Source organism: Parus major, chromosome 8 (assembly GCF_001522545.3).
Source record: "Parus major isolate Abel chromosome 8, Parus_major1.1, whole genome shotgun sequence".
NCBI lineage: Eukaryota > Metazoa > Chordata > Aves > Passeriformes > Paridae > Parus > Parus major.
Window position 1 is genome coordinate 11,527,603 of NC_031777.1, and position 288,358 is coordinate 11,815,960.

Below are 288,358 nucleotides of genomic sequence, written 5' to 3' on the forward strand. Positions count from 1 at the left end.
GGGAAACCAGTAATCTTTAATTCAAACTATAAATTACAATGACTCTTGGCATTCCATCAAAGTGAAGTCTTTGCAAGCATAGCTATTTTAGTTTTTTCTCTTGCATCATTAAAAGAAACAAACTCTGCATTCTCTGCCCAAAAGTTAATCAGAAGAAACGTGACAACTTTCAGATTAACAATCTTTAGAGAAATGCTCAAGGCTTCAAGTAGGCTTTTTATATTCTTTTATTTGAATGTCTGGGCTTCTTTGAGCCTAAGCAAGTCTCACTTTTAAAGTGGGGTTTTACTGCTAAAAACCCTCTCTAGTAATTTTATAGAATCATAAAACAGTTTGGATTGGAAGAAATCTTAAAGATCACCTTGTTCCAATCCACCTGCGATGGGTAGGGACACCTTCCACTAGACCAGGTTTTTAGTGGGAAAAACCAGATAAAGTAGCTAGAATACCAAAAGAAATGTTTCTTTCTGATGACTTCATTCAGTTCATTTGAAGCAAAGGAAAAAAAATAAATCTTCATTTATTTCATTGTATACTGAATGCAGCTCCAAATGAGTGCAAATTAGCAGATGAGAGTCTGGTTACCTCAGAGCAAAAACAGGCAAACCCAAATCCTACAGCTGACTCACTCATATTTGCATTTTTTTAACTAAGGCATGATTTTTAATCCAAGCTCAGTGAAATTGTTCATCTGTTTGTAGACAGATCCTTTCTCATCAAGAGGTATTTTAAGGTAACACACACCACTACATTATGCCAATTCTCTGTCGCAGACATAATTCGTTCTGATTTGACTGAAATTTTAATCAGCTGCCAGGAGAGCAAGTACTTCACTGGTGGCATTCAAAACCAGCTCTAATACCCGAGCTGTCTTGGGAATTAGAGCTGACATTATTGTTATAGCTCTGAATGCACATACAATGCATTTTTATCACGCACAGCTGAAAAAAACAGTTTTCTATGCCCTGGAAATTAACAGAGTAATCTTATAAAACAGCTACAAACTGTATTTACACATAAATGAGTGAAGTGCTACATGTAGATAAGCAGAAACTTGAATTTAGCTGAGAGGCATTCAGAACAGCAATTACATTAAAAAATCAGGTATTTAACCTAAACCAAACAGTTTTAGAAAGTTTTATTTTAAGGCAACATATCCTGCCTGGGGTACAGCAAGGGATGCCTGACACAATATAAAATTAAATTCTTCCATCCTACAAAGCATGAGTAAAATCTTCTCCAGAAGTTTGTACCACACTCTGGGGATCCCACTTCATGTGAAATGTGTGGGGAGAATCAGGAATGGATAAAAAGTACAAGATTTTCATGTGTGCAGAACATTTGAAAGAACTGGATTTATTCTCTAAAGAGCAGACTAAAGAAAGGTGCAGTGAAGCACTCTAAAATATGCAGAACAAACAAGGGAGTAAGCTGTACTTCATATAAAAAATAAGACCAGATAGTTCATTTTCAGTCTGCAGCAGGGGAACTTTCAAGCTGTACAGCTAATGACATTGACAAAAAGATTGTGTGGTATGTTCAGAACGCACAGTTTTCCTTCCTTGGGACAAACTTCAGTGCTCTAGGCTCCCCAGGCCTTACTTGTCGTAAACCTCATAAAATGAGATTGTACTCAATGGTGTGCAAGCCCTAGATAATGTAAACACAGACACATACATAGGTATGGAAGTATTCTCCTGAACAACAACCAAAGCTACTAAACAGCTACTTCTTCAGAAAATGTAACTCACACCTAAGTAGGGTTTCATCAATTTAAGACAGAATCAAATGAACTCACAGTGCCTCAGCACACTACAATGGTTTTGTAGTAATTGCTGATTTACCCCCTGCTTGAAATATAACTCAGCAACAACAGTAAATTACTCCACTTTTAAGTCTGTATTCCCTTAAGTCTAGGATAATAGCATAATTTAGTTTGGAAAGGACCTCCAGAGATTATTTAGTCAAACCCACTCAAAAGAGGACTAATTAGATCAGGTTGCTCAAGGCCTTGTGCAGTTGAGCCTTGACTAGAGCCTGAGACCCCACCACCACCCTGGACAGAATATTCCAGTATTTAACTATTATTGGGCTCTTTATGAACTTCATTTGATTTTTTTATTTTGGAGATGTTACAAAAAATATGTCTATATTCTTAAACTTGTCTTCAGGGGAACTAACATTGATAATCAAGAGATGTATCAAAAACAGTGCTAATAAAGTAGTTTTTTTACTAGGCCCATCACCACATTTTCACAAAAAACCCCTCCAAATACTTGAATAATTATTCATAAATAGGTGCTTCAGCAGGTAAGTATGACCAGGTTTGTTCTGCAGTAAGAATCATATTAAACTTTCCTGAGTTTTGCAAGTATAATTTTTCAAAAAAACAAAACTGCTTTAAATTCTTTTATTAGTCATTGCTACTACAGCAATCTAGGAGCAATGAGATTCTCTCTCATATTAAATATATTTATTTCTCTCAGTATCTGTTAAGTTTATTTGGGTACTTGTGATTGTTATATCATACAACTACCCCCAAACTGGAACATGGAACCCTTAAAAGTACCAGAAAGATGCACTTGAACTTCCAGTCAGAGTCAGACATGAAATTGGCAGTCCAGGAATTTTTAAATCTAAGCTTTTATACTGCACAACCAGAGAATTTTTGAAACAAAATACAGCTTCTTTCCAAATCTCACATCTGAAACTTCTGCTTGATTGTTGAAGATGCTGATGGTAAGGTTCCTGTGCGTGCATCTGTGGTTTATCAGAAGTTACAGGGCTGAGTTTGCCTGACACTTACACAATTTCTCTGCCTGATGAACATATTTCACACCTGATGCCCATGTGCCTGCACAGCCTGAATATTCTATAACCACCATGCACCTATAATCTTAACTATAGAGATATTTTCTGCTTTGTCTCTGAATTCTCATCTTTCCACAATCTCAAAAAGTAGAATTCTGTAAAGGTAAAATTAAGCACTTCATAAAATACACAAAAATTTCATTGTCTGCCATCTTTAAGGACAAATATACTCATTAATTAAGGGGAGAAAAAAATAAAAAAAAGCAAAAACCTCCACCAAACTCAGAGTTAAGCCCTGATAAGATTTCGTCACTGGCTTTACTTGGTCCAAGCACAGTATAAGGCAATTCTAAAGAGGAAGATAGGGATTCACCTGGGTTCTCACAGGTATGAATCATGAGGACGTGGGGACATATGTAAAGGAACTAAATAATCTTCATTTCTTCCTGGAATTCTTAAATCTCTAATCATGTTCTAAAGACAAAAATTAAGAACAATTAGGTCATATGCTTAGTCTTTCTAAAATTTTCTAAAGCTTGGTGTTTGTTACAGTAAGATACACCACACTTCTTAGAAATACTCGATACAGCCATGCAGCAGCTGTGGGGATTGGTTTTTAAGTACCAGATTTCGTTCATACATTTTTCTTTCAGTGATTTATTTAAAGCAGTTGAAAGATACAGCAGTGGTTTTGCAGTAATGAAAATTCCATTTCTTGTAGCACTTGTGTCTTGGCTCCATAGCTGCTGATTTGCTCCAAAATGTATTACATAATAAAATGGAATTTCCAGACAGAAGTCAGTACTTTGCTGCTAGATATATATCAAAGAAAACCTCTTCTACACGTTGGCTGCTAATTATATGCTATTGGTTCTTGACAGAAATACTTTCTGGATTACATTTATTTTTTTGTTCTCATAAAGATATTTAGAGAAAATCTATAGCATACTTCCATTTCATTTTCTACACACATCCATCCATCTTTTACTGGGACAAAGTGAGACTTCATAATTAGCGAATAAATTCAGACTCCAGTTGGAATTTTTTTTACATTTTTTCCTATATTTGACAATTTGAGGTTTAAAAGGTAGTTTCTGAGGAAGGCATACATCAGAAATAGCAGAAGCAGCAGGACAATCTGTCAGACAAATATTTGATGGTGGAGCAAGGAAGAATTACCATTTCTAAGAAAAAGTGGTGTGTAGTATTCAAACTTAAATGCTGGATCCATGTGAAATTCAAGATTATAAACAAGCAATCAACTAATTCTTTGTTTAACTTAATCAGAATTTGTATATGGAATACATCTGCAGTTCAGGGGAGGAAGTCCGAGTTTTATTTACCAGGAAAAAAGCCCTTAATTTAAAATAAAATCAGTTACATTGATCCCAGAAAGTACACTATTTTAAAAAATATGTCCCAGTGGATATTCTAATAAGTAACATGAAAAAGCTTGAATAAATTAGAATGAGGTCAATGTAAACAATTATGCGATGATCTAATTAACTGTATGAAATATGTAGGTAAAATATAGTAGCCTATATTCAATATAGACAATATTCTAGTGATATCACAGATTTTCCAAACTAAGAGGAAGATCAAATCATAAAACTTATGTAATCAGAACTCATGAAACTCATAAACTTATGCAATTCTTTCTGTGGGAGGTAGAAGCTAAGCACCACATCCTAAACTTTACTAAGAGAACGAGATGCTGGAATGCTGAGAAGTGAATAATGAACATATAGCCAGTCCACTCCCTTACATTTTTTTCTCAGAAAAACCAGATAAATCAGACTATTTTTATTTAGGCCTTGTGTAACAGCTGAATTAAAATATACTTTCAAAATTAATTTAGAATACAAATATATAATGACCAATATGCATTCATCCATATTCTTGAGTAGTTTAAACCCCCAGCTATTCTAAATATAGAGAGATTGGACCAGTTTCTATCTCTTTGAATAAAGTCTTTTATCAAGGGACAATAATCCTTTCATTTGTATTTGGTAAAGAAACTCTATCCAGTTTGTCAAAATATTGCCACTTGGAAAGGCATACAAATCCTAGGCAAAAAATGTAATAGAAACACACTCAAAGTAATAAATATATCTCATTTTTAGGAGAGACTCTTTAACTAAGTAATTTTTCTGGAAATAAAATGCCAGTATTGCAATACAAGGGCTAAATGAAAAGGGTCAATCTGGAAAAAAATTCAAGTGACCTTGCACACAAATGATACAATTCTTTAGTGCTTTGCCTTTCCCCTGTGTTAAGCCAGACCCTCGGCGCTGCTGTCACCACGGGCAGTATTTGCAGAGTCCCGGGCAGGGCCAGGCTGTGGGGACAGCGAGGGCCCAGGGTCAGCCTGAGTGCAGCCCAGGCCCTGGCACAGCTGGCCCACAGCTGGCACAGCCCCAGGGCAGCCAGCCCAGGCTCACAGAGCTGCTCAGAGCCATGGCTCCAGCACCACAGGTAATAACCCAGAGGACTTGTGCTTTGCCCAGGAAACTTCCAAGCCATGAAAGGGTGAATCTTTTTGAAGGAGACATTTTAACATTTGGAAAAGCTGTTTGCTGCTGTGTTGGTTGGTGGGAGTTTATTTTGTTATGGTTTTTTTGAGGCTCTAAAATCAAATCTTTCAAATGCCAGAGGAATTAATTTGTCCTTATCAAACTCCTTCCTTATGCCTTGAAACTGTCACCCACCTTTTCAGTTGTGTCTCCAGACACCACTCTCACCACAATCAACTTCTAGCTCTCCTATCCTGCAGTGGGATACTGACACCTACAATTTAAATAAGAGATCAAGCTACAGCTGTAACTACGTGGCAACTTTGAAATGAATAAGGAGGACATTTTTCTATCTATTACTTTTCATACACACACACAGAGTTTACTTTTGTGGTACCTTAAGATTTTCCATAAACACAGGCTAACTTGAGGTTTTTTGTGTGAAACTAAGGTCTGATATTAGTGAAAGTGGAGGTTTTCATAATAAGTATTAACAGGTCTGTTAGCACTCCAATTGGGTTTGGAAAGATTCTTTTTTTAAACCAAAATTCCAGAATCCTGGATCTCCTTTCCCCAAAAGTAGAAAGACTATTTTTAACCTCCTTACATCTGAAAAAGACATCGAGCATGGTGTTCCCTGAAAAAAGTGAATTTTAAACATATATATGCGACCCAAATGTTTTATTCAAAACAATATTAAAAGGTAAAAAAAACCCCCACAAACCTAGTGATTTTCCATACATGTTCCCAAACTTTCACTCTTCTACAGTAATGCCCCACTGAAGAGCAGTGCACAGATAATAAAAGTCTATATACTTCATATATAATGAAGTGGCATCTTATTTTGTGAAATCTCCAAACACCCCAGAGGGAAGAAGAGCCACCACTTCCTCCCTGGCCTTTTTAAATGTTCCTGTCACCCGGAGTTCACTCCACAGATGTCCAATCTACAGCTGGCATAATGTTCCTTTGTTAGAAGTAAGTAAATGTATTTCACATATGTAGTATAAAATAAAATGATATATATAATTTGCAATTTAAATAAATAATTTATAATGTAAAATGAAATTTTACTTCCTTGTGAATGAGACAGAGATGACCTTGCCAGTGGGTGTGGTGAAGTAAGCTGTAAGGACCACAGTGCTACAGCTACCAGGTTACACACCTTCACATCCCTTTCCTGCAGCTGCAGTGAGCGTGGCTTTTCAGGAATCTGGAATGGACAGAGGTGTTTTGCTGGAGTAGGGGTCTACGTAGACCTCTAGTTAGTCCTCATCTCTGTGTCATCTCTGGCATTTAAATTAGCTGGACATTGCAAGGGGAGTCAACAGCCAGTTGCCAGTCACCTGGAAAAAATGGGTAAACAAAAGGAGCAAAAGAAAAGTATTTTCAGAGTATTTTTTGAAATTTTCTAAATAGTATTTCTGAGTATTTGTAAGGCAGTTACAAACTTATCACAAGGCAAAAACTGGGCAAAATACAGACTTGGATCAAAACTTTTCAGATCTACAAAAGGCACAAGTATAAATGGGGGAATGAAAAAAGTACATAGCTGTGAAAGAAGGAAAGAAATTCCCTAGATACTGAAGGGGAAAAAATGTAAGATCTTATTTCCTAATTTAAGAAATAATAAGACTAGACATGCAAAAAAAGGTGACTACATACAATCACACATGGCTGCATAGTTTTTCCCCAAAATTATATAAAAGCTTCCCTCAGATCAAGTTCTAGGACCTGTCTTGAACCTCAGGAGTAATTAATTTTTGATAGGCCTGATTTTTTTCTGGATTAACTCTGAAATTCGGGATCAAGAATTATGTGGCCCATACACAATGCATTCAACAATTTTTCCTCTCAGACAAGTAAGAAATAAGGCAGAGATTACTTCTTACTATAGTGTTACCTGTTGCCTTTTTAAGTACCGGTTGTTTGGTTTGTTTAAGTAGTGCAACAGATTCCACAGATTTTGTTTAGTCTACAGGCCATCTTCTGAGCAACCATTTCAAGAACACATGCCAATAATTAGCTGAATATCGACTGTATGCCAGAGGCTGTGAGAGGAAAAATAATCCTTCAGCTGACTTTAACATACAGAATGATAATATGAAACAAATAAAAATATACAGTAATATACTCATAGGTATTTTATGCTTATGAATCAATATTTTTTGCATTCTGAATTCATAATGAGCTCCACTAAATATTTCAAAAAAGGCCCCAGTAGCAAAATATTCAAAGGGCTTACAGAATGTAGATGCCTTAATCAGCTATTTCCAAAATGTTAAAATGGGACTTAGTCTGTTAGATGGATCTTTTTGAATATTTTTTTTCTGTCCTCTATATTTGAGGTATATCCCATTGATAACTGCACTAGCACCTTAGACTTCAAATAAAACCACTTTGGGCAAGTAGTCAAATTCCCTCATATTTTGTAGCGTCCAGAAGACATCCCAATTCTTTGTGATTTAATGTGAAAACCATGTGTACTCACATCCAAAAGATGTGAGTACATGCAAGACAGTTCACTCAAAGGTACCACCAGTAAAAAAAACACAGATTCCACAAAATACAAAGTTATCATGGGTACTCCAAATTCTGGTTTCACATTAGCTCCTTCTTAGTGACCTTATCTCAACTTCCCATGTCAGGTTTTGAGTCCTGCACATACTGTAACTTCCAGGAACGTATCCACAAAGCTCTCATTTTGGCTTCACTTAATACTCACGGATTGTATTACTCAGAATGAGTCAAGCAGATATGTACATAAGCATATAATTTGCTGATTTACCTTCCCATTTCCTTCTTTCTTTTTTTAGCTACCTTTGTGCAATCCTGTTAGTCCGCCTTTTGTCTTTCCAGACTTTCACGTGTAAGCAACATTAAAATCAACAATAACCTCACCATCGTTTTCCCTGTGTCCCAAAGGTTCAGTTCAGTTCTTAGGTAGGAGCCCCTTTTCCAACATATCTGCTTTATTTAAGATGTAATTAGAAGCATGAGGCAGCTTTTCCCAGTTAATTCTGAAGCATCTGGCATTGACCACTACTTGCCTTCTGTATGTCAATGTATATGTTCACAAAATTAAAACCAGACTAAGATAATCCTTGACCAAGCAAAATGCCAAATTTGCATTCCAGAATTCATAAGAAATCTACATCTACTTCACAGCATAAGCATCCTCATCCCCCTCATGGACCTCTGTCTCTATTACTATGAAAAAAGAAATAAAACCAAAGGCAGCAAGTAATAAAACCAGTGGATGGATGACAGAGCAGCATGCTAATGACATTCCTTTGCCTCTGCTCCATTCTTTCTTCTGTCACATTAATTTATGCAAACAGTGACAAGAACTAGAAGAAAAAGCACATAACCAGCATCCATCACATCTGACACAAGTATTTTAGTTATAGTAGGCACTGAAAGAGGGGGTTTACAAACTTGGGGTATATTTTTAAAGTTTCATCTCTTTTGCTGTGGAGTACACTCCAAAGAAAACAGTTTGCTCCACTAAATAGCTTATCATGCATACCTGAAGGTAATTCATACTACTATATCTTCATCATTAATTCTTCAATCAGTTCACAAGTTGCAATTAAGAACTGTCCAAAAATACAAAGAGGGAAGGCGACACAAGTGCAGAGTGCAGAGCCCAGGCCTAACCACAGGCATGGCTGCCCAGCCCTGTCCCTCTCTCAGCTGGCAGGGCTGTGGGAAGCTGGCACATCTGTCCCCACTGTTTCTGAGGGGCTCAGGCAGTCCCAGTGTCCCTCTCTCAGCTGGCAGGGCTGTGGGAAGCTGGCACATCTGTCCCCACTGTTCCTGAGGGGGTTCAGGCAGTCCCAACAGAGGGATTCCTCTGCCCAGCTCCACTGCTGCCCTCCTTGCCAGCCAGCAGTGCCACCTCTCTGTCCTCCCAACCACCCTCCTGGGTCTGCCAGGCAGCTTGGGGTAGGTCTCCAGTTTTGTTAATGAACCAAATCATAAATGTATAAAAGGCAGGGAAAATCCCAGGCTGCTGATTTTGGTTTATATTCAGTTAGGGGCTGGAATCTTGCTGAAGGTTATTCACACCTGTTGTTCTCCCAGACTTGGTGTTGTTCGTCCAAAACACACCAGAAAGAAACAAATTTTCATTGTCCACTTCATCTATTCCCTTCTCCATTGATACCTGCAAGTTCTGTTTAGTTCACAGGAGGATTTTATGGGCAGGAATTAAAAATGCTCCTAGGGAAGTTGCAAGGTCACATTTGTACCAGGAGTCTGAGGGGTGGCTGCCATGAGGGGAGGCCTGGCTGGCTCCACAGCACCCCACAGCCAGACAGGCTGAGCCCTTGGGGAAGCTGCTGGTGCCTCTCTGAAAGAGTATTTAAGGGGAAAATGTCACAAAGGTGGTGAGCAGTGAAGAAAAAAGTGTGGCAAACAGCCCTGTGACCCCCACCAAGGTCAGAGAAGGAGGGGAGGAGGAGGCATTCCAGATCTCACCAGCGTGGCTGGATATTGATCCTTGGCACTGCTTTTACCGGTGACTTTGCCAATAAATGTAGCATTCTGGGGCTGCAGGATCCTGCCCAGGCAGGCTACAGTTACCAGTGACCCACATGGGACACCAATGAGACAGGCTTCTGCTCAGGAAACCATTTATTCAGCACAGGAACTAACTCAGATCCAGAGACAGAGAGCCCCGAACAGAGGCAGGGTGATGGGTTCTGTGGGACAGGACCAGGGTGGGGTTTAAGGTCGAGGATTAACAGGGACAGAGCAAGGGATCAGGGGCTCAAACCCAATCAGAACCCCTGGGCTGCCACTCCATGAGGGTCCAGGGAGGAGTTTCTTCCCGGGCTCACAGGACACATCCCCTGAGCCAGAGGATGGAATTCACACCTCCCGGGTTTTAAAGCCACACCTCTCACTTTAACAATGCTTATCTGAAACTGAGTCTTTGTCTCTCTGGGTGGGGGCACCTTACAAATATATTATGAAGAAATCATAAGAGGGTCATTGCATAAGAGGGACATGGCCACCCATGGCACCATGGCAATACCAGAGAAACCTCACAAGGCACTACCCTTTGTCAGATGGCTCTAGAGCTCTGCTTCCACCTCTCTCCATGCACAAAAAATTCCTGCACAGCAGGCCCTGTCCCCTGCACACATTCCTCTGATAACCTGAGCCTTGGTCTCTCTCTCATGTACCACCCATGCTTACTCATCTCCTCTGTGGGTGGTGGTGTCAGCACTTTGAAACACCTGGAGAAATAAATTACAAATTAAATTCTGCCATTTCAAAGACTGCTTGCCTGGCAGATCTTGCTGTGTTCATGTATCTGTGTGTGTGCTCACATGAGTGCAAGACCTGGAGTTGGGGGTGATGGACCAGTCAGCACAGAAACACAAGAAAAGAAAATTGGAGCAAACTTCCAGAAAATAATCAGTATGAACTGTAAAGTTCTCAATTAAAAAAAATCCAAATGAATAAAAACAAAACCACCAACAAAACTAAACAAATTAATTCATTTCTCAGAAGGCCTTATTATCTCAAAGATAAAGATTAGATTGAATTTAACTACTGAGTTAAAAAATAAATCTCTAATTTAAATAACTTTTGAACAGCAGATTAACTAGTGATATTCTTATAACCTATACTATACATGCTATGCAACTTCTCATTGCATATAAGCATTTTTTTTTTCTTTTTTGATCTAATGTTATCCTTTTTATGAGATAAATTGCTCAGATTGTCTTGATAAGCAAGTTCTGTGATATAAAGTTATGAAGCAAATAATAAGTTAAAAAAATAAGTTATGAAGCATCCAGTCTAATTATGGCACATTTCTTAGCTATACCACAGGTAAGATATAAACCATGTTTATCTGTTTGGCATTCTGTTTATCCCTGTGGGAGATCCACTATCTGCCATCTCTGCTTGTCTGTCAGATCCCCTCAGCTGTTCCTTGTGTGTGTTTGCCAGAGACGTCTTGTGTGCTGTGCCCTGCTGAGACTCCCTCCTCCTCTGCTCCAGGCTGGCTTCCAACTTGTGCCTCACTTTGCCAACTGGAGATCTGCCTAAGCAGCTCTGTTTTGTTACTGGTCAATGTCCATTAATAATACCACTTCACATCATCTCACTAATCCAAAAGCCATCATTACTTAAATAAAACACAATCAAGACCTAATAGCAGGCCACCCTTATGCTGCTGGACAAGTCAAAGCCAAGTCAAGGAAAAAAAATTAACCTAAGGAAAAATTTGCAGCAAGAACTACAAGTAGAATTTACCAATGTTTGGATATAAGAAACACAAAACAAACTTAGCAGGATAAGATACACTCCCTCCTAATGAAGTTTTTAACAGCCAAATTTTATTTTTATTCATGAGTCTTCTGCAATTCTCCTGTTTTCCCAGATGGCCATTCTGGATTTGCCCTGCTGGAGCCAAGATCAGCATCGGCCTCTGAACCCCATTCCCCCTCTTAAAAGCAGCTGATAGGAAGTATTTGTATACTTCATTTTAGGCTTTCCAATATTTTGGGTTTGGGGCAAATTGATTCCTTAGATATCACTTAAGTTAGTACCACTTTTTTCCTTGGTAGTAAAGATTTATCTCTAGCAATGGAAATAAAGTGTGCTAAAACAAATCTGAACAATATTGATAATATTTTTTTCGATGTATAATTTTTATAGGCCCAATAGTACTAATGTTGCCCTTCCTAGCATTTACCAGACTTCCCTATTGGCTCTAGCACATGACCCAGCCTTTTACCTCACACAGGTAATTATAGAAGCTGACAGACTGAAGAAGCTTCTCAAAAAAAAAAAAAAAAAAATCCACCCATCTGGGACCACTTTGCTATTTTCAGTTTTCCAGCTTTTCACTAGAATCAGAAAAACTTAGTTGCAAAAAAAAAATTTACTTCTCTTGTTGAGATTCAGAAACATATAAGTCAGCACCACTGTGGTTCTAATCTCAGCTTTCAGCTTGAGCAGCTGAACTGTGGTCACTTGTTCTCTGCAACTACCAGAGAATTCAGGAAAACTGTTAAGATCAAATTATGCCTTTTCAAGGGCATGCAACTCACATGGTAATGTGCTGAGCCACCACCAAGGAATGCTCTGGATTCTATTAATACAGGGGCAATTTTGTAGCATTTTCTCTAAATATGTAGCCTTACAAAAACGCCTTATTTTTGTGCAACACAGAGGAAAATGTGGTTAGAAACTTACTGGTAAAATATAGTAACTTTGGCTTGAATAAGAGAACAATTATTCTGGAGTTTGTAATTTAGGAATTAGCAGTTAGATCATAAAATAGGCTAGAATATAAAATAGGCTACTAAGTATTAGGGATTAGAATAATACATATATTTTTTTTGTTACTGACACCAAGAGACCCACATGCATGCATAAAATGATTAGGCTTTGATGCAGTTTTTGAGGTATGTGTTCATGAACATTTGCTTACATCTAAATTTCTTCTGAAAATTTTCTACATTCATTTACATCAATGCATGATAAAAAAAACCCCCCTGAAATATCATATTTTAACATAGCAACACCTAACAAGCTCTTGAAAACAGGGTTTCAAAGTGTGTATCAGTTCAGTATAGATGTTTTGACAGAAAGTTTCCAAACTGCTTTCTCAATAGCTTGCTATCATACAAAGCATATAAAAAGTCTGTTATATAGACTGAAATGCTTTAGATAACCTGTCAAGAATGTTACATTTCTTAAGTGCATATTTCACCAGTACTACGATGGCTGTGGCTAATCAAAACTAGAAAGCAGTCACAGCAAATCTGCAGTCAGTATGGGGTGTTTCAAACTGTTCATCTAGAAAAACACAGTTTCTCTTTGCAGTCCAAATTCTACAGTGCTCACAAGAACTGTGACTTGTCAGAGCTCCACTGTGTCAAATACCAACCCTCCCCTGCTACACACAGAGCTCCAGTGGGATTTCACTGTGTCAAGATGGCAGAATATTTTGGCCTTGGTAAAGAGACCTGTGTTTCTCAGGCTGTGTGTTACATTACTTTAAATATAAAGATGTGTAACATCTTAGAATTACTCTGGATAGTTTTCTGAAATCTATTTAATTTTCAAATTTCTGAATTTCTGAAATATTGAAAACTAAAGCTCAGTATAAATATTAAATATAATATTAAATATTGAAAAATAAAGCTCAGATGCTGACAAAAAGACAAAAATTAAAATAAAAGAGATAAACAATCATTCAACATTGACAAGAGCTCTAGCAAACACATCAAAACTGCTACGAGTGATCACCTTTCACAGAAAGATGCTTCAGTATCATACTATGTAACCAGTTCAAACAGAAGTATGTAATGTTTTCTGAATGAGGATAAATTTAAGAGATCAAAAAACTTCAGCTTTGATATAAGTTGCACTAGATGTAAAAATTAAACATTATAATAGAGAAAATGGTCGGAAATTATTTCTCAGTGTTTGTTATCATTCAAGAAAACTTCTATTCACACAAAGAAGTAATCATTCATTAGATTTAAAGTTAAGATAGGAAATATTTTTTCACATATTGAATCTTGAAATGGTAGCATTTATAACTTCAATATTTTGAATGCAAATATAAAGATTCAAATATAATTAAGGAAATTAGTATAAATAGGTCTGTGAGCAGCTTTGAAACATGACAGTAGATATGCTCTGAAGAGGAAACATCTTCAATAGCAAATTCCTTTAAACTGGGACAGTGCACTGAGAAATGTTATACACCTCTGATCTTCCACTCTTGGCCACACAGACAGAATAAAGGGTTAGAATGATCATGTATTTGGCACTTTACTTGTGCTTTCCATTTTATACAACAGCATATAAATTAAAAAAAAAAAAAAAAAGCATCTGACTGCTTTCCAAAGATACTAGAAAAGGAATTTGCATGATACAGTTTTCCCAGTGATCATGTAGGATTTAAATTTTAAGTCTTTAAGTTGTTCTGCCTCTGGCTACTGTACACTTCCTCAATACCCAGGAAATCATCTCTAGTTCCTGAGCAGACACAAGAAAGGTCCTCAGAGAAGACAAAGTTTTGGAATGGGAAAAAATGAGAATTACCAGATAAAACAATCAGTTTCTTGTCTTTCAGGAGCCTCGTGCCTCACTGTATAATACAATATAAACATGTTTTATTATTCTGTTTTCTCTTAGTATTTTCATTTCAGTTCATAATAAAATAAATCTCCTTATTCACATAAAAGAAATCGAATTAAAATGAAGTTGACACATTACTTTGGAAATTAGTTTTTTGCAAATGATAAAAATACATCCATATCCTATGCTATTTTCATTTCATTCCATTAATTTTAAGAACTGGTTAAAACAGATGATGAGCCATTCATGCCACAAGAGTCCAATACATAAAAGTGACATTACAGAAACTGTCAGAAAATCGTTATTTCTGCTGTGTCAGCCTGTGGCCTGTTATCTCCCACACTCTGCATCCTGCTCCAGGAGTTAATTGAAGCCACCAGAAGAGCAGCAGGTGGCCTCTGAAAAAGAATCCTGCTAGGGACCTGGGAGTTGCTAAGAGGAGTCCTACAATTCAGATAGCCAGGCTGCTGGAGAAAAGCAGGAGAATTGGCAATAGATCCCTGGCACTGCCTGGGCCAGGAATAAGGAACGAATTATATTTCAGTTGATTTTCTATTGGAGGACAATGTGGTCATGCCACATCTGTTCAGAGGGGTTGACTTGATTGCTCCTGTCCCTGGGAACAATGACTGAAGGTTTTATAGGCACCTCCAGAATGCAAAGCCATAACAGGACAGCCTGAAACTGCTTCAGGCAGAGGGAAGAGGTGGCTCCTAGCAGCTGGCTGAAGGGAAGGTATTGTCTGTATTCTGAAATTTGAAATAAAATTCTGAAATAAAAAAAACAAAACAAAACAAGTACTTGAACTCTCAGTAGTTTCATCACCCTGAGAAGTTTCTGTCATAGAGGAGTTCAAACTCCTTCACTCTTTCCAATCCAAGAGAAGTAGTCTCTCCTCCCTCATTCTTCATTCTCTCCTAACCTTGCTTGAGATATTATCTTTTCCCCACAGGGACAATTTCAGTTTAACAACTTGTTCTCTGGTTATGAAACACTTGTGGCTGCACTAGTGACTTATGCTTATCACTATTAGAGTAACGGGAAGTATCTGCTTTCTCCAAAACAGAGGACTGAAGAAGGGATAAGCCATCTCATGCTTTAAAATTTAAAGACTTTTAGGGGATTTGTGTACTTAGTACATTTGCATTCCTTTGCAGATACAGTTCAGTATAATAAATAGATTATAATTAGGAGCATCAGATTCTTTCTATAGGACTTACCCCTGCTAGTAAACATTCATCTTAGTTTTTTCAGCTTACTTAATATTCACACTTTATATGCATAAGAAATTTTATTCTTCTTTCAGTCTCTTTCACTAATTTTTCCACAGTTGTATTGCATGAGATTTACACTGCAAAAATGCTGAAGCTGTGCTGAGGCAGTCTCTTCTTTCTTTAAAAAACTTTTTTTTTTTTTTTAATCAAACAACTTCAACATATTCAGGCTGTCACTAAAATAGCTAAGCACCCCTAGGACTATAATGCTTGCCCAGACAAATGCACATTCCTGTCTGTAGAGACCAAGCCGGAATGTCTAGCATCAGAATTTCACATTTTCTGCAGTCAATTCTATTTCACATACTAAGCCACAAACCCATTACAGTTGAAAACAGCAGAAAGTCTGTTTTAAATTAGGTGACGCAAATACAGTAGTAACAAACCCCAGAGAGAGCTCAGATGTATAGCACATACGTACAGGCAAGTAGGAAAGGCAAGCATCACTAAAAATGTTTCCCAAATTCACAGGTTTAACAAACTCCACTAATGAATAACACAATATATTTACTGAACAAAAAGGCAGTGTAGTGTTTTACATGTCCCTCTTACTGAAGCTCCACCAAATATGAAAGAAAGAGAAACAGAATCCCAGAGAGTCTTCAGTGAAGACATCATTACAGCAAGGGCTCTCTTCCTTTGAATGCACAGCTACAAGAGACAGGATAATATGAACAGTTGAGGAATTAAAGCCTTGCAAAGAAGACATTTATACTCACAAGAGCCATGATCATTTACCAGAAAAAAAAGCAGCAGAAAAAAATAATGCAGGAAAGAAATTAGACAATATTGCATTTTATACTGCAGCTCCTTAAGGGAACAATATGACTGCCTGCATCAAGCTCACTTTTAGACTACCTGAGATTGTTTTAGCTTTAATGTGGAAACAAAAACAAATGGCAGACTTTTTTTTTTTAATAGAATTGTTCTATTTTTCAAGATCACCATCGATGATGTGATTTGATGCAAAAAAAAACATTTGCATGATGACACTAAACCCACACCTGTAAATCAGAGGATTGAAATAACTCAGGTCACTTTCTAATAGAGAATTTAATGAAATTATTTGATTATTAAATGAAATAACTAATTTATTTTAACACTGGGAGTATTTGAAGTGACTTGTCACTCATCCAGCTCAGTTCTTCCCAGCTTTGGTTCTAGCTCTAGTACATTGTTCCACTTCTCCAAGGACAAAGGAAGCTATCCATAACAGGCTAGTGCCAGTAGAACCTACACCTTTTGCTGTGTTTTGGGATTTTTAGGGCCAAGAGAAATTGCCTTGTTGAGGTGATAAAGCCTTTATTTATATTAAGGTAGCTCAGTAATTCTAGAAGAGTTGGCACAAACACTAAAGAAGTTGTAGCTATTCACATACACACAGAAAAAAAAGGCAAACTGAAGACATACTCAAAAAATATCATTCTCACTTTTAATCCGACTTCTAAAACCCCACAGAAATCCTCTACATTTAAGAAAGAAGCAAGAGGAGCCTAAGTTAAACATGAATCACACAGTAGTTATGTAAAATTGCTATTGTACAAGCAGCAGCTGGCTCAAAAACAATTGAGAAATTAGAACCTTTTCTGTTCAAAAATGTTGGCTGCAAAAACAATCATCTCTTTCACTCATTGAAAGGTGCACAGGATATTTATTTTGCATCAGGACTGACACTAAAGATACAAAAAAAGACATTAAAGTGAAGTGTAGTATCTCAGGAAAAAAAATACTGTCCAAAATGTTTTGTTTCTTTTTCTGTATCAGTCCTCTATCTTTCCTTTTTTCCCCCATGTCCATTTCTAGAAATTTCTTCTACTTGCATAGGTTTTCCCTCCTCTAGTTTTCTATAGTAGTTGCTTCTCCTTTACATAAGAAGCAATCTATTTTTAAAAATCAATTCTTACAGAAATTTTTCTTGTAGATTCTTCAAACCCATGTGCCAACGTTTTAAATTCATGTGACACTTTACAGAAAGCCCGTCTTGTCGCGTTTGACTAAGATGAGTCAACATAGCAAAAGAGGAAATAACACACTATTCTTAAGACATACATACTTTGTGATAAATCAAAAATATTTCATCTTCAAATATCACTGTGGCACATTCACTCTATAGTTCATCCTGTCTTACTATTTATGTTAGGAATATAAATATTGAAGAATAGTGTGGGAAAAGCTAAAAACTAAAAATAATTAGTCTTTGATGTTGAAAACAATCTTTTAGGAATAAATTTATCCAATCTAGCCTGACAGATTCAGCCCATGATTCAAAGTCTGCAGCATACAATAGCAGTGACAGAACCATTAAATAGATTTTTACTCTCAGCCATTTTTTTACTGCCTTTGCACAAGATTTCTGTCCTGTCTCAAACTGTCAGCTGGGGTAGCTTGGGAATAACATGGATGAAGGGGTTTCCCTTCTCTAAAGTACCAACCACTCAGTGTTCTCATATTCAGACTTAAAAGATATCTAAAAAATATCTCCATACTGTACCTGTAAATAATCACTGCAAATAGAACTGATCATTATAATATTTTTCTTCACAAAATAAAGCAAGCATCCTTATATCAAGAATTTGGCTAAAAATCCTAAAACTTTTTTTGAAAGATACTTCCTAGTGAAAATAATTAATGGGATTTAAACCTAAAGCAAGGTCTTTAGCTGTACTTCATTATTTTATTCAGACATGTGGGTCTTCTAGAAGTTTGGGGGTTTTTCTTCAAATTTTAATTAATTTCTGCATATTAATAAAGCTGGTGCATATGCCTAATGGCATTAGAATTTTATCATCCATATTTTTGTGAAGAATAGTGCAAATTGAGAGTAAATCTTATTAAATACAGAATATTTATGGGATTTGTTGCACAGCTTTCTTTATGCCTGAAAGGTCCAGAAGAATAAAACATGTCCAAGCTGCAAACTTTAGTATACTTCTTTAATCAATAAAAATCTCTGCTGAGGGCAAAAAAGTGTCCAAGATTTGCATTACAGCATGAAATTTGCATAAAGACAAAAAATAGAAGAAAAAACTCCGTATTTATTACCAAACAATAGGAGAGAAATATTTCATGTAAGTCTTTTACCCAAAGACCCTAAGCATTTCTTTCAAAAGATGCATTCAAAATGAAATGGATGCAAAAAGGTAGCAGAGAAACTAAGAACTTTTTTTACAATGAATGACTACAAATACTGCCTGATTCAGTCTACCAAAGCTGATGCTAATGGAGAATATGATAATTTACCATCAATATACCAAGAAAAGTAAAAAGTACTATTTATGCAAGTATGTGATAAACTAGCCATAGATAGATGTAGCTAGCAAATTGCAAGGCTTTTTTTAATATCAAAGGATTGACTTCTGGAACAATATTTCAGTTGCAGAAAGAACTGGACTCATCTGAGATGTGGCCTCATAAATTTACAATAGACTTAATTTTCTTGCTGTTTTACACATTTCTTAACCTCTCAAGTGTAGGAATGCTTTCCTAATACTTCATTGTTTTTCTTGCTTGATCTGTTTTTTAGCATCCATTTTGTGTTTCATGACAGCATAAAAAAATGCAGGAAACCGTATATAATGATATGATTCTGTCACTGTAATTTTGGTCTTGTGCATCTCAATGATCACATGCCTTTGATATGCCACAGTAAGTTTTTAAATGCTGCATTTAATGGTAAATGTGGTAAGCCACAATTGTAGAGCTTGGTAATGCTTGCTTTGGCTTTGCAAAATGGGATATCAAAGCAGTATAAGATCAACTTGCCATATTTGGCACCATCAAGTTTAAGTTAAACTTGTATCCTAGGTGAATGGACAGTCAAATAAAATCATCCCCCTGGAAATAGCAGGGTACTGTACATAAACTAGAAAAATTATTGGTTGTAAAGCAGTCTGGACTGAATATAACAAACTCAGCTGGCTTGAGCTCAGGGAGCTGTTTCTTTTGCTTCATAACAGAACTTCTGTTTCAGAAGTTGGAGACCCTGTGTTTAGCTCAGCAACAAACTCTGAAAAGAATCAACCATGTGTAGGTTTGATAGTGTGTTTACCAAGGTTTCCATGTGCGTTATTATTTTGTCCTTGTACCTCAGTATGATGTGGCTGCCTGTTTACTATCCTACACCAAAAAAAAAATAAAAAAAAATAAACAAAATAAAATATTTTTTAAACACAATTGTGCCAGAAAAATACATTTCTAATCATCCAGAAGAAACACCTACTATCACACTAGCTCCCACAAAATGACTGGTCCCCCCCATTCTCAAACAACTCATCATGCATTTTCCTTCTTTCTTGATGGTAAATGGGTCATACTCTATGACCCATTCTTAATTCCTTTTGTCAGTTACCAGCATTTTCCTACTCCCATTGCCATTTTAATCTTCTTTCATGGACTAAACTATGTTATTCAATCCAAGTTTCCCTTTTCAGGTCATTATTATTATTTTAAGGTAATTTCCAATTTAAATATACATCCATCCCAGGTATAAATATAACTAGTTGAATGTGGAAGTACAAGGCAGCATGAGGACAGTTTATACAAAGTATATTCAAATTTCAGCCAGTGTGTTCCACAAAAATAACTTTGGTGAAATCATTACCTTGAAGATGAAATAGCACTGTGCTTGATGCATACTGTCTTATAGCCTGAAATTTGTGGTTTATAATAATTATTTAAGAATATTACTCAGGAACAGAAAAACAATGGAAAACAGGAAGTTGTATTTTTTTTTTTATTCAAAATGCTTTTGCAGTATCATGCTTTCATGTCCTTGACACCATCAGGAAGGGCTGGGAAGCTTTACCCAGAGATACTGATCACTTAACTGGGGTTAGAGGGATGCCTACCTGGCAGCAAGGGAAACTTTACTTTTACTGAAAAACACATTTGTGCCTAGCATTTTATGTACTGCCAAGGGAGATTTGTGCTTGCTTCCCTGTTTAGAAAATGTAAAGACTTAGAGACACACTCTAAGTCTTCAAATCTTCCACAAGTGAATAGAAAGACCAGGCAAGAAGTTAAAGGAATGCAGGTAGTGACTCAATTTACATAATGTACAAGTGGCAGAAATATTCCTGAAAAGGAAATCCAGATAATATTTAGAAAAGGGAGTAAATAATTTGGCCAGTTTGTTATGGAGGTTTTCCAACAATCTACGATCTTGATTTTACCCATTTCTAAATTCAGTTATTTGGCATTTTCTAAAATACAAGTTTAGAATCCTCTCTGCTTTGAATGAAAACCTGGTGAGCTCAACTACCCAGTCTGATTTGCTTTCACCACTACCAAAGGCAAGAATCTACTAATTTTTTATTCTATAATCACAAATGCCCATAGAGATAAACTCATACTATTCCAGCTTAGTGAATATCCACAGTATCAGCCTATGGCTATGTGGTTTGCTACAGATTCTTCACCTGTATATTTCAAATCCCAGTGTTCCCCACCGCTTTCTTCCCTACAAAGATGACAGCAAAATGTCAAAGTTCCAAAATACTGGGAAAGCCGTCTGGATGAGTTGTTTTGTGTATTCTGATGTGCATTCATTGACACTAACTGAAGAGGGCTAGACAAAAGGGAAACTGATACTAGGACATCTAAATGATGCTCTACATCGAAAACCCTTTGAATTGGAAACAGCACCTAAATATTGCTTAGGTAGATGTTATTTGCTTTTCCATTCCTCTGTCACAAACTATTTTTCAAGTGAGAAACAGGAAACAACACAACCAAAAATAAACAAAATCACCCCAGGAACAACTTCCATTATCTCACCAAATATTTAATTTGTTCATAATTTTGGGGAAAATTATGATAACCTTAATGTATCATTGAGATGTTTGTTTTGTGTCCTCGTTGTGATAGATTTAAGATTCTTAAAAATCATGAAGAGCTTTCATAACTTTTGCTACTACCCTGGCCAGTGTAAAATAGCAGTGATCTAAAGGAGTTAAATGGCCAGCAAATTTTCAGAAAACACAAGGGACAATATGGAGTATAAACATGCAGAATTAACTTACCTCTTAAGTCTGCTGTTGAGTAACACAATACTGAAACAGTAAATAAGGATCCATTTTTGCACCTGTTGGGTTCCTAGTAATTTAGATTGATTAGCAAGGAACAGAAAATTTCATAATATGCTTATAATAATCTACTGTGGTAAGAATATAAGCAAAAAAACCTGTATACTTCTGGTGCATTGATTTTCTTAGATTTACTGTGAACAAATGAACAGCATAATTTCAGCTAATGAAGACCAAATCATGTGCTTCTGATATCACTTATTGATGACTTAAATGCACATAAGTTTATTTAAACAACCATGTAAATAAAAGTGGCATCGGGATGAGATTATACTGTGCATGGCCTGAATTAAAGTTCTCTTACAGAGATATTTATGTTTGAGGACTCAAGCTTGTCATTAGCCATCTTCCTTGCTGCTGATTTCCAAATACTTGTTCCACAGTAGATAGCGAAATACACAGAGTGGAAGGGAAGTCTACAGGATTTACCACAGCAGGAATTAGCATCAAGTTACAGCACAATAAGGAGTGATGAAAACTTCATGATAAACCATACAGCTGGATTTTCTTTTAGAATAAATGTATAGTATTTTCAGGCATTTTCCTCAACTTAACACACTTAAATTGAATTATACTTTAAAATTCTTGTGATTGCAAAATAGACTGCCTTAGTATGATGAGTCTAATTTTACAGACTTGGAAGAGAAAAAATATAACCAAGAAATGCTATTTACTGGTTGTTTTTTAAATCAACCTGATCTGTTTTATTTTACACAGGAATTTTGTGGTTCAAATTCTGGCATCTCAGAACTTTCTAACTCAGAGAATTTCCTCTTTTTATTTATATTGTTCTCCTAGTCCTAGCTCTCACTCCTTGTTTCTTTTAGTCTAATAGACTATCTCAAACAAACTCAACATGAATAAAAACTCATGCTTTTGGTCTTCAGGTTACCATAACTGTGAGATGAAGCTCCATAGCTAGCACAGAGAATACATAAAGGTAGATTTTTATGGCAGTTCATTTAAAGAAAGAAAAAAAAAAACAGCTGAGACTGCTCGAATGTTTGAAGTGTTTCAGCCATGTTGTGAGAAGCTGGCTGAAAAATCAAATGCAAATGAAATAATGAAAGGTGGGTGATGACTGGAGTTTATCATGACTCAGACTCACCATAGGAACACCAACAGCCACATGCTAAAAGCCAGACAAAGAGATAGACCCAGCTTAGCTTCACAGGAATCAGTGTATCTGCTTTAGAAGAGACTTCTTTTATAACCCTGTGCAACAGGGCAGGAAGCAAGCCAGGACTTTAAGACAGAATTATTTGCACCTTGCTTAGGATCAGCAGTTCAGAAGTAATTAAAGGGTTTCCATTCCTAAGCTAGGTTTTAGTAGAACCCAGACTGGAGTGAGGTTGCTTTTCAAGTAGACATAATGCAGATCTGTTGAAAAATGCAGGTTTAGACAACAGTTCTTAAACAATTTATTCTCTGTCCCTGGTACCTGTATATCCAAATCCAGGTTCAGCCGTTTTCAAGCCTTGGATTACTAAACGTTCAGCAATCCCTTTTAAAGCCTAAGGTAGCTTTCCTTCTCCCTTTATATGTAGCTATATTTCTGCTCCTTGCCCCATAAGTATTTCCCAGGTCCTCTGCAATCTTCCCAGCTGCTTGTACTGAGATGTGAAAGCTCTGCCAGGTATGCATGGCCAGTAAAACTCAGAAGCTAATTCCAGGGAAGCCCCAACATCCCTTCCCTTTGAAAAAGTTCACCTGAACTGAACAAATCCCTCATCAGGCCTAATTTCATCTTTTCATAAAGTGTAGTGCACAATAAGCTGTGATCAAACAAGTGACACAATACACCTTTCATCACACCATCAATGGAATACAGTGTTCAGTTGTTAGTTTTAAAAAATATCTTACTGCTAAATTTTACTTGCTTACTCTCACAGTAAAGCAGGATGTTCTCTATCACCCAGGCCTCCTGGTTGTGCTTCTTGGCAGTACCACAACAGCAGAGAATCCTTAGGAGCTCCACAAGGGTTTTTTTTAATGTGTGTACTTGATCAAGAGCTCACTGATCTCTGTTCTTTTCACTTAAAATGAGATTTTTAATTTCATGCTCAGGTATTTGCTGGATGGATAAAGGAGCATGTTTCTGTTTCAGGCCAATTTATTGGTGAGGGAAGAGCAGGGAGGGTTTGTTTTCTGAGGCAGGTCATCTTTTCCCTTGAAGTGGCCTTTACTGGTATTAGACATTTTGCTGGTTTGTTATGGTGGTTTTGTAAGCTCCCCAAACATAGGCTTGACAGAGACCTATGAAAGACTGCTGTGGTCTTCAATTTTTAGTAACTCTTGATGTTTAAACTTTTCTTTAAACAAATTATTAAAAATATTGGATCTGAGTTATCTACCAAATCTTGACCCTCAGAATACACAGTTTCAATTTGATTAAATAAAATCAGCATTTTTAATAAAATGAAGATGAACACAGTTTTTAAAGTGAGAATCATAAAAAGTAAGAGAGGAAGTAAAGCAGTGAACATCTATTTTTGAGGGAAATTTTTCAAAAAATAATTGCTGCATTTTGTGCTGCTGTCTTCTGCATAGAAAGAAGCCACTGTTTTACAAGCCAGACCATTTTGCCTTTGGGGAGGGGAAGTCAGGAACAGGGAAACTCCCTGTTGAAGGGACAGCAGCAACATTCCCATGCCTGCAGCCCATTCCTGTGGCTCCCACAGCTGGAAATTAAACAGAAAAAGTGGGTAATGCAAACTTGTGGTCAGGTTTCAAAGTTAGTAGATTGTACCAGTTTGACATGTTTGAAATCAAGCTCTGCATTTTTTCATTCCATTTTTTATTGTTTGATCAATGTAGGTGTTTGAAATTTTATGAATATCCACTGTGATGGTGTGCTACTCTCTCTCCACCACCACAACTCTTAAAACATGATTTGCGTTCCTCCTTTTCAATTCAGTTTGAGATTAAATTTCACAATATGACTAATAGTGTAAGGGTAAGTAATATAAAATAAATTAGCAGCTTCATTTTGTAGGATCATTTAATGGGTACTTTTAATTATTTTTTTTCTTGAAAACAGTAAGCCTAGTGAGTTTCAGTAAGACAAGTTGCGTTTCTAAACAACAAGACAACGAGTTATCGTGAATTTGCCATTCCTTTTTATAATAAAGAAATAGCTCCAGAGTGGGAATCTGAGACATATTCAAAGCAGATAACAACACGTAAATTCCTTACAGGCTAAGGTAAGCCATTGGGGATACAAGCCTTGGAGACAAAGCAGTTCTGATAAATGAACCCTGACAGACGAACAAAGTGACAGACCCACAGGCAACTCTGAACGCAGCAGCTCTCCTGAAGCTTCTTCGTGAAGTTTGCCACGAAGCATAACATGCCCAGGTATTTTCACCTGCCTGTTCATTATTCTCACTCCTGTCAAAATGCATCTTTCTTGCTACACTGTCATTCACAAAACACTCACTTTAGGCTCCAAAGGCAAACGGGCCAATTTCGGAGCTCTAGCTATCTGCCACGAGCCCACTGAAGTCAATAGCTATGCTTGTTAATATATTCATGAAGAATTTTGTCTCAGTATCTTAAAATGTGGGAAATTCCGACCTATTCAATTTGGTGCTATTTAACACAGGTTTGTAGGAATTTAAGGGATTATCAAACAGGAAAACTGAGATTGTAGCTTATCCCAGATACTACCTGGAATTGTTCTTCTGAGTTTTAGCATCGCCACTTCATCAATCTCTTCCCCTTGCTGTTAGCAGCACAGGCATCACTGAGTGGTGGACACTGAATGCTCATTTTTATTTAGTCTTTTTTCTTTCCCAAAGAGCAGCGCACTGCAAATGAACCTTTTTTCATTGCTGCTTCCCATGGGTTTTTCCAGGTATTTTCAGTACCATAATCATCTGGGATCCAACAGAAGAGTTTATACAGAGGACTAATAATCCTTTTTGATTTTTTCCTCTAACATTTCTCCAACTCACAATGATGGTAATGTCATCTTGGTTTATATATGTCTTAGCCCCATACAAATGCCCAGGAAATACATATTGATTTTACTTTTCCTATATAAACCCCCCAGTTACATACACTGATTTTAGAAATGTCCAGCTACCTTGTAGTAGTTGGAACTAGTCCTGGGGAGAAAAACAACACAGGAAATATAAACCCCAATGAATTACACAGATATATTTATATGCTTAAAAATTAGGCACCTGCCAAAATACTAGAAGGATCATAATCATAGCTGGCTTGCAGATGTGAGAATAAATAAAGAACAGAAATAGATAAGCTGGATGTTTTTATCTAGGGGAAACTAAAATACAAGATTGCTTTATTTCATCTGGAATGAATTTTCAGCCTTTTCCATACCTAAAAATAAAAACAGATGTATAAAATCCTACTGGCATAACAAAGCCCAGCTTTGAAAAGGCTATTGTCTGCAAATGTGATGATCCTTAAGGTCTATCTTTAGGAGGACTAAGGGATTCTGAGCAATCTAGGGATGATAGCAGGGTATCATATATATAATAGCCAATACTTGGAGTAGTTTTTTTCCTCTCCATTTCTCAGTCTTGCTCTCATATCTGATTATAACTTGGTAGAGAGTTAGAAGACTAAACCATATAATAAATTTTGGAAAATTACTGCAGTCATCACCTGGAACCATACTGGATACAATAAGTTAATCTGTAATATAAAATAAACATTGCCTCTTATACTTCACAACCTGAAAATATACACTGTAGAGGCTATAAATATATTGAAGCCTTACTTTCTCCAAACACTGGGAATCTGCACCAGCACTGCACCTGTAACAGAGAGGTGATCTCTGGTTTTAATGTCTCACAGCACCATAAACAAATAGGCCTATTTCAACCTTGACATTTTTCCCACTGCATTTCAGAAATTCTGCAACTGATTTTATAGTCTTTTCACAGTACTTCCTTGTAGAATGCTCAGATTTTTTTCTGAATGATATTTTGGTTTAGCAATCTTATCTCAAGGCATTATGTATAAATTCATCAAAATGTTTTTCATTATACCTCTATAACTGTCATTATGTAAATAAGCAAAATATTTACATTCTCACAATCTATGTAAAAATAACCAGAACAAATTTAATACTGAAATACATGGATTTGGGACTTAGCAGCATCACTGAAGATTGTTATGCAGTACAACATTTACTTACTGATATGATAGTTTGATAAATTAATACCCTTAAATCTTGAGTGTCTGATTGCATGAGTATTAAAATAATGGAGTGGTGGAAAAAGCAATTTAATGGAATTTGGATTTATTTATCTAAGAATCCAAATGTGAACTTCCATATTCCTATCTTTTTTACTGCCTATTTTATAGAATTTCATTAAGATACAAGTAAATTAAGATACATTTTAATCCAGAGTTTTATATTTTGTACCTTTTCATCCTCCTCAACCATCACTAAAGTAGTAGAACTCATTACTTTTTACTTCAGTTCAGACTGACTACAAATGAATCTAATTATTTTATAGTTTGGGCAATGTGCCTGGCAGACAGCAGGGTTGGACACCCACTGATGCTTTGAAGATACATGTTGAAAGAAAAACTTGATATTTTTCTGATAAAGTTTTTAATTTTCATTATCTTGACTAGGAAATATTCACTTCCTGGAAAAAAGAGCAGAAAATGGGCAGCTGAGATAGCTTATAACTGACTGCAAGATAATTCCTGAAGCATTGTGAGCACCTGTTAAATATGTTTTTAAAATGTTAAGAGGGAAATGAAAACCACTAAAAGTGAATGAAGTAGAAATCAACATACTAATTATTTAGTATAACACATATTATAGAGAAAAAAGGTGTATAACAATTTCAAAGTAACATCAGATAGGAAAAGGTGTATGCAGAGATTTCTGCTCATTTTGCATTTACTGATTCTTTTGTGATTCTCATAGAGCTGCTATATTCTCCTGTTTGTCCTAATATCAAATGAAAATATTCACATTCTTTTACCTTAAACAATGATCAAAATAGTATTTTCTTGACTTGCCTTTTCAAATCCATATAAATTCCCAAACAACATGTAAACACACCACCTCTAAGAGAGGAATTTTGTGCTCTGCAGAAATCTATACCCATGGACAGGAAGCTTAAAGCAATTTGTGAGTTTTAGTGCAATCCTTGTTTCACTGTCCCCTGTGACATGAACTACTCAAAGCCTTCTGAGAACTGCTGTTAACACACTGGGCTCCTGAGGCTGGTCCCAAAGACTTTGTAGGAGCTGTGTACTGAAGGCTGCTTCCCATCTCAAAAGGGAATGGTCAGCCCTAAACAGGGTTTTCAAATCTTAGACAATTAAAAGTCACAAACTCAAATTAAAAGCTTTTCCATGCCTAGATTTTAAAGTTGCTACATGTAACTCAACCACTTTCCTCAAAGGGATTTCTTTATTTTCTGGGATAAAACTGGAATTTGGTCTAGAGAACACATATTGCATGGCATGCTAATGCATGTGATTCAGTTTTCATCCTCTTGGACTACTAAAATGACCATTATTTTATGATCTGAGGTGGCTAATGAGAAATTTTTTAAGTCTGAGAGCACTCATATTCCAAAGCAGTTATCAATTGGCAACCTCTGAGACTTTATGAGAGGGTGTGTCATTTTTGTGAGGAATAAGTTAAATAAAATGGGACTTTTATATTTATTAAATTATGGACTACAAATGTATTTTTTTTTATTATTAGTTAGATGTACTTTATGTTTTGGCCCTCATCTTCTCAAAATTGGGCAGGTATGAAATGGAGCCTCCTGAGGCACAAGGCCTCCCTGAAATGTTGCCTTTGTTCTGTCTGTGTTCTTTCTTATAGAACAGGATAAACCTTTCTTCTACATCACAGTGCTTTAACAAGTGATAGGTTATGAGGTTTCTGTGCATAGGAAGAAGTACAGAACTATCATGGCTGGACATAAATTCACCTTCTTAACTCTCTCCATGTCTTAATTTCTTCCTTTTAAAAGGAACTCAGAGGGTGACAGCATTAATGTTGCCAAAATCTAATAAACATGTTACAAGTGTGTGACACATGCAGACCATTAGTCTGTGCCTGCACTGCCTCCTTGTGTATTAGATAGGCCACCAGTGCTCCCCCAACACAAAACAATGCCACAAAACAATGCAGAAGAGGGACTCTAAGAGGCTTTTTATTCTTAAACATCTGTGTTCCTAATTTGTCCCAAGTCATAATTAAAAATGGACTGTGGTATGTAGATATAGGCCCACTGCTTTCAAGAACACTGATTAAAGCAGAACTAAACAGGAACACTCTCTTTGATAATATGATAAACAGTTGCCAATGTGAGTAACTGAGCCTGCCCACCCCTTTTAACTCTCCTGCAAAAGGAAGTTTCAGATAAAATGTAAAAAAAAAAAAACAAACAAAAAAACCAAAAAAAAAAACACCAAAAAACCAAAAACCCCCGAAAAACACTTGGGAACAAATATTTGAAAGTGTTGTGTTACAAAACTAGAGACTTGAGTTTTAGTCAGCCATTAGAAAAATTCAGAAATGGCAATCAAAATGCAGATTTCTGGCAGTTCTGGTGTGTAATAGCAATATGTAAAAATTAAAGAAAAACTGAGAAATGGCATCAAATATATGTGTCTCATTTTCAGTTGTCTTAAATGAGGAAAATTCTGGTATCCCTTATGAATTATATTTTAGAAGATTTAATGCACATTACACTAATTGCTCTTTTTGATTTTCTCTTGAATGAAATATAATTATGAATACTACAGGCAATGATCTCAAAAAGAAGTTCATACAAATGAAAAGAATGGTGCATTGCTGTATCAAATACACAGTGCAGTCCTATAATACCAGCAGGTGAGCCTTGGAAGCTTGGGGAGTTTGGCTGCAATAAGCCTCCAAAAAGTTGAACTGAATGACAAAGCTGAGCTGGTAATGTTGCAGGATACTTGATACTTCCTGCAGCTTGCTGAACAGGATGGAGATGTGCTGTTTATATGCTGTAAAACACTAATTCAGCAATATTTTTCTGGGAGGAAGGTGTAGGAAGACCAGATTATTCTACAAAATTGTCATGATTAAGTTCCAGCTAAGTCAATGACACCAGTAAACACAGTCATTGCTGCTTTTCTCCAATGAACTTCATAGGCAGACATTATTTACTTTCTGTTTTAACCTGAGGTCAAACACATAGCACATTTCCAGAAAAATTCTGGTCAGAATATATTCCATTCACAAATGTCAATATGTGGTAGCTCTTGAAAGAGATCACCTGAATCAGCATCAAAACACTGCTTACGTTTGTGCATATTAAGGCTGTATAAAGCAAGAAAGGAGGAACTTCATAGAGAATTACAAATTTGTCAGACTACATTGATCAATGAAAAGAACAAAGTTAATGATAAAAAGGTTCTTTTTAATTGTGGCAAGATTTTATGTAAATGCAGTTACTTTTCCTCACATATAAAAATATAGAAGCATGCTGATCAAAAGGAGGGTTAGGGAGTAGAACACGTGAAGGAAGGTGACTGTGTGACAGGGAGGTGTGCATCAAAGTACGAGTAGGAGGCTCAAGTTCAAAACACATGCTCTCATCCTGTCTGCAGACACGTCAGAAGCAAGCAATGAACTAATTTTATTTCCAAGTATATCAATTATGACTATGTAAACAAAACCACCAAAAACAACCACAAAACCAAACCTTAAAAATAATGCATGAAGTTCTGTTAATAAGTTTCTTTTCCTCACCATTTGACGCATAGAGAACCCACATGTGGAGGGTTTTTCATCCATTTATTCCTAAATCACAACCATAACCAGACCAATAATCACAGCAAACATGAAAATCAACTGACAGTTCAGGCTCTCCCAGAGAATTCTCAAGCCCAACCTTTAACACCTACCTATGTAACCAGCACTTATAACAAAAGATTCTCATAATATTGGCAAGCCCCAAAGTCTGGCAAAACCAGACTCTTCAATTTTATTGCCTGAAGCACTGAACATAACTCCAATCCTAAACATCATTTTCATTGTGGCAAGAGAGTGGATCAGTACAAGCTTTGGTAAATTGTAATGTCAGGTGTAGCCTGCTTTGCAACACTTACAGCATACACAATCTGGAAAACATGAGAGCTGTTCAGGGAGCTGCACAGAATTAAACCATTATCCCCAACAATTATCCCATAAGTTTAAGTTTTCATTTTCCAAATGATACTTCCTAATTTCACCCCAACTCCTAATTTTATATGCATACGTATAACACATATATTTTGATATGTGAGTATCAAAAAGAATTTAAATAATAATTCCATGAACATCCTATTCCTTCAAGCTTTAAAGACTCTTGCTTTAAACATAGATCTTGAAATTATTCTTTTTCCATCCCAACCATCAAGTCAATCCTATTATCCCTAACCTTCACTATGCCCATTGCTGAAAACAAGGCATTTGCCACTGATAGCAGTAAGCTGCTTTGTATTCCCCAATAATAACTCAGTCTCCTGAAGCATAATCTTAATGAAGACTGTATAAAGACCTGGCAGAAAGATAGCAAACTGAAAATAAGATGCTAGACCTTGATGATACCAGATCATTTTGTATCTCTAGATCGAATAAACTGTGTTGCCTATGAATTATAGTCCTCACCTCAACTTCTCCTACTGTTGACAGCAGCCTTCCTAACACTTCAGATCTATAAAAAATTGATTGTAAACTGGAATTTTGACACTTTCCTAATCTTAATCTGAAAGACAGTAAATCATTACTGAAAAAGAACAAATAGCATCAGTTTCTAGCATCACTGGTTTTTTTTTCCCTGACTCTAAAAACCTTCCAGAGACTAACAGTAAATTGGACTCTGGACAGTAAATCTTACATCAACTCCATCCAGAAGACCAGACACCTCATGGCCATAAAATATTCCTTGGACCATTTTATTTACCAGATCCATCTAAAAATTCTCAAACATTAATCCTAAATTCTTAATCTTCCCAATTGTAATTCTTGCATTATTAATAACTATGGGATCAATTACAGCCAATGGCTTCTCTTCATGTGAGCTGAGTCTTATTATTTTTTATTTCTGGAAACACCATAGATGCTGCATAAAGTATGTTTTTTACACTTAGTCATCCTCTTCCAAAGCCCTGTTTCAAATCCTAACAACACCCTCCTAGAGCAAGTATTCCTACACACACTGAAAGAAGAAAACACAACATAAGCTTTATAACAGTATCTGCCTAATTCTCATCTTTGTAGCATGTGCAGAGTCCAGTGCTAATCTATAGACAGCAACCTATTGTTATAATGTAAGATGGTCTCTGCTTTCCATTGGTACTGTTTCTGTGCTTCCCTGCAGGAGCCCCTGTAAAACTGAACATTACTCAGGGATGCAGACAACATAATGGTAAAAAACACTAACCTCTCATGTGGCAGAAGCCTCGTTCAGATCTAGATAATGAATTTTCACTGTAAAACGAAATACAGACACTTATTTTTTTTCTCCACCTGATGTAAATAATATTTCCTGTGAGGAAGAAAACCATGAAAGCTTTGGCTGCCAACTATGTTAGTACAAAGATTGCTGACAAGATTTTGCATTTGGGTGAAATGAATTTGCCTGTTCATCTGTTATGTTTCTAAGACATAAACCCTCTCTTTTATACTAGACTTCTTCCCAGCCTACAGGAGACTAATGCACTGGTTTCTGTCAGTTGGTATAAAGCAATGGCTTCTATTAGTGCCTACCTCCTTTCTATATTCTTCCTTCCCATAGATTCAAAATGGAAGAGGAAATTGTGACAATTTAGAATGCTAATATCATCATTAAAGCAATTTCTATATAGTAGTTCAGGAAGGGCACACATTTCTACAGGAAATCACAATACAACACATCAGAGTCTATTAATTCCTCCCTGCTATTTATCTTTGGCAGTCTTACATATATTGCATTACTCAGCACTTATGAGCATTTTTGAGCTACAATTCTCAAACCCCAACACTGTAACTAGAATAGTAACTATAACTTGAATTAACTAGCACATAAGGTTTGCTCCCCATAGTTAATGGCAGCATTAGTCAATGATTTCTACAACTTAACTCTGGGGGAACCTGTAGAAAGGTATTATGACTCTTAGCTAAAACCTTTGGTCTAAACCCAATTGTCATACCCAATTCCTAAGCAGTTGTTTTCTAGTTCTTGCAGGACTAATACAGCTCAAGGCACAGGTTTCTATAAAAATAACTACTATTTCCAGGGGTCAGCAGGTACAATCCACCTTCTTAAGACTTGAAAACCCTCAATCCACCCCCGTGCCAAATCTCCCTTTTCTTATTATTAACAATATCCCATGTTTCTGTCAACCAAGTTCTGGAAGAAGGATTCTAGTAATTTATTTCTGAGGTATCATACCTGAAGTGAAAAGCAGCCTGGGTTATTGTCTTGCTTTGATTTTATCTTTGAAGAATATTGGAGATAAACTTCTACAAATTTATTCTCATCTTCATGATGCTGAGGAACAGGATGCAAGTCTGATGGTTGATATTTTAAACTCAGTTTTAACCATATAATTAAAAAATGGGATAAATCCCTGCATCAAAAAACATGTAAGTTCCTACCAACTACAGTTCAGCAGACTTTCAAACAGCAGACATGTAATTTAACCCCTTGAATCCCTAACTCTAACCTTAATACTGACTTAATTCCTTACACAGGCTAGAAGTTTTAAACTCTCATATTGGTGTTTCTGGTAGCAACTCCCATTAGTGCACATTCAACTTAAAACTGTATGGATTTTTTCACCAGACACTGTACAAATTCAACCTTCAATATACATACAGCAACAAATATGCATACAATTTCTGACCACATCTCAGACCTGCTTTTGGATCTGTGTAGGTTGCACAGTGCAGCTGCCACTCCAGTCATTCCCTAGCACAAAGAGGTTTGCTGAGGGCCAGGGAAAGCCTTGGCCTCATTCTTCAAAACCTTGGATAATGGAACTGGGGGAGTTCAATGAAGCTGTAAGCTACTATTCATATTAGCAAAAGGTATATTACCCTTCTTGAATATAGAATCACGGTAAGTAACGCTTATATTATTTTGTGTATATGCATGTGTTTGTGTATTTCTCCCCCTTTAAAACTACAAAAAGGAGCTGATTAGTATTTCACCTAGCAGAGATCATTCCACTGATCTCCATTGGTGAGACAACTTTTTTTACAAGGGTTCACTTCTCTGAAGCAGTATAACTCACTTTTCTTCATAATAATAATGTAACAGAAAACTCTCAGCAAACATAATTTGCACCAGAAATTGACAATGATAAAATACCCACCTACCTAAACCAAAAGAATTAAAGCAACAGAGAAGGCAGTGGGTGATGACTTTTAAGGCAGACATTTATTTTGCAGTATTCTCTTATGTGTTGTGAATAGAATTGGAGAGGGCATCAACATCTGTGCGAAATTAAAAAAAAAAGAAAGTCAAGTCAATGTCCCTGAGATACAGGTAAGCCAACAATAAAAGCATACTCTTCTTTACATTGCATTGTTTTTTCCCAGTGAAATAACCCCTTTATATAGAGAGAGAAGTCTATCACTTTTGGTAATGTCAAGGAATATGTTAGAAAAACACAGTGTGATTGCAAGAGGGCCAAAGAACAGTGTATTTACAGTTTTGTTTCATTATGGTGCCTATAGCCTGAAGAATGTGAAAGAGCTGCTGCTGTGAATTTCTTGTGACCTACAGTGGTCCAAGGAAACATATTCTCTTCTCCATAGTTCCTAGCCCCTCCCCCTCTCTGCCCCAAAATACAACAATGACCCATCTGTGCACATACAAGAGAGCAATTCCTAATATTTAAACATGGATTAATCTGCCAACGTTGATGTATCAGGGACAGAACATAATGAATGTCACAGTGCTTGGTCTTTCTTTTCACTAGAACTGTCTTGAAGAGTAATGAGGAACAAAAAAGCCGACAGAAAGAACAAACCACTGTGGATCACAGATGATTTAATAAATAACATCATTCACTTCTTGTCTGTTTCTCTCTGAAAATATTATTTCACATTTTAGCCCTCTTTCAGATTCAAGAAAGAAAATATTTCTCCTGAAATTATATCTAAGAGCTGAAACTTTCTAACAAAAATCTTTAATTTTATGGCATTCACAAAGCTTATCTATGCTCTGAATCATTATCTATTCTTTGACATATTTTCATGGCTGCAATTATTTCACTCTGCACTTCATTAGAGCACCATCATTACAATTTAGAAGATTATGAACAATAACTAGGAAAATAAGCTAAATGTAAATCAATTAAATATAAATCAGTATTTCCTAAAGAAATATTTGATGGGTGGCAAAATGTGTCTCTTAACCTAAATGGCATGTAACTTTTCTCTTGAAACTGCTGAATCTGATTGCAATTTATTACATGTCTATATGGCTTGACATGCTGGCATGCAAAAATTACTGAGCTATCTCTAAATTAAAGTGGTCCTGGTACCAGAATTCATATAGAATTATACATTTTTTATATTAAGATAAGTATGCAACCTTACCTGAATTAATATTTAGCATTTTTTCCTCTTTGTTCTGCTTTGGATTGATGAACCATGAAAATCAGTAGTAGTTTCCACTGACAGTTTGGGAAATGAACCACATCCCCTAAACTTAAATAACCGTAAAGGTACTGTGTGAAATTACTATTCTCTGCACTGTGAGAATTGTTCTTTTTCACCATTATCTGAAATGCTTCCATTTCTTCTCCAGGGCAGAGTCAGACTTTTTTCCTTTTTACTAAGGAAGAGTTTAGCTGTATTCATTCAGGTAAACAGAAAGGCTCAAAACAGAGAAGCAACGTGTCCTGAGGCTGGAAGATGCAAGAATGCTGGTGACAAAGATATATAAGCATGAAGAGGAAACTTGAAACTTTATATGAGATTTTCCCATGACAAAGTATTGAGTAAAAATAATAAATTGCCATTGTGTCTACCTATTGATACTGTAAGGAAGGAGGATGAAACAGCAAGTTAATCTGGCCTGTTCTATAAAGCATGTAGTAAATGGCTGAGAACTACACAGACCAGCAGAGCAACAATAATTGTACTGACTTTCAGGGACCTATATGTAGCTAGGGTGTAAGACAGACAATTTTAAGATAGGCTGAAATATTCCATTAGCAGCTGGGAGTAGCTTCACAATCAGTGGGGAGATGGTTGAGTGGTACACATGGTGCCGTTGGGTTAGATGGCTTATGATCTTAAAGGTCTTCTCCAATATATAAGTTGTGGTACAGAAAGGTTGGATACATACAGCATTCTGGTGCTCCACAGCTGTACTGAGGGTAAGTACCTGAAGTGCCAGAATAACCTTGAATATCTCTTCACTGAATGGCACCCCATGCACAGCACTTAAGAGAGCCCATATAGAACCGTGCTATTTACCTCAGTTCCCTCAGATGCAAACCTAATGACAATACCAACTGTTTCAGGAAACCAAGAACAGAAAGAGCTACTATTAATGGAGTGCAGCAAAATGGAAGGTATTTTATGAAAGATAATAAATTTCTGAAGCATAATTTGACACATAAAATAAACATGTATTTTATTGATAAACCATTTATGTATTAATTGCTGTAAGGCATTAAAGATCTTAGTGACGGCAGATTTTAAAAATAAATTATATACATTTCCGCTAAAACGTGACCGTGATTTTCTCTCATTTTCCAGAGAAGCCGGGGCAGAACCCCTCAACCGAGGATTTCGGCTGGACCTGCTGCACAAGTACGCTGTGCCAGAGGCTTCAGCCTGCGGGCGGGTCCCTGTTACCGATGGCTGCACAGGTGGGACAGGACGGGAGTGCGAGCGGGAGGTTTCCCGGGAGGAGCGGACCCCTGGCCCGCCGGGCTGCACGGTGTCGTGAGGCGGGCAAGGGCAATGTTCGGTGGCGGGCTTTTCCTTCACCACCCCGCTCTCTCCTTTCTTACAGCCGCCTCAGAGCGAAGCCCCCGGAGGTCCCCCAAGGGCGTGTGAGAACAAGCTGTGCCTGGGAGGGGTGTGAAGAGGAACGGGCCGCCGGGGCCGGACCTGCCGCCGCACCAAGGCCAGCGGGCTGTTTCGGGGAGTCCCGAGGGCCACCCCGCAGGCGCTTCACCTCAGCGCCCCGGTTCCTCTCACGCACACTGCTCTCCTCAATCCTGCCCTGCCTCGCTCCCTCCCCCGCCGGCGTCCCCCTCCCCCGCTTGTCCCCAGTGTCGCCCCCCGCCCGTCCCCCACGCGTCCCCGCTCCGCGCCCCCGCCCTCGCTCCGCGGGGCGCCGCGGCCGCTTCTGCGCATGCTCGGGGCGAGGGGGCCCGCGCGGCGCGGAGTGAGCGGGCGGGGGGCGGCGGTGACCCGGTGACGGGACACCCCAGCCCCGTCCCCGGCTCCTCCCGCCGCGCCTTCTGCGTACCCCGAGCGCCTTCGGCAGGGCCGCTCTCCGCCGCCGCGGGGGCCGGCGGTGCCCGCGGAGCGGCCGGTGTGCCGCCGCCGAGGCGGAGGGCGGTGCTGTGGGCGGCCGGGGGAGCCCCGCGATTGGCCTCCGCCCGGCGGCTGGCGTGTCTGTCGGGCTCCAGGGGTGGCCCTGGGAGCCGCTCGCCCAGCCCTCTGACGGGATGAAGCCTTTAGGGGGATGCGGAGCTCTTTGCATTTTGATTAAAGCCCCTCATCTCCCCTCAGTGTGAAGGCAGGGCACCGGGGAGGACGGGTCGGAGTGGCCTGTGCAAGGCCGGGCAGAGCGGGAGCGGGGCGAGAGAGAAAACCTCTCGGTTTATCACGTATGGCTCTATAGGAGAAATCATCTCTGGGAATATAGTGGAAAGGACGGAGCTGGTATAAACTGAAGGCGCCCGTGTTTAATTCACACTTGTGGGTGCCCAGCATGGAGATGCAGAGATGGTCCACGAAGTGGAAAACGAGAAGGTGGCCCTGGGACTCGGCTGTAACCGTGCTCATCACCTTCGCTTTCCTTCTCCAGGCTGCAGAGGTCAGAGGAGGTAAGAAAGCAAAGGGTAGCCGGGAGTCCGGTGGCCTCTCCCCTCCTCGGGGAAAAGAGCCAGGACACGGCTGAGGCCGCGTTTCAGAGGAAACCTGTCAGAGCGACTCCCGGAGCTGGGGAGGCGAGACCGCTCTCGGAGCCGGCTCCGGGCGCGGAGAGCCGCGGGGAGCCCCCGGCAGCGCGGGCTGGGACGTCCCTCCCAGGTACCGCGGAGGGACGGCTCTCGGTCAGACTTAAACTTCGGATGTGTTTTTAATGAGCTAAAGGAGATGCACTGGCCGGGTGGGAAAATGAAAGAAATACTTGTTGAACAGAGACTTACCCTCTTCCAGCACTGGACTCTTGTTTTGTGGACTGTGCGTCCAACTTTGTTTTGTTGAACTGCTGAAGTTCACCAGGTTGTGACTGAAATTGACCGTCAAGTATCTGCCTTCTCCTCGGAGGGGAAAGGGAAAGTTGGGGGCGGAGGCTCTCTGCTCTGATTTTCTCCTTTTTCCTCTCTTTTATTTTTTCCTATTGCAACGGGTTTTAGTGGTCAAAAAGTTTTCCAGGGCGCGAGCGGAGGAGAAAATGCACTTGCACAGGGGCCCTTTGCCAGCCGCTGCGGAGGGCAGCTCCCGGGGCAGCGGCGCCCCGCAGGTGGTGCGAGCGGTGCCGGGCCCGGAGATGCCCGGGGGGGCTCGGGGGGCTCAGACCCAGGCTGGCTGGGCTCCCCGCGGGCGGTGGCAGCGCCGCGGCGCTGTCCCCAGCCTCCTCCCAAGTCTGCAGCCTCCCCGGGCTATGGCGTGGTCCCTTAGGTGTCCGTGGACCTGGTGGGCAGGGTGCGGCCCGCGGGGGACTTGCAGGGGGAACAAGAGCCAGGCAGCAGCCCAGCAGCCTCAGCAGAAAGGAATCGCCGCCCCCTCCCCCGCAGCGCCCCTCGCGTTCTGCGCACTTCTCCCGTCCGCACCGCTTTCCCTGCGCTCCCCGCACCGCCGCCAGCCCAGCTGGCTTTTCTGGGCTGAGCTCGCTGCTCGCCGAGCTGCAGTGCGGAGTCTCCGGTGGCGGGAGAGTTCTCATCTCCTACTGGGGGTGAAAACGCTGCCTCTTCCTCCCTTCCTTCCTCCCTCCCACCGGAGCCCGCAGGCGCATCTGGAGGCCAGTCTGGCTGGGACTGAGGTTTTTATTTTTTTGTGGGTCTGATATCAATGAAGGGGCTTAACTCTCCGAAATGAAAGGTTTAAATTTTTATGTATTTATTATTTTAACGAAGTATTTCTCGATCTGACTCCAGAATCAACAGGCGTCCTATAGGGAGCAGGGAAAGGTGATCAGTTTCCATTCAAGCCTTTATACCTGGGCACAGCCTTGACGGTGTCAGATCAATCAGGGCTCCTGCCCCCTGCTGGCCCCGTTTCTGACAGGGACTGGAGGGGTCAGATTTCATCCCTCTTGCAGTTCCAGGGACTCGCTGGAGTTACACCAGGGTGAATTAACCTCACAGAGCTTCAAGGATTCGGCTACTCGTTACTAAGTGGAAACTAAATTTCTTCAAGAAGAAAACAATCCTTCAAGGCATGATCTATTCTTATGCCGCTTTTCACAGTAGAACTGACTAAATTAAGTAGGGTTTATGTAGACCATGTTTACATAATGGCTTGGATGCAAATGACAAGTTGAAAGAAAATCTAAAGCCAAGCAAGCACAGGAAAAATCAACAGAATTTACGCTGAAATCAACAGAACTGATACTTACTGGACTGTATTCAGCAACACTAGGTAGACTAATTTGGTAGTGGTAACTTTATTCAAAACTAAAAGGCTATATTGATAGTCTTCTTGTCTTCTGAATAAAGGACATTTCAGAAATACAGAACTACAGGCTTCTTATTCTTTGTAGAAGCATTCAGAAAATAAATTAGTTCTTGACCTTTTCTGAGATACAGTATGCTATTTGCTTAGGAACTACAGGGAGCTGTGTGTTCAGGGCTTGATCTGTTATTGAAGTCAGTAAGAGTTTTTCCATTGACTACAGAGAGACTAGAAGTTGACCTAATTTCTCTAACAGAGTACAAGAGACTTATTTCTGAATCATCTGTTATGCATTCTAATCTTATTTAAAATAGTTAAAAGATAACATAGGACATAATGATTCCTACTTGAAAATTGGAGAGGGAAAATACCAGGGAATAAAATAAAATAGCATAAATGGCAGGTAAACAAAATGACTAAATGAAAATGCTGGATAAAATATAAATGCTGGGAAAAATATGAGTTGCTCTTTTAAACTCTTTTAAATCTTCTGTTCTTCAATTTTCTTTTCATAAACTATCACTATGAAAAGAAAATTACATGGTATATTCATATAAAGTGTTAATCTTTCCAGTGTCTTTTTAAAGACAAGAGAAACCAATCCATGTAGACAAACCTCAACACATTCCTAAAATTCTTGACTTTTTTAAAAGTTTCTTTATTTAACAAAAAACACCCAAAACACAGAGAAGTATGAGGTGGCTTTCATACCTGTAAGAAATGGTGTGCAAAGAAGTGTTTGGGCTCTCAAGTTATTCTTTAGACAGAAAAAGTTACAGAAGTGAGAATCAACTGCATGGGAAAAGCAGTGACTCATACTTGGTCAGCTCAGTACCCACTAGCTCTTAAGTAGCTCTTTTCAGAAAATGTTTTTGCTTTATGACTTGGCTAAGGTAAACAAAATTCAGTATTTTTAAAGACATCCTTTGATTTCCTTTCCCCTTCCTCACCTTTAATACTAAAGCTGTTGGTAATGCGTTTGGAATGAATAAACTCATTTAGTCAAAATGGCATGGCTTCAACACTATAAATTTTTGTAAGGGCTTGACATCAATGCACTATTGTGATGCTGATTTAAATTTCATGGGCAAGAAATGAAAAATCAGCCTTTTTATTATTTATAAGTTTTTTCAAGCAAATGGAAATCTAGCTCTTAATCTGAGTGAAAAAAGGGTTTGAGAAGCCTTACTGAAAATGAGGCTATGAACCTATATATAGAAAACTTTGGTCCTTCTGTGTAAGCGATGAGCAGATTTGTTTCTAAAATAAATAGATACTTCTTGCTGTCATCTTAGGAAATAGAAAGGTTCCTTGTGCTTCCCACACACAGGCTTGGAAAGCAGTGGGAGCTCTAGGTGCAGAAGGAATGCAGAACTGGGCCAATTAGTGATGGCAAAATGAGAGTTTTCTTTGTAGATGCACACTTAACACTGCTACTTATTTGTATTTGCTTAGTAGGGAAGATATGGATCTGTTTGTTGAATGAAAGCTCTTGAATGTATCCAGCTAGTCTAAACCTGTACAAAATGTGTTTTAAACTAGAAAAGTAGGAATTTCTTTTAAGCACAATTTATGATGTAAAGTACTTTTGATTTTAACTGATCAATTAACTTTTAAGATTTAAAAATAATAAAACATTATAAGCATTCCTTTGTTTTTCAGTGAAATTGTCTTGTGTTATAATTTGCATCTGTGTTTCTCAGATTGTTATTCCCGAAGTTGGCAAAAATGGATAATCAAAGGGTGATTTCACTAGATGCAGCTAGTGATTCTAGCTGAAGTTTTTCTGAGTCCCAGGGATCAGCAGGTGAAATGGTCCAATCTTCCTTGAATAATGTAAAAGACACCTGCATGTATACATCTGTTTTGCTATGTAATTTCGATTTCCTAATTGTTTCTAGGGTAAAATAATTATTTCAATTCAGCAGAAGACATCAGAGACAGAAAAAATGACTGGTATGTGTTGCTAATTCTCTAGAGTGTGTATCTTTGCACTGAATTTAGAAGGAGACCTCACATGGATACAAGAAAAGACTATTCAGGCTGCAGGAAACTATGTCTCTTTCCTACCTCTGCAGAAAAAAAAAATATCTCAGCTTCAGTTTTGTGTATATCTTAACAAATTTAACTGTGTATAGGTGTACAAATACTCTGTGGGTTTGGATTGAGATAATCTCTTCCCTAGTACCTATAATAGAAATGACAGTAGGAAAAAAAAATCTTTGCTATAAAAACTTTCCTGGTCTTATCTTTTGTTCTGATTGCTAAAAACCCCCATGAAAAACAACCCACCCCCAAAGCTGCCAATTGTTTGTAAAATTGGTGTCTGCAGCAGATATAACATGTAGGAAAAAAGTTGTCATTTTTACAACTGTCATGCCCAGAGTTACTTGATGTCCCCCAAAGAGAACCCTTAATTCTGAGACAGTTTCAGCATACTAAAGGAGCCATGACATTACTGCTGAGGTTATACCTAAAACACACTGGAGCAATTATGTCTTTCCCGGATTTGTTTTGTACAGTGGTGAACAGTAGGGTTTCCATCTGCCAGCAAGATTAAGAAGTTGCTTTTCTTTTCTCTGTAGAGCGTTCTGCTTCTTTTCAGAAGAAATCCTCCTAGCATTGGGTAATTTATCATTGTTCTGAGTATTTGTTGATAATAGGAGGGAATAAATTAAGCAGAGCTTGGGAGAAATCTCTAATGTTCTAAGAATGTGAAGTCTCATGCAGTGATAGAGATTTGCTCTCTGGATGGACACAATAGAGAACAGTGGCTTAGAAGGAATTAGGTTAACACACATGCCTGTTGCAAGGGCTTATAACTGTTCTACTCAGTATTAAATACCAAGTTTACAGACTGTAAATGTAAGGATTAATTGTTGACCTGGTTATTACAATAGTAGTAGAATCTGGCAGAACTTAAATTCTTTTTAGCACATTAGCACACATAAGGGACTGTAAAAACCTTTGTGAATTTCAGGTCTGGGACTTCACTGCAAGTCCAAGTGTTAATGTACACAGTGTGTGAAATAGAAGGTATTTGCCAGAGCTCATATTATAGAAGCAGTGTTTGCTGCAAACCAAATTGAAAGATGTATTATAAAAGATTAATAAAAAAACAACTTAGATTCTGATCCTGCTGTAAATAATATCACTGACAGCTAAGCTTTGTCTATGATAGAAATTAACTTAGTAGTAAATCAAATTATGGTCACATTTTTAAAGTAGGCTAAGTGCTACCTACTCTGTCCCTTACCTGTGCACCTTACCTTATTCAAATTATCATAGTAATCTGATAGATTATCAAATATTCACAGTTTATAGATAGTTCAAGACTTTACAACCTTGGTGTCTGTTTAATACAAATTCCTGCTAATGTTGGTAGGATACAGAATTGAATCTGATTTCCTTGCATTGTTCTCAAAAGAGAGATACCTTTGACATCAGGAAAAATATGGTGAAATATTTTAGTTGTATAAGTTGTTTTTATCAAATTAAATAAGATTATGCTAAATGGCATAATTTCTAAATCTTGTCCTTGGTTGCATTCTATGCTTAAAGATGAAAAATGTACAAATGTTCCATTTTTGAAAACTCTCATTTATGGAAAGGTATTTTTGAACTCTTATTTGAATTCTTTCTCAATAAATATCTTGATGAAAAAACTTTTAAGCGGACTCAGTTTCTTTTATGTTTAATTGCTGAGGGAACACCTTGTCTCTTCCTGTAGCATGGACCATTTTTAGACTGTGTCTCTTTTTTATGTGGTAATAGAAATAGGGTACTCAAGAACGTAATACTTGTTTTGCTGATTTTCACAGCTGAAACTGCTGTGCGTGCAGTCTGTACAAAGAGAACTTTTTGGATCTTTAGCAGAGGCCTCAATACAGTTGGACACTTGGAATACAGTCCTAAAAGGCTTTGCTGTGGTGCAAAATAAGAAAAAGCTCATAGAAATATGGAGACAGATTTTAAAGTATTGTAAAATAATGGATCAATACAGGTCTGCACAGATGATGAACAAACCCAGTTTTCTGGGGGTAGCAAGTGAAAACTTTTATGGAATCACCATCAGGTCTTTAGTGCTTGATGGCAGTCAGTGTTGCTAAACAAGTGATATAAAAGCACAACCTATCCAGTCTCAAGAGGATTCTGAATAACACAGAAGTCCAATTTTGTAGTGAAAAACATTATGATAAAAAGCCTTAAAATCTAGGTTACGCTTCAGAATTATGCAATGTAATGAAAACTTAAATTATTTTTTTTTTTCTGAATATGCCCAGTATATAAATCAGTCTACTAGCTAATGTTGCTAAAATTCTGAATGTGTTCTTTTACCTATACAAGTTTTCCACTGGTTTCAGTATAGGATATAAGTAGTGTGGGGAAAGGATTTTTGGGGTGGTTTTAGGGGTTTTGGTAACACTGTATGAGTGTTAGAGGTTGGTCTTTCAAGTGAGGTAAAGTTAGTAGTTGGTGAGTATCTAAATTGCCTCCTGTACATGCCTAGACTGTCTGCATAGCCTTTAAAATACTATAATGTATTTAGTAGATTTTGCAGCATAGGAAGTCAGTGAAAAAATTCCAAATAACTGGTGTGGAAACAGAAATAGCCAGTTCTGAGCAGTTTCACAAAAGCCTCTGTTGGTGAAACAGTCAGTCCTAGGCTATTTAAAGCATTCCTGTATGCATCTGGATAATCTCTAGTTCTTGTAAGCATTAAATATGAATGCACTGCAATAACACCTATTCCTAAAAATGTCACCAGTCAAGATTCCAATTACATAATTCATCTAGAAAATTCATGTAGGAAAATTCTTAACAGGTAAAACAACCTTGAAGTATGTTCCTAGAAGTATATATATTCAACATATATTCAGTTAATCTCATAGATTTATATTCAGATTCCTAGGAAAAAAACCAGCTTAATTTTCAGGATCACTATGTAATTAGACAACTCAATTTGTTTCATTTTTGTACCTTGAAGATGCTCTGTAACTCACTTTTGCAGCCCATAAAACAGAGAGCTCATTTTATCCAGCTCTATGAAGTCCATCTCTGAAAAGTGTTGGAACCTTCCCAAAGGACACTGCAGAACCAGTGCTTTGATGCTGGTTCCCAGAGCAGTTCTTCTGTTACAGGGCCGGGCTCTCAGCAGAGTTGGGAGGCAGGAAGTTCTCAGACTGCCAAGCCCAAAAGCCTGTGAGAAGGGCAGCTCTGCCCAGAGCTGGCCAGTAGGAAATGGGGAGGACTGGAGTCCCTGATCCTTTTCTGGTGCTTAGACACCTATGGTTGAAGTGCAGGGAGTCATTTCTTGGGATACAGAGGCTAGAGCCTGCATCAGGAAGGCAATAGAGTTAAGTACTGCAAAGCTCAGTGAAGCAGTTTGGCATAACATACTTTTCAATTCCTGCTTTTGGATGTTCTGTATTAGTACCTAACAGATGAAGAACACAGTAAAATAATAAGTGTAGATAATAATATGTATTTCTGTTTTTAAAGGATATCTAATATGACTTCCCACTATAGGTAAAAGTGTCCAAGAGTAAAAATAAGAACAGAAATACTCTTACCACATTAGAAATAATTTTTCTACATTTTTCTAGTAATTGATGGGTCTTATTTTGTATCCTACAAGTCAACAAACTATCAGTTTGTCAAATCCAGATTCTAATGTTGCTGGTAAAAAAAGAGGTGAAGACCTCTTACATTCATTAGGTCTTGGACCACTTAATGAGTGTCAGTTAGAAACTTAGATCATAGTAGTGTTTATTTATCTTTACTCACTTATAGAATACATGGAATGTCCTTAGAATAAGCTCTTACAGTTGTAAAGATTCAAAGTTTTAAGAAAAGTAAATAAACTGAACAACAATAGGTTATTTTGTCTTTAATAGGTAGCATGGTTTAAAAAAACCTGTGGTGCAGTCAATACCTTCTAATTAGGTCCTTAAATATATACCTAGAAATCCAACTAGAAGTAGCCTCTTTTGAAAAATCTTGTCCACAAATATAAGGAGTCCCTTTATTAGAACTTACCAAATACACACATTTTAGCCTACCAGGCCATCACAGCTTGTGGGTTTTAAATGATCTGTTACAGTGACATAAAACTGGACTAAACTTTGAGAAAACACTTCATTTAGAACTGAAGATTAATGTTTCAAGGCTCTTTAAGTTTTAGTTTTTGCAGTGGTTCCATTGGAACAGATTACTGGCAGAATGAAGTCTATTTCCATGGAAAAATATGAAGCAAAATAATAGTAACTTAGAAACATTAGTCTTCCTAAATTTCTCATATAATTCTTTGTACTTAGGAAATTTAAGGTCTTTTCTACTACAGGGTTGTATCTCCCTAATTAGAAGCTATTGATTGTAACTCTTAAAGGCTCTTTGTGGAGTGAACACTGATAAATTTTCACTTTCACATCAATCAGAAAAGTGCATTGCTGAAGAATTATGAGAAGTCAAGAAGTTACCTGTTTATTATATCAGAAAACATATAATACTGTTTAAAAGCACTCTTTACTGTATCTAAAAGAAGGAAAGGCAAAGTTACTATAGGTATTAACAGTATAGCAAACACTGAGTTGCACCGTCAGTTTGCTAAGGTGTATCTGTAAAGTAAAAAATACTTCCTCTTTTTCTTTTTTCCCTTTGAGTTACGTTATTTATTATTTTTAGTTGATTATTTGCATTCAAAGTATGTCCCCCAGCAGGCAATCTGAAGCATCTTGTAAATTATGTAAACACAGCATTTAAATAGTGAAGGATCATTGTACCTGTGTTCTCTCATAAAATTAAGAGACTAACATCCAGGAGTTAACAGAATAAAATCTAAATATAATAGTATTTCAACTTCTTTGCTTTATTATATAGTTGGACAGAAATAAACATATTTTAGTCTAAAAGAGTCATCCCCTGGACAATTTCTTATGGGAATTTGTTTTGTAGCCAGACATTGCTACCACAGTCGCTGTCCTGGAGGGTTCCGCATTGAGGTGTGATGATCAAGTCCCTCCCTCTGAAAAATGCAGATTATGGTTTCCTGTCTTCAATATGATTTTACCCTATCTTCAATAACTGTCTTGAACTATCTGGTCCTTAGGCAGCAGCACTTTCATCTGCAGTTCAAAAGTGCTTTGCCATGCAGTTTGTAGCAAGAGAACAGATGTCAAGCTTAGTACACCCTATCTGCAAAGGGCTCCATTCCCACTGCAGCTTGTAAGTGGTTTGCAGCATGTTCCATGTTAAATAGAAGCAAAGGTGCTGGATCTTTAGATAGGCCTATTCTGACTTCCATGGTTATCTTTTAAGGAGTAATCAAACTAACTCAGAAGTTCTCTATTCAGTGAGTAATAGATTTTCAATCTGTATGCATTCCAAGTCTATTGAGGACCACTGCATACATCTGGGATAGATCACTATAAATGTTTGGCCTCTTCAGATCTGAGTAAGACATGAAATACCATGTGAGATCCACACTACTGTGGAATTGCAGCCACTCATGGAATTGACACATAAACCACTTCTTAATACAGCTATATCTAGGTCAGAAACCTGACTGAGAGCCAGCTAGCCTAGGTGGGTCAAAAAAAATTTCTGAAAAGCAAAAATATGCAGTAAACTTTTTCTTCTGAAATTTCCAGTAATAAAGTGTTCATGTAATTTTATTTGAATTTATTTGAATTTGTCAATTTATTTGTGACTACAGCAGGTTTAAATTACTAGTAAGATACTGTGATCGGAAGATGATATGTATGCTAATAAACAGAAAATCAGGTTTTTCATATGCTTAAGTGTCAATTTATTGACACATACACATTAGCTACTTAGGGTGATACAGGACAGAACATTCTACTTAGGTGAAACAGTACAGCTCTATTTTCAGTGTGTATTAATGGCCTAGCATTTACAAATCCCACAGTGACCGTAATATCACTAAATTGATATGACTAAAACATTGTAAAAACCATATTGTAGATCAAAACATTTTCAATATTGCAAAATCTGATAAGTAAAGTTAATTAACCTTTAAAGGTTATTGTAGCTACAAAGATAATTTATATAGCTCTAACTCCTTTATTCAAAATTATAGCAGCTCCTATAATTCCAAAGATGATATTACTGCCATTAGATCCACCATTGATGGACCATCGATCCATCTTTTTTGGGTTGTCTGTTTGCCTTTGCAGGGTCAGATAGGCTTTGTCACAATTTAATGAAATTTAGTGGTGGCTGCTGAAGCAGAGGCAGGGAATTCTATTGCATTTTACTAAGGTACTAAGTTCACCATGATCTTGGTTACAGACAGGATACATATTTTATAAACTAAGAAGAGAGGATTAAGCACCATTCATTTCACTACTGTCTACCTTTAAATAAATCCAAATGTAATGAACCAGACACGTCCATTCCAATGCAAATTTCCTTGCATATGTTTCAACTTGTTCCTTTCTTGTAATGTCTATTCTTTTACCTAAGGTTGTGATCACCTACAAGAAGCATTTCCACAGGGAGACAGAATTGCTAAGCATTTTTACTGAAAACTGGGGTCATCTTTAAGAGAGGAGACTTGATGTAGCGCATTGAAGAAGTCATGAATACAGGCTGTATGTCCAGAGGATGTCAGCTTCTGCCCTCCTTTACAGTTTCTCAGTCCCTCCTTCTGCTGTCATAACTTGTATTGTTACAGTACCTGAGAACCTCCTCCATGGACAGTTTTGACCAAGAGAAAGGCAGAGCCATGTTGTGTAATAGATTCCAGCTCAAATGTCAAGAAGTCTAAGTAAAGGAAGCAAGTCCTCTGAGCTTGGATAATGCTTGTTTATATTTGTGACATTAGGGCATGTCAGATATGAATCTGCTGTTTTCACCAGATTCTACTTAACTCCAGATGAGACCACACTGAGCAATGACAGTAATTGTTAGTGTAATGCAATGTAAAGGCAGCAGAATTTGTTCCATATATGTTGTGTTATCAGTATCATTAATAATGCTACATCACAGATTCCATTTCAATTTAGATATTGTAGAGTGAATGAAAGCTATGATATTTTAAACTATTATTATATGATAATAATGTGGTCTAGATTTCTACAGACCACTTTTAAAATCTTTAATGGCATTCTACTTTTACAATATAGGATTATGAATTACTAGAATAGAAAGTGTTGTCATAGCCTTTAAAACAAACATATAATTGTTTGTAGAGGAAATCTAGGCTAACCAAAATTGGAAGTAAATTTTTACGTGCATTTTTTCCTTCTCCAAATAAACAGAAAACACATGAAGCTCCCCTCATGTATTTGATGTTTGATACTCTCCTGACCTGGCGATGTAGAAGTGTGATCTAGTATCCAGTTTACAACTACTTAGCTTCAGTGAATCTTTTTAATTTCCAGCAGAGATATTATGATTATTTTTTCATAGGTTTCCTAAAGGAAGAAAGCTAAAGGGAAAGGAAAGGAAAGGAAAGGAAGAGTGAATATGGCTTTGGAGTTATATTTAATATGAAATGCTCTGGACCAAATTTTGTGATCCATACCAATGTAAACATGAAAATCTCAGAGTGAATGGATCTACTTTTGTCATAACACAATAATTAAAACCAGAATTTGACTCTACAGTTTTAGATATTGAAGTTACAAGTTGTTTTGGATCTTGAGATGTGACACCACTAATTTTTCTTTGTGTGTTTTAGCTTCTTTATATTTGGAAATGAAGGAATTTACGATGGAGTTAAATGATCTTGAAAGACACTGGAATGCTCAGGTTCCCATTTCACACAATTCTGATTTTTAAAAGGGGATCTTTGAAGAATTCACCTTTGACTTTCCAGAAGTTCTGGTATTTTTAGCAGTTCTGCTTTGGCCACTGCTGTACAGTCTTTAAGTGGCAGTGAGAGCTGCACATGTCTCTCTGAACTCTTGAATCAAGGACATAACGCCATTGAACTTTGCACTTTAGTCATCAGCAATTGTAATCCCCTGCAAAAGTAGCAGAGTAGAAATTTGCATTTTGATTGCAGACAGCAGGCTTGCAGAACACAGGCTTTTTTTCACAGGGTTGTCTTCTGGCATAGGATGGCTTGCCTGCAAGAGATGGCCTTTAAGCCTTTAAGCAGCAGTGCAACATCACCATGAACATCTGCATGAGGGACTTGCTTTCCGGGTCTGGATCTTTTATTTTGTCAAATTTGCCCTGGTAAACAGAGTTGAGTTTTCAAAGCTGATATCCAAGTTTCATAAGGAGAATTAATTCCATCCCAAGGACTGATGAACAGAGCTATTTGCATGATTCTTATTTGTTATTTCATTGTCATCTGAAATCTTGATGCCAAACTGGAAGGATACAAAATAATTACATTATAAAGCATTAATCTGCATTTTTCTTTCCTTGAGAAAACTATTGGGGAAAGGTAAAATCATTTAGGCAAGCTGTTTTATGCACTGGAAGGAAGGTCTCTTGAAGGACCCTTGACCTGTCAATATATGGGTTATATTAATGTTGCCCCATATGAGTACAAGCTGAGATCCTAGTTTGTGGACCACACAAATAGGCAAACTGCATGCTCTTAGCACTGGTGCTTCTTCTGGTTATTGCTTACCATTCCCAGAAATCATGTGGGAGCAGCATGCTAGAGAAGAGGCGGTTTTCAGAAGAAACAGAAGCTATCAGGAAGCTGTTCAGTGACACTGAACACTGCAGAACCTATGGAAACAGGCAGAGAGAAGCCACAGGCTCTGCTCTTCCTTGCCTACGAGTTGCCTTCCTACCTCTCTCCCTGGTCTTCTAAGCAGGCAGTGCTGGCTGTGCAAGGACTGCTCATGTACTTTACACTTTGAGCAGGTGACCTGTAACCACTTGGGCCTGAGCTGTGCTTTTTTGGGAGCTGCTTCCTTTAGACTGTATTCCTACATGTGTGTGTTCTGTGGCAACAGCATCTGCTGCTTTCTGCAGAGGCACTGAGCAGGTTATCTGAGCAGGCACAGTCAGCTCATCAAGAATTTTAAGACTAAGGTAATAGCACTGAAGGTTTGATACAATAAATAAATAACTAAAATCCTGAAATTCCCCAAGACAAGGGAATTTCACTGAGGGCAGAAAGAGGGGTTTTCTGCAGAAACCTCTCTATATGGTAGCCCCAGCCGTGACACAGCAGGATTCATGCTTCTTATACATTCCTGTCTGATATTCCTCTTAGATAAGACTTCTAAAGAACTTCTTTACTTTTTACTCATCGGTTAAAATGGCTAACTGAACTCTTTAATATAAATTAGGGAAGCAGTTGCTGTTACTTGTCATCTATATGAATTTAATAGGTCAGCCATATTATCTTTGGGAATAGACATTTTTGTGTTAATTACTTCATGTAACTTGTCATTTCTGTGTAACTTGTCATTTCTGTATAAATTGTCATTTCATCTAACTTGGTGCTTCTATGAAAAATTACGCTTCTAGTAATTATTTTAAACTGACTAGTCCTGCTATTTTATGTTTTGTGAATCACACTCTGTGGAAATAAATAAATAGTCAACTGTGGACTATCAGCAGAATGTTTGTTCTTATTATTTGGAATTTGTGGTTTGAAAATTGTCCTATTATTATTCTGTTTCTTGTCTGGAAGTTTTTTAGCAGCAGAACTAGCAGGGAGTAATGAATAATCTTGTTTATGGGTGAATAGTCTCCCAGTCAGTCAGGCAAAGAAAAACCATTATACTAAAAAATAATGAAGAATCTGGTACAAATTATAGAAAAGAGCAAAGGATAAAGGAATGTAGAAGTGGAGAAGTGGTTGACTTACACAGTGGATTGAAATTTTTACTAATATTTCTGGTGACTGGTTCTACATTACTTTACTGGTTCAGATTAACATAGGTACATAAAAAATAGCCGTTGGTTACTAGAAAAAAATATATGGCAGTTCCTTCAGAATGTTCTGTCAGTATGTGTGGCAATTCCTTCAGAACTGTGTGGAACACCTATAGAAAATACATTATATGCATTAAAATTATTTTTTGCCTACTCAACAGAGAAGTTGTACTTATACCACAGTGTTTTCACACTATTGAAACTTTTCTTTTGAGAATATTTAAACACAATTTCTTGAATTTGCCGTATATGTAGATTTTAGGTAAATTCAGGTGTGTACTGTAGCATTCATTCCCAGTGTGTTAGCTTGCAGCAAACACTGAATATTTGTTTAGTAATACAATTAATATTGAATAAATTAATAAATATTTGTTTAATAACAAAATTATGATCCAATGCTGAAAGGAAATGAAAAATTGCAAGATGTAAAGAAAAAATTTAAAAGTTCACAAGCATTTTCTTGTGAATATATTTTAAGAAAGAAGTTATGTGCATTCTAGGCTGACTGAGAAAACAGTCTCATGTTTAACCACATGAAGTTGAGTTTTTCATATTTGACAGTGTCAGGAGGTGAATAGGATGAGCTAGTTAAACTTAACTTTGTTCATATCTGTGCAAATAGTTGTTTTAATATTCACAGGCAGTGGATTTTGAACCTTAAGTTGATATTTGTTGACACATAACATGAATGATAACAGACAACAAATGGGCTGTAGTTAATGCCACAGTGTAGTTCAAAGATGTGAAGTCAAATTTAGCAAGCTCATTTCTCAGCTTTAACATTGAAAGTAATTTAAAACTTTGTCTTCCCAAATTAATTGGTTAGGAGTTTGCCAAAACTGTGGAATAATCCAAGTGAAAAAAAGTCTACTGAAATTCTGTTTCCACTCAAAAAAATACTTTTAAAAAGCCATGATTGGTAGGGAATATGAGAATGAGCATCTTAATTTTTCCTAGGAGAAGTAATGCAGTATGCTGTTTTCTCTCACTGGCTTTCTTGAAGTGCTTGTCCATTCTGTACTGTCCTTTTGCCATGGAGAACTTTTATATATTAAGGTTTTTTGTTGGCTTTACATATATATGCAGGCTTTTTTGTTTGTTGTGATTTGCATCAATATCAGTGCAATAACAGCTCTGGATTTCAAACTTTAGATAGTTTAGATTCATCTGAGCACAGATGAAATCTTATTGTACTTGGTCTCTAAAGTATAAATTTGCATTTTCACTTGGAAATAATGAAAGACTGCAATTCTGTCCATTTAGTCCTTACAGGCACAGCAGGTACATTTTTCTTTCTCTAACTTGAATGTGAAATTAGTTTAGCTGCTTCCTTATTCCTTTGTGTCTCAGGAAGCAGTAATTATATTTTGTTGTTAGCAAGAGATGATTTTGTGATAGCAGATTATTAGCAGCCGAATGCTTCTGAAAGTTTTGTACAAACTTTGAAGATGAGTTCTGCTTCTCAGAAGTCACTCATTAAAAGCATGTATTGGAAGTTTCAACCAGCAAGATCCTCAGCATTTGCAATTGGTTATCATCAGCGTATGGTAAAGTGATCATAAAAATCACATTGGATGGGGTGAACTCTTACATATTTAAAAATTAATAATCCTGTTACAATAATATTATGGTGTAGGAATAATGTGCAATTATTCAAAATTGGATGCAGCTACTGCTCTGATTAGAGTTCTTTTATAAAGAAATTAAAAGCTGTTTTTAAGGCTGCATGCTGTAGAGATGCAAAGACAAATAATTCTTTTTGTTTGTTTTTTTTATCTTTGTCAGCTGAACCCGTTGATGTGCTAAAAGCATTAGAATTTCACAATTCTCCAGAAGGAGTAACAAGAACAGCAGGATTTTGCACAAACAGAAGGAATTCAAAAGGATCGGATGTTGCATACAGAGTTTCAAAAACTGCCCAGCTGAGTGCCCCAACAAAGCAGCTGTACCCAGGTAAGATTGGCAGAAAGCTGCTACTTTTGTACATTACCTTGCTGCATATGTTTTTATGTTCTCTAAAGAATGGTGTGTAGTCCACCATCAGTAGCACAAAACACTTCACTTACCCCTAGAGTTGGGCCTGCAGGATGGCAGGATGGGCTCTATCCATGAAATAACTCAGTTTTTATTGGCTTCAGTTGTAAAGCTCTTTGTGAAATTCTGTCACTGCTGGAATTGACTTGTAAGTCATATTACCTGTTCTTTCGTGATGCTATCTGATGGAGTCCTAATTCCGTGGCTTTGGCAACTTTCCACCTGTTTCAGTGGTGCATTTAAGAGCAGTTAATAATAATAATAATAATGCTGCAGTGGGAGAAATGAATTGTGGTTGGCCATTGTAAAATCATTCCCAGAAGTACCATCTGGTAAGAATTACCTCAGACTATCTGGGTATTTGGGGACTAAACAAGGCTAGTTGTGGATAGCTGTGATTCCATCTTCTCTCAAATTTCTCTAAAATGATATAGGCATACTTTGGGAAAGATTCTTTGGATATTATGGAGAGACTTTTATTCCATTATTTTGCTATCACTTGTCACTTGACTCAAACTGTTGAGGAACATGACAGTAAGAATATTAAAACCCAAAACCATTGAAGATTTAAATTTTCTGTTTGGACACATCATGTAGGGTTAGAACAAGTCATACAGAATACATACAAATTAGAGGAGTAACTTACATGTTCCCATAACTCATCACTTCTTATTGGTGGAAGAAGATCAAAGCAAAATTCACTACAGATATAATATTTATATTATTTTTAATACAGTTCCTCAGGTTTTAATATATCCTCTTAACTAAGTTGAATGAAAAATGTCCTGCTATCCTTTACAATAGCAAAAAAACATTGAAACAATTTGTTGGAAGTGATTATGGTAATTACTTCCTTTTCAATCTTGTGGAACAGGCATTCTCTCTCTTCACCAGAAGCAACCCTCGTTTTTCAGACTATTCTTAAAGAAACTTGAGTGATTGTCTCTTTTTCTTAGTGCTGTGTAGCAGTGGAAAGACTATAGAAGATATCTAAGATAAGATCAAGTTGTGAAATATCATTTCAGCTAAACAATACACATTTTAATGTGTCCCATCTTTGCTTTCATCTAACTCCTGTAACTCATCAGGAACTATAATATCCAGTAATTTTTCCATCTTTTAAGAAATTAATTTAATTTACCAACTTCTCAGAATGATTTCACTGACTAGAAGGCATTACATGATTGTAATATGTAAACTGCTTAGAATTTTGTGGTATTTTTGTTGTACATGCTCTTAGTTATCTTTTACAAAAGCATAAAGGTATGATAACCCAGATATATAAAAATGTTTTTCTAGATCTTTTCCCTCCAATTCTTATTATCCACAGTTACTGTGCAAATATAAACATTCCAATTAACAAGAAATTTAAAAGTATTTGAGAAGGCTTTGAAGACAATTCCAGATATATGTCCATGACCTATATATGCATCTAGTTATAGATTATATATATATATATATATCTTGCATCTAACATATATATTATATATATATGTTAGATGCAAGATATATATATAGATATATATAGATATATATATATAGATATATATATATATAATGTTAAAATGTAATTTCTTTTCCGACTTTTTCAGTCAAAGAGGTATTTGGAGGAAATTTTTTTCTTATTACACAAAGTAGATTCAAGATAAAACATTTGAAAATATTATGTCATAGCAGTGGTTATAGAAATTATTGAGCTGACTACATGGCTCATTTTCAGTTACCTTTCCTAAACAGCTCACTTTTTTCCCCTAGGATGAAGGTTTTCCCCTAGGTTTGAAGAGCACATGCCCAGACAAGCTGAATTATTATCACCTGCCTTAAGCACTTTTAACATATCTTTCAGATTATCTGTGCAGATAGGGCAGGTACTCAGTGCTTTTCTAATAGTTTTTTTTTTTTGTCTGTGTTGACAGTCATTTTCTTCCTTTTCCATTTTTTGTCATCTATTTGCTATGTCATTAGAAGGTATAACATGCAGTTTAATTTAATGTGCTTTACCCTGTCATGAAAAACTTCTACCAATGACTCACCAGAGTAAATGAAATGTATCCTATCTGTTGCGCTTTGATCTCTTCAAAATTAGATGTCAAAAAGATGTATAAACATGGTTTATTTTACTACAGTGTTTCAACAAACTTCCATAAAAAAAGTTAGGAAGGGGTAGAAAGCACATGAAGTATCATTGCAGCAGTCAAAATAAAGATGTAGGGCCAGGAGTTTCTGGTTTAGAAGGGTAGTATGTCATTTAAAGAGCAAGGGAAATTCTACACGTTTTGTTTACACATTACAATTCAAGAAGTAAAAACTTGTCTTCAAGGAAGGATCTAGAATCTTTGGAGTTTTCCAACAATACCTGTCTTAGAAACAGTCTTATATTTTCCCCATTTGAAGAAGAAATTTTAAAATCAGAGTTTTATGAATTCTTACATGCTTTAATCCATTCCAAAACCACAAGGTATTATTTTATTAAAGCTTGTTCTACTATTATATTAAAATGTTTAAGAACATTTTAGCCACTCTCCTGCACACAAAGCTGCAGTTATATTCATTGCCAATGTTATTATTAGATTCTCATCTATTTCTTGTATGTCAAGTTACAGCTGAAGCCACATGGATCCAGAGCATATTCTGAATTTCAGAATCTCAGTCTTACTTATTAAGGCTAATAGAGTTTTGCATCAAGTGAAATGCAGATTTACCACAAGATTCAACAGGAGCAGTACTTCAGTACTTCCTTTATAAACTATATCTACTTTTAATTTGTTTATTTCTAGTGGTAAAGGTGAAAACAATATTTGATATATAATCTCTTCTTCAAAAAGAAAGCCTCGGGAAATAAGTGAAAAGTAATATTCTTTGATTTTGCATAGATTTCCCATTAAAGAAAACTAGTTACATTTTTTTTTAATGTTATACAGGATATAATTCCAGAAAGACTCAAAGATATATTGCTACAGAGAAACTAAAATAAATTGTTATCAAGGACTACCTGGGAGCCTTCTTTGCTATAGTACTGATGCTCGTTATGTTGAGTGAAATTGTAGTGCACACTTTTAAATCAGAGGCTTGCTGAACAGAAGATGAATTTAAAAAGCAGTGAATGTGAAACTACTGTGGTTCCTTTATACTTTGTATTATTACATGAATTCACAATAGATTTAGAGCACCTCTCCTACAAACACAGGCTGAGAGAGCTGGGCTTGTTCAGCCTGGAGGAGAGAAGGCTCTGAGTATACCCCACTATGGGGTTGGGTCCTTCAGTAACCTTTAAGTTCTCGTAATCCTTTCAGTACTTAAAAAGGCTTATAATAAAACAGGGGTGTGGACTATTTACATGGGCAGGTAGTGATAGGACAAGGGGAATGGCTTTAAAGCATAAGAGGAGAGAGTAGTACTGGATGTTCCGAGAATTTCTTTCCTCGGAGAGTGGCCAGGCAGTGGAACAGGTTGCCCACAGAAGCTGTGGATGCTCCAACCCTGAAAGTGTTTAAGGCCAGCTTGGATGGGGCCCTGAACAACCTGGTCTAGTGTGTGGCATCCCTCCCATGGCAGGAGGTGGCACAAGATGAGTTTTAAGATCCGTTTCAACCCAAACCATTTTATCATTGCATGATTTTAAAGTTATTTTTCAAGAACCATTAAGGTATACCTTTCAGGAACTAAAGTGAGACCAGAAAGGAAAAAAAGACAGAAAATATTACTAATATAATTTTTTCTGCACTCATTTTCGAGAATCAGAAAACCCTGCAGTTTTTATGCTGGATCCTATGTGTTTATAGAAAAAATGTAAAAATGCTTTCATCTTTTCTGAATTTATAGCTATATATATCACTTTGTTTACAGTTGGAGGTTTTCCAGAAGATTTTTCAATATTAATGACAGTAAAACCTAAAAAGGGTATTCAGTCCTTCCTTTTGTCTATCTACAATGAACAAGGAATTCAGCAAGTAGGTGTTGAAGTTGGTAGATCCCCTGTCTTCCTGTTTGAAGACCAAAATGGAAAACCTGCCCCAGAAGACTATCCTCTTTTCAGAACAGTCAACATCGCTGATGGCAAGTAAGTGTAAAATTTTTAAATGGAAAACGTATTGCAGACCACTGTATATGTGATTATCTATTTACAAACAGTTTCCTCAAATATTTAAATAAGTCAGTAAAATAGTTTCTAGTTAGTTGGACTGGTGTAGTACAAACTTAGAGAAGCTTTGCAGCACGATACAGTTTCAGCTCCAAATGGTGCATACAGCTATAAATGAACCAAACCACCTTTCTTACCTGCCATTTTTATAAATTGAGGGTGAGGAAATAGTCATAGAAGTTAATCTGACCCAAACTAAACCTATGAAGCTTCTTCCTGTGCAATGTACAAAGCAGTTGTTTTCAAAACGTCTAAAGGAATAGTCTCAATAAAAGAAATGTCTGGTCCGCTTGAAAGTGGTGGGCAGCATGAAGACAAGTTGACAAGACAGCATAGGATTTCTTCTACCCTGAGCCAAACCAGCAGATAATTAAAATAGTGTGAGATATCTGTGTATAAGGAAATCCTATGTATAAGGACATCAGGAAAGAATAAGCTTTTATTAATCTTATAATAAACAATTAATTAATTAATCTGATAATAAACATTTAATCGCAAGTGCTGCAATGATTTATACTGCACCCCCAGTAAAGGAATTAATCTCAAACACCCATTACTTTAGTAATGCAGTTAGTTTTTTGTAGCTTTGTAGATAAGCAATCATTCTCTGGGAATGTTATTCTGGTGCTTGTAAAAGGACATCCATTCTTTCAAAGGCTTTTTATTTGCTGTGCTGCAGTCCAAGAGGAGCAGCCACAGCCTTCAGAGACACACAGAAATAAATTTTACTAAAGCAAAAGAAAACAACTCAGTGAGGAAGGGCAAAAATTGAACCATAATGAAATATGTTTATAAAGCAATTAAGAAGAAAAAAAAAAAAGAAAAAGAGAAATTCTCTACTTGGCCTAGTATTACCAGACAATGAAATTGTATAATGAAACCTAGATTTGATTAATTTCCCTAGAAGAAGGAGTGATAAAAAAGAAAACAGCATTTTTTTTAAATAGACTTTTGCTAAATAGCAAAGCTTTTACATAGAATTTCACCCAAAATGTTGATAAACTGGGAAAAATGAAGAAATAAAAATGAACTTGGTTTGGTACTATATGAGACTATATATGAGACTATAGAACTTCTAAATCAACTGGAGTCAATCCTAGACACAGTGAGCTATGATTTCATGCTTTCAGCTTCTACACACTTTCAAAAGATAAGCCAACAATTTTCTTCTGACTCGGCTATTTTATGAAGGATCTAGAACAACAATCTTCATCTCAAACTGAGATATATTTTAGAAGTGTGAACAGTGTAATGTGCCTGAGGATGCATGGCCAGTTTGCTTTTATAATGATAGTGTTTAACACCATTCCAGAGAAAACATGGAATTATAGTTCTGGCTCAGTGATACTGTTTAGCAGTCAGATTCCATTAGCTTCAAGGTGTTCCTTTTGGTACACAGACACTCTTTGTAACAATGATCTAAGCTTTCTCTGTGATTCAGGCAACTCTAATGCCCCAAATGCCAACTAAAATAATTTGATTCCTGCCTTCCTCTTACCAGCCACTAGTATGACATATTTTACATTTTTTACCCGGTTCTATCTAAGATACTTCAACTTTTTGCTCCATGCTGGATTACAGAGTGGTCTGCTTTTGTTGTTAAACATTTGTCAGAGCAGAGTGGCTCACAAAATTAATGTAGTCTGTCAAGATTGTTCATAAAGTCTCACAAAGAACATAGAAGAGTTAAGAAAAAAAAAACTTTATTCTAAAATGTGTCTAAAAATAAAGTCACTTGTCAGTAGTCTGAGTAACTTCATTCACTTTTTGCTGAGTATTACATAGACAAGGCTATTGTTGCAGGAATATGCCAAGTATTTGTGAATATATATTTATCTGGAAAAGTATCTGTGTTGGAACTGTTGTATGCATTTGAAAAACCTCTATAGCTATGGGTTACCTTCAAATATGCAAAAGAACATGGTAAAATTTTGGTTGTTGATCACACAGGAAAAATAGTAAATTTTAAATTATAAAAAATAGCCTGCTGGGTTAATTATATTTACACATATAATTTGGAAAATCAAACTCATGTCAGATCATTCAGTCTATTAAAATGTATACTGTGCACTGGCTTCTCATTTGATTTTGATAATGTTCTCTGGTTAAAGCTGCAGAGAAGGTCAGCTTGAGCTTCTCATTACAGAGGGTTCACAGTGAGTTATGGATCAGACTCCTTTGTGCTGAGGGACAGAATATATACAGCAAATAGTCAAAACACTTTGTACACTTGTGTGTGCATGAAAGAGGAATAAAAGGAGACATTTTGAATTTTATCAGTGAATAAATTGGTGCACATCTCCTATAAACTGATTTGATTAGAACACAATGACCTAGTTTTAAAAACATAAATTACAGACAAATTATATTGTTGTTTTTTTTTTTTTAATAGGTGGCATCGAGTAGCTATCAGTGTGGAGAAAAAGAGTGTTACAATGATTGTTGACTGTAACAAAAAAACTACAAAACCACTTGACAGAAGTGACAAAACAGTTGTGGACACCAATGGCATCACTGTCTTTGGAACCAGGATTCTGGATGAAGAAGTTTTTGAGGTACAAATCAATAATGAACAAATAAAATTGAGTTATTTTGTATTGAGTGAGGTGCTTAATGCAAACCAGAAAAATCTTTTAGGTCAAATGCTGGTATAATGTAGAAACTCTGATTTATAGAACCTGTCAGGATAGGCTGAAATAAAAGAGAAGTAAAACAGGGAAGAGTATTGTTGGAAGATTGGGTGCATTTTTCTGCCTTTTTTGTTGTATCTGGAAGAAACTTGCTTTTTTTGTCTTTCTGCCTAATACTGAGATACCTGAGATATTTGGGAGAATTAATCATGGAAAGTTGTGTAGTACGACACCGAATCACTGTCTTTCTGTCTTTCTTAAACATTTGCAGATCTATGTGTGTGCTAACAGTATTTGAGAGCAGGGGAGAAGGACCTGGAAAGTTTTCTGTGTAATATGAATCTGTTATAGTGTTTATCCCACTTATTACTCTTTCCAGTAAATGGAACATACTTTGGCAATAAGGACATATATGTTTCCATCATTTACTGGCCAAGAAGTACATATAGGAAGGGTAAAATGCCTTTAAGGAAGTAAGTAAATGCCAATCATGAGGCCTTTCTGGGTAGAATCCTTATGTCAATAATTATTTTTACAGACTAATTATGAAGCTTCTTAGACCTACACTATTGAGTTTCTTTTCTAACGCTGTTATGCAATGGTTAAATTTAAATTAAAAATGAAAAATAAGAAATTACAGATTGTTATTCCATCTACAGAACATCTGTGCTCTATAAATGTCCACAGTTTTAATCCTAGCTTTAAGTGGAACATCCACTTGAGAAGCTGCATAGGTATCAAGAGGGGAAAAAATAGGAATTTTGGGTGTATCATTGTGGCATTGTTATCCTTGTTTTCCATGGACATGATGAATTGTGGGCCTTTTGAATATGGAAATTTCTGGGGTAATTTAGTGGATCAACCAATATGATATGTTTGGTATTTGCAGCTTAATTCACCTGTAGTCCCCAATACAGTTTGTACATCTGAGGAACATTATTTTCTGTTTGAAGATGAATTCCACAGTTGCCTCCATCTGAGATGTGACAAGGATTTTTTGGTCTCCTCATGGGATAATTACTTTAAGTTTTCATTAGTATTCCTTTCTTAGGTGAGAAACCAGCTTCCCCAATATTTGTGTTTGACAATAAACTGTCAAAAATGTGTGCAATGTGAATATGCATAAGCAAAAAAGATTTCAGAGAAAAATAAAATTAGATAAACAATTTTTTTTTTTAGTGTTTTCCATGTGATTTTAGATTATAACAGAAGCTAAAGCAGCAGGGTCTGGCTTGTTCTTGCAAAGTTTCTAACCATTTCAGAAGTTGTCAAGCAGGGAAATGCACAATAGCTAAACATTAATGTTTGGTTTGTTTAATTCAATGAAATAGCTAAAAAAAAAATCTGTCTGAAGTTTCAGAGGTGCTGAAGTGACCATACATACCTGTTTGGAAATATTTTTTTATAATATGTGCATAAAGGGAGTTGTTTTTTGGTTTTTTTTCATTTACCTTAAAAGATTAGAAGGAATGTGGTAGAATGCAATTATTTTTTGGTGAACAAATGTTGAAATAATCAGTAAAGTTGGATGAAGACATAATTTAGCAAATTGAAATTAGCTCTTAAATCACAATTACCACATTAATTGAAGAAACTCAGAAATAACCTTGCATTTTTCTTGAAGTCAAGCTTGTGTAAAGTCAAAATGGAAATGGGGATATAACTTCACAGAATTTGTTAGAATGAGTTAAAATTACTTTTCTCTGAGGGTGTTGTCACTTGTGGAAGGAGGGAAAAGGAAAGTAGCGGTAGCTGGTTTCCTGCACGAGTTTTTTTCCTGAAATCTGGTACACTGACATGGCAAGTCAGTGCTTCAATTCCAGCTGAGACCCACTGAGAAGGAGGCTTTGGACTCACAAAAGAAATTGGGCAGCTGTCTGTAAGAGGCTGAATCTTGAGATTCAGTACAGAGAACAGCAACATTTCTACCTCACTGTACATTTCTGAATTTCTTCAGTGATTAGGTTTTCTTACTCAACTGAGTGCACCTCTCTTCTCATTCTTTATTCAGAGAAATCAGCTACTGTCTTGTAAGGCTGTTCTTGAAGTTGATGGTTTAGATTTAGTCTCAAGTCTCACTTAAATTAGAGGCTTGCAATCCTTGCTTTTGGGATAGGTTTCTGCTTTCTTTGTTACTGTACAGCCACCATGGAATAATTTATATCTATGTTCAATTATCTGAATCTGTAGGTAAAAATGTGCATGTTGAAATTAGAATGTACCTAAAAGATTAAACAAAATACTGGGCCATACACGTTTTTAATGGATTGTAGAATCGGAATGTCCTGAGTTGGAAGGGACTCACAAGGATCCTCCAGTCCAAGTCCTGGCCGTGGACAGGCCATCCCCAGAGTCACAGCCTGTGCCTGAGAGCATTGTCCAAATGCTTCCTGAGCTCTGCCAGGCTGGTGAAGTGACCACAGCCCTGGGGAGCCTGTCCCAGTGCCCAAACACCCTCTGGGTGAGGAACCTTTTCCTGATATCCAACCTAAACCTCCTCTGACACAGCTTCAGGTCATTCTCTGGGTCCTGTCACTGTCACCCCAGAGCAGAGATCAGTGCCTGCCCCTCCTCTTCCCCTCTCGAGGAAGTTGCAGATTGCAATGAGTTCTCTCTCACCTCTGTCTCCTCTTCTCTAGGGTGAGCAAGCCAAGTGACCTCTGTCCTACGTCTGGCCAAACAAAACATAATCTAGTTCCTTTTGTCTACTGCTTTTCTACTCTCTAACCAGCATTATTTTTGTTTTATTAACAAGAATTTATCCATCCCTTAGTTACTGCTGCTACAATTTCTAAAGCTTAGTGCCATTTCCTGAAATCTATCCCTGTGTTGGAGGTGTTGTGATTGTGTGTTAAATGTTCTGTTTTTCTCATTCATGGCAGCTTGGAGTGACACTTGGTGATTTCACAGGTCTCCTTGTTAGTATTTCTGTGTTATGAACCCTGCTGTATCTTGAGACCCCAAGAGTCACTGAGGATACACATAACACAATGTGTCTAATTCTTTGTGCAGGAAATTCCAGAAGTTATCTAGTCATGACATTAGATTTAACTGTTTAAGACTTAAAACTATTTTCTACAGACTTTTCATGACACTTAGAGACTTTATTAGCTTAAATGTAGGAAGTCCCTAAAAACAATTCCCCTTTGCTCAGTGTCAGAAGGATTAATATTGTATCCATGCATCACAGAAGTCATCTAATCTTGGGTAATAATGATATTTTTACTCAAAATAAACCAATTATTTGGTCTTAGGAGCAGTGGAGCACTCTTAAGTCTCCTCAAACTGAATAGAAATTTAAAATGTGGAAATAATAACCTGTAGATACATATAATGTACTCTTAGACCACAGTGACCTACTGATTGAAGATGATACTGTTCCTTTTTGGTCTTGAATCAATGCTTGCAGCAGAGCACAGCTGCACCAAACCCTATTGCATCTCTAAGGTAACTCACTCCCATTGAGAGCAGGTGTACACAAATGAGTCCAAAACAGGTATTATTACATTACATTATTCTGACCCCCTCACAATTTGATTGTATCTTTTGAAAAAAGAATTACTCTTTCAGTCGTATTGCTTTAACATATTTGCATGGATTGTTCACTTAGAAGCTTTAGAATAAATACTGTTCCTGTGAGGAACATTTCACATTTACTTTAAAACAATGTTACATCCCAGTGGCTCAGATATTATTTTTTTTTAAATTGTGTTATTTTAAGTTTGTAATACAAGATTTAAGTAAATTAAATTCTCGACTATTTCCTTTACTTTTATTTTTGTTCTTAATATTAGCCTCTGTTTTCCAGGCAGTTGTCCTATCTTTATTCTGCTTCCAGCAGTCTGACTGTTACTAACACAAGAATATGTTATAGCACACTGGCAAATTTTAAGTCCATACATTTTAATAAGTGTGACATGACCTCGTGACATAACTTTCCTATAATCATCAATAATTTCTGAGTAAGTAAGCATACTGGGTGTCCAGAGATCAGGTAGATCACTGAAAGAGGGAGAGGGCAGATTAGTGTCCTGAGAACATGATAACTCACTGCCAAATTTGCTGGTTTTGTATATCCAAAACACAAAATATTCCTTGGTAAGTTTACCTACTGGTGCTAAAGCTAAGAGGTGTTTTTATAGTGGTGCTGTCAGAAAGATTCTGGTTTAGCCGTAAAAGCGAGAAAAAATTATCCAAAGTGTTTTCTAAATCTAGTGGGCAGTTGTGTGTTTTATGTGAGAAAATTCCAGTTTGGAGTTGCCTGTTGCTCATTCCTGAATATAAGTGCTAATCTGAGATTTTATGACATTGTGCTTTGTTAATATGGAAATCAATAGGATGTTAAAAAACAGCTCCTGAATTCAGCAAGCACTAAACATCAGGTGCATACAAATGATGAGAGGCAAATTATAAACCATGAGTGCATCTTGAAATAATAAAATTATGCTGTCTAGAAACTGTATTATTATTAACTGCCAAATTATGAGACCTTCATTTACACTGCTAAGCCCTTGCTCACTGAAGTGAATCTTTTGATATCAGTGGGACTAATTTGTAAATGCTTGTTTTTGAAAGGCAGTCACAACATTCCCCAAACCTCTATATGTGTCTTTTGAAATTAATGTCTTCTGTGTTTTTAAATACATATTGCAAGAACAGCTGGTTTGTAAGTGCTTGCTGCAAAGAAAAGAATTCCCAAAAAGCAAACCAAAAAAAGGAAAAAAAAAAAAGAAGAAAAAGTTAGTGAGATGCTGGTACATGGCACCTAGTAAAATAATTTTGAATTGTATTCATTGAAATATGTTTGTAGCTTAAATGTTTTATAAATAATAGAGATCTTTTTATTCTTTGCCAGCTTTAAGGATTTGTCACTCCTCATTTAGTACTGTTGGTGTGAACAATACAAGTTTTTTATAAGTATTTTATAATAACTTAATAACTAACAGAGTCCTTCTGCAGATATTTCCTTATAGACACCATTTTTCCTTCAAAACTCCAGAACAATACTATAATTTTTTAGGCACTGTGCTGTAAATGAATATAACAAGACAAAATCTGATATATAAGACTCTCACTTAAAGCCAATGAAAGCTTTAACAGCACAGAGTTTATGGATTAAATCCTTGCAGTAATACTTGTTAATAAAGGGTTTAGATTTTTGATACTGGGCATTAATCTGTTCTCATGAAAAAAAGCAATAAAATACCTGTGTACAGCATGGGATTGCTATTTAAAGGAATAGGAATAGCTGAGTGAGCAGCTGGAGATAGACTGGGTGCCCTGGCAGCTCGTGGAGACACTGCCAAAACTATTCCCACTGTAGTAATGTAGTAATTGCTGCTGACCCACTGACTGTCTGTCAGACTGAAAAGAAATGTCTAATGTTCCAGGCAAAAATACTTAAATCATAAATACTTAGAATCAGCCTTTTAAGTATCAACACTTACTCAACCAGAGTAAGTGGCCAATTTGAGCAATGAGAAGTAAAAAGAAAACCAACACCAAAATAAAGGTAAAGCAAAGCAGACAATTTTTTCATTTCAGAGACATCCAATTAAAAAAAAACAGGATTTCTTACAAAATCTTTCTATTTGGCTTGTTTTGTTTTACTTATTCTTTTTTATCTCCAAGAATGGTGATCTGGTGTTTTTTAATTTTTTATAGTATTTCCAAACTTATGTTCAATGAACAAAGGTAAATCCAGTTTCCCTTTCTTATTCTTGGAAGCAGGAGGGAGAGAAAAGAAGGCAAAGTTCTGGTAGTTCATTGGAATTCAAGTTAATTTTCAAGGAATGTTCCCAGGAAACAAAGTAATGGTCATTTGACTAAACTGTCTGTAATTACATTTAAAATTAACAACCCGGGATCGAAGAATGCTACAAGCTGCATCAGCTTCAAAAGATTTAACAGATAGGATTTATTATCACCTCATTTATTATTGTGTCTAATGCATTTCAGTTTTAAAGAGATGTAAATAAGATTGCAAAGACACATGAAAAAGTAAGAGATTTGTAGGTGTTTTATTAGAAAATAGGATGTCCTTGGGCACATGTGCGTGCCTGTGTCTATGTACACTTGCTCTTGCAAATGCATTGTAGTAAAATCTAATCTCTCAGCCAAGAATTGCAGTTGACTTTGTGAACAACTATGTTTTGAAGGTCAAAAATTATAATTGGCATTTCAAACCTATTTCTTAATCAAGCTGAATTTATTCTTCTATAAGCATAGTGTTCAAAGAATCACAAAGACATTGATTTCTGTGGAAACTTTGACCTGTACAGTATTCTGCTTCCACAATATATTACTTTTACAGTGCATCAGTCTGGCAGGCTCTAGATATCTTTCTCCAGCTATATTATACAATGGGGCTGGGTTATGGAATATTATATTAAAAGCTCCAGGAATTCCTCAATCCCTCAAATCTTTGCAGGAAGATTAAATGAATTCTGCAGCAGGTTTTTCTAAATTCTATAGTAATAATATCCATGCTGTCTAGACTTTTGTTCTTTGGAGTCTATAGCTGTACTGTCACATAACTAATTAGAGGAAGTCAGCACAAGTACTCAAGTTAGGATATTTGTGCTCTTTTCTGCTGATCTACTGAAAAATTAACTTTGCAATTTTTAGGCTTTAACCATAATATTAAAATGAAAGATTTTGATTTTGTTCTTCTGAGTCGATTTAGTGCCTAACGCTGATTTTGTTTTGTTTGCATCACCATTTATGTAAATATATTTAAAATCTAATTCTCCTTATGAGCACATAAGAGGTACTAATTTTATCCAGTGTGAATCAGGAAGATGTATTTTTCTAATTCTAACTGTCACACCTTCTTGTAGAAAGTATTTTTGAACCTTTAATGTATAAATTAGTCATTTAAGTGATTGCTGGGGTTTTTTTCCTGGCAGAGCTTCTGAAGTAATGCTTACCTGCTGTTCCCTGGACAAAATAACTTTCACCTGATAGGGTTATTTTTTTATTAAGATTCTTGTGAAAGAGATATCCCAAAATCTGCCTCTGAACTGTTTGAGTTTCTTGTAGAACTAGAGAACAACTAGACCATTAAAATTTTACAGACTGTAAGAAAACATTAGTTTTTGCACTGATTTCTTCATACAGTGCCCTTACAGCCTTCTATGAATTCATACTTTTGCCTTTTTAACAATGTGGCAGTTGATAGTAGAGGTGTCTTTTTTTCAGTGATGGGAACTTTTAGGTAATAAGTAGAGTACAAATGGACTACTTTATGGTTGTAATTCTCTAATGCACCATTTTTAGAAAGCATTAGTAAGATTACCTATATAGAATGAGAAGAGAATGTTTCAAGAAGACAGATAATATATAAAACTTTTTATGAAGCCAATTAAGGTAATAAGCAGCCATTAGCATCTATTAATATAACAATAAAATAATTAGTTCCTTACTAGTCATTGATGATTTACACCATTGAGAAAATCTGGCACTATATCTAACTGGAAATTTTCTTTGTTCCTATTTCTGCTGTGGAATCTAAGGAAGACTCCCAAAATTTGGAATCAGATGTAACTATTATTGCCATGATGGAAACCAAAGCAATAATTACATGAAGAATTAGCCAGAATTGGAAAGAGAACTTGTTAGTTTACTGCTTTCCTACAAATTTGGTCTCCATTTCCTTTTATTGTTGTTCAACACTGCACTTCTCTAGTGTTGCACTGTTTGCATATCAAAGCTATTTTTCCAGTGCAGATACCCCCACCTTGTGCATGACTGCTCTGAGTTTTTCAGTAAGTCCTGGAAGTGTACATACACATAAACTTTCTTATTCCAGGATGTCACTGTGGAATGTCTGTGAGATTCACAGAAGAATTTCCAATGAGTTAATTCAGCACACACTTATGCTTAGCTGGGCTGTTCCTTGTAGTAGAACAGTCAATGTGAGTGGATGTGTGTGCAATTCTTCCAGCAGGCAGGAATTCTACTGATTTGAGAATTTTCTCCTTCGAGCTCTCTAGCCTGGTTCTCCACATTTGCTCTGGCATGCAACAAAGAATAGTTCCTCAATCAAAACTGCTCCTGTTAGTACTCTTGGAGGATTCTGCAAAGAATAACTTATTTGGTGGAGTACCTCTTAGAATGAATCTTTCTGTAACATATTTTCACACTAGGCATGATTGGTGAACAAGTTATTTTATGATTCTCAGGCAGCTTTTATCATATAACCATGAGGCTGATTCAAAAGTATCTGATTTTAATTATGAACATATCCCTGAAATAGAGAGGAATGAAAATGTTCATTAGACTTTAACTATTTTTATTCCATATTGCAATGAATTATTGAACTGTGCATTGTCTTTGTGAGTTATATGTTGCTTTGACAACAACTTAATGCCTTTTTCTAGAAAGAATTTAGGATCCAAACTAAATATTAAGATTTAAAATTGGTCCCCATTACTTCCAAAATACTTGTATGGTTAATGTTAGATAGAATACCTTGCTGGATGTTCTCCATTACCTCTAGGCAACTGAGATGTAGCTCAGTTTTTTTTCTTATCCCTAATTAGCAAGTTACATTATGTATCTGACAAATCATTGTTTAAAATACATTGTTTTAAGTGTTATCCAGGATAAAAAGAGATTGTTACAAGGCAGTAGGTTATGATTCTCAAAGGTGAACTAGGCTTTTAGAGCTTTTTGGGGCAAGTTAAGCATGCAGCATGCTGCAAGTGTTGATTTGAAGGAGTGGCAGTGTATACCTGATACCTCAGCAGGTGTTCTCTGTGGCTGCCTTCTGCTGTCATCCCACTTGCCTCTGACACCAGAGCGAGGTGGAAGACTGGCTCAGCAGAGACGTGAAAGGCTTCACTTCTAGAACATGTTAGATATCTAGCATATAGATATCTTCCAACTTCAAAATTGCCTGAGCAGTCTTTGCCAACAAATATGGTCGTGAAATTTTCATAGAGAAGGAAGAGCTGCTCTATAGACACAGTAGCCTTTTGCACTTCCTTTTTTCCCCCTATGCACTTTTTGGAGTACTTTAAGGATGCTCAAATGTTTTTGTACATTTTAATCAATTTTTCATCCTCCTCTTCCATTTTTGCTCTTACTTTCATTGCTCTCCACCATGAGAGTTCCTTTTTTCTTGAAATTTTCATGTAAGAAAAATGATATGACATAAGCATATATGTTTAGATACCTTAGTATTTTTTTTACAGGTCAGCTATTAGAATTCTTAATAACCTATAATTAAATGTTCTCAGGACTTGTGCAGGTAGATCTTTATGATCCTCATTTATGACTCCAGGTCATGAAATATGACCAGATTATTTGTAGTTTATTTGCAAGGAACTTTATAAAATTCTATTTTGGTCTCATAAAGTCAAGCAGTTAAAATCAAAGAATGTGTTTGTAAAGACTGAGGCAGTTCTGTAAAAAATTTTCAAAGAGAAAGTGTAGATATAACAACAAACACCTTAGAATGGTAACCTAAATTCATTAACACAGTAATGAAATCTGCAGTAATGCGTGTGGAACTTCATGAGCTGGTATGATTGACCTGATCTAAAAGGACAGCTCTTGGACTATTCTTACAGTACAACCAATACTTCACAGAACAAAATACTCAGGGAAACAATTTAATTAGCAAAGACAGAAAATTAAAACCAAAACCAGAAAGGAAGATGAATAATTTACTGAAAATATTTTTATAGCACGTCTTGAAGGAAAAAGAGGGAAATTAATATTTGGGGTTCCAAATGTAAAATCAATCGGTTCTTCAGTAATCTCCTCTCAAATGAATAGCCAGTAGCAATTTATGTATTCTGTAAAAAATTATGTAGTCTGCACAGGATTTCTGAGGGTCTCTATCTGTGGAGCCTTGACAGGCAGACAGGCGGGGCTGAGAAATACAGTCAATGGATCAGGAACAGCTTTAAACAATTTAGGAACATTTAAGCCAAGTGGTAACAACATACCGAGTGCTTCTTGCAAGCACACAGTCCAACAGAGCTCAGTGCCAAAATTCCATGGCATTCAAGGCCAGCAGAAAGCTCCAGAGTACTGGCTGTATTCCTGGAGCTGTGTTCTCTTAGGCTCTCCGACTAAACAGTAGTTTCAGGAGCCGCTTGGGCACGGCTCCCGCTGGCTGGCACTCTGTGGACACACAGATCTGTCCAGCCACCTCAGACAGCCAGGAATGCTCAGGGCCAAAGAGTAAGACCATGACTTGAACTCAGCAGGATGAGGACAGAGGCTCCACACATCCACCTCTAGGTAGCCCAAAAGGGTCACTTACCTCTTTTGTCTTACAGTTGCCTATTCCCTCTCATTTTTTCCTCTGCCTCACTTGGTTTTAATGTGGTTGGTGAAAGAGAAAGGGCAGAGCACGTTGGAAACATTTTGCAGGAGATGGGGGATGCGTAGCCCAGGCTGACAGTGACTGTACAAAACGTCTCCCGCTCCAAGCACTCCAGCTCTTGAGGGAGGGAGTCATGGATGGAATCAAAAGGAGAATTTTTCTGTATGTGTAGTAGGTTTTTTAAAACATCCAAATCAGGAATCATTAGTGAATTAAGGAAAATAAAGGAGGCAGTCCAGAACTGCTGACAGAGAAATAAACTGCTGCATATGTAGTATTTCTGGAAGCTTAAAAAAATTTATTCTAAATCTAAATTAATCTGAGACACACATGAGTCTATAAAAGTGAAGTGGGCTATGAGTACTGTAAAAAGCAGATTTGTAACATATAGCCACTATGTGCTATGAAACTATTTCCTACCTTATGACTGAAAAATTAGTGAAAGAGTTATAGAAGTAGTAAAATTGCAGATTATTGTTTGATTTCTTTTCCTTTCATTTTGAGGAAATTTTGCTTATGTCTCTGTTTTTTCATTTTGAAAGGAAGGAATGTTGCAATTATTATTTACTATTTTAAAATATTCTTGTTAATACGTTAATTTGTGAAAGGTTACTGTTATGATAGATGTAAAGTGATTCTGGAACTACTGAGAGAATTGTTAATTTTCCCAGCTGCAGATTTTCATCAGTTATATCTTGTCTTTAAAGACAAGACAGGCACAGGTATATTAACAAAGGTATTCATTTGCCCCTATTTTGGGTAAAACCAAAATAAAACCATTTTGAAAGTATATAAATCTTTAAAGTCATCCCCTTGTAGGGAAGGAGTGAGAGATTGAAATTAATGGGTTTTGACCAAGAATGTGTGCCAATTTCCAACAAACTTATTATTATGTGAGCATAAGAAGCTCCTGGATGAGAAAATTTACAGTGGAAATGTTGGCAGGAATTAACCTAATGCTGCTTAAATAGTACCACTATGTTAAGAAATACACTGCATACCAGACAGCTTTCTGTGGAAAATGATAAACATATAAGGTCTCTGTAGGGGATCTCAGCAGAGCCATTTTTATTATCCAGAATAGTGGGTCTCTTTCTGTTATCTTGTTTTTATGCATGATATATGGAAATTGAGGTAAAACCAGCATTTTTTAGCAGTTACATTTTCTTCAACACATTCTATAGTATGTATTTACGAGGTGTTCACTTAATTACATTTTATTTAAATAAACTCTCTCTGGTACAGACTATTTTACTTTAATTTATTTCATTGTCTTCTTTGAGAATGCATATGTGATGCAAACTCAGAGTTATACTGTTGATCACTTGCATGCTGAGCTGCATGCTGGTAATAGGAAGTGCTCTGAATTAAATCTTAGGAATTTAGACTGATTCCCAGTGAAGAAGTAAACAAACAGCATGAAAATCACAGATCAGAACTTACACCTTCCCACTCTCTCCTTCCAAAACCAGACATGATTTTAAGCCAGAATTTTGCACCTAGTCCATTTGGTATTAATTTGCATTGTTTTGCCATGTGAACAATAGTTGTTTTCTATAAAAGCAGCAGAAATTAGGGGATATGTTATTTATAACCACAGATGGAAATATATAAGTATTATGTGCCTGTTTCTGTTTCTGAATGTGAACTCTGTACTCCTGATGAACTGTAGACTACCTTTGGTTTCATTATTTAATCTGCATGTGCTTTTCTGCAGGGTGAGATCCAGCAGCTGTTGATTATAGCTGATCCCAGAGCTGCATTTGACTATTGTGAGCATTATAGCCCAGACTGTGACTCCCCAGTGCCCAATGCTGCTCAGGCTCAAGATCCTCGAGTTGATGAGGTGAGTAATCAGTCATGTATTACTGGATTTATTGCACATTAGTGGTTGTGCTGGAGAAAAGTTACCCAAGGAACACTTAAATGGCATGCATTGTTCTAGAGGTGAAGAAATCAGGTTGCAGGAGTGCATTCAGTTTTGCTGCCCATTCATTTATGTCAAGCATTTGAAAGAACCTATCACTCTGGTGGTTTTTGAACAAGCAGCATTCTCAATGAAGTTAAACTGTAATTCTTTTAAAAAGTTATAGCAGTATGAGTTTGTCTACTTGTGCATATTTATTCTTCCTGTGTAGGTTTATAATTTTACTAATGCTGGATATCAACAAATACCACATTTAAAAGACGTGAGAGCTTTGAGTATCCCACAATTGTAAACTTCTGTTGAAAGTGCCTTGTTTTAATGAGCTGCATGCAGAAGTGCATGTGCACACAGAAGTATTTCAACCAGTTCCACTCACAGGAGGTAAACCGACATGGACAAAACAGAACAGAATTTTTTCCCAGAAACATGAAATATATTTAGAGAAACCATTAGTCACTGTAGACAGTTCTCACAGTCACAAACTGAGTCACCCAGGTCAAGTTAGTTCCTCAGATTAGACCTCTGAGCACTTTATGTATTGTTGTACACATTCCAAATACTTGCATTGAACAGTGTAAAGGGAAAAGCTTTTCCAAAATGTACCAAGTCATAACTGAACCTGTCTCTGAACAGCTAGTGTGCACACCATGTGTGATCTGACTGGTTATTGCTACTGCTTGCTCTAGAGATCAGCATTAAAAGCTGCTGAATAGATGTCTGCTCTGAGTCTGTTTTGGGACTGAACTTTTCCTAAACACATGGTGATTTTATTTGTTGTTACCATTTATTCTGACTGGAAAGTATGTCAGCAGGAGACAAAGGCCCATAGGGTGCAGAACTTCTTCAGAGGGACTCCCTCCCACATCAATTCCATCTGAGGTGTCGTTCAAGATGTGTCAAGTCACCTACACACAGGGAGAGGACTTTACACTGCATTACAGTGTGTGGGGTCTGGGCTTTTCAGGAGGATCCCAGAGGATCTGATGTCTGTGTGACTGCATACCTGGATCTCCATATTCCAAACCAGAACAGATTGAAAGCATATTGCTGTTAATTTATGCAAAGACAAAAAAAAAAGATAGCAAGATCTATTTCTTTTTTTTTCATAATTAAGTTTGAAAGAAAATTCAGGAACTTTCTTGGGCTTTGCTGCTCTTTGGTTCTCTTGGGTTTCGTGGATTTTAATGTGCTTTTCAAAGGCCTATTCTTCCCTCATGGTAGCACTCAGAATTTGTGGGAGTACCTACTGAGAAAATAGTAAAATCAAAGATCTTAATTTGTAGTGTAACATATTAAAAAGAATTTGAAAACAAATGGAAAGGCAAGTAATGATTAATCAAATGGAGAACTGCTATTTCTATTTATTTCATTTTTTGCTGAGTGGTGATTAGATTATTTTGTTTAGCTTTCTGACCTAAGACACAATTTCCTTGTTGAGCTTCATGAGTTTATGTATCACTTTACATAAATATTCCCAGTGAAGTCAATAGATGTCTTCAATGTGTAATAGTGATCTAAAAAAAACTGCATCAGCAATGCTACCAATGTGATAAATATGCAATAGAATAAATGACTGAATTTATAGAATTACAGAATTGTCTGTTAAATAGTAAAAATACAGCTTGTTGAGGCAGACTACTTTGTTATCTTTTGAGAAGCAGCCTGTCAAATCACACAGATAATTTATTTTAAAGAAATAAATGATACAAGCTTTATTTAGGTACTGAAAGAAGTCATAGAAGATAGCAGTGCTGATTTTGTAAACTGCAGTTGCAAAACTAAGATGTTAAAAGATAAAAATATATTTGCATCTAGTCTATAAGGATAATGATTGTTTTAAAATGCTTGATTACATGTTTTGAGGAGATTACAACTTTGATTAGTGGTATCTGATAGAATTTATAGACTTAGACCTTTGCAAAGCTTCTGACTTGTCAACATACGATATTTTAACTTAAAAAAAAAGGTATTGTATGGCAAAGTACCTGACTAATAGATCAGAATCTGGGTGCCTTATTTCAGAAATTACTGTAACAATGAGCTGTCACTGAATTAAATTTATAGCAGAGTTTCTTAGTAATTGTGCTAGAAATATAATGTGTGTAAAATGGATGGCATTAAAATTTGTCAGTCATAATACTGCAGAGCAGTAAACAGTGATGGTAACACAACTTTAGGCAAAGTTACACACATACAAGCCAAAGAAATAACTGCAGGGCAAACATGAAGAACTCAGAAGAACACTGCAATAACAGTCTGTATGCATTTGGTAACAGAACCTTTCATCTACAGCAGATTGTCCCCATCTGGGATACTAATCATGCTGAAGGCCAACAGGGAAAGATTATTGTTCAGCTTGATTGGTTTCATGGTTTGATCTTCAATGTTTTCACACTAACTCTTGTGGTAGGAAGAGGGAAGAGAGAAAACTGGGCAAAAGGCTAGGCAGGATTGTGTCTTCAGAGTCTGGATCAAACCAGCAGAAGCTGAAAATATTTGTTGGGCATTAGCCTCAAAATATTCTGGTTGTTAAGGAAGGGAAAGAGTTTTTCCCAAAATAATACAGTGCATGTCTTGGTTTGTAAATAAAGAAGTAAGAATACAGATGCAATATTACCTCTGTATGCTGATACTTGAAACATGGACTGCATCATCACATATGTGGCTCATTTACTGTATGCAAAGGTCCAGAACAAAAACAAAATACTGAGTGCAGACAAATGGGGTGGGGCAAGAAGAAAGATAGATAAATTAAGTTAGGAAAATATCTACTAAAAATTTTAGGAAAGAAGGAACAAATTACGAAAATGGTGAATCTCTAGATATCTTCAAGGCAAGGGTAGATACCTTTCTGAAAGTTTGGGGAAATGTTATTCATGCTTTAGCTGACTCAGAGTGACTGTAGGAAGTTCTGAAGTCTGCATGTACACAAGAGTTAGCCAAGGTGGTCTAATAGTCCCTTTCGGCCTTACATCTCTGAGCCTTTGAATTATTGCAGTCCAGAATAAGAAACTGATACTTGGTTTAAAGATAAATTATGTGATTTCAGAGCCTATTAATGGGTGTTTCCAGCACTGATTACAAAACCCAAAGGAAGTGGTTGACTTTTCATCAGTAAAATAGAAAATTATATTTGTGAAGTTGCATTTAAGAAGATGAATAGGATTTCTCTTGAATTATTGCACACTTTTGTAGACTTCTGGCAAGCTCACAGCCTAGGAAGGCATTCAGTCTGAAAAGCTGGATTAATTTTAGACCACTAAAGAGGCATCTAGAGAGAAGGATTTAGATAAAAAGATATTGGTTTAAGGGCATAAGTACTTTGTTTAGCTGAATGTAATCCTTATTGCTCTAGGCAGTGCTTCTTTCTCCAAAGAGGCAAATAATCAAATATCCAGAATTTTAGGTTTGGGGGCATTTCTTTCAATAGGCAGTGTTGATTTAAATGAGTCATTTTCTGAATTTATTTCCACCCTATGCCCTCTTTCCAATTCAGCTGGTGGAATTGTCTATGTGTTTGTTGTGGGAAGGGTCTAAGATTTCATCTAGACTAAAAATAATTGCCAACCCTAAAATCAGAAAAATTATGGAATATGTTGTGGTAAGTTTCCATTAAATGAGCCTCAGAGTGCATGTCACATCACTGCAACATCAGAAATGAAATATTTGCTTTTTAAAGTGTTTTTCACAAGGCCTTAAGGCCTTCACTGTACTCCCATATGTAAATTCACTGGACACTGATTTGTAATCAAATTGTTTTTATTAATGATACCTTAAGTGCTGCATTGAGGTTTCCCTTTTCTTGTTGCATTTTCTTTTTCTTTTACATCTCATTCAAACTGCAATTAGGGTGATCCGAGAGGATTTCAGTGCCTACTTTTTACTTACAGGATCTCTTCACGACTGAATCAAATTCCAAGTTTACCCAAAGCACAATTCAGGAAGAATCAAGTATCTCACAGTGGGATTCACAAAAATAGCAAGCTGTGAATAAAGACAGAGAACTAGTCAGCCTAGAAAGGGAGGACATATCTTAAATTCTACCCTTGTCTGCAGGCTTACCCAGCTGTGCTGTCCTGATCCCCCATGCCATTCTTCTCTCTCAGCAAGGTCAACTCCTGCATCCTCGCTTCTCCCTTCCTATAAGGGGTGACCTGATACAAGCTTAATAATAGCTGATCATAATTAAAAATGAAAATTATAATTAATATCTGATATAAGATATAAACTTTGGACCTGATTGGGTCTTTATATTTCCATTTTAATTCAGTCAGTTCCTTTCTAGACCCAAGTGACTGTGTTATATGTCTAAATAAGAATTATTTAACTGGGCAGCCTCTAACTAACTACCTTTTGTGTTCAGGCTCTGCAGAATGTGTTGCACTTGGCTGCTGGCCAGGGCTGTGGGCTCTGTGTGAGCAGTTCAGGCTCAGCTGATGGGATAGGTGCATGTCAGAAGCCTCCCTATACAGAATACTTCTATTCCACTGGGATTTGTTCATCAGACCCAAGTGTCATTCAGTCTGAAAACAGGAAAGCAGTAGATTAATAGTAATATCCACATACTTTACTCTGTTATTTATTGTAACTTATTTCCATCTTCAAGACCTGTTTTAATTGAAGTGTGCATTGGTCTTTCTTGCTCTTGCTTGTGACTAGCCAGGTATGAATCTCTGTAGCTGGTGAAGGTCAGAGTTATGACCTCAGCAGCTGGCACTATACAAAAAGGTGTTGCCTAGAAGTTGAGGAATCTTGATCATTTAATCAATGTTAAATTAAATCATTTAACATTGTTAATATGTCAACAATACAATCACATTGACTGTATGACTTGGTTTTAAGGATCCCATATGGGTTTGAAATTAATTTTTAAAACTATCAGCATTGCCTTTCTTAAAGATACACACCTATGCTTTTCTTATAAATACCTTGTGAACATTCTGGTGTTTGTCTTGTTTTCAAATCCCTTTTTTACTATAAATAGAAATGTATTAAATTCTTTTCCAGTTCAATCACATATGCTTGGCCAGCTCTCAGAGATTAGAGTAGTGACAGACCTAGCCAGTCTTCATCATCCTTGATGTTGGGCAGTATATTTTCTGGAGTATCATCAGGTCTAGTTTTCAAAGGAACAAACAATCAGGCTTTCAAATCTTCTCTTGGAGGATTATTCTGTAACCCAGTGAATCACACAGTCTGACTTCTGCTGAAGAAATGGCTCCCTAAAGGAACTCAGCTTCATTTATTTTGGATCTATCCCAAACTAATGGATTATTTGGAGACATGAAATGTTTTCCTTTAATGAAATTAATTTGGTAAATTAAAAGTGCAAGTGGCCCCCAAATATGTTGACTTGGAGGCTTCAAGCATCCTTTCAGAACATGTTAATTTAGTGTCCTTTTGGGTGTTTGACTGATCAGAAAGACTAGTTTTCTGAAAAATGCAGAAATATTATTTTTATGTTTAATTTTATGTTTATTGTTATCTTTAATATCTGCAAGTAGCTAATTTACTAGATATTGAAAGTACTGATCTTCCCAGCTCTCTTTTTCTTTGCATAGATATATAGACATTTTATATAATGAAGTAACATAATAAAGAACCTTAAGAGACTTATTCTTCTTTTGAAATAGGATGTTTTTGGAAACTGAAGATAATGTTCTTATCTCCTTTTATCTCCTTGTATCACTTTTATGAACAATAAAAGGACTATATGGTAGAAGAGGCCATCCTTTAAATCTTTTAACTTCTGCCCTAAGATTGATGTCTTTTACCATTTATTTGTTTATATTACTGCAGCTGATTTTTAAAACAATCATTTTGCTTGGCATCCTTTATTTTATTTTATTGCATTTTGTAAAGTGTTAGTGAGCCTAGGATATTTCAAAGTCATCTTTGCCTCTTTAGCTTGCTCATGATTTAGCATAATCTTTAGGAAATAGTAAAATTTAGCTTAAGACTGTTCTCTGGTTTAGGATTTAGTTTATTAATTATTTTAATTTGGAAATGTAAACCAAAAATTGATAAATTCTGCATTTTGGAATGTGAAATTAGGTTTTTAGAGTACGGATAGCAGAAGAATCGGTTACCAAAGTAAGGTTTCCTTCAGTATATTTAAGTTATTTTCCAATTCAAATAGGCCTTGCATGCTGCTGATCCTCTGCTTCTAAAATTCATCTGATGAAGAAAACAGTTCATCTCTTTAAATTGGAATTGCATGATGATCTGGTAGTGTAATATAATCACTCTGGTAAAGAAAGCATGAGGTCATAATGGAAACATTTTGTCCCATCAAAAAGCAGCAGGTTTCATTCTTCCTTTCATTTGTAAGAAAATAGTCATATGCAATATTCATTACAAGAATGGCTGTTTAGTAACTATTGGTGGTCTTACTAAGAGAAGAAAGAAAAGCAAGAGGAGGAAAATTGCATCACATCTGAAGTATGTGTCACCTGACATCTCTTAGCTGAAATCCCTTGCCAAGTTTAACCTAATATTTATTTTGAAATTCTAGATCCTTTCTCCTATATATTCAAGAGTCTACTTATTATCTTTCCTTGATTAGTATTACAACTATGATAGATTTCTGTGAGCTCCCTAACTTCTGTGAACTCACAGCAGGGCCTGGGTTTTGCATATGCAGAATGTAAAGGAATTTTTATCAAGGTTTGTTGAGGTCAAACTGAGTGGATCATACCTCTGTCTCTGGTCATCTGATAAAGGTGACATTTTGGTTGTGTAGCTCCAGAAAAAGAAGGGGTTTGTGCCACATGCCCAGCCTTAACTTTTAATGGCAGGGTAAGTATGAGTTGCCAGCTTCACAGCAGGTGACTAAAGCCATTAAATCTGTCCCTGCTGTTTGTATATTTAGTTTTCATTTACCTGACTAGTCCTTCACTAGTCCTGTTGTCTCTTATTAAAAACAGGGAACAGTCTTCATCAGGTTGAATTGGTAAAATCTTTCTGTGAGTAAATCATATTTCTAAAGTGCATCTTTACATCAGCTAGAGGTGTAGAGATGCATTCCTCCATCTGGACAGATTGTGCCTCAGGAAATACACCTGGAAGATTTTGCATCTGTATTTAACTCTTTGCAGCAGGACCCCTGGAGTTCAGTATAAAACATATTCTCTGTTTATAGGCTGCTGTGAAAGATGAGGGTCACTGGTCTTACAGACAAAAGAATCTAGGGAAAGGAAGGACTGCTAAGGATAAAGTTCACCTTGTAGAATATTTAGGCTATTCCATATTTTCACTTGTCCTCCTTGTATCAGTGGGACTACAAAGTACTGTGATTTCAAAACTACTTGAAGATGGTTTTGGCATTGTTGCCACATGTCCTAGTTTGTAAGTCACAAAAATTTTCGTGATACCCCTCTGATACTGTGCTCTTAAAGTACAAGATCTTCACCTGCTTGGCAGTAATCTGACTCCAGCTTCCCCACTTCTCATCCATCCCTGTTATTTCCTTCTGTGTGCCTGCATAATGGTGCAACCAAAATATACTCTTGTATTTGTGATCACATTTTGCATATAAGGAAAGTTTCTCTTTCTTTAACAGAAATGAGTGAAGCACTATACCCAAAAGTATTTTCTGTGTAATTATGCATGATGCAATCGATCTGTCCACATGATTGTGCTTTTTTGTATGTTTTCTAGTTCTCATTCATAAATTTCTGACTTTTTGAACTAGGCCTCAGCATAAATATCAGCTTATTCATTACTTTCTTTTTTAATACTAACTTGGCACAGATATTTTTCCTTCCTTTTTTTCTCCCCAATCTACATTTCTGCTTAGTTTATGGCCTCTGAAAAAACTACTTGTAACTCACTGTGCTGCAATTTTATTAGTCATGTGGTTGGCAAAATTCAGCACAGCTTACCTTGAGAAAAACCTAATTTTCTGAGATTTGCAAAACAGTTATAATACTGAGCAACACAGAGTTATATTTTAACTGTCATTTGGTCCAAGTGACTTATGGAATGAATGCTTCCAGTTTCAGAATAGGTTTGCAATGCTTATTGAAGAGAAATCTGTGTCTGTTAGATAATAAAACAAACTCATAACAGCATATTAAATTTAAATCTGGCTAACGACATGGTAATTCTCTCAAAAAAGTTACTTCACTTACCTCTTAAGATATTGGCTATTATTTAACATAGGTAGTGTCACTTGCTTGGGTTCCAGTAAAAATTGCATAGCAGAGTGTTTGATTCATGTTGTTTGGCTGAGGAATCATTTAAAAGGATGGAACTGGCTACCACTGTTAGGGTGGAATAACTGAATTTAGAGACGTGTATTTCACTGAATAATTTTTTTTTTTGCCTTGTAGATAAACCTTGTTTGTGTGGCCTTCTCCAGAGAAGATAAGCAAATCATTTGCAGACATTTTTATAATTTCCAAATATATACTGCAATTTCATTGCTATTCTGTAACTATTTTTAAAAGTCTATTTATTTCCATGTGGTTCTTCCTTTACTTCCTTTCTGTGGCTGGTTGTGGTCTCCTAGAAGTTTGTAATCACATTTTCTTTTTTGGCTGGCAGTGGCACACTTCTTTAGAGACCAGCTGTACTGAGTTGCATTTCCAGAACTGCACCAAAAGCCAGAAAATGTGCATTTATACCTTGACAGACTTGTAAATGTATCATTGCTGCATGTGATGCTCTTCAGCAATGCCAGTTATAGATCAAACACGTTTCATTGACTTCACTGGGGTTAGGACTGAACCTTAATTTGCTGAACATGGAAAGAATAGCCACGTGACTTACTTTAGACTCACATGGTTAAGTCTAAAATGCTGCTGCTTTTGAAAAGTATAAGTAGTGTCAACTTTTACTGGTAATAGAAAAGATACCACTGATGAAATCAAAGCATTGCTTATGTTGCATGAGGCAGGTGTAAAATGCCCATATACTTCACAAATATAAAATGATATTTTGTTATTTAAACGTAGTTTGAAGTTACTTACTAATGTGCAATATAGTTTTGAATGAGTACCAAAAGTGTGTTACATCCTTTTTAAAGGTTTATCAAATCTCATGACTAATCAGCTTATATATGCAAGGGTAGAAATAAACAAAGGACAATTGAGCAAAAAAGCATCTACCTTCTGAAAAAAAAAACCTGTCTTCTTTTTAAGAAAAGCTGTTGATCATAGTAAGACTCTGTGGAGTCACAAGAGTGGAATAATAGAAACCTATGTAAAAGGATTTTTTTAAGTGATTAAATGTCTTTCATCATTAGTCTTATACTTGCTGAGGAAATCAACTTCTGTGCATTAAAATCACAAGTAAAAATTTGTATCAAAAAACACTGCCAGAGGGAACAGTTAAACCAGTGTTTTGGTCACATGGTAGAATATAGTTTGGAATATGGAGATCTATTTTAATCTGTAATTTCTTCTAAATGTCCATCTCTTTCTGATAATGGTGACTTCTATGAATCCTCAGACTGGACTGGAAGTGAAGTGTACTAATTCTCTCTCTCATCAACATAATGAAACAAACAGATGTTGTCTTCATTTTACAAACAATGATTTGTAATAGGAGAGAGATTTCAGAAGGGACAAGTTCACATGAGGCACATTTGAGTATTTCTTCCTAAAGGGAAAGCAAACACTTGTCCAGACTCTGGCCACAATTCTGCCTTCTTTTACCTCCCTGGGTACATAAAGAGAACTGGTAGCAGCCAGGAGACTGCTCTAATTTACCAGACCAACCTGTTCAAGCATTTTAGGAGTGGAAAGGTATTTTGAAGCTGCCCTTTCTTCTCAGTTCTAATGAGCCATACTTGCTGCAGATAATATGGAGACCGGGATCTTCTTGGCACAGTCGAGAGTACAGCTCAGGAGTTCCTGGCTCCCTAGATTGTGCTCATAACACTACACAAGCCAATTCTAAAGCTACTTTCTCTTGTAAAATTTGTGTGCCAAATCTTCATTTGATAAAAATTTAGAAACAGAGCTATGGAGCAATTTACAGAAGCTGAATCTGAAATGAAATTACAACATTGAGGCATTTGCTCAGGAAATTTATACTATGGAGCTGCCCTGGCTTTCAAACACAACATCAAACAAGAGGATGATAGCCATGTTTACTTGTGAGCTGTGGCCTCTTTTCTGTATCTGAAATGACTGATGTCAGATATTGGCATCTCTGCTCTTCTGGTCACCTGAAAAAATGCAGGTAAAAGATATTATTTGAAATTTAAAGATTAAATAAATGCATGGTTTCAAAAAGATCTGTTGGTGCTCACAGTAGTCCAAATTATACTTGATTCTTCTTTGTAGTCCAATAAAAGGGAGGGTTTTTTCCTGGCATTACTACTTACTTTTTTACTACTTTTGTACTGTGCTTTGAAAGAAATAAGTTGTCAGGTTTTTTCCCCAAATGAATAATTACACTGAATTGTTCATACTGCATTAATTTTGTTAAACTTTATTCCTAAGTAAAGGTGAAGATACTTTCCAGTATTGCTAATCTAGTTTGCTACCACTAACATGGGAATGCCTGATATTTTTCCATTTGCAATGTAGTACACACCAGAAGATTTTATCGAATATGACTATGAGTATGGGGATGCAGATTATAAAGAAACTGATTCTGTAACAGAGGGACTCCCACTGTTTGAAGAGACAGTAGCACAAACAGAGGTAACAGAATCTGATCTGTTTGTTGTGTGGTGTCCAGCTGTCCCCTACCACATGGTTTGTCAGTTTGTGTCTTTTATATGAGCTTAATGCTATCCTCTCACTCACTTCTTTACTTTGTAGCTGTAACCCTTGCTTTCAGTTAGAGATGGAAGGTCTCACGGCTGACAGCATTCATCTTCCATTTGGTTACCCTTCTTTCATTCACCCTTTCTCAATTTTCTCTTCATTTTATTTATGTTCTCCCATTCCATCTTTCATAACGTTTGCAGAAAAAGAAAGCCATGGTCAAAAAGAAGAAGAGGACAGTGGCCGCTAGCTCAAAGGACAAACCTCAAAAGGCCACAACAAAAAAATCTGAAAAATATGCATCCAAGAAGAAGAAAACTTATCAAGCAGCAGCAAAAGGCAAACTAGGGGTAAAGGTAGCCAAGAATTAATCAAGATCTTTCCCAGACCAAGACTGGAAGATCTTTGATAATAAGAAAAAAATTTACCTAACCCCACTAGATGAATACATCTGGCTAATACCATAACCTGAATAACAGCAATACCTGTTGAATTTTTTCATATAGATTTTTTTTTTAATAATGCATTTTATTTTTATACTAGGCCAACGTTATTGATGGATTTCAAGATTATAGCATAGCTGAAAATGACTATGGGCCCCAGACAGAAGCTCCCTCGAGAACTACTGAAGCAAATGAGGTAATAAGAACTCTAAAGAAAATCCTTGTCCCACCAGGTGTCATTCATTAAAAAAGTACAAATGCATTTTAAAAGGATTGATTTCTATGTAAAAGATATAAACTCTATCAGCACTTAATGTGATTTTGTGCTTTCTCAACCAATATCAGAAATTATTGTCTCGGGCAGAACTCCCATTAATTCTGCACAGATCTGCCCAATCTTCAGCCTGTGGAGTTCGTGATTCTGGAAATAATTCAGTGATATATGGTGTGGGAATGTAGTGTTGCTGCTTTCAGTGTGGATGTGAATGGAGCTATGTCTAGCATAAACTAGGATAGATATTAGACATAGTCCTTCTGATCTAAAAAGTGGAGTCTCTAATTTTTCCTGTAATTTTTAAGGTGCAGCACAAAAAAGAGCCTAACACAAGACAAAGAATGGCTGCCACCATAGCAGCATATGGAAGTTGAGTCAGAAGCCATTGTTTCATTTTCACAGTTCTTCAGCTAACAAAACCAAATTATTTGATTTTCACTTGTTCTACTCAAAAGAAACATTATAATTTGAGCTGTCAGAAAAGATAAAATTATTATTTTGACTTCAGTTGGAAAATGCATTTCTATAAAGCTACAATAACAGGTCTAAACATTATTTTGTTAAAATTACTGCACCTAAGCCAGTGTTGATTAATATGCTTGCATATTAATTAACACTAGTGTATAGAAAAATGATGACAGATTTTAAGAAATATTGTTCTCATTTTTCTTTTGCCTTTTCCTTTCAAAATAAAGATTGTTGCTTAAAAGATGTACAAAACTCCCCCTGTCCCCTGACCATTTGAAAAGAGAAAAAGAGTCCCCATTTTTTCTAAGGTTTTCTTCCTATATATCTTGTAAGGTGGAGGTGAATTAAGGTATGTTTTACTCATTTTGCTGTAAAGCATTCTTGTGTTCGGTCTCATGTTTGCTAGTCACAAGTTGATCAACAGATATATCTAAATAATTCAGTTTCCTGGGCAATTTTAAGCTGATTGTACAATAGTACAGCTGTAATGAAGTAGAATCAAAGTGCTAAATGCTCTCCTTGGTGAGAGCATTTCTTCATAAAGGTAAAATTTGGCTTAGAATTGGTTCTGTTGTGTGTTTATTCCAGCTGTAACGTAGAAGTCATACTCCTGTAACTAATGGAATTAGGCAAGTGTTAAATCAGAATCTGGCCTTCTATTTTAATTGCAATGTTTCAATGTCATTATTAGGTCAAGATTTTTAAATTACACTGGATGTTGATTAGCTTCTGAAGATTTTCAAGATCATACTACTTCATATTGTCTGATCATTTTATATTAGCAATATCTGAACTTCAATTTCTTTCAAAATTATCAAAATACCTCTGTAATAGAATAAAGCAATTCTCCTTTATTTCACAAATAGTTTTGTACATCTCAAATATAGCATTCTTTTAAACTGCTTTAGTGCTTTTAAGTGGTTTGCTTGGTTTGACAGCTTACATACTTTAAGATGAAAGCTTAGATTTCAGAAATCTTAAAATTAATCTGAATTGTACTGGTGGAACTTTGACTCAGACAAAAAAAATATGTAAATTACCATGACGCACGTGAATCATGACTTTTACTGATAAATAAACTTCAAAATCAGTAACAAGAGCAAAGAAGTTCAGCTCAGCATTGGTATTTATAGACAGAAAATAATGAAAAAGGATGGCCTTAACTGAAGTGATGCTTGCACCTCCTCCACATTGCTGTTGTAAAAAGATCTGAACCTATTCACTGCTCATTGCATATGTTCATTCATGAATACTTGTAAGAGTGAAACCAAGCAGCGAAATTCAGCTATATTTGGCACTAAAGTAACATTACACAAGCAGTACACATAATACTGGATATTTTGAATTCAGTGGTTTTGGATAAAAAAACCAAAGCATATGAAAACATTACTTCTTTGTACTTCTTTATACAAAGATCTTTTAATTACTCTGAAAGGCTGAGCTTCCATTCCTTCAGACTCTAATTAAAAGACAATATGCTGTAGTTCTACTGTTCTTTCTTCTTTTGACAAGTCATCATGGTGGATGAGCGTATGCTTACATTGCTTTACTAACAATAACCCACATATTCCTCCTATTCCCAAATCTTTGCTACTGATACGAATAGCAAAATCCTGTTGAAGAAGTATTTGCTGAAGAATACATAACTGGAGAGGATTATGATAAAAAAAATGAGGCAACTGAATATGGAAGCAGAGGAGTAGACCTCAGTGAATCTGATCTGCTGGTAGATGGAGATTTAGGAGAATATGATTTTTATGAATATAAAGAATATGAAGAGAAACCAACTGATTCCACTAATGAGGAGTTTGGTCCAGGTGTTCCTGCAGAGACCGATATCACAGAAACAAGCGTAAGTTGACTGGAGGCATAATGCAGATTAATCTAATTTAGCAATTCTTTTATAATTACACAGTCTCAGAAGTGCACAGACCCTGATCCAGAGCTCCTTGTACATTTGAGATACATTCTGATTTTTGATAACATTTGGATCAAGGCCGTCCTCTTGTTTTAGTAATCTTGAACTTTTTTTTTTTATCATGTAAGATTTTTTGTCTTGTTTGCTGAAGGGAGTAAGGGAGGGTGGAAGATGGGAGGGAAAGGAAAGAGGAGGTGGAATTAAAAAAATAAATTATAAATGAATAGTTTAAAAATCTTTCTAAACTAGAGCTAAAGCTGGAAAGAACATGAGTTCTAATGCAGGTACAAGTGCTGTAATTCATATTTTTTTATTATTACCTTAAGAAATTGAAATGCATATAGGTGTCTAGAAACATGGCTTTTGCTGCTTTCCAAGAAGAAAATTCATGAGTAGGAAGGTTAAGGCCTGAACCCTTTCATGAAAATAAGCTTAGTCAATGGTGACAGGTTTATGGTCTCGCAGAAGTGATTTAACAGCTCAGTATATATAAAGAAGGATAAGATGACATGGTGGATCCTCTGAATCATGCTCTTCATTCTGAATTTTACAGCTTTCTTTCCCGCTGACTTAATCATGGGCTAAACAGCAAGGCTTTAACTTTCCTTTAGTTGTGCCAAGATCCTTGTTTACCAGTTGACCAACTGTGGAAGCTGCAAAGAAAACTATGTATGGCTAAGAGTGGAAGGACCAACAAATTCCATTTGGATTTTTTAATTGGGAAGACCCTCAATATAGTAGAAAAGGAGAATCTTGTTTGCACTATTTGCTCAGTCTTATCTTTATTTTCTCCTCACAAAGACAAAACTTCAGTTTACAAAGGATCCAAGAAATAACAGCAAATGCTGTGAGGTTGCTTTTCTCTGCCAACCTTGAAACCCATCCTTCTGTATTTCATTTACTGCTCCTTTCTAAACCCTTTTGGGGTCATTGTACTTTTTAATGATCCTTATCTGTGCAATGTGATACAAGTGTACCCTTTTCCTTCTAGCCCAGATGGGGACCCTGTTGCAGAATGACACAGAAGAGGTCAGATTATCTGTGAAGCACAGAGCCCATAAGGCACCATTTGTGCCTGCATTAAGCAAATGACTGTGTAGACTCTATCCCCTGGTATAAATTTCAACTTCAAATGCCTTGATACAAAGCTGAAGGAGTCAGGAATCTTGAATTAGAACACAGGCTCTGGTCTGTGCAAGCTTTATTACAGTTCTCATCTGCTGAACCAGAAATATGTCATTTTCCTTTGACACATGGATGTATTTAGAATAACTCAGGGTCTACCTATGGTAAAAAAAGCAAGATGGAAAGTACTCAGTATTTGGGAACTTTCAAAAAGGGGAAATATTTTCAAAGATGGAGACCCTGATGTCATTTTTTTACAAGTAATTTATGTTAATCTAATAAAACGTGATTGTCTATTCCTCTTTCTACTTGATTCTTATAAATTACCAATGGGTTTATGAACATCATTACTCATGAGATCTGCACATTTATAAATCAGTGCAATCAATTCACAGTCTGTGAATCTCTGTTCTTCCATTCCAAAATGTTTCATATAGAAATATCCTTACTATTGTTACTAATCCCCAGCTATTTTAGAGTAAATGTTGAATCACTGTACTGAAATTAAAAAAAAAAAAAAAAAAGCATTTTAAATTTTAAACTGGTCAGAAGTTAATTTCTAGGGGATATGTTAACGATCAAGAGGTACTTCTGAAGAAAAACACATTATCTCGTGTTTTAAAAAAAACAGTTCCTTTTTCCTTGTTTGAATCTTGAATCCATGTCTTCCGTTAGTTTGTGCTATTGTCACACTATTTTAGGTATTTCTTTTACCTTAATCCTGAACCCAAAACTTCCCACAGAGCTGGTCCTCAAAGAATTTGGCAGTTGATGCTAATTCAGGTAGTGACGAGGCACTATTGGTTATCCATGAGCTATTCTTTAGTGTCCACAGTGCCACTAATCTCCTTTCTTATTTATGCCATAAAATCACAGACCCTTCTCAGGTTACTTTACATCCTGTGGATGTCTAATGAATGAAATTAAGAACTTGAAAGGTACTGTCCACATTGGACCAAGGGATCTTTCTTTCCATCTTAATTTAGGCTGGTTAATTCATAAAGCCATGAAGAATCATTGTCAATTGCCAAGAATATTTCCAATCAAATAAGAAAAAAAAACAAAACAATGTAGTGACTTGCACACAGAAATTTTAGATTCTAATTTCAAAGTTCAAATGTAAAGCATGGGATAAATACTCATGGGATGCACATCTCATTCAAAAGTATGAATTGACAATATCCAATAATGGAGAAAGCAGGCATACAGTTTTTGCTCTTTCCATTTCTCATGTATTCAGTATTTTTGATTTATATGGCCTCTAACTGTGATGTATTTTTAATAGTACAGACCAATTCCAGCTTTAGCTTTCAGTTACAGATTGCTGCAATTCTTTATTGTACCAGGTCCTTAGACCTTCTACTTATTTTTGTTTTTGGGGTTGTTTTTACTGGCCAGGTGACAGGACATGGGGCTTATGGAGAAAAAGGCCAAAAGGGAGAACCAGCTGTGATTGAACCTGTAAGTACAGATGTCAGGGAGTTTTTCTGTAGCACTGTATAACATATATTCACTGTTCATTGAATTTAATCAGGATCAAACATTGTTGTTCATGACAGGATGACAGCATCCACATGATCCATGATCTCTGAGACAGTCCCTGTAATGTGGATGGTGTAAACTGGTTACGACAGTGGCCAGTTCCAGCTACCCCTTTGGTTACGTGAAGGACTAACCACACGTTCCTTTAAAAAGAAAAGAGAATCTTGTGCAGAGGAAAACAGACTATTGATCTGATCTGCAGGCCATCTATTAACTACATCTTAGACAGATCCACCCAGATAACTTTCAGCTTAGGCACAGGTAACACCATCACTACAGGTTTCAGCAACTGCAAGGAAGTCTGCCTCACTTTTAATGTCATGCAACAATTCAGATTCTCATTCTAGTAACTGTACAGAGAAGATTCCTGGAAAAGTTTATCAAAACTCTAAGAAATTTTAACTTTAGTAGTTCAGATGGAAAGATTGTTTTTCTACAAAGTAATAAATGTAATGTTGTGTTTCATCTGCCCCTAGGGTATGCTCATTGAAGGACCACCGGGACCAAGAGGACCTGCTGTAAGTAGATAAATCACAATTTCCTTTATTGCATTTGATTCATCCACTGTCCTTTTCTATTCATGAGTTAACACAATATTGGTCTTATTATATTTCCCAAATGTATTTCAGACTTAACACTTCTAGAAGGGTATAGAAAAGGATCATCTCGTGTTTTCAGTGACAGCAGACTACAAGCTGAGGGCACATGAAAATCTAAGCTTTGATTGTTGACTATAAATCTTTGCAAGAAAAAACAATATGCTGCTTTATATATTATTTTATCCAAATATGTGTTCTTCATAACTTTCCAGAGAAAAAATAGTTCAAAAATCTGTAAGCATTCAGCATAATTATGTCATTCATTTTCTATAGGGTCTTACAGGTCCCCCAGGTCTACAAGGTCCTGTTGGTCCTCCAGGTGACCCTGGTGAAAGGGTAAGTCAACAAACAGATTATCCCATTCATTCATGGGATAGCTTGCAATGATTGTTTCAAGGGTGAATTAGATCCTGATCTGAAATAGATCCAGAGGTTAGAAACTTCAGTGGAATTGAGGCTGATTCATTCAGCTGAACAAATCAGCTGAGAATATGGACAAACATTTTCTTAGCAGTAGAAATATGTGCTGTAAATACAGGAAGAGGCTTAATCTCTGATTTGTTTGTATTTTTTCTGTTTTGGTGTGGTTTGAAATATACTGAAGTAACAGATGCAAACATTTCACATGGATTTGAATTAATTTTTTAAAAATCAGTATGGCTTCAGCTACAATATGTACAAATATAGAGAAAAACAAGCTTTCAGAATTAAAACACATGGGAATATTGAAAGTGATGGATAATATTTAAATGATCCTGGAAGAATTTATTTGCCGTATTAAATAATTTATGACCTAAGAAACCTATCCAGTCATGAAACTAGTTACAATCTATTATTTTACTCTTCACATTTTCGTAAGCCTTTTCTTACTGCCACCACAAACACAATTTTAAAACAGCCTAAATATTTGATGAAATAAGTTACTAAAAAACTTTCCTGTGTTTTATGAGTGCTAGTTTACTCATTAATTCAGCATGCTCATGTTGTATTTATATATACAAGATGTTGAAAAGATGCTATCTCTATATAATGAGATAATATTAATATCCCAACAATACTTGACATTGCTAATATAAGTCAGCATCCACACTTTCATATTTCTGTCGGGTAGATTAATTCAATATTCTAGAATTTGAACTAGTAAAATGGGAATTTTAACACCTAGTTAATGGAATAACTACTGACAGTACTTAGTTTTGTAACTGGCTGCTTACTTAATTCATCATAAGGAAATTCTTGACTAAGCACGTCATGTGCCTGTCATGGACCAGACACGACACAAATATATAATTGCAGCAATTAGGCTGGGAGGAGAATGGATTGAGAGCAGCCCTGCAGAGAAGGACTTGGGGGTGTTGGTGGACAAGAAGCTTGACATGACCCAGTAACATGCACTTGCAGCCAACCGTAGCCTGGCTGCATGAAAGAGGCGTGAGCAGCAAGTGAGGTGGTTCTGCCCCTCTGCCACTCTTGTGTGCCTCTTCTATGACAACAGGCTGAGCTGTGGGGGAAGGCTGCAAGAGAGGTGGGGAGAGACTTTTTACAAGGGCCCATAGTGACAGGACAAAGGGGAAGTTTTTTTAATGGAAAGAGAGCAGGTTTAGGTTGGATACTGGGGAGAAATTCCTTATGCTGAGAGTGGTGAGGCCCTGTAATAGGTTGCCCAGATGGCTGCACCATCCCTGGAAGTGTTCAAGGCAGGATTGGTTGGGGCTTTGAGCTACCTGGTCTAGTGAAACATGTTCCTGCCCATGGCAGGGAAGTTGAAACTAAATCTTTAAGGTATTTTCCAAGCCATTTGTATGAGTGTAAATTTACGTAAGTGACTCAAAAGGTTTCTCTTACATTACTGTCTTTTTGTTGTCACCTTTTTTCTCTCATGTCCTTGTTCTCTTAGGGTCCACCTGGTCGCCCTGGTCTTCCTGGTGCTGATGGTTTAGCAGGTCCCCCAGGTACCATGTTAATGTTGCCGGTAAGTTGTGGTTACAGGGTAAGCAGCCTGCAAATACTGGAAGTGTCCTTCAAAAAATGTATAGGTATTTTCTTTCTTCATCTGATTTTATCTGTGGAATGAGAGAATGATACAGAAGTTCTTTTATGGTGTAAGCATTTGAAATTCATATATATGGTGCATATTTTTTTTTCCTCAAAAATGCCTTTAAATGCTTTAGCTGCTGCATGGCTGACAGATTGGAACCTACACAAGTGAATTACAGACACTGAAAACCACCCTATATTTTTAACAGTAACTATATTTTTCTACTATATGTCAGAAACAACGAGTTTGCTGTTGTACAGAGGGCCTGTACTCCCCACAGGCGTGTGTGCTTTCAAGTCTCATTGACATGGAGATTTTTAAGTATTCCATGATTCAAATCGGACTTCAGTCAGATCTTTGAAGAGTCAGTGCATCCTTTGAATAGAAATATATGCACATAGCCAGCTCTGCTCCCACTGGAGTCAAAGCAAAACACCATCTGTTTTAGCAGGTGGAGGAACAAGCCCAAAGCTGTTAAAGTATCTTGCAGAGCTGGGGTACGAAAAGCACTGTGTGCTTGGAATTAATTATTCCTAAGTGTGTGTATGGATGAAAAAGATCTGTGTCAACTCTGTGCAGAAGCAAACTGGACAAACTGTTATGGGCAGTGTAAGATTCGTGGCCCTGATACCCAGTGTGCCTATGTCACACCTTTGGAAAGCTGTGCTTCTTGTTGCAGCCTAGCATTTCTGCAACATTGCAAAGCTTCTACCAGCAGTTTTATTAGCAATAACAGTGCAGAAGCACAGGAACAAGTGCCTAAATTTTTATTCTGTAATTTATTTTGAAATTATCAGAAATTACACAAAACTATTTTATTTTAGATACCAAATATTTTTCAAATTTGCGTCTGCCTTAAATTAAATTACATTTTTAATGTGAGTAGCTCCCAATGAATTAATTTTGGTACATGTTTTTATTGAAATTTTACAGGCAAGTAAAATTTCTTTTGGCCTCTTTTTAAATAAACAAGTGAACAAACGAAAACCAAAATCCTATGAAATCAGGAAAAGATTTGCTCATTAGGGATTACATTTAGACTTCAGTTACAATCACCAGTGACCTCATACTCATGTTGGATGCAGTGGCCTCCATGCAGCCATCTTTTGCAGTTAGTAGAGTGGACTAGAGACTGTGACCTTGTGACTTTGAAGTGATTTGCACCATTTCAGCAAGTTACAGGTATGATTTAGATTTGACAAATTCTAAATCCTTTTCTTGTTTGGGTACTTGCAGTTCCGCTTTGGTGGAGACGGTGAGAAGGGCCCAACAATCTCAGCTCAGGAAGCTCAAGCACAAGCAATTCTCCAGCAAGCTAGGGTGAGCACAAGGAGCCAAAAGCTAATTTGTTTTATATCCTGCAGGGTGTGCAGTCAAAGATGGGGGCTATTTGCTAGCACATTCTAAAACTCTGTTAGTATAGAATATGTATGCTGGCTGGCAGCTTTTTCTTGACACCTGGTGGTCTGTTTGTTTGTCTTCTCAGATTGCTATGAGAGGTCCACCTGGTCCTATGGGACTCACTGGAAGACCAGGTCCTGTGGTAAGTAGATAAAACAGGGGCACAGGTTTGAGAACATGGCCATGTAGCCCATGGATCTCATTCTGGCCCTGCCTACCCCTCTGTATTTGTACTTATTTTGTACTTCTTTTAAGTTAATATTACATAATTATCACTGTAGTGTGTATGCTTATTCAAGGTCTGCAATGCAGCATAAATACTAAATGAGTTTTTATTGTAGGTTTTGTGGTAATCGGACAGAGCACACTACTGGACTTACAAAACTCGTGAATAGTTTTACATAAATATACCTCTACAGTCAATCATCTCCATAATACTACTAATACAAGTTGTTGTAGTAAATATGAAACTCTGCAGAAAGAAATAGTAAAGGAAGAGTTTGCAGAGTCATATTTAAGCTAAATCAGAAAAGATTATAAGAGGCATTCCTATAAGCAATTAAGAGCCACAGATTTAAAAAATAATTACCCTTTTTTATTCCAATTTAATCCTGAATTTGACTCAACTGCTAACACCAAATGATCTGGAAATGGCCTTGTGGATGTTAAAATATCTTAGTATTTTTATGGAGTGTGTACATTTGTATTTTTAAGCAGATCTGTACAAGAGCAATTCTTTTCTAGAGTAATTCTTCCAAAGTAAATACCAGATACCAAGCAGAGAATCTGGCTCACAGACTCCTGATTCATCACAATTAGATATGCAATAGTTAAAAAGAGTCAAATATATTTGGTCTATATAACAAACTCATACACTATTTCCAGCAATTGATTTAATTCAAGACCTGCTGGATAGCATTCAGTCTGTACAGACAAAACTCTGGAACTGCTGTAAGCAAGGAGGACTTTGCCAAGGCTGATATGAGACTGACAATTTAAACTTTAGCAGAAGTATAACCTGCCTTCATACTCATCCTTTTGTGTTTTAAAAACCTTCATGAATGCTTGTATGCAAAGTTCAACAAATTAATAATATTAATGGTTGTTTTGCTTCTAAACCACCAGGAGGCTCTAGAAATCCAACTCTTTGATCTAGAAACATTTTCTGCCTACAGTTTCAAAAGCAAGTTTCATGGTCTGTAAATTGCTTTTCTACACAGCTTCTTTTAAGAATGAAAAAAGAAAACTTTTACTCTTTATATGAAATTTATTTTGTTGAATTAATTAGTTGCCAATAAGATACATTTGTAACATATTAGTTGCTAAAAATCTTAAACATAGTGTCAAAGCCCAAGTCTAGCAGTCTAGCATTAGTTGAGTCTGGTGTTCACATGCTTCGTTTGCATAGCACAGAAAATACACTTCTGCCTACAGATAGTAAATGTTATCAATTTTATTAATTAAAAGCAGAGGTTACATCAGAGAAACCCCAAGAGAGAGTCACTACCTATCAAAACCAATCTTCTCACCACTGCCAGTACCAGTCTGGGATCTGATTTTTAGTTTGCTTAAGACTTGAATTAATATCTGCAAGGTTGGTGGGGATCTTTCTACTCCAGGATGTGAGACTCAGCATTAAGCCAAGCCATTAGATTACTTCTTTCTTCCAACATTAAAGTAGAAGATTATCAGTTTTCCAAGATCGCCGACATATTTTTTTCTTCATGTTAAATACATACTTTGGGTCACACACAACTTGTTTCAAAGGTCAAAAATGCAACTATTCTTTTTCATAGAGTAACAAACTCCTCTTTCTCTCAGACTGGATTCTATGTGTTCATGCCAAGATTTTTTTTTGGTTTATTTTGTCTGTTTTTGTGAGACCTTTAACTTACTTTCACTAGTTCTGCCTCTGATTTCATGTACAGTATGAATGAATGTCTGGTTTTGGTCTGTTTATGATTAAAATTTACTCTTGAATTTTATATCTTCATCTCATAATAATAAAGAGATATAGTTATATAGATTCTCCACTTCTTCAGGGCCAGGTGCACAAAGGACTTGATTAAAACATCACTGAAGTTCATTACAAGATTAGACAGGGTATTTTTCATTGACTACAGTGATCTTTGGATTGAAGTGAGACTGTTATTTTCTGTACAACACAGAAATGAAGGTAAAAAGAGGTGACTTTCAGCTCTCTCTTATTCCCTACAGTGGATGCACTTCTGATTGCACTACTTATGTTCTTACTGTGGTCACACTTAGCTCTCAAATACTAATATAGAAAAAGGAGTTACATTTTACATTCAAATCCGTGGGAGTTTTCTTTGGTAAGAGAAATATTTCTGCCCAATGTTTAGACAATGATAAATCAAGGTAGATGAATATGTAGACACAAATGGTGAATTCACACCTCCTGGTGAATAGGATTATTTGTTATTTCTCCCTGTAATTCATGTATGGAAATATACTTATGTATAGAAAGTAACTGATTAATTTCAAGAGGCTTTTGTATACTTAAATTATATATGTTGGGTTTTTTTTCATCAAGGGTGGACCTGGGGCAGCAGGTGCTAAAGGTGAAAGTGGTGAACCAGGTCCCCAGGTAAAGTATTATTCCCTATTATGCTTAAGCATGTTTTATCTTTAAGAAAATTTATTCATATCAGTTAGAAGAAATAAATCAATTATATGCTTCCTGCATGCAATTTAAGAACAATATCATTCATTATACTCTCTTATAACTTCAGTAGCTTGATCAATATTAAAATTATAGGTAAAATCAATAGCTTGATAGTTCTTTCTGAGATATGAAAGTAACAATCTTTGTATAACAAAGAGCAATTATCACATGTAGAGTGCCATCAGTTGAAAACCTGTTTTAATATTGTTATTTCAGGCTCTTTTCTCTGTTCAGTAATGATATGTTAATCTGCAACTGGATGACCTTGGGTTCTGAACTTACCAGATCTCATAAGATGAGGGAGGTTGAATTTGGTTGGTAATTAAACAGTCTGTTTTCAAGATGTGACATAGAAAATGGTCCATGAATTCATTATAAATCTTTAGGAAGCAGTGCATGTTTTGCTTCTCAGCCTACTATTCTATAAAATTCCCCACAGTGATGTTGAAGAGCACTGAAACACATGGAAATCTTTCAGTTTAAACCTAAAAACAATAAGGAGATCGTGAAAGAAATCATAAAATATGATGGAAGTATCCAGAACAATGATTTTGCCAGATCTCAAGTAGTATCATGGATTTGATACATTACTAAGTGCCTATCTTAAAACTGCACATGGATACTTGCAGTAAAAAATAAAACAATAAAAAAGAAGATAAAAAAGCATTCTGAACAGTTGTAAAGTCTTTCAAATTGTTTACTAACATTTTTAATTGTTTTTTCTTATCCTGCACAATATTTTTGGATGGCTTGTCCTTATCACTGCTTTTTTTCACCTGAAAATGCATTTGGATGGGGGCTGAGAAAACTTTCACAGTTACAACCACACAGTTGTCAGTGAAAGTTACATGTGTTTGGAAAGTGTAATGTTTTTTCAGTCTGGGGTAGTTTGGTATCTCTCTAGTTAAACCCATGTTTTCAGAAATATTTATAATGGGAATAAAATAATTTTGGCATGAGAGGAAGAAGGTTTTTCAAGCTACAGGACTGTGATCTTTAAAGGCGTGAAAAGAATGTAAGAAACTTACATGTTAAAAGGATGACCTGTGTCATGTATTGTGCCATCTCATGGAAACTGGTGTTAAGATTCATAGTGCTAAGGCCAGTTTGGATGCCCATGTACTTTCAAAACTAATGGGAATCTGGGAACCAGAATCCATCTCCTAGGGAAAATGCAGTTTTGTGTAGAAAAAAAATCTTACCTTGTTCTTGAGGTGAGGTTTTTTCTGGCTTTTTGCTGACATTAATAGAATTCTAAGTATTACCCTCTTTAAATTCAGGGTCCTCGTGGTGTCCAAGGTGCCCCCGGTCCAAGTGGAAAAGCTGGCAAAAGGGTAGGTGGCATATAGATCAGTTCTGCTCTGAATAAACAGCTTTTTATTTAAATATATTTAAATATTAATTGATTCCGTTGCATTTTCAAATGTTTACCCCTTTGGGTTTTTGTAGGGACGTCCTGGAGCCGATGGTGCCAGAGGAATGCCAGGAGAACCTGGTGCAAAGGTAAATAATAATGAGACCTGAGGCTTTAGTTCAGCCTTGGAATGGGCTAGAGAGAATTTAGGTAGGTTCCACTCTTCTATCCAGGCCAACCCAAAATTTTTCTCTGAAGTGAAAATACTGAGGCTTCAGATAGTTGGGTCAGATGCAAGAGCTGAGAATGAATCATCCATTTAAAATATGGTAATTAATGGTAATTCCTAGCAGTCAGACTTTGAAGAAACTTGAATCTTGGGGCATGATTCCTCTCTCTCTTTCTGAGTTAGATTCTAGGTACAGAGTACCAGTAATAGTAAAGTCAGTTTTGCAACTGCAAAGTGCAGCTAGAATCAAACTTTTCATTTCAATGAGAAAATTATTTTTATAAATAGCATAACTACAGCACAGTGCAAAAGCTGTGGCATCTTCTCTTGCTACAATTTGTAGAACCAAATTCTATATTTGATCTATATTCTATTCTCATTCCCATGTGTTTCATTCAGTAAAAAAAGTGTACATGCAATCCAAGGGTAGAAATTAATTTTTAAGGGGTAGGCACTATTTATTCAGACAATTTAACAGTCATTTACTAAAGCTGTGATTTCTTTCCTAGGGTGACAGAGGATTTGATGGTCTTCCTGGCCTCCCTGGTGACAAAGGTAACCGGGTAAGAAGAAAAATATGTACATTTATACCACACCAAACTAATAGAGTCCCAGAAATAATTCACTTTTCTTTAAGAACAGCACTAAAACTGAGGAGAAGGTGAAAACAGTATGTCACCTTTTCAATCTACAAATAATAGCTGTATTATCAGGCAATGTGTTCCTTGTGAAACTTTTGAGTAATATCAATTGACAAAAAATATATAAATTTATAATTTAAATATACTTGCAGAATTTAGAACACATCTTCAGCTAGGTTTTGCTCTAATTTTTCTTAGTTCAGGAATTTGCCTGTTGGACTTTAAGTCATTGCTCTAAAGGAATGAGTAATAGGGAAAGGAAATCAGCATGAAGATTCTGTATCAGGAGCATGCCAAATTTTAACTTGCCTAGAAGCTTGCTCAAAAAAATGGATATGAATATGTCAATTACAAAATTAATTGTTTAGTGAGGCTTATTCCAACAACTGCAGCTTAAAGAAAGGTCACAGTCAAGTCAGATAAATTAGGAAAATTTTTAGAGATATTTAAAACAACTAAAATACTTGTTCCTTTTGTCATACAAATCCATGGAATGAGACTTCATCTTTCCCTACAAAGTGAAGAAATAATCACAGCCAGGGATTTCTGCTTCAGTTTATAGCACTAACGTAGGTGCTAGCATCCTGCTGAGTGTCCCTCCTTTTCTGTTGTCCTGGTAAGTGCAGTGCACCATGAAAGAAACAGTGAATGGGAATGTCAGCAAAACCAATTCCAAATGTGCTAAAGCTCAGTGACCAAGGAATTCTTACCTCACCCTCACCCTTCAGTGGCTAAGCACAGTTGAACTTCCTAGAAAAACTCGGCTGTGTTGGCTACCAGACCCTAATGTTCTTAATAGCATCTGAGGATACTCTTTTGAGTTCCTTTTACAACGGGTAAAGAACTTCTACTGTCATCAAGAATTTTTTTACTCCTCTTTCATCATCCCTGCTTAGGTAAAGAGTGTAAAGCAGTCAGTGCCATCCCATAATGGAAGCCCAGCGTGCTCAGCAGGCCAACAGCAGAGGGGGCTCAGCATTAAGCACTTGCCACCTGCACTCAGAGGGCTGAACAGAAATTTGCCCTGGGTCAGGCAGTGTGTGTCTGCTTTTCAGCCTGGAATATTAGACCTGTCTGTGGTACCTTCCAAGTCATAAAGACTTTTTTTTTTTTTTTTTCCAAATATTAAATTTTTTTCCATATTTCCATCCCAAAATAAAAAAATTAACACACACCTTCCCTCCCTACCCCAAAAAATTAGAAAAAAAAAAAAAAAGCTTGGGTTTAAATTTTCAAAATAGTAATGAAAATAATGACTTCTTTTCATATTTTTTCAAGAGTGTAGTAAAATTACTACACTCTTGTGTTTCAATGGAAATCTTCTGTAAAAGTGTGCACTATTGTCCTGGTGAAAGCAGCTCTGTTCAAAAATGGTTATACCTCTCAGAGTTTTGTAAAGTGACAACATATAATGCAAATTATATGTTCTCTTTAGCTTGCAATAATAAACACAGCAAGACAATTGAAATGCTTCTGTTGGAGTATATTGAAAACCCATAACTTTAGAGTAGAAGTTTCAGTACTGATTTTAGAATTAGTCACATTGACATATGAGTAGCAAACTGAATGTCTCTCCTAGGTTATGTCTCTGTCAAAAACAAGTTTTCAGACAAGAGTTAGTGAATGAGATTCTTGGACTTCCAGTGTAGAGCAGATCACATCACACAAAGTCATATTTCTTTTAACACCATTATCTGTGACTTTGAACTTTTCTTATTTAGATTTACCAGATGCACAACTCTTCTTCAGTATAAAAGACACATTATACTTTTAAAATAGGTCCAAGGAAAAAGAAATTCAGGCTTTAAGAGAACATTTGAAGGGAAGAAATAGAGCTGAAAAACTGAGAATGTTGATAATGGTAGGAAGTTTTGTTCTTACTAATGACAATACCAGGACACTGAATGCAATTTATATCTAACTACCATGTGAATGCAAGAAAAGAAAAGTAGCCCTTAAGGGTATGAACTATTTCAGTATTTGAAAGCTTAAGTCAGTCTTCACCTGGATATTAATGAGAAGCCAGAGGAAAGACCATGCCTCTCATGTGTCCTCTTTCACAAGTGTGATCTAACATGTTGAAAAACACATTCTCTACCTGCAGTTTACATAGAGTAGTTGCAGAACCTAGCAAAATACAAGAATTGCTGTATGAGTTAACCTTGAAGGTATTAGAGAGCATTTCATAAAATTTCACTTTCTCTTCCACGCTGGGGGAGGACAGAAAGGCAGTAGAATAAAATCCTAGCATCCCTAGTAATGGGGGATGTGCTCTGGGTATATGAGGGTTACTTAAAATTCCCTGGGAGTTTGGAAGTGTAAAGAACAGAGCCACTGAACAGTGACTCCATATATCTCCAGCAGAATCCCAGCAGTGGTCAGGCTCCTTGGAGACACTGATAAAATTAAGGCAAACAGCATGAATAGTTGGGTGTTGTCCAATGCCAGAAGGAAGTCATAGTCTCAAAGCCCGCTGCCCAGAAGGAGGTTCATCGGTGGTGTTTCAGCTCTGTAGCACACAAGTTCTCTTTAGGAACTGGGAAGGAAAAATAAATCCTAAGAGTATGGTCCAGAATCTACTGAGGTTCTGCATATATAGACCTGAAAAGCCCCAGCCTCAGAGGGGAAGTGTGTAAGTCTGGCTGCCTTCCAAAGCCTCAGACAAACCAGTCCCAAGGCTCTCAGTAGCTGGTGCCAGGGTGTGTGGTTCTAAAAGGTGTTTAGTAAGTCTCTGTATATTCCTGGGCCCTGCAACTGGTTTCTTAAATTCTGCCCCATGTACACGTCTTATTTTACTGCAGTAATACATTGTGTAGGGGAGAGGGAGGGTGGTGATAAGACAAAGGAAAATGTGGGTAACACTACCTTTTGTAGACATAGCTTGTGTATGTTCTGGGGCCAAAAAACACAGTCACAGAATCACAGAATATTCTAAATTGGAAGAGACCCACAAGCATCACCAAGTCCAACTCTTGTTACAGAATGAAATTGTACAAACAAAAATTATTCATTGTTTCAAAAATGCTCATCTGTTCTTATACTAAGGTAATGAAAGATTTTACTGAGTACTTTAACTTGCAGATTTGTATCACTGTGTCAAGACATGTTTTGACACATCAAACTTCAGTTGACATATCTGTTTTCATTTCCCTTCCCATCCATTATTGTTTCCAGCAGCAGAAAGTTTCCAGCTGTTATTTTAATTACTTTCCTTATCCTACAGGGAGACCGTGGCCCACAGGGACCTCCTGGCCTACCTGGTGAAGATGGATCAAGAGTAAGTTGCTGTTCACACAGGAAAAATCTAGAGTGAATCCTCATATAATAAGAATAAGGTCACAATAAATGTGGGTGTTTTTTCTAAGACTTGTTTTCCTTTTGCACAAAAACAGGGAGAAGATGGGGAAGTTGGACCAAGAGGTCTCCCAGGTGAAGCTGTAAGCAATTCTTTATTATTCTTCTGTTTCTGTTACAAAAATAAAGTCACATTCAGATATTTTTCCATTCTATTGAACTGTTCTGAATTACAGGTATAAAAACTATTTCATGTGTTTGTATATAAATAATACTGTTTCTGGCTGAAAAGCAATCAAATGGACAGTTTTGTTAGGGTTGAAACACCACTTATAGGATTAGAATTAAGTCAAGGGTATATCCAGCTAAGTATATACAACTTCCAGAATCACAAATGCTGTTTCTTATCCAATTGTGTAAAATCAGTCACTGCCATCCTTGATACATCAGAATACAGCCAAGCCCCTGTTGCTTTTAAAGTGCTACCTAAATATTTACTTATTAGAAAGTAGAGCCTGGGTTCTCCTCTTTTCTCATGCATGCTTCATTGTGTATTTTACACTTGTTTCACATACAGAATTTCCACCCCTGTCAGTTGGAATTCTGCAGGTGCTGTCACTGCAGAACAGAGTTCTGCATTGCAGGCAAGAAATCAAGCCTCACAAAGGGGAATTTTACCCTAAATTTCTGATCTACTGCTGCCTACTCACAAAGCACAAAGAAGCTGCTACAGTCAGTGATTTGTGACTGGATCATACATGAGGAGACTCGAGACTCAGCTCTGCCTACTTTAGCAGCAGAGTATGAATGATGACACAATAATGAAAACTAGTACCAAAAGATTATGTTACAGACCAAAATATTTTTCACCTTATTTATGAGAATAGCCATTGGTCTTTTGTGTAAGTTTTTAGAGATAAGTGCAAATAATCTAATTTTTGTTACCAGAGTGTATTGTATTTATTGTAATAAAATTAATAGCAATTTTTAATTACTTACTGGATCCTTGCTAGAGATAAAAACACTCCCTTGTACTTAGAGTAGTAGTATAAAGAAACCATGTTTTCAAAAGGAAGGAATACAAATATGTATGTTACTGTTCAGGTCAGACCTTCAGGCCAAGACACAGCTGGAATTTTATTGGAAGATGCTGTGCCAGTGTTCTGCACCAGGAAATATAAATATCAATCTCCCACCTTTCTCTGAAGTGACCATACAGGGTCTAAATCACAGCTTGCCCTTCCACTGACATCCTATTCAGAAATATAGTGCCCTGGAGGAAAATCTGTTAGCAGTGAATTTTTCCCTTCCTTCCTTCCTTTCTTACTTCCTAAACACCCATGCTGCCTTGCCTTCATACTTCCTATTCCTCATTCCACTCTTTGGCCAGTCCTGCTCGCAGGCATCTCTGTTCAGAAATAGCCATGCACTTGTCAATAAGGGTCTCTTCTCTTGCAGGGTCCCCGGGGATTGCTGGGCCCCAGAGGAACACCTGGGCCCCCTGGACAACCTGTACGTATGAGCTGTCGAGTATCTGCAGTTTCCAGAAGGAAAAAAGGAAGTTCACTGAAAATGGCTCTTGTTATATTGTTTTTTGTAGGGCATTGCAGGTATTGATGGACCTTCAGGCCCAAAGGGAAACATGGTGAGTAAATAAACTGGGAATAAGAAAGATTCTAAGAATGCTTTCCACATTCTCTCATCCCTGCAACTATGCCATCCCTTCCATTTAATTGAACTTTTATGTCAGCTATTTGGAGTCATTATGATTTTATATGGAAAAGACAAGGCTTCTGTTTCTTAGTTTTCAGCCTAAAGGCCTGACCATGCTTTCTTTCAGACTCCCTTAGCACCATGGACTCCAGTGCTTAGGTCCTATGTGTGGGCTGTTATTCTCTATTAAAGAAAAGGTCATGGTATTTATTAGCATGAAAAAAATTCATACTGGAGAGAAAGTTGCTGGTAGACTTTAAAGAGAGAGAAACAAAGATGAGTTTGTGCTCCTTTTAGTCCTGACAATGAAGATCTGTACTGCAGAAATGCAAACCTAATGTCCTACTATTTTTTTACATGGTAGGGTCCTCAAGGGGAACCAGGACCTCCTGGTCAGCAAGGAATTCCAGGCCCACAAGTAAGTGTAAAAGAACTCAAGAAATACGATGTAATGTGCAGCAAATATTTAATAAATGGAAATTACTAAAAGCTAGGCTTTTCATGTGCAAAACCGATAAAGCTTCAAGGATTTTATAAATAATGCTGCAAATGTGCCGAGGGCAGTGGGAGCAGAGTTTTCAAGTAAGATTTCAGAGGGATTTTTCATTCAGGAGAAAAATGACTCATTCAGTGTTCCTGGAATGCAGCAGGAATGGCCACACCTGGAGGAGGGTTCTGAATAGGATCTTGTTACAGACTTACTGCCAGAGCAGTGGCTTGTGCAAAAGGCTAGCACAAAACTCCTGATCTAACTTGTAAGGGGAAAAAAAAAGCCACTTATATTTGCCCGTGTGTTTAAACAGATTAATGAGGCACCTTTAGCAGGGTGAATGTATGTACATTGTTCTCCCTGGCTTCTCACACTGGTTTCTTTCTGACAGGGGCTTCCTGGTCCTCAAGGTCCTATTGGACCTCCTGGTGAAAAAGTAAGTTGCAGCATTATTTTGTTATTTCACAGTCAGTTCTGTGCCACCTTGTTTATGAGCTTGAGGGCTTTTCTATCTTTTATGGAATAGTAAGCTAAATTTAAATATTAGATCTTCCTGAAATCATCAAGTAAATGAATAACCAATGAATACCTAATGGCTTTCCTCTCATATACACTTTTTCATAAGCAAACTTCCTGCCTTTATTTTGGGTTATTTTCTGTCAATACCTTCAGATACAATACTGCCTACAATATTAAACAATTTGTACTTGTATGTTACTTAATTTCACAGCAAGCTGCAAAAATTATTTTTCTTAATCTCTTTTATATAACAAAGTTTTGCCTATTCAAGTCTGATTCTGTTCTTTTTTCTCAAGGATTGTGTTCTGACATAAATCTGCAGAGTAATTGGCATACTGTAGTGTTCTTTGGTGGCTTTTTCCTCATCTGTTTGCATGTGTTCTTGTGGCTTGAAACCTTTTATTCATTTAAAAAATGTCTCTATTTAATTTTATGCTAATTTTATTTTACTCCCCTTTTTGCTGAATTCCTACTCAATTCATTCTTAGATTTTTCTTCTCTTCACTGTTTATTCTTGTGGAAAAATCAATACTTTTTACCTGTCAGAGTGATTCAGTATTATTCTAGCAAAATGGACAAGATCCATGATATCTGCATTTCCCAGGCTTTCACAAGGGCACACCAGGCCCTTCAGCTATGAGCACTGGGCACTGTACCCTGCACTCTTTGCCTCTTGTGCTTATTGATAACTCAATGGTGAATCCTCTTATTCCTGAAATTCTGAATAGTACTTCATTTTGTACACTGGAGAACTCTTCCCCACCTTGTGTTATATGTGTGCACTTTCATAGGGTAATTCCTGAAGCCTGTTCTCAGGCAAGCATCTAATTGAAAATTATGGATCATTTTTGTACTTATAGATGGTATGAAAGTGTCATTCTGGTTTTAGTTGTATTTTTAGCATATCCACGATATCCATTTCAAGGGATTTAGGTATGACTGAATTTTATATCCTTAGCTCTTAGGGTCACATGTGTTGGACATGTTTGCTATTGTTTTTAAGATGTGTGTCTCTTACTGCATTTAGGGACCACAGGGCAAGCCTGGCCTCCCTGGCCTTCCCGGTTCTGATGGGCCTCCTGTAAGTAAAGAAATATTTAATCCTTTGAATGTTTAACTACTTTTACTAAGTGATAAATACTTCTGGATACCTTTGTTACAAAAGCAAAATGGAGGGGAAACCCAATGGTAGTCCTAGTTGGCAACAGCATTATAAAATCTGTCTAAAATCCCTATGTCATTTGAGCTGTTAAAACTGAGAATTATATTTTTGAAGCAGCTGCTAAAATCATCTATGGATTTTTAAAAATGTGGTCCCAGATGAGGAAATGCATCTGCAACACTTTCAGGGATGTGTAAATGACCTACTAACACACAAAGGGCCAGATACAGTTCCACTGTGTCCATGTCAGTCTGGCAGAGCAATCACCTGTAAAAATGCTCACCACTTGTTCTCTGAGGAAGCATGGAACAGACCACATCTTTCTCAGCTTCCTGGTACATATCATGTGTTTGAGGTGCTTCTTGCATTGTCTAGATTGGGACACACCTAAGACAAACTTTGTGATTTCCAAGGGATTCAGCTTCACTCTGAGGCTGCAATTGCTCTTGTGAACAGTGAGTGTAATTGCTCTAAGCAGCATAGCTTAGGCATTCAGCTTAAATGGAATCATTGTCCATAATGGCATGCCCATACACTTCTTTTCTTGCAGGAAAAGTGTAAATTTTTTATGCCACTAAGAGCCATTAGACAATATTATTTCTGAGACCTTGTCTATCCTCCCCATGCAATTGTCCCTTACAATTTTTCTTTTAGGTGAAATCTGCATTTCTTAAACCTGACTTTTAGCAAGGCTTAACAAGGTCATTGCAAATATATTGCAAATACAGAACTTTTCCCAGGATTCTCACAATCTACCCTTTTATCTGCCAAAGTACCAATTTAATGGGAAATGTTAAGTATACAATTATAGTCCAGCTGAGTGTCTGTATCTTGAATGATTGTCTAAACATTTGAAAATTTCCCCTTATCCTTTCCTGTATACTGGAAACAATGTTCATTTCCAAACACAAGCATAATTTGTCACCTGCATCTTTCAAAGCAGGGGAGAAATGCTGTAAGAGATAATCAGGTGTGAGCACAGGTCTGTCCCTGATCCACAGCCCTGCTGTGGGGTGTTGATGCCACTCAGCAGCCAAGCACTCACTCACTGGCTCACTCCTCCCACAGCAAGGCAGGGACAGAATCACAAGGGCAAAGGCAAGAAAACTCCTGAGGTAAGGTAACAACAGCTTAATAAGTGGAACAAAGCTATGCACACAGGCAAAGTGAAATAAGGGATGCATTCACTCCTGCCAACCTGCAGGCAGCTGGCCAGCCACTTGCTGGGAAGATGGTTATGAATGTCCTCCTTCCTCCTCCTTTCCCTGAGCTTTTATTACTGAGTATGGCATCATATGGAATGGAGTATTTCCCTGGTCAATTTGGAACAGTGTGCCAGCTGTGTCCCCTCACAGCTGCCCTCCTGCAGCCTAGTCACAATTATCTGTTCATCTTTAGCTTCATTAAATTGTCCTTAAGGTTTGCAATTTAAGTGCAAATTTTGTAAGAAAGAAAAACAGTGGCTTGGCTAATGTTTTGAGTGCTGTAGTATTAGCATCAGTTATATAGAGCAAAGTCTAAAATGTGAATTTACTTTGTTTAAAAAGCAAGCCACAGTTTAGAATAAAGTCATAGAACATTGAAACTGAATCAGCCTTCTATTGAATCTTTTGATAAATTCTGTAATTTAAAAACATTTCTAGGAATTTCTTTGTGCTACAAAATAAATTACCCTTGTTTCAAAATTGAAGGTGAGAGTCTCTCGCATTAAAAGCCTCTTACTGCTGAAACATTAACTAAACTGAAGGACTGGTCAGCATATTCCTGAAAATATTGACATGAATGTAACTATTGTCCAGTTTTTCCTTTGTTATGTAAATTAAATTGGTATTGTAAGTAAAACCTTTCCTCAAAATTTTGTGTGTCCATTCTAATATAGAAGATATGTGATTAATGACCTGAAATTCAAATGTTTAAATAATTGTGTTTTTATAAAAAAGTCACTCCTTAAAAATTATTGCTTTTCAAATCAGATATATTTCTCTTAAACAGGGTCACCCTGGCAAAGAGGGTCAGTCTGGAGATAAAGGGGCATTGGTGAGTTTTAAAACTTTTCCATTTTTTTACATAAATTTCATGAAAAATTTTGGTACTTTTTAATCTTTCTGACACATTTATTGCTTACCAGAACTATTTAGGAATACAATAAAAAACCCATGACACATTCAAAGCATATTTTCTCAGACAAACATATATATAAAAATATTAGAAATTGTAAATAATATAAAGATTACTCTTTTAAATCAAAACTCATCTTGGAGTTGGCAGAGTGGCAATGAAAAGCTGCACACACTTCATGCAAACTACTTGCAGATATTGAGTTTTCAATTCTATTTTATGGAGTACTCACAAGTGTTCTTCGGAGCCTACTTTTTTTTGAAGGTATAAAAATACATGCAGACACTGTGCAATTTTAGGTCATCTTCAGCTCAATGTCAGTGTATTTTTTTTTTACCTTATGAAACCCTGAAAGGGCCTTGGAGCTCTTTAAAGTGTTCTGCTTACCCTTTATAGCACCTCAATTCAGTTTCAGCTTTCAATGGCAGCACTAAGGGCTGTATTCTGGATTACAGGATGAGTGAATTAACAGGACATTTCAGAAAGTACAGCACCACTGACATCAGCATATTATATTTTATCAAAAATGTTATTATTTATTGTAGAAGACTTGTAAATTTTATCCTGATTTGTTAAGAAAATAAAGTTTACACACAGCGTTAATGTTTAGAAAGTCCAGACATGTGGCCATCTGCCAGTTCTTCTGTCTTTTGAATTTACTGATCAATTTCAGCCAAATTTGATAGAAAGTTCAGTTTCTCAGAGATGTTAACAGTCTGAAAGTTTTGTGAAAAGACACATTGGAGAGAGGAAAAAGACCCTATCAGTGTCACCATTAGTAAAAGATTTTGTTATCTGTCAATCTCAGACATGGGAGAATCAGCAGAGCAGCTCAGCCTTGGACAGAGGTATCACATTTCCAGGCTTCCACTCTTCACAGAACTCAGTTTCTTTAGGCCCTGCCATCAGATTGCAGAGATCCAGGTTGAGCATCCTTAAAATACTCAGCAAAATGTCACTAAAAGAATCCAGGCACCGGTCAATATTGATAACACCATGAGCCTTTTAGCTTTCCAGGCTTGGGATGTCTTTTTTGTTCTTTCTTTTTAAGACCACGTTTTTTTTTATTATTCCCATTATTTTGGTTTCTATTTTTGACTTGTGTCATCGTCATAATTATCCTATAAATTTTCTCCAATAAAACACCACTGTCTTCTCACTGGCATATTTTTGTTTGTTTGTTTGTTCCTTTTTACAATTACCATTGTTTCAGATAATTTATATTATGGATAGATGCTTCCCAAACAAGTTAATACAAGTTCACAATTCTATTAATAATTTATAGTGAACATTGAGTGGTGCTTTTTAATGCCTTAGCTTTTCTTAGTGGCATGCAGCCCAGTTATTTTGCTGTCTCATACATTATAGTGAAAGAATAAGGAATAGATTCTGAAGAGAACTGCTTACTAATCAAAAACTGTACAAACAAAGGTTCTTTGCTTCAATATCTTTTAGGGGCCTCCAGGTCCTCAGGGTCCAATTGGCTATCCAGGTCCTCGTGGTGTAAAGGTAGGATTGTGTTACTGGATTCCTCCTCTCACACCTTTTGAATCTCACTCGATTTGAATCTCACTGGATTCCTCCTCTCACACCTTTTGTCATCTTCCTTTAGGGTGCTGATGGTGTACGTGGACTCAAGGGATCCAAAGGTGAAAAGGTAAATTTGACTTCAGTTAATTCTTTTCCCTTTTTACACTGCAGCCTCTTTTGTCTCCTTTACTGCAGTGTGCTTTTATGTCACAGCAGTGAATTTATTTTTGCCTTTCTCTAAAGACATACCCAGCCCAGTGCCTAAATCAGCGACCTTTGTGGTTATTTATACTGGTACAAAGTGAATATAAAACCTTCAGTTAACAGAACAGTTTTCAATCCTCTTTGCACGAGTTTAGGTAACTACTCTCTAAAGCGGCCTTGAGTAGAGAATTAGACATCCCCTCCCTTATTAGTGGGTATTGAGAGGCTTGTGCATCAGAGAGATTTGTGGTGACAATACTGTTTTTAATCTCTTTTGATAGAGCCCTAAGATAGATCTGTATTTTTTTATGTACATTGGGCTCTAGACTCAAGGCATTTTGTCCCAGATCTTTGGCTTTACTGAAGTGATGGACAGCCCCACTCAGATCCATATATATACAATGTGAAGAAAGCTCTTATTTCCCCTGACACCATTAATTCTGTGTGTAAAGCTCTTCCTAGAGCAAACACCAACCACTGCGATCTGGGCTGACTCCTGATGGTCTGCGGTGGCTGAAACTGCAGCCAATGTTGGTTTAAAGTCACACTTCCTTCAGCACTCAAAATAAGAGACACAACAGACACCATCAGTCACCTCCTGACCACACAGGCAAATCCACTCTTGTGGCTCTGCTGGATAATATATATGTGTGTGTATATATATATAGGTATATAGATATTTATAGATATTTCTAAAGCAGGAGACTTAGTCTTGCCAAAAAGCCTGGATTCAGAACTTGGCTCAGATACCAAGAGCTGCTGTATATTTTCAAGCCTTCTTAAATCACAGTTTGTCTAGACTGCATGCTCATTTTAAAGTTGCTCATTAAATCTAAGCTGAAAAAGAGTGTGTTTAACATCCATGGAGACTGGACAGTCCAAAACCCCAGTTTTTTCTTGTGCCTTATTGGATGATTAATATCCTGCTTGGACAAAATACAGGATTTGTATATAAACACATTTCATGTATGTGTGTATATATATCTGTGTGTATCAGTGAATACTGATTATCACAATGTCTACAATACTTTTGTGTTCCTAAAACTGATCTCACAGTTGCAGTAAGACACTGAATTCTACTGAATACCTCCAAAGGTCACACAAAACTATTTCATTGTTCTCTCAGTGCTTTAAGGGTGTGTTCACAGGCCTTTTTTACTGTAATTATTCAGCTGCCATTACATGGGGAATGGCACTGCAAGAGAACAAAATAAATAACCTTATCCTTCAGGGTAGCCCCAAGATCTGGAGTGGTCCAGGGATATCAGAGGAGACCTATCTCTGTACTGACCAGTACATGTGACTAGAACTCTTTAGCTATTTTATTTCGTTACCAGCAGAGGAGGAAACAGAGCATCCAGCTCTCTCCTCCTACACAGACTGAAATCAGCCTCTTGTAGATCTTAACAGCTGGAACCTCACTGTGAAAGCTGAAGTAGAGATTCAGTTCATTTGGCAGCCATTTGGTCAGTGGTTGCACATGGTCAGTCCTTGCTAAGAGTTCTCATATAATTATTACAGTCCATATTGCTGGCCACAGCTGAGCAACTTTTACAAATGAAGCTTTTGTGATGTAGTCTTCACACTGCCTCTTTAATTTCTTTCTAAATTTTAAGAAAAGCCACCTTAAAATTTTAATTTATGCAATATAAGATGACCACATAAAACTTCGTTTCATCATATAGAAAGCATGGGAAAACTGCTTTTAGACTGGTTTTTAGTATATTTTTTTCAATGAATTATAGTGTCACCTCTTTTGGGTTTTTTTTACACGTTATTGAAAAACGGCATTTGCTTGTTTGATTTGTTTTGGGTTGTTTTGTTTTGTTTTGTTTTGTTTTGTTTGGGGTTTTTTGGTTTGGATTTTTTTTTTGTTTGGTTTGGTTTTTTGGTTTTTTTGTTTGGGGTGTTGGTTTTCTAGGGGTTTGTTTTATTGTGGTTGGTTGGTTGGTTGGTTGGTTTTTAATGCCTGCTTGCCTATTTTGAGTTGTTTACCACTAGCAGATCTACTTACTTAGGGTTATTGTTGCATACTCTGTGACTACTTCCAAATTAAAAATGGCTTTAGCTCTGCAGTCCATCTCACTTGGTGATCAGGGAGAAGATAAAACTTTTGTGGGCCCAGGAATACAAAAAGCAAACTTCTTTTTGAACATGAGGACAAATACAAAGCTTTCTTGCTTCTTTTTGTTTTGTTTTCTTCAGTGTGGAGCATATTGTCACTCTCTCCTGGTTTTACTGGCAGTCCAAATGTTATTCAGATTTTAAGTCAGCAGTATTACTTTACTTTAGCATATAAAAATCTCATAGCATCATAGTAAAATGTTTTACAATGTTATTATTCATCTCAAAGATCTTTGCTGCCATGTTACAACTAAGTATCAGATGAAAATGGAGTATTTGTTGCCTGGATTTTGGAACAATTTTATGATGAATCACGCAGAATCACAGGGTTGGAAGAGACCTTCAAGATCATTGAGTCCAACCCAGCCCTAACCTCAACTAAACCATGGCACCAGGTGCCACATCCAGGCTGTTTTTAAACACATCCAGGGATGGTGACTCCACCACCTCCCTGGGCAGACCATTCCAATACTTTATCACCCTTTCTTTAAAATACTTTTCCTAATATCCAACCTATATTTCCCTTGGTGCAGCTTAAGACTGTGTCCTCTGGTTCTGTCAGCTGCTGCCTGGAGAAAGAGACCATCCCCCACCTGACTACAGCCACCTTTCAGGGAGTTGTAGAGAGTGATGAGGTCACCTCTGAGTCTCCTTTTCTCCAGCCCAAACAACCCCAGCTCCCTCAGTCGTTCCTCCCAGGGTTTGTGTTCCCAGCCCCTCACCAGCCTCGTTGCCCTCTCTGGACGCGCTCAAGCGTCTCAACGTCCTTCCCAAACTGAGGGCCCAGAACTGGACACAGAACTCAGGTGTGGCCTCACCAGTGCTGAGTACAGGGGAAGAATGACCTCCCTGCTCCTGCTGGCCACACTATTCCTGGTCCAGGCCAGGATGCCCTTGGCCTTCTTGGCCCCCAGGGCACACTGCTGGCTCATGTCCAGCTGCTGTCACCAGCACCCCCAGGTCCCTTTCTGCCTGGGCCCTGTCCAGCCACACCATCCCCAGGCTGTAGCGCTGCAGGGGTTGTTGTGGCCAAATCACAGGCATTGGCACTTGGACCTATTAAACTTCAGAAAGAGAGAGCCAAAAGCCGAACAGTTCATGCTGGGGCAAGACATAAACAACTCTGCTGAACACATCTGGAGATTTCTGCTTGTATCTGAGCTAACTCATACACGTGTAAATGAAACTGTGCTTGTACTTCAACATGGAGACCAATTAAATTGCTTGGAGTAGATTCCCTGCCAGAATTTGCTAGACAGTAAATAAATATTTTTATTAGAAATAGCAATAATGTGCACCCATTTGGATTCAGTCTTAATGCTTATTTTGTTTCTACTTTCTTTCAATCACTTCAGCAAATGAGAGTGGGCAGGGCTGAGCATATCAAACTGCTGTATAGAGATCACTCCTTTTAAGTTATAAACATTATTATGTTTGGGTTTTGTGTCAGTTTTTTAAGATGTTACAAGCAGTCAACTTTATGATTCCTTGCATGATTCTATTAAAGCACTAGTTTAAAAAAAAAAAAAAACTACTTAAGAGGGAAGTTCTGCTATCAAAACAATAAAGCTGATTTATTTGTCACCAATTTTTAAATGTCATTTAATGCATGACTATTAAAAGAATAATAATCCAAAACAGTAGTTAAGAAAGGACTTTCTATGAGAATTCATATTGAAACAGAATAATGATATTGTTTCTACCTTTAAATAGATTTTTGAACAACGGGTATTAAGAATTTCCAAACTAAAATTCATTTTGTCTAGTGCACTGATGTATTTTTTATAAAGCCGTAGTAGCCAGATTAGATTTTCTGGTGTCTGAAGTCCCCACTTTACCTACACAGGTTATTTTAATCTGTTATGAAATTATTTTCTTACCTTTTTTTCAGGAAAAAAAAGTTCCTCTATTTTACTAAGTCTTTACATGCATTTCTTAGGGTGAAGATGGTTTTCCAGGATTTAAAGGTGACATGGGTCTTAAAGGTGACCGGGTAAGTATTTATTCATAGCCCGTATATTCTTAAATGTTATTGTTTTGGAAGGATCACTGAAGTGAACAAATAAACCAAAAATAAAATAAAGGCTAGTATTTAAAATATTTCCATTCCCTGTGCATGCACAAATTTGATCCAGAGATATAATTTTGTGAATCAAAAATGGCACAATCACAAGGAGGAAGAGAATGTCAGTCTTGAATATCCTTTTCACTGAGCTTCTTCTTAGAGAATTTCCTTTTCCAGATTCCAAGATTTACAGTATTTGCCTGAGGAAAATTACCTATCTAGGATAAAGATATTTCCATTCCAGCCCAACATTTTGCACATCTCTGGCAAATTGCTGTTTATTTAGCCCAATGAGCAATTACTTCCTTTCCACACTTTTCATAAGCGGCTCCTGGCCTGTGTCTGTAGTGTGTATACATTAATAACTGTGAAGATTGTAGCCACATAAGTTAGATAAAGTCTTTATCTTTACGTAGATAAAGACAATTTTCTTTCTATGGACTGCCAGGGTGCCTTCTCAAAAATTGAGGAAAGGGGAAATAAGAATACCCTTTCCAAATGCAGCTGTCTTCAGGCAAGACCACTCTGAAAGTGATATTCCTAATATCACTCTGAAAGTGATATGCCTAATTTTTATATATTTGCATTTATACAATGAACATAAGTAGTGATATTTTTATAATAGGAAACTGGACAGGGCTTACAACAACCTGATCTATTTGGAGATGTCCCTGTGCACTGCAGGAAGCCTGGATGACCTTTAAAGGTTCCTTCTAACCCAAACTATTGTATGATTCTACTCTCTGTTTAGATTTACTGAAAATTTATTTTCAAGCAATTGTAGGTAATCTTCCCAATATATGCATGAAGGCCATTGTTGTATTTTAGGGAGAAATTGGTCAGCCAGGTCCACGAGGAGAAGATGGCCCAGAAGGTCCAAAAGGTCGAGCAGGTCCATCTGGGGACCCAGGTGCTGCTGGTCCAGCTGGGGAAAAGGTCAGTAGCCAGAAATCAACATGAGCATGGGATGATGGGACCTGTAATCTCCATCACTCAGAAACAAGCCCTCAGATCTGCAAAGTCTTTTTGTGACACTGCTGCAACAGACCACTGGAGTTCCCATTTGATCAAGGACTGGGAATCCTTATCTTGTAAGGATACAAAGAGACATTGTAGTACTCCACCAGAACATAAGGCAGCTCCATTCTTATCCCAAATTACATACAGTGCATGCCAGCTGTGGAAAACTCAATACAAATAAAATAGCTGGGCACTAAGGAGGATAAAGGTGCTGCTGAAGAGTGAATTGATATTGAGTCATACTACAACAAATGGTGACTTGGATTTTTTTTTTTAAATGGAAAACATTTCCTGAATAAAAATCCAGAATAGGGTTGGCAAAAGGGAAAGGGGTTGTTAAGAGGGGGGACTGATAAAAGGATGGTGAAAAAAAGAGAGATCAAGCACAAAGTAAAAATCTCTGTAGAATCCTGGCTTCAACAAAAAACATTTGAGTTTGGTATACAGGATGGAAAGGAGGCTGAGAAATGTGTGTGTGGGTACTGTCAGAAAGGAAGGGTGATCTCAGCAGTGGTAATATAAATAACTGGAGAAATATGATAATATAAAATAACATAAAAATGATGGTTCAAAAATGTATATGCTATATACATATAAAAGTAAATATTTATCACTTAAGTGAGAAGATACTGATGAAAATATTTCCCTTCAAATTTTTTGGTGAACTGTAACATTGATTCTAGTTCTCCCATAGGATGGAGGGTGGATAAACCAAATCAAACAAAACAATCCTTTCTTTTTAATACTTGGTAGTTTTTAAATTCAAATTTGAGTTATTTCTAGTTCTTCTTATTCAAATTACTCACTATGAATATAGATTTTCAACCATTTCTTCTTCACTGTGACATATTTGGGACTCTCACAGTATACAATAATCTGAAGCCCTAAGTATCAGAAGATTTTTAAAAAAAATGTTGGTGTTGATAACTGTAGTAGCTGGCCTTGGAAGTTTAGACACACACTTTTCCCTTTTCTACACATATTTACAGCTTTCCTTGCCCACTGGAAGGCTCTGTGGATACTATGGATACTTGGTCAGAATGGAATAGTCAGATAGGAATTCTTTGGTGCTGGTCTTTAAAGACCTGCTGGTCTTGAAGTGCAAAAACTGGAATAGTCATTGTGAGATTTTAGATCTTCCCACAATATTTGGAAAATCTGTAAGAGCAGATATAAATATCTTGTTCCCTTGTCATTCCTATAATTTACTTAATGCAAAGGTACTATTCTTGCAATGAAAGTACTTCTCGTAAGGAAAGTACTTTCATAAAGTACTGTAGTAGTTCTTATTCTCTGTGTTCATCTGATTCCATTATAAGAAAACCCTGTTTCCCAAGTAGGTCTTAAGCTGGGTTTGCTTGGTTAATGAAATTTCAAGTAGGATGCCAAAAAAATTAGGAACATATCAGAAATGAGCTCATAATAAAAAAAAACCACTGTATTCACTCTTGCAACTGGGCTTGCTGACTCAAAAAATCAGGGGCAAAACTTCCACTGAATCTGGCAAGAGTTTGATGTGCTGTCATTCTGCAAAACATTTAAATCATCGCGATGCATGTGGCTTATTTCAGGGTTATAAGTATTCAGCATTATAAGTAGTTTCTTAAATGTAAAAATTGTTCTCAATAATGTCTCACCAGACACATATGCTTACTTGAATATGATAATGTTCAACATGTTTATTTATTTATGTGGGGTTTTTTACCAATAGAAATTTTTGGGAAAATTTCCTTCCCTATGCAAGTCTCTCCTTCCTATTTTATATTATCTATGGTTGCTGCAGAGTAAGTACCATATGATACTTTACAATCATCTTTTCCATTGAGATCTTCTCCCAAACTTGAAATTCTAGAACATAGAGAAATTCTTCCCCAAAGTTCCCATCTTTCAAAGTCTGGAACTGCTTTCCCTTGCCTTTGAAAGTGGCAGGCCATCACTCATGCTCTAGAGGTCTAAAGAGACCAGCTCAATGGAGTAGGGTACTGTATTTCATTTCTGGGAATAGTTGATGTCAGTGCTGATCAGTCTGTTCTGAACATAGCAAGTTGGTAATGGTTGTTGACAAATCCATTGTCAGCAAGTAACCATTGGGGTATAATTTATCATTGTCTCAGTTTAGAACTACTCATGGAAAGAATTGATTCTTCAAATGCCTATTCATGAAAGTCAACCATCACACAGTATTAATTAAAAATAATTTCTTCTCACTCAAACCTATTAACAACCTGATTTTTTAGAGAATAATTATTGTTTAATGATCTCAACCACATAGAACAGCACAGCACTTCATGGAAGAAAAAAACCTTTCAGGTTTCTCTGGATTCATTCATTGGAGTGGGATTTCTGTTTACATTTGGAACACTAAGCCCACTGGTGATTAATTATAAAAGTGAGAAATTGATTTAATTTAATATTATATTCCATGGAGTATCATCACTCTGTGTTGTGGATAAAATTATTTGTATGGAAGCTTGCTGAACCTCAAAGGAAGATACAGTAAAATTTAACAGTGCCTTCTCATTACAGGGTAAGCTTGGTGTACCTGGACTGCCAGGATATCCAGGAAGACAAGGTCCAAAGGTGAGCTGTAAATGAGCTGTATGTTGAGTGTTTTGACACTGGTCACAAAGGCATTTACTTCATTTCTGTCTTTGGGGAAGCAGGGTGTGGACATCAAAGAAAAGGAAAATTTTCCCATTTTCCTTTTTGACAGTCATATTCTGAAATAAAATCTTCTACAGTGTGGGATCCCCTAGGTCAGGCTCTTAATGGAGCACTATCTTTCCTCTTCTTAATACAGTATCCTTTAGCATCTTCTCCTGCGTTGTATTGTGCCAGCAATTGGAAAAGGAAGGAATTGCTGACATTCTTGAAAGAGAATAGGCATTATATTGGCTAAATGGATGCTGCTAGTGATGGGAATTTTCAGTGTGGTGCAGGGATTCCATTTGTGTGATTATTGTTTCTTCCACGGAATAAACCATATTTCTTTGAAATGTATCATTTACAATTTTCTTCATGTTTTCCTTTAGTTTCTTTTAAGACAAACATGACAAAACACAGTCCTTAGTAAATTTAAGTGACTGTATCTATCCTTCAGCTACTTTACATATTTGAATTGCAATATTAAAACACGTAGGGACTTCTGGTTTTTTATGAAACAAGTTTCTATCAAGTTAATCCTAAAACATCTTTAGGAAATGGGCAGGTTAAATTAATTGAAGGATCTCTTTTCTGAGATAGAAAGAAAAAAGATGGAATAAAAGTAAAGTTCTACAGACACTGTGTAGAGGAGACCATTAGGGAGACATTGTAGCTCCAGCCCCTCCCAAAGAAGACCCACCTAGGTAAATACCACAAGTAAAAGAGTCCCTTACCACTCCTACACACCTGAACAATCAACCTGCAGTAAAATCCTCAGTTCTGCTCTACTTTGGATTTATTTCTATTTCCATTTGAAATTATGGGGGGTTTTGGATGAAATACAACTTCCTGACTGGCAAAGGGATTTTCTGACTCTGCCCTATACTTTGACCCTTTTTAGTCAAGTGAATGGGCTACCTGAAGAATGCTTATTCACTGAACACTGCATCAATTAAAAATATTAAAACTGCTAAAAGTACTCATGAAAACTATTCACCTTGAAAGGCACAGGGGTTTTGGCTTCAGTTTCTTAATTCAAAATGTCTGAGATCTTAGTCTCATTGTTCTCCTTTAGAAGTGTGTTGTGAAAAATCTAAGATAAGAGTTTTACATTATTCAGTTTGAAGAACAAAAATTATGTCATATTTCAAATAAAAGTTGATTTTTTCTTTTTTAAACAAAGACTTCACCAAGAACTTCATTGCATTACATTTTTATCACATTAAAATTGAAAAAAGTTCTCAAGCTGCATTCAATATTGCTCTTCTAATTTGTTGCTTAAATTTCCAAGAAAGATTAATGACATCTACGATAGATAACTCACTGGTGACTTCTTTGGAAACTGAGTCACAGGCCAGTTCAAATAAACATGAGTGAGAAAAAAGCAGCACAAAAATGTATTAGCTATGTAAAACAAATAGGAAGTCTTGTCCTAGTATTGTCAAGAAAGCTGACATCATTCTTCTTGTTGATACTTGTTTTCATTAAGGTTTTTTCTGAGAATTGTTTTTAGAGTTCTCCCATTATCTGATAATTTTCAGTACACTTTTTTTTCTCTCCAATCCAGTCCATTTGATTAGCACAGTTGCAAAAACTACTGTACATGAAGATATTTACAACCAAGCTATGACTACTAGTGCCCCATTGTTTGGTCTGGCTTTTTTCCATCCTTTTAATTGTAAGGTGCTTGGGCTCCACAGACTAGAATTTTTAGTTTTATTCTTATATAAAGTTATAACTAGGGAAGAATTAAGAAGTAAGAATGGAAGTGAAAGGAAAATGAATATAAAAGGAAAGGGAAGGAAGAAAAATACTACTTTTCTGCCACCAGTCAATATCAGTAAGGGTTTCATTAGAATCTGTGTTAGAGAAGTTGTACTGCCTCTAAGTCTTCTATGGATAATTGGAATGATTATGTAAAACCAGGTTCATTAGAGGAAAAACAGGAGTAAGAACAAGAGAAATAAAAAATGAAAAAATGTTCATTTCAAAGAGCACCAAGAAATTATGTTTTAGGGCTTTGTTATATGCATTTTATTTGGCCCTAAATGCTAACAGCAAGCTGCACTGACATAGATGCTTTGTGACAGCAGGGACTCTGGCCAGAAAATTTTGGTGGCTGACCAAACAAAAAACTCTCTTAATTTTCATCACCAATCAGTTAAAAGTGTATCTTATCATGATTATCACCTCCTTAATCCCAAGTTCCTTATGAAAATTAGGAAGGTAAAAAGTCTGCTGTCCCACCAAACTTCTATGCCAGAAGCAAAGAAGAAAATAGTACTGTTCCCATTGGAATGGGCAGTTAGCAGAAGGAAAGGGGAGAAAAAAGGAGGAGGAATAGTGCTGAGAGCAGTTTCAAGTCAGATAATCTCATAAATTCTGCTTATGTAAGAGTTGCATGGATCAATTAAATGAAACTGTCCATTATAGTGAATAAAGAAGTAATTAATTTACAGCTCAGTAAAGTGAATAGAGGATGTGGCAAATTCTTACCATTTTTTGTAATTATTTTTTAAAAGAGTTATCTTACTGTGAGGCAACAAGGCCTTGTTTGTTTGTCTTCATTATGATACATTTATTTCTAGAGGACTGTTACTTATTATTACTTTCCTATTTTTAAAAAAAAGGTGCAGATTTAATGAACATTTTATTGTCTAATAAGATGACAAATAATGTCCATTCTATGCATTGATTTTTTTTTTAATGCTTTCTGGACTTGAGGCATTATGGTAAGTTTATTTACAGTTTTCCTAAGTTTATTTACAGCTGTCACAGTTGCAAGTTTGACATGTACAATGTACATGAGTTTGGAGTTGTGTTTTATGTGCCCATTAAATGTTGGCTCTACCACTGTTTTGCTCTTGATATCCTCTGACATTTGCACTGGTTTCTTGCATAGGGCTCAACTGGTTTCCCAGGATTTCCAGGTGCCAATGGAGAGAAAGGTGCAAGGGTATGATAATTCATTCTTGCATAACACTTAATTAACTTCTAAAATTCAGCACTAGGGGAAAAGACTGAAACCTAGCTTTAATAGTAACAAGTTACTATCTAAAGAATGATAAAAACAGGCTTTTCACATTCAAGATGGACCTCTATCTTCATGTAAAACAGGACATACCGATGAATTATTTACAAATCTTTAAGGTATTAATCTAAATATGCTAAATATAATCTATAATATACTAAATACAAGAACTTGGACACTTTCTTGCTGTACATACTGCCATAATTATATAATTTGAAAAAGGGACTAAAATTCATCTTTGCTGAAGGATTTGGGGTTTTTTGAAGACAGTATAGCTGAGTGAGTTGGCAAGAACTATTTTCCTGTATCTCATGAATTATCCTGCTACAATTTACCCTCAAGGAAATTCAACTTGTATTTCATTAATATTCTGACTTGCCACAAAGGGTTTTATTTTTTAGGCTTAGTTTCAAAAAGGCAAAATATACCAGACAAATGAAGAACATGTACTATTACATATATTTTAAATATGTAAAATTACACATTCTGCTGCTTTGTTTGCTTGAAGCAGGTGAGGGGAAATGTGTTATGCATGTTCTTTAAACTATAGCAAATAAAAATAAGTGAGAAAGAAGGTCAGTGTGCTGTTGTCTCTAAAACTCAATTGACTATAGTAGGGTATGTTAGAAAGATAGTGAAATTAAGATTTGACTCAGAATTCATAGCTGATAGCAACATCAAGTTAAATAGGTAATATAGATTATTATTCTTAAAACAGAAATTCATTATTTTAAGGGGAAATATATGAAATTCAATAGCATTCTCATTACTTATGTACAGTTTAAGTTGTTCTTGTATTATTTTATCTGTGTTGTTATGTACAGGCACAAGCAACAAAGCAATGCTCAGTTCATCTGTGTTGTGAAGAAATGAGGGAACTGCTAATAAAGGCAGCAGATTGAAAAAAAAGCAAAATGATAGCATCAAACAGGAGGCTAAATTATGAAAATCTTACTATATTTATTTGTTTTCAGGCATTCATAAAGCTTTAAATTCAGCTAGGGTATTAACTATTTAACTAATAGCATCAAACCGCTGAAATGTTATGCTGATCATCAATGAGCCCATAACTGTAGGTTTTGTAATGACAATCAGATATTATTGTTAATCTTGCCTAGAGGGTTATCATGGTGTTTTATGCTACCACACATACAGGTACTAGGAAAGACAGTCCCTGTCCTTGAGCAGATCACAGTCTGAGTAGCATTTCAAAAACAATACATAAATTTTATTCTGCTAAGTGAAATAAAACCAACAGTAAAAAAAGGAAAAGGAAAAAAAACCTGTCAAGAAAACAGGTGAATGCATTTAATTGGTTTCCAATAAAAAAGGCAGCTTTGTGCTAAAACATCTCTGATGATTTTTTTGTTGCTGGCTTGTTTACCTCAGAGATGAGAAAGTACCATCAATTTCCTTTCTCTACCTGAAAAATACTTTCTTGAATTTTAAGATACTTTGCATTACAAAGCACAGAAATTGCAGTGCAGAGCCTAAAGAAAAAAATCACATTGAGCATGATTAGGACATACATTAAAGCAAAAAATTAAGTATTGGTATTCTGCCAAGTATCTCTGTTGAGTATGCATAATTTCGGTAGATATTACAGTGCCCTTTTCTGTTATAAATTAAAAGAGGCTTACCCTTTCTTTTCTGTATTAACCTGTGGAGCTGTCCACAGGAACCTGGGAGTTGTTTTTAAGGCTGTTCACGATGCCTAGTCCTTTAGAGTGCTGCAGAGGGGCTCTGCCACCTTCAATACTGTTTTAATGTAGTTTAAAATGGTCTAATGCCTCTGAAAGAATCTGACTCTCAGGCAAATTTAGTGCACTTAGCCACAAGTCTCAGTGAACTCAGAAAGATAACCAATTTTATCAAGGACCATGATTCTGTAAATTGAAATGCAAAGTAGATAGTTAAAAGTAAAATAACATTTAAACTTAAGGGAGTTGCTCTCTGCCTACACTTCAGTAAAAAAAAACTTTATTTCACAAACAGAGTGCCTGCTAAGATGATTTCTGTGAACTTTTCTTTCCAGGGATTGCATGGCAAACCAGGCCCCAGAGGACAGCGAGGACCAACAGTAAGTTCTTTTGATTTGCAGTGTAGAAGCTTGTGTAAATTGCCTCCACTATACTGTGAAGAATTACTTTTATTAGATTATAATATCCAGTATTTATTATCAAGTGTATCTGTGTCAAATTGACAGGGTCCAAGAGGCTCAAGAGGTCCCAGGGGTCCCACTGGTAAACCAGGTCCAAAGGTAATTGTCAAGCACACTGTATAGATTGGCTACAGGCTGTTTATTTTAAATCAATGTAAAACCTTGAACATTCTCTTTCCTTTCCAGGGCACTTCAGGCAATGATGGTCCTCCTGGCCCACCAGGCGAAAGGGTTTGTGAAAGCCATCTTTGTACATGTTTTTCCCACTATATAAGAGTGTGATTCGAGGGTGGGAGGGTTGTTTTGTCTTCAGTTCTCCCTCTCATATCTCTGTGCTACTTTGACCAGAGTAACCAGAACTAACAAAACCTCAGTTCCAATGATGCTTTTCACAAAGTTATGAATGGGATGGCTGAGATTTTCTGAAAGCTTTTTCCAACTGCATCTCAGTTATGTACATATAGATCACAGAGAGTACATACACACTTTGTTTTCCATCCATGTGCTTTGTATACATCCCTGTGAATTACAGGTGTACTCACAGCTTAGGCTCTTCAGAATTCCTCACTTACTGCAGTTTACTTCCTGTTCATTGGATTAGCAAACACTCAAGACACATCCAGAAGATTCTTTTTTTGAAGCAGCTGAGTTTTTTTGGTCTGATCAGCTAAGAATTCTCTTCAACCTATTTTCCTCAGAAAATTCAGAAAATGCTTCAGAAATCCTATTGTTCTCTCTAAAACAAAATTTTCTGGTTGCTATTATCATAACAATCAATACACAAATCCACTATGCAGCTCATTGTACAGCGCTGTAAAGAAAGAAGAGTATTAATAAATCGTATTTGTAATGGCAGCACTTGAAAACCAAGTCAGTATAAGTGGATGAGCTTTCTGCCAAAATATTTTTGCCAGGCTTAAGCTTTTCTTTTGTTTCATATTTCATTAAACTTACCTTTTTCATATAGGAAGCCTAAAGATCTCCCAGTATCCATGGCAGGGTCCCAGTGTTCTGAGTGTTATTCCTCAGGAGGGAGCTCCTTGTGCATTTTCCCCACTCCATAATGTCACTTTTTTTGGCACTAGTTAGGATGTGGGATGGAGAGAATGAGGCATAGACCAACAAAGGAAATGTAGGTGGCTTTACTCAGAGGAGGATCAGAGGCAGCCAAGCAGAAAGGGAATAGCAGATCCTTGTGGAAGAGGAGATTGCTGACAGCTCCAAGAGTTTGCAAGGAAGAGAAATTGTGGGGGTACTAAAACAATGAGCAGATCAATCCAAGATGAGGGCATCCCTGGAGAGAAACTGATAAAAGCAGAGATGAAGAATCATAGAGCACCATGTCTCTCATCATTTGTGTAACATAAGTGTGAGGTGTCTATCTGCTTCCCAAGAGGGATGAGTGTCAGCCAAAAAATAAAACTGTCATCTCTATTCCTCTGAGACTATTTCAGCTACCAAACATGAAAATAATAAATAATCTATCCTGTGTAGCTACTGTTAAAATGAAACTTAATAAAAAAATGAAAATGTAATTTTGATAGCACACTGTTAGTATTCTGGTGCTTTTTACCACGTAATCCATAAGTCCACTGACCTGAAACATGCAAGCCATACTGTGAATGAAAAGAAAAATGTAACATTTCTTCCTTAGAAAGCCTGAAAACATGAGAACAGGGGAGATGATTGAGAAAGAAGGTGCATTTAAATGTAAAACTTTGAGTTGTGTTCCTATAACCCAGTTTCTGAGACTGACCAATTTAATTCAGGTATTTTTTAGCTGAGTCAATTTTATTAGTTTTCCTCTATAAAGTGCCACCTTTTCTTTTCTTTTTTTTTTTTTAAGCTTTATGTTATACCCAGAAACAAATGAGGAAAGTTAATTTGTTCATAGACATGGCATATTGAGAAATGACCCAACCCTCATATGGAGCATATTTGTGTTATGAAGGTTTCAGAAACAGACTTATATCTGTTTTTGGGAAAAAAAAAATAAATTATGGCTCAGGCAGTACAATCACAAAGACTTCTCTCTTTGCCTAGCACTTCTTAATTGATCCAGATTTACATATATATATATATATGTTATACTGTTATATATACAGTAGTTCAGTATAATAGAAGTCTGCTCTGGAATAAGATTAATTTCAGATTGAATTCTCTCAGGCTGGGCACAAGGGATCCTCTCCCCAGCTACATTTGTGCCCTGCTTTGCTCACTACCAGAGGCAGCTGTGCTCTGCAAGCCTGGGCTCTAAGAATGAGGCTTATGGAACTCTGAGGAGCAAGAAGGTAGAATAATTTGGGAGCTGTGGCCTCCTGATTCAAGTCTTTTGCACAAATCAACATTTCTGCTGATGTCATAGCAAACCCATACATCATACACCAAACAGAATAGGATAAAGCCTTGCACATATGAGATGGGTACCTAACTCAGCTGTGGAACCATGGAAAATTAATAAGATTATTAAGATTTCTCTTAGTACACTATAAACTAAAGAGCAAAAAAGATTTTCATAAGCTGACATTGTACCTTTCAGCATGTGAACAGTAAATTTTAAAAGCTGTTCTCCGGGGTTTTGTTTGATAACAACTTCAGAAAAAGTCATGTAAGCTAGTACTTAGTGTAAATATCTATGTGTATAGATATTTACATGTGAACATACATGCATGTGCACACAATGCACTCTGTTGATCATCTTTAGCTAAATTTGTAAAACCATGCTGCATGAAATTTTTCTCTCTCCATATATCTGTATATAAACAAAACGATAAAAATAAAATTTTCATATATTATAGGACTTTTAATCTATATTTCATAATAGCAAAAATGCTGTATTTAATCCCAGCTACCTCTGAATAGTTTGTTCTATTTGGAATTTCGTAACATTGTACTGGTTTGAAATATTATCAGAGTTTAGGAATTGCCAAAGATGAACATTTGACTGAAAGTTAAAAAGATGACCAAACTATTAATTAAATCCTCTGATTTATGCAACATGGAAGAACAGTGCTTCTAACTCACAGTTGGTTTCTACTTTATCATGCACAGTTTTAGGGGTAAGATGCAAACATAGCTGATGTAAGTAGTTTTCCTCATTTTTTTTCTGCATTCCTACACAAGCACCATTGCTTTCAGGAAATCCCTCCAGTGTCTGTGCATGTGAATTGTTGCTACCAATATTTATGACAGTGTGGCTGAGGCTTTATGCTTAAATCCAGACCTTACCTGCAGGGTTCCTATATTTTATAATTGAAACAAACTTTTCAATCCAGCTTGAGTAAAACTTTTCTTGTTTGCTTGCCTTTAATCCAGGGACCGCAAGGGCCTCAGGGGCCTGTTGGATTCCCTGGACCCAAGGGACCTCCAGTGAGTATCTCTTTTCTTAAGTATGGGCAACAACAGGAATGCTAATTTTTGTAGACTGCCTCTGAAGTGAATAGCTGAAAATTTATGTGAAAGGATGGTTTATGTATAGATTACAAATATTCTTGTTGAGCCTTAAGGGTTTGCAGTCACATATTTAACTTAGTCACTGGTGCAGCTGTTAAGACCGAGAGTAATGCACCAAACTGCACGTCTGCTGTGTCCTGCCAGTGACCACGTGACACACTGACTTCAGACAAAATGCTACTTTGCTGCTGCATATTTTCATTAAATGATTGATTCACTGAGGAAAAAATGAAGAGGGAGGAGGCAGTCATTAGTAGCAGAAACATATGGAAGAAATAGCACCTTTGAGCTGCCCCCTGAACCAGTTTAGGTGCTCTTCTGGTGGGCCTCTGCTCCTGTGCAGTACCAAAGAAACAAACCACCTGTAACCTTTCCCTGCCATGCATTTGTTACTTTTATTTCCAATTCCAAAACCTGAAATTTCATCAATTACTTCTGTAATGCTTCGATTTGTGTTGAGTCATTAACGAAAGAAAAATGGAAGTATAGGGACTTTCCATGATTTCTGAATTTTGAGAAATCTATTTTGAACATGTTTGCAGGTGACAACAGTCATTCTCCAAGCAATTGTTAGGACACAATAGGAAGGACACCAGGTTAAAATATTCTTAAAATCCTAGCTAAATAATGCAGTTAAAATTTACCAAAGACTAGTCTAGAAATAAACAGAAAGCAGAGATTCTGACAGCTGATTGAACACTTTTTTTGGAAATGGCGAAGAAATTGCTTAATTTTTGTGTTTTATAATTTCAGGGTCCACCTGGAAAAGATGGCTTGCCTGGGCACCCAGGACAGCGGGGTGAAACTGTAAGTAAATGTACTCTGCTGTGTTAGTGTTGTCCTAAAGGTCATGATTATGTGATCACAACCAAAGAAATAGAGACAACAGGGAAAAGGGAAAGGGGCTGGCACCAAAAAGTTAAGTAACTGTACTTTCCTTGTAAATGGGGAATGAGAAAGCTTTATTTTACTCCTATGATATAAGTGTGAGGTTATTCTTTGCTATGTACAGTTAGTAATACCAGAATGAGATTAAATATTCAATAGAATAATTTAAATCTCAATTTAAATTAAGATTTTTCAGACAATTACTATACAGTAGTTTTCTCACTGAATGACATGTACCAAAAATAGTAATATAAAAAAATTCTTATTGATAAACAACTAGAAAACTGAAAAGCCAAGACCTTTGGGAAGTAGGATCAGGAATGATTGAACCTATTAAAATAAAATAAAATCTTGGAACTGTGTAACTCTGCCAGGAATCACAGTGAATAAATTCTGTCATCAAAATGAAAAAAATACTATGTTATGCTTCTAATTAAATTATCTTTAAAAATCATGCTATTTCTGTAGTGTCAGAATGTTACTCATATTCCATTATAAAATAAAAATTCTCACTTGTAATTTTCAGAGCTAGGGAAAGCCATAAATGAATTTATTAAGGAATTTTCTCAGCAGGTAGAATGTAGGCTCCAGCTTCACTAGAAATGTGTTAGTGATTGCTGAGTCACTTCCACTGCTGGAAGGGGGAACACTGAACTTGGAGTAACACATCCCTCTGAAAATCTCTGTTTTCTTCTGCTAGGATTGTAGCATTGTGACACTGTAATGCTTTGCAATGATAGTGGCTTTTTGTGTGTGAAACATGATTGACTCCTGCTTTGTTCTTTCCCTTTGCAATGATGCAAAGTCTGTGTTTTGTACCATAAAGATCAATTGTAATCACTGTTTACAATACAGGAAGCTCAAACTTGTTCTTTAGTCTGCTGTTAAAAAGTTACAATTTTCCCTTTGGTTTTACTGCTTTGAACGTGAGCCACTAATGTGCCAGTACAGCAAAGAAATCAGAGAGCATCCTGTGCTGCAGCAGGGGGATCTCTGCCTTCTGTCCAGCCCTGCTGAGGCCAGGAGCAGCTCTGGGCTCCTCAGGACAGAGAGAAAGGGGACTGGAAATGGGACTGGAGCATGTCTGCTGTGGGTAAAGACTGATGGAGCCAGGCCTGCTCAGCCTAGAGAAGGCTCAGGTCTTACCCAAGTACAGAAATGCCTGAAGGGAGCTGTGAAGAAGATGGAGCCAGGCTCTTTTCTGTGGTGCCCAGTGACAAGAGGCAATGGGCGTAAATTGAAACACAGGAGGTCCCATCTGAACATCAGGAAATGCTTTCTCTGTGTGAGGGTGACCAAGCACTGTCACAGAGTACCCAGAGAGGCTGCAGAGGCTCCATCTGAGGTATTCAAAAGCCATCTGGATGTATTCCTGAGCAACCAGCTCTCAGCAGCCCTGCTTCAGCAGAGCAGTCGGACAAAATGACGCTAGAGGTCCCTTCCCACCTCAGCTGTTCTGATTACGTGATTGTAACAAAATATTCAAAATACAATGAAACTGTGGTCTCTGCTACTGTGTGAAATTTGAACCAGGTCCTCAGGATGCACTCAGCACTATGGTTCTCTAATTTTTTCTCACTTTTGCTTTAGTAGGGTTGTACAGATAAAAAAACCCAAATAACTTAGGAGCAGATGGAGCTTTTCATTAGAGCTGTTTTCTGCCCTGTGTGTTTGTAAACTTGGGCCAAAACTGTGTTTAAAATACTTTTCTCCCATGGGTTCTCATATATGTGTTTTTGTAGAAAATCAGATGGTTATAAATCAATCAGTAGTCTTGTTGACTTTCTTTTCCTGATGAACATATCCACTTCAAGTTTTTAAAAAATGTATAAATAGAAAACTTTCATTACACTCAGTGGTAGATAAGGATATTAAGAATTCTGTTTCTTATTTAGACACATATCTTATTATAAAGTTCATTGGTGCACATGGGCATTTTGGCAATTAGGGAATTAGGATAAGAGACATAGACAAGCTTAACAAATTAGAGAGCCAGATTCCCAGGTTGCACTCTGCAGTTTGCTTATGGAATAATAAGCACAAGTTGACAGCAACCAAGGTAACTATTGGTGGAGAAGAGGCTGCAACTTGTTCCCCCTAGTAAGACATGCAGACTTTGAAGAACTGACATTGTTTGTTGAAATTGTAGACATAGGAACAGTAATACCTTGATAAATAATTTAGAATATAAATGTAGGAATAAGCTTTATACTGAAAACCAATATTGTGCCAGTTTGTCCTTAGAAGTGATTATAAATTTCAGTGATGTCAATCTCAGTTTGGCAGGAGGCATCAACAGTGAAAATTGCTAGATTCTGTCTGCTGTTGTGGAAGAATTCGGTCTTTCATGCTTGTGAAAAGATAAAACAGAAATATACTACCTGTGTCATCTATTAGAATTAATTGAAAACCTTCTTGCTACAGTAAATCATTTCATGAAATTGTCTTTCACAGAAAATAACAAAAAAAAAGAGAAGGTTGAAATAAATAGGCAGTTGAAAATACACATGAGACATTAGTGAAATTTAGTGTAATTTTTTTTTTATTTAGTGTAATTATTTTTTTAATTTAGTGTAATTAGTGTAATTTTTTTATAGTTAAATATTTTAGATGGAGCCATGGAAGGTTCAGGTCTTATTGAGTAGTTGTTGCTGAAATCTCCTTTGCTTTTTCCATCTTTTAAAAATCTGGATCTGTAAGAATAGATAAGCTTGCATCAGAAGACAGAAAGCAGGGCAGTGAACCCATCATTAGCACCAACAATGCACACAAAGTATCAATGCACTCTGCAAAATCAGGCCTAGCAGGTCTTCTCAAGGAGCTTCCTGTAAGTGGGTGATGCTCAACATTCTTTGTCTTTCCTGACAACAGGCTTACAGCAGAAGTTTGATTGTGTAAAGGAAGGGAGATGGGAATGATTCCACCTGGAGCAGTTCTGATTTTCTGTCATTAGAACAAAGGGGTACTTTTGGGGTTCTTTTTGTTTTTTGTTTTTTGGTTTTTTGTTTTTTTTAATCCAGATCATTTCAGAGGTCTGAGAGAGCACCTGAGTTATGGGCCAGGCTGAACCCTGGTAACATCTGGGTGGCAGCCAGAACAGAATGAGACTGAGGCAGAAAACTCAAACAGGAATTGATGGAATATCAGTCAGACTGTGTCCAGAGGAAAGCTGAGTAGGGCCCAATATTTGAAAAAATTTGGGTCAGATGACCCTTTTCTTTTCACTGGTGAGCAGAGCAGGGGGCAGACATGGGCTGTTAGGCAGGCAGTATTGTGTAGGAACCTAATGTGACCCAGCAGGAATGCACTGTCTAACACTGTCACAATATTTGAAAGAAATAATTTAGCATAACTCCAAGATGCATTAAACAGTGCTATTGGAAAGTGACATTGTCATACAGTTTATTGGCTTGTTTTGGCCTGAAATCTGGGGGCACTGAGTAGAAAATGAAAATTCTGTAAAATTTGCCCATATTCTAAAAAATTGCCTCAAAAGTATTTCCTTTCTATTCTGTTTTTGACATCACATTGATTTCTCATTATCTTCATTCTTTTTATGGAACTCATGTTTCCTTTTCGACCATTTCTATATAACCTTCACCTTCCCTGGATCTTTATTTCTTTTTGTTTTCTTTTTGTCTCACCTCCATTTTATTGCCCTTCCAAATAAATCCTCTATCTGTGTCTTTCTTTAAAAAGCAATTTTATGTCAGGCTTTATGATTCATAATATACATATGTAAAAATGTATTTTCAACTGTCTTTTAGCTGCATCACTTATGCATTCAAACTCATCTAATCAAGTTCTCCTAGAGAGATCTATGAAACTGACTGCAATTTTTAGTGCTGTACCACCTCAGAGAGATGGGTACTGACAGATAGAAGGGAGATTAATCAGCATTTCACTTCTAAGCATATAGAGACAAAAAAAGATTTCTCTTTTTTATTTCCCACAGAGAAGAAATGTATGACATGGAATTTCTCATTCACGTCTTCAGCACACATATGAGTTTGGCTTTTCTATAACTTGTAAAGAGAAATGTAATATTCTATAATTATTTCACAGGGTTTTCAAGGAAAAACTGGTCCTCCTGGTCCTGGTGGTGTTGTTGGCCCTCAGGTACACAATTTCATTTCATATTCGACTTCATGAGACCAACATTTAATGGTTGCATTATGGATAAGGTAGTTGCTTTTACTGTATTGAAAGGACCTTTTTTATCAAAAGTTAATAAAATGGTTATATTAACTTCTGTAACAGAAGTTGCATAACAATAATAGAAAGCAATACTCAGTAATCACTGATTCCACAAAGATATGAAAATATTTGGGTTACCTTTACACTTTGTTTTATGCTTTAGTTTGGTTTTTTTTGTTGGTTTATTGTTGTTTCAGGGGTTTTTTATGTGATTATGAAATTGGTGGTTTACAGAAGTCAAGGAGACAGATTTCTCTACCATTAAACATTTTAGAAAGAACAATTCAATGTGTGAATTTCTTGCCAGAGAAAAATTATCAGTAACTTTTATATTGTGGAGATATAAATTATCGAAATTTTATTTGATTTAACTTTATTAATTTACAACTTAATCAAGCATTTAGAGCTTTTTTAGCTAATTCCCTCAGTGGAAATTTCCTGATAGGGAGTCTAAAGAGGGATCTTTCAACTCTCCTGCCTTACAATTCTTATTATTCAGAAAAACAACAGTACAGAAGTGTTTCAAGATGAGAATAGCACATGGATTTCTCTTCCATGTCCTTTTTGTAACCTTCTCCCATACACGCTGTGTTTTAAAGCTTCAGTGCTTAAGGAACAAGGTCAGGATTTCACTCTTTGGAAGCTGCACAGACGTGTCTGCAGGCAAAATGCAATGCAAGATTTATTTTATAGGACAAAGATATTTTGTAAGTCAGCCTTGCCTGGAGGGAAGGTGAGGAATGTATGCTAACCAATGGCAAAACTCTGGAAACATAACAGTGGGATATTGAGAATCTGCTCCTCTCCTCTTCCTCCCACACCCCACAAGACATTCGATTACTTCAGGAGACTAAAGCTGTTCTTCTGTGCTTAGGGTCCTACGGGTGAGACTGGACCAATTGGTGAAAGAGGCCATCCAGGTCCTCCTGGTCCCCCAGGTGAACAAGGCCTCCCAGGTGCTGCAGGAAAAGAAGGTGCTAAGGTAGGCTGTGGCTTTGGGGAACAAACAGGAAGGGACAGATAAACTGCAGACAATGTGACATTTCAGATCATCATGTAGACACACAGAATAAAATCAGAACGTACAGCGTAAAATCATGATTGGCAGGTTTCAGCCAGAAGGACTTGGAAGACTGGAAGATTCCAATTTTAGAGCTGTGTCTGCTTCCATTGAAATAATGAGAATTCTCTCAAGCCAAAAATTAATATTTTTGTAATAAAAACTTTTTTAAAAATCGCTTGCATATACTATGCATTCAATATGGACATACTTAGTAATGAAATATTCACACCCAGGTAGGAAATTGCACATTGGCATTTAAAGTCAGATGTGTACTAGTGAATAAAAGGCAGAATTTCACTGAATAAATGTAACTCCTTGCTTAATTTTTGGCTACCATTGGGGAACAAGAAAAATATTACTTATCTAGTTACTATGTAATTCTACTCAATTTTTGATTATAAGTGGGTATCAAATTTTTTTATTGAATGTATCATTAAACATGCTTTTATGGCTTGTTACGTTTTTCGTTATTTGTATTCCATAACTGGTACTGTATTTTGTCAAAGTTCATTATGAATTTAACCCCAGACTATTGTATTGATAAAAGAATTAGTGGGTGAATAGCTGGGGACACATTCTTTGTTTTCATTACTATAACTAGGGTCTGGTCGTTAATTTTCATCACTCACTGTGCACCTAATTTTTAAGCATATTTTTTAATCAAAATTTAATATGTTTCCCAGGGTGATCCAGGCCCTCAAGGCATTCCTGGTAAAGATGGACCAGCAGGTCTTCGGGGCTTCCCTGGGGAGAGAGGCCTTCCAGGTGGTCAGGTATGATATAAGCACTAGAGCAATTGCCATGATATTTCTAAATAAAAGAAACGATGTATTAACTCCTTTATTTCATGAAGTCTTCTACTGTGCTTAAAATAAATGCAATAAGGGAATAGACATCAAGAATCCAACATTGTCAAATATAATTGGCCAGATAAGAAGAAAGGAATTCATTCTGGTTTGTTTCTTTGGATCTTTATATTTTCCCTATTATACGTGTTACAAAATCACTCTTGAACTTTCCAGTTCAAGACAAGCTTTTTTTTCCTTTTCATTTTTTAGGGTCCAGCTGGTCTGAAAGGAGGGGAAGGTCCACAGGGTCCACCTGGCCCAATGGTAAGTAAACATAATAATTTTATGCAAATATAAACAATATTACCTAAGAACTTTTTTTCTTCTTTAGATGCTGTGGTGTTTTCATTAATGCAGACTGTAAAGTAGCAGACAGATCAGACCTCTACTAAGTATTCACACTAATAAACATACAGGGATTATGAAGGTAGAGAATATCTGAAGCCTTCTGCCACTAGATTTAGTTATGACATTTACTTGCCACTCAATACTTGTCACTTATACAGATTGGTTTTGAGATGAGAGAGGTTTTCCGCAGAGGAAAAATCCATGGATAGTGACTGGTGGACTCATGCTGTTGTGGTGGGCTTGCCTTGGCTGGATGTCAGGTGCCCACCAAGCTGCTCTGTCCCTGCCCTCCTCAGCTGGACAGGAGAAGACAGGATACACTGAAAGGCTTGTGAGTCAAGACAAGGACAGGGAGATCAACCACCATCTACATCATGGGCAAAACAGACAGGAAAATGAGTTTAACTTACTTTCAATCAAATCAGAGTAGGATAGATAAGGAGAAACAGAAACAAAGTCTGAAAACACCTTCTCCCCACCCTCCCTTCCTCTCAGGCTGAGCTTCTGATTTTTGCTTTATTCTTCCCCCAAGCAGTGCAGGAGAGCAGGGAATGGCCCTCAGTTCATCACACATTTCCACTCCTTCCTCCTCGTGGGCAGGACTCCTCACACTCTTCCCCTGCTCCAGTGTGGGGTCCCTTGGCTGTGAGGCAGTCCTCCACGAACTCCTCCAGCACGAGCTCTTCACGAGCTGCTCCAGCCTGGTCCCCCCAGGTGTAGTCCTTCAGGAGCAGGCTGCTCTGGTGTGGAGCCCTCTCACTTCGGGGTTCAGCACACAGGCTCCACTGGACATGGGGAAAAGTGGCATCTTCTCCCAGAAGTCAGCCCTGTAGTCCCCTGCTACCAAACCCTTGCCGTGCAAACCCAGCACTCCTACATTGCCTTTGTACAACTGTATAAAATCATCTCATGCAGGAATTTTCCTTCTTGGCATTTTAAGCTCAGTAGTAAAGTATTCTTCAAGTTACCCATTCTCTGTTGTCATGCTTTATGCAAAGAAGTTCTGCAAGGATGCACTGGCATTCAAAACATGGTAGAGTTATTCCCAAATTGTGTGAATTGTGTTGATTTTGACATTCTTGTCAACTTGTTTCTTTTATTCAGTACAATTGAGGTTAAAAAAGAAAAGCATCAATCATCACAGCTATTCATGTTAGAAAAAAAAAAATTAATGGAGGAGCTGAATTTCTATGTGCTTCAACAAAGTTCTCTTATGTCCATGCAATTCAGATTAGAATGCATTAAACAAGGATAAAAAGCCACGCATGGTACAGTACAAGTAATATATGGGACTTGAATTCTTCAAATGAATGATTGAATTCTTAATGCCAATAATCTGAATTTACAGTTCTTAACACTGTGCAGTATACATATGTTCCCAAAAAGCACCAAAACAAAGAATGGAATGGAATGGAATGGAATGGAATGGAATGGAATGGAATGGAATGGAATGGAATGGAATCTAGTAGGGAGAGTCAAAAGGGATATCATCTTGCCCATCTGAAGAACCTGAAATGTTAAAAGAAAGGATAAATCAAAGCCAAGAAAGCATAGACCAGAATAGTCTCTTCAATCTAAAGGTCATGTCTAGATTTTTGTTGAAGAAGCCCCTAAGGCTGGACTGACCTCTCAAGCAGATGCTTCAGGTGCAGTGACCCAGAGCCCTTCTGAGCACGTACAGAGCAGCCAGCACAGGCAAAGCTGATGTGTGACACAGCCCCCTTGGCCAGCCAGCATTGTCCACACAGGAGCTGGCATGTCATGGGTCCTCAGAAAGACACATCACACAAGATGTGAGGCAAAAGCACACCTTATTTAGTGATAGTTGTCTGTGTTCTGAAATGCATATGTTTGAATTGAATTTCAGATGGTCCACGTTTTTCTAATTTTATAGGGTGTATATAAGTTAGTGTTTTACTTGAAAACATCAGAGCTTTTTTGAGGAGGATGTCTCAGTTATCCCCATTTACCAGACTTTGGTTCAAATCACAGAGCTGTCTTAGAGCTCATGAATAGTATTCCTTTCATGTGAAACTAAATTGGTAGAGAAAATCCAGGAGCACCATTAATGCTCCCCAGCTAATGGGAGTTCAGTGCCAGACTGCAATCATCATTAATTATAGTCCAGAAACACACAGGGTATGGCTGTCAGGAGCACACTACCGAGGACTTCAGTTCATAAAACTGTTCCTGTTGGGGCCACCCTTCCTGCTAAGGTAAACAGTCATAGAAAGAAACCCTTAGGAGGCTGAGAATTTTTTGCATATAGTTTTTCCTGTCTTTAAGAAATACATGTAGTGGTAGCAGGCATTGAAAGAGAGTTTGAAGGGCAAAATTTTTAATTTTTTTAGATATGTTTTGAGTTCATTGTAGTGCAAGCAGGCCACTTGAGGTACAACCAGGAGCAAGTTGCCCTGAAAGTATTCCAATATTCCTCAGTAGGATTTTGATCTGTTTCATCTTTAATTACTAACTTGTTATCTCGAAACAGTATTCAGTGAAATAAAGGTGTGTAGGTGCCCTTAATTCTGGGTTTCTGTGAACCTTCAAGCACCACAATTAAACCACAATTGCTTGCTTTTTTTCACAGAAGCTCACAGCAGACCATGAGCATCAAATAGTCTGAAAATATTTTCCCATCTATTTTTAGCCAAGAGCGGGTACACACAGAAGTGTAATTGTAGTAGAGTCTTCGTTTGCCATGTATAATAGGAAAAGAATCCATGCCACTGGCTGACTTTCCTGCGATCCCCTGCCAATACCAATTGTTTCTAACTAGCATATATAGTCAATTATAAGCTTTATTTGGCTGGTGCATACATCTGCAAGCATACCAAACAAATGACTGCTCCAAATACTGTGCATGCCAATTACTCTGTTTAGAGGGATTTGAACAAAAGAAAGAGATGCATGAATGCATGTCAGAGCAAGAGGAGGTTCTGCAGGATTGAGGGGGGTATATTTTCATGGTGTGGGGTTTTTTTGGGGGGTGGTTGTAGTTGATTTTTTGTTATTTTGGGGGGCTGAGTTTTTTTAATAGTTCTCTTTTATCTGCCTTCTTTGTTACTTCTGTTTGTTTTTTCCCCTTCTCCTACTACCGTGTGGAATGCTGAATGCTGATGAGACAAAGCTTTTGGAATGTCAAGCAGTCATTTTTCATTTGCTCATTTAGGAATAGGATGCTCAAATTAGACTCAGAATAAGCCAGCTGTAGGCTACCCAATTATCAGTACTGAACTATCTAGAGCTATCTTCATCTATCTGACAACAGTTTACAGTCATGTTCACTTGTTGAGCATTTGTTAACCCTCAGTAAAAGGTATTGCTACTACATGCAATGTACACAATAGCTGTCGTTACATATCCCCTCACAGCAAGTGAGATAAAACCAAGGTTGCTAATGAATTTATAGCAGCAATACAAGACAAAATATGACACTTCCTTTCTGTAGAAAAGTTTAAAAAATTCAAACCCAAACAAATTAAAAAAAATATTCCAGGATGTGAGTATCACAAGACCAAACGTTAACAAGTTTCACAACATAAGGAGCATGTTTTATAGCGGGACAGAGTGACCAGAAAAAAAACCAAACAAAACAAAATAAATAAACACAGAAAGAACAGACTTAAGAAGCTGCTTTAAATGCTTTTCTGATTTGGGACTATAATTTAATATGTTCTGCTGTGCTCAGAGGCATTCTCTCAGAGAAAGTTCCTTGAAAATAGAAGGTGTAGTTCCTCTTCATTACTCATGTGAAATGCAAAGATAAATGTGAAAAGTTGGCTGATTAAAAAGAGCTACTGGAAGTTATGTCCTCTGTTAGTGTCTGCTGTCTGACACAGGAAAGATCTATGAGTATCTGGGCTTTTTCCTCTCTATTCTTACATCCTCCTGATGAGATGACCTAAAATTGTTTCGCTTATGAGAGCTGACAAGATCAGAGACCATGGTAGTATGGCTGTAGGGTAATGACTTTTTCTTGTTGAATTCACTGAAGCCTTGGGAACTAAAATAACAGAAATAGGACAGAAACTTTGGCAACCACCCAGACTTAAGCCCCAACACCTGGAAGGAAAATGTCATCTATGATTTTCATAAAAATATTTTGTTTAAACACTCATGCAGATTTAGAACTTACTGAAATAACTTGCTAAAATACTTTGAGAAACCATTCATCACTCTTTTCTGCCACATTTATGTGGAGGGAAAAGCACCTTATTATGAAATTAGTACCAGTTATGCTGATGACATCAGTCCAGGACAAGTTTGTCATGAGTAAAAGCGAAAAAATAGAGTGCTCATAAGTGAAAGCATCTAAAAATTCCAGTATCTAAAAGACAGCAAATTTTATCTTGCTGAAACATGAAAAAAAGGCTATTTAGAGTCTCAGGGCACTCCACCTACTACTTTTCGATTCTGTGATGTATCATTCCACTTCTAGTGTATCAACTGGAGAAGTGAAATTACCAATCATAACTTTGAAGTGTTGCAAACTATCTTGAAGGTATAAAGTTGAAAAGTTGGGGAAATATTTTTGTACAGCAAACAAACATTTAACAGTACTCTCTTAATGCAAAAATTTTAAATTATTTAAAGACAGAAAACATTTAATTTTTAATATTCTATTTTTAACTTTTTCTGTGCTTATCTAAAGATGCCTGTACATAAAAATGCTCCTTTGTAGAACACTCTAAAATAGTCACTGTACTTCAATGGATTTTTACAGAGGTGAATTGAAATGCAGAAATGTGATCATCACAGCAATGAACAGCACAAAACTTTACCATTAGTTTTGGCTGTGGTGTTGCTTAGTTCTGTATTTTGATGTGGTGAATATTCTTTTATCAAAGTAGTGTGTTAATATATTTTGAAAACATAGAGGGAAATAAGTTCTTGAAAACAGGCTGTTTATAAGGACACTCTCATTATGATGAACAAGTACAGAAAGTGGTATTTACAAAAAATAAGAATTAGTGTTGTATGAACTGTATTGAGAATGAACTTCAAGTCGGTCCTTGCTTTTCCTTTACTTGCACACACGATGGATGTTCACCTTCAACCAGCTGAACTCGCACTGCTAAACAGCTTCTCTGTTGACTTGCCTGGTGAAAACCACCAGCATCAGCAGGGCTGTCTCAGAATCCCTTCATCCCCGGTTTCTCCCTGCAGGGCTCGCCAGGAGAGCGTGGAGCCGCGGGCACTGCGGGTCCCATCGGTCTGCCCGGCCGCCCTGGCCCCCAGGGACCCCCCGGCCCCGCCGGAGAGAAGGGCGCTCCTGTGAGTAACCACAGGGCCACAGAACTGAGCCAGCACACACTTTGCATTCCAGAATGCTACTTGTAACCGCTCTGGTATTTGCCTGTTCAATATGTATCCTCAGAATATCCAACCTACTCATTTTAGAGTTACAAATATGTGCATAGTAAAGCATTTCTTACTGTGCTCTCTAAGACCAGGAAGGGTTAAACCTGTTAATGCCACAGCAAGGAGTGGCTATAAATCAGTCTTTCATTAAAACTTTGTACCCAGCCACCCTGCATTAGAGTACAATTGTATTTGACATCAGCTTCCATTATTACTTTGTAGAATTCTCATATATACTCTCTTCCCTTGATAGTTTGCTTTCTGTTGTGGTGTTTTCTGTTTTGTAGGAGGGGTTTTTTTAGAGGGGGGTGAGTTTTATTAATTTTGTATTGGTACTGTGACTCCCTGTACTGAAGTTTTCATTACTCTCCTGTGATAATGTGTATTGCTTCATTTTCTTCAAAACTAGGGTGAAAAAGGTCCCCAAGGTCCAGCTGGACGTGATGGAATACAGGGCCCCGTAGGACTTCCTGGTCCTGCTGGTCCTAGTGGTTCTCCTGGAGAAGATGGTGACAAGGTGAATCATTATAATTGGTATTAATGCATCTGGGAGAAGTGCATCAGGAGAAGATGTCAGTACAGTTCTCTGTAGCTTTCATCACAATAAATAAGGTGATGAAGCAACAAATCTTATCCCTGCCTCCCCGAAATTCCCTCTGCCTACTGCAAAAAATACTTAAAAACCTATTCTATAAGCAAATGTCTGAAGGACAGATGCCATGGGACATTGGGATTTGTGTTAAAGAACTAGTAGAATAACATTTATCCTGGCAAAGAAACAAGGATAGAAGTGTGGCAAAATAAGGAAATGATGCCAAAATTGATTTTTGCCTATTTTAGAAACTTGGTCTACTGAAGTAAGATGAAATGGCTTCAGTAACATACAGTGATTCAGAACCACCAGAAGTTGTGCTGATAGGTGGAGGGTGTCAAAATAACTATGTTCACAGTAGAGATATTCTGTTGACTTCTGGCAGAATTTAGCATACCACACCTTTCAGGATCATCTGGTGTGGTTGCTTGACCCAGCACTTCTCTGTTACTTAGCACAGGGTAAAGGTAAAGATTTCAACATTCATTTTTGTGATGCATGAGTGTTTTTTATCCCACAGACAGTATTTTCTGTGATTTAATTTAATTGTGTTTTTTTATTGTATAAAGAAAACATTATTTTCTAATGTGGTTTCTTGGTGATTTAAATAATTTTGAGGGTTTGAAATACTGTACACTGCAGTGAGAAGCAGTTGTTCCATCATAAACAGTTATATGAGTCTGTAAATCAGGGTACTTTCATTAAAAGTTCATATTGAAGGCAGCATGAGCAACACAATTTCCTGTATTTAGTTGCATTATACTTCAAAGCCCGGTCTCGTTGCCCTTTTCAATTCAGAAATCAATATCTGGATTAATATGACATACTATTGATCACTGCAGAATTGCTCCCTTTAGGCTTGAAGCAGCAGCATAAAACATAGAATATTCATATCAAAGGGAACATTTAGAGATACTGTGATACTGACTTCAGCTAAGTGTGAAGGAGACCGTTTTAAACAAGTTTAACTTTTCATTTCAATTACAGGGTGAAATTGGTGAACCAGGTCAGAAAGGAAGTAAAGGTGACAAAGGAGACAACGTGAGTAGCAAAATCCTTTGTGCATTACATATATTCTTTATAAATAAAAGGTGTTCATGCATGAAGTATGCAGGTAGCCTTGCTACATAAATGAGCAGAAACAAAGACACTTAAAATGTTCCTTCAAAATAATGTTCTTTTAATGCAACACTAGAGGTTTGTACTTACAAATCCCAACATGTATTCAGTATTGCTCATATTCCTAGAGATTACAGAATCATTGCAAAATGTAAACTACATTCTTAAGCACCTCTCCTGTATCAGTGAAATTCCTCCACTCTGCATTTGATCTGGAGAAACCAAGCATTCCCATACATTCTCTTTCTGTTCTGCACTTCACTGACTGCACTGGGTAAACATACCCAGCTTTGGCTTCTTAGCCATGAGGATGGAAACTATGGAGACACACTAGAGGAATCTTCTAATGTAGTTTTTCATTTTTTAGAGGTTATCTAATTCTTGGGGAGCACAATTAACTGATGGCAGATGAAATGGCTTATACAAGTTTTCATATATTATCATTAGGCCTATTAGTGGACCTAGGACTAATCAGGTTCCTACTACTTTTATTTGACATTTTTCTGTCTTCAAAATTAATTCTAAAGTTCAAACACTTCTGTTTTTTATTTAGGCCAGACATATAAACTTAAAGTTTTTCACTGTGAAGTTTGAAGCTAGAAGGAATAAAACAAGCATTTATTTATTTCTGTTTGATTGTGGTTTCTTTCCCAAAAATTCAAAATGGTATGTTTTCACTTCTGTTCAATTTCAAGATATTCGGTACTTTACTGAATACTTTTCCTTAAAATTGAGAAGTAATGGCAGAATGTTCTCTTTTATTGTTATATTTCAACACTATTGACAATTAGCAAAGCTCCAAACTCATCACAGGGGTATTCATGGCTAAGTATATTTATTTTGAAAACAGTGTGATTTTTGACATTAACAAGTTACAGAACAGTATATTACCATTAAAAATTACTCCAAATTTATGGCTTACATAATATCATATTATCATATTATCAGTAATACATATTAGGATGTTTATGGGAGGATATGTACATACTCAAGAAAATCACAGGTCGTAGAATCACAGAATGGCTTGGGCTGGAAATGAGCTTCAGGATCAGCTACTTCCAACCTCTGATCCAATTCCACTTCAGGCTTTGCATGTGATCACAGGCACATCCTGTTTTCCCCTTTGCCATGCCTCTTCTGTAGAGATGCTTTGCATCAGAGAAATTCAGGAAGAAAACACAAACTGCACTCTTCTGTTTCAGATAATTTGAGCATAGCTAGTTATGCTGAGCATTAGGCTGTGACCACTGTTCCCATAGTGAGTACTGATGCATTTGGGCCTGTTCCAGAAGACCTGCTTTACAAATAAAGTGTCTGCAGAATTATCATTTGAGAATGTATCCTGGACTCCCAGTCTCGAGGTTTAATGCACTTGAGAATACTACACATTTTTCTAGAAATACAGGAGTCAGTGTTGAGTCCTTAGTTGAAGTGAATGTAACTCCAGTTGGAGTCATGTGTCTTGAATCTATTTGCCCTCAATTGCAGTCGTTGAACCCTGACAATTTCAGAATGTGTTTATTTTAAATCTGCTTTCACTTCTACATGCTGGCAGATGCCTGTTGGGGCAAGGAGAAAGGGCTTGTTGGTCACCTCTGAAAGGTTCTGAAGAGGAAGTACCCAGTTCTGAAAACACAGGACATAAAGAACAGATATTTACAATCTCAAACCACCACAAAAGGCCTTGGTGGGCATTTAGAGCCTGATCACAGCAAGGATCCTGATTAAAAAAAAAAAAATCCTGATCAAAGAACTGATTCATCTTTCCTGTTTAAGAAGAGCTGGAAAAATCTTCAATTCCCATTGAAACTAACAAAGATTTATTTTTGAGGGTTTGAAAATACTGTGCCTAACTATGTTGGCGTGTTCTAGCTAAGACAGCACAATTTTGTTGTTGATGTGCTGTCCTCTCTTGAACTTCAAAACCTCCACAGTTATCACAGCTGCCTTAATTAACTGAAGATTCTTTCATGATTCTTATCAGTCTTTCTCCATTTGCCCTCCTGAGCAATGGAAAAAAAGAATCTGGCCATGTGTCCAAATAAGTCCTCATTAATCAATTGCAGAGTACATTCCAACAGTGCTTTATATTAAAATGGGTTTTTAAATGAGTTTAAAAATGGATAGGCTTCATTCCAGAGCCTATAAAATGAAGAAGTACACTGAAGCATCTCAAAGAGTGTAGAAAAATCCATGCATGCCAAATCCCTTTCTCATGGTAACACTTCCCAGTCAGCTGGAGCATTCCTTGGAGTCCTTTCATTTAGATATGTCATCATAGAGGCTAGAAAGCTTTGTTTCATGTATTGCCATCAGGTATGGGACAAAAATAAAACTGTAAAAGTGAAGAAATACAGAACTTGATGCTTCATGCTCCCTAGAAAATAAAATGCTCCAAAATATATATAAAATCCAGAGAAAGAAATAAACTACAAAACTTAAGAAGTTCCTTTATTTAATTCCCCTTATAAAGGGCACAATAATCTAATTTTAGCCCTAACAAAGTCTGTAAATCCCAGCATTATTCAATTCTAAACCAGAATTGGAAACCTAGAAATTGCAGGCAACTTGGCATCTGAAATAGACTAGAGTTAGCCAGGCCAGGTTAGTGCCTGTTTTGTGCTTTTTTAGTGTCACTATCAGTCTACTTCCTCTAGTGTTGCAAAAACAAGATCCAAACTACCACGTCATTTGAACCTCATCATAAAGTACTATCTTGCATTCCTGTACTCTGATAGCTTCATTATATCACATCTGCATGACTGACTTCTAATTATGTGCAATATAAGTTAGTTATTATTCTGCAGGGAGAATGAAAAAAATACGTTCCTCTCAGAGACTGGTGGGGTATTTTGCCATTCAGTTGAAAAGAGACTCAATATCAAAGAGAATGTGATTCCCAGTGCTCAGCAAGAACTTGCACTTTTTCATGTCTCCTGGAGGTCAAAATAAGCTTTGTGCCATTGCAAAAATAATTAGCAGTTTCATAAAAACTACTCCAAATAATAAGCATTTGAATTAAAGATAGATTTTTAGATGGTGCTTTAAAGGTTGAGGGATATTCTGCATAAATCTCAGTTATGATATTTTTAATTGCGAAAAAAATTCATTTTGATTTGTTTTTGCATGGAAATCTATTCTGAAACTATTCTATCTATTCATTAAAAATGAGCCTCTAACAAATGCCAGCATTGTCTATTATAGATGTGAAAAATCTGAGTTTTTGAGACATAAATAGTTTGTACTGAATGGAAAGGACTTGTGAATGGTGCTACATCCTTTATGGAAAAACATGGAAATGCTGAATAGATTGTGATCGCGCAGGTCGGGTTTTCTCTCATGTCTGTATTTGCTCTTAGTCCCATTGCAGATGTCACAATCACTGACTTGTCCTTTTGGATGTGTGTTTATTGCAGGGTCCTCCAGGTCCACCAGGTCTGCAGGGTCCCGTTGGAGCCCCGGGTATAGCTGTAAGTAGCTTGTTCAGAGCCAGCCCCAACCTTGCATAACTCAGCTGATACTGACTTCTTTGTTTGCTCCTTCCTCAGGAATATATTTCTAAACACCACTAACAGTTCTGTCCCTGCCCACTTACGTGCAGTTCTTTATTGTAAACAAGACTGCTTGGGTGTTACTGTGTGGCAGATTTACTGCAGGGCAATATTTTGAAAAAGTTATTAGAAATGAAATATTGTAAATAGTGAATGGGGGCCATCCTTTCAGTGAACTTGCTTGGTGGTGTGTTTGGCAGCTCAGTACAGATGCAGTTAAAAGAATGTCTCAAGGAGGGGAATTCAGGGAAAATTTTTGTGAGACATGCAGCACTAACTGGCCTATATTAAACCAAAGCATGTGCTGGTATTCTGTTTGTGTAACAGATTTCATCCAGCCAAGATGGTGAACATACATTTGTAAAGACACCTGGTGTGATTCTGAGACCTTTTGTAGTTGTTTTCCAGCCATTTCCAGTCATGGAGTTTTTCCTGTTGTTATTATCAGAGCTGTGATAGTTTTCCTCCTCATTGTTTCCAAACAGGGAGGTGATGGAGAGCCAGGCCCAAGAGGTCAGCAAGGGATGTTTGGCCAAAAAGGTGATGAAGGTCCTCGAGGCTTCCCTGGGCCCCCAGGCCCTATTGGCTTACAGGTAAATTCCTTTATTGTTTTACTTTACATCTGTAAGAACACTGATTTCTGTGTCAGAAAGTAAATTACTACTGTCTTCTATTAAATAAATTATAGCATACAGAGATTTTATGCAGCAGGACTTTACATACATACATACATATATATATATATATATATCTATATCTATATATATCTATATATCTATATATATCTATCTATCTATCTATCTATCTATATATATATATATATATCACAGCATAAATTATCTAGACTCCCACCTGAGCTCTGGATAATCCTGGCAGTGATTTGAAATCATGCAGTTTAACCTTTCTGTATGCATTTTTTGGGGTCTTTTTCCCCCAGATTGTGTCACCTAGTTTAAACATCCTAGGATTACCTATACATTTACTGTAATATGAAAAACTCCCTTCCCTTTCTTTCCATGTTAGTGCAAATAGATCTTTTTCTTATTACACCATCCTGCCCCCTCCCAAGTTCAAAAGTTTGATGTGGAGATCTGATTTACATTGTTTCATATTGATTTATAAGTAAATATTCCAGGGATGCTACTTACAGTATTCTTCTCTGTGGTTTTTAGGGTCTGCCCGGCCCACCAGGTGAAAAAGGTGAAAATGGTGATGTGGGCCCAATGGTAAGACTTCTTCCCCACTGGTCACTCTTAAGAACATAAATATTCTCCATATATTATTGCATTTTCTCTATAGCTCACCATTTGATAAGATACTACTCCTGAATTTGGAGACCATGTATGAAACATTTTTGTAACATCAGCTCTCTCTGGGACTTTGCTTTCTCACATCTATAATTATTAATGCAGAAGATTTACGTGACATGAGAAAATACTGAAAAAGAGATAGCAAAGCAGATGCTTTGTGTGCCTGAGACAGGACAATGAAATCAGGTTCAGGAAAGAAAGAGGAAAAGTAGGTACCACTGCACTGCAGAGTCTGGAGCTGCCTTCCTCAAGTTCTGGCCATTGTTATTAACATACAGTGTCAGGTACCTGCAGGCCAGAAGATGGTAAACACTCTGGCTCTGTTTACTTTCCCTGGGTGATGCATTTTCCAGCTGTTTCTCCTGCTGACAGAATGCCTTGTGGGCTGTTCCTGACTGCCATGCAAGCTCTCTACTCTACATTCACCCCCAGCACCTTGTGCCAGGTCTGGATGCTTCACTCCTGCCCATCTGTGGGCACCACGGTGCAGTTCTGCCCCAGGGCTGTCACAGACACTTGAGCTGGTCCAGGGTCTCTGTCAGTGGGGTGGGCATGCAGAGAGCCTGTAGGGGAGGAATCAGTCCTCAGGGGCTCCTAAACATTGGGTCATGTCCAGCTCAGGTACTGTGTGACACAGCCTGGGTATCCTGTCACCTTGTGAACTCACCCAGCAGGCAGCAGGCTGGCCCTGCTGTTCCTGCTGCATGGCAAAGATTAAAAGCCCTCTACAGATCGAGTATATTATTTTTCATTGGCCAGAAATTCTTCATGAGGGTAACTATATTATATCTGTTCTATGATTTGGTCATATCACATTGTCTCTTTGATACAGGGTCCACCTGGCCCACCAGGTCCAAGAGGTCCCCAGGGTCCTAATGGAGCTGATGTAAGAATACACCTATTTTTTTTTGTCTTGCTAATTGAGTAATAAGCACTCTCTTTTGGATAATGATACTTGGGATAACAAATATCTTTTATCACTGTAGGGTCCCCAAGGCCCCCCAGGCTCAATTGGCTCTGTTGGAGGTGTTGGTGAAAAGGTGAGTGTGGATGGAAACTTCATAGAAAGAGAAAACATTGGAATAGGAATGCTACATGACATTCATTCATTAAAATTATTTTCATTGCTACTTTCAGTTCTCTATTCAAAAAATTTTCTGCCAGGATATGGAGTGAGTTTGTTTGGGATTTGTTATTTTCATATTTTACCCAAGGAACATGCCAGATTGTATCTTCCTTGTTCTTAAAGGAAAGACGAGGAATGCAGGAACATAAGGGCTTTTATTCTGTGATTTATTTGAAGCAACAGAGTAAACTATTATATAGTGCTGAGCAAGAAAAAAGTTCAAAAGAGAGTCTTAAAAAGCTTGTTTATGTTTATTTTATCAAGCTACATGACCTCGACCACATCACCTATGTAAGCCTAAAAGCCTTTTGCTGTAATCTTACAGATTTAACATCATTTTTTTACTGAATTTTGGAATGGAAAAGAAGATTCTGAATGGAGCATAAGTTGGAGGAAACAAAATAGAAATGTATTCTTTATAAATTGCTTATTGAGAAACTATGTAGATTGTTCTTGAGTTTTTAATAATTTGCCACAGAGTATCACATATCTTCAAACACCAATGTCAGTGAATCCTAGAAAGACATCTCTAAGAATCTCAGTATTGGTAGTTTTTCAGAAAGCTTTCCATATTAACTTTTCAGAACATGAAGCAAGATTTCCCTTTTTCTAACTAAAATAGTCTTTTAAAAGAATCTTCAGGTGTTTCATGTATTTTTTTTTCTACATGCCCATCAACTGAATCACTTGCTAGTGCTCTAGGATGTGGCGAAGAGTGTCCTAGAACAATGTAACGTGATATTTGGTTTGATGGAGAAATGTCCTGCTTTGTCTCCCTTGTCCATTGAGAGCAGAGGGTAGTGATCTCATGCAGATGTCATTGTGTCAAGCTGGCAGTGCCTCACTGCAGTGCTTCTTTCTCAGGATGTGGTTCTGAGTATCAGCTCACCTCTCAGGAGCAGCATTCTGCTGTTTTCAATCTTTTTTCCCCAAAATTGTACCAGACACTCAAAACACTACGCCCCCCTGTTTGACTGTATTATTAACAAGGCTCTTCCTTCTAATGTCCCAAGTTCATGACATTCTTCATCCAGTCTACTTTAAAAAAGAACTTGGCATCGTGGAGGACTGCAGGATTTGTAGTTTTCTCTCTGGGAGGAGTACCAAAAACGTGACACAATCTAAGATTTGAGAGAAATAAAAAGTTACTGGGAAAAGAGAGTCTGTGTGTTGGTGGAATATAGAAAATAATGGGCATTGTAGGAAGAAAAAATTTTCCTGTGACCAATACTGAGAAAAATGTTAGTTATGAGAACATTCAGGGTAGCACCCAATTATATTCAGTGCTTTAAAAAAATCCACCTTGTGTAAGACTGTGGCCTGTTGAACTTGATGGGAATTTTGCCATTGGTTTCAGTCACCTCTTTATTTTTCAGCATTTCATTATCAAATTATATTCCTGCCATTTTCTAAACACATTGCCTTATATTGAACTCCTTCCTCCTTTGCAACTCATCTGTGTGATTTAGAATCACTGTTTGTGATGATTAGGCCATGAAATTTAATTCAAGAATGTGAAGTTCAGACTGTTTATCACTTGGTTGTCATTTTTTATTTCCTTGCTTTTTATTTTCCTAGCTTATATTCCATATCTCTTCATTCACAAAGAGAAGCTTCCAAGTATATTATTTTGGAAGTTTATATTAATTGTAATTACTTTCCTCCCTCCTCCACCTCCTCAAGTGTTAGTACATGCCAGGGTATTTTCCTTGTTAGGATATCTTCCTTAATTTCAATTCCATTTAATGAGATTTCAAGCTGAGATATCATCAAGAGTTGTTTTGTTAGGGGGAGCTGCTGCAATGGGAGGACAGGTCATGCTTTTAAACAAAACATGCATTTTGCCTTTTTCTTTTCTTCCCACACATTTTTCCCCCAATGTTTTCCTTATTATGTCAGCATGCTTTGGCCTCTGCACCCCTTTCAGGAAAGGCACACCATACTGCAGATAATTCAATGCAGTCAGTGAAGAATGTGGAAAAACATTTTGGCATCATCCCTGTCACTGTTGAGAGAGAATCAGGTTTGCTCACTTGCATACTTTCATGGTTTGACCAGAAGATATTTTTTCATTGATATAGGGGTTCCAAAGCCCCCTTATCTGCTGGCAGAGACACACAAATTTTGTCACACTTAGTGGCATGCATTTTTAACTAGCTTCTTGTTTCCCCTGCTCTGTACACAAGGGCCTGAATGCTCAAAGGCATCAGCACTGCAAATGCTCCTGTATCCCTGCATTATTAATGCTGTAGCCTCCACCAAGGGTTTGGAGTCTGACACTCAGCAGAACCACTTAAATCCAGCTGCCACACCAAGAGCAGTCACTTTCTTCTGCTTTTAATTAAGAAATGGAAAATCAAAGTGTACCTACACCTACATACACTTATCTCTAATTTGATATCAAAGGTCTAACATGCAGATATTCTAAATAGCCAGGAAGTTGCTCATGACTTCTCTAACCTGTGCCTTAGAATGTACATAAGAATTTACAACACAGGGGAAACAGATTAAGTAATGTTAACCCCACGCTTCTACAAAACCTAATGAAATAAATTTGCCTTTCTAATTTAGATTAATTTGTGATAACTAATTTGTGATAATATTAACCACAATCACACCGAGCACTGTGCTGTTCTTCTGCCCCTTCTCCCTTCCACAGCACATTATAAACCATCAGAGTCAGAGAGCAGTGCAAACTCAGCATCTGCAGAACCTAAGCATTTGTTCTGTAGCCTCTCAGAGCTGTTTTCCTGCGTGAAAAAGTCTGGTGTTAGAAAAACTATACTCATCTGAATTTAAATTTCTTCCTATTATGTTGTTCTAAAAACTTTCCAAAGTAGTACACTAATAAGGAGTCCCACACAGTAAACAAGTGAGATCAATAGTTCTCATGCTTAATCATTGATTTGTACTGCAGATGGAACTGAGAAAACAAAATCAATTGAGTATCCTGGCTCTAAGTTTAGAAACATGTCTGATAAGTGTTCACAGACGATTTTATGCATGCATATCATGTTTCCATACACATATGTGTAGACATTGCTAGGATACCTAATCGAGGTGTGTCTGTGACAGTTTAGGCTACCTGAATACCCATCCTAACAAATTACTTTTAATAACTTTACATCACCTACTGACTGTGATTTTTTCTCATCCTTCTCCATCTTTCCAACATGCTTGTAAACAAGAGCCCTCCCAGAAAACACAGCCTTTAGAATTTCTCTCAATTAAATTTAGTTATCCATAGAGCCATTAAATATAACACATATGCAGACCTATGCAAAGGGGAGTCTCTTCTAAAGTTGCAATTTCTCTTTTGTTTGTTTGGGTTTTTTTCTTGTTTTTTGTGAGAATGGTAAAAAGGAGCAAAACTAAATTTTCAAAACACAGTCACTTGCAAAGCTTCCTCTCATTGTTATAAAATGAAACACCACATCCCAGAATTTAACCAAAAGGTGGCAGCCTTCCATCCACTATTTCTGTGCTTTGTATGGACAGTTCTCTAGAACTGATCATAAGGAAAACAATATTTTTTAAACCTTAGAACTTTTTAATAATGTTTTTTTACATTTTAACTTTTAAACTACTTTGCCTAGCTTGGTAGAAACCATTTTCCTTGCTTAATCCAAGGAGGTTTTCAGAATTAAGTATGTCTGCAAAATGACATGATCCTTTGTAATTTAAGATGTCAGAGGAAGGCTTTGCCTAGGAAAGACCACAGTAACTTTTAAAAGATCTGAACTGCTAACAAAAGAGAGAAAAATCTCCAGAGATGGAATAAATCTATTATTAGATCATAAAATCTGTTTCCCAATAGAACACGAAATATTTCTCATGGAGAAGGTGAATCAGATTCTGAATTAATGCCATTGCTACTAAAAATGAAAAGGAAGACAAGGGCCAACAACAACTATAGATTACACAGGTTTTAGTAGCTATCAATATGCACTCTGTAAATATATATCAACTACAATCTTCTTTATCAAAACACTGTTTAACTCCTTTAACAGCTATCTAAACCAAATACAGCATTTCATAGTACCTAATACTTACAATATAAAAATCACTGTCAGATAAAACAAGGACTGCATACATGGAAGAGGCACATTTTTTAGTAGAACAGTGATATAGAAATATTAATGTGAGATGAAACTTTAACTGGTCTCATCTTTCACAAATGCCCTTTAAGGGAACATCTTGACATTTTCTAGTCCTTCCAATTTCTCAGTTTTCCACACTGCTGCTTGCTGGGCAGCTGCTGTGCACAGACCAACATCTCCAAGTGTGCTGGAGCAGGTACCCCCAGTGCTCCCAAGTGCAGGTCAGAGGCAGCCCAGTGTGGCATGATAGAATGAATGTGTGTTTGTCAACAGGAAGGGTAAGGATCATATTATAAATCTAATGTGGACCTTTATAAATTACAATACCATTAGGCAGAAAGGCAGAAAAAGAACTCTCCCTCTGAGAAGCTGCCAAGGGGATTACACTGCACAAGGGCCTGCCAGCAAAGACTGGGCACAATCAGTGCTCTTATGTCACTGCTCTGTTTTGTCCTGCCATGGGCTCACCTTTGGAAATGCTCTATATAGAGCACTCTGTGGCTATAGTATGGTTACTGACTTGAATAACATATTTTTGCTGATTGCAGACTTCATTCTCTGTTGCTACAAAAATCTCAATCGATTGATAGTAGGCATGGACAAAATCCCAGTGGTAATGGGGCTGCAGACTCAGTAAATGCTGTGCAGGGAATAAGGAAATGAAGAGTATGAATTTTCCTAGAAAACATACTTTCTGCTTATTGATCTGAAGCATCCACAATGGATTTTGTTTTGTTTTAAAATGAATGCTACATCACAAAAGAAAATTAATATTAGACACTAAAAGGGATCATTAATTTTTGAGGTTCCTATAAATTTAAGTATATCTAATAAAACATACCTGAGTTTCTAAAGGTGTATTCACCCTTTAATAGTGCTCTTTTTGAAGGACATTTTAATATTGCTCCTAAAATATTGGTTATCTGTTAGTTATCCTAGTCTGGAATTCAATTGAGGGGTACTGAAATATTTTCCTTTAATCTAATGAAATGTTTGCACTGGGCCAAATTCTGGTCCCTGTGAGGTTGTCATGCTGCTATGACCTTCACTGAAAAAAGTTCAGTATCTACACCATAAGCTTTGTTTTAAAATTGTATTTTGTGATTTATAGTTTTATACTGACCACATAAAAATGACAGACATGCATGAATTAATTGAATTGTTGTATAATGAAGAGGGGCATGCAGGTCACACAGGTTGGGAAGGACACACAAATTTATTCCAATTCTGTGAATGCAGTAAATGATTGGGTAAAATGCATTTCCAGCACTGAACTATTCTTGTTCATAGTTGTAATTACTGGCAACATTCATTTGGCTTGGAAAAGAATATCTTTTGGGGGAAAAATTCCTCCCATTAGCAGCTGGATTGAAAAATCCTTTGGGATAAGAGTATGTGTTTCTTATCTAAGCACTCCATAACAATCACAAAGCATATTCTGTTACCCTTCCATGATTTATGTCTCTGTGATGCTAATAACTAAATAATATATTAACAGAAGAGTATTCTATAAAAGTTTATGCATCAGACCACTAAGCTAGAAAATAATTGGTCATAACTAAACTTTAAAATGAAGAATTGAAAACACAGTCCTTGAGATAATACTGTGTATTAGCTCATAAGGAGACTGAGTTATCTTAAATGTTCACTTAGTAGTGCACAATCTTTGACTTGAACAGATTTTCTTTTCACACAATATCGTCTAAAAGCCAGCTGCTTTACGAAATAAATTCCATCAGTGGTAAATACACAACACACACCTCTGAAGCCTGTGGAGAAAGTTTTTCTAACTGATGCTATTAGTTCATCCTTAGGTCTTTATATAATTTTTTTCTTCTTCTAACAGTAGCTATAGCAATAATCACAAAGAGGAAATTTGCAGTATATGGGATAATAAAGGGGAACATCTCCCAAAGCCCAAAGGGAAGTTTAGTCTCCCTGGCTCAAGAAAACATTTATTTGATGTATTATCTCTCAAATTTCTAACTCCAGTTCTGCAAAACCATGTACATAACTCAACCCCCTCTAGGCAGACCAAATAAAAACCAGTTCCTATATGCTGTTTATATAAATAAGCATGGGAAGAATATGTAGTAACAGAAGTAAATTCATAGAAATATTTTCCCTAATGACTAATAAATTTATTCTTATACATCTATAGGGTGAGCCTGGAGAAGCTGGTAACCCTGGACCTCCTGGAGAATCTGGAACAGCTGTGAGTATTATGTTGTTGTCTTATCATTAACATTTATTATGGTGAACTGAGGTATCTGGTAGTGCTTGCTTTGGTAAGAATTTCCTCAGATCACTTGTGCCCTTGTGCATGTTTTCTTTGAATTTTCCATGAAGAACTTACACCTTTAAAATTACTTTTGTTTCCATATAATATTAGCCACATCTTGTACTAACAGAGGATGGAGATTTCCCAAAAGAATACCTATTTTTCCTTCCATAAGTATTCACTCTGACTTGCATCTTTTTCTTTCTGGGAACAGTTCACTGATGCAAACTGGGTACAGAATTTAGCACTTGACCTGAGAGGTCCTAATTTCCCACTCACATGCCAGTATTTATTGAGGAGTGACAGACATGGGTCTTGTCTGGAAAATATTAGTTTGCCATTGTGATCCCTTTTTTTGGCCCTTCCATTTCCAGATGGCATTTTTGTGTTCATGTGTTTTCCACAGGGTCCCAAAGGTGAAAGGGGAGAAAAAGGTGAAGCTGGTCCGCCTGGAGCAGCCGGACCACCAGGTGCTAAAGGACCTCCAGGTGATGATGGGCCTAAGGGTAACCCAGTAAGTGAGCTTCATAATTCTAACCCAAACCACTGTGAAGCATTGCTGAAATTGTGTGAATGCAGAACCATAGCATTTTCTACAACTGCACTATGTTCATTATATGCTTCATACAAGATTTTTGATAAGTGCTACCTGCTTAGCAATGGATGACACATTCCTTGCTTTTTTTCCTGATCTAGGGCCCAGTCGGTTTTCCTGGTGATCCTGGTCCCCCTGGGGAACCTGGTCCAGCTGTAAGTATACCTTAAAAACAGTTTTAGGTCCAAGTCTTAGTTTGCACTTAATTCTAGTTGACCCTGTCTCTTTCTTGTCTGGGCACGAGCTCTTGACTGTAAGATCCATTGCTTTTCTGTTCACTCATTTCTCAAGGCTTTAAAAACATCTAGAAATCTTTTAAAAGTTTTGAAAAATAATGTTGTTGGGAAAATGCTCTGTAGAAAAATAGTCCTCTTATATTCATGTATGAAAGTCAGTGACTTAAATTAGCTGAATTTTTAATTTTGTTTATTTTCCTTGAATTCTGTAGGGTCAGGATGGTGTTGGTGGAGAGAAGGGTGAAGATGGTGATCCTGGTCAACCTGTAAGATTTTTCTCTCATTTTATTTCACCTGCATGATCTCTCTGATGATAAGAAAGTATCTTTAGCCAAATCAGTGGTTTCTATGCAGTCACACTCTTAAAAATATTTTCAGAGTGGATGCTTTTTCTATTATACTGAAAAAACACTATTTATTTCCTTGCAGAGGTAGAACTGCCCATATTACAGTAACACAAGCAAGAGCTCCATTTCTTTTAGAAGTAGTGATGTGTTAAAGGATTTGTGCTGGAGCTGCTGAGGAGCACTAAAAATAGAGCAGCTCTGAGCATAAGAAATGCTGCAGCCAAATAATCTTCATTAGCTGAACTTAGGAAATTATGCCAAGATCTTAAGCAGTATCTGACCAATACCCATATTAAGCATCAAAGTTCTGTTTCTAGATTCTGTCCACTGAAAGAGGCTAACACATGGCAGATATCTGTGGTATTTAATAAAGCTCCTTAACTTCATCCTTTATTACTGCTGAGTTTTTAATTTTCTGTTGCAGGGTCCACCAGGTCCTTCAGGTGAAGCTGGCCCACCTGGTCCTCCTGGGAAAAGAGTAAGGAATATCTCATGTTCTCTTGTACACTCCTCTTTCTGAGACACTGTGTCCTAGAGAATTTCAGCTACTTGTTCTATGCTGAGACACTCATATATGACATTTGTCATTTCTTTAAAGTAGTGTAATGAGAAATAAAAAATTAGAAACAGCAGAGAAAGCTCTTTAACATGGCTAACATGGAATATGAGAACAAAAATACATAGGGAAGAATGTATTGCTTACCTATAAAGGTGCTTTTTCTTTTCACTCAAGAATTCAGTGTCTACTGAATCAGTCTGCTGACAGAAGTTAGTAGGACAGTAATAGCAGACCTCATCTTTAGTCACATACCTGCTATCAGGGAGCAGGAAGAATGTGTCTTGTGGTGTCTTTAGTCTCAGAAATAAAATAATTTCAATGCAGCTATTGTGAAAAAGTGTGTTATCCCCTCTGCAAACAGAACTAGCAGACAGACATTCCTGTAATTTATGAAGCTATTCCATTATTTCTAAGGCCTTTGAAGGTTCACAGGCTTTACAAATACAGTTAATCAAACCCAGTAAATAATGTTGCAGTCACAGAACTGTAGTAGATGCATCAACCCTTAGGTCTGCTCCAGAGAGCAATTAGATGCAGTTTTTACACTTTAAAAAACAGAAGTGTCATTATTAAACGTAAGCTGAGAATTATTTAACAAAATATGTTAAATTGCTTGATTTAATGGGCTTGAGTGAACTGACATGCCTAATTAGTTTTATTTATTTTACACAGTAATCTATTTGCTCCACCAACATGCAAAGTATTTATAATGTTCTAAATGATTATGGTAGCATTAGCAACCTTATTAGGACTGAAATATGGTTCGATTGAATATTAGCAATTAGTGTGTTTGCTTGACATCAAATTAAATCTTCCTGCTTTATTGTACAGAAAGGCAATAGCTTACTCCTCCCAGATGGGCTATATTCTATATGCACCTAGACAAAAAAAAAAAAATTTGAAGCACAAATTCCATGTTATCTGTATGGTCAAATGGGAAATTTTGATTTGACACATTCCCACTCTAGGAAAAATGCATGGCTAAATATTGCAATGTAGTTCCTTTCTGAATTTTGAATATAACATTTTGTAGAATCAGATTCTACATTACTTGACTACCAGAATGTTTCAAACTTGTAGAGAATATATATTAAATTGATGTTACTCTAGAAAGAAACAGTGAAAGACTGAAAGGTTCATATTTAGCTGGAAAAAATGATTTTCATTAGTTTTCATCACTTTATGGTAGAATCAATTTCAAGAAAATGCCCTAACAAGAATCTTTTAATTTGGATTGAGAAGGACACAGTTTCAGCAGTAATATTGCTGGTGGCGAGGTGCAACTCTGGCTATACTACTAGAAAGCAATATTCAATTTTTTTTGTTTGTCTATCTAAAATAATGAGCTGGCAGAGCTCAGAATTCATACTTCTAGTTAAAGGCTCTTGAAATCCTCAACAGTAGGATCCTTATTTATTTTATTATTCATTTTCATTCCCCTCTTCCATTCTATTTTGTAACTGTCCTGACCTCAGTTTTACTTCCCAGTCTTCTGAAATCATGTTTATTACCAGATGTAAGAGTTTTGAGCAATCTCTGTTTAGTTACAGAATTACAAATTTTCTCCAGCTCTCCCTGAGAAGCAAATTCTAGTGAAAGACATGGACATAAATAGTTTTTCCTTTGTATCTAAGAAATTTAAAAGCCAAAACCATAATCCACAAAGGGTGACTTTTGTGACATACTAACTGATAAAGTCTTTTAAAGTGATTTTTTTAAAATTTTCATTAAATAGTAATTATTATTTTACATATTCTGACTTCTTAAATGATCTGTGTATGCAACAGATCAGAAAAATGCATGCTCAGAAGGTTTTATACATCAATGTAATTTAGCTGCAAGTAATGGTAGTAGTTGTGGCTGCTTCTCTAGAAACAGAGATACAGACTGAACCCTGCTACAGTTATGTTGTTATTATTATTTTTCTGAAACTTAGTCCCTTGCTTTTACTTTTGGGACTTCTTTTTGGTTTGCCATACAGTAGTCTAGATTGAATTCATTGAGTTCCATCTGAAAAATGCTAAAAAGAGGAAAAGACACCATCAGAGGGAGTTTTCCCTTCAGATCAACATGCAGACAATACAGATCAGCACAGACAGCCCTCCTTGCCCGTGTTCCTCCCAGCCCTTCAGTGTGCCAGGCACTTGAGCTTTGGGATCTGCTGCTGGGCTGCTTTCCCCAGGAGTGACAACCAGATGTCCCCATCACATACACATAAACCTCCACACACCAACCAAAAGGTATTAGAATTTAAAGCTCAAGAATAAGAGATATTTTTGTTCTCAACTGGAGGCCATACCATCTTCTTCCATTAAAAGGAGATGTCTACACTGAAGCAAAGCCAGCAATTTTGCAAAGCAGAAGTTTATTTGATTTGTTGCCTTTAAACACAATATTGAATAACTTTGGAAAAAATAAAGTGTTTCTATGAAGGAGATTTTTTTCCATTTTGGGTACAGCATGATGCTGCCTCAGCAGGATGTACTCACCACTTAAAAATTAAACTGATTTTCTCTCTTGATTGCAAATGCACAGAATACCTAACAATACTCCAGGTTCCCATCTCAGCAGGCCAATGAAATGTGGTAATGGTTTTCTGTGTTGGAAGTCGTGTTTTAAGCCAGATGACAGACAGCTATAAACAACAATTTAAATTATTTTAATGAAATACGGAAGAACAGAGAAAAATATTCAATAGGTTCACGTAACAAAAATCGAGAACAAGTTTGTTTCTGCATGATTGCTTTTGTCTTCTTAGTTCATAAAATGTTATCAAGCAGCATGTCCAAAATTACAGTGCAGTGTTCATAAAAATCAGCATGGTAGCTGGGGATGAGGGGAGAATCGTGCACTGATGTAAAATACAGTTACAGAGTTCCTTTCTGTCAGTAAAAATTTCCCAGCCTCCACCAGCGGCAGTGTAGGAAGGTAAGATAAATAATAATGAGCAGTTTGTCTCTGCAGAAGCCCAGCAGTGGCTCCTGCAGCAGCTCTGTGCCTGGGGCAGCCTTGGCACTGACTAAAATGAGCACTCCCTGCCCAGCACTCGTCAGTCATTGTATTTGTATTTTCGCCACCACAGTGGGTTTAGCCCTGCTAATTAATCCATGCTGCAGCTGCATTTCTAGATTATGCAGGGACCATATTTCTCAAGCACAGACTGCCACATTAAACCCTTTTCAGTTTCTTAGATAGGGTGGGTTATAATCCAATATGGGAACTTCAGGGCAAGGAATTTTCAAGCAGTAGAGACAATGGACATGTAAATTAATTCATGTAAGAAAAAAAGTTATGTTTCTAAAATGTTTCTGAGTTTATTTATGTACATGTTGATCTTTCTTGTTATCACTGCAAACTCTGATCCACCCAACAAATTACAACTACACAAAGGGGTACATGCATCAGACATTATTAATTATTATTGGAACAGCAGCGATTTAAAATATTCTTCCTGTTTTAAAGAGACAGCATTTGGCTTTTAAGCTTCTCTGTATTTTGAAGAACTAAAACTAAGTCCTTTACACCTTAAAGCTCTTAAATATACTAAAGAAAAAAAGCTATTGATACCCACAGCAAATGGTCAAAGTCCTCTGTGGGCAATTCAATTCATTTGGCATTATTTTTGATGTAAATTCTGAGGTATCTCTGTTGGCCAAAAGGTTCATGCAGTGCTGCAGATGTTCAGTGTCACCCTGGAGAAAGCTTAATTTCAGAAGCAAATGATCTTAATATACTTCTATGTAAATAGCTATAAAATTAATATAAATTTCCTGGAATTAAAACCAGTGAAGTTGCTCAAGGTATGTGCCAGTAACACTGGAGAGTGAAATATATCAGGCTATAAAAAATGTGGGCTAAATTCAACTCTCGTATAAAATATGGCTTTAGGTCAAACACTGATCCAAAGCCCTGAGCTCACAAAGCAAACAGGCAGATGCTTGACTGGAAGTACAGTTCGTATTTGTAAAACTAAAATCATGTTCTGGTGCTTTACCTTTAGGGAGCCAGAATTGTTTTTCTGTATGTTGTTAAGAAGCAAAAAGCAGTAAATAAATGGAAGTGATTGAATTTTCCTAGTTGCTGGTCTTCAGAACTTCTTTTTTAGTTTCTACATAACAATCTGCATGTTGCATTAATGAACAGATGAGTCTTACATAGATTCACAAAATCACAGCATTTGAGCACGGTCACTTTTCTTTAATTTTCCTTCAAGCTGCTCATTGGTTGGCAAGAAATAGCTACTTGTAATAAAGATTTCCCAGGCTGAAAATTAACCTTGTAGGAGAACAGTTGGTCCATTATCTTAAGTGCATCTTTTCTAAACTAAGCATATAAGAGAACCATTTCCAGAAGAGTACATTAAATTCTAGACACTGCTCCTGTTCATAACTGAAACTATGAATATTAATTACCTGACCTAAAAAACAGCCCTTGATGTTTTGGAGGAGAAAAATGTCTTTTTATTTTTCACTTTCATATTTAGAGGATAATATGTCAATTTTTGGATGCCCAAATGTAATCAGGCCCCTTACTGAGCCCATCCCTGACTTAGAGAATAAAGTATTTGCCATGCTGCAGAAAGAGAAGCCTTTCTGGAAAGAGTGGATAAACTACAGTGAATAGATAGAAGTCAATGCAAAGCAAGTTTAAAATTAATTGTTATTGTTCATATAAATTTGAATTGCCTTTTTTTCTTTTATATCCTGTTTTGCTTTTTGGTTTTTTTCCCAAGCTAATTCTTTGGTTTGAACCTTATCATCTTTTAGATATTCTGAAAACCCAGACAATTTTATAGGGGAATAAGAGCTGTTTGGTATTTTTTTATCCTGTGAATAAAATGTCAAAAAAAGAAATTTAATGCTATTTTGTAAGCATTTTCTACTTATTAATATAGCAGGAATTGCACTTTCAGAATTTTTTTCACCAGTTACATTTGAAAAAACCTGACATTATGAGCTCAGTGTCCATATTTTACAGGGACCTCCTGGGGCAACGGGTGCTGAAGGCAGACAAGGTGAAAAAGGTGCAAAGGTAATACACTAAAGATTTTTTTTGAAGCATAGAAATATAAACTGTTTATAAATTAAAAGTAAATTGCTTATGATGCACTGAGTGTGGTACTTTCCAAAGTAATAATAGGTAATCTGTAAAATCCAAATTCAGACCCAGAATTAGTAGCAATATGAAATGGAGTGGACCCAGCAGTGCAGGCCCAACACAGCTCCCCTGTAACAAGCAAGGGGAACCTGCCCTGCTGGCCCCACATCTCTCTATGAAGCCAGAGCCATTGCACTCAGGAAATTGTCCTGTGCAGAACTCTGGCTTTTAAAAAGTACTTTCCCTCTTGTACATCCCTCCAGTGCCAAACTGATTATCCCCCCTCTCTGACCTGCTCTGTTCTTTCCAGGGTGAACCTGGTGCAGAAGGGGCTCCTGGAAAAACAGGGCCAGTTGGTCCACAGGGCCCTGCAGGAAAACCTGGCCCAGAGGGTCTCCGGGGCATTCCTGGCCCTGTGGTAAGTAACAGTGCACATAATAGTTTAAATGTTGCATTTCCTGTTTATACTCTGGTAAAACCAGCTTTTTGTTTTTTCTAGGGAGAACAAGGTATGCCTGGAGCACCAGGTCAGGATGGCCCTCCTGGACCTCTGGTGAGCATCTTTTTCCCACATGTCAGTCACAGAAGCCTCCAAAGACATCACCAGAGATCTCTCTTCCAACATTTGAGAGCTTAAATATTCTGTTAAAATCTGGAGCTGACTATATTAATGAACTATTATTTCATACAAAATATATTAACTACATGCTTACAAATGCACAGACTTCCTGTCAGCTCAACAAGAATTTTTCAATGCATTGCTGCAACTTAATTTTGGATTTTAAGAAAATAAAGTTGTTATGCTTCGGAGTTAGGTTTCCCTCCTTCCCCTCCCATCCTCCACAGGAGATTGCTATCAGGAGAGTATGAAGCCTGATTTGCAGTAGAGCACAACACACTGCAGGTGAAAAGTCTGATTCTGCATTCCAGAAGCTTAAAAATTTCACATTTTATTCATGAATTATGTATTTGCCTAGGCTTTTGCATCTAGTGATATCCTGAAGTGGAGATGGAAACCCTAAGTACTGAATAATATTTTGTACATGAAATGTTATGGCATTTTTGAATATGTGCCAGGTGGAAAAGGTCTCTTATCACTCCTATTCATATCAGAAGTTGTCCACTGCCACCAGGAGAGCAGTGGTGAGGAGACAGACACAGTGTAGTGGCTCTACTCCTCATGGACATGGGCAGTGTGAGAGTAACAGCCTCTGAAAGATTCATGTCTATTGAACAGGCATGGCCTGCATTTTTTACCTCACTTTGTACAAATTACACAAAATCAGCTATTCTTATAAAATCTAAATATTTCTCACATTTAGTTCACCCTCTGCTTCATAGATTTCTAGTCATACAGCCCTTTATAGATTTATAATTATAAAGGAAATACCACTGTAGCATCATTATGATTTTTTAAACATACTTCATCTCGAGCTCTAAATCACATCATCAATCACAACCATCAACCACTGAATGTGTAGTTTGATTTGAACTGCCTTTAATAACGTTTCTAGAAAACATGATCTGAGTGGGATGTTACAACTCATTTTAACATTACTTCCCTTGATTTACATAGGGCCCACCTGGCTTGCCTGGACTGAAAGGAGACCCAGGTTCCAAAGGAGAGAAGGTATGCTTTGCTAATTGGTTCTGGCTTTGTAACTTCAGTCTGGTATAAATCTGTATAAAATTAACAGAAAGAAGCAGTAGGGTTTGTATCAGCAAGGCATTGCACCATGCCTATCAAACAGCTTCCCACAGCCTTAATAGTCATCATATAATGAATATGTTACAATAAATATAATAAATATGCTTTTAGAATAACTTGTTTTCAGGTTGATTCTTGACAAGCAACAGTGGTAACATGTGAAAGGTATAATTTATGTGTACAACACATTTACTTTAATGTACGTTAACTATATTTTCTTAAATCTTGTTTAGGGACATCCTGGTTTGATTGGCCTGATTGGACCTCCAGGAGAACAGGGTGAAAAGGGTGATAGGGGTCTTCCTGGCCCACAGGGATCTCCTGGAGCCAAGGGTGATGCAGTGAGTACAGCATACTTGTATTTCCATTCACGTTCCATGCAAGCAGGGAGTGTATATATATATATTTTCCAGGCTTCCTTTTGAAAGAAATAAAGTTGTTATAAACATTTTACATCCAGAGACTCCTGCAAGAGGTTAGAACTTTCTTAAACATTGTACAAACACAGCAAAATTAAACATCTTAAAATGATATTATAGAGTGTTTGAGAAAATGAAGGAAATGCATACACCCCAACATGCACACAGAACAAGTTAGCAACAAGATAAAAGTAGCAGCAGCAATCTCATCATATTTACTAATTGCATTACCCAAAGCAGCTCCCTCTTTTCTAGTTACTGAGCCATGTTTTTAGGGCACTATGTAAAATGTGAGGTTTGCAAGCCAATCTGAAGAGGAACACAGCTGTGACAAAACACTGCACTGTGTCAGAACAGCTATGAGCAACTCAGATTGTCAGACAGTATATTAAATCAGCCAACTATTTTAGCCTCTAGCAAGTGGCCTAACTCAAAACTCACCACAGTTGGACACTTAGATAAAGATATGATTTTTTAACACAGTCCAGTACATAGAATACTTTAGTTCTGTGCTTATTCTCTTTATTTTAGGGAATTTCTGGTCCTGCTGGTCCACTTGGACCACCTGGTCCTCCTGGATTACCTGTAAGTAATTTCATCCAGCCCTCCTGTTCTAACCACCCCCAAGCTGTGTGCAACACACCCAACCAGAGTTATATGTTCTTGCCCACAGGGTCCCCAGGGTCCCAAAGGTTCCAAAGGATCCAGTGTGAGTAACTCTCCTCTATACATTTTCCTCTTTTCCTTAGCTTTTGTGTGTGTTATTTTTAAATGTTGTGTAGCATGGTCAACACTTCTTTCCTTGCTCTGTAGGGTCCTGCTGGTCAGAAGGGTGACAGTGGCTTACCTGGTCCACCTGGTCCTCCAGTAAGTAAGAATTCTTATCTTGTATTACATTGACATGATGAATCCATTTTGACACGGATGGAAAACAACATTTGGGAGCTAAAATATGAATGATTGAAAACTTATTTTTCAGGAAACACAGATCCAGCAGGCACAGAAATACATATCTTCACTGAAAGAGCCAGAAGAAACTTAAATAAATAAAAAAACCCAAAAAGAACACCCAAAAAAATCCCTATAAACCCCCCCAAACAAAGAAGCCCCTCATGCAATAATTATTTAATGTGTTACACTGAAGCACAGAAAGCAGAATTCTACTGGTTTCTCCTGATGATATTCTTCTGTTTCCATATATTTTTATATCATAACAAACTAAAACGAAGAGTCCAAATCTGAGTGAAGGGTTTCAATTTCTTGAAAATAATATTGTTTTCTAGACCCCAAGTGGAATTTTCAACTTTTATTATAGGAAACATCCAGAGTTTTCAATTTTCATAGAATATATCTGTGCTTGAGGGAATTAACAGGGATACAGAGGCAACTGTGAATCATTTCTGCATGTCACTTGTGTGAGGGCAGCACACTCTTCCCCAAAAAGCAATGTAGTGAGAAGAGTTTAGAGCACCACAATGCTTTGGCCTTTTACAATCTCTTTTCTTTTTTTTTTTTTTTGTTTTCCAAGTAAATCTAAAGGAAAACAGGTGAAATAAAGAAATGAATACCTAGAAGAAAGCCTATTCAAAGCATCTCCAAGCCACATTCTGTGTTTTTTCTCTGCTGAAAAACTACACAAAGATATATATAATTAGATATGTTGTTTTCCACTTAGGGCCCTCCAGGTGAGGTAATCCAGCCACTGCCAATTCAGTCACCCAAGAAGACAAGAAGATCTCCTGACTATATGCTCTCTGATGCTGGTGATAATATTCTGGATTATTCGGATGGCATGGAGGAGATCTTTGGCTCCCTGAATTCACTGAAGCAAGATATTGAGCACATGAAGTTTCCGATGGGCACTCAGAACAACCCGGCCCGGACCTGCAAAGATCTGCAGCTCTGCCACCCAGACTTCCCCGACGGTGAGCTCATGTTGAACAGCCACACACCTGTGTGTGCCAGCCTCTTGGGCAGCATTAAACCCCTCTTGCTGGATGCCTCATGCAGCTGCTCAACAAATGCAGTCTCACTGCAGCCATTTTTACAGCCATAAAAGTTTAAAAATATGAGACATATTCTCTTGTTAAGAGTCAGAGTTCTTTAAATACATAACCTGATCTGGTTTTTGAGTTAAAACCTTTTAAAATGATGAATAAAAAACAGTTATTGTTTTGAAAGATGGGCATCACATTTCCAGGACAATCAAACAGGAGTATGATGAAAGAGTTTAGTGTAACAATATGAAACAGCATTGCTATTATATGAGATCCATGTTCAATAATGATTCTCAAAAAGTTTACTAGTCTTTCAGCAGTAATTTTCTCTACTGCATCAGCACTGTTTTTTCTAGATCAGCTGGAAAAGTTTCTTTGATACTGTTTAATGCTACCAAGAAGTAGTATAATAAAATGCAAAGTAATATGAAGAGACCCAATGTTCCTAAGAACTATCTTGATTTTATTATTGGTTTTTGTTTTCTTTTTTTTTTCTTCTAAATAATTTTACCCCTCTGAAAATGTTTAAATGAAATCCAGCCTTCACTAAATTTTCATCCTTTCATAATTTCTTCAATTGCAATGCATATTTTTCCCAATTCAAAGCAATATTTTTCTGCTTTTAAATGGGAGGAAAAATAGATTTTGACAGTTTAATAATATTTTATTGCTTTCACTCTAGATAGATAAGAACAGATGGTTGCCTTGAGGAGTAGTTAAGCAGTGTATGTGCTATATGAAAAGTACATATTTTACAATTTTACAATTCAGCACCCTCCATAATAAGGAATGTGTTCATAGAACACATTCACCTTCTTCATTTACCAGTATTTGCTTCCTCTTTAGAGCTGTCTTCATATAAAAATAATCTTATGTTGGTTAAAATAAAAGCAAATGTGTTCATTAAAATTCAAAATTCTCCAGGGATAAGACTTACAGAAAGGAAAGACTGTTTTCAATATGCAGCCTAAATCAACAGAATTGTTACACTCCATAAATACTTTGTCTGTGCCCTATATTCACAAGACAGAACTGGTGAAAGGATTTGTCATTTCTCTTTGAAACCTCCATTATTTGTTTGAAACTGGATTAGAACTGTAGTTTTCTGCCCTGTTTGTAAAACATCTGAAGAACCCTCATCAGAAAAATCATCATTCTAATTAGAATAGCAGGTTTTAAAAAGCCCTGAGTTTGAATGGGCCTTGGGTGGCTGCAGCTCTTTTCATGCCCAGGCTTCACTGGTGGTGCAGCTTCATAACCCAGCAGTAAAAATGCCTTTGCTTGAGGTGGACCCCTCTCAGTGGTGCTTGTGCCAGCTACAACCCCAACCAAGCCCCATGCAGACAATTTTTACATCCAGATAAGGATGCAAATCCCTCCAGATTTTTCTCCCTGACCTAAACCATTCAGATGAAATAACTTTCCTACAAGCTTTGGAGAACCATTAGGTAGCAGTAAAGCCCAGTTCTTCTGAATACCATTCCTACTGAATAAGGCAAATATTTTCTCATTTGTCTTAGGGGAATATTGGATTGATCCTAACCAGGGCTGTTCTGGAGACTCCTTCAAAGTATACTGCAATTTCACAGCAGGTGGGGAAACTTGCATCTACCCAGATAAGAAATCTGAAGGAGTAAGTACCAATCTGTGTTTTCAGTTGGCACTTGACAGTTCCTACTGTGCTGTTACAATGTTGAACTAAACAGGATAATTACATTGCCACATTTTCATGTATCTGTCTTTCTAATTACATTTACATTTGCATATATCTGAATGGAGCAGTAAAACGGTACATAGAGTTAACAAATAACATTTTCAACTTCAGATAGAGAACGTATGCACCTGCTTGCTAACATTTCACTACATTTCAGAATGTAACACAGCTGAACAGCCACTTACAGTACATGATCTAGTGTTTCTCACCTAAAAGCTAAACCTTACTGTGTTTCTCTTGTGGGTTCATTTATATCTATTCATTTATTCCTATGCAAAGTAGATGTAAAAGGCTATATTAACACTGTCCTTACTCACTGTTATAGATTACATCTGTTGGGGCATATGGTGTAGAGGAAGGCTTTCTGAAATCTTGCCCACATGACAGGGATCTAATAGTATCAACACTGGTGAAAACATTTAGATACTTCACAGCTACAATTTATACCAGCAGTTTACCTGACTTAACATATTACAACCATCTCCCCCTAAAGAGAACCAGCTATCTCTTGGATTCTATTTGAAGTCACCAATTTGAAGGCATTCTCTACAAGAAAAGGATTCTATTTTAGACCTTTAAAGTGGCTGAGATTTCAGGAAGAACCATTCTTTATTATCTGGTTTTATATTTGTCCAAAGTAATGTAAAACCTTCATATCTGTCAACATATGTTTCAAATACTTCTGTCTCTGTTGTTTGACCACACAGGTTAGAATTTCATCGTGGCCAAAGGAGAATCCAGGATCTTGGTTTAGTGAATTTAAGCGAGGCAAACTTGTAAGTTGTCACTGCAATATAACTGTATTCATAAATCAGGCACATGTTTTCAGTGGTCAGCAGATCACAGAGAATTTTATAAATATTTACATGAAGACCCCCAGTCTTTTTGCCCTAAATATTACAGCAGCTACATGGCCTCTTGCTCCTGGACAGCAGAAGCCTGATTTGTATTGTCCCACAGTGATCCCAGTGGTCACCTGCACAGCTGGTGGTGAGGATCTGGCCTCTGGCAGACACACCTCACCACCAAACCTTAGGAAAGCAGCTGGAGCACAGATCACCCCCCCCCAGTCTAGGTAACTGGAAATATACTGAGTATGCAGAGGTGAGGCTGCAGGCTGACTAACTTTATGATTAACTAAAAACAGATTACCAAACAGATTCTGCTGCTTTACACTATAAGGCAGGATTAATTCTGTCTTTCCCAGGTGAAAAAAGCTGATATATGTAATTCTTCATCCTAAATGTCCTGCTACATCATGAAAATCTATTTACTGAGTCATAGCTGTATTAACCTTTAAAACTTCATAAAATGTTATGTGTTGGTTGATATTTTTATTAAGGGCAGTTATTTGGTTGTCTTTTGCCAACAATAATTTTGGTTTGCATTGTACCAAAGAAAACAGATAAATATTCATCTAACTTTTCATATTTTCCAGCTTTCCTATTTGGATGTTGAAGGCAATTCCATTAACATGGTCCAAATGACATTCCTTAAACTACTGAGTGCCTCTGCCAGACAAAATTTCACTTACAACTGTCACCAGTCTGTAGCCTGGCACGACGCACCCTCTGACAGCTATGACAAAGCACTAAGGTTCTTAGGATCCAATGATGAAGAAATGTCTTATGACAACAATCCTTACATCAAAGCTCTCCATGACGGCTGTGCAGTAAGTAGAGCTTCAAAGAGTCTACAAAACCAACCTGTCATTTAAAGCAGAAATCAAACAAATCTATTTTTTCACAGCTTTCTTCTGAGAAAAGCTTTGTAAACACTTTACTTGTCATATACTGATTTTTTAGTAGATTTTTAACCACAGTACACTAGTGCCATATTCAATTTTCACCTATGTACCAAAAAAGAAATAACCACAACCAAGCAGCAGAAACTGAACAAACTTGGAATGGATGCAGGCTGTCAGCACCACTGTGCTGAAAGCAGGCTATCTGCTACTGTCTATGAGCACAGTATAAGGGAAGAGCAGAAGCAAAAAAGATAATGAGAGGAGGCAGCCTATAAGCAGAATATATTTATACTAAAAGTCAAGGTATACACAAATAGAATATTTATTGAATGCAGCAAAAACATGTATCTCCTAAGTCCTATGTATGAACCCAAACATAGTGAATTAATTTAATAGTGTGATATGTGACTTTGTATTTCCTTTTCTTGTTTTGTGTATTCAGAGACAGGTGAAGTTTGTGGATTTTACTTTTCAGAATCCTCCTTTAGCTAAAAATCCCCAGAGGTGTCCAAGCATCAGAGCACTCCTCTTTCAGGGTCTGTGTGGGCATAGCAACTGTTACCACTTCTCAGAAATAGAAGGCTCTATTTAACACTTTGAAACAAAGACATGGGGAGAACAAGTGACAGTTGAAGCCTCATTGATTATTTTGGGGTTTGATATAGTAGCATTTAGAAGGCAGTTTCTGAGAAGTCAGAGATACAGAATTAGAGACCTGAAAGTGCCAGGATACACCTGGCTCTGAGGCAGCAATGCTGCTCAGGAGGTGCAAAGCACCTCCCCTCAGTAGTGAGGCTGATACACAGCTGCTTCATGTCACCCTTTCTATGTGCCTTGCATTTTCACTTCCCTTTTAGTATCCACAGAGGGTAAATGTAGAGCTCCAGAGAGAGCTGAAAGTTGCAACTGTCACTAAACTGAGAACACTCTGATCTGTCAGCTTGGATGCTCATCTGACCTCCAAGACCCTGGAACAGCTGAAAGGGGTCTCAGCAGATATGAGAGACTTTCTAAAGGAAGTGTAGTGCTGATAAGTGACATGGTGACTGGGCTGAGTGATACATACAGGAGCTAGAGAGCCTGCTTCAGGCAGCAAGGGTGTGCCTTCAAAGCTGGCTTCTAAGTGCAGCAGTTGGCACTTCTGTCAGAATACTACTTTCTTCGCTGTCCAAACAGCTGCTCTAATATTTTGTGAGGCAGTTACAGTATTTCTTCTTAGAAGTGGATCTTCTGTCTTTCAGAACTAATTAGTGATTTTTTTTCACAGGGAAGATGTGCACTGCTCTGAGATTATTGTTTATTAAATAGTACAGACATGAACCTAGAATTGTCTAAGAAGCATGAGCTATCTTTGATTATTTCTCGTTTGTAGTACTGCTTTAGTAAGTTAAAATCTTTGGGCCATTCTCCATCTAAAATCAGAACATCCCATGTCAGATTTTTAAAATGAAATCATAAGAAAACATAAGATTTGGGGTTTGCAATACCTGGTGTATTGACCTGTTATCAATAACTTTAAAATTCTATGATTTATCTACAGCACACGTTAAATACTCAGATCTATAACAGTTCGGGTTTTTTTCTTCTTTTCTGAACAGTCAAGAAAGGGCTATGCAAAGACGGTGCTGGAAATCAACACGCCCAAGATAGACCAAGTGCCCATAGTTGATGTGATGATCAATGACTTTGGTGATCAGAACCAGAAGTTTGGATTTGAGGTCGGTCCCGTCTGCTTCCTCGGTTAAGCTTAAGACAAAATCAGATCAACACAAATGTTGCACTTTGGTGCTACCAACCCACTTCATGCCACATGCAAGTTTTGAATAAGGATGGCATAGAAAATGTCTTGCTGTGTATGTATGTCTTATCTAGAAAGTAATTGTTGCCCTTGTAGGGCCAGAATCACATGACTTAAACTTATTTTGCAAAGATGCTGTGGCACAGACAGACAACATAGGGCTCACTTCAGGAACACCCCCTTTGGATTCCTTTGGTGCTGTAAAAAAACCAACGACAATGGTGCTCCTTCCATTAAATGCAACAAAGAGGTGTTTAGAAAGTGTTTAATATAAACTGTAATTATTCTATGTACAATACTATACTGTGATTTCTCTGTCCACTTCCAAAACTTGCATGTGTCTCTGAATTGCATCTGGCTTTTATTTTACAATTACAAACTACATTGTCAATACTGTGTATGTATTCTGAAAAAATAAAACTGTAATTGCCAGTGAAGCCAATTCCATTTCTGATTAATAATAAAATCCCTTTGTATATATTGTTGTTGAAGAGCTTTGTTATTTGAAGTCGCCAGTAAAATTAAGGTGGCAAAACTGGAAGATCTCGAGCAGCACACTAAAACAACTCTTTTCTGCTGATATCACTCTGTGACAATGAATTTAGATAATGAAATGAAAGCACTTTCAAAGGTGCTGTGTTCCATGGTGCTATACCTCAGACTTTTTATTTTTTATTCTAATTCCATAATTTCATAAGATAACTGTATATACCTAAAATAAACAAATTTATATTTTTGGGTGGGGAAATATGTAAGAAGAAACCAAACTTCTGTGTAAGAGAACTGTTAAAAATCTGTGAAATAAATTAGTCATATAGCTATTTTTTTTTTATCTCATCTGGATTTGTTTCCATTGTGCTTATTTGGGCTACATAAGTATAAAAACTGGATTTGAAACAGTTATTTATGGATTTTTTAAGTGTTTACGTAGATGTTTGTGTAAGCAATGATGGATGTTTTCTTCCTGAACTGGCTACTAACGGTTTCACAGAATAGTCTATACGATATTTGCCCGTCCCATTAATATGAATTACTTTTCTTCCTGTCACTCCACCTGAAGGCCAGGGATGCAATATGTCTAGGTCATGTGATTCTACACAGTTGCTAAGCAACAGATGAGGGACTGCTTCCTAAAGAGCTGTCTTTGACCCAAACCTTACATTTCACTATTCAAAGCTCACCAAAAAACATGTTGGTTTGGCCTTCCCTCTGAACATTTTTATTCAGGTAGTTGGAAGTAGAAATTACATTTTAGCTTTACAACACAAATCCTTTTGTAATTATTTTTCATAATATATGTAAGACTTGAAAAGAAATGTTTGTTTCTATTTCTTATAAATTGTTAAATTAAATAGTACTAGTTTCTGCTGGCTCGTTTCCAACTGGTATTTTCTTATGCACGTTTATACATGTAAAAGTGAGATTCCAAAAGTCATCTTCTTGCTGTTCATATTTTCTTTTATTTTTGAACCAAAGTTTGTAACTGTCACCTCAAAGAGGGAAATACAAATTTTATTAATAAAATCAAGTCTTGTTTATCTGGATTGGTCATTCTCTTATTTCAATATCCAAAATCACCCACTGCCATTACTGTAACTTCATTCTGCTTCCAGACAGTCCAGGCTCGAAAAAAAGGAATGTTACTACATGTCCTGGCAAGCACTGGGCAACAGCACTGGGAAGTGTTGACAGACAGGGTGCTGATCTGGCCATTGGCAGTAGGCAGCAGGGATAAGTTCACACCTCGTTGGTATGGATTTATAGTTCCAGCAGTCCAGATAATACCATCAAACACAAGAGAGGAGCCTGGTGCCCCTTCCCCAGCCACTCACAACCTACAGTGACTGTCCATTCCTCAATCCTTATCCTTGTAGGACTCCATGGGGTAGGCAAATGACCCTATTTATTAATAGGAAATGGAAGACAAGAACAAGTCCAAGATTTGGAAAATAATGGAACACAAAATGTCCAGCACCTTGACTGTGGAACCAGTGATGGGTCCAATGACATAACATATGCTGCTTCTCTAAAAAACCTTCTCTCTTTTCAATCTGCTCCCTGTTCTTTATGAACTCTGGCTATGTCTAAATAAGATGTGAGGGCAACTGCAATAAGTTTGGCAAAGAAGCAGCCACTTTCTCCTACTCAGGGGGGCTGGCTTAAGTCAGGAACTCACCTGTTCAAGCCTATCTAAAATTTAAAAAAACTTCCTCAGGTGAGTGTTTTAGGGTAAAAAATAAAGATGGTTGCGGTTTGGCAGTCAGGATTAGTCTGCAGCAGAATGTTGTTTCTAAGAATGCAGTGATGTATTCAAGCAGCCAAATGAAACGAGATCTTTTCCAGAATTAGTCCAAGCATCTTGCCAAGATTTGTGTTGGCAACATCACAAAAGAGGAAATGAACTTGAGTCTTCTACACTTTTCAGCAAGGACCCATCTGGTTTATTCTTTAACCTTCCTTAGGTCTTAACCACTTACCTTACTATTTATCCTTGTCATGAAAGGATCTCATCATTGCTTGTTACCTAACTTCTCTTTGTCCATTCTTTTTTTCAATCTTCTGTTCATGTTCTCTCATGCTTTCAGATTAAAGGGTGAAAAATATCCATTATATATTCTTCCTTCAAGCAAAAATTATGCTCCTGTTTTTCCCTTGAAAGAAGTCTCCTATTAGCTTAAAACCCAAATGAACAAACCAGAAGGGCACTTCAGAACAGAAAGAAATTTCACATCAAAACTCACATATTGGTCTTCCTATGAATAAAGCTTCAGATTCTATAGTCAAATCATAATAGCCATAAAAACATAAAACCTCAGATTCATGATACAGTATTATAAAATACATAGAAACAAATCAAACCTCCAAAACCATGCAAGTCAAATTCCTTACTCAACCAAGCCCAAAATAAAACAATGATCAATATTCTTCATACTCTAAATTAAAGACATGCAATCACAAAAAGACTGAAATTGTTACATGACATCTGGATTTTACTCTAGAAACAGAACTTGGATTTTCTGTGATCTTGAGATCGTGAGGATTTACCCTATCTGAAGCAGACTGGCAATTTGTTTTGAAAGTTTGCTTCAAGCCCCTCTAAACAGAAAGCCATGGTTTCTTCCATGAAGATGGTTTCTTCACTGCAAACACAGACTGTGGTTGTGTCACATGGAAATGAAGTAACTCAGCAGATGGCAAACCAAGCCCAAAGATACTCCAGACTGAGGCAGCCTTCTATCCAGAATCACATGGACATACAAGAGAGATTTACATGAGTTGACTGGCAGAAACTGTTCTGTGTGTATGAGCAGAGCTTCTTTGCCTCTGTATCTCTCTCTCACCCAGGACAGGGTAGTATCAACTGACCATGACTGGCACATCTCTTGGAAAACTTCATAAAATGCAATGAAGATATTTTTTCCAGACCAAGTGAGAGCCATTATGGCTAATATCAACAGTCACCTTGCAGCACAAAAAGCTACAAAAAATAAGGACAGTGAGCTCCTTAAGATTCTTCCCCTTGGGAACAGCTTTGTTAATTTTAAAATTAATCTTTAAATGCTAATGGCTGGACAGAGAGGCTTTAATAGCCACTATTCTCTATTGCAAGCACACTCATTTTTCTGTGAAAGAACACCTTTTATTGTAGATGCACCAAAAAAAAATTGAAAATTACAAAGACAGGATATTAAATGTCATGTCTATTATATTTACCTGGAAACGTGTCTTATTTGTGTTCCTTTTGAAAGCACATAAATTATCAGTGACTCATTGTTAGTTCAGCGAAAAGCAATGCCAAGATTATTGCCAAGGAGTAGATGGCTCTAAAGCTATTTATATATTTTGTTTTCAATAAGAACATTGAAGATTAATACAGTGAGGAAGGCTGCAAGCTTACAGATATTCAGACACTCTGTTCTAGCCAAAATTGGCAGTGTTTCTTTCTCGGCTGTGTGAATGAAGGCTGTGTTCTAATGAGAGAGGATGCAGGCAAAGCCCACAATGGACATGTTTTGTCTAGGTTGTCCAGGGAGCTTTGGCAGACCTTGACTTTGTCTCCAATATCTCAAGGGTGGAAGAAGTGATCTCCATCAAAACACCTAATTTCACGAAGACAGACAAGAGTTGTTAAAAACTCACCAGTGGGACTGGGATCTAAGTGCCTCCTATGCTTGCTATTATAATCTAAGAAATTATTTTTTTTAACATCAAAAAGGCAATGTAGCTAAATCTTGCTGAAGCATGAAAGAGTTCCAGTTTGCACTGTGATTAAAATGTGTATGAAAATTAAAAATTCAGTCAATCCAATGAAGTGCTGGATGGAAACCAAATTAATTCTCTTCTAGCCCCAGAAGTTCTCTAAACTGATCTTCTGTTGTGTTTTCAATGGTTAATTAAAAGAACCTTTCTGAGTTCAGAGGACTGGACAAAGCTGCCCAGAGCCCCAAGGTCATCTTGATAAACAGGAATGAACACAGGAGCCTCACACTGAGCTCCCCTCTCACCTGAAATATTTCATAGCCAGAGTTCTTGCATATGGCCTTAGCCCCCCGTGGGCTGCAGCCGTGCAAGGCCAGTGAGTTGAGGATTGCAGAGACCCGGCCTGCCAGCTCTGAAGTTCCCCAGCACAAGTAAAAAGTAAACATAGCTACAGCAGAGCCATAAAGCTGAGTTTTTCAATTAAAAATAACTAAATTAAGAGACTCAGGTTGTGACTAATAAAATAAAAAACATTACACTATAATTGTTGTTTCTGAAAGGGAAATATTGATTTCTTGTTTGTTAGTTTACCCAGAATGTTACTCAGAAAGCCCACACAAGTCAGCCAGGGTATATCATGGAGCTGCACGACTTCTAGAGCAGGTCCACCTCATTACAGCAGGAAAGTATATTAACTGGAATGAGAAGTGGACAGATTTAGAATGTTGTTTTTATTGACATAAAAGCTATTCTGTTAAATATAAATAAATAATAATTTTTTTAAAGGGTAAGGTTTTATATTCTATCCTTACAGTCTCTTGAGCCTGTGCCTTTTTTTGTTACAATATCATCTCAGTGGCAGCTCAGGTGAGAAAGTAGCTATGCTTTGTGGTCCTGGTGCCCAAATTAGCTCACAAAATAAAATAGCACAATGTCAGGGCTCAGGCTCTGGAGAATACATAAATAGATAATCTTCCTAACATTCACTATTCAGTAACTTTCTGATTTGGATATATAGGGATCACTTATCCCTTTGTCATTTCTCAGAAGGATTTTAGAAATATCCACTTTGCTCTAAGCCTCCAGAGTTGTTCAGTGCACAGATATTAAGATCAAAGCTGTTTACTGTCAGAAAGGGCCAAAAATGGAATTCTAATTTGTGAAAACTTACCACAGCACTCCAAATTCTAAAAAAGAACAAAGTACATTTCACCTTCCAACTTCTCCCCCTTTTTTAATTGTAATGTTTCCATTTGAAATAATGAGATGTTTTTGTCCAAACTCATTGAAAGTATTTGATTGATAGGAGGAAGTCCACTGGGACCCTCACCAAAATTGTTTTCTCATGTGCTGGGAGATAAGAGCTGAGTACAATACTAACTGAAATAAAGGCATCACTAGAAAAGAAAGGCACAATAAAATAATTCTCAATGTATAACAGAAAGGATGAAAATGTAGAAGGGGAAAAAAGAGGAAATAAGTGGGGAAATACACGGGAAAAGAATGTTAGGAGAACTTGCTTCCCTCAACATCAGGCAGGAGGGTGAGAAATTTCTCTGGGAGCATCCCATGTGATCACTGGTACTGCAGGGCTCAGGTCTGCTCCTCACAGTCCATGCAAAGGCTGGGTGAAATTGCCCCATAGTTAGGAGGCAGCAGCAAAACTGGTTTATAAACAACACACCTGAAGAGTAGAAAAGATTGCAGGCCTCTGTGGGAAACAGCTCTGCATGCAGCCACATCCCTGTGCCTCCCTCCCCTCTCTCTCAGACACTCCTCACACTCTGCAGGGTCTCAATTCTTGTGGAGAACTCACATTTTGCTGGGGCACTGGAGAGCACAGGAGGTCTGAAAGGGGGGATGAAATGCTTAACTTTTAAGGTGAAGAGAGAATGGATGGCAGAGGAGGGTGAGCAGGCTCAGAAATCAATATACACTCACACTAACATGCTGCCAGACCCATATAATATAAAGCCTCTCTGGACCATCCAGATTAGGAACAGGCAATTTCTGTGTCCTTTCCCTACCACAGAGAAGCATACAGACCAGGCAGCACTGAAGACTGTCTCTGAAAGGAAAAACAGATAAAAAAAACGGGGAGATCAGCTCACACTACTAACCCTTTGAAACCTCTCTCTCCACACTTTAAAATTAACCTATTTCATGTTTTGAACATATTAACCTCAAACAAAATACACAATATCTTGAGGAACCACATTTGAACTAGCATCACATTTTTCCATGAAAATATTTTTGAAATAAACGATAAAGAATTTTAAAATGGACAGTCAACATGAACTGAGGATACCTGAAAATGTTCCTGATTAAATTATTCTTGACTATTTCAATGCATTATGCAGTTTTGCACATGTGCATTCATTTCTCATGTTTTGCATAATCTTTCTGATGACTGTATGCACAAGTGTACCATGTAGAAACAGCAGTAAGCCAATGTGATTACTCATTAAACTTAATGAGAAGGTTAGAATTATCTACTATAAAACTAAGATGAAAGCAAAATCACAAATTTGAAAGCTAACTAAGGGCTGAAACATATGCAAGTACAGTTAGTTAATACCCTCTTAACATGCAGAACAATAAATACATCATATAGATATACAGCAAATTTGGATGCATGTTACCCAAGTGGAACTCAGCTGTGATGGTGTATGAAATGATAACATTTAACTCTAATCAGACACATAACTCAGAGGAAGCAAAAGCACAAAGTAATTAAGGGCTCTCTTTCAACACTGGAATATTTTTGATAGCCAAATAGCATTCTACCCTTTTCTGCTTCAACAGGGAAGGAAGACAGAGCTTGATGTGTGCCTCCAGATCTCTGTAAATAAATGCGGGGTGACTCTTACACACAGAGATCAGGGCTGTAACAACTCAGCAAAAACCAGAAAAGGATGAAGCCCAGAGCCTGCAAACAATGTATGTGTGACAAGTTACAGAGGAAGATGACCATGTACAGCTGAGGGATCATAAAATCATAGAGTACCCTGAGTTCAGGAGGCCTCACAAGGATTATCAAAGTCCAACTCCTGGCCCTGCACAGGCCCATCACCAAGACTCACCATGTGCCTGAGAGCATTGTCCAAACAAACACTTCTTGAACTCTGCCAGGCTTGGTGCTGTGACCACTGCCCTGGGGAGCCTGTTCCAGTACCTAAACATCCTCAGGGGAAAAACCTTTGCCTAATATCCAACCTGAGCCTCTTCTCAGCTTCACATGAGTTACCTGAGTCCCACTACTGGTCACCAGAGAGAGATCCTCCATTTCTGCCTGTGAGGAAGTTGTGGACTGCCCTGAGGTCTCACCTGTGTCTACTCCACTTACAAAGCCAAGTGACCTCAGCTGCTCCAGAGGTGGCTTCCCCTCAAAGCCCTTCACTGTCTTGGTAGGTCTCCAATTGTTTTAAAATTTTCTTCTATAATGGCACCCAAAACTGCATTCAAGGTGATACTTAAAGTTTAATACTCCAGGAAATACTAAAAAGCCCTTCTTTAAGAGGTGGCTTTAAGGATGTTTTTAGATGTTTGTTCTGATCAAAACTCCCTGCAGAGGCCTGGGTTGGGCGCTCTCAGCAGCAGCCCCTGGGTGACCACTCAGGGCCTGGGAGCCTGGCCTGAGGGGAAGCTGTGCTGTGTCAAGTGGTTCCAAAGCTCACAAGATAATTTTGAGCCTATGTGTGTGTCAAAAGACATGTACCTCCACTTACCCCTAGCTGAAACCCAACATTATCTCTTTGTTGGGAATTTTCCTCCCCTTAATTCTCATTTCTTCTAAAAGCATCATATTAAAAATGTAGCACTTGCAGCACCCACAGGGTTTTATACATGTGGAAGAGGTGGATTCTCATTTAGTTGTTACCTCTTCAAAGGCATAATTAAAGTAAAAAAAAAAAACCACCAACAAAATCTGAAACCCCACCAAATACAAACCTTGACCTCTCCTCCTCCAAACCTGTGCATGTGCTCCAAATCCCTGCCCATGATGCTCAAGGGCGATGGCACTCAGGCCTTTCTCCCTGTCATGCCATGCAAAGCACTTCCCAGGAGTTAGCACCACTCTGTCTTCTCTCCAGAGGCTGATGTCTGCAACCTGAGGTGAGAGATCTTTTTAGAGTAAAGGAACAAAAAAGGTTTGTTTTCTTTACCCAGGTGTTTCTGTGGTAGAATGGGCTGGAAACCTGAGTATCTGTGAATATTCAAACAGCAGGCATGCAAATATTTAATCAACTCTATAAATGAGCTAGGGATGTGTGCCACTGGTTTTGAAGAACTAAAGAGTTTTTATGCTTCAAATACTTCCATTGAGACATGAGTCATATTAAGCAGCTTTGTGGCAGATACAGTAGCTCCTCCTTCATGCAATATCTTTCTCTGAAAGCTTTGATTGAGAGCTAAGCCACATTAAGAGTTTAGTGGTTGAGCGTGGGAGCTTCCTTCAGTAAACTTCCTGAATTAATTGCTGCTGGAGCTCATCACCCATATTTTCAGAATCTTTCCCTGTCAGGTCCCTTTCATCTTCCTCTTTCAGGTTAAATTCATCTTTTTGATGTGACATACAATAAAGTCTGTAAACAAGGAACAAAAGTTTCACTACTCAATAGGGAGAAGCAGCAGAGTTTTGCTAGTTGACAGGTCTGGTTTCAGAAATTTGGTGAAATACGTAACAGAATTTTAAAGATTAACAGTTGAAAATAAAGAATTCTCTTGTCCTCAGTCCATCACCTCTAGGGACCATGGCAATGTTCTTCTACATTCAGAGCTTTAGGAAGTTTCTATGCAACATGTACAACAAAGTGAGAGACCTGCACCAGTCTTACACATAGACAAGCAGGAAATTAAAGTTGTGGCTTAGGCTAGGCTCTCTTCCCATGGTTATCCCTAGCTGTGAATTGTCTTAGGCTGAAGGTATCCTACAGAAACAAATGGAATGATAAATCTTGCTCAAAATACTCAGCTGCCAGGTAGGCAGGTGGGAATTGCAAGTTAAAACACTCCTGAGCAGGGTAGAACTCTAGGCCATGGTAAATTCTTAAATTAGCAAAGGTGCAAACTATGCATTCTCTCTTGCTAGGCACTGCTCCTATGGGGACTGCAAAAAAAAAATCTTACCCTTAATGAGCTAGGATCCAGTTATGCAGGAAATGCAAAGATGCACTTCAAACACCTAGGGATGAAAGGAGGGAAAGGTTAAGACAGTCTTGATTTGTATCCCGTCTGAAAACAAATGCAAATTCTCTCTCTGGCAGATGCTTTTAGAATACTTGGAAAAGACCAAACCCACAAAAATTATTTTTTCCCTAATGCTTTCATGAAAATACTAATTAATTGAAAAAAATTGTTTGAGCTGTAAATATAAATTATGTATCTTACAGGCTTCCAAATATTTTAATGCATATCAAAAGAAACTGTTTCAGTAGGCTTAGATTTCCTGTACATAGGTGGAACACATTTAGTTTTCCAACTTCTCAAAAGCTTTTATGTGACATTTGAAAAAAAAAATCCCTTCAGTCAATAAGACATTGTAAATATATGCCAATATAAAATATACAAAATACACTTTTATAGAAGTTACTCACATAAATATAAGTTTATATGAAGATAAAAATACATTCACTCTTCAGTGGTGAACTCAACCACTCATAAATACGCTTGGACTAACTTCACAAAATTTCCATGTTTTGTGACGGTATCAAACCAAGACTGCAGCGAGCTGAAGGCTGACACCAGGTTAAGTGAAAGGGAATCAGAGCCATTCTGCTTTTCTGACTGCCATTATGGTAATGTGATCAGTACCTTGACAGATGCTAAGAAGAATAATTTTGCTGATTGACTTTTCTTCAAACCCAAGGCTGTGGGCAATCAAAGAAAATATGAACATCTGGCTGAGTTTTTGATTGCCATGCTCACTGATACAGTGCACCCAAATAAGCAACAATTAGTACAGCTTGTGTCAAAAGACCCATCAGTTAATTCAAATTAAGTCAGGAAAATTGAATCTAATTGGCATTCATGCATATTTGTACGCAAAGTTTAAATAAGATTCTTTTGCATTACATTATCCTTTATTTACAAGGGAAACACATGCAAAGTTTTGTGGTTTAGGCAAATGTTTTCAAAATCCTTTTGACTTCTTAAAGCCAAACATTTGGGAAAACTCTGTGTCCTTTCAAAGGACATATTCAGTCTAATAAACATAAAAATATGCTGGCTTTCTCAAGCTCATATTTCTTATTTCTTAAAAAATTTCTCAAATTTGGGCAAGTTATTCATAGGCATTTTGTTAGTAGAATGCAGAACTCGTATGTGGGCAAATTTGCTAGTTAAGATGGTGGCCAAGATAATTACCAGCCTGTAGTAAGAAAGAAAAATCTGAAAGCTGAAGACTACTTTCCTCATGCTTTTTCTTGATTCTGAGTGTAAAGCCCTGGGAATATGTACTCTCTTTTAAGAAAAGATATTGTTTCCAAGTTAAGATGTTAAAGTTTTATTTGAAACTTGGGTGTGAAATCTTTTTTTTTCTTAAAAAATAGTGGCAGATTCTCTGGCTGAGGTGCTAATCTCTCAGCTAACTATAAGTGAAATTTACTGTAATCTCACCTAAATCTCAGTTATCTTAATCTGACCTGACTCTAAAATCCTGTTACAAAATTCCAGGATTTCTGCAACTGATTCAGATGTGTTAATCTAAAGCCTAACACAAACCAGTGTATCTCAGACCACACGGGGGACAGGGTCACACTGGCAGCCCCAGCTGCAGCTTTGCTCATGGGCTGGGGTCACATTGCACCTGTAGCCACTGCTCCTGAGTGCCCAGTGTTATCAGAGCCAGGGAGCTTCAGAGCAGAGCTGGGAATACCTAAAATACTGATAGAGCAGAAGAGGGACTATGTCACAGGAGAAGGTTGTGGGAGTCAGTCCACTGGCCAGGACCCACATGCTACATTATCAGCTGCCACTGGTGCAATGAGTGTGGCCAAGCACCTCTTATAGTCTTTTACTATTCTTAGGGTTCCTTTTGTTTTGATGCCAAGAAATAGTTTTTTCCTAATCACTGACTTCTGCGAATATTAAGACTCAAACACCCTTGAGAACAATCAGATCAATTAATTAGAAAACTCTTACTATGCTGCCTTCATAAATCAAGAGTTAGCTTGTGATCCATAACTTCAAACAGTCATTTAGCAGCTGTTTTCTTGAAGTTCTTTCCTTTAAAATTCTAATGTCTCTTATACATCCATCTTCTGATTCAGAGGTTAAGAGTTCTTCTACTAGTGTTACCTTTAGAAATATATTTGATGGAAAATCCCCTAGGTAATCTAATGATATGGTCCAGTTACTCTCAAATGCACAGGCCCCTTATAAATGCTACTCAAAAATCAATATCAATCCTTCAGTGCCTTCAAAAGATGTGGAGTAAGGGCCATAATAATGGTGATTGCCTCCAGCAAATAAGTGTTCAGTGATTATACTGCAGTGGCCTGGAAGTCCAAATCCCCCTCAATAACTTTCTAAAGGATGCATGCTGGGAAATGTAAAATCATCCCTAGCAGGCAGATCAGTAGCTGCACTTTCTAGTCAAGTACCTACTTATTTACTGTGTTGCTCTCTCATTATTCACATAAGATTTTGGAGAAGAAAGTCTGCTAAAAAAAAAAGGTAAGCTGCAGAACTGTAGGACAGCATTTCAGACATGTTCAGCACAGCAAAGAGTACTGTGCATCACAGGAGAATCAGATGGCAGTCCCTCCCTTTGCCTGTTTTATTTAGGAATCTGAAAGTAAATTAAGGAAAATATAATTTCAAAGACTGTGGTAGCAGGGAAAAAATCACTCCAAGTGTAAACAACAAAGCAGCATTCATAGTTACGGCCTCTGATATTTATTCTCTGAGTAAAGCAGCTTCTTGCTTGGAGTCAGGAACAGGGGAATACTTAGCAAAGTTGGAAATAGTGTGGCAGCTACTTTATCACTAAGACTCTGAATGTAATGTCATGGCATTTACCTGGAGTTTGTTTCCATGGTTTGCACATGAGAAGGTTGTAGTGGATAGCATCAGAAGCTCAGCACAGCCCAAGTGTAGCCATTGCTTTGACTCTCCACAGAGTCAGCTGCACCACTGGAGTGAGAGACTGGCTACAAGTCACCCAAAGCCCAAGTTGCCTTAGGCCATTGTTTTCCCATCTCATTATCTTCTGTGTGCCAATACTGCATCAAAAACAACCAAAAGACATCAGGGTTTCCTTAAAGTCTGTTCTTTGGTTGAATCCATGACTGAACCATGAGTTCAATTCACTCTCAAAAATAAAAGACATGACAAAATTCTCTCCCTCCAGAGAATCCTTGGCAAATGAGCTACCCATCTTTCCTAGGATAGGAAGAATACTACATGCTACATCTACATTTTACCCTATCAAAACTTTTAAATAAAACTACTGGAAAAAATTGTCCATATACATACATTGATCTGTTGCCAGGGATGTTACTTGCTACAAGACCAATAAAGTAATGATATAATAAAAAACAAAACCCTTTGGAAATTGAAAGACGGTGATGTTTTTGTATGTTAGAAACAAAAGTACAAAATAAAGATTGAAGAAGAACTCCCAACTGTTTGTTTGGGGTGGTTTTTTTTAAATCCTGCATTGGATTTAAAGTATTTTTATTTCAACCATCTTTCAAATATTAAAGTTTATTTTTCTACCAGTATTCATACCAATTTAACTGTCTTAGCAAGTTCTGGAAAACCAACTTTTTTTGCAGATATGGTGTACCACCATGTTGGGTTCTACAGCTCCATGAACCAAAATTAAATCATTATCATGTGTTTTTCCTGCATGTATAATATAGTGTTTGTATGATTGCCTACTGGAACTGGAAATATATTGTGCCATCTAGCAGCTGATCGTTTAAGCAATGCATAAATATTAGAATAGAGAAAAGCTTAGTGTGATTTCAGAGCCAGTTTCATTGAAAATTCTCTGAACTGGCCACTCTCTTTGTGCCATCTGTTCTTATAGGACATTTCTGGTAGCTGAGGGGGTTTTTGTTTCAAAAACTTTGAGAACAAATGTCATGTCCAAATATATTCTCTGCAATAAGCATTAGGTAGTGAAATAAATTAGACTAAGTACCTACCCAGGAGTAAAATTTAGGTTTTACAGACATGAGTGCTACCAGAGGTATCACTCAGGGAACCTGTTATGATTTAGAGCTTAGTGATATGGTAATACTAAGATACCTTAAGCAAGGTGTTGGCTGAATCAGTCAAGTTAATCTCAACTGTTAGTCAAGTCATTTTATCCACATAAGTTGATTTTAGTCCATTAAGACAGCCCTTTTACTTCACAGTGTGCATAGTCATTACATTTCCCTACCTTCATTTGTCTTCATTCAAAGGAGCACTCAACCACCTTGGTGCTTATTGCCATTAACAAGATTGTGGTTTACCTTAATACAGTGTCAAATGAAGTCACAAAGAGTCATGTGGATGACAGCAAGAGAAACTGCATCAGTGTGCACAACGTTACCATGTAGATGAGAAATATAAATGAGGGATGAAATGCAATTTAAGCAAACACTCAGATGGAAAATAAATGTGCCATGGCAGATGAAGCCATCTTCTGAAGCATATGTACAGGAGTCCTCCTTCACTTGTAATTCTTGCAATGAGATTGAAAATCAGAAAAAATCAGAATTGTTAAGAAATCAAGAAATAGCAGATATTTTCACTAAAGTTGTTGTATTTCAGTGAAATTATTATCTTTTACTGACAAGACAAGCATTATAAAACATAGAGAGTTAACTGCATGAGCATCCTAAAAGCTTGTGTATTAAAGCTCAAAAGTTCATTTGGAAGAGAGACTAATAGGCCTAAAAACTTTCTAGTTCATTTTAACACCTTCTGTTTTTCTCATTAGTGCTGGCACTGATGTTCATTTATTATTGTAGGATCTGATCATATTTACAAACCCTTGCTACTTTTCCTCCTTAGAGACCTCATCTGAATCACTTTTGAATATCTAGAAGATGTTCAAGATACCGAGCTCTTAGAAAGATGCAAGACTCTTTAAATACCATGTGAAGCTCAGCTACAATCTCTAACTACTGTGCTTAAAAAGTAAAGCTTTCCTTGAAGACACTGTCTCATATAAGTACCTGCTGCTGGTTTATCCTCTGAATCAGCTGGTGATGATCATGGAGGATTCAGGATTCCAGACAAGATTAATCCCATACAGCCGTACAAAGTCCCTATGTTGATTTTGTCTCCAGCACTTATTATGATCAACATTTCCATCATTACTTTTGACATAACAGTCTTTTACTATGAGTCCTTGGCCTCCAACATTTGGTAGAAAAAGAAATGTAATTCCTGAGGACAAAATGTACGAATGGGAGAGGATGGCTTTGCCTTTTACAGTACTGACCTTCATAAATTTTAAAATGCACACTCAAGGGAATATATTCATTTGACTGAGTACTCCTCACTTCACCAAAGAATTAACTTTCATCAGCATCCCAGGTTTGCTCCCCAGCTCTTGCATGAAATGAACTCATGGGGGCTGTGCACAGCTTATAAGTCTAGTGCTTTTTTAGAAGCAAAATGATTTGCCACTGTGCAGCAGCATATGACCTGAGGAGATCAGATTAGATGCAGATGTGTTTCAGAAACACTTGCAATTTTCATTTTCTCTGAAATTAAAAGTAAAAATGTCTGCAGGATAAGAAGCTTCTTCATTAAGGAAGGAATTTTATGAATATGTGGGTTCCTATATGTACTCCTTCGTGTACTTATTCTCCTTCCACATTAGCCATGGGGGAATTAAGATGCTCAAAGTGAACTTCAGTGAACATGCAGATGCAGCAGGTAGGTCAGAAGAAATCACTCACCTCTCACTGATATAGCAGTCACATAATGAATGTGGATACAGAGCTAAGAGGAGCAAGAGTGATGCTATCCAAACTCAGAATGTCTCAATCCATCAGGAGGGTCAAATCACAACTACTTCCCACCAGCAAGGGAGACCAACCCCAGCTACAACCAGCACAAACTGTAATTTTGTGAGTAAGCTGCAGTCCAGTAAATTATCTACATCCATGCGTGTTAACTAAACTCTTAAAATCTATATTTCTGATGCTAACATGTCTTTTTCCTAACTTTTTTTATGACTCTAGCTTTGGAAGAAGCTTTCTCTTTGAAGAGCTTCTCAGCTCTCTTTCTGGTCTTCCCCTCTACACCATTTTTCCAGAAATGTATTCCCATGTAATCATATTTGCTATTTTAAGCCCGCACTGGGACTATGTAAATCAAATCTAATCTGCTAGACTGATAATTGTTGAATAACCTGATAATTGTTGAACTGATGTATTTTTCAGTGTGTATATTTATATGTACCTGTCTTGTCAAATTCCCTGACCAATGTGTGTTACAACAGCTAACCCCAGTACTGCCACTGCAGCTGCATCTCCTCAGGATTTTGGCCTGCTCTGCTCTCTAAGGAGAGAGGAAAACCATTGATGTGACATCCCACTCCCCTTGAAATCTCACCAAATCAGGAACAAGTTCATGCAGGACAGCTTGCTCTGATTCTGTCAGTTTTTACACTTAAGGCAAAAAAGGGCCTGACTCTGATGACTAACAGTACAAGGACAATGATGTATAAAACTGTATCAATTAAAAGGAAACACCTACTTTCATATATTAGTACAAGAATATAGTCAGAAATCTGAAAACCCTTTTTTGTTCTTCCCAAATTAGAATACACATATATCATTTTAGTCATCATTTTATGAATATGTGGGAAAAGAATATGTATTGACTGACCTTCAAATCAACCCTCAGCTTGACAGCCTAGATCAATGTATTATCCAGACCTCTATTTCTCATTCTGTTTCAACTGTCAAAAAGAATTTGTTTGTTATAAATAGGAACTCTCCAACAACAACAGAAAATAAGACACAGGGAATCACATTGCAATGTACCTGTTCTCAAAATTCTCTTTGTTTTTCAAAAAACCCAAGTTTCCAGGCTGCTTGCATGAATAGCATCCTCATCCCTCAGATCAGAGTATTCATAATGAAGTGAGATAAACTATTTACAATGTCTCCTGGAGGACAGAGAGGTGACATAAATTACAGATTAATGGCTTTTTGTTCTCTGTGTAGGGTCATAGAAGATCCCAGGTCCTAGTGGGTTTCAGATCATAGGAGGTCTCAGTTTCGACAAAAAGGTCAATCAGAGACAGAAAATTCTGGACACAGACTCTATAACTGAACTGCAAAACAACACACAAGTGTTTTGCCACCACTTTTTGAAGTCCATTTCAGTTCTAATACTGTGTTTAAAAAAAGTCTTGTCTAGAAGATTCTCCTAATTTTTCTTTATGGACATAGAATGATTGAGAAACTGTAAAAAAAACCCCACCATACTCTTAAATTACAGCTTCAGATGGCCAGGACTCTAACAAATAAAATTATTTTTAACCCAGGGTACTTTCAAAAGCCATAAATGTCACTGAGATTCCCGTTTTGTGAGGACAGGTAAGGGGTGGTTGTCTGAAGTCATTGTTAGGCCCTAGCAGACTTGCATTCATTGCAGGTACAGATTTTGTTGAGTACATCAGCAGGCCTTGGGAAGAGCACGTGCTGGGGAGGTGTCCTTAGGCCAGCAGTAATTAGCTCCCCTAAGAATCCTGTAGCCATGAGGTGCCGTGAGCATGAGGAAGTGTACCGCGCTTTGAAGATGTAAAATGATTTCAAAGAGCTCATTGGTACCAGATTATCCACTACACTGGGATTTCTGCCTTACTATTTTCAACTTATATTATAAAATTATAAATAGATAATCAGACAAATTTGTAAGTTATTTTTGATGACCAGTTATTGCACTAATTATTCAAAACCCCAAACCACGAGTTTTCACTAGGAGTGTTCCTTTTGTGTAAGGAAACAAAAGTTTGTTTTCATTTATTAAGGAGCCTGAAAATCTTTTCCTTTTTCCCTTTGTTTACTCCTTAAAAAAACTTTGTGGTCTGTAAAAAAGAACAGAATTCTTAGAAGTAACTAACTTTTTCTTCCCTAATGATACTGCAAGATTCAATGGAAAAAAACCCAAAAAACTACAAACCACAGATGGATTTTGTCAGCTCTTGATAACAGGATAACAGGATAGAAATTTAAGTTGCAAAAGGCTTTCTTTTGCTCCAAAAGCTCAAGATTAATATGAAAGTGATAATCAACAAAACAAGTTGGAGTCACAGAGACATCAAAAAACCCACTTTTTTGGGTTATCTTCTCAGGAAAGGTAATGCTGCTCACAGGACAAGTTGTTCAGCAAGAACACCTCGGAGCCATTTGAGACTCAGCAAAACAAGGCCAGGACTGGCTGGACCAAGCTCTAATTACAGCACCACCTCGAGTGGGGGCCTGGAGTCAGTAACTCCCAGAAGACCTTTCCAAGCAGAAGTTCTCCTATTGCAGTTACTGAAGCTACCCAAGAATCATCTAAGAAAAGAGATCATAGGATTTTAGCAAGAAGGTTAAATATGGTAAAGTCCCTAAATATAGAAATAAAGCCAAATATTTAAATTCTTGCAAAAAGAGCAAAGCCTCAAATAAGGAAACATCAGCATTCCTCAAAGCCACACTGTAATTAAGGACTTTCACTTAGCTGTACACACTAAATGAAAGATAAGAAGGGACCCATAACTTTTTTTCCTTTCAAGTTATCCTAACAGGAATAAGATACATTTACTCTATCACAGTGAGAATCTGTGGGCAGATAAAGTATTTACTAAAAGTTACCCATATCATCTGTCATCTCCATTTCAAAAAGAAACATGTTAATTTTATACAATAGAGATCTGTTAAGTACTATCACCTCAAAATACTTTTTAAAATCATGTAAGATTTTCCTTACCAAAATTTCACCTTCAAGATTTCAAACTGTAACAAGAAATTTTCTTTTATTTTCCCTGTTCAGCACTGTTTATACTCAGGCATTCAACTTAACGTTTAATGCTAGCAGGGTTTGTAACTGGTTGGATAGGCTGCCTGTTTTGCAGGTAAAAAAAATTAGATAATAAATATGAATAAATATATTAAATTCCTCTCCAATACTTGGATCAGTGTATTCCCAATAGGAAAGAAATGGATACTTTATTCTATCATCCTGAGAGCACATTTTATTGTAGACAAGCTAAAGAGAAAACCCAGCATGAAACCCAGCTTCCCTTCTTCATAAGTACATGTCTGGCCACCTTAAAAGATTGTTCTACTTTTTTAATGAATAAATATATCTTAATTCCACTACAGTTCCAGATTCAGCAAATTCAAGCAATTCAGCTTCAGTCAGGGAAGAATTGGTTCATGCTACAACTGTTCATAATTTTAAAATCTGGAGATTTATGGTTCATCTTGTGTACCGGTTAATATCAAAAACATCATACCTGTAGCAATAACATTCCTCTTGCATAGGGATTTTCCCATATTTTTAGACTTAAAGCTCAGAGGTAATGATGTTTGAATCATGGTGATTTCTCTATGAAACCAAAAAAATACAAGACCTACATTAACCAGACTCAAATTCAGTGCCTATATCAATTCCCAAGTGACCATCTGTTCCACTTGCCCATAAGCAATATTAATATCTTCTCCCTTTACTGCCCTATTCATCCCCTCTCCCCCACTCCCCTAGTTTAGCTTTAAATCCTTCTCTTCATATAACACTACCCACCTATTTTTAATTCATGCCTTCCAAATTTCCACTTGGCTGCTCACCTCACCAACATATGGTGGATCTGCTCACTGGTGCTACAGACCTCCTGTCTGGGACCATTTATGAACCATCTTGTAGCTGGCACAGTCATTTACATGTCTTAAAGGCATTTACAAAATATCACCACCTCAGAATATATCCTCAGAAGCAGCTGTGGCCAGATCCACTTAAAGCTCTTGATCTTAAATTTGTTCACTCTGTAGTGGGTCATAATTTCAAAAGTTAAAATAAAGCTTGATGTTAAGTATGGTATTGTCATTCTAATCATCCCATTCTGATCTTGAAGCTTCCACCTGATCTGGAAATTTCTCTTATATTGAAAAGTAGGGATTTGTGAGATTAAGAAACTATTTAGTATTTATATTTTTCTCCTCAAAACGAAGAGGAAAGATACATTTTGACTCTTAATTTCTTCCATGCTTAATTTATTTGGAATACGATATTCCCTCTTTCAAATGTCCAGTGAGAAAGTGCATCTAATGAATATTCTCCTTTTAAAAACAAAATGTAAGGATGCTTCTGACCTTAGAGGGTCTTGTTGCTGAAGTTTGAGTCTCTAGTGATTATCTTACAGCTGTTCAATACCAATTCTGGGTCTCATATGAATGTGTAGTCCTTCTTGTACATAAACCAAGAAACAATGCAGAGCTGCTCATCTGAGCTTTTCTAATTGTTCTTATACCATCAGCAAAGGAATTCTTGTAGACAAGTTTGTCATAATACCTTGTTGGTATTTTTTATTTAACAATTGCCTTTTGAAGCTAAGCAAACCCTGGAGAAGAGTAAAGCTATGGTGAATACAGTTACAACACAATTAACAAACATGCAATATATAAATGATTTAGTAAGAATGAAAAGAAAAAAAAAAAAAGTGTTTTTGATGTCAAGCAACCAGAAAACGCCTGGAAAATCAAGTTCTATTTCCTTGAAAATTTGACACTGCATTAGGATATATTGACCTGAAATGCTGGACAGCAAATTAAAGCAAAGGCTTTGTGTGTGCCCCTCTGCATTGTTTCTCTGGTGTTGATGTTTACCTCAGCTGCCCTTTGGGGAGACTGCAGAATTTGGACAAATTTATAAACTTGCCAGCAATTTCTAGGCTCTAAAACACTGCAATACAAAGTAGTAGCAGCAGTCATCTGCAAGAGATTTTCTGATTAGGCTGCCCAAGTTAATTATTAAAGACAAAGTAGTTTTAACACTGCTGTCTCATGTTTGTAAGCAAAACAAAGGAAACATCAGCAACAGAAGGATTTCGCCATGTTCTGATACTCTGCCAGAATGCCAAACCATGTTTAAGAAATGTACAAGCTCATCTGAGCTCCTCTGCAGAAACAAAAAATTAGCAAAGTCAAAAGATAAATTAAAACAACTGGTTCTGCTACTATAGTGTCTCAAAATACCTGATACTGTTGCTCTCAAGTATGTAGAAGTGCTAATATGCAATGTTTAATCCTGGCTCAGAGATAAGGTCTGAAGGTAGATACACAGACTTTATAAATCCTCCCCTAGTACTGATTTTACTCTGCTAATATTAATTCTTTTTCTCCATCACGTGATGTCCTTAGGGTCAGGCTATACCTAACCCAAACATCACCTAAAAAGAAAGCTATAATAGAGATGATTGATTTCATTTATCTTTATCTAGTTAATCACTTAATCCTGCAGTCACTTGCCTTAATTTTTGAAATTTCCTGAACCAAGAGAATGAACAGTTATTGCCAAAGGAAAAGGAGAAAAAGAAAAGAAAGGGGGGAGAGAGAGAAGACAGAATCTTCATTTGTTTGCATTTCTCTATATCTCAACTTCTACTTTGCATTCAGTTATACTCAGTGCCAAAAAATCCTCATTAATAAATAAAAGCAACCTTCTAATTCTGTATTGCTTTTGGTCCTGAAGAACATCAAAAGACTGTGCAAACCTAAAGTAAAATGCAATCAGTTACCAAGCTCTGGGGATTATTTCACCAAAGCAATTGATTTAACTTCACCACTGCAGCCACCTCTCATTGGAAACATATCAGCTATTTAACAGCACACTCATAAAACAAGGTAACAAATTACCTCAACATTTCCTAGGGAATAACCTTTCAGTCTTTCACTGGAAGAAGATAGGTCATAAATCAACTTTTTTTCTTTTCTTTTCACTTCAGTTCATGTGATGTCTACTATACCTACAAGAAATGTATTATAAAAGAAGGGAATCCAGCTGAAGATTCCATACAATAGAATGTATGGCTTAGGTTTTAGTAAATAGATAATGGAATCTTTAATGACCACATACAACAGGGATTGGGAGCTGTCACATCAAACTGCATTTCTATCTAACAGCACAACAGGAAATAGACTTCAGAGAGAAGCACAACTCAATTCACAAATGCAGGGCTTCCATCAGCGGAGATATTCTACCCATGTGAGATCTGAGAGGAAGTATATGCAGGACTTTGAGGACTGACATTTATCTCAACAAAAGGGAGAGTTCTGAGCTTGACAAGGGGCACTACCTAAAAAAGGAAAGGAGACACTGTCTAAGATATCATATCCAAAGTAATTTGTTTATTTCTTTTTCTTGCTATACATTTTTTGTTCTGTCAAATGGAAAAGTGATTCCTTTTCTTCCCTTCTCTTGGGCTAGGGCCACATCTTACTTTCACTATGGGAAGAGACCAACTCTCAATGTTGATGCCTTCAGACACTGACCATAGAAGTAATAAGCAAATTATATTTCCTTTTTTTTCAAAAGTGTTGAAAAATCTAGAATTGCCATTATCACTCATCAAGATACTGCAATGTTTTTCACAGTGTTGTTGATTTTGAAAAGCTACATAACATCATACAGAAATTAAATAACTTCATTTTCACTACTGATTCCTTCTTTCTAACATTATTCAGTATGTGGATCATCTGTCTTGTATTCCTGTGATCAGATATTGAAACCTAGCTTTAAAACTTTTCTCAGAAACCATAATGCCAGTGACTAGAATCTTTGTCACGTCCCAGAGTTCTGTCAGGGAAACCCAGCAAGGTGAAGTCATCCAAGCAAACAGAGTTACACAGAGGAAGATAAAAAAGTCATAACATACCCAGCTGGACAATAGAGGAGCCCCAAGTGCTGAGCAGCAGCTGCATTCTGATGCAAGTGCTCATTAAGAGCTGCCAGTGTTCATGCAGTAAGCTGGAAATGCCTGACTCCAGGAACACAACAGGCCAGAAAGTGCCAAGTGCCAAGAGCACAAAGTGCAGACCACCAGCAGCACTTTAAAGCTCCTGTAACTCCTGAAGAACTGCTTGGAATGGTATTCCTCCTGAAATCTGTTATCCCATGGGTCTGCTGGACCTCCCTTGCTGCTTGTGTGGAGTCAGCTCTACAAGCACACAGGTGTGAAACAGCATTTCCCTTGCTTGGAACCAGTCAGAATGAAGAAAGGGTTATAAATATTGAAATAGATTCCCAGATGCCAGTGTCTCAGGACAGGTGGGAACATGACTGCACAAATCTGTCTAAAAGCTCACAAGGTCTGTACAGGTAATAACACTTTTCTGAACAAGAATTTTCTCTGGCTTTGGCAACAATAACCCACTGAGGTTTTATTTTCTCCCCCCTCAAATCAGAATTTTTCTCAAATCAGCACTGTTCTAATGAAGACAATTTAAAAAATAATTTAATCTTTATTTGATATATATTGATATGTATAAAGAATTGCCTTCACTAAGGCAATTTTCAAAGGTTTTTTGGGGTTTTTAAAACTTTTTCTTTTATTTTAGCCAAACCTGTAACACAGTACTGTTATTCAATCATCTTCAGAGATTTTTTCATTCTAATTCTTGAAAAATAAAAAAGCTTTATTCATGTGTACTCTAGATACCTCCTGATTTAAGTAAAACATTTAGCATTTATGAATGATATTTTTTTACTTTGCTGATGGTAATATATTTTCACATAGCAGCTGAATACCTTGCAAGTGTATAGGACATACCCAAGCACCCAAAAAAGGAAATCAAGGTGGTATATAAGGTGGCATTTCTTTACGTAGAAATAAAAACTATGACAAATTAGTGAGAGTCACTGAAAGGCATTTGGCAGCATTGGGTTTGTCTGAAAATAATCCAGCTGCCATCTTTTTTTAGACAGTCATGGGAGTCTGACTGACTGATCTAAGAAGCTGTCATCAAAGAGATCTGAAAGCTTGATAAAGTACAGAGAAATCAATTTTTCAAACCCAGCCAATCTTCAACTTGGATGCTTGGGGAACACAGCAGAATAACTGACTGGCATAAAGGAACTAGAAAAGTTAAATTACTCAAGATATTACTGGATTGGTCTATTTCTTCTGTCACCCAGTTTGCACACATGAATATTATGTTCACTGTACTGTTATTAATTTTTTTTCTAGTTAACACATAAAAAGACCTCAGAACTTCCACTTCTGCATTATCTTTTTTCCTCATCTGCAGTCATTGTATTTACAAACTAATCAGTTCAATTTTTTTTTCTGCTAAACATCTTCACCTCCCAGTACCATTTCTATTTATGTGTAATCAAGTCTAAGTTCTGCTGAAAGTCAACAGACTCTCCAAAGAAACTCCCACATTTATTTTATGGAAAATACCTCTGAAAGTACAGTCCAAAAGGCTTAAATCACTTCTGGGACTGACACAACATTGTTGCCCCATGTTTTCTCTATGGCTGTTTCCTCATGCTGGAAGTTGTTGTGCCCATGTCTGTAACTCATTTACACAGCTTTGAAAATGTAACCTGAGATCTCCTCTCCATTGCTCAGTTCCAAAGAATTCTCCACCTTCTCATATAATTAATTTTCAATCTATGACTTCCAATTAAACTTCTACTAAACAAGTTTAAAAAATATATTGCTGTTTTAAAATTATTGAATTCCTCTTTTTGTTTCATGCTCCCTCAAGGAATGTTTTAAAGAGCATATAACATTTTGCAATTGCTTGGACATGTTGGGTTTTAAAAGTGATCAGATTCCAATTACCAATAATGACCTTGCAGGGCTTCAATAATTACCACAATTCTCACAGAGTGCTTATTAAATTTTTAGTGGTTTTTCCTCTTATTTAAAAAACTTTATTCCTTTTGCACAGAAAAAAAAAATCTAGATGATTTCAAGAGAACTATTTATGCCTAAAGCTACTTACTGATGATAAAAAAGTAGTACTGTTTGCTCATATTTTATTTTTCCATATTTGCAGCTATTTAATATTCTGCCCTACCTTGCTATGTACTAAATACTTTGCAGCTTTTAGAGGCTTGATCTTATAATTTTTAACAGTTCTTATATTCCTTTCTAGTGACATCAGATGTAATTTTTTATCCTTAATTTTATTGAAATAAGTGTTTTGGGTTTTTTTTTTCCTTATATCATAATCACCTGTAACAGCTCACAGTAAACAGCAGGTGGTTCTAATCAATCTCTTTCCACCCACCACGTATTCCCATGAAAGTTGTCTTTTAAGAGTTCTGTGGGTTTGGAACTATACATTGTATAAAACTGTCACATAATTTTCATTTCTGATGATCTATTATCATAAGATACCAGATGTGCACTACTTCCTAATTGGCATACTTAGGGCTTACACCATAGAACTAACTGAGATAATATTTGAGATAATCTTTGATCTGATTATTTTCTACCAACATTGGGAGGACACAATACTACATTACCTCAAGACACGTTCACACAGTATTTAGTAATTGCTCATACAAAAAGCAATTTGATTGCTTGAGCAGCAAAAAGAAGTCTGCAAAAGCTGCTTTGAGTAACCCATACATTCCTCAACCTCCTGTTGTCCATAGGGCAACTCAAGTGCTAGGTGTTTAAGAACTACCTTTTTAAATGAGTGACAACAAGTTTTTGTAGGAAAAAACATATGCACAAGAAAATATATTGCTTAGTCCTGAATGATACCTTATTTTAAATATTGATTCTTCTTTCCTAGACCCTCGCAGCTCTTACCAGAAATTACATTTTAGAACTAACATTCCAGAGATAGATAACCTGTCTGCTGTCAAAAAATAAAAGGCTTAAAAAATTAGAATTAAGAATTTTTTCAAAAATTTTAAATTTAATTTTTCATCCAGTAAGTGTTTCTCAAAATAATGGATATTTTAGCCAGCATGTTGCTTACAGTCTAATTTGCTAAGCCCATGCTGCCGGTATCACACCACAGAAAGCCTCTTATCAGAAGGTTTTGTCTGTCTTGACCACCTGGGAAGGAGGTGCTCAGCAAGTCCCTGCTGGATTGTACAGCTCAGAGGTCATTAGGACCAAAGTCTCCCATGGTGATCACTTTCTCTTCCAAGAGCTGCAGAATTTTCAGACTAGCACTCCACAGCAGTGTTAATGTTATGGATAAAAAAGAAAAAAAATAGTTAGAAGCAGATTTAAGAGTTAAAAGCATATTCAGCAGTGCTATTTTTACATTGCCAAGTAAGCATAAAACTCTGCCTTAACTTCTGAGGAAAAGTAGAGAGCTTATCTTCAATGGGAGAGGGAATGTCTGTCTCAGGAGACTGCGCCGCTTCGTCAAAACCATCCAGAAAACACTGTGTGCCAATCAGTTCAGTTCCACTGAGTGCTGAAAGGATGAACAGGCAGGTTTATATTGCAAACTGAGGCTGAACCCGGCAGTTTGGAAGCCTGACTTCCTTTCCTTGCCAAGTTCTCTCTAACCTTAGCTGTGCACTGCTTCACTGGTCCTTAGGTTTCATCTTACTTTTCATTATTGTTTTGAATGGCACTAATACAGGAGTGCTCACAGTGGAAGCTCCTAAGAAAACTTTAAAAATATTTTTTTGGTAAAAATAATACATATATCATTGTTTGACTTAACATTTGACCTACTGCAAATAAAACACACCTTTGTTTTCTGCAGAAATTATGCCAGCTATAAAGTCAGTTGATTCTAACATAGGGACATACCTTAGGCTTTGCTTTTGTGATTATATTTTTGATTCAACTTTTCTAACAAGGTACTTAAATTATAGTTCTGAAGTTCCCAATCAAAAGTCAGAAATGTGTTTATTTGCAAGAATTCAGATGAATAGTGAAAGATTATCCAGAAGTACAAGTTTTAGAATAGCTAGCATATAAAACAATTTTTAAACGTTTTTTATTAGAGAGAAAAAAATCACCTATTCAAATGGATTATGATTATCTTTTATTCAACACTCTAAAGCAAATTTTTCAGGTGGTGTAAATTGACATGGCATCACCAAAACCAGTACAATTTGCAAGTCTACACGCTGGAGTTTTAACCCTTCATTACCCAAGTGACTTAATACAATTTTACAGCCCTGGTATTGTTCTGAACCATTATTTTCCATTTATACAGGGACTCTCAGAATTCAATGGCTTTCAGCCATTTTAGTAGTTCTAATTTCATGACAGTTCCTCAAAACTGGATCCCAAATTATTCAAAAGGGAAAAAAATATCATCTGCATTTTAGAATCTACACACCAAGTTCCACCCTGATTTATATATTTCTTAACGCTACTGCAGATAGCTGAGAGCTAAGTCTGGCAGGACTTCAAAAATAGGACTGTTGCAGGTAGAGCTGCAGAGATCTTGCAGTGCTGTTGGCCTGTAGGCAAAGACAGATTGAACTCATTTAGATAGCTCCTTGGGGCTTTCAAAATTGTGCCATGGGCCATTCCATGGGTGTGAGTTATGAGCTGCAACTCTTTGAAGAATAGCATTGAATTTCACCTCAATGTATAGGCTCTGCAGCCTGATATATATCATGTTGACAGAGTCACTTCTTTCACATCAGAGCTCTGTTGTTCAAATCAGTGAATTCAAAACTTATTCAGGTTAGCATCTGGGTCTAGTCCCTAATTTTCTGCATTTGGTAGGAATATCCAATATAATTCAGATCAAGCTTTTATTCAGATTTCTACGCTTTTATTTCCTACACTTTCTTGTATTTTTTATGTTTCAACCACACAGTAAATTACCTATTGTAAAGAGAAATACTACTGATGGATTCATTACTTAGTTTGCAAAATTGACGCTCAGTTCCAACATGCAGGACTAGATAGTGAACAAGCCTCACCAGTGAGCGAAAAAAGATGATGAGGAAGAAGTCTTTACCTGGCACATTATGCCTCATTCTGCATGTTTAACCTTTTGCTCTAGCTCCTCTTTTTTTATTGCCTCATATATATTTTCTTCTTCTTTGTACACTGATCAAACACTCACAGTTTGTCTTTCATACAGAATGATATTGCATTCACATTTTCCATCAAACCATTGCCACTGGAATAAGTGATGGTGATTTCTCTTACTAGAGTAGGTTACAGTTAATATCACCAAATAATGAACCCAAGGAACAAACAAGTTACCATCAGATTAGATCTCCATTTTCTTCTGGTCCAAAATGTCCCCTCAGAGGACATTGGGAGTGTGTAAAGATTTCTCCAGGTGACCTTCAAGTCATTAAAAAAATGAACCAATTACTTCTTCTAGCAATAAACCTTTGTTAAGGATAAAATATGTTCTAATTTGATACAAAAGTTCAGTCATAGATGCTGCAAGGCATTCTGGACAGCAGTAGTCACAGTTCCATAGCCCCTTGCCACTTACAGACTTGGCACCAAGATTTCCCCAAATGAAAAAACAAAGGAGCTGCATCCTTGTCTAGCTTGGCCTGCAGAGTGAGAAGTCATAAGAGAATGATGAGAGGCTTAGAGACACTTTGCAGCTTGGCTCATCCTTCAGGGGAATCAGTGAAAGACAGGCTGCACTGAGTACTATATTCCCAATCACCTCTCAAAAGGCCTTCCAGGAAAAGTGTGGAAGTGAATGTTTTTGCACAAGCACCACCAATATAGCACAGAAATTTTCTCATTCTGTAGCTTATTCCAACTCCCTAACAAATTTGGTCCTGCAACTGTCCATCACTCCTGCAAGAAAAGCCCACATTTGCATTCCTGGTTTTAAACAGCCATAGAACTTTGTGTATCCAGGAAAGCAAAAAACAAGACTTGGACTGTGCAAAGACAAGATCTTTTACATCTTTCACCATTGCCAGTAAGTCACATCCAGCAAAAAAAGGAAGTCTCAAATCCATTGTTTTGTTTCAAAGATATTTGTTTCCTCTCCCAGTTTTTTGAGTTTCACAGGGCTTTGAAAAAGCAGAGCCATAATTTGAGTTCCCATGTTGTCCACAGAAATTGAAAAGCCTGAAATGCAACACCAGATGATGAATATTCCAGGACATTTGGTTTGTAGGATGTATTACAAGCCAGATGCACTATTTTTCAGTATCTTGTCTCACATTTTGCTTCATTTCACATGGTACTTCACTAGACATTACATCAGCTTTTTCTCCTTTTCTTTTGCAGTTTGGGAAACTGAGATAAAGTTAATTCAGAACATTCTCAGCTACCAGGATTGACACTTTATTAAGGTTTATATAGACAAGTTGCAACTACTGCTATTGTTATAAATTCCTTCTTCTGCTTTACCTTTTACTGAAATACTGTAATTACTGTAAAAATCAGCTACTAGATTAATATAACTGAGTAAGACTACAGCAATTTTTACAAAATTAATAATTGGTGGACTTGGTGTAATATTATCTGGCTTCTGTGGGATTTTGTTACCTGATAAATTTTTGCTACCAAGACCAAAGTCTGATGAAAGTTCCTTCCCCATCCCTCCCCAAAACATGTTTGTTTTGATTATTGCAACTGGTTCTCACCAGCAAAATAAGAAGTTTCCCCTTCAAACTAATAATTCATTGAAACTAAAAGTTAACTAATACTTGCAAAAGCCCATAATTTCTAAATTCAAATTAGTAAAAATACAGTTCAATATGCAAAATAGATTTGAGCACACATGTTCCTGGAAGATTTTCATTCCTCCCATTTCTCCAATTTCTATATATAACAACTAAAATCTGAAGTAGGACTAGAGCAAAACCACTTTGAGCGTACTTTAATACCTCTCAAAGAAATTTTGTCAGATACAACTTGTTAGTCAGTGTCCTCTCCTTACAAATCAACAATAGAGTTGCTAGTACTCAAAGCACAAAAGGACTGGAAATTGGCTTTCTTGGCAAAAATATGCTTCTGAGTCAGCCCTCAGCATCTCCTCTCAAGAAAATGCTCCTTTGCTTCAAGTTTTGTATTCTGCCACTTCCAGAGCAGTGGGGCTCTGCTCAATCCATCTCCTGCCATAGCATGAGTTCAACTCCCACAACTTCATTAGGACAAGTTTTCCTTTTATTCATGTTATAAAATGACTAATTTCCTTCTTCTGGATTTAAATATACATTTTGTGAAAATACTAATTTTTGGACTACATGCTAAGCTTAATGATTCTGATTTCTTCATTTTCATGTTAGAGTATGTTTCTCAGGTTCTAGAACAGAGTGGCTGTGTGAATCTTATTGACTCCAACTAAATCTTATTTGGCTCGGAAAAGCAGGCAAGGCGATCTGGACCCTTCATCCATCACCAGTTAATTCTAGAAAGCTGTTAAATAACTAGACTGCAATATTTACTTTAGACATACAATAATCTTTGCATTTCTTATTAGAAAGCATTCTCTATTCTTTTACCCTTTGAAGACATTTGTCACTGATTTTGAAGTTTGTCATACTTCTGTATATAATCTGTATATAATCACTTCCTTTGGCAACTATGTCATTGTTATTTCTTTGGTTTGAACCTACTGACCTGTTGTTCAGCCACCTTTCCAGGTTAAGCAATCTACCTTTTCCTTTCATGTGCTGAAACTTAAGCAGGTAATTGAAGAAAGTATATTTCCAACACAGTGGATTCCCTCTGTTTCTTCCCCTTGTCTTGAATTCCATTTTTAGACACAGTCTTCTATTTCTCATCCATTCTCCCCACCTCAAGGGAGGTTGTGGTTCAGCTGTAGAGAGAATTGACAGAGAACTTCAGGATGTGGCCTGGCACTGGTCAGGGGCACCACAGTGTACACAAGCCCCCACCAGGAAAGGTCTGTGTGCCTTTCCAAGTCACAAGACACCTCTAACTTGCATTTCTATTGCTTGGGTTACAAACATTACCTTCCTTTCCCTTCCAAGGTCATGGTGTTTTAAACAGCTGTGATTTAGATCTAAAAGCTGTAATAATTTCTTTTTGCTGAGAGTCCAAAGACACACAGGCAGTTAATTTGGGTGACAAATTCAGATGGTGCAGATTTCAGATTCTATACATCTTGTCTGCAGTCTCCCTCGTTCTGGTTCAGTAGTAGGTCACATGAGATTTCAGGCTTGTTACAATTTATGTTTCACTGCACTTCTCCTGTGGACCCTGCAAGCTCTGCCAATCCCAAGAATTTTTGTTAATGAGACAGACAATTCATTTGCCATCCCATCCTCCTCAGTCCTTTAGCTTCTTAACTGCAAATAAAAATGAAAATTATTCCTAAGCATTCTGCTTCACAGAGAGTAGGGGTTTTGAGAGAGATGAGAACATACCAAGGCTTTTTTTAGGAAACAGTAAGCCTTTCCATCTAACATTTTGCAGGATTTTCTCTCACCTCTCAAAAGGACAAGACTTATGAAGAACCTAGTATTTTTTTTCACTGAATCTTTGTATCCTCAAAGGCAAACAACTCTATAGTTCTAGTTTTAATTGCTAATCTTCTTCACAACTTGTTATACAGAAGAAACCAAGGACTTAATTTTCTACATACTTGAAAGGAACCCTAGATTCCCCTCAGTGCCAATGGCAGATCAAGGTTTGAGACCCAGCCCACAACTATCGTTATGACTTCAGTCATCTAGTGGAGTCCACACTGAAATACAAGATAGGGGCTAACCTTTCAGGGCTCTTTTCTGAGAAAGGAGCAGCATTCTTAAACTAGAAACATACCTTACCTTGCAGTTACATATTAAATACTGGGGAAGGGTCAGGGAATAGCAGAGCTTACAGCTAGGTGCCTATATCCTGGTCTCTGCAGTTAAAAAAAAACCAAAAACCAGCACCACCAAAGTGTGATCAATAGATTAACAGCCTGACCATCTGGTGGGCCTTCATGTTCAATTTTAATACTTAACTCAAAACAGGCTCTTCAGCCTAGTCAGTAGGAATTTCATTTCTTAGAAAGGAAATCTAAACATCCTGCTTTTAAAAACAGGTTATGTGGTAGGTTTTTCACACAGTTGCATGAAAACACCATTTTTTCTGCATGGAAATCACTTGAACAACTGTTCCAGGCCTTGATGTTTCTGGGGCTAAAAGTTTTAATACACTGAATTAGTTGCCTGCTGCCTACCTTGACTTCCAACCAGCTCAAAGTTCCCACCTTTTTGAGCTGCATGTGTCATCTTGAGTGGGATGAAGCCATTTCTTTCCACCTTAGTCTTCCTAACCAGACACAGGTTATTCCAAAGAAAATCTGTCTCATAAAAAACCCTACAAAATTACATACATAATTACTCATTCTGACATACCTTTAATCAGTGGGTATCCATTCTTTAAATAATTAGCAGCATTGCTAAAAATTATGTACTGAATAAGCACCATTAACAAGCTGGAAAAAAACTCCCTTTGAGTAATTTTTGAAGCAGATCAGCTGGTTACAAAACATTGTTTTTTCCCCTGCAACCTTGACCAGAGTTAGAACATGTTAGTTGTCATGGCAATAGAAGCATTCAGGTGGTAGGAGAGAGAAATTAGCAGATTCCAGCTGAAACTGCTCTGGTAGGGTGTGTTCTCAGGAAGATTTATATACCAGGCAAAGATTGATAGTATTTACATTTTGATGTAGTTGAATGTTTTGAAAAATCAGTCAGTATGATAAATGTGAGTTTCTCATTATCTGCTATAATTTTACCCAGCTGTCTTTTGCCAGAATACACCACTGACTGACTGAACAGCTTTTTTAAAGTTATTCTGGTTAAAAAAAAAAAAATAGGAAGGAAATTAAGTGTGGGGTTTTTTTTCCAAAAAGTTATTGCAAAAAAAATCAACAGAAAAATTGTCAGAAGCTGAATTTGCAGGAGGCTCTTTGACATTACTCTGTATGTATCAGAGAGTTAAACTTCGTTTTTATAAGCAAAGCAGAGCAATTCTGTTACTTCAGAAAGTCTTTGGAGCTTTTAATAAAACCAGCTTGAAGCTATAAAAGTTGGGATAACTTGCATCTGGCCTTTATTGTCAGAGCACTTAATTTTAAAAAATCCATATGTAATCATATGCCAGTAGCCATTTTCTGGCTTGGGACATACATATTAATTTTTATTTTAGAAATTTTATTGCTTAATTTTTCACTTCCACTGATATAAAACAATTAGAAGTAAGCTAATTAAGTAAGCTAAGTAAGATTTAGGTTTGGGGCCTTTTTGGGGGGAGGAGAGGGTGTTATTACTTTCTGAGGTTTTTATGTGTGTGAGAACAGGCAAACAAGAAAAACTGAACTCTTTTCATTGAAGACTTCAGAAAAAGTCCTCGTGACAAGCTCAACTACACCCAAGCAGTTCTTGATAGATATTTGCCTAGTGCATTCTTCACCATCCCAACTGACAGGGACTACACTGCCTTCCTAGGAAATGCCCTGCAGTGTTAACAATTGTTATAGCTGGGAAACCAGTATCTAAAATGTTCATGCTGTAGTTGCCATACTTTTCTCTCACACACAATGAATATGGAAATCAATGTAGTCTCCTCCTCTTTGCAGTAATCTTTAACATTTGAAGACTGTTCTCAGTGATGATCTATTAAAAAAACCCAAAAACTAAATTTATCTCAGGTCATGTGTTTATGCCACCCACCAAGCCACCTTGGAAAACTCAGCTGTTCTTTCCTGGCTCAGCTGTGAAGGGAAGTGCATAAAACCAGTAGAAGTTAAAAGCAAGGGCTCTTACAAGAGAGGCAAGATATGAGCCATCTCATGGGTTTCACAGGTCAGCTGACAGGAAATAATTCTGATGGTTTCAGTACAGCAGCTATGTATTAGCTTGCCTAAACAAAACAACCTGAGGCTTACAACTGTTTCTCAAATCACTTGTCTTGTAACCTGCTCCTTCCTATTTCCCTTCTCCAAAGTAAACTTCTCATCTTTAAATTGCAGTCTAGTACATGCACCTGAAGATAATATTGGAACTTGCAGTTAAGCTTATGTTAAAAATAGTAGAAACTGTTCTATACCCTTTACACTTTGCTTTCCTTCCTCTTCCAAACAGCAGGATAACATATTCAATTAAAGGGCTCCTAAGCCAGCCATACCCCACCTTCTACTCTGCAGTTGACTACCAGTATTGTAAAAAGCACGATACTTTGTACTTGGCTTCACAGAACTGCCTTCCATTTTTTAGGTTTTGGGGTTTTGGTGGGTTTTTTTTATATTTCCTACTTGTCTACACTGTTTTCAATTCTATTCTTGGTTTCAAATTTGCTTGCAGCAGCCCTTCCCAGTTTGGAGTCAAGCAGTGAATGCTCTATAAAGGGCTCAGCAATTACACTTCCCATGCAGTGCTCAGTTCTGCATATCTGGCACAACTGGGCTTGCAGACTCATCCTGCTGCCATTAGATATGGCCCTAATTATGATATAAAACAGGAAGAATGAAAAGCCAAATAATTTAATAATCATGTAAATAACACTGCCTTCTAATTCCAAAGGGAGTAGCACAGTCACCCTTAAACAGATTGCACATATGGAAAAATACAGTGTGCATTTTTTGCTTTGAAAGAGGGCATTTAATTTTTTGACCTTCATGTGCAAGCCCAGCAACAGCATTCTGTGATTTTTTTTTCCTTTGTTTTATAGTAATTTCTCTTTTTTCCAGCATCACTGCAATACTTGGAAAACAAAATTATTTAAGGCAGCTGGAGTAGCTGATCATTGTATGTCCCTTGCAACTGAAATTGTCCATTCTATTCTGTCTATCCAACTCTGCATCTGCACAATCAATCACATGTTATTGCTCCTGCAGGCAATGTTACTTTGTATCTTGACTGTATTTTTATGTCATTTTAATGGGTGGCCTGGTGTTAGTTTAGAACTGGTTACTGTTACATTTGAAAAATTGTAAATTTTATATTTTTGATCTAAGAATTCTGTATCAGACTTCTGGAATAGTATGTGGGGGCAAGGGCTACCACACATGAATTGTAAAAAAAATTGTAATGTCTGCTGGGACATGGAAAAAAGAGGAAACACCACATGGAAGATTCCCAAAGCAAGTGTTGAAAGTAATAAAGATGTTCATCACTACTAGGTCATCCTTCTCATTCATGTTTTAGACAAAAAATAAAAAATAAAAATATTATTGGTGAATATTTCTGTGTATTTTGAACACTGTGGATTTGAAGCACTGGAGAAAAATAATGAAAGTTGACTCTTCAATTCCCTGTCTGTGATGGCTTAAGGGCAAAACCAAGATTCTGCGTAAAAGCTGAAATAAAGGCACTGAAAATGACATTAAAGCGCAGATACAGAAATATCCTCATGGATTTTAATAAACTTCACTCAAATTGTCTCTGCCTTTCCCTCTGAGGGTAGAATTCAGGCACTGTAAAATTCTACCACTGTGGGAAACTCAGGAAAACTGCCCCATTTCATTTGCTTGGTATCATTATTTCAGTTCAGAGAGCAAACAGGCTGAAACTCTGGGAGCATCTTCAAAGCTGAACCATTTTAAAGAAATGCATTGCTTTACAATCAGGAAAATCAAATTAAATTCTGTATTTCTTCCATTGCTATTGAGTAATAGTTCTCACAAATGTTTTTTTTAAATCTAAACAAAACAACTAAGGCAGATAGGCTGATATGTTTCCAAAGGCAGTAATATGAGCTAAACATGGAATCATAAATGAATTGTATAGGTATCAGTTAACAATTGCCACTTCACATGGTTCAATACATTAACAACAAAACCATTCTTACATTCTTTGTATATGGACTTTCACTTCCTTTTTTAATCATTCTTCCTATGTCTTGTGCTTATCACTACTCTTTGGAGTAGTTTTAGCTGCTTTGCTCAGCTCTGAGCAGAAATAACATAGCTCCTAGGTACACCTGCAGATAGTGTCATTGAGAACACTTACAACTCAAATTAAATTTGTATTTAAATATTTGCTTCTGTTGTTGTGATTATACTGAAAATACATTGCTTAACATTACATAACTACAATATAATGGGCTTGGAATGCAGAGGAGCACAGAACCAAGTCTTAAAATTCCAGTTACTCCCTACATTCATTTATATTTCTTTAATATAAGTTCATTTTTTCATTTTCCTTTTTTTACAATGGTAAATTGTCAGGCAAGCTCATTTCTCTCCCAGTGCAGAAAGATGTTAAGGACTAGTTATATTTCAGTTTGCTCAAAAAGTAATAATGAACACTCACTCTAAGCATTTTTAGCCATCTTATGATGTTTACTCCAGTGTCTTTTTCCTAAGGGCTCATTAGATTTTGAAGAATAATGATTAATTGCTGAATATAATGTACTTTTTCCAACCCTGAGAAATGTATGGGTTATTGTATTCATGTTAAGTAAGTAATTCATTAATATGTCACTTGAAGTATCCACCATCCTCATTTACTATTTCAGGGGTCTAATCTACATGCATTTCCTTGCCAATGGCTGACCTGTTAATTGCAACATCAGCAAGGCTACAAGATTTATTGTTGGCCTATCCTAGAACAGCCTAATTTAAGGATGGATCTACAACAGTGTCTGAAGAATAAATGAAAATGATTGTGCGACTTACCCAACATTCTTCAAGACAGTTAAGGCAAAATAATCAGAAAGCATTTTTTACTTTTCAAAACCAGTGCAGCTATAACGCGATCAATGGTGACACATCCCAGCGCCCAGACATTGTAATGTTCTCAGATGATGCTCATGCATTCAGCAAACACATTTCATGTGCAACATCAGCAAAGCCTGTCAAGAGTTTAAAGACACGTTTATGTGTCAGAATGTGTATTTCATTATTGGAATTACTTGCAGAACTGGCTGAGGAGCTGTAGGCATTAAGTACACACACACATATGCATATCCACGCTGTTTCTTTCTGCAGTACTCTCATGATGCTGTCACATACTGCTGTCCCTATAATCACTTCTGTTCAAAGTTATAGGCAAAGAATTGATATATTTAATTAATTTCAGCCTCTTATGATCTGTTTGCAACCTTGTCTTTGACTTTTTTTTTCCCTTTTCTATCTGAACCTAATGCAAATAGGAAACTTGCAGTAATTTATCAAAATTATTTGCATAATTAATATTTTAAAATTTTTTAGAAGTTGTCCTTCAGCATGGGGTTGATCAGATGGTTGTATGGTTATATAAAATGCTTCTCTTGAAATTTGGATTATAGAGCTGTTGTAGCTTAGTGGCCTAAGGGTAAATAAAAGCTAAAATCTAGAGGGAGAGAGGAACATTTGACTAGCAATTCACCTAGCTGGAAATGTCACAGGATTTTTCAGACCTGCCACTGCAACACACAAAGGAATGCTTGTCTGCTGAAGGTTTATTATTCAAAACAAACCCTTCAGAAGCTTCACCTATGAAATGACATTGTGACTCCTTACAAACCTTGCCCAAAAATTATATACCAGAGAAGACAGATCTGCCTTTTTCACTTCCCTTACTAGCTGGAAGGTCTATGTGGTGATGAACCACCTCAGAGAGCAGAGTGGAAGTTGCAGTAAGGCTTGGATAACAACAGATAAACTGGAGAGCTCTCCTTTCAGTTACCTTACCACTGATTGTCCACTAGTGTGCTTTTCTCTTTCCCTTCCTGACATACCTACCAGTATAACACTTATATTAGAATAACTTAGCCTTACAAGGAGATGGTGAAGGGTCACTAAATGACCAGTAGCCTTGACACTTTTGTACTTAATGAAAGGAACTCCTAGTCTTTACCTTTCTTCTTATCTTATTAGCAAAGAAATTGAGCCTGCATTTCTGTTGCCAACGGTCCCCATATTTTCTTAACTCCATTTTGTCCTCCTATCTGTCTCAACAGTAATATATCCATAAAGATCTACATCCTGCATCAAGTTATTTACACTGAGTCCCCAATATTGTAATTAATTTTCAAAAAATCTCCCATTATTTCCTGAAATGTAGAATGACTCTTTAAAACGTCAAGTAAATGTGGACAGAATACTCAACCCAGAAGGCAAGACTTTGCTCTCAGCTACAAGACTTTGCAATAAAGAGAAAAAGGTTTCCTAAGAAGGCAAGAATCTAGGTCAGATAACCCTTGTAAGACTGAAGGGTGTCTTGAATCAAGCTAAGATGATAAATTCTGCCACAGAAAAATTATTACTCATCAGACTTCTGTCATTATAAGGAAAATGGTGATTTTCTTAGTTTCCATTCTCCTCCTGCTTTTCAAATCTCTTTATAACACCCAATTATTTTGTACTTCATTGCCCTGAGATCTTAAGCACTTTGCCTCCACCTTGTGAACCAAATGCTGTTTTTACAGGCTTGCCCCACTGTATGTAATTTGTGGTAAGTAGCATGAGAAAAGTATAAAATTCTAGGGAATCACAAAAGGTTTTCCTTCTGTTTTGAGTGTGTGTTTGGGGTTTCACCTTCCCCCCAAAAAACTTTCTATAATCTATTTTATTGCCACTGTAGAAGCCACAGCTCTTGTTAACATTCCAGTGTTCTCACAAAAGGAAGATTCTTTGTTCTCCTTCACTGCCTGGTGACTTCCATCACAACTGTGCAAAGTGCAGGTTTTGTCTTCTCAGTCCTGAAATTAGTCCACTACTCTACAGCATCACCCCCCTTCTTGCAAACATATCCATCTAGGGTTTTCATTCAACAAGGAGGGGGCTTAAGGAACAAAAATCTTAGGAGATTAATGTTCACATTAACCCTGTACATGCTGACATGAGAACTCTGTAAAACAGAGAAATAAATATAGTTTGGTTTTGCACTTTTGACATGGCACTTGCAATTTTAGTGGATTTTTTAGTCTCAAACATTAATATTAACTGTATTTCATTTCAATGTACCTTTCCCTTTAAACACAAGTTCTGGAAAGTATTGTATTACTAATGTAATGAATAATTTCTCCTGATCTGACATAATCAAATAAATATCAAAACAAATGTATAGTATTGCAGAAACCCTTCTATTAAAACCAAGTATCAGAAGTGGAAATGTAACACAGCAAAGAGAAATGTCCAGCAAATTACAGCTTTCATAAGCATTGCTAAATGTCCAAGGCAAATCACTTATTTTATGGTGAGCAGAGAAATGGGCCTTGTGCAAATTCCTGATATCACTCGGGTCTCTCTTTTTCAGGAGCAAAGTTATAATTGTGTCATGATGACTCAGTGGAAATCCATTTTCTCTAATATTGCCTTCAGTCCCTTGAAATAAAACCTTGTGAAAATCCTAAGAACAATGCTTCTGTAATGCAAAAGTTCATCATTTCCTGAGAATGTGTTTTTTATAACACTGTGGAGCTGGGGTCTAAGAGATGCTGCTGGATCTTGAATACTCAACACTAATCTGTTAATCCATAAATAGATACACAGGTCTTCAATTCACAGCTAACCACAGTTAAGTGAGTAAGGAAAATATTGGATTTAATATTATTTATTTTAAGTCTCCCATGTATTCGTGTATGTAAAGACTGAAATTTACATTTGTGAGAGCCCACATATTTTATATTTACTATCTTAAATATGAAAATTATGAGAAAACATATCTCACACCAGTTGATCATTACCTTAAAAGTCTTGGTCATTTAATATAACTACCTAATAGTGAATTTTAATTTTGGCATTCTGGAATTGCATTGAAAATGTCTTTTTGTAAAAAAAAAAAAAAAAACCAACCAAAAAAAACCAAAACACAAACAACCCAGGGCATTTCCTTAATTCATTAACTTTTTGTTATGAGCAAAGTTTTGTACTCAGCAAAGTTTCTTGTCTAGGCCAAAACATTTTACTATTGCAAAAAAATATTTAAGACATGATACCAACTTTCCTCTCCCCAGTGAAATTTTTCTATATTTTCAAAATAGCTTTACTTTCTTAGCCAAAAAAATAGAGCCAATAATATATTTCTAACTAATAGTATGATTCCAAAACTTTTCTTTTTCTCCACAAGCATTCTATTTTCTCCCACAAAGAAAGGTTCAGAAAAAAGACATTGTGACTTTGTTATGATATCACTGATGAACATGTAGGTTGATCTGCTAAGAAAAAAAAATATGGCCAAATGAAGCCAGAGGCACCCAGTAAGAACAGGGCTGAGTGTACAGACTTTACCAGCAGTAAGGATCCCCAGCCCCAGCCCAAAGCTGCGCTATCCCAGAATCACACACACAATGGGGAGGCTTGGAAGGCACCACTGGAACCTGGTCCCACCTCCCTGCTCAGGAAGGTCCCCTAGAGCATGTTCCTCTGGGTTCTGCCCAGATGGGTTTGAATTCCTCTAGAGGATATTCCACAACTTCAGTTATGTAATGTGCTGCAAGAGAATTAGTGACTTCTCATATTTTAAAGAGTTGGTAGAAACAAAAAGGAAGAATCGGATCCTTTTGCAGAATATTTTTAAGCTAAGGTTTTCAGCTCCAATCAGGTCAAAAAGGGAAGTCAAGCACAGAAAAATTATGCACTTTTTTTCTGGAACTGGCTCCTGTAGTTCCCAGACCAGGTCTGCAGGTCAGAAGAGTCTGGTGGCAGCTGGCTTTGCACTGGGTCCATGCACAGATCAGCACTTGCCTTTGTATGAAAAATGAAGGCTAATGCTCCAGCCTTCTAACTCAGGCTCTGGAGAGGCACTGATCATGGGGCAATTTCAGGGCACACAGGTATTTTGAAAAAAAAGATATGTTTGCTTTTTGGGTTTTTTTTTTTCGGTATGATGTCACTTTGCTTTATCGTGGTGTGACTGAGCTATATTCCTTGAGACAAGCAGTGTAACCCATTCAGTTCATTCAACATCTGTCAAAAGCCAAGGGAGCCACACATATGAGCTCCTTCAGCAAACAAAACTTCCCTAAGAAAGCACTGTTTCTGCTCTCTAGGTTTAACACCCAGCATGGAAGGAATAAAAGTCAAAATCCCTAGAAACATCAACATCTTGATTACTTTTCCAGCAAGGTCCAAGGATATTCTTCTGCCATAAGTTAATCACACATTAAGATTTTTCATCTGCAGGCTGAAATTGTTACCAGGAAGTGTCCTTTTTCTTTTTTTTTTTGCCAATGTTATTCTCAAGTTTTTCTTTTTTAATGTTGAGCCTTTATAACAAAGCACCCACATTCCTAGAAATGCCTAACTTCATCCATTCTTGCATCACACTTGCTTTTATCATAGATATCTTTGTGGCTAATTATTCCTCCAAAGTTTATAATTTTACACCTTCCTCTTTTCTTTTTTTTCCCCTCATTATCTGTTTAAGTAGAGGCGTGTTTGCATCCCCATTTCCTGCGAGCTGTAAGCATGCCACAGTTAAGGGGTTGAGGTGGACTTGCATGAGCATTTGTCTGTGACTTTTTGCTTGTAGGTAATAATTTGGAAACATGGCCTCCAATCTAATTTTTCAATTTTCTTTTAAAGCTAATGGAATATTATCTACCTCTTTTATGTATAACCTCTTCATTATAATCCTGCTCTTCCAAGTCAGGCAGTTACATCAAATACATGACATTATTATGGGTTGAGCAGCTATTCCAGCTTCCCTTATGTCCCTGCTTTTTGCTGCCATTGACTTTTTTTATACAGGCCTTCCCAGCATACTCTCTTTTAACAGCAGAAGATCAATCATCTTTTCATGCACGATCAAGTATCAGAGACTGCAGTCATTCCAAGATGGATTTGCTCTACCTTTATAGCCTGATCTTTAGCTAAAATTGCACTTAAGGTCACACTCTATTTTAGCTCTTTCACACAGATCACTGAAATATTTCTCTATAATAGATATTTTTACTCATAATATTACTAAGTATCCTAAGAGAAAAATCAAAATTTCATTAAGCCTTGTTTTCACTGAGCTGTTATAATCTCAGAAAAAATAGCACACCCTAAAATGTTTTGAGCATAATAAACTTATGTAAAGGATTCAGCAGACGCATGCAAGGGCCAGGGCAAGCAGGGCATCTACAGTAAGTTTCTATGTAGGTAACACAGGTCACAGAAACACCCCAAATTCTGGCTTTTACAGATGGTTGCTGCTGCCACACTAGGAACAAAGGATTCAGGCTCACAGGGACTTGGGACAAAGGAGGTAGCATGGGTATTGACCCCATGTCAACTGAATGGAAACCTAAGGAGTGAGACCTGTTCACAGAGAAAAAGGATGACCTGGTATCAATTTATCACACAGTGGCTCTGGTTTTATAACACAGATTGTACCAGCTGCTATCATCCAACAACTGTCATCTTTGAATTTTTTCTATAGAGTCATAAATCTGTTTTTAGGGGATAATCTCTTCACAGCATATTGTCTTTCAAATATACAACATAACTAAGATGTGAGATTGCTTGAACCTTGTGAAATGCAGCTGTGCTAAAACAGTAAGACAAAAATTCAACTGAAAGACAGTGAAATCAGTGGTTACAAAAAAAAAAAGAAGAAAAACCAAAAATGGAAGAACACAAATGGTACCTATTTCAGACAGTAACAGTGGGGATATTGTATGTTGCAGCACCTTGTTGGCAGATAATTACCCTGACAATAGCAGTGCAGAGTTTATCCTACAATCAGAACTTTAGCCATCTACCTTAGGTCATAGTATATGATAATTTACAAATACAAAACACTACAACAAATGATCTTGTTTAAATGTCACCTTCCAACTCAGCTGTTCCATTCTCTGCTTTGTATTCCTAGTCTCATTTCCTTACTTGAATAGAAAACAATACATTTTTAAATTCCATTAGCCTTAAGAGCCAGGAAGAAAGTGATCCAAGTTTTCTTTTCCCTCAACAATTATTGGCAGGCTTATGAACTGTGTGTCAGGTACCAAGAATAAATAAGAACAGCTCCAATGAAGTTCATAACTTCTGGTAATTCATACCCACTGAAGACCAGAACTGGATTACAAATTGCAGAGTCATTTCTCTCCTTAATTATAGTTATGCCACTTCACTGCAAATGAATTTCTACAGTGGAGCTTAGGGTCTGAGCTTACAGAATATTTATGAAAGGTCATGATGCATGAAAAGTAGAGGATTTCACTTGGCTTTCACTTCCATCTCAACATTCACTTAGAATATGAATGCTTGTTTTCTCATTTGTACTCTGGTAGTAGAATTTTTAGGAATCTTCTATTGAAAAAATAAGCTTCAATACTGGAAACCAAACCCTGCAGTGTTTGAGACGCAGCCGTGGCTTTCAATTGTTTTCAAATTTATCTGTAAGCAAGAATCTCAGAACCGCCTTAAGCAACTCCAAATACCATATACTTGTGTAGACTAAAATTCCCATAAGAAGTTCCCTGACTAATATTAAAACTAGTGGAGTCTGAAAAGATGTTTTCTTGCTAGAATTGTACGGAACAATTGGAATCTTCAGGGAAAGCAAACACAGCTGCAGCATCTTGAATAAGTGCAGTGATTAAGTGTACTACCACAATTATGGTAATCCATGCTCAATTTGATCTCAGACTGAAACAAGCGAATTGGAAGGCTGCTAGCATTACCAGAATTAATGTGTTTATTACAGGTGGGAAGGACAGAGAGCTTGCTCAAAGGCAGCCTAGCAAAGGAAGATCAAAGGAGCTCTGGGTTTCTGCTGGAAGGCTCAACCAGGAAGAAGGAAAGAGACAGCTACGGAAGCTAGAACAATGTGGCAATAACAACTAATGCTTATTACCTAGGAGAAATTTAACCTGGAAAACTGAAAGGTGCTTTAACTCCAGAAAATAATCTAATCTAAATGTATAATGACTTGGCCTCTCTGTGATGTAGAACATAGGAACTTAGGAGAAAAATACCTTCTTGTGGTAATTCCAGCACATCTTTTCACACCAAATCATTCATGTATATTACTGAAACAATAATCTTTCTAAGAGGAGGGCCAAAGTTATTTCTTTTCTTAATTACAGCCACATATGGGAAGGACAGATATAACCAACATGAACAGATGGGGAAAAAAAAGGCATGAAAACATCACAATTTGCATCATATTTGCTACAAAAATTTGGCTTCCTCTCTCATCAGCTGGATTCACTATTCATTCCTTTTATGAACCTAATTATGGTGGGTTGCATCAGACACAAAATAGAATACTTTATCTCAGCTTTAAGTCACAAATTCAGGAGGTTTCTCTGAGCTGTGCTGTTTGATGCTGAGCAATTGCTTTGTCCTTTTATTCTCCAAAATACCCAACCACAAGACAGACATGCAAACATTTAGATACAAACTGTGGGGCCAAGTGATAAAAAGCACTTCCTAGGAGTAAAGTATTTTTACTGCTTATGTTCATGGAGATTTTCTCTTGCATTTGGACCTTCCATAGTACTTCAGAGCCAACGAGACAGCCTTTGCTGTTAGAATTCACTAATGAGTAACATTATGTATGGGAAGATGATAGCTTGATAACCCATTCTGAAATACTGAGAATGCATCTCCACCGAGGAAAAATGTGTAGCAGCCCAGTTTCTACAGGGTAAAGGACACTAGAAAGACTATGAGCAGCAGGACACTTCCCACTTTTAGCACAGGGACCTAGAGTTGCAATACCTTTATTGGAGCAAACTTCCAAGTGATGACTCAAATGTTCCCATGGTATCCATTACCCAGAAGGGAAGCTCTGCCCTCCACGTGTTGCTAGACAATGTTTTTCTAGTAAGATAATTCTTTTGAAGAGCCAGACTTACATTATTCATTCTTGTCTGCCATTCTTCTTTATTCTTACATAGAATTTTTTCTGTACACAATTTTTCTTCTGCTTCTTTTTCTTATTTATTTTTAGTACCACTGTGCTGCTTGAAAGCAGACCTTGTATTTTGAAAATATTAATTTAATTTAAAACTTCCTTCTCTTTAGTCAAATTTAAATTTGCTTTAGTAGAATAAAAATTTAAAAGCTGGAATAATTGAAATCCACTAACCTAAGTGTTCCTAAATTTTTGTTGCATACTTTAAAGAAAACCTGTTTTACACTGTTGTTCACTAAAGTAGAACATACAGCAAAGCAAACTTACTGGGTATTTTATCTGCATTACTAAAACTCTGAACTGCTTATGCATATGAAAGAAGTCAAACTTATCAGCAGATTCCAAGGGTTTGTGGGAGTTTTGACAAACAGAAAACATTTGGTAGGGTGTGTCAGCAATGTTTCATTCCAAAAAAGGAATTGGGGAAGAAGAAAGGAAAAATCCTTGTGCTAGTCACCTAAGCTAACTTCTTGAAAATGTAAAAAAAAAAAGTTACTTTCAATATAAGTATAGCAAATAAGAAAAATAATAATATCCTGAAAATAAATACATTTGTAAATATGAAGAGCATAGTGAACACGTTTTTTAAAAGTTAAAAACAAAGTGGAATTCTTTTAGTATATCAAGCTGAAAGACTTTGAGTATTTATAGGGTTTATTTCATTCTGTAAAATGCATGTTTTATTCTGTTTTGGAAAGCTGCAGAAAACATTTTCTTCTCCAAAATAAAATTCCATTCCAGCTCAGGTCTAGTAATTAGCAATAATTATTTCCATATTAATTGGTGCATACTGCCTTTAAAATGTGCTGCTCAAATGTTTATTTTTCATCAGTATCTGGTCAGCTAAAACATCCATATGGTTTGCTTTGGAAAGATACACTGAACTTGTTTTCAAAAATAATATGGGACACCAGATAGTCACTCAGTCAATTTTCAGAAAGCTCTATGAATCAAAAACTGGCAATTCTTAAATTATGGGGTGCCTGACTTAGCACAATCTGTCATTGATTAAAAAACTAAAAAGTGATGAAATCCCCTTGGTGTTCTTCGGAACAGGCACAGATGGTTCCCATCTCCCTGAATAAGTTTTATTCTGTTTTCCTCCTCTCAAAAGGGAAACTTGGTAACATTGTGACAAAAAACATACTACACAGAATAACAAGTTCAGGCGCTTTATGTGCAACTGGCACATTTTTTTAAAGGAGAATAGTACTTTCTTGGGAACTGAAGTGTTTATAGGATTATAAAATGCCAGGGATGACAGCACAATATATAGCCAGACAATAAGTGCTGAGATCTTTGAGTCCCTCATGGTTTTCTCCTGCAGTTTTCTACAGCTATGATATCTCATATTTTCAATAACTTAGATGCAAACCAGAGTTCCACAGGACGATCACTGAGCTTCCTAGCAATTTGCTAATAACAGACATGTTAAAAATCTCACAATCTTCAGCTCTATTCTACCTTCAGGAAAATAAACAGCTATGGTAGCCATAGCTCCAGTTCTATTTCACCATTAAAAACTGCTTTTCTGTTGCTGCTCTTCATGCCTCCACCCAGTTTCAATCTTCCTTACCCACTCAGTTAATCCCCTTCTCACCTATTACTTACAACTAGGCTTTCCTCTCCAACCTCTTTCCTCCAAATTTTCCTATCCAAATTCTCTGCAGCTTCAGCAGGTTCTGCTCTTCCTCATTCTGTGTAATGAGGGAAGATCTTTTGCATGGTTCAAGGGAAGGCAGAATAGAGCTACCACCTCTGTGTCATCAAAACTGCAGGCAGCTAACAAATGATAGTCAGACTTAGGGTGGGTTGGACAGGAGACTGCCCAGCAAGAGGGGAAGTCCTGATTTTCAACTAGATTGTAAGGGAACTAGATTTCAAAGAGAGAAAACAAAAGAATTCTTTTCATGGAAGGGGCATGTTTATGAATCATTCTGGCCTGAAAAGAGCAGGAATGCTCAGAGTTGTATCTGGTTTTCAGATCACAACATGGATTTCCTACAGTAGAACTGACTGTAAGAAAGAGAAATTATTAAACTGCATTATCTAAGATATGCAACTGTATTAGCCACACCTAGACTAATATTACACTTTTCTAGGTTTGATTTCCTACTTCAGTTGTGGTTAACTTCAGTTTGACATGATTCTAACCAACACTGAAGTTTGTAATCAAAACTCAGGGTTGATCATGCATAATGGCTCTCTAGTAATTTAGTAATTTGTAAGATAAAGCTCATTTGTTTAGCTAGAAATAACTTTTCTCATGTATAATCATCTCTACTGTGACTGGTAATCTGGAACTATGGAAAATCTGTATAATAATGCAGTAAAGGCTGTCAGAGAATTTAAATTATCCATACCAGGACATTACTATGTTATTCATAAACACGTATTTTGATGAAATTGAGGTAATATCATAAAATGAGAATTTTAAATGGATTTGACAGGATTATAAAAATGTAAAAATTAAAAAAAAATTTTAAAGATAGAAAGTTAAATTGGCATTTTAAGCAGCCATTTTAAAAGAATTTCAAATTTCCTAAGAGATGACCAGTGAACTACGTTTTGTGCACAAAGGAGTCTCACTTACAATCAGACCCTGTCTTTTGCCTATAGCGTTGACCACAGGAAGATATTTTGAAAGATATTTTTAAAGATATTTTTTTCCAAATCCCATCACTTTTCTGTGTTACCTAAGTTTCTCATCAGAAAGAATAGCTGAGGCTGTGCTCTTCATTATGCTGTGGCAGGACTATCCCTGAAGACACACTCAATTAACAACACACAAACTCACAGGATTTTTCACTGACCTGCAAGTAATTATTTCAGTTATATCACCAAGATATTTCAATTGTATCACCAAGAACTTGACTGTAATACTTCTCCTTCTGTCTTCTAGGTGTTGTTACCAGAATTGTTTGCCTTTCAAACTGCTACAGCCCATCTTCAAGGAGAACTTTAAAAAGCTGATAATAGCTGAAGCTGAAGTGATGCAGAAATGCCCCCGAGAAATCTGCAGGGTTCCTCTGTCAGCAACCTGAGTGCCAATCCTCTACAGAGAGATTGGCAACAAAGCTTAAGTCAACTTACTCAAGTTCAGTGGGAAAAGCTCTCTGCACACGATGTTTACCTAGGGAATAAGAAAGCTGGAACTCCACATTTCCATATTTCAAATATGAACTCCATATTTCAAATGCAGATATAGTCCATTAGGAGAGTTTTGTTCTGCTATAATTTTTGAGTGTACACAGCACAACTGCAGTCCTTCATTTCCACTTGGATGACGACAAACCAAACAAACCAGGATGCAATATGGGCTGTTGAAAAATTTTTTTGTTTAATCCATGTCTTTAACCATAATTCACTGGGGTATTTAAGGAATAAGGTATTTGTGAACTATTAAGAAGAAGCTTGCTCATTTATGCCAAATACACTGCAGAACATTACTGGTCACAGCATCAATATCAAAATGAAAGCTACCTTAACAAAAATGAACAGAGGATAAAGATTGCTTCTTAAGATAATAAATATTGCAGAAAACCATATGGTTTCAGAAAAAGGGGAAAAAAAAAGATGAATCTTTACAAATAGATAGAGTAACAGGAAAAAGATTATTTAAGGTGGCAGAAGAAACATAGATTTCCTCTAGTCAGATATAGAAGACTATGCATATACAGAATTGGGGGAAAATAATACTGAATATGCAACAATTCAGTAAAAAGATACCTAGAAATAAATACTTAAATATAAAGTATAAATACCTAAAAATAGGCAATAGAAATAAAAAGTAGAAACCCCATAGTGTCTGTATTTCTAATTGAAACCTGTCTTGTGTTTAACACTGCGCTATACACACTGCATTTGAATAGCTATAATTATACATCTGAATATGTATATAATGAAAATGGGGTAATCAGAGGCAAGTACTTTTCCAAAATTTTATAAATAGCAAATTTATAATATATCAACAGATGTGCTGAGAGGTAGTTGGGATTTTTTTTATGAAGTGATGCTGAAAATTAAAAAGAAGAATTGATGTATGATTTGCAGTCTTTATACTTAATTACATTGGCATTGGTTGATTATAATGGCTGTTTTAAAAGATTTACTAGATTTAGAAATGTTAATGTCCACCCTTTCATCCAAGCTCTCCAGAACTGTTCTTTATTTCTAATATAGATCATACTTCATGGAAGTGTTGTGGAATTATTTTTTTTTGTTTGTTTTAATTTTATGGCAAGTATCTCACTGCATTCTGCAGCTGGAACAGTCCTTAAGCTCACAGAGACTTGTGCTTTCTGAAACTCCCTGGCATGGTGCTATCCTTCCACGCTGGAAAGAAAGTTTTGCAGACTGTGGCATGCCAACACTTTGGGAATGTAGAAAGAGTACTGTATTACTAACTGGAGTTCTGGGGCCAAGAGCTGACCCAAAGGAGCCCTCGAGTCCATCACATCAGGTACGTGTTTATCTCACAACACTCAGTCCTCTACTAAATCCACTGCTGAACTTGTATAGGAAACCAGCTTTTCCTTATGTCCTTTCAAACAAAACCTATGGACTAGACCCAGAAAGAAGCAGTGTGAATTCTTTGGTGCTATATTCACCAGGGCATAAACCAAAATGGAATGCATTTTTGGATTCACTGTGTTTAAAAAAAAAATAAATAAAAAATCCCTTCATGAAGTTTCCCTTCATATTTAGGATATTTTATTCTATTCACAAAATCATTCTATATTTTCCAAATTTATAAGCTTATCCTGTAGGTACAAATGTTTACATCAATAATTGGCTTGTATGATAAAAATGCGTAATGGTGCTTTTATAGCAGTATTGTAATAGCTTTGGAATTAATGATTAACTCAAGGCTAGAGAACAGCAATTATTAAGCTGGATTTATTTGGAAAGAGCAAAATCTCCCTTACAATTGCTTTAGTAAAACAATTACTAGAAAAGAGAGAAGATTAGAAAGAAGGTAGCCTCAACAAGAATATTGTTTTTAAAGCGCCTTACAAAGAAATTGGTATATTTATCTTACTAAAGGCTGGAGAAGGGATTTGACTATTGTGGGTAATTATCATCATCACAGGAAAATGCAGTATCTTTAATGAAGCAGAGCTTCATATCAGTCATTTCAATAGATACTTGTAAACTTTCTAAATCTGAAGGATTAATTAATAGACTAAATCCTCTAATGACTTCAGGTCTCTTCTTCACCTAACCTGTCCTAGTAGAGGGAACCATCCATCTTCCCCAAAGAAAGCCAAAAATTAAGGTTTTGTCTGCCAACACAAATATTGTGTTCTTTTTTTCTATGAAAAGATCAGGTCACAAAATCTTGGGCCCAGTATTAGCATCGATAAATTTTATAAATATAAATTATCTCATGGCTTTTTATACATTTAGCTTTTCTTTTTCCTAATTATCTGAAGTAGCATAGAAAACACAGCAACTTCAGCAAAAAATAAAAGCACCACCAGAATTTACTGTAGTAAATTTTAGGCTCAATAGAAATCAGTGGCAGTTTGTCCACGGGACCATTCGTGCATTAGCACTCACATTAATGTGTCTACATTACTGCAGTGTAGTTTTGCACCCCGGCCAAATTCTTTCCATGGTGGTGTAAGGCAGTGCAGAGCAGGGGTGCTCCTTCACTTGTGCTTCCCATTTCTGCTGCCTTTCTTGGTCTCCTCAAGGAATAAGAGTCCCTGGTAGAACTCCTGTCCAAAACACAAGTGAATGCCTAACAAATTCAACAGAAACAACTCCAAATTACATTAAACTGATTTTTCTCACATAAATGCTTAAGTACTGCATAAACAAAAAATTGTGAATCCAAAATAAGGGAGTTAATTCTGATTTGGAAAGATGCCATATTTAAATGTTGATTACTCTTTGATTATGTTGATTTGGGAGGGGGGTTCATAATGAAGGCAGTACATTTTTTTACTTAATATGCCCCACTTTTAAGGGACTGCAGTAAGACAAGTGCAATCAAAAGAGCAGATTTAGTTTACTCAGTCAGGAACTATAAGCACAACTGCTTCTGATTTCCAAACTTGCCACAGTGAATCAGATTAAAGGCCCTGTGCTGTGAACAGCAAGGCAAGGGCTGTGCCAAAGCATCAAGGCCCCTCAGTCAAAAGGCTGACACTCATCGAGGTTATTGAAACACAACCCAGAATTTTAATTGCAGCAGTATTTTAAAGCAAGCTGAGTCAAATACCAGTTGAGTTCAATGACACCAATAAGTATGAAATTACATCACACTACAAATCACAGAGCACACAAGTGTCTTGTAGAACAATGATATGACATTTTGAAAAATCCAGGGATTTATTTCATCATTCCATAGATTTCTGTAAGTACTTATATTCCTTAGAAGCATGAATCTCCTTGATTTCAAGTGGTGGTTTTGGTTCTAAAACACTTAGGTTCTTTAAAAATCTCACTTTCTAGCAGAAATTTCTCAAAAACATGTCTCATGTTTTGGATAATTATTTCACCTAAAGAGCTCCTTCTTTTTTTTTTTTTTTTTAAAAAAAAAGAAATGTTTGATTTGATAGTCATAAGGAAATAAGAATCTGGTTATTAAACTTTTGGCAGTTTTTAAACTCCCAAAATTGATTTCCACTAGCATGTTTAATGTCCTGTTTAACCCTAACAGAAAGTTAATTAATTCCTTTAAAAGCTCATTTGTACAGCTCCAAGCAACTCATAAACAGACACTAATGGAAATTTCTAAACATTTCAACACCCACTTTACTGAACTATTACATTGTTGAAAACAACTACGTCATTGTGCAAGAAGTGACTTGAATTCTGTTGCTTTTGCACAAAAAAATTTTGAGAGGTAAATTCCACCTCTCTTCTCTGCAAAAATATACTTAGGCAGGGAAAATGCCAATGGATCTGATTACTTCATTAGAAATATCCCTTGATTTGGGTCTTCATTTTACCTAACGTGTAGCTTAACAGCTTTGTTATTAATCATGTTTTAACGTAAACACTTCGAAGTTGTTGCTGCTCAGTAATGCTCATTATAAATAGTCCCTGTGGGAAACACCAGCTTATTTCATTAAAACTCCTGCCTGCTGCTAATTGCTCTTAGGAAAACATGAACAAATTAACTGTGTTTTAAGAGACAGTGGTGTAAATTTGTACCCTTGTGTGTTTGATTGCTGGGGCCTAATGATTTTCCTGCTACTCCTCTGCTGTTGCACTCAGTGTAAGATAGTTGGCAGCACCAGACTGTTTCAATCAATAGCAGTTGATGTTATACAGGTTAAAAAAAAGAAAATATGGTTTGAAAAACATAGAGTTCATTTTGACAGCTGAGACACAGTATCATTCCAGGTCATGAGCAATTAATTTTTAAGTTTTAGTGAATCTTCTGTGTGAAAGAAATGATGCTCATTAGCTGGGATGATTAATGTATATTAAATGAGCAAATTAAAAACTCCAGAATATTTTTATTAAGACAGTGGCAAAAATAGGATATGTGACTCCTTTAAGGTGAAATTAAGGGATTTCCATAATTCAAGGACATGTAAATCCCTTAATTTATAATAATTTATACAATTAATTTAAACAAATTTGTATAAATTGTAATAACATTCAATTAAAATAACGTAATAAAGAAGAGAGCATTTAATTTAAATGTCCTTAATCAGAATGTTAGTAAATATGCTCTATGGTGTAAAAGCAGCCTCCAGTAAAATTTGCTCAGGAACATATAGCAAAAATGTAAGTAAAAGAATGTAAGCAAAAAGAAAATTACCTTTTTAAAGAAGACTAAGTAATGCTTGCAACAAATATGTGTTAAAAATACAATTATTTATTATCTTCCTCACAAAAACCTACAGCATTATAAGACACTCCAGATAGTCATCTGGGCTTCATGCCCAGAGTCCCTTGGAAAATCTGTGGCTGGAACCCAAAAATGAAAAAGAATTGAGTAAAGAGAAATATGGGGGATACATCTATATATGCCATTAAAGAAATCATTAGTGTCTCTCCTAGGACAACTGAACTTGAATTTTTCTTTGTGTATTCAGCATTGTCCTCTGATTTCAGGGGAACCAACACTTCAGATTCAGCTAGGCATCTAAAATATGGCAGTGTAATTGTCATCATCATTAGACACTTGATCTCAAAAAAGCCCCAAAAAACTTAATGGGTACCAATGAAGAGGGATACTAAAAGTGCTGATGGTAGGTAAACCCTATAGCATTTATAATAATTAATTTAGTTACACAGTAATATATATATATTTCAGATAAGAAGGTGATATAGCTGCTTTCCCCTGTTCCTTTGTCTGTGTTTATTTCAACACTCCAGAATGAATAGTAAATAACATCATTTTGGCTAAGAGTTGCATTTTAAATATGTGATTTCCAGGCCCTGGATTTTCAACACACATAATTCTACGCTTAAATCTGAGCATAATCAGAGGAATATTTTAATAATACATACTTAAGTTAAAATGTTTTCTTTAGTTCTCCTGAAATTTTCCAATCATCCCTTTTGTAATTTTCAATCCTCAGCTCTATTATTTTTCCAGAGAAAACTGGAATTTCAGTCCCACTCTGAGCACTCCTGGTTATCATAAGCACATGACAAAAATAATCAATATAGTGGAGGCCCAGTAGTTGCAAATGATGGCTAATCAGAATTAGTGCCTCAAGAGAATGTCATTGATGATGAATTTTCACTCTATATATCAACAACTTTATCACACTTCTGTTAATGTGCTCAATCATGAGAATCTCTTTCTTCTCTCTAGAGTGAATGTTTTCCTAATTTGACATTTATCAGAACATCTGAACATAAAATAACACAAAGACCAAAGAACTTAGAAAAAGTTTAAGAGATGCTTAAACAATTCTCTGAATTTCCTTGTGTAATCTTGATTTAAATGACAGGATCATGTTAAATACAGCCCTGTATGCATAAGGATTTCTTGCAGAGATGCATTTGTTAATTTGCAAGCCCTAGAGTCTTTGAGACACAGCCCTCTACTTGCTGAGTTAAGGAAATCTCAGGCTTTTTGCACTAGAAGGTGAAAAAAGCAACCAAACAAAAGCAAAACATGCTATTTTTAGTTATATGGTTTATTTGCAGAACATAAGCTTTTCTCTCTTTTAACATATAGAGAAAACAGAACTTGACTGGTGGCATTCAGAAGGGCCCTGTAGGGAGCTGGAAAATAAAAGGAAAATAATGGTGTTTTGGGCAATTTATTTTTTTAAGAAAAGGTATTTTGAGTATTTTGTTTACTTGCTTATTTACACTTTCCCTATTTCCCCTTGAAACTGCAACTTTTCAGATGCTAGTGGTACAGATTCAGTAATACATCTGATGCATAAATTTGACATTCTAGGCCTCTACCAGTGAGTGTAGCTTCAACACAAAATTAAAATATTTATCTCAAGCCAGTGAAAACCTTCTTCTGCTTAATATGAACTCAGCTATTCAAGAGTGTCTCCCACATTCACAGTGTGCATAAGCCAGATACTCTGAGCTATCTGTAAAGATCAGATCACAGTCCTAGCAGAGATATTGCACAAGTGTTGCAAAGTCTTGGTGGACTTGGTAGCATTAAGTTAATGGTTGGAATCCATGATCTTAAGGGACTTTTCCAAACAAAATGATTCCATGATCCTATGAAATCCATAAAAAGTGATACTATGACTCCAGCCCATCCATAAGTAACTCAGATTGTAAAGAAAATATCTAATAATTTCCCTTGAAAAACCTTTCCTCAAATGCCAGGCTCCCCAGTCCTACACCACAATCATACATTCTGTGAGTAAAACAAGGGAGCTTTCTGTAACAGAATAGAAATTAATAAAGGCATGGCAAATAGAAACCTACTGTGCAATCTTAGAGATCTTACAAAGACTGAAGAAAATACCTGCTGCCACTGCTGAAATTAAATGCCATCACCTGGCCATAATCTCAGTGGGGTTTGCATAAGTCTTCTCCCTTGCCAATGGAAAAGGAAGTGAATTAATTCCTGAAGATGAGCTGCATCAAAAAAAAATCATGATGAGCTTGACTCAGCAAGGGTTACAGGAATGAAGGGAAATGCGCTGCACAGATTGAAGCAATGCAACCTGACAAGGAAATGCAATTCTCTGGCTTTTTCACTGAATGAGCAGGTTTAGTGTATGTTTCACAGCTGCAAGAAAATTAGATAATCTGCAGAAGAAACAAACTTGGATCAGCCAGAAAGGACATCAAGGACAATATTCATACTGCATTTTCATGATAAACAGTCTGAAAATGTCAATGTTTTTTGTGTCAAATTAAAACTACAAGAAATAGGAACATGCACATAGAATTTCCAGGTCAGTGAAAAACCAAAAACTGGAAAAACACCAAAGTACATTTTAAAATTCATCAGCATGTTTGGTGTAGTATGTAGCCCAATAGGAGATTTCTAGGATGATTTTATAACTGTCCAATTTGGAAGGTAATTTTATTGTTTGGATTACCAGAGGAGCAAAATGGAATAATAAGTCTCCCACAGACCTTGTTATTTGGAAGCTGGGTTATCAGAGAACAGCTCCAGAAAGTGAGACTGCAATTCAAAGCAAGTCTCGGGACAGGATTTGGTGGTGGAGGTTGTGCAGTATTGTAGATCCTTGCACTGGGGAGCAGTGACAGGTATTTACAGAGGAGAGTTCAGCTGGTCTGGAAAATCACCGTGTCTGGAGACTTACCATGGCTGTTAGCTTGTTCCAAAACAAAAATGACTGGTCATACAAGAGCTGCCAAGACACAATTACAGCCATAGTACATAAGAAACAGAAATTATTTAGGATTTTTCAATGCCTAGGTTTTGCATTGCCTTGCATTTTTGTATGGTTACAATAAAATTAGAGGCAAAACCTGCAAATTTTCAGTCCTTTGGGACTGTGCTTCAAAATTCACTGCAATAAGTGCTGAAACTCTCAAGTGTGAATAATGAAAAAAATCAATAGACTCTCTGGATCTAGGGTAATTTAGTTTGACCAGAATGGCAACCAAATCTCCTATTTTTGGAAACCAGAAAAAAGGTTTAATCTGCCTCACTACCTGGTCGAAATATTTCCTCAGTATCGACCTGTCTGAAACCCATCTGGAATGTAAAATACAATAAAAAGGGGCATATTTACTGAAACAGATACTATTTACCTTGAGCTTACAGGTTAATGGAGAGAACAGAACCTACACAGTATATTTAACAGTGACTTATGAGAGGATATTTTTCTGACACCACTTGTTCACACGATCAATGTAACAGTTACATCACTTCTTATTGGAACAATTTTTTTTTCAAGTCTTTGAACAGTTCTTGAAAGTCGGAGGGGTTTTTTTAATGTAGCATTGTAGGACATAAGGAAAATTTATTTATTTATTTATTTATCTATAAGATTCCAAGCATTTTGGAATAATACATTATTAATATTACTGGATTTTTCATAAAACTTAAGAAAAAAATAAAGCTGTGGTACTGTACATTTGGGCACTTGTGGTAAGTTCCAAAATACTGCAATTAAAGAGTAATATATTTTCTGCTAATGTCATTATTCATTCTAATATTAGTAGTATTCTGTGAGAGCTCAGCTAGACCAGAGCTATCAGCAAGTGTTAAAACTCTTGTTACAGGTTCCTGAACAGATTACAAGGGGCAACAAACTCAAATTATATTTTAATTTTCAACTAGTTGTTATAATAAATAACATTAAAAATCTCACATCAGCTTCTTATCACATTCAAAAAGCAGATTAGAAGAAAGATTTGATCAGAAAAACAAACATAAATAATAGTATTATAATCCCATATATCCTGAGTCTACAAAACAAGGTTATCTTTTTTACCCTGATTATAGAATTGCAACCCACAGTATTGCAAATCAGAATGTCTGGTCTTCTTTGTTAGAGTATGAATGACCAAAAAATTCCCTAAAAAAAAAAGGACAAGGAAAGCAGAATTACTCTGGGCTTGAGTTTTATAATTTAAAAAGAAAACATACTATAACTCATATGCTTGTTATTCCTGCCCTCCTGGTTTTAGAAGATCAGGCATGGAGAGACTAATTTTAACTCAAGTTTCCAAAGACAGGCTTTGCAAGGCACCTACAGATGCTGTCCCATTTTCCAGGCAGTCTTAGTTTGGTCAGGTGAGAAATCCAAATCCATGAATGGTTTTAGCAGTCACAGGCTTACTAGAATAGAAGCCAACATTTCATTTCCACAGAAAAGTGCTCTGAGGGGGAACATGGATTTGTATTTCTAAAGTAATCCACTTGTATTGAAATTTATTGAAGAAACAATATTCAAAGAGAAGGTACCTAACTGGTAAATTACTAGGAAAAGACAAATATGTCTTATTTTTTTGAATTGCAGGGCATTTTCTTTAAGTACCCTGCAATTAAAAAAATAAATAAATCAATTTTTAATTGATATACTAATTAGTTTAATGTATAAATCCAGACACATGCTTTAACCATGTTTATTTAATGTATTAATTTTAACTGTTACTTTAACTTTCAATGACTGTAAAAAGCCCCAAACCCAGAATCTTCTCTACTAAAACGACTGCAAAATCTCTTTTTAAGCAGAACTTTTCACTGATTTAAATATGTTCCAGAATGGATGGAACAAAGTAAGCTCAGAATATTTAAGAATCTTACATATAGCCCATGCCCTGCTTTACTGAAAAGCGAGACTGATTTTTTTTTAATCACATTAACTAAAAGTAGTTTTCCCTCTTGCTCACCCTGCAATAACAAAAAAGCACATGCTTACTCAAGGACACCCTGCACTGAAAGAAAAAGCCACAACATTCAGATCTCAGTAAAAGCAGAGTAATTTCCTATAGTTGGCATGGGATAGTTGTGATTAGACTTAGGCAACCAAGACCCAACTCTGATATATTGATGTTCATGGCAACCTCGCACCGCCTGCTACTTGTAACCTGTTGGAGTATAGGACATGCATAATGACTTCAGTTAAAAAATCAATCACTTTTTCTGATGCATGTCACACATTTGTTATTGTAAAGCATTGATAAATGTCACAGAAAGAGATATGCCTCCCAGAAAACTAGTGAAGCCTAAGAGAAGCTGAAAGCAGAAATTAATAAAACACTGAGGAACACATTAGTGGGACAGGTTAAACTCTGGTGAGTCTCTCTTTCAAGAAATTGCTGTATCCACTAGTTATACCCTGAAGTTGGTGATTAAAAATGTTTTGGTGAAATCATGCAGTCTGAAATAAACAACAACCAATCTTGCATAAGCTACAGCAGGCTAGGAGTTTGTCAGAGTATCAGTTGAAACAGCAGGTTCCAAGTCATTAAATACCAGTTTATATTGTGCTCCAGAGATTTATAAAGTAGCAGAACGGTGTGCATTACTGTGTAGGCAAAATAGGAAAGACAGATGTTGAACTGACCTCTTCTCATTGCAATCTAGTCCACTATACTAACAATTGCACTAGAGATGTCTCTAAAGGTGTACAGTGAACTCCACAAGAATAAAAATGGAAGATGAATTAATGAAGATAATATCACCTGATTCACATTGCAAAAAGACTGTCAATTTCTTTGTGGGGAAAATGTTTTGGGGGTCAATAAATAATGACCAAAATCACTCTCTAGCATAACCAAATTATTTCTGACCAATTCTGAAGAAGAATTAAGAAAACAAAAGAGACACTGATATTCTAATCCAACATCAATTAAATTATCTGGGAAAGCTTAAGTGAGGGACCTTCAATATTGAGAGACCTCAAGTAACATCATAAAAATGGGCAACTCTGCTGCAATTACCTGGAGCATAATTAATGTAGTTTGAAACTTCTAGTGTCTGCAGGAATTTGAGAAGCCAAAAGAGAAAAGCAGTTTAATTTCAATGGTTAGTATTATGTTATGCTTTTAGGGTTGACTGGGCATGCATTTGGTGCAGACATTATAAAATAATTAAATTGGAACTTAAGAACAACAAGGGACTGTGACTTGCATGTCAAATGGCAGAAAGAAAATGATGGCTAAACAGGTCACACTAACAAATACTGGAGGAATTTACACAGCTATGGTCTCCATGCTAAGAATGGCAGATGTTGAAAGCTCAGCTCAAGTACCAGACTGCTCAGATGAAGATCTCACTTCTGCAGGAAAGCTACTCAATGCCATAAAATAAAAAGACATGGCATGAAAACCCCCAGACACAGTGGTAAAGTCTGTTTGGATACAAACACACACCCCCTCAATTCACTTTCCCTCTTCCCTTCAATTTTTTTAAAATATCTATCCACTCCATCTATCATCTTTACTGCTGCTTAGCCATTTTTAAAGCTGATAAGAATTTGATTGTGATGAGAATTAACAGTATTTTTCCCTAAACTTAAGGAAAAAATTGTTTTCAGGAATTCTCTATATCTCTTCTTTTGTGTGGAATAAGATTTGTTTCAATTTTGCACTAACAACCTCGCCTGTGGCATTTACAGTTAATCAACCTGAAGAAACAGTTGGTTTTGGCAATATTGATCAGAACATCCAAGGACAATTAAGCTTTTAGGCTTACCACTTAAAGCAATTATTACTTTGTAAAAAGTCTAATGATCTATTAGTCCTTTTTGTGACCCTTGCTATCTTGTCTTCATCTGTGCTAGCACTCTACATAGCCTAGCAAAGTACATAAGTGTTGGAAATGTTTCACTGGTGGTTAAACAATCAAAAGCCCTAAATGACTGAGGTAATTGAACCTGTGTGTAATTTTAATGTAATGAAGGCAGTAAGACTAGTTCTATGCTTGAAGCTGCATGGCCTCTTATTTACACCATACAGGAGATTCCACTTCTGTATCTGTCTCTTATACACATCTAGTTCTATGCTTGAAGCTGCATGGCCTCTTATTTACACCATACAGGAGATTCCACTTCTGTATGAAATACGAGGAAAACAAATGGGCTTTTACAAATTCTCTGATAAGATCCAAACCAAGGCAATACAAATAGTATTGTGAGTATGTGCTCAGGGACATTATATCATTCTGTCACTGATGTTTCCCTCATCTTTCAGAGCTGGGTATCTGGAAGCCCTCACCAGGGCTGTGCCATCTGGCACATACCACCTGGCATACCTGGGCTGCAATGGCTGAGGATCACTACCTTAATTAAACACATTTTATCTGCCTCACAGGGATGCCAACAGTAATGGGCAGTAGTGGCAAGGTAGATCTTGGCACACACACTGCACACACATTCCCTCATGGGATCTGCAAGGCATTTGGAGAGCTTATAAATACAGGGGACATGGCAGAAAGTAGTATTGAGATATCCACAGCACCCGTTTCTCCCAATTATCCTGGTCTTTGCCTTACTTTTTCTACCACTTGTCCTGCATCTCACAGTTGCTCTACAGCCATAATTTGCAAATCCCATCAGGACCTTGTATATATTGCATATTCAAGCACATTGGAATGCTTCTGTAATGACTCAGTATAGTACCCACTGCAAACGATTGCAACCCTTTCGCAAAATTTCTGCCAAAGCTGAAAAAGAAATACATGTTAGAGATCTCAAACACAGAGTAACTGGGAAGTATTAACGATTTGAAATGGGCTAGGCATTAAATGGAAAGGTAGATTACATTAGTATACATTAAAAAAAAAAAAATAAAAATCTTCTGAGTTGTTTATAGAGTCCTTAAAAGATTTCTTTCTAGGATTTAATACATTGACTCAAATAGATTATGTATTACCTATTTTAGTATATTTAGGACAAAATAAATTTACAGGAGCTAAGAAAAAGGTTAAAAGCCACCAGAAATTGACCACAGCATAAAAGCAAGGGAGAACTAAGAAAACCTGTCCAGTGTCAGTTCTGTGTCACAGCAGAGCCAGGATTGCCCAGATAATTGCAAAGCAGGAGCTCTCTGGAGCAGCAGGAAGTGCATGTGCTGCACGCCTGCTGTTTCAAATGCAGAGGTGCTGAAGGAGGAGCCTGCACACTGAAATGCTGTACACTGCCAAGATTATAAGAATTAAGTGTTTCCATGCAAGTTATCCCTGTTGGGAGGGCTGGGATAGCGGAAAAAGAATGTTAAATAAACAGGAAGGGTAATTGAGACCTTGTGTTGTGCCACTGGAAAAGGAGGGGAGAACATGAAGGCTGTATTTCTACTGGCAAATAGAGTAGCTTATGGACTTTCCTTTGACCTACTCTTAAGATTAAATTATCTTATAATTCAAAGCAAAATATCTATATAAACTAACATAAAAATATCTGTCCTAGTGAAAAAGGAGAAAATAAGCTAATACAAGCCTTGGGATCTGCAATACCTTATTCTAAAGGTAGACAATTAAGAAGTCAGTCATCTTGTTGATCATCAACTATATGGTTTAAAATTAATATTTATTATTTTCATCTTCAAACACAAATATAAGCAGAGCATTTCTTTCCACGCTACTCTTGTTTCTTCTTATTGCAAAACTGGAAAGAATTTTGATTTAAAAAATGTTGTTTTCAAATTCTTTGGGTGTCTTTCTTCGAATTATCTTTCTTTCTTCTTTAGCATACCATTTCTCTTATTGAAACACAATATACAATGACTCACCAAACCAGGTTCAGAGGAGGAATCCTAGGTGGGATGAAAAAAACTGAAAAGCTGCATTGAGCAGAGGCAAAAAGGAGTCCCCAGCAATGATAATTATGTGAAAGTTCATAAATCATTGTCAAGATCTCTCTGCTAGCACTCCACAAATATGACTGACATCCCTTTTAATAATACTTCAGAGTGAAATACTTCTGCCTTTTGCATTTTTATTCTCTCTCAGAATTTTACTTCCAAGCCTGCAGCCTTCCATGTTTGCAGTGAGTATATTTGTAGAAGTACAACATACTGCTGAAAACATAGTGGTCTAATAAATTACCTTGTCACAAAAAAAGTCTTAAAACATGATAATTCAAACAAACCTTGAGGAAACACTTAAGAGCATCCTAAACTAAATGAAAGCCATTCTTTTCCATTCATTCTTTTCCATTCCATTCATGGAACATAAAACGCAAGCACACAAATAATCCAGGCCAAAATTAAAACCATGCTTGTAAAAAACCAAAGACTTGTGTTGAATTCTCCCAAGGCTGGATGTGAAAGTTTTTCCCCTGGCTAGATGTTTGTAAATCTTGTCTGCCTGGCTCTTTGCTATTCCCATTTCAATTTTAGAGTTGGAAATGGTCATGTGATTTTCAATGTAACAACTTAAAAAACCCTTACTAACTTGGGCCAAAAAAACCAGCAAACCACACCACACCACACCAAACCAACAAATTCAAAAAAACCCACAACTTCAGTCTTGCCTATGTGTTCTCAGTAAGTTTAGTGATGGGAAAATGGATTCACTAAATCTTTTAAACTGCAGGGACTGCTATGGCCAGCTGCCTAATGTATGGACAACTCTTTATTGAACCAAAATTGACATTTGGGCATGCAAGCACAGATACATATTCTAATTATTTTTGGTTTATGCACAAAACCAAAGTGAAAGTGCATAGTAAAAATCAACACTAAATATCCAATAATTAATTATAGCAAGAAAAAGGTACAATTTTTTTGTTATGGATACATTTTAGCATATGAACATAATTTAAAGTGACACCTGATATTTGCATATTAAAGGTCTATACATTATATCATGCACTGTGTACAAACACACAGCCACCGTCCTATGAAAACATGCAGCATTCCCCAATAATCCAAGAATGTAAGGTAAAGTTAGATTTTCAAAATACAGACACCTTTGTTATCATACAAACACTGGTAATTTATTTTGTTGTATGCATCATACCACCAGCACGATACCACAAATAAATGTGAAAAAAAAATGAATTGTAGTTAGTCCTGAGGTTGCTCTCTGTTCTTAAGTTCTGCTGCTCCCTTCACCTCACTCCACTTTCCAAGGATCACTTCTAGGCAGAATACCCATATCTTACTTAGCTAACCCTCTCAGCTTCACCTTCTCTGACTAGCAGTGTCCCCTGGAAGTCCTGGAGATCTTTCTGAAGCCCTGGAATTTTTCATAAACTGCCTCCCACAGGCAGCAGAAGGGCCAAGCTAACCAAAATGCTATACTTTGCCTATTTGACAACCTGTATCACAACTTAAAGACTCCACACAGATTCACTGATGAACATGAAGACACAGACTAAAGCACTTTTTAAAATTACTATGATGAAAGTAAACTTAAGGAATGTTGAATTATTAATGTATGACTAACCTTTTAGCTTCCCTTTCCAGTTTTCACTTTGATCTAAGCATACTTCTTTCATTAAAGAACAACTAACCTGTTTTAATTTGTCATCTTAATTTTTCAATTCCTTCACTGTGGTCTGAATAAACCTAAATCATCTCATCAGATGATGTGAGAGTTAGCACAATTTCCACAGTATTCACTTGTTGTTTAAAATGCTTGCAATATACAGGCACCAGCTATTCAGTTTTCCTTTCTGCTCTTGTTTTTTTCTATTTCTCCAAAATAGGGATTTTTCTTGTTTTAGCTGGAGCTGAAATTGGTGTGATTTTTTCTAGTTCCCAAATCAAAAAGGCTCCACCTTACACATAGCAATTGAACCCATCAAGGCCCTGCTGAACACAGCAGCTTCAACCGACAGTAACAAAGTTCTCAGAATAGTATTCTTTAGCTGGCTATGGATCCCAAGCCAACACAAACAGCATGAATGATTTTATTTATCTCAGGCTATACCTTTAATATTTGATGTACAGAATGAACAATGTAAGCAATAAAGCTTGGTGGGGGCAGGGGAAATAGAGGAGATACAGAGAAAATTAAAAGACAGGCAGACAAATCAGAACGCTTTCATGAAGAGCACTTTGGATTTTTTAATTCTGCACACATATAGGGTTAGGCCAAGGCCTTAGACCAGACTTATCTGGAATTAAATCACATTTTAGTCTCCATGCAGCTGCAGCCTCCACTACCCCTGCAGCATCTCCAGTGTTGGCCTCTCCCTGTCAGACAGAGTGCATGGGAGGTAGAGCTCTCTTAACTGCTCTAGCACAGCCATTGCCCTCAAAAACACACACTATTTTGATGCCTTCACTCCAAACTTTTAAAACCATATAAGTACTACTCCCAAATAAAATTGAAGGATATTTCCCCAGTAGCTTCAGTGCCATCAATATCCAGCAGCTTAGAAAGGCAGACCCTTGTATTACATCCCCTGATGTTTCTACTTTTAGCTGCCATTTCTCAAGACAGATGAATAGCTACTAAACACTAGTGGTGAGGAATAAACTCTTCTCTCTTGGAATATTCTTGGCCAGTTAAGGGTGATGATACAACTCTTTACAAACCTCCCCATACCAAAACAATACTATACTCTTCCACAGTGTTCACCAAAGCATATGTATTTATACCACTGTCATGGTAGACATATTTTGTAAAAAGCACATATATAGAGAAAATTATTTCATAATGAGAAGATTTTTATTGTGCATTTATTTCTATAATTGATAATAAAGACATCCAGACAAACCTCGGACAAAACTCTTGCTACTATTTCTACGTATCTACAAAAAAAATTGGTGGGATTCTCTTTAGCATCTGTACCAACCTTAGAGACAGCTTGCTAGACTTTGTATTAATTCTTTGGCTTGTCATTTCAGAGGGATGTGAAGCATCAATCCTTATGTGCTCCTTTGAACCACTGTCATGATACAGAATAGAAATACCCACGCTATTGAGAACTGTGTGAGGAAATGTTTGTTACATATGATGAACTCATAGTGCTGTTTTAACAACATTAGAATGAATTTCCATACTAAATTAAAGTCTTTTAGTATTAAAATGACTACTAACCACTTACAAAAGTAGACATACTTATTTCCATTTTAGAAGAATAGCAGTTCTATAGCAATTTGTCCATTTGAGAGTTTTAATAGAGATGAATGTTAATTTTGTCTTTAACTCCACTTACAAAAAAAATACAACTTGAACCTAGTGACATTGTTTCACATAAATTAATTATCTGCAGAGAACATTAGAGTAATGATTTTTCTTCATTTCAATTTAAAAAAAAATATTGTTAATTGCTCAGAATAATTTGCAAAACAGAGCCCTTTATTAATAGTGAGAATGAAGCTAACTATGCATCATGTGATTTGACATGAATAATTACTATTAGCATGATGAAAACTGCATCAGAAATCATCACATAGCTATAGTATCTCACTCCATGCTTACTTCCATTTGTTCCAGTTATTTTTTTGGTTATGCTTGAGAATGAACATTAAAAAAGACAAGCCATGAAGAGAAGGACATGAACCTAAGGTTAACAAGAGCAATTTATTTCAAGAATGGAATTGTGGTGATTGACACAAAATAAGATATATTGCTTTACTTTATCTTGTTCCAGAAGATCAGTGCAAAGGAAAGAGATTTCTGAAGAGGAAACAATCTACAATGCCAAGCCTTCAGCTTAAACCATGGCAATGGCTTAGGACTGCAATTGCAAATAAATTACAATCATTAAGGCTCAGATTTTGAAAAGGAAGCAAGAAATGCTTACATGATATCTTGCAAATACTCTGAACAAACTAAAAACCCCAGCAATATGCAGAGGTGGATATATAGAAAAGTGAGAGATGGCTTTTGCACTCAAGTTGTTTAAAAGATTGTTCCTAAGCTCTTCTAAAACATAGCAGTGGTGACATAGTAGCAAATTAAGAAAACCTTTCAAGTGCTGTGGTTTGCAGGAAAATTACTGAAGAAATGGAATCCCTTTCCCACTTGAAAGAGAAATTCCTGCAGTTCTGCAGCTCAGCTGGTGTTCTAATTACACTTTGGCACAGTCATTCACAGTCAGTGCCCAGTATATGTTCAGTTACAGAGGGTAGCATGATTAGCTCTTCGGAGTGTGAAAATCTGTAATGATACCAGTATTTAGATGTTTTGATCAGAACCAAAATTTAAGTTAACACCACTGCAAGATTTTCTGAATATCTCAATTTTTCTTGCAATCACAGTCAGCCAGAAAAATACTATTTAACTATTCTCTAATGACAGACTGTTTCTCTGCTGAAAAAAACAAAACCTATAGCATCCACTGCTACACTAAAAATTTAATTTTCACTAAAAATAAAAAAGAACATACTTATATTAAGAAACTCCATTTCTGTAAATGGACTGGGAAAATACTTTTAAAACTAAACTTTCTATTTTAGAGGACAGAGTATTCCAGTTCCAGATATGCTTAATGGCAACCGTGAAGTATGGATCAATATAATATAGTAACAGTCCATCAAAAATATGAAGATAAACCTAAGAGCTGTGCAGTGAAGCATGGGAAGATCTATCTTTTCTTCTTGAATGTCACAGAGAAAAATAAGTACTTCAAAACAGTAGAACAAATGGTAGAGATTAGGTAAGAGACAGACAAAAGCAAAATTGAATCATCTTGTTTACACACTAGAAAGAGATATGAAGATCCACTTAGAATTAGCTACAAATTAGCATATCACATATTAGGAGCTGGTGAATGTACAAAGATTAATACAAATAAGAAAAAAAAAAAAATAGGCTTTAAAACATGCCCACCCTAATTTTTTTATAAAATACACAAACACTTCAAACAGTTCAATTTCAAATGGATCATGGGAAGGATTCGTTAGAAAAAGCTTGCCTTTGATCCTGTGTTTCTTAAAAGTTGATTAAGGGAAAAAAACAACACCCCACTGCACCCATGTCCCCCAAACCTTGTCCAATAATCTGTTTATTATCAAGCAACCACTTGCCACTTCACTGCTGATGTGTACTAGGGTAGAGATGAGCAGCATAAGCTATGGATTAACACCCTTTTTGTTCATAAAACAGAATAAAAACGTGGTTTATGTTCTCAAAGCTTATAAATGGGAAGAAAGAGCTGGATTTCAACTAAACCGAGTTACTACTAAAATGCCCCACATTCCCAAAAACCTAAACAATTAATATAGAGTCCCATTCAGCCAACTTTCTTGTCCTGAACAAATTGAACATACAGCTAAGGCTTCAACCATAACTTCAATTCAGTGAATTTTCTCTTTTTAGCAGTAAGGGGAATTAAATGCTATAAAGTATTAAAGTCAGCCTCAATTCTACAGAAGAGAGTTGATGGACTGTCTCAGCTTTCCTGGTGTCTGCTGGCCAGCTGTAATCAAAATGGGGTCAATGCCACAGGAGAGCTGGGCCCTCCTCCTCTGAAATATCTCAAGTTCCTTTTCCTAATAGATTTTTTTCCCCTTGACTTAAATCTGTGATGATAAAAATACAACAAGACACTGCAGGATTAATTGCATTTCAGCACAGCTTTTAAACCCTTCAGAGATTGGTACATTTTTAGCTGTTGAGGAAGCAGCCACAGTACCTGCCGAAATACTAATAATATCTGCTATATTTTATCATGATTTTAGGCAGGCATAAAAGAACAGCAGGGGACTCAAAGAAGAGAATAACAAAAAGCTCAAAAATATAACCAAATTGTTTCACCTTTTTGTAAAAAATGTTTACCTAATAAGGATTCTTGCTCTTCTACTGAGTATTTAAAAAAAGGCATTTGAAGAGCCAGTTAATGTGAGCCATAAATCATAAAGAAAACAATTATGTCTGACCCACACATCTACTGCCTTGTGAGGGATGACCGAGCAAAAGGGAAATTCCACAGGAATTTGTCCCTTGGGGAAATCCAAAGCTAGAAATGTAACCAGTTTAGAAAGATACACCAGAAAAACAGCATGCAATCTAATTCTTCAAATACACAATACCTCTTTATGTTTCTACTCTGTCCTTTCTGGAAATACACACAGTGGCATTCTGGTATTTTTGCTACTCTTTACATGAAATCAAACAGATCAGTTAGATGGTACCTTCTAAGAGAGAACTACCAAGAGAATATAAAAAAAAGAAAAAAACAAACAAAAAAACCCAACCAAACAAAAAAAGAACACAAACCATAAAAACCATACTCCACTTAAATGTCTTTATTTCACTGGGAATTGTTTCTAGTGGAAAAGTATTCTAAAAGTTCACTATAAATAACCTTCAACTCTTCTCTCATCCCCAAATGGTCTCCCAGCCAAGTGCTTTATATCTCCTAAAAATTGTGCCTTTAGATAACAAGACTATTTTAACTGAAAATAAAACAATGATGAATATTTTAAAAATACAGTAACAAAGTTTCCATGGTAGCTGTGTTGTCAACAGCACTGAAATTTCACTTGTGTGTTTTGGTTTTTATATTAAGTTTACCTCTTTTCTATGTTTACTTGCAATGAATAATCTTGTTCTTTTAATGAATATTCATGAAGTGTGTGGGACTGCAGTTGTAATGTAGCCAACAGGCATTTGCCATTTACTGCTAGAAGGCAGAACCAGTGAAAACCACAGATGCATTCAGCCTGGCATTTTGTTTAAACAATGGGCAAATGATGAAGGAATGTATCCTTAGGTAAGAGTGTAAGACAGAGATTCACTGATAATTGAATTCTTCTTGCATGACCTTTTTACACTTTGGTAGCCATTCAGCCTGTGGACAGGAATAGCAGTTCAATAAAGTTTAAATTAACATTAGAAATTATTTGAGTAAGATTTTTAGAATTACTTTACCTCAGGATTTCACTTCTTCCCCCTAAGTGGTGGGTAAATGCAGTGGAAAATACACGTTTACAATATTTTTGTGAGCATTCAAATTATAAATCTGGTGCTAGCAGTTTTTCATCTCCACAGAGAGACAACTCAGTTGAACAAACTAGACGATCAACTATGTGCAACTTCAACAAATTGCCCACAGTCAAGCAGGGAGATCTAGAGTAATATTTGCACATGTTTCAAACTTCCAAATAGCTGAGATGTCCCAGTTTTCACAGGTTTATGTTTTTAATAGGCTAATGTATGACTTCCTACACCACAGAAAGCATTTTCAACTTGTACGTTGCAGTGCTATATGAATATGGTGGAATAGTGGAATATGAAGTATTCAGGGGAATGCAAATAACTTAAACTACCCAGGTATACTTTATTTATTCTAATATATATTTATTTTAATGTAAAATGGGGAGAAAGAGAGAAAAACCTAATTTAAGAACTTGTTTGGGTCTTGTTTTATCCCATGCTTTGTAACTTTACCAAATTCCATCCCCTCACCACCTTTTTTAAAAAATAAATTTAAAAAAAAATAGAAAGAAATTTTACATTTACTGTACTGGACATGCAGCAACAAAAATCATGAACCTAAATAATGTAGGTATAAGAACTAACATTACCTAGATATAAATCAAGTGTATATTCTAAATTGCTCACTTTACTCTGCCCTAAACAAAAGCTTTTGTAAGTTGATTTCCTGGTCAGCTTTGGGCTGTTTGATCACCATAATTTAGGAGAGACAGAAAGAGGCATCCTTATGAGGAATTCTGCAATTCCAAGAAATCAATCAAGTGACCTCTTTCAAAGTCTATCACTAACCTCATTAAACTAGTGAGAACTGAAGCTGTGACTTTCTCAGTTCATTCCCTCGAGGCCACGCTGAAATCTCTCAGTGAGGAGCACTGAGTGCATCCCCAGATGTGAGGACTGGTCACTGGCTGGGGCACAGGTAATATGGGCACAGAGATGAAAATGGCTGCAGGGGTGCTTAAAACACTTCCTTTATTTGCCGCAGTTTGCTATACAAAATTGGAGGAAATTTAAGCCAATGTCAGCTTCACCTTCCAGGCTCCCAGTCTTTATCTGACTCCCAGTTACTTCCATGGGGATTCATCCTAATGACTAGCAAAGTACTGCTAGGAGGTGCCTTGAATCAGTAGAGTGAGAGGCAAACAGACTGGCAGGAGCCTGTGTTTAAAGCACAGGTGCTCTAGAAGATAAGAAAGCCCAAAGGAAGCGATAAGAAGGAGGGTGATGCATGTAGCACATTGCAGCTGTGTTCTGTTCACCTGGCTGCTGCAAACAGGCTCACAGCCTCCCTCTGGCTGTCTCAGAGCTGGTGCCATTCTCTGATCCCCTCCTGCTCTGTCCCACATGATCACATGGATGTGAATTCACTTTAAAGTCTCACACATGGTGCCACACTTCCCATAATAGAATTTATTTTCTAACAGCATTAAACTTACAAAATACAGATGGAATTATGAAAAAAATTGGTATATACTAATATGATTCCAAAGACTGACTTTCCTGAACTACATAAAACCAAATTCCTGCTATAATTATTGTAGCTCTCCAAACAAAGAGTTTTTTTCAATACATGTTATGAAATATTTGTCTGCTCACCAGCTCTCAATCTTCTGAAAAAGTTCCCTCAAATCCAGTCTTAATAAATTCCAAGTTAGTGAGATTTGATTAAATACTTTTGAGCATGAAAAAGGTTTATTTTTTTTAATTATTACATTCATTCAATATGACATCCACTCACATGCTGCAGCCCAGCATAAGACTTAAACTCTGCTTAACACATGCTTAATGCCACAGGCTTCTCCTTTGAATAAATCAGCTTCTCCACATCTCATAGCACTGAATAATGACTGAACAATGTTATCAAGAGCTAGAATTAGATATCAATTCACATGATTCAATGGAAGCATCTAAAGAGCACCCTGAGAAATATTACCATATTACCAACCTATGACATATACAATATATCGTGAATTACATTGAAAATTCAAAGGTTCCAAGTATATACACCCTGTTGAACTCAATGTTTCATAGAAGCACTCTTAAAATGTAGCAAAATAGTTTGATCTTCAATAGGAATGCTTCCTACTGAGAAGAATTGTTGTTTTAAATTAGATTAGAATGCACAGGCATTTCTTTTAGATGTGTTTAGAAAGATCACATTTTACCCTACTAAAACACTATAAAACAGAATTATCAGTGTTAATCCCACACAATGAAATTACACAAATTAGAGGTAAATATAATCTGACAGACTCATGTTTTGCTGTTTATTGGTCTAACTTAATTTGGGCATCAGTTCTGACCAATCCAGTTGAGATAAAATATTTCACAAGTGAAGAATGGAGGCATAAATTAGTCCCCAGAACTCTTCCCCATACTGATAAAAGAGAGAGGCCCTTAGGAGAAGGCAAGAGCTTAATTTCCTCAGCAAACATTCTCCAGGAGATCTTCAAGAGAAAAGCTACAATTTAAGGCTTAGCTTTAAGCATTAAAAATGAGTGGGGAAGTGTGTATTATTGACACTTTCTTATCAGTTATTCAGTGCAAATCAGCATACTTTGTTTTCACACTCAGAATCAATGTGGTAGGACAACTCTGCATTATTTTTAATTAGCTTAACTGTATGTTTTAAAAGTCTCTGTTCTCTTTCAAATAAAGATGTAATAACTCAGAAGTAACAACACAAAAATGCTCAATACATAACTGCAACTGCAGGAATTATTTGGATTCAGACATCTTTACCACAGCTCAGGTAGAGGATGTAGGCTGAGGTTTACTACCCAATGAAGCTAAAAAACAGAACTCTCTTAGATTTCACGGTTTATGAATAAAACTATAGTGAAAATTACTCTACAATACTATCTAGAAGAGTGTGTATCCCACTGACCTTACTGGCAGTGATACTGCTATAATATTTTTTCAATTATTATTTTATTTGGAGTAGTCTTCAAATTTGAGTCATAGGACACACTTCATTAGAAGATAATATGTGAAAAAAATGGGGTAAGGTTCAACAAAAGCAATCAAAGAAATATTTGCAGGAAAACCCAGAGCCCAGTTCCCAAATTACCCTAAACTCTATTGGAGTTTTACTTAACACTGAAGTTGCTCATACCAGAAAGAAACATCAGCTGCTCACTGTACAGGTCTCCAAAGACCTTAATACTGAATGTAACTCAGTTTCAGTAGCACTGCTCAGCAGCTTTTCACGTATATGCCTAGCTTAAATTAATTTTCATAAGCTGTTTCTACTTTGAATTCATTTTCATAAAGCTGTTTCAAGGGATCTGAAAGGATTAGACATGCTTAGAAACATTTCTAAAATGTTAATTTCCTGGGTTTAGTTCCTCTAATTTTTCACTGTACCACTAGAGGTATGTATCACTATTTGGGGAAAAATTTCAACAGATTATACAATTCCCTCACTCTCTCCCTTGCTTCTTTTTCTCTATCCCATCATAATGGTTAAGGCATCCTCAAGAACCACATGCCAGGAAGATGAACAGCTTTGGTCAAAACTGAAAAATTAACCTGGACTTCTCATATCATAGTTATTGAACTATCATCATCACCACATCAAGACAGGAAAACTTGGTTCCCTTGGGACAAAGTTCAGGTCTTCTATCAATCCCAAGAAGGTGAAAAGTGATATTTAACCCTTACCAACAAAGACAGGAACATTTAGAAATTGACCTGCAGATTCACACTGGGGGCTGCTCTCAATGCAAAGGACATGACTTCAGTCTGACCTTGACGTACAGACTTATTCTCCCTGGCAATCAAAACGTAGGTTTAAGAAGGGAGGAGATGGAGACCTTGAACAGGTAGGGATCAAGTGTTCTGAACTGCATTAGCTCTTGGAGTGCCATAGAGAGTTCAGGGCCTCAGAAGCCAAGCACTGTGAAGTTCCCCAGTGTGAACAGTGTCTCCAACCAGCTCTCAGACAGAAGGCTTCTGGTGATCTGGTACCTCCCTGCAAGGCATGAGCTCACCTTTGTCCACTCAAGCAGCTGGTGTGCCTCTCACTACATCTAAAAGTGGATGATTATAACATCCCACATCACAGTGACTTTCTATTTTAGGAATAAGTCTCAATGGAAATGAGAAAGGCTGAGAGAAAGGGATCACAGAAAAACACAAAAGTGCTATGTTTATACTAGAGAGCCAAACAGTGATCTCTCCTGCTGAACCACCACCACTGCCAAGCTTTTGGTAAATGCTAAAGCAGAGTAGATTTGGAACACAGGGCAGAGCTTCCACTGATGGAAGCTGGAAGTGCAGCAATGGCCAGAAGGGAAGACACAGCCTTTGCTGAAAAAAAAGCATGCAGTCATCATTGACATACTGGTGTATAAAAGTAGCTAGTTACAGGAAAACTCACCTAAATATGTGATAGATTTCCAATGACAAAGCCCTGTCCAATCTATACATTACATTTCTATTCCTGCTGCACTTGTGTTTTTTCAAAACGGTTAATTTGTCTTTGTCTTAAATGCTTACAAATACAGAGGATATTTTGTAAGATTTCAGATCACTTCCCATCCAACATAAGCTTTATTTCCTAAAATAAGCACAACCATAGAAACAGGTGGTTTAGAAAACAAATCAGAGCCTGTGCAATTACAAGACTTGACTTGCCTTCAGAATGTAGCCTTGATGTCTGCAAATCAGATTCTAATTTAAATCCCAGTGGGAAACTTAAGAATTAGAATGCTTATCACTCCCATGGTGTTCTGTGTGTTATTTCATTAGGATTTTGACACGCAGCATTAGAGTATAGCTGGATGTAAGAGTATAAATATATTACCACCATGCCTACCTTCATTTTACTTTTTGCAGATTCTTGCATGTCTCTAACTTTCCCCATGTAAATACACTGAAATCAAAGGGACTGTTATGGTGATAAAGGTTACGCAGATGCTAATATGATTTATAAAATCTGAGCCCTAAAAAGCAAATGGTTTCAAATAGGAAGGAGTAAACCCAGCCATCTCTGATTTCTATTTCCTCTTGTTTCTTGAAATTTTCTTTACTTTCACCATCTCCTTTTTGTAGCAGCACCCAGCTCAACAGCCTTTTGCCTTATTTTCTTTTTACAAACCTACGGATTTAAAAAAGAGTTGATTTAAATATTATATGTAGGGAATCACAATTGAATGTGTGTAATTTCTGTAAATGCCAAAACAGCAGCTATTCGTGGTGTGTATGTCTGAGCAGTCATATCTTCATTTCACAAAGAATACACAGCCCCATGCAAGACAACTATTCATCACCTTGACAATTGACTGCCAAAGGAAGTGAAGTACCTTGTGGCGTCTCAGAGTCCAACACCCATAAGCAGCCTCATCAGCAGTCTGTAGCCAGTGCTATCATTAGTGATCAACCTGGGCAAGTTGGACATGTCATCCTCCCCCTGCACAAGTCCCCAGCCCCAGACAATGGCTCCTCACTATCAATATCAAGCCTTTTTTAGGTAAACTTTTCTCCAACTCAATGAACCTGCTACCTGAACCTTGACAAAAATTCAACTCTAATCACTTATCCCCAGTTTAGTGATAGTTCCCCACTTCAACCTAAAAGGCTGTTTCAAGTGCTGCTAGCCAGCTTCAGGTCTTAGATTAGTGTTAATAGCCTCTTTCTGAATTTACACCTTATTCTAGCTCATTTGTATTCGCAGTTTATGTGTTATTATTTACACATATGCATATACATATATATACATATGCATACACATACACACATACGTATATACATATACACATACAAATACACATACACACATATACCTATACCTATACATATACATATAAATATACATATACATATAATGTTTATACATTAAATCTACACCAGACACTCTTTCTAGAAACAAAAAATTAGCCATTACCAGCACTTTTGGAACTGCAGCATTACCCTGAATCTCTTCTTCCCATTACTGTGTCTCACTCAGCCACTGAAGTCACTGACCTAAGTGCTGGGGCTACCTGTCAGCATCAGTCCTTTGCTGAGCCTGGCAGCACCTTTGGATTCTATAGCTCACTCTGAATTATATCCAAATCCCATGCACTGTCCTGCACTGCTTTACACCACCACTTCCTTACTTCATTTCATCAGTCAGTACCATGAATTAAAGATGCATCTCAGCATTTTAATCTCTGCTGATGCAGCTTCAACTAGCTATCAACTAGAATTAGAACATTTTGACCCTACCCCTAAAAGCAGTGTAGAAAATTCATAAACTAATCTAAATTATTTTCTAACTTGAGCAAAGTGTGTTTTATTATGAGCAATGGGAAAAAATTAACCTCTCTCTTTACTTTCATTTGAGAGACAGCATCACACAGAACACTGACATACTGTTCTGCCACTTCCAAAGAGAACACCATTTCAACCTGCTGTGTTCTGCTGCTTTTCTAGAAGTCAAATAAAATTATTTCAGTAAGAGAGGGAGCATATGCTGTCACAGTAGATCTGAAAATAGTGTGTACATTGGCCTATCTTGCTCTGAAAAGAGTGAGAGCTGAAATGCAGTAGGTGTTTCATTGCAAAAACTCCTTTGAAGGCATTTTCCAAGGAACAAGCCTGAGACCCTTTCCTTGACTTCCTGGAAGATGCTTACAATTGCATCAGCAGGCATACTGCTGCTGAGGTTTGCAGTCACAGGCTGGCCAGGCTTTTGGAACTATTCAATACCTTATCATAGTTCTCAGTGCAAGTGCCTAAGCTTATAAGTGGGAGTCAGCCCTGGAAACATAGAGGATGAATTTTCCTCCTAGTAATGGCCCTCCCCACATCCTTAGGGTATAGATGTGTACACTGATATATATTGTCACCACTTTCTCAGTATGAGGGTGATCTCTCCTGTTCCCACACCAAACTCTAGTTCTCTATATATTTGAAGAAGAGGAACAGGCTGAGCCTCTAGTAACAAACACATGACTAAAAATTATGTGGGGGTTTTATGGTTCAAGTCTAATATTAAAACATCCTAAATTTGGACTTACTTTACAGAATAGGCAAGAATCTTACAAATATACATGACCACATGGACACTGGTGAAGTTTTTCTACTGTCATCTTAGAATCTGCCACTGTGGATGACTATAAAATTAATTATTTTTTAAAATGCTGACTATACACTTTCATCCAGTATATAATTTCATTATCATATCTGGTATGAAAATATCTAGGTAGCTGCAGAATAAGCAAAGCATAATATGAAACCTGAATTAAAGTAAAACTCTCTTGTGGAGTAATATATGTCTTTTCTTTTTAATGTGATGGAGAAAAAAATGGGGTTGACATGATGGTGTTTTAAAATCAGAAACATCAACACTGCATTATAAATTATTCTATCTCTCTTTGTACTTTATATTCATGTAGTCTTAAGCGCTTGTGATGTCTCATTTCCAGGCATCCTAAGTATACTTGAGAACCAGAATAAATGCAAACTCAGAAACCTTCTTAACCTTAAGATGAAGGAAATCCCATTAAATTCCTCATGACATTCTCTATTGTCATTTCAGCACATTTATGATAAGAATATGGAATTTCGTGTTTTTAAATTACTCTCCAACCTGCTATCTACTGGCTTGCCTATCTCTTTAATAGTGCTTTGGATTTCAGAGGATAATACTGATAGTTGCTGAAATGAAACTATCTCAGTTTTAAAAAAATATCCTCAGACATTAATTTTAAACATGGAATAGAACTGTGCTTAGCTTAAAATTGATTTATGGGAGTAGATTTAATGCGCTAATTTATCACATTACAGTGATTTTATAAGCTGTGAATCTTTTTTTCAGAACACCTTGTTTCTATATCCTTATGAAAATATTCCTTATTTCACTTATCTGGATGTGAACACTATGTTATGATAAATTAAAGCTTCCACATACCATCACACCCCTCACCTTCTGATACAGAAAGCTCTCTTGCAATTAAATTAACAGAAATACATGATAACATGTTAACAAATAAGGCAGGAACTTGGTTTTATGGGATTATGCTGAGCAGTGTAACAAACCAGAGGATCTCAAGTATTTTGAATATGAGTATTTCATACTCAACAGGATAACCAAATAATTTTCCAAAAAGGAAGCCTACTGTTCTTTATTTAGGGTAATTGTCTTAATTAAGTACTTACTTGATTTTTGGTCACAAAACCCTAATAAAAATCAGTATGGTTTAACATTATTTAATTGGTTCATTTCCAAGGTAATTATGAACTAAAGAATACAGACAAGCATCCAGTGGGATCTCCTAAATACCTACTCTGCTTTCTACCTGTAAATATTTTTTCTCCATGTGGAACAGAAAAGGAGAGAAAAAAGTAGTAGGTCAGTTTTATCTCAAAAATGTCACCCTACCTCAGCATAATTAAGTTAGCTAAAATAAAAGAATACAACATGAAAACACAGCAGTATGTGATATTAAAAGAGAAAAGAAAATTAATGTCTGCAATAAATTCCACATGATCTAGATTTGTGCAAGGGATCAGGATATATGACATGATACAGATTCCATATCACATCACACACAACGTGGTCTAAGAAGCTGGCACAGGTATTAATCTTTGAACTTATTCCTAACACAATTCTTTTTAGGGCAAAGTAAATGCAACTCTTGAAGTCACAGAAATATAACAGCTGAAAGTTATGCAACACTCAAATGATACACTAAAGAATTATAGTTTAAAATTTAAAATAACTCAGTCAACCCAATTAGACTATGCTCCACCATGTGCATAAACCCAGAGCATCTAACATGTATTTTTGATTTAAAAATTCTGTCTCTAACCATTTGACACCGATATTTCATAAGGCTTCTTGGCTGCCAGCAATCACATCCATCTGTTATGCTGGCAGTGTGCTCAATCACAAGGTGTGTTGGAGCTCTTCATTTTAGGCACCATTGCCAGAGAAATACAAAATCCTTTGAACTGAGTGCAAAGGCATTCAGAAAGTACCAGCTAAAGGTTTTTGGATGGGGCAGTAAACTTTGGGCAGAAAATAAAGAACAGAGGAAAGAAAGTTATAGATCTAAAGAATGTAATAGCTCTAACATCAGTCTTACATTTGCTTGAAGAAGTGAGCAAACAGTGAAAAGAGTCATTACCAGCCAACAAGTATCATGCTAAGTAATACTTCCCATGAGACATATATTGGAAGTAATAGTACTATCTTCTATTTCTTCCACAGAGCTTAAAGACCACTTCCTGATTCCTTTTTCACATATGTGCATATATAGCTATAAATACATTTAAAAACACATGCATTTACTAAACATATACATACATATAGCAAATATAAATATTATACATACACAACAACAAAGACGTGCATGTCATATATACATATATATATGTATAAAAACATACATAATTTTTACTGACAAGCTCTCTGCGGTTCCTTACAACTACTAAGGAGCAAAATCTACTTTGCTGTAAAGTCTTTTTGTTTTTCCCTAGAGGATGAGGCAGTCACTCAATGCTTCTGCATAGCAAACACATTTTCTTGCACAATTACAAGGGAGAAATGCCACACAAGAGAGTGTGGCTAATCCATTAAGACAAGTTCTGTAGAAAACCACTGCAGATCCAGCCTTGCCTCCTTTTGAAGGAGAATTAGGAAAATGTCTTCACTTGGGCAACAGTTTTTCCAGCCATCATCTTCTTGCTACTGACCAGTGTATTGGCTCAGAAGGATTTAAGCATGGAAATCTCATTAGAATTTGTGGGGTTTTCTCTCTGTAACTATCAAGAGATCCTTAAAATAATTTCTCAGATATAAAATGTGGTATCTGCATGCCAAATCATTCTCAGAATATTAATTTATTCCACAATTTATTCCACTAAACAAACTCAAGGCCTCAGTAAAACAGTGTAAGAGACAATTTGGGAAAAAAAGTTCCTAAATTTTAGTTCCTTTTTTATTTATTCCTCTGTGCAGCCAGTGCCCCAAAAAGAGTAAATTCACAGGAAAGAAGCTCAGTATTTTCACAATCATTTACAGATACTTGGGCTTTGCTTTCCAGAAAAGTGAAGGCTGTGCATATGAGGAGAGAAAGGAGCAGTGTTAGAACCCCTGCACCCAGCTCAGGAGGAGTTTTGCATTCAAGGCTCAGCCCTGTGGGAAGAATCCTGGTCTGCCTGCTGCAATTCTCTCTCAGCTCTTTGGCCAGGGGCTGCACCAAGGAGCATCCTCACGGAGCAACATTACAGTCTCCAGTGAGAACTCATGCAGCTTGACAAAAATGGCCTTTATCTACTTGCTGACTGTGATCAGAACAGATGAAAACAGAGAGGTCCTTACACAGTCAGTGCCTGAAGTACCACTCCACAGTACTTAACTGCAACTAAAGCACTGATGGGATGTTCACATACCAGCTTGTTAAGGATTAGATTTTTTACCAATCAAAAGTGCTTAATTGGTCACAGCTACAGAAATTGCTGGAGGAAACTACAATATATAGTATTAGATGTCAAAAAATAACAGTAAAATGTGAGAATATTCATCAAACCAGAAGAAAAATAAAGGTCTACAGTAGAATGGAATACTTTAGCTAAAGTAGTGAAACAGTAACAAATATTTCATTTTTATTTTTTATTTTATATTTATTGTTTGCAAGAACAATTCCTTGAGGTTTCAATCAATTACTGATACTTTGTCATTTCTACTTTTATGAGGCATGTGCCACAGAATCTTCACTCAAGAAGCCCAAAGTATGAAAGCTTCAGTTTGCTCACCACAGAACAGTTCTTCATCTATAATTCTGCTTGTTTGTTGGTTGCTGTCTTTGTGAACTTCAAATTATATGGGTCTCTTCTTAGTCTGGAGGAGGACAAAGCAAGTCACCCCTTGTGAGGTGAGTTACAATACATTCTTGATTTTTGAGCACAAAAATACATACACAGCCTGCAATTGCTCTAACAAACAACACAGTGTATCAAAATTAAATTCAGAACATGACTCCATCACTTTGACTACTGAAGCAATGTTTTCCAGCAACAGGATTGTTTTACAAATATTGTACATTAATGCCAATGTGAAATGATGTCAGTGTGTGGCTGTACAGTAAGGTTCTGTGACTCAGAAAAATTAACTGTTCTGCAGGGTGACAGTGAGCAATGAGGACTGATAGTAACTGAGTGACATCCAATTTCCTCAGACTTTAGACCTTCCACCTGTCACATGCAGGGACACCACGTTCTTTTTACTTTTTGTGTTTTTTCTTCTTGAATATTGCTTTTCTTCCCTAATTATAAAAGACTAGTTTTCCACAAACATTTATATAAATTTCAATTTCAACTTCAATTCACTTATTAGATTTCTATAATACTGCAAAATGGTAAATATTACACAAATTCATAAAATAATATAATGTCTAAACTGAGGTTTTTTTAATTTTTAAGCTGCTTTCACCTGTGGGAGATGGGCCTATATCTGAATCACAGTTTGGCAGCCATATACATAGAATTTCATGTGGAAAAAAGACAGAGTTGTAAAAGTCCCAGTTTCAATTTTAAGGATGATGTTTTCGGTGTCAGATCTTAAAACAGTAAACATTACAGTGCAGGTTAAAAGTATCATAATCTGCACTAGTATATTTTCAGGGCTTTCAGCACAGATAGGGGAAAGAAAGTAGCCTTGTAAGTCAGTACATCCCACAATTAATTATTTGCCTTCTTTGTTGTTACATGAACAGTTCATTGAGAAGTAGAAATCTCTGTTCTTCCCAATTTCCATTTTTTCCTTCCAGTAGATCTTTCAAAAGTTACCTGTAGCATTATCAAGCACATGAAGTCATACCCTCCTCTAGTGATATTTGTGGAGCTGATATAGCTCTGGTTCTGAGAGAACACCATCATTTCATACTGAAAAAAATCAATCAGGGAACTGTTTCTCCCAGAGCTTTTCATACTATTCCTGCTATACCCCAGGCAAATCACATTTTTTGCAAAAGTAACTCATAGAATAATTTTCCCAGAAAGCAATCGATAAAAGCTCCCCTCATGCCTTTCCATCTCTCTGTGCTTTCCTGAGAAATAAAGCCACTAGCTGTGCTGGCACCTTTGAGGGATGATTTAAGTGAATTTTTCTGAATATATTCCCTCTATCTTAAGAATATAAGTTACAAAACTGTTATCCTGTAGACCCTATATATCATTGAAAAGGTTCAATCTCTCAGTAATACTGGAAACACAGCAACGGACTTCAATCCTGAATGAAAGCAAACCAGCCAGCTGGAAACCTCAAAATGTATGACAGTCACACTGACTGTTCAGAAAGAGAAAAGAATTTTCACCAAAGTTCAAGAGTATTTTCTCTAAATGAATAATAAGAATTGTATTATTGCTATACAACAAATATAGACACAACAAATCCTCTTCAAACTTAAGGAGATTACATAGATTTTTCTTACTTAGTTTACTAATTGTAGTATGTATTTTTAAAATATTCTACATTCACTTTAAATTACAAACCAAACAATTATTTTAAAATAAGGCAGAGATACATGTACAATAATTTCCCCAGAAGTATGTCAAATTATATAATTGATCTATTTCTAATCCTAAGTAGTGGTAAAAGCTTGCAGTGGCAAGTAGTTATGGCTAATGTACATTTTTCTTCTAAAGGAAGGATATATTTAAACTTTTCCTGCTCCTTAGAATAAAAATGTAATGATCTTAATTTCACTTAGAAGTAAAACAAGAGCTAATTCAACTACAAGAAAAGCTAGTCGAGTTATGTAAGCCTTGGGATGAAACTTCACCTCAAATGAAACACTTGAAATGAAAATCAGCTCCTTATACTTGCCTTTTTACTGGGCCTAGAAGCAATACAGTTGCAGCTCATCCACTCAATCACTTCTGATTTCCAGAGCTTCTTTTCCAGAGGGATGCTCCAATGAGATACCTAAATGTATTTTATGCCGAACAGTCCAAGTATTAACAGAACTGACTTTGGGTTTTATACCTAAGAATAATTACAGAAATCATTTCATCTGTCATGTGAAGAACCCAGAATAAAATGAGCTGCCACAAAGTATTGTGTCATGTCACCATACACATGCATACACACATTTTATACAGGAAATATTGCAGCTGTTCACTTTCCCTCCTACAGGGACACTAAGGTGGCAGCTTTCCTTGGGGAATATGCTATCATTAGATTTCCCATTTGGGCCTTTTCCATGGAGAGAGATTTTTCCTGTACCAGATTATGTCATACTAATTTCAAACTGGAGGCAGTCACATAAAATTGATTTTTAGAAACAAGAGAGGAAAGAGATGTTTGGTAGATGGTGTGAGAGGAAGCAGCAATGTAATACATATTCTCAAAATCATCCTTGCATATTCTCTATGTCAGAAGCCCTTGAGATTTGCAATGCTCTATTTACCCCATTGAACATTTCAGCACTAGTGATTCCCACTCTCATATCCACTGTTAGACCATCGCTGGCAGCACTGGATTTCTGTGTTGTAAGCAGGACTAGGGCTCTTTTTTGAACTTATGCAGTTATTTCTTCACACAGAACCAAATCTCTTCCAGCAAAAAAGCATAAATATTAAAAACAATAATAAAATATCTCTGACAATAGAAAAAATCATATTAAAACTTCCACTTCACTTATGGGAAAATGGAAAGGTCATCAGATATAAGAAGACTGTGTCTGAACAAAGATTTGGAAATTTCATTCATTAAAAGACAGAACTGTGTTTAGAAGTATCAGATTCTGAGGTAAGCAGCTATCAGGGCTGCTGTCATTACTGGGAAGATGCAGCTTCTCCATGTCATGGACAGACTACTGTACATTCCCAGGAAAGCAAGTGATGGGGGGAAGCAAGAGGAAAGGGCTTCTCTCTAAAGTCTGTGAGACTTTCAGATTTTGCTGTTTCAGACAGTATGGCTTTGCTCACATAAAACATGAAAAAAATCAGTCTTATTAAAGTATTTCTGAATAGTTTAATGTCTCTGAGCTTATACAAACACGTGCATCATGCGTTTGTGTGGTGATATGTGTAAAGATTATATATCAGATCTCATCTTGCAGCTTGAAAAGCTACCATGTAAAATATATTCTTCAGAAAACTTCAGGCTAGTTGTCATTGCTATTATTCAACCATCCATAGATGTGTAGCTACTGCAGTTTTAGGTGAGCCAAAAAGTCCAAAACCCACCTTTTTAATTTCTCAGGAGAAAATATATAGCTATTTATTTATTTATTTTCCTTTCAATAACATTCAAAACTCAAACAGGAAAAATGACAAATCAATTAGAAAAGAGTTTAAAATTAATCTCCCACCTACTAAAGCACACAGTGTACCACCTTCCATATAACACAGTATCCAATATGGATAAGGGCTATCCCTCAAGCATCCAAACATATTTAACTATTAACCTCTCCAAAAAAATTCCCAATAAAATCTTCTTTTTCAAATTTTTGAAAAGCTATTCCTCCCTTAGGAAAGCTGGAAAACTTACTATGTATTTCCACTGACAAACAGGCCTTGCTTTAGAGTTGGGATCATAAGACTTATAAACTTTTCCTGTTATTTGAACATCCCTATAGCCATAAAAAGGCTTCACAAACTGCACTAACTCCACTAAATTACACAAAGAAGTGGAAAACCATGAGAATTATGTTGGTGGGAAGGGACAGTTAGGCACTGATATTGAGGAAAATATGGTCTTACAAATACAACAGCAATACTGATTAACATGTCAGGATATATAATTAGTCCCAACAAATAAATCTCTGACGAATTTCTGGAATTTCAAAGTACACCAGTAAAATAAAGATAGATAGATAGATAGATAGATAGATAGATAGATAGATAGATAGATAGATAGATAGATAGACAGACACACACCCGAAGTGTCTACTGAAGTGTATTTCATGCCTGAAAATAATTTTCAGGTATAAAAAGCACTTATAAACAACAAGTTACTGAAGACTTCACTTGACCTCCTCAGGTAAATTTAATGTCATCCAATATCAGGCATCAAGCAATCAGGCAGCTCTGAATGTTCCCATCACAAGCAGTGCTGTGAGCTCTCTCTGGGCAATGACACATTCTGGTTGTGACCCCTCCACCTCAGAGGGCTGGAGTAGCACCTAGAGCAACTTAAAATCTCAGAGATTGTCCCAGGAACTTAGTTCTGACTAGATGCCCTGCTGATAAGAAGAGTAAGCCAGCTGACAAACTCTTAGTTTAAAGTAATGTGAAGTCCTGGATTAATGTACTGAAAGGAGACAGCAAAGCCTTTAAACTCCCTGTTCTTGTATTGTTTGTTACTTCAGACTGATAAAAGAGGACAAAAATATTTATCTCACAGATAAAACAAGATTCCATCATATTCTCCTCTGTCATGGAAGTGATATAGGAAATCCATGTGAAGGTAGTAGCAAGGGAAAAGTGAGTGTTATTAAGCAGAGAAGCAATGAGACATTTCGACATTTCAATGTAGAATATTTAGGCCCTGCACAGGTTCCCCCATGTATCTCACTCTTATCAGTATATATAGTTAGTTTTCCCACATTGTGTGATGATGAATAACACGAGACATCAAAGTATCACTTTCATTCTGGAATGATGACAATTCAGAAAACAGATTGCAAATTTCACTATAAATCAAAACTGTTCAAAATGTTCTCTAGACTCCTGATCCAACAGCGAACAGCAATCAGCTTCTGTAGCAATACTTCAGGTGTTCACTGCCATCAATTTAAAGAATTCAGCATCCCTGACATTGAAAATGGCTGAAGGCACTGACTTCTGTACAACTCCAGCAGAATGATGCCACAGCAACTCCAGTTAAAAATACCTGAAAGAAATAGCAGCTCCTGTCCTGTATCTATGCCTCATACACTTAACATGCAGGACAAAACTTTAATTTTAATTATTAGGTTCCAGAAGAGTAGAAATAAATTGAAAATTACTAAAATTCATTTTAGGCATTTTGATATAAGAATAGAAATGTAATTACCAAAAAACATTACCAAAGGAAATACCATAGCTTCAGCTGAGTTATGAACACTGATAAACAATATAAAAATAAAATATAAAAGTTATGGTAATTTAGTCAAGTTGATATGAAAGTTGTGACAATCACTGACACCTGAGCTTTATGAAAGCGTCAGCTAAGGATATTGTTATTGATCTGCTAAGCTGAACACAGGTTATCATGTTTACCTCCAATATCTTAGTTCTGTGATAAGAACTATTTACACACACAGGTATCCTTCCTGTTCTCATTGTATTTAGTACCACCTGTATTTACATTTTCACTTCTGCCATGCAACACACGCCATTTTTTGTAATACACAGACTTACTAAGTTGCAATAAAACAGTTGCCATTTTACCAAGTCCAGATATATTTCCATTCAGCAGAAACAGCCAGGCCACACCACAGTAATGTTAATAAAACTCGGCACTAATCAGGAAATGACATTTTGAAAACCATTGTATTTTTAAATTGCACTCATGCAAAGAAAACTAACCCACCTCCCTGCTTTATTGGCTGGTTTAATCCACAGACCTGTCACAGAGAGAACTCAACTGCTAGAAACACTCAGTGCTCACATCACTGCTAAGATTAAAATCAAAGAGAATGTCACCATTCCTTTGGAAACAGGAAGAAGCAAGGTAGAAATTTTTTATTGTAACAAAATCCTGTGAAACACACATACAATTTGGAAAGAGAATGTATTTATTTCTGCATTTTTTTCCTTCTCCCTGTGGTTCTCAAAGCATTTTTCCTACAAAAAATATTTTTAAAAAAACTAAAAATAAAAGACTGGTGATGGCTCATTACACATTTCTTACTAGGACAACACACCTTTCCTTGAAGGCCAAGGAACACCTGCTGAGTTTTAGGCCAAGATTTTCTCAATATGGGTGCTTCAGTTCCAAATACGCATTGCAAAATAAAATGCAGAGAATATCTAAAATATACTTTTTGCTTATTTTACATACATTTAGAAGTTAATAAAATAAAAACCAGGAAAATCTTTATTAGGACCTTGTAGAACTCTAGTTGTGAGTTGGAGTGAAAACTGAAAACTGGACTGACAATTTCGGGGGTAATGATTGGGAATGTTTTTAGTTCCTGATGCTATTGAATTTACAAAACTTAGGTTATCTCAGAAATACATGATTATTTTTGCATTTAAATGGGAAATCACTTCAACACCATTTTTTGAGAGCAGAAAACCTCACCATTTCTATATGTATGTTAAATTGCCATGCTTTTTAGTAAATCCAATTGCAAAGGTGCAATTAACCAAAACAGCTTTTTTTTCCCCCGAGGTAGTTCAGTGCTTTAAAATCACATTTCTATGAAGATTCATTAATTACTGGTTTGCAGCAGATGTCAGATATTAAGTGCTGTAGAACTTGAATAAGAAATGTGTTTGTAACAGTTGTTCATTAAATTTCAATCTTGTTTTTCCCAGCATAATTTCATTGACTTTTCTCCATGAAAAGTTTTGCCCGTCAATGATAACTCTAGTTTTACTTAAATTCTACCTGAACAAGCAAACAGGAAGCTATGTCACATCTAAGAGGTATAAGTTTTTTTTAATAAACAAAAATCTAAAAGCATAAAATAGTAGGTCAAAATCAGCTTTCAGCTATACTGAGATAATTCCTGAGTAAACAATAGGCTTCATTAGTCATGCCAGGTTTCTTTTTGTGTGAAGTTTTTTGTGGGAATAACATTTTCCCCATATATCCACATTCCTCAGGATAAAATATTTCTACTGCAAGCCATATCAAAGCTTTCCCACCTGAAAATATTCAGAAAGCGTCACAAACAAACCATTTGTGATGGGTGAGCTGCCCCTAAACAGCAAACAAACAGAAATAAGGTTTCCTTCAGTCCAGGGGGCTGAGTTCCCAGACATAACAGCACGTACTGCTCCAATGCTGAAGGCATGAGTTAGATAATGATGTAAGTCCCCACCCTTATAACAGAAGTTACACAGGAAAAAGCTTGGCTTTTACAGGAAGTCTCCTCAGGTTAGTCCAACTGGCAGAGACACTGCTTTTTACTTTATACTCTACAAAAACAGCCATTTAATGTTTCCCAACATTTTAGTTTTCCAATGTGCTGCAAACTTATGAATAAAAACTTCATTGCTGCCTTACATAATCAATTAAAAGAAAGCACAGATTTGTAGCAGCTGATTAATAGACATTAGGATTCCTGGCACCTTGGAAAAAACCACTAATTCCTACTGTGCTATAAGAACTAAAAGAGACACACCATTGAGTACTAGTCTGTAGAAGTGAACTAACAAGACACCAAAAAAATTAAAAATTCATTTTTGCAAAAATTGGAGGCAACTGTGTTTTAGTTTAGTTGCAGTTTACTCCATATGGTCAAACTGGTCCACTTGACAAAGCACATCTGTTCCTCAGAATTCCCCAAAAGGAATTCTTCCTCTTCCATATTCCTTTGAATATTCCTCAGAAAATTCAATTTAATTAAAGCAGAAGCATTTATAGTTCCTAGTTCAGATATTATCTGCTGCTTTGAAAAACCTACTTGCATATGCTAAGTAGAGTGCTAATAATAAACCAGTAAAATGCAAAGTTTGTTTCAAACTTCAAACTTTCTGAGAAATTACTTTCTGGCAGTCTTGAGGAGAGCTATTAAATGTCAATTCAGTATCGCTTTTGATTTCCTTAGACCAGATTTAGCAGCTGAACTGAATGAAGCAAGACACAGGGGAAGATATCCTCAACATAAGCCTCCCAGGCTTTTATGTTTAGATCAAAGGGTATTGATTTACAATTCTGAGGATGAAAACAGTGGTGAAGAAACCCAGGCAGCTTTAAGTGCTGACATCAATGACAGATCTGATTTTAGCTATGAGTGCCATCAAATAAAAACAAGGCCAATGGCCTTGTCAGAAACATGCTTCCCTTTCCCCACCCTACTTGTAGCACTGGTAACTATATGAAAGCAAAAAAAAGTAAAATAAAGCTGTGCAGGGAAAAAAACCCAAACAAAACACAAAAACCAAACCACTTATATGTGGTCACTCACAACCAGCTCAATCACAGAATGAATGCAAGTGACATGCTGTCAGACAGGAGAAACAGCAGTAAAAATAAGTGCAAGAAAAATAAGATCTCTTGTACAACATAGTGGGCTCTTACTCTAATCTAAACATAAATGCTTTGCTGCCTCACAGAAACCCTTCCTTTTAGAGATACAGTCCATAGCCAGGGGTCATCCGGTACTAAAAGCTCTGCAGATCACATCTGTGCTTGCTTTTGTTTTAGGGTGAGCTACTTTTTTAATCTTCTAGACATTTTTGGTGTTAGCATTCATAAGGGTCATTTTAATATGAGAGAGAGAAAAAAAGCTTTCTCAAGCAAAGTGGATCTTTTAATGGTGACTATCACTTTTAATATTCATATGGGTGGAAAGTCCTCCCTTTTGTAAGTCAGCTGATTTTGATTTTCCTTTTTAAACCTCATTAAGGCAGAAAGAAAAAATTCATAATCCTAAATAAATTAATACTAAAAAAAAGGAAACATACCACAAGTTTTATGAAGGGCTTCCATATGCTCAACCAGAATTCCAAAAGAAATGAAACAAGCTCTAAGATCCCTAATGGAAAATGCCAGGAGGAAATGAAGCACATCTTTCATGAGGTTTATTCACTTCTCTCTCTAAGAAAAAGCAGAGGAAAGAAAAGCTCAGAAGCTACCAGCTCCTAGTAATAACATGATTCATGACATACCAGATCCCTTGCTACATCTTATAGTTCTCTCAGCAGCATCCCTCCAGGTATTCCTCCAAAAAGATAGAAGCAACAAACCATGCAGCATCTGTAAAGTTTGCCCTGGAAAGTGGCAGAAGAAGGTGGAAAGTGTAATGCAGAACAGCACAGTATGGGAGAAAGTGACTATTCAATTCAAGAGCGCTGCAATACAGCTTTGTTTTCAGAAACGGCACTTAGACAATAAATAGAAAATCATTAACTCGCTACACTCAGTGTTATCTCTAAACCTAGGTGTCAACTTCTGCTCCAGGGAAGCAAGAACTTCAGCAAAACAGTGTATTTCTTCACAAATCTAATACCAAGTGGATCTGGGGAGTACATATCTGGGGAGTCCAGAGACTAAACTTCAGAGTCCTTGGATGACGGTATTTCAGCTGGATGATTAAATAGTGGTATCATTTTTCCTATTCCTCCTAAAGACAACAATTTTTTTCTTGTCATCACTGTGTATGATAAAAACATATTTAATGAGGAAGTGGGTAAGCTGATGTTCTATGAACAGTGAGGCAAAAAGAAAAAGTATTCATCCACAGGAATATTTAGAGGTCAGGGTAATAGTAAGAGTAATGATTAAGAGTAACAAATGGATTAATGTCTTTGTTTCTAATCAATTAATATAAGCACACTTTCACTCCTAGAACTTGGTAGTCACTTGTTTGACAGCTGGCTGATATGGAGAACCAATTAATTGATAATTACAAATTTAAACTAGTGATGTTTGACCAAGCACAGACATCACCAGCTTTTTTATCTATTGACAAAAGGTTCATTTTTTCTCAGTAGCATGGCTTCTTCAGCTTAAAAGAAGCAGCAGCCATGGAGATATTCTCTGGAGCAAACCTCTTATCAAGTATTTTGCTGAACCTAATAGAAATAATAATGCATAATTTCTCAAGCTACAATGCCCTGCACCAGTTTAAACCTCAGAGTACACGAAAACATCTCGATACCTATCAAAGGGTGAAATCCACTACTGTCATAGACCAAAACATTGCTCTACAGAGATAACACAGGCAGAGGCAGGATATCTGAATTCCCCCTTAAAATCCAGGACAACAGAGCTGCTTTAGTCACTGAGATCAATGCCAGAGTCACAGCATCACTTTGCAGGGCTCATATGGTGCCCCCACACATCTCTGTTGGCACTACTTTTTTTTCCTTCATGTAAAAGCAGTCTTCCTCATCAAGCCATAGTGATTCTTGCCCCCTACATCCAGGACACGTAAAGACTTGTTACCAAACTTCCATCTCAAGGCAAAATCACTCTGCACCTATCCTGGGACTGGAGATAAAGAAATACAGAGAGCAATCTTGAAAAAAAGCTATTTAAAATTTTATGGTTCCCTATCCTATTTGAAGCATTTTAGGAAATTTAAAAAGAATGCATGGTAGGTCATGGATAGGGCTCAAAAGCTTCCAGTTCAATCTCTCTCCTGACACTGAATTTCTCTCAGCCTCTTTTTTGGCCTCAGAATGAATGCATCAGCTTAAACTGGGACTGTTTACACATACACTAGCAAAGGAGGAAGGCAAATAAAGTAAGAGCAATGTACAGATGAAAGAGACATCAATAAACAAATCAATTTTCTCTCAAACTATTGCAGCGTCAGCAACTATCCAACCATAATTAATGCACTGCTTTATAAAAATGAATTACTACAGTGTGTATTGTTAAAATATTTCATGCAATTACTTAGAGTTATCTGAACGTCACTCTGTACAGCACAATAAACTTCAGAGTAAAGTAGAGCCCAGTCTGATTCATGTGCAGACATGGGCAATAGAATCAATCCCTTTTGGCAGGCAATAGGGAGTGGACAGGACAAGGAAAAAGTGGAATAAATAAAAAAAGAGGAACTTTTCTGTTACAAACACAGTACCTTCGGTAAATTTTATGTAATTTTTTTATGTATATGTTCTTTTTCCTAATATGGAAGAAAATGGCCCTGGATTGTGAAAATTGTGTTAATCAAATAGATTGTTTTTCTAAGAACTTGTGTATTGGAAGTGATGTAAGAAGAGCAAAAATTATATAGAAAATTATCTTTTTTTGTCTTTATCCATCAATGCTAATAAATTTCACGGTAATTTTTGTAAATACAGTTACACTGACCAATTTTTTCATGGCACAGCTTCCCTCTAGAAAAATCAGAAATAAGAAACATGAGGTGTTTCAGTAAATTCCCGTGACTGTCCACAGCAGGAAGTGAGAACTGGGATTGATCAATGTTTTTAATCAGACCCTGTCGTGGTGCATTGTTGCACTTGTAACAATAAATGTTAGGTAACTATGCTATTAAAGCAGGCTTTGTTGCAATTTTATCATGTCAACATTATAGATTACAGATTTTTCTTTTTGACAACATCACAGACATATAAAATGACACTTGTGATACAAGAGCAATCTATTTCACCTCAGAAAATAACTACTGTCCAAAAAGGGACAACTGAAGATAAACTTGCTTTGACTATCGAGGGATGGCTGAAGCTGAGAGGTATAGAGCTGCTAAAAGTTAATATACTTTATATATTGCAATTGTATTTCAAGTACAACCTAATTCTAAATGCACTTATTTCATCTGCTTAGGTCAATAAATAGGAAGTTTAAGCTCAGCATGATTAACAAGAGAAAAATAAAGTGATAACAGAGTATAAACACAATCTGCATTCTCTTACAAACAATATATATATATATATATATAGCTATTTTCTTTTTTATCATTTATTCAAGGAAACACTAAAGACTGGAAGATGCTGCAGAATATTCTTTTTCAAAGACATATAAAACACTAATCATTCCATGCCAGGATAATAATAGCATGAAATAAATAAAATATTTAAGACTAGCAGCTATTGTAGAATAACATCCATAAACAGGATTGGCATTAAAGTGACAAAAGAAAATGTAAGACAAAATAATTCATGCAAAGAATTTGAAATACTGTATTTGCCTAAAACTGCACTACACAGATCACATGAAATAATTTGTTGTTTAAGCTACAAAGCTAATGCTTAAATTATCTATAAACCATTAGCCTGAATAATCTCAGGGTAGTGTAATTACATATACAAAGTTCCTTCATGTCAATTACACTGGATATAAAAACAGTAAGTAGTAAATAACTTTCCATAAACAAAAAATTGCTACCATTAAAGAGATCAAGATTTGTTATTGTTACACAATGGGGCAAAGAAATATTTACAGTGTGAAGATTGATCTCATCAGGATTCAGCAGCACTCAGACTTTGAATGTTTAACTCACAATGGGTCTGCAGGGAAACCCCAGTGATGGAATCAGAAATGGATCAGAATGTCTCCATAAATCACAAGCTGGTCTAGATTTCACTGAAGCAAATATAAGTAGTGGAGAAACCAACTTGTACTTGAGAAGGGGAACCAGCTGTCATCTGGCTTCAGGGCTAAACAGGCACACAGCCACTTCCTCATCACAGCCCTTGTCCTTACTGATAAACTCACCCCTGAATTTAACCATGTTACATCCCACAAGAGCTGTAAAGGAATATTGATCCACCTCCATTGCACAGATAACGAAAGCAACTTTTTTCCAGAATAATCTCATATGTCCTGCGAGTGAGACTAAAATAAAAACCAGAGGATCTTTCCCTTTTAAATAGCAAATCAATCTAGTTTTCTAAACAAATATTTAAGTACAAGCAGTGTCCAACTCCCTTATAGATAGAAACACTAAGGTCCTCTACATGAAAATGCATTTCCTAGGAGGCTCTATAAAAATTTGAAACAATGAGTTAACATTGCCTTTAAAAAAATATTTTACATGATATACTGTTTCTATTTTTACAGTAAAAGGGCATGAATCTTCATCTGAAGATGCCACAATGTTTTTATTTTATTTTATTTTAATTTTATTTTATTTTTATTTATACATGCCCCCAGTGAAGTAGAAAAAATTTTAACCAATAATAAAGAAAGGAATTGCTAATGTATTAATAATGTTAATTAAACAGAGTATGAAGTACTGTGAGACCTTGTTGCAAGGAAGGATAAGAGTAATCAACACTGTTTCTCTCCATTTCTACTTTTATTTTGGAAAATAACCTCTCCATTTGCTAACCCACTCTTCTATTTTATGACTATGACACTTTCATCCAGCAGCTTTGTTGTGCCTAAAACAAAATTCAATAGAAAACAAAAAGCAGTTAGAATCACAAGTCTGCAGTATGGATTTCCCTTCATTATAGCTACAGAAAGACAAGAGGTTGAAATACAAAAGAAAGATCATGAAATACATTAAAAAAAAATATCTCTTTGTCCCAAAATGATTTTCAGCCTTTCTATAACCTTGCATGCAAGTCTGACTTGATGGAAACTAATGATTCATGATAAAGCAATGAAACTGATTTTCAAACTTTGGGAAACTTTAGTGCTGGGTTGTGTTCCTGGACCTCTTTTAATCTTCTCTAGTTATATTCTCCCAGTAATGCTGCACAGTTAGTCCACAATTTCTCATACTACTAAAGCATGTGTTAAATGCATTTTTCAATCAATGCTTTATACCATACCAAATCACCCTGACTTCAGAGTGACTCACACCAGAATTTTACCACTTTTACTTACAATTAACTTTCTGAAAGCATGACTAAGTTTTTCCTTATTCTTCCAGCATCTTCTCAGGCTCTCCCTGTTCAGTCTCCACACATCAAAGAGATTCTGAATGGTAACTGAAGTTTTGCTCACCATATACCCAGTACTATATTCTGCTCCAAAGACAGACAAAAATTCTGCATGCTCAGTAAAAATAAAATAATAAAACATCTTTGTTTTCTCCTGTAGCTGTTGTCTTATGTGAGCACATAAACTGCAAATGCTTTCTAAATTTCTGGAAGCATTTGAATACACTTACTTGGTGCTTCCCTAAAGTGTTTTCATATTTCAGGATGTATCTCAGACCTTTGGAAGAAAATTCAGTGGAACCCTAGAACCAGACAAAAATGTATTCAATTCTATTCATATGTACACTAAATTTTAGTAGTACAACAGCATATTCTATAGCTTATATTTAATTAAGTTATCATCAATCACCTTACTTTCCATTTTATCTGCATTTTAATTTAGGATTTTTTTCTCCCCATAACTACAATTCCCAGCTCCAGCCTGCATTTAGTCAGGTAATTGTTCCCCTTTCACACCTTTCAGAAACAAAAAAGGGACAAAACCCACAAACCCTATTTCTAATGTCTGTGCATTATAATCTCTAGGCAGGAGTATTCTCAAGCTGACATATAAAATTTCCTTGAGTGTTTTTCAAGAGCTTTGAATAGTTTTTCTTTTACTGTACCATTAATTCATGGCTTTGTGGAAAGAAATGTTATTAGCTCAAACAATTAATATGTCTGCATGATCAGTTGCTTCTAGCAATGATTTTTATTTGATTCATTAAATATAAGATTGAATTTCAGCACTATATAGAAAGATGTAATGACCAAGATAAATTGGGGGGGNGCAGAGATAATCAATCTAAAAATTAAATAAAATGTTTCAGTAGAGAAACAAGTAACTGTGAAGAAAAGCAATAAAAAAGGGGGATGCTTAGCACTTCACCATTTAGAAGAAATTGTATCAGGGAAAAAATCCCAACACTGTATTCTACAAACTGCACTCTAGAAACTCACTGCTGTGTAGAGCAAGACAGAAACCCACAAAGAGCACTCATACTGTAAGAGAACACTCTTCCTCTACAAAAATCATTTACTTGCCTGGCTCAAGAGAAAATGCAGGTCTGAATTCTGCATTTAACTTATCTCAGAAAGGCAGAATTCATATTTCATTATACTTTTTTATTAACTTGGTTTCTATACCTTATCACATATTAATCACTGCAAGATTAAAGTCAATGTATCACTACTGTATCAGCTATAAATAACTAAACGAAGTGAAGCCCATCATGTGTAATACAGGAAAAGCCCTTTAGAATTTACGATGGATTCCTTGTAGAACACTTAAATTGTCAGAATTCATTTTAATGAGAAGTTCTTTGAAAAAATAATTTAAAAAGCAATTTATATTAATTAATATTGTACATTAAAATGAAATTCTAAGCAACTGAAGACAGAAGCTATAAAAGGTTCAGACTTTAATGAAAAACTCAACCTTATACAATTCCGATGTCCTAAATACAGCTCTATTTTAATTTCTTTCATAATTAATTTGCAGGTCAGTCTACCTGTTTCCTTTCTCTTTAAACACCCACAAGCTCACAGCACACATGCATGAAGCATGGCCCTTTGTTATCTGGTGAACTAATTAGCTGTAATTATTAAATCTCTGCTGTCTACACTCCAGATATTTAAAAATCAATCCTCACAGTCCTTTTGTGTAACACAATATTCTCCAAAGAACAGAGAAAAGGCACAGGAAGTACCATTTTAGTTTTGAATATACTTCTGAAATTATTGTGACAGTTAAGACATGCTCATATGTATGTACACATATATGGAATACAATATATATATATCACTAAAGCAGCATGATTTGTGGGGTTTTTTTCTTAAGGTCTCATTCAGGTGACTTGCATTTCTTAAGGTACTACTATTTTTTAGGAAGAGGTGGTGACTATATATTCTGAAAGGTAGATATCTGACCCAGGTACTGATGGTTTTGTTTCAGCTTTCCATTGCTGGCACTGCCAGCGGAAACATTCACACTCACAACATTCCTGCTTGACTTTGTCATGAGTAATGGATGCAAAGATGGTGTTCTGTCTTTGAATATCAGAGCCCACACCCCACATAAAGGAGAAACCTGGCCATAATTCTCATCAGCACATCAAAGCTATCCTCTTGCTCCCTTACTACATCAGCACAGAACTGTAGGAAAGCCCTGAGAGGAACTCAGCAGTGGATACTGTCCCATTTGTCTGAGGTCCAGATGGAAAGAGCCACAGCCAGCTTAGAGAATTCAAGGAATTTGTGTTGACCATTTCACTTCAGTGCAGATATTTGAAAACTGCAGTAGCCTAAGATTTCTGATATTTATGTCCATTAGTTGTGTATGTGAAAAAACTCTGTAATGCTAAGTAAAGCCTCCCTTACCTTCTGAAGGCATCTGGAAGGCAGAAGTTCCTACAACCTACTGGTTGTAGAGTAGATTGTAATTTTGTCCTGACCTGAGTTTAAGTTTCCTTGATCTATGAGTGTCTTTGGACTACAAACTTCAAGCATAAAAAAAAGTACAAGGGCTTTAATTGTCACACCATTCAATGTATCTTATTATGTATAAAAGGCATTTGTGTTCCATGCATGAGAAGATAAGGAATCCTAATAATTTTTTGGAGCAGATACCACTGATCAGGCAGATAGTAAAAGAAATTACTCATAAAATCTTACATGCCTGGGTAAAAACCAAGAGGTGGACACTTAAAGAAACCTAGTAATACTAAAATTGGTATGTCTCTATCTAGATACTGTATTACAACATGTACCTATCTAAAATTTGTTCATTGTCATCTGGGATAATTAAAATACTCTCCCACCAAAACTGCATTCAGCTAACTGGCTTTACTGATTTCAAGGACCTTGGCAAGAGTCTGGGTTGCCCCTGTGTGCAGTAAGAGGAGGCTGCACTGTACTTCTTGCAGAGTGATACATATATCCAGAAATTTTGAAGTGTTGTATGAACATCCATAAATTAAACCTCAGAAATTCTGTGTTCTTTCTCATTTGTAAACTGAGGTATTGTATAGGCCTATTCCCTTGATGTCATTGAGATTTCTGCTGCACAAAGAAAACCACAACTCTAGTCCAGTCTTCTCAGCTACAAAAATGAATGGATTTGATCCAGCAATTAGTTCTAAAATGAAAAAGGACATATAAGAAAACTTGGGTGTGGAAAATTGAGCTTAGACTTCAGCAGAGCAAGTGAATTGAAATGCATGATGTGCACAGACACAGCAGCTGAGTGGCAGGGCAGACATGGGGCATGGTAAGGTCATGCTGGTTTAGGTACAATTCAGTGAATACACATGAACTTTAGCATCCCCCTGTCATCTTACTCCTCCTACATCCCGGGAGTATTGCTTTGTCCAAGTATTTGGGGAGCTGACCTTGACAGAAAGTGTGAGCTGAGGCTGTCACGTGGATTAGCCATAGGGACAGAAATCTTTTTCTGACACGTGAAAAAAAGCCCTTGCTGTTCCTGCACAACATTTCATAAAGAATGCAGGGCACAGCTCTCCTATCAGATCACCAGTCTATCTTCCTGCTAACTCTGACCTCTTTATCAAATCTCCTCTTATATTTTTGGCACATTTTCTCTCCCACACACCCCCTCCATTGCAACATCAAGTTCAATGACTGTCATGGGCACTGCTTCTTCTTACCCTACATCTCTCTGATCCTGAAGTCATGCTTAAAATCAATGGATGAGATTCACTGACAGCAAGAAAGGAGAAAGTTATGAAGTCACACTTCATTTCATTAAAGGAGCAACAATTAACTAGTTTTGCAAATACAAAGATTTTTCTGTTTATAAAGGCAAAAAACAAACCACAGTGGCACATTTTCATTTGTACACTTCTGTACTACCAAGTCAGCCCATTTGAAGTCACCCAGCTTTCTATCCCTTTCCCCGTACACAATCAAACAAATTCTAGGTACATTAGTAAATACTGATACTATAGAAAAGTATTTATTCTTGGCTGGTAAATCATGAATTATGATTCAGACTAATGCACATTTCTCATAGCAGAAATACAGCCTCTGAAAAAGAGGGTATTTATAATATCCAGTTTCGCAGGAACAATGGCATAAATGATGATGCTACAGTAATATAGAAATAATTCTTTCTATTAATTGTATCTTTAAATTTCAAGTAAGGTGTATGAGTCACATACACATACTCTCATTATTGAGACAGTTTGTATCTGCTATCTTGCCATGCTTCTGGCAAATGGCAGAGAGAAAATTCTAACTTTCTTTAATCAGATTGAAATTACATAAAAGTAACCCCACGTTACCTGGCTCCTATCTCCTATTACCATGGTTTGTATTATCCTTCCACATTCTCAAGAGAACTGAACTTTCTATGAAGATTAATGCTACACTCACTTCACTGCACATTAATGTAGAAGACATTATTACTTTGAGCCCCAGGAATTCCCACTGGCAAACGATATTAAATCCATGCACTGTCTCTCCAGGTATCCTGACATGCTGGCCTTAGACCTGCTGTAAATTCAGCCATGGCTGATAGCAAGACTTCAGCCAGAACTTTGAAGTTTGCACCCACTTTAAAAAAAAATTAAAAATAAAAATTATATATATATATATATATATATATATAATATATAATATAATATAATTTGGAAATACATACCAATGCAAAACTAAAATTGCTTCCTCCTATGACATCCCATTGGTTTCTATGGGAACACTAGAGAAGCTGCCAAGTTTCATTTTGAAACATTAATATTTTTATAGAATTATAAGAGCTTCATATAGTGACATATTAATTATATTGTTTAATGTAATTTATTCATCTGGAAAGATATGTCTTTCAAAGTACTAATATTTGTAGAGATTTACCTCTACCTTTTTTAAAGGAAATATCCTTGAAACTGCTCGAAGGAAAATTTATGGGGTAAGGAAAAGGTATTCCTTATATATTCTCTGTGTCTTGTTGCCCAAATAAATAAGGAAACACTGAAAAATTCCAACATTCTATGGTGTCACTATTTTTTAGAATTAAATTAATATAGTCTGTGCAGAGACTTAACAGGTCCTGTCCGACTGCAGATTCACTTCAGTGCTTATCAACATTAATTTTCCCTTCAAGCCCTACAAGATTTTGGGTTAGGAAAGGAAAATAAGCACAAGCTGCTCAGATCTGAAAACTGTACAGATGGTTTCCCTCTTGGATGCATCCTAACTGGTATTGTAGCAATTACATATACAGATTGAAATTACAGGTATCAACTTTGGTGCAGAAGTTAAGAGAACAATGGAGAAAGGAGAGTGTTCATGAAGACTGCCCATAAACCTTTAAAATTCTTGGAAAGAAGGATCTTATTTAGCAGCCCATCACCCAGCAAAATGCCTGCCACAAAAAAACTGTCTTTGTAAGAATTTAGTATTCTAAACTAAATGTAAAAATAGAAGTGGGGCTTATTTTGATAATTTTCAAATTTTAAGTCAATACAAATGTAATAAAAAATAGCAATATGGGACAAGAAGCTACTTTTTTATTCCTACTTCTCATAACAGCTTAGATTTTTCACCCAAAACATAACAGAAGAATACACACTATTTCCCTTGAATTTTTTTTTTTAATTCTATTTGATTTTAGAAAGGATGAACTTGTACTTATTCCCTTTGTGTTGTAACTCTGCACCATGAAATACCATGGTTTTCATTCATACCCTTCTCCACTAGCTCAGAACTCTAATATCACCAACATTTCCACAAAGCATTCAGCAGCAAAACATGGCCAGATTCACAGATGTGTCTGTCTCTCTCTCTGAATGTGATCCAAATATAAAAACCTGGTGAACACACATGGCCTAGACCCTGTGCACATCTTAGGTGTGGCAACAGCAGTGTCACTGCACATAGAGGTAGTTTTACATTTAGAAGTCAACAGTATCTGAAACTCAAATTGCACCTCGAGCTGAGAAATCATTTTTCCTTCATTATACCCCAATTTAGAAAGATACTGCCTTCAAATAATTACCTTTTCAAGTTATTAGACAAGATTTCAATCTTTAAAATGAGGCAATGAAACTATTCCTTGTCAATTCCTGTCAATAGGACATTGATTTGGCTTTCTATAACAATAACTGTTTACAGGCTACATATCTTACCTCAGCAGTAGTAAACCAAAACAAATATGAATACACATTTTCAAATCTAGATCAGTATCTTCTAAGCACTCTAAAGCTACATATTTGATTTTAAATGCTATTACTGGATTTCTTGATATACTTATTTGTACAATTTTTTTCCACAGTTTATGTCTGTGGTGCAAGATTCTTCAGAAATTGCTGATATATAAAAAGACCACTGCTCCTTTAAAAACCACTGTGTTTTTTAAAGAGGATCCACTAAAAATTCACTTGGCGACCCAGGTTCTACAGATTCTCAAACTAATCACACAATTCTCTCCTGTGTCGATCTTTACATATGTTCATTTTTGCTTTGATTTTCAAGTGGAAAGAAAAGAATCAGATGTGTAAGGTCTAGGGCAATCAACTATGATGCCTTTGTGAGCCACTGGCAGTAATTTATTCAACACAGCCATGAGGCTTTGGTGACTTTTGGTGACTTCTTTCACCTGATAGAAGAAATCATGAAACTCACTTCCTTTCTTCAAACTCACATGTGCCTCAGTCATCACATGAGGAGGAAAGGTCTGGAAATGTTATGTTTCTTCTTTTTTCATTCTTCCCCGTCTTAAAAATACTTTTTATGCTGTCCTGATTGTGTTTTATCTGATGTTTTCTCCAAACTTTGCCATTTCCCAAAAAGCTAATTGTACCCTATGGCTAAAACATAGCTACTCCCTTGTCTTTCTTTAATAACTTGCATATCAGAAACAATATTTTGTTAAGTAATGGCTTACACGCCTGGACAAGTCGCAGTACTCAGCTAATGCTAATTGCATTTGCAGCTGACTGAGAGTGTGCCCCGTGGCAGTTCTTTCAGATCAGCAGCCAGCCCCAACCTGTCACTCCAAAGCAACATTTGTGTGACTGTGCTCTAATTACTCATCCGCCCTGTTCACATGACCATAGGACTTCATGACTTGCTAATCTATGGAGAACTGCCAGACACCAGATATTACATCATCTATAGCATTTAAGACCAATTTACAGTATTGTAAAATATTTCTAAAAAAATATGCTGATAATTCCCCACTGTGACTACTAATAGCTGCAACAGCTGGCCCCAAAAGATATATTCCTAATGTGCATCTTTCAAAGGAAGAGGCTCAGACAAGAATCTTGGTAGAAACTACCTGGTTTAAGGCTCTGCCTGTTACAAGGAGGATTCCTGAAGAGAACAACTTGCAGAACAAGAGGCTAAACTAGTCTTGGAGAATTTCTACAAAAGAGAGACAAAGACCATTTTAACAAACCAAGACAATCCCTATTCTCTGCATAAAAAAATCCTCACCTCTTCAGGTCACTCACTATGTGAAGATTCTCCTTGGATTTTATTCCTGTTTCTGGCAGTTTCCTGTTGCACAGATGAACTATGTGAGCTTCCATTAAAACCACCCCAATACAGCTATTGCTGTGATGAAGAGCTAATGGTCTATTGTTTAAGGACAAAAGGGATTTGCCCTCCCCATCTGTTGTTTTGTAGGTAAGGAACACACACAGAGTTTTAGCTGTCTGATCAAAGTGTAGCTATTGATTAAATGACAATGGAAACAAAATGTCAGGTCTAGATTTTGGAACTACAGAAAAGTAAATGCCAGCTTATATGCATAGCCTCTTTATGTCTCAGAAATAGCTTTCTCCTTCATAAACAGTGCCATTGATTGATGCTATTCAGGCAAATGTCTAAGAACATTTTGTTCAGTAATTATTGTAGGCTTGAGCACACAGACTATAGAAGAAAAATCTATTTTAAGCCCAAAACTCAGTGTGCCCTTCACTGCAGGCAGGGTTGTGACTAACAGAGATGTCATCCTTATTATCTTTACCAGATGCAGAAGCTCAAAACAAACCATTGAGCTCATTAAAGACACAAGCATGGGATAGCATCCAACAGTCATAGCAACAAATTACTGGGCTCCAGGCAAACTAGCTAACTACAAATTGAAGTGGGAAAAAAGAGTGAGCGTAAGATACACAGTAATCATTCACAGCAAACACAAAGTCAAACCAACAGCCAAATTCTTGATGGTTTTTGAGCTGTCAAGGAAGAATACACAAAAAGCTATCATGTCTTGATGACTAACAGATAAAAACTGATCGTTACGAAAAATTAGACAAAAAACATGCAATAAGCAAGTACTGCAGCCTGGGATCTGATTAACACTTTTGCCAGGTCAAAACTTCATATGTACTTCCATGTCAGTGATGCTATGTAGCTCCCTCCCTCAAGCATGCCCACGGCACTTCTATGACTTTAGCAGAATTCTAACTCTTCTGGCCAAAGAACAGTTTCCCTAAGGCCACATAATTTCCTAGAGTGCTATCACTGTTAGATAGAAAGAGAGATTTATTCATCATTTTCAATTGCACAAAATTGTCCTCTTACCATTTTGCTGTCTGCACCTCAATATACCTTGTGGTTTTTTATTTGTTGTAGATCAATTTTCACTGGAATTACACAATGTAAATCAGTATAAAAAAATGCATAGGGCTCAGGATTTGGGCAAAGGATTTTATAGGTTTTTTTTCATTTTGCCTTACTTATAAATTAATTTCTGTTTGTTTCAGCTATTCTTATTTCTCTTTTTGAGTCTTGTATCTCACAAAGGATTCTTTAAGTTTACTGATAGCATGGTTTACTCTCACAGTCCTATGGCATTCTGAAGAAGAAACAGACCTATGTTTCAAATGGGGCTGGATTTTTGTCTCTACATTTTTCTCAAAATCCAAAAGTGATAGGTAGGATTTGGAAGTGTTATTATCCACCAATCTCAGGCTTTTGGCTATACTGAAAAAAACAAGCATTTTCTTTAATAATGTAATTTTTATATATTCTAATAAAAATTACCACCAAGAGGGTGATCAATGGAACAGGCTCCCTCAGGAAGTGGTCATAGTCCTAAGCCTGTCAGAAACCAAAGAGCATCTCAATGATACACTAAATCATATGGTTAATTTTGATGTAGTAGGAAGTTGGATTTGATGATCCTTAGGAATCTCTTCCAACTCAAGATATTCCATGACTTTACTGTCTCTTGTGGAGGTCTGTTGCTCACAAAGTGAGCAGCTACTTTATCACTGAGACCAACGGTTTCATTCAAAAGTAAACTAGTGTTAAAACTGGATGTATTCCAGCACTTACCTTGAAAGGTTTGGGTAATTCTTGGAAAGGATTAGTGCAGGAAGCTGGAGTTCAAAAGGGCTCTTTACAGTGGCCTCTAATCCATGCCTAATTGAAACAAGGAAAGGGCAATGAAATCCTGGTCACGATAAAGCAAAATCTTCCATCCTGAGAGAGCCAAAGACATCCTGGGAGGCTGTCAGAAGTATGAATATGTTTATTCAACATATGTAAACTAATGGATAAACATAAATTTTATTTCAGCATCTTTATCAGACTATGAAATTATTACCAGCTGTGGCTGAAAACCAAAAACAACTTTGAGAAAGTGAACAGAAGTCTGCTTACATTTTATGGGCATTTTTTCCTCCAGAAGAGTTCTAGTAAGACTGGAAAGCCTGTAGAACTGCTGCTATTCTTGAACAAACACATTATCACAGCAGTTAAACCTTGGTCCATTTCAGTCAAACAGATATACAGTGGCCGCTCACTGCCATATTTTTCACCTCCTCTGTTGGAATGATATAATTCATTGTTACAAATGTGGAATTTAAGCAACACTGCTGAATCCAATTAGAAAAATGGAATACAGTCAATCTAGGTTTCAACAGATAAATATAGCTGAGCAGAACACACCGGAATTCCGTAAGAGCCTACTTTGTCTCTGGATACATTTTCAGTGCCCATTCATTATCTCCAAAAACATCAGCTTCTTTCATCCATAAAGATGAAATAACTGTGCTGGTGAAAGTGCAAAGTTTCATGTAAACTTCTTGTGAAATTTCAAACTACTAAAGGAATAGAATCTTCAGCATGAAAAAGTCTTCATGGTAAAAGGTCTGCCAGGAGATATAAAGGGTCATCTTCAAGGGACAATCCAGTATCTGCCTTAGCAGAGGGAGTCAGGAAAAAAAGCCATTAAAGAGAAATAGCTATGTCTAATACAAAGAATATGTTTCTTTCATCTGAGATTTTAAGCCTGAGTTAGCTTCCTGAGCACACTAAGATTTAAAAAATAGCATTTTACAATATTCAGAATCTCCAAAAGGAGAGGGTATAGACTAAAATCAATTCTCCATGGAATCCTTTCATTTTACAGTATCCTACAATACTACAAAAGAGTTCAGCAATGTACTGAGTATGACTAATTTTTCATGGAAGTGTCTTAAAAATAAAGCACAGAAGCTCTTTATGAATTATCTCCCTTTGAAAAGACTTGAAAGACCAGACTGCAGATTGTTGACATGAAGATGTCAGATGAAAAGAAAAACTATCCAATCCATTTTATTGCACATTGGATATATTTTCATTGGACTAGACTATGCACCCTCATGAATCACAATTCTAAGACGCCAGGAAAAATACAGCTTTAGGACTTATTTAAGGGATATTACTGTTGACCACTATGCCACTTAGAAAATAGGACATAAATTTAAAATTACTAAGTGAAAGTTAAAAAATACAGTCATTAGATATTCATTAAACTATGATCATTTACATTTTGATGGTCCATAATAGTTTTAAGATTGTTATGAAAACCTTTTGCATGCCTTTTTACACTGTAAAGGCTAAATCCCTGCGGAATTATTAGGACTTGACAGCTCTACATAAAGCTGAAATAATGAGGTTTGGCATCTGAGAGCTCCTTAATCCTCTTCCATCAATACTGCTGCAATAATTGCAAATGTCAAGCTAAAATGACTGTGAGCCTCAGACATCTGTCAGTTACAATTACACAAAAAAATTGGTCTGATTATTATACTGTATGTTTTATTCCAGAACCACAGTATTGAACAAACAATTACTACAGCTTGTGTGGTTTGTTTCAATAGAAAGAAAAAGAAAAATTAAAAAAAAAAACAAACTAAAAAAGAAAACCAAAGAAATAAAACCAGAAAGACCAGCACACACACAAAAAGCCCACCCACACTGGACTTTCAAGGAAGCCTTACACAATTATCAGAAGAAAATTATCCTCTTCCAGAGGATGAGACAAACTGTAGTTTCCATCACATATTTGTCCATGTTTATAAAGAATGACATTGGTACAGCCACTGAAAATAACAGTTACACCAGACCTGTGTTAAGTAACAGAAACCAACAGTATTCAGATATAACCGTGCTACATCTTTAGAGCAGTGTTATGTGATGTTTGCAATTTTAACCAAGAATTTTTTTGCCATGCTCTTTCTTGAGATAATCTACCTTTTCCAGCCTGTTGAACTGTCACCGATAGCTGTATACTGACTCAAAAGTACACTGTAACTTCTTCTCTTTTCCACAGACACTCCTCAGCATTTTTGTTCTTCCTTATAGGTTATGCTGGCTGCAAGCTGCTGAAGGATTATGAACATTTAGCTCAGTCTGATCACATTCTGATAGAAAGGTTGCTTGACATGGAACACATAAGTACTTCAGCCAGCTTTGCTGAATCAGGATGATTTCAGTTAGTTCTTTTAATCCTGTTGCCTTATATAGCTTTCATAATAGTACTTTCTCAGAGCTAAAAGCTTTTGCTGCTTTCAGTTACTCAGTAAATAAATGTGGTTAATTATTTTTCTGTTCATTCTACAGTACAAATGTGAGGGCTTGCACAAACTACCCATATATTCAGATTTCTGCTTGGAATAAGTGCTGTTCTTCAATTACTACGGTTTCTGTAGAACCATTAAAAAAACTTTTTCTCTTACAAAAAAAATCCTTTCATTAATTGCCTCTCTATTCTTCCCATGCACTTGGGTATGAAGGCTGAGGCACTGGCAGTCTACCAGTCTTCTCAATGGATAATTTCCTCTAAATGATGAACTAAAATTATTTTTACTTCTGCATTTTTAGATGCTCTGCCAGTTTTCTTTTTATTATTGGTATGAGGAAGTCATTTATTACATTGTTATGGGATACTCAGCATCCTCTCTTTATGTATGTTCCTCTCAAGATATAGATATATATACACATGTATCTATGTGTTTACTCATTAAAGTAATTGCCCAAACTCATCTTGATATTAGGACTAGGAAACTCTCAATAGACCACTCTTTGCTCATGCAATTTGAAGTGGAATATTTGAAGGGAAGTCCAGAGTGCTCTAACACTGAGCCTTCAGGGCTGTCAGTCAAATAAGGAAGGAAGAACAGTAACAGACTTTGGAATCTCCCTTAGCAATTCCAGAGTATCTTACTTAACACCTCCACGTACTTTTTTCTTAGTTATGTCCTAAATCTAGAGGAAAATGCCAATAAAGCAAGCTGCACCTTACCCTCAGTCAGAAATGTTATGCCCTAAAATTGTATAAAAAGCTCATTTGTCTATTTATCTTCCATACAAGCCACCTCCAGCTTTTCTTCCATATTCCCGCTCATGATTGCAAGGATTTCTCTATAAATACTGTAAAGATAGTCTCCTCCCCCTGTCCTTTAAATCCTTTATGTAAACTTGGCCTTTCTGGGAAGTCTACAAAACCCTTGATGCTGACATGCCAGGAGGTAATCTGTCTTCCAAACTGGCACTATTTATTTGGTTTCTTTCCTCTTCTATTTGTCATACCTACACACCATCTTATGTCTTAGACTTAATTCCTAAGCACCTGGGGCAAGGATCATTTATTAACTCTGTTTGTACAACATCAAGTGCAACAGGGTTATGATTTATGCCAGACCTGACAAATTAAATAAATAGCTTGTCTTTCACCCAAGAGTCTCAAACACTGGTTTTCAGAACAATTGTAAAACAAGTGCTGGAACTGAATAAAATTACTTGGATGGTGAGCTCAAACAATATATTCTATGGACATTCCTCTCAAACATAGGAATGCTTTTCAACTTTGCTGATTCCCTAAAAATTTTCTATTTCAAGATATCTTTCAATATTTTTGTTCCCAAACATAAGTACCTGAATAAAGTGAATATGAGTTTAGGTGCATGAATAGAAAACTACAAATGACAGACTGACAGAGGGATCTGTCAATTACAAGACAAGAAATATTTGTTAATGTCTCTCTGGTTCTCTGGCAAGCATTTGATCAAACCTTAAGGATTCCGTTTTATCAGAAATTAAGTAAATTACATTAAATAATTAAGTAAATACTTAATTGCTTAAGTAATTAATTATTAATTAATATTAATTAATTAATTAAGTAAACACATATGGACACAGATGGGGTTTTACCATTTATAAACAATTATAAATACATAATATAATAATATATATATTACTATAAATAAACTAAGGGGCTTATCCATCTGTGGGTTCAAATGACTTACCTGTTTTATAAGGACTACATGGTTATGTGTATACAAAGCAGGTATAGTTTGGCATTCCAGATTTCTGAATGTGTTATTATTCATTCTGACTATTGAGAATAATATAAAAGAGATTTTTTAGAAATAGTTTTGATGAAAAACAACTGCACTCTGTTCACTGATAAGAGTCAAGCAGATTCAGTAGAAGCCTTGTATTTTGTCACTTGAAAGCTTTGAAATCAACTCAATATTTTATAGCTACAGTTTACTGAATTTGGTAAATCTGTGTGTGCAGACGTGTGTGTATAAACATTTATATACAACTATTATAAACAACTCTATTACATGACAGGTGACAAAATGAAAATTATGTCCTTTTGATTTTTCTTCCAATCCAGCTTAGCCAATGAAAAGATTCTACTGCAGAATCAAACTGATTCTTTTAAACTGATGCTTTTAAAAGAAAGCAAGAACAGGAGGGGGAAGAAAAAGGAATTGTCACAACTGGTGAGGTTAATGCAGTCTAAGCCATCCTAATTACAACACCAGGACAATACCTACATCTTGAGTGACTTAGTACTAGAAGATAGGTCAAACTGGACTTGGAAAATTATATTACAATTAATCCCTCATAGACCTTTCAGTGCATTGCCATATCGTCCCACATCTGTAACTTAGTAACAGAATTCAATTTTTATTTTGTTTCATTGTAAAAGACAGATTTTCAAGGTGAAAATTTTCACAATTCAGAGACCAATACAAGCTTTTCATTCATGCAAGTGGAGCTGCTGGTCTAAGGAAAGGCTAGCATTGCAGTTCTTATGTATTCTTGCAGAAAGATTTTCAAAGATTCAGTTTCCTAGCTTTTTCTCCAGTAAATATGGAAATAGACTGCATACTCCTAAAATTTAAGCCTGCATACTATACTGGAGAAAAATCAACTGCAGTTGTAAAAGGATACAAGAGAAAGAATTTTCACATCATGTATATCACAAGTTGTTACTATTTCAGTACAGCAGCACTTAGTCTGATCTGTAATCATGCTCAGATTGTACACACAATTTCTGACCTCAGCCAAACTACCAAAAGAATGAAGAAATAAGCTATCTGCTCCTATAAACTGCTGAATTTTCTGAAATCTGACCGTAGGAAAACAGATTTCCAAAACTGAAACCATATTCAGACCTACTATTTTTCACTCAGATTTGGATGAAGCTTCCCCTCTTTTATGGATCATACTTGTGCGCTCATGCTATTGAAACTCAGGAGCATATGATTAACAAAGGACAAGGCAAACACAGAGTGGTAATAATGTAACATTACATTTCCTCAGGAAGATAGAAACATAAAAAATGGGTAATAACAGAAAGAACAATAAATAGAATCCCTTTGTAACAGGTTTTCTTTCCTTACTGGGTAGAAATCCAGTTGATAAGACTGCATGCAAATGAAATAGAAATATATTATTACAATTTACATTACAATATTCTATTTAAATTTGACTTAAGGGTATTCTCAGAAGCAACAAGTTTTCTGCCCAGGTAGACATACCAAGGGAAAAAAAGATTTTTTTTCATGCACAAAAAACATGCTTTAAAACCCTGTGTCAGAAGAAAAGCATTGTTACTTGGAAGAAGGGAAAGCACAAAGAAAGAGTTTTTCATATCAAAGGCAGTATTTGGCAGGAGAATGGGCATTGGTCTCCTGAAAACAAGAATTCTTCCTCTCAACACAGTCTGACATGAATGCCCTGGGACAGAAAAAGAAGCAAGTCAAAAGTACTGACATGACAGTGGCTCACGGTCTTTAATCTTTATTACCTGTGTTTCATAGAACTTAGGAAACACATCTTCTCTGAGAACAAAAATTCTGGAGATTTAAGAATAAATCTGTCACATTCCGCTCTTTTTTTAAAATTGCAGGCTCTCATCATCTTTTGCTTGATTTTCGGGTTTTATTTCAGGAATAGCAACTAATGATATATCTTGACAGATACAAAAAATTGCAAAGGAGGAAGAGCCTCCTAGCCTATGGCAAATAAAAATTATTACAGAGAGATCTAGGCTGAGGGATGTCACAGCAGCTGGAATATACACTGGCAGAGATGAAGCCCATCGGCTGTGGGACACCAGATAGAGTATGTAGTAATTATACAGCGTGATCATGAGTACCATGATACAACCATACGTTGTGGTTCTCCAGCAAATGACCCATAATCATACCTCACAGATATCCATGCATTTCATTTATATGCTTGTAATTCAGCTGAACAGTGGCTCTCCTGTCTTGACATGTGACGTTTTCATAGTCTGTAGTCAAATTACCACCATTGGGCATGAGTTACTTTACTGTGAGAACACAACTATTACATGATAAAGTAGCAATGGCATTTTGCAATCACTTCATGTTGATTTCTCACTTGCTGCTCATCTCTGTGCACCCAGATGACTTAAGTCACTTTGTAATCATAGGCTATCCAACCACTTTAAAATGTTATCCCAGTCTCAAGAAATTATAGTCAATGGGTATCAACACAGCACAGCCAGATATTTAATAGACCAGGCTTGTTCTAAGGCATTTGAAATTTTAATTTGCACATATTAATGATAGAAACCAAATATGACCAGTTATTAGACCAAACCAGGTTGACTGGGGCTTTATCCTGTCTGGTCTTGAAAATCCCCAAGCATGGAGACAGTAGAGCTTCTCTGAGCAAACTGCCTCATTGTTTAACTGTCCTCATAGTGAAAATGATTTCCCTAAATCCACTCAGGCTCAGTGCAAATACTGAAAAAGTAATGCATGAATAAGCTTCAGATACATTTAAACCCTAAAAGGTTCCATTAACAATTTATATTTAATGGAGGGCTAAGCATGAAACCTAAATTATCAGAGTGACTCTCTAAAAGCAGAAGAGAAGCACTGTGTAACAGTCACAAAATTTGCATTACAGTTTACTGAAATACCCAGGAATTTATGTTTTAATCACTCCCATATCCCAGCAATGAAGGCTATATATGAATATATACAAAGATGAAGTAATAATAAACAGGATCAGTTAGCAAAAATCAATGCGCAGTGAACAGCAACAGAAGTGAAAACAGGTTAATGTATTCACATCACAAGGCTTATCATAGCGCTTGTTTTCTGCTGAGTTAAATACTGCATGTGACACAGCTATACCCCATTATACATTACAGATACTGCAGGTTATAGTGCTAAGCTTGGTCCCATCCATAATGAGGAAATTACTTATTTGCTTTTGTTCTTTAGATTTATGTTGCGCAGACTGAACTGTGCAAAATGACAGCCTTGCAGTGAATCAGTAACAAGCAGTGCTTTGTTTCACTGTCCAAACACAAGAAAGGACATTTGTCTGAAGAACTGCATTTGCATTTAAATGCTTCTTCTTTATAAAAGCACCTTCTACAAGTATTAATTAAGCTACAGTAATGAAATACTGTCAAGGATGTGCTTAGTTTAATAACAGAATTTAATAAAAACTCATTTAATGCAAAAACAGTATGGTGCAAAATTACAACTGTTTTACATTACTGAACACCATTTGTATAAAACCAGTGTGTTTACATATTTCTCACATTTCTTTCATATAAGAGTATCACAGGTATCTTCTGTGGAGAATGAAGCAGTTATGCATTGCTTCTATAGATGGCTGATGCTACACAGGCTGTCAGTCAGATATAAATTCATCTGGCTGCCAGGAGTTAAGTCAAGCGAGGCTGCTATGGTAAAAATCAATAGGAAAGAGCACAATGGAAGAAATAAGATATTCACGCTGCTTCAAAGTGGTAAAAAATAACATTGGCTTCAAGTGTTCAGCAGGTGAGAGCTAGTGGCCTGGCCCCACCCAGTCTTCCAGACAGTTTATTCTTTTCTAGCTGATAGCCTGTAGTGGAAGAAAATCCCAAACCTTAAAACGTCATCCAAGGAAAGCAAGAAAAGCACAATAATTATCAGGGACTTGTGAAAAACAGAGGGACAGTTAGCATGGTACCAAATGTATAAGAGAGAGGTAAGAAGAAGCCTGGTTTGCATAGTGAGTAGCTAGACTTGAAATCTTTCGTTTCCAAGGTTGACCATTTGGGTTCTTTAAAATGCAGACATTCCTTGGAAAATACAATCCTGGGCTGCCAATTATCTAAAGCCATCTCATGTTCCTGATCTTCCCCCTGGCTCTAGTGCTACACACTGCCTTTCCACTGCCAAAATTCTCATCCTCCTTTAATATGAGAAGGCTGACCCACCCTTCTCTCTCTCTCTCTCTCTTCTCTCTCTCAAAGCAAACAGAGCTTGTTCTTCTTTCAAACACAGTACAGTTTGAAGAAACTGAGATGGGGTTTGAAGACAATTCTGTCATGTGCATCTGTTAACATCTCTACACAATGCTATTTAGGAACCTACTACCAAACTTTTCATGATGAACATTTGTTTTCTCTTACAATGTAAAATACAGTTTCACAGTTTTAAGTTATTTCTGTATCCTCTTACATATCCATGCTCCCTCCATTTATTCTTCCCAGTATCACCTGGTACCACTTCCATTTTCTTGGAGTAGATACATCATATCCCAGTTATTTTTTATGCAACTGTAGCAAAATTTCTTATAGAGAAGATGCATTTTCTATAAAATATGTAAATACCATTGAGCTAAGAAGGATGGACTACATCTTCTCACTACCTAAACAATAACAAACAATAGTACAAAATTCAAAAGGCAAAAATAGAGTGCTACCACATTCCAGTTTCAGAGAAAATATGCAAAAGAGGAATATTCAAAATATTACAGGGATGTAAATGGCCTCAGAAGGGTGTAGCCTGTGGGAATATGAGAAACAAGTGAAGGAAATACTTGAAAATTCTGCCATTCCAAAGATGCTCACTGCAAAGTCTTTTAAACAGACTAATTTAGAGTTTCAAAAATAGCTTCTTCGTGTGAAATCAGCATAATGGGTTACACATTTTGGAATCATAAGACTCTACCTGCTTCTCTTACATCTCACAAAGGGAAACACTACACACTCAGTAAAAAGAGGCATGGAACCATGGATGACCTAGCAGTGATGGCAAAGCACTATTTTGCATTGCTTCAAACAGAAAAGTGCTCAGACTGAAAAGTCCCATCACAATGCTGAATGCATGGAGTACAAACAAGAAAAAGTTTTAAAGCCTCCTTCTTAAAAAAGAAAAAGGTAAAAAAACCCCAACTGCTTCTTCTATCCCAGCAGTCTGCTTTCCACATATTTAATGAAATACCTATTTTGCATACAAGTAAAAATATTTTACAGCATCTTCCATTCCATCATCTTGAAGATACCATGAAGATCCCAAATGTATTTTTAATGATTGACTAGATAAGGGGTGCTGCATAACTGAGGGGTGACAAGGAAGTTGCAAACAAGCTGTACAAATCTTTCATCATTAAACTTAAAGATTGGATCCAAAAGTTAGTACTTATAGCTCTACATATTATAGCATTAACTTATTAATACAGTAGGAATTCAGAAAATGTTTACAAACTACTTCACTGCAATGAAATGCTCTGCAACATAAAATAGTAGGGGCTTACCAAGGAGCAGTCTCAGTCTGGAAAAAAAAAATTTGAATCCATGAAAAATTACTAGATACTGCACTGTTAGTCTCTGGGCAGTCTGATGCCTGTCTAGTATATTTACAATGTTAAAGTATTCCTAATGATAGGTTCCCATTGCTTACAGATATGAAGCAGAGGAAGCGCTAAATGGAATACAGCTGATCTTTCCCACTGAGCTGAGTAAATAATTACACTGTCCTTGTGATACCAGTGGAGCTAATGGAGCAGAAAAGAGGCCAATTCTTTGCTCCTGAAACTTGATACATCATCTGAGCAATGAAGGTTAACTCATCTGACATTCCTGTTACCTTTTGAAATATCCAGTGATTAATATGAAACAAGCAAAAAAAGAGGTTTATGCAGGACAAAAATTAGATTACTTCCCTTGACTTTCTACCTAGTCTAGACAATGGTTCACAAAATACCACACATCTGCCACCTCTAATTCCTGCACAGGACAATATATCATCTTTGCTACTCCTCTGCCTTTCAGAAGTAGGAAAGAAAGTGGGTAAATAATAATAACATAAAGATGATAAAATGCCTTTCCTCTGAGTTTGGTCTGGTGCCTGTCTGGTAGTAGTTCTGTGTTTGTGCCAGACTACACTGGCTGAATGCTCAGAGTGTTCTGTTCATGTGTTGCCCCTTTCCTGTTAAACTATAAACACATCTTTTACTGAACTTTCACAATGGGAGGGATCAGTGTACTTTCCCCATCTCTCTGATGAACCATTTCACAGTTCCTCCTTATGAACTGCAACTTTTCCTCTGAAGCTGATCATGAATTTATACAAAATGTGAACAGTTCAGATAACGGCATGTATTCTGATTGTTACCTGAGTATTATGATTATTGTCCTCTTGCAAAATTTTCTACTGCTATGTGAGGTACTTAATATGTTCACTACATTATAGAAAATAAAAATAAATTTACCATTGTGTCTGGTGCCCATGAAATTATTCAGTTTTGTTTTACTGAATTCCAGACTGTGGCAGTTAAAATAAGAGATAAACTGATTAAAGATTGTACATTGCTTTTCACATTCTGCTATTTTCTGTCATTAAAATCACATCACACCACTTTTTTGACATCTCATTTGGAGGCCCATCTGTGGTAATTTTACCCATAATGTAACTGGTAGCACAAACACAGGAATTTATTGTATCCCCAGAAAACAATTCAAAGCTCTACTCTTAGGAACCAATGGGGCTAAACTTTGTTTAGAAAATTTAGTCTGGATACATTCACACAGGAAAAAATACCCCAAAAAAACGGGAAGGCAAGTTGAAGTCAGTAACATGATTGGTACTGGTAAAATGCAGAGTAAAATTTCATCCAGTAATTTATCATTAATTTGGTTTTAGTATGAAAAATTCTGAGTGGAATAAAAAGCCAAAAGAGGAAGGAAAATCCTTCCTTTGCTTCAGGGACACTAGAAGCTCATCCTATTGGAGAAGTAAAGGTAATTTAAAAATAGCAGGTGCAGAAACAGCCCAACAACAGCAGCAGACATTCCGAGAGTCTCTAGGATTATGCCTTGGTTCTGTCTCCCCATGTTTTGTTAAGTGGTTGTTCAGAGCTCCTTTTCTCTCTTTCTCTGAAGGATATTCAATTCATTGCCACTCTACCACTCCATTCTCCTTTTACTTTGTCATCAAAGCGTCTCCTTCATCCCAGCAGTCACTTTGCTTGTTGGAAAAATGCCTCACCCACATTGTGTCTGTCCCAGCAGTTTGGGCTGAAAGCTGAGACAAACCCTGCACACTTCAGTGTTTGCTCATCCCGTGGTGTGGCAGTGCCTCCTCTCTTTAGTCATCAGGGGCTACCAGCATCTACCCCAGTAAGAGTACCTGCAACACCCTGGGCAGCCACACTGGGAAGGGCTCCTGTGCACATGTTCCAATAAAAGAGCCATGGCAATTACCTTTGTCACTAGTGGTATGTAAAAACTGAGTAAGTGGTGGTAGGAGGCTGCTGAGTAGTTAATTATATGCCTTGTGGATGCTGAGAGCTCTTGAGCTCTAATTTATACTGTTAATCTAAACAGTATTGGCCAGCATTTACCATTTTGGCTAAGTTCTGTCAGCATTCATTTACAAGGGAACAAAAGTAATGCAGACTGCAGATACAAACAGAGCCATGGCCCATTTCCTTCTAAATAAAAACTGTAAATTATTTCTATTGGAAAGGATTTACAAAGAGAAGTTCAGCTGATGGTGTTTTGTGTCAGATTCCAGAAATATACAGATCTATTTCTAATTAGCAATTGTGGGGTTTTTTTTTCTGTTATGGACTATGTTCAAATGGAACAATAGAGGATCTTTAAGCTCTGGTGTGAACATGTCTGTCCATTATGTTGTACTCAAAAGTTGACACACAACCATTTATTCATCCAGTGATAACATCAGATTGTTTAGATCAATGTAGAGAAACTATCATGTTTTCTACCAGAAATAAAAAGTAACAAGTATCAAGGCCTTAACTTTATTTGTAGCTCTGAAAAGAGTCCAGTTCTACACACCACTTTCAACTACTGTACTTTCTGATGGTCTTAAAAGTGTAGGCAACAGAATTAATCTTAATGCAGGAATTTAGGATTACTGGTGTATCAAAATGCCTCCAGACCTTTCTAGAAGTAGATAACAAGGACATCTTCAGTATTTTCACTGAGCGATATTGTCGAGTAATTTCAAGTGAAATTCAAGTCACAGATGTGCAATGCACAAAATAACCCTAAATTGAACAATTAACTGTTCTTATTTGAACAAAACACTGATCAATTCCAAACACTCTGAAAACCATGAAGAGGATGCACTTACATTTACTTTTATATTATTTATCAGTTTAACTCTCCCAGACAAATCTTAAAGCTAGTATCCACAGAGATAAGAAAACATTTTCCATGAACTCTTAGTAAATCGATTTACTCTTACATGCACCTAATAAAGGTTAACAATTCTGTTAAAATTACTTCTTATAATAAGCTCTTTTTTTCCTTCATGCAGCATGTGACCCACTAAGATTTATGGTACATTTGTAAAGATGCTGTCTTCATATGGCCTCTGTCATAGTCCAGGTTGTCAGAAGCATCACCAGACTTCACCTCATAGTAATTAATCTTACAAAGGTCTCAGGCAACAACTCTGAGGCATGTCACATACATGGGACTAGGCTTAGACTAAAAAAGTTTTTTCTTTTAGCATGATGAAATATGGAAAATACCCACAAAGCCTCAAGTCTTTTTCCAGCTACGATTTGTATTTTGTGCTGGTGCTGATGCTTCTCTACCATTAGCATATTAAGGCATCATCTTAAGTTTTCATTTAGTATATTCAACTTCTAAATGTCAAGCACTGCTCAGACACCAAGAGAAAAAAATCTCTCATATGAGGATTACCACTAAGGTAGTAAATAGTCAATACAAAATATTATTTTACAAAGGTAAAATAATCAATGTCCTAAAGTTGCATTTAGCCTTCTTACGTGTATTGTAATCAAAGGATTATACATACACATATGTACAGGCTGTACTCTTGAGCCTACCAGATCCATTCAATTCTTCCTTAATTTAGGGAATTAAGGGAAAGGTTATTTCTCCCCTTCTGGGATGTCATTGTGTGAATGCTGCACACATGCAAAAGTTTTCAATTTATAGTAGAGGTTGTGGTGTGCTTCTATCTATTTCTACTGAAACACACCATTTAATACCTACACGAAGTTGGAGCAGAAGGAATAAATAAATGAGAATCCAAAATTTTGTATACAGCCAGACAAGTGTAAACAGCAATAATTAGAAAATTAAAAATTTCACAGGCAAGTTTGAAGCATCCATGGCACTTATAAATTACTGCATACACAATTCATAGGAAGTGCATCAAAAGTTTTAAAATCCTTTATATTCCTGACTAAACTTAAACAATTCTAACGGCTTTAAAAGCTGTTAATGGCAACTTTATGTTGTGTTTAAAAGCTGAATGAGTGGTCAGTTAATATCACTTTTTTCCACCAATTAAATAAAACAACTGGAGATGTAATGACTCTCAGAAAACACAACTTTCTATAACATGTCCAGTGTATTAGAACAGGAAAGTTTGAATTTTAAGAATTTTAGAAGTGATTTAGGAACTATGGTCAGAGTTTTCCTTTTTTCAGGAAGAATTTACACTACAATTTTAAAAAAATCAATTTTGAATGCATCTTTGTCACTACAGCCTTCTGGTCTACAATCAGTTGCAGCTCACTCTTTACTGCAGTTGTACTGGGGTCTAACAAACCTCAAGTATAACTGATCACTTCCCCTATGGTCATGACACAGCTGGGCCTAAGATACTATTTAGGTTCAGACATTTCTTTAATTTTGGCTATGTGCAGCCAAATCCTGAAAGACTTCAAGTACCTGCAAGCACTGTTTCAACTAACCAGTCTTGTTAGCTTCATAATTGCTTCTTCCAATCTTACTGAGGGTTTTTTGGTTTTTTGCCTTGCTGGGTACACCTTACACCAACCAGGAGCTTCACAGAAAATGTAATTATCCATCATTGTTCATCTGCTTTAAAATAACTGTTTGACTAGCATGAATTCTGCTCTTAAAAGGTAATCTTAAGGAATCTAATATTTTTCAGACTTTCAACTTAACGATACAGTGTCTCTTTTCTACTTTGATAATAATTCAGAGAAACCCTGCAGTGAAAATGTTCCATATCAGAGTTGTTGAAGCCAATTGTGAGGAAGTGCAAGAACTTTCCTTAAGTTATAACACTGGCATCCCACAGGAGCTGAGAAGCAAGGGGGGAAAACCCTCAACACAAGTTCCACAAAGCAAAGAAATTCAGACAGCAGAGAAACAGTAACTTCTTAAATTATAATGAATCATACCCCATCATCAAAACTACCTTTTGTATACTTAATTGTTTAAAAGAATAAAGGAGCTCTGGAAATCATTAGCAATTCAATATCAGTACCACAAAATACTTCCATACATCTTGCTGGAACAAGAGTAAAATTGCTAGGTGTAACCTTTAATTCCTGTAATAGGTTGTCATTGTTTAAATACTGAAATTCAGTATTCTTAAAGTTCTAAATGAATACTTAATATATGCATGAGAAATAGTGAATACCTAGCAGATACAAATTAGCATAATATGATTTTTTATTAATAAACTGTGTACAGTTTTATTCAAAAGCACATTTAATTAAATGCATACAATTTGTATTAAAGTCACTATTTACACAGAAAAATATCAAATTATAATAGCTCTTTCATTTACCTGAAAAATGCTTTCTTAAATTAAAATTTCTCTTCTACACTACAACTTTATGGCCCTTTCCCATCTTAAGAGTCCAAATTTGGACTCTTTTTCTAAATCAAGAGTTCTGCTTCCCCCTCCCATCCAAGTATGTTTGCATTTGCTGTATCAAATGCACTGCTTGGATTTACCATTCTTCTTCAAATTCCATTCTTCAAATGCTTCTTCTGTTCTTCAAATATTTCTTCAAGATGTGACTTTTTACATACCTATTCAAAAAAAACTATTTGGAAAAGCTAACACACAGATGGTGTACTTATAATATTCCCTAAAAAGAGATTACAAGTGTTATATTAAAAAAATAAAAAAAAAAGAAAAATACAACTTTGAACAAAAGCAATCAGTACTTATTCCTGGCTTTATTTCTTTATCATTCAATGACTGTTTGCAAATTTGTATGTTGGCTTTCATCATCACATTAATAAGCAGTAAATAATACATAAACAGTAAATCACCTCAAAGTAACTTCAGTACATAAACAGTGCCCAACTTTCCAGTCAAAGCAAAACTTCTGCTGGCATAACCAGACATCACCAGAACCACCAAACTTGACTTCAGCTCTGCTGGTGAAAAATCAATGGGACATAAGATTAAAACTATATTTAAAAAAGTGGGGAGTTTAACACATAATATCTCACCTACATAAACCCACAATTTACTGTTTATGCAACCATTCTGTTCTGTAATAATAATCTGTATTTAGCACAGTATTTTCAGTTGTACCCTGAAGATGGTATTTTTTTATCCAGCTTGCTTTCTAAATATATTAGCATGAATCTGTTTCTCCCAGATGGATTTACTAAAATAAGAATGTAAATGATTTATGGATCTAGTATTTTTCTACTAACTTGCTACATTTATCCCTTATAAAACTTTGAGATTGGAATATAAATTCTTGACAAGTGTCACAACAAGCAATTAACCTGAGTGTACACCATTTTGGATACTGCATTTTCTCCTCTGCTCTTCTTTCAGTAAGGGCTTTTCTTAAATTATTATTATGTTTTGGTCAGCTAGAAAACCATATTTTTATATCCATATGGAATATGCCTAGTAAAAAGAGCAATATTTAAAAATTCCCTTTTTTAAAAAATTCTTTATTTTTTTAAAGAAACAGAAATGACAAAACCAGGGTTACTTTGACAGTATCCTTGTCATCCTAATCAGCCAAGTGATTAAAAAATTAAATGGCTTAGAAACAAGATCACATGACCTGGAATTGCTCCAAACTGAAAGAAGGCAGATTTCCATTACATATTAGGAAGAAATCCCTCACAGTGGGGATGGTGAGGCACTGTAATAGGTCATCCAGAGAAGCTGTGGATGCCCCATCTGTGGCAGTGTTCAAGGCCAAGGATTTGAGTGGCCTGGTCTAGTGGAACATGTCACTGCCCATGGCAGGGGATTGGAACTACGTGATCTTTAAGGTCCCTTTAAACCCAAACTACCCCACAATTCTATGACATACTCAAGAAGTGAGAAGTGTAATTCCTGAAATTTAGAATTCTGCTCTCATGCACACAATCAGAGAGAAAAGCACCTAAGTACATGCCTTAATATAAATTATGAAATAAATCATGAGTTTTATGGGAAACAAAATTAAGTTCAGATTCCTATTTTGAAATTAATTCAGAGAACCTGCCACTTCCAAGTCCCTGGAAAGATTCCTGTGTATGAAGCTAGTACTGGCCAGTGGCTGCTCTAGAGCCTTATAAACATCCAAGACTATTACCAGGGGCACTACTACTTTACAGATAAATTTCAGAGCTGGCAAGACTTTCCTTCCTCAGTTTATAGCTGCAGTGTACCTATGAATCTATCCATCACATTCCATAGCCAAGTGAGCGAAGTATGACAATTCAAACATCCACCACTGACCCAGCTAAAAAACAGGTATATATGATGCTATTCACGAGACACCACAGATCATAACACTTGTCCTGCTATACAGGTATTAACTAAAAAGTCATTATAAAACTCTATCTGATGACTGAACCATGTGTGGGCAATCAACCTATGCTACAACAGAGAGCAAGAGGAGAACTGTCTACCTCCTAGAAAGAACTGAAAGGTCCATAGTAATTAATTAGCCCCTGTAAGCAATCATTACCCACATTAGACAATCAGATCAAAGATAATTTAGTACTGATGGCTAAGAGATTCCCTTAATCAAAGTAATTCAAGAGCAACGTACCTAAAAGCATGTTTTCATAGAATTTCATACTATTTTATTCTAAGTTCAACTATAGCCCATTAATTTCTAATCAACCTAACTCCAATTTCCAGTGACATGAACAAAATCTTAAACACTCCAAAGATTGTCCTGTTTTTTCAGTATTACTATTAGGGCCAAAAAGTAATTTTTCTTTTTGTATTTCCCTTCATAAAACTTCTACCTGATACACAGACTGTCATGGCTATGACTGAAGAAAGTGGAAGCCTTAGGAGTATATAAAAACTGGAAATATTATTCCTAGTTCAGCATCACACTGCAGTAAACCAAGCAAGGGTAATTCTGCTGACAGTTCCTGACTCCACTTCCTAAAACACTGCACTGTGATACTGATATACAGAAGGAAGGAATGCAGCCATTCATAAATGAGTCCATTGCTCAAGGTAAAGTCCAGTTACATTTGCTAACACAATGATTACACATAACTCCTAAATCTAGGAGAAAAAAAGTTTACATTTAAAAGACATGTAATGACACTACACGCAATTTTGTCTGATCTTTTTTCAAATGATTTTGAAATCTGAGTGGCTTTGGTCAATTTGGGAGTATCAAAATTTAACAAGTGTATTTGATTTCAGTGTCAGTTTGCACTGTATGTAAATAATGTAGAGATATTTAGACTTGTTTTTAATTTGGACACTGTTTATCCATTTTTCATGTACAACCCTATTGCACAAGTCACAGACCACAGCTGGGCAAAAACATATAAACAAAATCTTTTTAGTCATGGTCTCAAGCAAATAAACTGTCCATACAATTCCTGGAACTGGGACCAGCTAGATAGGAGAAAGCTGAATGTCTCTTTAACTCTTTTGAAGCTTTATTTATGCAAGCAGTTTCTCCTGCACCACAGGTGCCTTTAAGTCCTTCCCTCAGATAAATGTTATGTAATCTGTAAGAATTTAATATTTTCCCCATAATTTATGGCAGCTCTTTCTCTCATTCCCTGACAGTTCTGACCAAGTTAATTGGCTTGATTCCTGAAGAACACAACTATGTAATATATACAATGCCTTTCAGAGACACAGCATGGCTTGCCACAAGAATCCAGACTTTCAGCTCCAA

General features: G+C 36.6%; 1 protein-coding gene and 2 long non-coding RNA genes across 6 annotated transcripts; 1 reads left to right on the forward strand and 2 right to left on the reverse strand.

Annotated features, from left to right (window-relative positions):
* Nucleotides 1-37,425: 37,425 nt before the first annotated feature.
* Nucleotides 37,426-170,081, forward strand: COL11A1 (collagen type XI alpha 1 chain). Of its 4 annotated transcripts, XM_015636767.3 has the most exons (68): nucleotides 37,426-37,830; nucleotides 53,282-53,449; nucleotides 57,377-57,590; nucleotides 60,064-60,226; nucleotides 72,358-72,486; nucleotides 83,106-83,222; nucleotides 83,492-83,638; nucleotides 83,832-83,927; nucleotides 86,080-86,325; nucleotides 88,915-88,977; nucleotides 89,535-89,576; nucleotides 89,931-89,993; nucleotides 91,555-91,629; nucleotides 92,932-93,015; nucleotides 93,182-93,238; nucleotides 95,651-95,704; nucleotides 97,063-97,116; nucleotides 97,232-97,285; nucleotides 97,875-97,928; nucleotides 101,230-101,283; nucleotides 101,399-101,443; nucleotides 102,759-102,812; nucleotides 102,901-102,945; nucleotides 103,378-103,431; nucleotides 103,895-103,939; nucleotides 105,050-105,103; nucleotides 107,177-107,221; nucleotides 108,758-108,811; nucleotides 108,915-108,959; nucleotides 113,100-113,153; nucleotides 114,054-114,161; nucleotides 116,772-116,825; nucleotides 119,791-119,844; nucleotides 121,955-121,999; nucleotides 122,126-122,179; nucleotides 122,267-122,311; nucleotides 125,396-125,449; nucleotides 126,287-126,340; nucleotides 130,487-130,540; nucleotides 131,493-131,600; nucleotides 132,365-132,454; nucleotides 132,740-132,793; nucleotides 138,047-138,154; nucleotides 138,651-138,758; nucleotides 139,821-139,874; nucleotides 143,369-143,422; nucleotides 143,989-144,096; nucleotides 144,676-144,729; nucleotides 145,646-145,699; nucleotides 145,800-145,853; nucleotides 152,201-152,254; nucleotides 152,727-152,834; nucleotides 153,017-153,070; nucleotides 153,364-153,417; nucleotides 153,923-153,976; nucleotides 159,035-159,088; nucleotides 159,465-159,572; nucleotides 159,654-159,707; nucleotides 160,731-160,784; nucleotides 161,096-161,203; nucleotides 161,813-161,866; nucleotides 161,955-161,990; nucleotides 162,095-162,148; nucleotides 162,957-163,206; nucleotides 164,799-164,911; nucleotides 165,700-165,768; nucleotides 166,431-166,664; nucleotides 168,338-170,081. In XM_015636767.3, the coding sequence occupies exons 1-68, from the start codon at nucleotides 37,716-37,718 to the stop codon at nucleotides 168,482-168,484; spliced, it is 5,571 nt and encodes a 1,856-aa protein (XP_015492253.1). In that variant the 5' UTR covers nucleotides 37,426-37,715; the 3' UTR covers nucleotides 168,485-170,081. The 4 variants fall into 4 exon arrangements, with proteins under 4 accessions (XP_015492253.1, XP_033372307.1, XP_015492254.1 ...); XM_033516416.1 differs by lacking the exon at nucleotides 86,080-86,325 and having other exon boundaries at nucleotides 37,427-37,830; XM_015636768.3 differs by lacking the exon at nucleotides 83,492-83,638 and having other exon boundaries at nucleotides 37,427-37,830.
* LOC107208396 lies at nucleotides 162,142-177,936 on the reverse strand. The gene is made up of 3 exons (XR_004498518.1): nucleotides 177,868-177,936; nucleotides 176,689-176,848; nucleotides 162,142-162,226 (listed from the first exon to the last, which is right to left on the reverse strand). It is a non-coding gene; the product is annotated as an uncharacterized LOC107208396 (long non-coding RNA).
* A 71,012-nt stretch (nucleotides 177,937-248,948) lies between these two features.
* Nucleotides 248,949-279,896, reverse strand: LOC117244800. The gene is made up of 3 exons (XR_004498564.1): nucleotides 279,731-279,896; nucleotides 269,927-270,013; nucleotides 248,949-249,041 (listed from the first exon to the last, which is right to left on the reverse strand). It is a non-coding gene; the product is annotated as an uncharacterized LOC117244800 (long non-coding RNA).
* Between the last annotated feature and the right edge of the window lie 8,462 nt (nucleotides 279,897-288,358).

Coding starts and splice junctions, on each gene's coding strand:
- COL11A1 (XM_015636767.3), top strand. CDS start 37,716: ATGGAGATGCAGAGATGGTCCACGAAGTGGAAAACGAGAAGGTGGCCC. Junction 152,255..152,726: donor CTGGAGAATCTGGAACAGCT/GTGAGTATTATG, acceptor TGTTTTCCACAG/GGTCCCAAAGGTGAAAGGGG. Junction 153,418..153,922: donor ATGGTGATCCTGGTCAACCT/GTAAGATTTTTC, acceptor TTTCTGTTGCAG/GGTCCACCAGGTCCTTCAGG.